The sequence below is a fragment of the Schistocerca piceifrons genome, chromosome 1 (assembly GCF_021461385.2).
Source record: "Schistocerca piceifrons isolate TAMUIC-IGC-003096 chromosome 1, iqSchPice1.1, whole genome shotgun sequence".
NCBI classification, from domain to species: domain Eukaryota; kingdom Metazoa; phylum Arthropoda; class Insecta; order Orthoptera; family Acrididae; genus Schistocerca; species Schistocerca piceifrons.
Window position 1 is genome coordinate 801,626,707 of NC_060138.1, and position 288,358 is coordinate 801,915,064.

The window sequence follows — 288,358 nt, forward strand, 5'->3', positions numbered from 1 at the left end:
ACCACACTTTCATTGTTGTAATTATTTCCATTACTTGCAATGAGTACAACTCAAGTAGCTCAGGCCTAGGAAACTGTATAGAAAAAAAAATTCTGGGCGAAGGCTCTGAGGGGCTGATGGCGCCAACACATCTGCTGCTGGTGGATGACTCGTGTAAAACAGCAATGGGGGAGGCGCTGGTCGGAAAACCCACAGTGCAAAACTGGTTGATCGGAAGTCCCAAGGTAACTGTGGCACCTACAAAGGGTCAGAAACACCACATAGCCATAACAGCTGCCAACAAAGCCGAGATAGTTTAGGGTTCACAGGTAGAACCATCTATGTGGATGTTGTGACCACGGCATTTCTGATCCTACTGTAGGAGCAGCGGGTACCGTGGCACTTCCGACCAACTGGTTTTTCAGAGCGATATTTCCAACCAGAGCCATGCTGATTTATACCAGTTGTTCACCAGCAGTGGATGTGTCGTCACCATCAGTCACATGGTGCCCTCACTGGCAACCTTCATTTCTGTGCAGTTTCCTATACGACTTTAGTTATAATCACTGTGAGTAATGGAAATACACTGAAGAGGCAAAGAAACTGGTACATCTGCCTAATATCGTATAGGGCCCCCACGAGCATGCAGAAGTCCCGAAGCATAACGTGGCATGGACTCGACTAATGTCTGAAGTAGTGCTTGAGGGAACTGACTCCATGAATCCTGCAGATCTGTCTATAAATCTGTTAGAGTACAAGGGGATGGAGATCTCTTCTGAACAGCACGCTGCAAGCCATCTCAGATATGCTCAATAATAATGAACAACAAGTTTGAAGTGAAAGTGCATAAATTGCATTATTTTGGGTTAGTTATGTTTATTTCAGTATAAAATGATACAAAATCATCATCTTCATAAATATTTAGCTCTAGTTTTTTATAAAAAAGCAATCTACATTTTTGTATAACTAACTAACTAAATATCCATTCATGTTCCAAGATTCAGCATAACAAATTTTAAGTGAATAATTACTTGAATTATTTTATGTGTTATGCAGTGATAAATTTTAGTGCCATTCTGGAAGTACAAAAGCAAAATGTTAAGAAAAAAATTAAGATAATATTACATGAATGAAAATACTTTGTAAGTCTATTTTGTACCAGAACTGTGTAAAGCACAAAAGAAAATATGTAAATTAACTGGTCACAAATGTATATAAAGGATTACAAATGTTAAATGTCCATATGTACAGTATATACAACTGCATATTTTGTTCAGAGATAAATTCAGAAGATGACTGTTTTCGTTTGGCTTGACGTTTATACACATCTTTGGGAACAACCCTTATGACAGTCCAGCAGTAATCTATTAAAATTGCAGGGCTCCACTTTCCAGCGTACCTCTTCTCAAATGTGGCAATATCTTGATGAAATCGCTCCCCATGTTCATCACATAATGCACCACAATCTTTGGGGAAGAAGTCAAGATACCTATGTTAGAAATGCATTTTCAATGACAACCAAGTTTTTCATGCGATGACAACATTTATCTACAATCTCCTTGTAATTTATTGCTCGTTTGTTCCATAAGAACTGCAAACAGAATGTATTAAAACATTCCCATGCATGCTTCTCTTCAACTTGCATGATTCCATCAAAATTATAGTATCTAAAAATCTCTCGAACCTGTGGGCCTACAAAGATGCCCTCCTTTACTTTGGCATCACGTAAGCATGGGAATTTTTGCCTTAAGCACTTAAATGCGTCACCATCTTTGTTCATTTCCTTAACAAAGTTTTTCATGAGACCCAACTTGAAGTGCAAGGGCGGGAGCAGATTCTTTTTAGGGTCTACTAGAGGTTTACTCTTAATGTTCTTTATACCTGGTTAAAGAGATTTTCTGGTGTGCCATTCGTGTTTACTGTAATGAAATGCACGAGCTCGTCTATCCCATTCACAGAGAAAGCAGCAATATTTAGTATATCCTAACTGCATACCTAATAGCAAACCACTTACAAGTCACCACAAATTTGCCATTGAGAGTCATTATATTTGATGGCTTATAATAAAATTTTCATGTTTTGGTATGACTATTTCATATGCACAATATGCCCAAATGGAATAGAAGGAAGCTCATTACCAATATGTAAAAGCACTGCTTTTGAGCTCAGCTTTGAGGAATAAGTAAAGAGTCTCCACTTATCAGGGTTGTAATTAATTCTAAGAGCCTTTATTAGACCGTTTATGTCTACAAATGCCACAAGACTATCTTGCATGTTAAAAAAGGGAGTGAATTGCTGCTCTTTTCTGCGGTAGAATGAAACATTGCTTTCCAGAAAATTGAACTTCCTCCGGATAAGCTAAAATTTGGTTCTATTATTGAACTCTATGTTTTCTCAGACAAATACGCAACTCCCACCATGTGTGAGTATTTTTCTACAAAATATTGCTGCTAATTTGGACTGAGGCAGTTGTGTCAGTTCTAACATATCTCTACTCAGCCAGTGCTCAGTGAAAGATAAAGCAGAAATATCATTCAAATCTTTTAACAAGATTTATTCAAAGATTTTTTATTTAAGATTTCGTTCAGTTTGTTGGGAAGAGACTGAACATTCTGGATGAGCAATTTAAAGTTTGAACTAGGGATTTTATTGAGTTCTGCTTGACCACTTACCTCTTTTTTCGATATAGCATTGTTAGCTGTAAAAAATCGTCCTCGTTTTAAGAGGTGGGTGATGTCTTCGTGCTAGGTTGGGTCCTGCCTTTCTTATGCTGTGGTGCTTCTAATTATAACTCCATTGTCAAGAAGCATTTGTTTCATTTATAGCACTTGTATTTCGCTTGCTTTCACACTGTATTTATTTTGTTGAATCACTGACGTCTTCAGGTAGACTTGTTGCTTCAAAGATGAATGCACCCGTTTTACACGACTTCTAATTTTAATTGATGAGGAAAGCCTATTGCATACTTGCTCTTTCCTGTGTCTGTTCAAGCGAAAACTGAGACGTGTGAAATTATCAAGCGACAGTCTTTCCATTTCAAAATTTATGGATATTCTGCTTTTTCACACGATTTCAAACAGTTCACTGTTTGCATTAAATTGTGATTAACCATGCTGACTTTCTTGTTTATATATTTTTTGTCGAATCTTCTGGGAATTGGGTGTAAAATAACATTGGTCTTATTATTGATTTGGAGAACGCTTGGTAAGCCGTTATCAATGTTTTCAAGATTGTTATTTGAGACTTCAGTATCGTTCTACCCAGTCGTCAATATAACAGTATGACTCCCAGTGAAGTCTTCTGCTAAGTTATGAATTCCACTAAAAACTTGGCGAAAAGGAGCATTGAGCTTAATGAAACTTTGAATGTCATACTTTAATTCGAGTTTTTTTTCCAGTATGTTTACCTGCCTTGACTGTCACTCAATATTAAAACTTCCAGCTTCTGTACTGTATTCCTCGACTCGTAATTTTATTTCGTATGTTTATGTGCTTTATCTACCAGAATGCTAATGGTGTCGTTAACCACAGTTTAGTTTTCGCTGATTGGCATGGAAACACTGCCTTTAGTTACATTTACATATTGCACTGCCTTTTTGCTAGAACAATACCAGTATCTGGAAGTACGTTTACTTGGGTTGACCTGTTTTTTCTGGATGGCCTTAGTACAGGGTAGAAGTTTAACATGAATTTGCCTTCAGTTGCGATTTTAAATTATCTGTGTTCGACAGACATTTTACTGTACAGCACTTTTCACTTGTTACGTATTTGCTTAGTTTTTGCCCCAACTCACAGATTTTTGCTAAAAGTGCATCTCTACCCATTGTAGCACTTTAATTATTTCGGATTTCGATGTTGAGTCCGTTATGAGTTTTTGATTGCCATGTGGCACCAGAACACAGTTCTTCGTTTTCGATTGCGTGTCTAGACATTTACAGTTATTTACTCTAACAGCGCACAAATACCACAAATTGCCTTTGTCGCCGCCATTTTTAGGCACCTTGTACATAATAAGCTGGAATTTATGTCAACTTTCATGAACTGCAAATTCGTTACGATTCTCCTCTCCTCCATCTTCAATAAAAGAAGAAATATTACAGCCTTGGCGCCTCTGGCACCCCTCTCAGCCTGGCGTCATGTGGTGGCTTGTGTCACTGACCATATGGACTGAAATGTGTGTGTGTGTTTTTTTAACCAGTGGCACAAAACCACGAAGGCTGTCGATGGTTGCCACAGGAAACTGAACTCCTCAAGAAATCAAAAACATCTGAATGCATGCTTTCTGATCAGTAACCCGAAGGAGGAAGCTGTAGCTCAATGCTATATTTGAAATTAACAAAGATTGTATTGGCCCGTATTTTCAAAAAAGATACATAAATCTTGAGGAAATCTTAAAATGCGTTAAAAAAATAAAATCGCTCAGGGAATTTTAGAAGATGTGAAAATACCTGGCTTTCTTACAACAAAATTGAGTGACAAATTATAGTTTAAAATGTGCGACAAAACGTTCAATCATTTGCTGCAATAATGCTGTAGAAAGGTAAAAGGTAAAAATTAATAAACATAAACAGTAAAAATCGTTTTAATGTGCTCATGTACTATGTGCATAGCCAATCCTTAGCCTGGATAAAAAGTGAAGGGATGTTCTTATTATTAAGATCGTCTGTGGTTGCCAACACCACCACAAGTTTCGAGAGTGTATGATTCCATACAACCCGAAAACCTCAAGAAGCTGAATATAGGAAGAGAGAACGAGACAGAGACCCTCTACTAAAGGGGACAAAAATGGCCTCTGCTTTCACATATCTATAGTAAGGAAGTAATAAATTAACATTATGCCTGATGTAGCATTATCACTGCATGAACAGCCAAAGTGTAGTAAGTGATAAACTTTTTTCCTTTCATAATTTTTTGGGGGGGAGGGGAAGGTGTCACCAGAGAGAAAAAATGTCATGAAGATTTGAAGTGTAACATTTGTTGCTAGTCACTAAGTGCCCTCATTCTCAAATACTGGATGAATACAGGGTGGTCCATTTATAGTGACTGGGCCAAATATCTCACGAAATAAGCATCAAACTAAAAAACTACAAAGAACGAAACTCATCTAGCTTGAAGGGGGAAACCAGATGGTGCTATGGTTGGCCCGCTAGATGGCGCAGCCATAGGTCAAACGGATATCAACTGCGTTTTTTAAAATAGGAACCCCCATTTTTATTACATATTCGAGTAGTACGTAAAGAAATATGAATGTATTAGTTGGACCACTTTTTTCGCTTTGTGGTAGGTGGCGCTGTAATAGTAAAAAACGTATAAGTACGCGGTATCACGTAACATTCCGCCAGTGCGGACGGTATTTGCTTCGTGATACATTACCCGAGTTAAAATGGACCGTTTACCAATTGCGGAAAAGGTCAATATCGTGTTGATGTATGGATATTGTGATCAAAATGCCTAATGGGCGTGTGCTATGTATGCTGCTCGGTATCCTGGATGACATTATCCAAGTGTCCCGACCGTTCGCCGGATAGGTGCGTTATTTAAGGAAACAGGAAGTGTTCAGCCACATGTGAAACGTCAACCACGACCTGCAACAAATGATGATGCCCAAGTAGATGTTTTAGCTGCTGTCGCGGCTAATTCGCACATCAGTAGCAGACAAATTGCGCGAGAATCGGGAATCTCAAAAACGTCGGTGTTGTGAATGCTACATCAACATCGATTGCACCCGTACCATATTTCTATGCACCAGGAATTGCATGGCGACGACTTTGAACGTCGTGTACAGTTCTGCCACTAGACACAAGAGAAATTAAGGAACGATGACAGATGTTTTGCACGCGTTCTATTTAGCGACGAAGCGTCATTCACCAACAGCGGTAACGTAAACCAGCATAATATGCACGATTGGGCAACGGAAAATCTACTATGGCTGCAACAAGTGGAACATCAGCGACCTTGGCGTGTTAATGTATGGTGCGGCATTATGGGAAGAAGGATAATTGGCCCCCATTTTATCGATGGCAATCTAAATGGTGCAATGTATGCTGATTTCCTACGTAATGTTCTACCGATGTTACTACAAGATTTTTCACTTCATGACAGAATGGCGATGTACTTCCATCATGATGGATGTCCGGCACATAGCTCACGTGCGGTTGAAGCGGTATTGAACAGCATATTTCATGACAGGTGGATTTATTCCATTAATGTGGTATTTACAGGTAATCACCCCGTAACAGCATGCGTTCTCAGAAATGATAAGTTCACAAAGGTACATGTATCACATTGGAACAACCGAAATAAAATGTTCAAACGTACCTATGTTCTGTATTTTAATTTAAAAAACCTACCTGTTACCAACTGTTCGTCTAAACATGTGAACCTTATGTTTGTGACTATTACAGCGCCATCTATCACAAAGCGAAAAAAGTGGTTCAACTAAATCATTCATATTTCTTTACGTACTACACGAATATGTAATCAAAATAAGGTTTCCTATTTTTTAAAAAACGCAGTTGATATCCATTTGACTTATGGCAGCGCCATCTAGCAAGCCAACCATAGCGACATCTGGTTTCCCCCTTCAAGCTAGACCAGTTTCGTTCTTTGTAGTTTTTTCATTTGACGCTTATTTCGTGAGATATTTGGCCCGGTCAAGATCATGGGTCACCCTGTATACTTCGAATGACTTTTACATCTTAGTACAGATATTTTCATCTGGCGCCATTTCAGAGAACGGCATGTCAGTTTAAGTTGGTGCTACCATCACTAAATGAAGTTGGGTCCATGGCGCGAGTAGTTGAATTAGCACTATTCAAGCAGAATGGGTAATTATTAGATTTGTGATATGAGTAAAATCTCTCTGACTACCTATTATTATCCTTAGGGCATTCTGCTTAATAAATTACAACCACTGTTGTCAGCATAATACGAAGCACTTTGCCTGTGCTCAGTGATGAGGAATAAACTGTTTACTGACACAGAATATTATGCCCTCAGCTGTGGCACCTACCTCCTCTCCTTCACCACTGCATAACTAATAATGAGATGTAAACAGTGTGGTAGCAACACTTCATTCCAGTCCACAGTTTTCAATTGGTCTCCAAGAGTACTCAGCTTATGACGTCACACGTATTAATATACACTAGGTTATGTGAAGTGTTTTAGTAGTACTGAGTATAGCTGCTAAACGAACATCACTCATACAGAATCTCTGCAGAGTTGAGCACTTTCAAATGAACTTTTTGAAACTTGATGGAGCAACAGAGGGAAGCTAGAGGCAAATCTTCAGCAATATCTAGAGCAGGGGCAGATCTCGTTAAAATATCCACAACAAGATGGTTAAAGACATTGGACTAGCATCTGGAAGGACGGCAGTTCCATTTCCTATTTGGTATTCCAGAGCTTGGTTTTAATCTTAGTATCTCCATTTCACAAGAAATGAAAGTGTGAAGCAGACTCAATGTTCACCCTTTGAAATACAACATGTCTAACGCAGTAAAACAGACAGACACAGCAGCAGTACATATCAGTCAGTTTCTAAGTACACACAGATCCTCTCTGATGGACAGATGAGTGTGACAGAAGTACTGCAAGGATTGTACTACCACAACACGTCTGCCATGACTGGTGCTATTGAAGCATGTCCAGTGCCACTGTCAAATATTCATCTCAGGGACTAATGCTTGGATTTGCATGCTGAAAATACCCAAGCTAAAGTATCACATACCACTGATGACCATCAAAGGAGGTTTCATCTATCACCACTAGAACCAACGTCATCTTCACATTCAGCATCTCCGCCACTGCTGTATCCACCCTGAGTTCAATAGCTGTTACCATTGTCTGGAGGGCAATGCATGGAGCACATGTTCAACACTTTCCTTACTGGTCTGTGGTGAATGTCCACATTACGTTCCACTCTTACCTCACATGTTGTTGTTTGATCAAATCGATAGCATTCTTTTTGACATTGACATGAATTAGTATGAACTATGTTCTGGGTTTGACACTAATTATTCTCCTTTCCTGTAATGACTGGCACATGTGAATCTTTTTGTCTGTTTGTATATGGTTTGGGAGGTGATAGATATGTTAAATCCTTGGAATCTTATGATGATACCCATAGGCACCACAAGCTACTGCACAGTATGTGGTGGAGGGTACCTTGCACCACTATTAGTCGTTTCTTCTCCTGCTACATTCACAAATCGACCGAGTGAAAAACAACTGTTTATATGCCTTCATACAAGTCCCAAAATTTTCTTCTTCTTCTTCTTAGTCTTTAAGCGAAATGTTCATTGGCGACAGTAAAATAGTTCTTCAGTCAGCCACAAATGCTGGTTCTCTGAATTTGCTCAATATTTCTCCCCAAGAGGAATGTCGTCTTCCTTCCAGTGATTCCCATTTTAATTCCCCAAGCCTCTCTGTAATACTTACTTGTTGTCTAAACCTACCGATAACAAAGCTATCAGCCCGCCTCTGAGTTGCTTCAATGCCTTCCTTTAATTTTACCTGGTACAGTTCCCAAACATTCGAACAGTACTGAACAGTGGGTCGCACTACTGCCCTGTATGTGGTCTCCTTTACAGATGAAAAACTCTTTCCTAAAATTCTCCCAATAAACCAAAGTCTACCTTTCGCCTACTACAATTCTTAGGCCCTACATACTCATTTCATTTTATAATACTTTGCAACATTACACCTAGATATTTAATCGATGTGACTGTGTCAAGCAGCTCGCTACTGATGCTGTACTCCAAAATTATGGAATTGTTTTTTCCTACTCACTTTCATTAACTTACATTTTTCTTCATTTATCGCTAGCTGCCATTCACCACGCAACTAGAAATTTCGTCTAAGTCATCTTGTATCCAACTACAGTCACTCAACGACGACACCATCTCATACACCAAAACATCATCAGTAAACAGCTACAGACCACTGCTTATGCTGTCTGACAGATTATTTACATATATAGAAAATAACAGCTGTTCAATCTCACTTCCCTGGGGCACTCCTGACGATAGCCTTGTCTCTGATGAACACCCACTGGCGAAGGCAACATACTTGGTTCTGCATTTACGAAAGCTTTGAGCCACTCACATACCTGGGAAGCCATTCCGTATGCTTTTACCTTCGTTAACAGTTGGCAATGTGGCAATGTGTCAAAAGCTTTGTGGAAATTTAGGAATATAGAATCCGCCTGTTACTCTTCATCCATGATTCGCAGGACCTCATATGAGGAAAGTGCAAGCTGAATTTTGCATGAGCGATGCTTCCTAAAACCGTGTTGATCTGTGGACAGAATATTTTCCTTTTCAAGGAAATTTATTATATTCAAACTGAGAATATGTCCAAGGATTTTGCAGCAAATCGAGGTTAAAGATGTTGGTCTGTCATTACGTGGGTCCGTTCTTTTACCCTTCTTATATACAAGTCACCTGCGCTTTTCTCAATTTGCTTGAGACTTTGCGCTGGGCGAGGAGTTCGCTATGGATGCAAGCCACGTAAGGGCTATTGCTGTAGAGAACTCCTTGTCAAACCAAACTGGGAATCCATCACATCCTAGCGACTTATTTGCTTTCAACCCTTTCAGCTGTTTCTCTACACCAGGGATGCTTATTACTATGTCCTCCATATGGGAGTCTGTGTGGTAGTCAAACGAGAAAGTATGGTTCTCCTGTGCGAACGACTTCCTTCAGAGAAATTTAAAACTTCACCTTTACTTTTGCTGTCTCTTAACTGCCACACGAGACAGGTCAATGAGTGACTGAACAGAAGCCTTAGAACCACATAGTGAATTTACGTAGGACCAGGATTTTCTCGGGTTCTCAGCACGACCTATTCCTGAAGTACGGCGGTGGTAGTTGTTGTAAGCCTGGCGCCTCGATATTTGAACAGACCCATGAATTTCTATTAACTTTTGGCGATCGTCAATTGCGTGTTTTCTTTTAAACTGAGAGCGCAACAGACTTTGCTTGCTCAGCGTTTTTCGAATCTCGTTGTTAAACCATGATGCATCTTTTCCATCCTTAATCCACTTACCTGGTACATACTTTTCCAGAGTATGACGTAAAATCCACTGAAATCTCTACATCCATTTTACTGGAACTAAATGATGTCAGTTCATTGTCTAAGTGAGATGCTAACAACTGTCTGTCGGCTCTTTCTAGCGGAAATACTCTCCTAGCTTTCTTGATTGATTTATTCACTTTAGTAACCAAAGTCACTATGATGACGTTAGGGTCTCTAGTCCCTCTCTGTACTGATGCTGTTGATTTGGTCAGTCCTGTTTGTAGCTCCAAGGTCCAGAATATTTCCATTGTATCTATGTTATTGAACTAGCTACTGAAGATAGTTTTCAGAAAACATGTTCAAAAGAACTTTGCAAGACTGTTTGTCTGCACCACCTGCAATGAATCCATAAACATCCCAGTCTATACTCAGTAGGTTAAAGTTTACTCCAACTACTGTCGCATTTTCTGGATATTACCACACTACTGATCATATACTGCCTGTCAATGACCCAAAAATCATTGCCGGCCGCGGTGGTCTAGCGGTTCAGGCGCTCAGTCCGGAACCGCACGACTGCTACGGTCGCAGGTTCGAATCCTGCCTCGGGCATGGATGTGTGTGATGTCCTTAGGTTAGTTAGGTTTAAGTAATTCTTAGTTCTTGGGGACTGATGACCTCAGATGTTAAGTCCCATAGTGCTCAGAGCCATTTTGAACCCAAAATCATTACTGCGGAATTGGATGACCGGTAAAAACATCCAACAATTAACTTGATTTCACATAGACCTGTTATATATGACCAGATAACTTAACTGTCACACTGAAATTCGATCTCAGTAGAGGCAATACTTTTGTCAACAGCTACGAACACAACCCCTCCTATGGTGTCTAATCTGTCTTTTTTGTATATATTCCATAGTTCGCTAAATATCTCAGAGATTTCTACTTCAGGTTTTAGTCAGCTCTCAGTCCCGAGAATGATTTGAGCACAAGAAGTTTCCTGGAGAACAGTAAATTCTGGGTCACAAGAAATCAAAGAAAATGACCACCAGGGCTCACTCTGCCACTGGAGTTTGAGGGCTAGTTCTGTGTGTGTTTACACTTAGTCTCTGTATTACCTGATTCAGACAGTTCTTCTTTAGACTCTGATTCAAACTGCAGTTTGGAAAAAGAGAAAAAATTTAACTGCTTTTGTCGCAAGTAAAATGTGTGACAGCTTTTCCCCAAGTGCTGCAGTACAAAACTATAGCTTCAGTTTATCCAACTCAAAAGTTTTGGTAAATAATGACCATAGAGAGGACATGCCAAAAGTCTTTTCAATTTGAAGCAGGTTGATTGAACTCATTCTTTAACCTCTCTCTCAGAACACCAATCTACCCCAATGATTGAGGATTGAGCATGAAGCCATCTTTATAAGCCACCTGAAGCACTCAAGAACACCATGATAGAATTTATCATTCGTTGAAGCATGTATTCAGACTCAAGAGTAAGAAATTTGTTTAAGGGTACCTAATGAAAATAGTAAATAATTTTTCAAGCAGGGCAAAACAAAGCTAGAGGTGATGATGGAGGTATTGAATGTAATCGTGGGAGATTCAGTGCCATACTGCCAGGTTCTTCTCATGCTTACTGGGGAGCAGATGTGGTAATTACGCCTGCAGAACAATAGAGAAACAGAAGCTGCAAATAAATTGTATCACACATTTTTGACTGCTTTGCAGATCAATATGCAGTCATTTTGACTTGCCTATGTTAGAGCTGTGGCATTTGGTGTTGCTGTAAATGAACTGGTTGTCCAAATATGTCAGATCACCAATGTTCACAAACCCTTCTCTCTAGATCTCACTTGAAATCTGGCCTTTTCTGTGCAAAAAATATTTTCCTCTTTGCTGCTCTGCAAGTGTGTGATATTAATATGCACTGCAAGTTCTCTTAATTATGAATCCTTCTACAAAATAGATAAACCTGACCAAGCATTTGATATCTCCAGATCAAACTTTGATTGTGTGGACATTAGATTTAAGGTGATCAGCACAATAGCAACACATAAACAAAGTTTAATCTACAGCCCACTTCTGCCTTAACAAATAAAGACTTTAAAAAAACTTTCCTTCATTTCACGTACATTTATGATGGTGTACAGTCCCTCTGTGCCTCAATGAGTAGTTATGCTGATGCTGTAGTATGCCTGGCAAGGGAAAGGATCTTTCTGTTGTCTTCTTCCAACACCTATTGTTATTAGCAGCAATGTGTGCTATGATTCATTCAGGTGGTCATGCTTCCAGTGCCTGCAAAAATCAGTACATCTTTCCTTTTTCATTTTTCCAGACTAAAATGAGTATGTGCTAAACTGATGGAATAAAAAAAAAACATATGCTGAATTTATGGTATAAACAACCTAAGTTCAGTGACAAAATCATAATTTTTGGATACATAAAATTAATGTCAAACATGGAAGTATGGAATGATATTCAGCACTGAAAGTTTTATGACAGCTTTGGTTTTTGTTTGATTAACAACTCCTTACAGTCATGAACATCAAGTTTCATGTCACATCTCTGTGAGCTCAGCTGGGGTGACTCATAATTCCAGGGCCTGTCTAACAAGTATGTGCTACTGCTAATTTGAAGGTAAGCCAGACGTGTGTAATTCACACTATTTGCTCTTGATGAGTTGCATCATTAGTTAAGTGTTGGCAAGATACCAGACACTTAAGCTCATTGTTCCTGTCCCCAGACTGTAGTGACACCACAGTTTGTGCTCCACTGTGAGGCTGCCATCTGGGTCAGTACTGGCTGAAAAGAGAATAAGACCTCCAGACTGCTCTTCTCAGGGAGTTCCATTGTGACATCTGCTTTAGTTGTCTTCCACAGCAGCTGGTGAGTACCAGGCTCCAGAGGCTTCCACAACACTGTATGTGACTGACACATTAACAGAACAGAACTGCTTAGTATTTCCACTGCATGTTACATTTGCAAAACAACTTTCATTTTATATTTAAACTACACATAAGCTTCTTCCACTGATATTTAACACTATTTTTTGCTTTTTAATGCCTCTTTTGACATGATATTGAAGTATTATTAAAAACTATGTTATTAATGTATTAAGTGTTGAAGTAATATGATAAATTTCATGTGCCCTCCAGATTCACAGTCCCATTTTTAATTCCTTCTGTTTTGATGACTGACCATATTTTAATCTGTGCCTATTCATACATCTATTACCCACTGCTACTACTACTACTACTACTACTGCTACTGAACTGAAGCTAATTATTCTTGTGTGCTGCAGCAGAAGTCTCACCAATCATTTTCTTCTTTTGTTGAGAATTTTTCATTCTCGTTTAATACTGACTACTCCTTTAAGGCCTCTATATTTCTAACACTTTATGTGCAGAAGTTTTTAATATATTTCTGTTGCAGCACATTTCAAAAGCATGCAGCTTCTCCTTACTAAGATTTCCCTCGGTCACTTCACAATATGCTATGCAACAGATAAGCCTATTCAGGGCCTTCTTTACCATTTTCCAATAGAGTTCTTTGCCAACAAAATTCCATTACTAGTGTATATCTGTTTCTGTTACATGCATTGCACCAACCATTTTGTGCACTGTATTTTTAAATTATCTGAATATCTGTAATACAAAATTACTTTTCCACTGACTATTCAAAAGGACACTACAAGATAAATTTCTTTTTACTTCATTTCACATTTAGCTATACTAGTCTTTGAATGCATCTAAAATAGAAAGTATAGTAAATTAAGTGTGTTTTCTCATTTTAAATTTATGGAAATGGGTAATGATCTTTTTTGAAAAGTTTTTCTGTAGCAAATTCACTCAATTTCTGGGTTTCACACCAATAGAGGACCACAGTTAAATCTTTTTGCAATGCAGAAAGAAAGTTGATAGGATGTTAGGTTTTGGTGTTGTGCACACTTCCCCATTTATGCATAAGTTTATTTTAGATGTATTCCATGACTGGAGAAGATTTTTACTCTGACAGCAGTAAGTGAACATCTGGGACACATGTTCATGATTTCCTTACCTACAAGTGTCAATATATCAATAGAGAAGCCACTGCACACAAGATCAAGTCTCGTTTTCATAGTCCATTGTCAATTTCACTTCAGAAAGAATTGTATCTGAACCCTGTAAATATTAGAGAGGTCGGAAACTGTAAGTACTTCATTTACTTTTCCACAGAGGTTGGTATAATTACTTCTGATGAGGTTCAAAATTTCCTTCTTGTCAGTAATTCAGCTTTTTTTCCATTTAGTGCTACTGTCTATTTGGTCAATGCATGTCTTCTTCCCTAAACCCATACTTGTAACTTCATTATATTTCTTATTATCGGCTTTCATTTCTTTTCTCAAAAAATAAGAGTTCAAAATAAGTTATAATTTAAATTTTCACTTCCATTTCTTAATAAATCTCTTTTTTTGCTTGGTGGGCTATTAAAGATGGCCAGCTAGTGGCACAATTGTAACTAATACTTCTGCCAAATCTTTCTGTTTGTTTGGAGCTGATGATATACTGGAACATTTTCTTGTTTGTTTCTAAATTCGTGATGTTAACCATACCTTTTCTCATTACATTTTGTTTCTTTCTACTCTCAGATTTAACAAAATCCTTGTAAAAGTATGTACTGTTTACCTTTGTTGATCCCATTCTGTACAGAGACGTTATTAACAGTGTTTTAGTTGTACATAACTAGCTGCCTCTCATTTTAATGGTGAAATTGGAAAGTCTTTATGTACAATTTCAGTTGGGAAATTTTTTAAAAAATTTGGTCAGGATTTGCCTAATAATAATGTAATTCTCATTGGAAAATTGTAATGTTTATACAGTATAAAAGTTATATTATTGTAATTTTAGAACTCATTCTGGCCTAGAGACTTTCTGTTAATATGTTTACTCAGAATATTTTTGTATTCTGTATTTCTAACGTGATTATGCTGACAGCCAACCATTTTAAAAACAATGATTATTTACTTAGCCATCTAAGACTCTATGAACTGGCTTATGTGAAGCTTATGTCAGTAATTATTAGCTGCTTTCTTTCCTTATCCACAACTGAACCAGACAGGAAAAACTTCTATTACATTCCGTCTCAATGAAAGCCTGCATGCTACAGTACTCCAACCTGTTTATTCATTATGTAAATGTTGCCTTGTTTAAATCACTCTTAAAATCTGCCAAAAAAATATTCTGTGTGTCCATTTTCATGGTCCTCTTCTTTCTGCGAGCATCTGTAGTCACACTTTTCTAGTTCCAACTTTTAAAGTAGCTGCAAACAGTACATACTTTGATTAACCTCATGTCATTTCTGCAATGCCTGAGTCAGCTGTTCTTGGCACAGTTACTTAATGCATTTGATTGACAGTACACACTGAAATACTACTCTTATTGTTTCATTCACATTATACATTTCCTAGCATGAGATCCTTCTCTTAGAACATCCATCCTAATTACTCAGTCTTTCTCTGTATTACTTTATTCTGTTTCTGAAAGTGAAATTTGCGCCAAAACAAACAAGACAGGAGCAACATAACTAATCAAATGAAAATCTTAAATAAAATGATAATAATATATGCAATCAGTTGAGCAATTTACCTTGTTAAATGTTTTCATTCATCAGTTCTATCTCATATAACAAAAGTAGCAAACATTGTGTCTCTTGTAGCCACAGAGAAATACAGAACATGTCTGATAAGATGTACCTTGACACAAAACATCTGCTTTATTTAGTCAGCATACAAATGGTGTCACATTATGAAGTAATATCTAAAGTTTTCATCTAAAAAAAAAAAGCTTGCTGACTGAAAAAATATATAGTAGTTCATGATACTTTGGGGAAAAAACTATAAAAATGAAAGGTACCACATACCCTATTCTCCATCTTTATAGATAGTGCCTTATGTGCACTGACAAAAATAGCCTGTTTTTGCCTCATTGTTCAAAGGTATGGAAACTAAAAACTTGCATCTGCACAGGTATCATAGTGAATATTCTACTGAGGGCGTGAGGCATTACCAGATACAACTAACATATTAACACAAAGCAGAAACATGAGTCAGGTCAGAATGTTCTTGGTGTGTGTTGTTGCATGTAACAGGTTTACCATCTACTTAATCTTCATGATCTACATTTACACATACAAGTTTAGTTAAAAATAACTAGATCAGGTGTATAAAAAACTTTATTTTTGCTTCTTCCCCTTCAAAATACTCCCTTCCATGATCCTTACACCACACCATGTGATTTTTCCTCTGCTCAAAGTAGTGTTTGAATTTATGTTCTGAATGCATGTTCATGTTCTCAATTGCTTTGTCTTTCACAGCCTTAACTGTCTCAAATCTTGTTTGTTTCAGTACAAATTTCACTTTCAGAAACAGAATAAAGTCATACAGAGAAATACTAACTAAGTAGGATGGATGTTCCAAGAGAAGGATATCATGCTTAGAGAGAAATGACTTTACATGCAATACAGTATAGGCCAGGACATTGTTCTAAGGCTGAATCCATGACTTGTTTTTCTACAACTCAGGTTGTTTAGTTCTTAATGCCTTTTTTTTTTGGTCAATTTTTACTATATCAGAAACTGCATGAATATGAAACTGGACTAAATATCCAATTTTTTCAATTGGATGTTTTGTTGTTGATGTTGAGGGTCAACCTGACTGTGGCTTGTCTTCATTCTCTTCTTGTACCTCTTTGTATCACTTAAATCACTCAAAAATGTGATTAAATGAAAGACATTCATCACTGTACACTTGTTTCAACAAAGAATGCCCCTCTGTGGCAGACTTGCCAAGTTTCACTGAAAAATTTCATATTAATCCATTGCTCTTGAAAAACAATAAGCAGTTCTTGATGGGCTGTGGGTACACTATCTAATACAGACAAAGGCCACAGTCTGACTGATGAGGTGGGCAGCAAGTGAACAAGTAGTACGACCAAAGAGTGAACATGTTACATTGTATCAAATCTTGTTTGTTTCACTGAAAATTTCACTTTCAGGAAACCAGCGCTGTTTGTCTGTTTAAAAAATCCATCCAGTTGTTTTTTGATCAAACCTCATATATTCCATTTGCCACTGTATGTTTTATTGTGCAGGATGATCACTGATCTTTTTGACAAATATAGTTCAAGCAAAATTTATATACACATGGATAGCCACTGTCTTATTGAAGAGCATTGAGGCAATAATGCAAAACAATGAACTGGTGATCGAAATACTAATTTTCTCTTTGTTAAGAGGTTTACTTAGATAGTCAGGTTTTGTTGACATCCATGCACTTGTGTTAGGGTATTGACATTGCCTGATAGATGACTCCACACCTCTTCTATGAACCATATCATATCTAATAAACCCCCATTATTTTCAACATACTGATAGAACAATTAACCACATGCCATACGTTTCTACATCACATGGGATCAATTTCTGTATCAGAGAACAGTGATAACCATGCATAATTATATTTCTTTTGTTATTTCCAGGTATGTAGGTTATCAGTAATCCCTACAGAAATAATTTAATGTTTGTAAATTCATTCTAAATCTACAAGCAATATGTCAAGGACGAATTTTTCCTCTTTGCAGGAAACTGGCAAATCTAAAAGTGTTTCCACAGATGTGCTGTGCATAATAGAAAATCATTTGGGAGTCTCAGAAATTTAAATAATAGTCTAGATGGGTTAAGGTAGCATCACATTGCTGTAGACATCATTACACAAAGGAGGAACTGCTATAGAAGCAAAAGTGTAATAAAATCCCAGGTCATGGACATAGATGAGTACTACCTTTGGGCGCTTTACTCCAGTAATTGACTTGCAGATAAACAAGATAATGTTTCTGACAGTGTAGAAATACATCACTGAGCAACTAGGGTAATAAAAAGATTTGTTTGAAATTATAAATTGTGTTAAGAACTCAAAATTGGGTTGTCTTGAATGGATCTGACATTTTGAGTGTTTACGTCCCACATTGGTTTTACCCTTACAGTAGAATCCCAAACAAAAATAGGACATAGGATAACTACAATTTATAGTTTATTGCTGTCTCAAAAGTCTTTTATGAAAAAGATGTGGGCCCAATAAATGGTGTAGCAGACCATGATTAGAAAATGCCTATAATAAAGCACTCCATCAAACACACAACACTAGAAGTAAAAATCATTTCCATGTGGACTACACATCCCACAACCACAGTATTAAAAATAAAAACAATTTTTGTGTGTAGACTACATATGATTATCTATGAATCAGAGCAGCATTCTATATTCTAGTGCGAAACTCTTAACATGTTACTGACAGACATCAGGCTGGAACTTGACAGTATCATCATATTTAAGAACAGAGTAAAGGACTACCTTATTAGCCACTTTTACAATTTATCAAAATATTTCAACTCTTCCATGTAACATTAATATGCTATTATAAACAAATTATTATAAATAAATCTTGATATTACCCACATATAAACTGATAGTGGTGTGTGTGTGTGTGTGTGTGTGTGTGTGTGTGTGTGTGTAGTTGTATAAGTGATTTGTTTCAAGAATTAAGTATAAGCAACAGATGAGTAGTAGATGAGGAGGAGAACTGACTTTTCAGTGTAGCTATTTTTCTCTTAATATACATAAATGTGTATAAATAACTCGCAAGTAAAGGTAATATCTCTCTCTCTCTCTCTCTCTCTCTCTCTCTCTCTCTCTCTCTCTCTCTCTCTCTCTCTCTCTCTCTGATATCGATACATTATGCTGGCTCAGTACACAGTGCACTGTAGATTCTGAGGGCACAATGTATGTGTGTGTGCATGGGAGGGGGGGGTAACTTTTCAGTCCTGCTTGTGTGCCTGTCGGCAACTCAATACTTCTACTATCCAGTTACCTTTACCTCTAAAAAATAATTTACATGCTACCAGATTAGAGCATATTTACATGCATAATTATCAGCATGAGGGGAATACCAGTAGTCATAATTTGTGTTTAGTACACTGTATAGCAATAGTCCACAATGACTGCTTCTACCTGTTAATGTACAATTTGATGTAAGTCACATCTGCAAAGATTCTTCTTTGTCAGAAATTTGTTAAAATAATTTAAAATACTATCTGTTCATAACCTGTGTGCACTGAAGATAATCATTATTGCAGTAAACAGTAACAAAACACTTAATAAAGAAATACACGATAACAACACTAGAGGTAGGGAGAGACACCACATCATCTCACATAGAACAACACTTTATTAGAAAAGCCCTCACTATGCAGGCATAAAACTACTGAATTGCTTCCATCCTAATATCTCCAAATTGCCCATTACAAAACTAAAAAGAAAGTAAAATTATGGCTCCTAAACAATCCTGAACATTCAATATATGCGTTTCTTGATTTAATACACTCGTATGATGGAAGACCATCTATCTAAAAATATATGTAATCTCAGATCTTAGACTGTGTCACAAACTGTAAATATTTGAATCTCAGATCTGAATACTGTGTCACAAACTAGATTCCTTAATCTAAGTGTTGCAATAACAAATTGTTTTTATATATATAGTCCATGCATGTAACATTGTTCTCTCAACTAAATTTAGAAAAAGCTGTCGAGATAAAAATGCCAGTACTCTAGTAAGTAAGGCTCTGACTTATCCAGAAGACTGGAACAAAAAAACTTTATTTTGTAATCAGTTGATGGGTTGTATCAAAATAGATAATAAAATAAATAAATAAAGATTTACAGAACACAATGTGTGCATAAGTGAACGTATGAATGAAAAACTTCACCACCCCATCTCTTTATTTTAGGCAATGGTTATGAAGAGAATATTACGAATACCAACAAGACTACTTTGTGTCAAAATTTGTAATTTTATATTCATTTCATTTATATATTTTGTGAGGGAACCGTGAGTGTCTGCAGGCCTCTGGATGCACCCTAATTTGTCTTATCTTTACTTCAAGATTAATATGCAAGACTTAAATGATAGGATCAGAATGACTGAAAAGTCTTCCTTGAATTCCAGTTTTATAAATTTACCTATAAAGGTTTATGACAAAAACATTTCTTGCATTCTAAAGATCTCCATTTAAATTCTCCAGGAATGAATTTTATCACGTGTTTGTATTAGCTATACCAATATGATACAAGTCCAGCAATGCAGCACTGAATTAATTTGGTGTCTGCTGCCATTCCTGCTTGACAAACATTCCAGAATCTACAGCAGTACTGGTACCTGGTCACACTTGCATCTTGTATGCAGTTTTCTCTGTAGATTCTCTACACTTTCCCAGAAATACTACAATACATTGAAAGCTGGCTGGCCTTTTCTGCTACAGATAACATTTTCATCCCATTTCATATTGCTTCTTAATATCAACCTTAAATATTTAAATGATGTGATGTGCTGCAGATGTTCCACTCTCACTTCGTACTCATATACTGCCCGAGTCTCTCTCTTTGTTATGGGCAATATCTTGCATTAATCTGCATTCAAAGAGAGGCATGATTCATTACACCAAGAGGAAATATTTCAAGTTCAAATGGATCTGAGCACTACGGGACTTAAAATCTGAGGTCATCAGTCCCCTAGACTTAGAACTACTTAATCCTAACTAACCTAAGGACATCCATGCCTGAGGCAGGACGATTGTCCAGTGATGATACAGTGTCATCATAAAACAATCCAATTCTGCTTCTGATGCTAGTTGATAAATTGTTTGTGTACAGCGAGAACATTAGTGGACCTAATCTACTTCATTTGGGATAATCTTATCTTCATTTCACTTCTGCTGAACGTTGACGTATTAAATACAGAGTTCTATTTGGCAAAAGTTTATCAATTCAGGCACATATCAGTGAAGATGTTCCTTTTGATCATATCTTGGTTATTCATGAAGAAGTAACACTGTGTCAAATGCATTTTGGAGGTCTAAGAAGACAGAATCTGTTAGTTCATCTGTATATATTGTTTACAAGAGAATAAAGCAAGCAGTGCTTTCCTGTAACTATTCAGATTCTATGAGGTAAACTTATCTTTCTCCAGGAACATCCTAATCTTCTAGCTTAAAATATGCCCTGTGATCTGGAACAGTTATACGTTACCAATATTGGCCTGCTATTACACACATTTTTTTCTCCTACCACTTTTGTAAACAGTAGTGATCTATGAACTCTTTTAGCAAAGTGAGACTATTCACTGAGAGAGATTCTTGATCATATTCAATGTTCAGTATAGTAAGAATTCTGTCCAGATGTTGTGCACATTTGCTTTCAGCAGACTACTCATAATTGCTTTTTTTTATAGCACAGTATGTTTAATTCAGAGTCTGTCATTTGTGAGTGTATGCACAAACAAAATGTTGGTACAGTAGTATCCACTTTTGACAGTCATTCAGCAAGCAGCTGAAGCTTGGTATGGTAATGCCCTCATGCTTCTTCACCCCTTATGGCAGACTTCAGAGAGAACTGAAAACGATCTCACATTACAGGTGACAGACATTGTTGATTTCAGTGTGAGGAAAACCTCCATACTCTAAATTACTCGTGAGATGTCCACTTTTTACACACCAAATGCTCAACAATTCCTTCCCTTCTTATGAAGCATGCAATTTGCCTAAGAGGGGCTATCAAACTGTTAACATTTAATCTGCCTTCAACTAACAGCCTGTTCTTTACCCTTTGTGGCTGCCCAGACCTAGACAGATGAAAGTCCACTGCTTGTGCAGAAGAGAAAAGTCTTATTGGGTCTGTCTTATTATCAGTAGAAGATAAGATTCATTATAAGTATGGAGTAATATGTTCAGCCATCTACCATTTAAAAATTTACCATTCCACAACTCCAAATCTGCCAGCCAGCCACCATCAGATGAGTACTTAGTGATAGATCAAGGTTCTCTGATGAGCATATTAGCAACAGGAATAGCTGGAGTGCTCTGTAACACATTTGTTATAGCAGGACACTACTCAGCCACTCTACCTTATGAAATCAGTTGACAGTATCCAATGCAAGTTCCAGCTGCTCATAGCAAGCAATCAACTCCTTCGCCAAGTTCCCATGACAAATCCATAGTCACATTTACTTGTGATCGCAACTCATACAAATATAAAAGGAAATAAAGAAACTAACCCAAAACACAGTTGCTGCTTACTTCCAAACCAAAGTATATATATACAAACCAATCTAGGAGCTGAGCCCAAATGTTACATTATTGCTATTACAACTATGACTACCAGTTAGTGCTGATGCCGCAGGATCTGGTGTTCTACGGGATGTTATTTACCATTTACTGGTTCAAAATTAGTGACAACAGTGATACTTATAGTGACATTCAAATACACTACAAAGTCAACTGCAGGTGGGTCTAGCTCCTGTAAATACAAAACAAGGTATTCAATTAAACACAGACAGAAACTGGTTGCTACATACTTGGAAACAGAAGCATTGAAAACACTAATTTAAAAACAATATACGAATTTTAAACTGTGGCTGCTGCAAGTTTTGCAGCTGCGTAACACTAAAGCCTACGATCTAGCATAGTACTAGGTGTTATTTAACAGTTTTTTTCATAGAAAATGTGTGAAGCTATGGAATTGTTAATTTTCAGTACAAACCTGTCTCTCAAAGTAAAATTATTAAAAAAGACAGGAATGCATCTTGCAAAAGCCATGTACTGTTACATATAATTAAGAAATGTCTTATGTGCTCATGTGGTCAAATGTGAACAATAAAACAAGATGATCAATTAAGATTATCGTTGCAGTCAAATGATTATAGGGAACTTAAAAGATAAATGTGAGAGAATTTATGAAATAGACTCAATAAATAAGTAATTTACCTACTCTTTATGTCCCAAATATCTGAATATAACACTTTGAACCCTGTTTTCCCCCTAGAAACGTGAGGCTGCAACAGAACAGGAACAGTTAGAAAGCTTGTATAGAGCCTGAGACACTGTATCTTCTGAGATGAAAATATTGTTTTATTTAATTCATATGGAATACTGTGCACAAGAAGGTAAAGTAAACTGCCAACAGTACAGTAAAAAACACAGTTTTTTTTAAAAAAGGCAAAATATTATAAACATTTGTGAAATAATGACACACATTTTCCCCTAAGATCAATGGGACTATGCCAGCTAGAGTTACCTGAACATTAAAAGGATTTGTACATTATTTACAGATTAATGAAACACAACAAAATGTCTGTGGTAATGGACACATTACAAGAAATAACACATTACAAGAAAAACAGCCAATAATTTATAGTATGGAATGGAAAGGAGTGTTCAATAAAGTAACTTTTCAACTTAGATTTGAAAAGCTGTAGTTTCTCATCCAAACTTCACAGCAATGTAACCAGTCTATACTAAATGTAACCTACAAAATAGCGGATTATTTTTTCATATGATTATTAAGGAAAATCCTTTTTCAGTTAATTGTTCAGCTCTTTCTCAATGAGTAAATAATACTAATTCAAATACTAAGAGAGTGTATATGTACAGGGATGACAGAACTTGTCTGAATAATGGCTTCTGGAAGTAAACAATGTATTGTGGTTCATTGTCAGTGAAGATTATTCTTGTGGTAAAGATAGTAGTACTTAGTTTCTGCACAAGGTCTTGTATGTGACTCTTTCAAGAAAGTGACTCATCTATGCTTTGTGTTAAAATTTCAACTCCTCTCATTATCCGATATTCCTGTGGTAACAAAATTTTGCATTGACTTGACTTCTGTCTCAGAAACTATTTGGATTGTGTTTTGATGCATGTAAGTGATAACCATGTCTCTTTATACCACATCCTGGTATCACCTATTGAGGGAGACAAGGGGAAAACTGATACCTTAGGAGAATTTTCATTTTGTTTTGAAATCTGTCACTTCCATGGAAAAATTCATGGCACCCAGTACAGCCCAGGGATGTTATGCATACAGCTGGAAAAACATGGAAACCTTTGGAGCTACATAAACATTTTCTGAAGTCTGTAACCGCTGGGTTATATTGGCACCATTCCTGGGTAACACCATAGGTATGAAACAGAGAGAGAATAAAATTCCTATTCTAATAATGTAATATTTCATTACCTTGACTTGTATCAAAATACCAGCACAGTACATTTTTTTCCAAAATGGTGTTCAGGTGAAAAAAAATAAATCAACTTCTGCTTTATTGATTAAGAGCTCTGTTCAAACTTGTTACTGGTGGTTTTTCTAAATCTGATTTCAGGATTTCCATTTTTAAAACCAAAAACCCAGTCTTCTCCATCCATTTGCATAATTTATTTAAAAACAAAGATGATGTGACTTACCATACGAAAGCGCTGACAGGTCGATAGAAACACAAACAGACACATACATACACACAAAATTCAAGCTTTCGCAACAAACTGTTGCCTCATCAGGAAAGAGGGAAGGAGAGGGAAAGACGAAAGGAAGTGGTTTTTAAGGGAGAGGGTAAGGAGTCATTCCAATCCCGGGAGCGGAAAGACTTACCTTAGGGGGAAATAAGGACAGGTTTACACTAGCACACACACACATATCCATCCACATTTGCATAATTTTATTGAAATTTGGTTTAACACCCCGTTTTTCAGCGTGGTCATAGGAAATTTGCTCCAACTCAACCATGTAAATGTAATGGAATAAATGTGACTATGTTGACTAATTTTTATTCTTGTTTAGGAGTAAACACAGATCTTCTCCCCAAGGACAGTCTCTTGTCTACATTTGGTTTTAATCAGTCATAAAGTATTTTTTAGAGTTTATTCAGTCCATTCTGATTTTCTCTTTCTTGTCCTCACCATCTGAAACTAAACAGACAACCTTAAGTGTGAACGACCATTTTTTCAAATTTTAGAGCATGGGTAAATACAAACGCCCTCTCAAAACTGTCCCATATTTGTCAGTCAGTATTACCCCCTATTGTCCAATTCCATAGTGGAGACCAGACTTTAATGACTTTGCTAATGCTCGAAAATTTACAAAACCCATGCCAAAGGACACACTAGAAAAATAGTGTCTACCTACATTATACTTGTTACTATTAAAAAGTACTGAAATGCTTACCTCAATTTAAAAATAAATGTAAATGATGTCAAAATTCAATAAAAATCAATTTTTAACACCACTGTAAGACTGTTGTTTGCTAGAACTTACCATCTCTGCACTCTAGTTCTGTCATCATCCACTATGCTGTAGTGCCCATCTTCCACTGACTATAGTGCTACTCAGCTGAATAAGCAATGATATCAGTATTGCCCAGTATTCTGTATACCCTTGGTCTCCCCTGTCCTGTTAGATTAACCTTTTTAATTTGATTCCATATCTTCCATAATGACTCTTGTGTCATCAGCAATTAGAAAAAAATTGAATCATCTCATGTTTAGTGGCAGATCTTTGACATATATCATGGAACTTATTGGATCTACAACAAACTTTTGTGGTACTCCCAATTTTACAGCACCTCAGTCATATTGGAAGTCATTATCGTTTCTGTTGAGACCAGAGAACAGGTATTAGGTGGATAAGAAATGAATCATTGGTGTACCTTCCCCCATGTTCTGTGGATTCTGAATGGTAGGACAGATGGCAGAATTGAAGGTGTGATAAGAGGTGTGAGTCATGTCTAGGTAGTTTAACCAGTTAGAGCAATATCAGTCAAGTTCCTCTCTGTTTCATACTTTTAATCTGAAAAGTGGTTCAAAACAGTGGACACTCCTTTGCTGAGTGGAGGATTGATTCTGGCAGCAACCCCTAGGCTGCATCACTCTTTCACGCCTGTTCTTCCAGGACTTCAAGTTCAGTAAGGTATACAGGTGAGATTCTGTGATGTTGGAAACTAAGAAAGGGGTAGAGACAGAACTGAAGCTGTAACAGCAGCTTGTAAGAGCATTGCCCATGAAACCTAAGGTTCTGGATTCAAGTCCAAGTTTAGCACACAGTTTTATTACATGACTCTGGTCTATTTTTACAGGAGTACCTAAGTATCTGTACTACCTTATTAAAGACCTGTCTTTGCCCTCACTTAAAATGCATTGTAACAAACATCCATAGCCTAGATTCAGGTGACTGAATTGTAATTTCAAACCAATTTCTTCCAAGTTTGAATCCAACAACTTACCATGTTCTGCTACACATTTGACCATGCTACAGCTCAGTTCCATCCTGTTTCGTAACTACATTCATGCATACTTCAATATAGTAACCAGATAACATTTTGATAAAATATATGTTTTTACAGACCACCTGTGCTTCTTTTCTAGCTACAGAGTGAAACTTGTGTTTTCTTTTGTGTTACATGATCACGTAGCATTTGTAGCCTTCCTCTGCAAGTGCTGTACTATTTTACTGTTTGCACTAGAAAAAGTAGACAGATAAAATCTCTTCGTTTATGTCTCCTTTATTTATTCATTCATTCATTAATCGTGTTCTTCCTTTCCAACTGAAAATGAGACCTTTCAGGGATGTGTAATGAGCACTGACATATGTAATGGTTGATGCACTGGGGGAGCTCTTCACCTGCTGGGAGCCCTGGAAGCCCCAGTTGTACACTTTCTTTCAGAGAGCAAATGTACTTCAGTTCATTGATTTTGATGAGTTAGTTAATAAGTTTATGAAATATACACAGTAAAAAAATATTTGTATGTTTTCTTGTGCAGGATTTCAAATAAATTTTATTATCTTTTCCTCATGAAAAATACATGCTTTATTTAATTTAATTGTATTGTCCCATAACAGCATACAGTAAGGAAGCTGAGAGTGAAAATAAAGCAAACATCTTTGACTTTCAGTAAACTCAGTGACAGACTTTTCTTAGCACAAAACATGTACAATGATTCCATTTTATCTTGCATACAAGTGGACACCAAGAAATTTTACAGTGTTTAAATTAGCAAAATGTGCAATTGTGTCTAGTTATGGCACTCATAGGCAATTTTTGCTTTTTTTAAATTGTGTAATGTGAACCTTTGTGAACAAGGTAAGATTTAAACTGTTTGCTATTAACCACTTGCAGCTCTGTTCAACTATAACCTAAGCTGTGTCTTTTATGGTTTGACTGGAGTGGTTATATATCAATAAAGAATTGTGTTGAAATAAATTGTGTAGCATTCTCATTTCCAAAATTTATGCAGTTGATATCCTAACTTTTTTTCTCTGTTTACAGGAAGAATGCTGTGGAAAATAATAATCTATCCTATTGTGGTCACTCTGGTATGTTTGACTGCAGCAACCAGTAACTCTCTGCATGATTATGGGGTGAGTAGAATTACACCTAAAATTGGGTATTTCACCTGTCCCATACATCTTGCTCACCATATGGTAGAGTTTTGTCATGACTGGCTCTCCCAAGGCCATCAGTAGTTCTAATGGAATGTTGTCTACTCCCAGCGCCTTGTTTCGACTCAGGTCTTTCAGTGCTCTGTCAAACTCTTCACGCAGTATCTTATCTCCCATTTCATCTTCATCTACATCCTCTTCCATTTCCATAATATTGTCTTCAAGTACATCGCCCTTGTATAAACCCTCTATATACTCCTTCCACCTTTCTGCCTTCCCTTCTTTGCTTAGAACTGGGTTGCCATCTGAGCTCTTGATATTCATACAAGTGGTTCTCTTCTCTCCAAAGGTCTCTTTAATTTTCCTGTAGGCAATATCTATCTTACCCCTAGTGAGACAAGCCTCTACATCCTTACATTTGTCCTCTAGCCATCCCTGCTTAGCCATTTTGCACTTCCTGTTGATCTCATTTTTGAGACGTTTGTATTCCTTTTTGCCTACTTCATTTACTGCATTTTTATATTTTCTCCTTTCATCAATTAAATTCAATATTTCTTCTGTTACCCACGGATTTCTATTAGCCCTCGTCTTTTTACCTACTTGATCCTCTGCTGCCTTCACTACTTCATCCCTCAGAGCTACCCATTCTTCTTCTACTGTATTTCTTTCCTCCATTCCTGTCAATTGTTACCTTATGCTCTCCCTGAAACTCTGTACAACCTCTGGTTCTTTCAGTTTATCCAGGTCCCATCTCCTTAAATTCCCACCTTTTTGCAGTTTCTTCAGTTTCAATCTGCAGTTCATAACCAATAGATTGTGGTCAGAATCCACATCTGCCCCTGGAAATGTCTTACAATTTAAAACCTGGTTCCTAAATCTCTGTCTTACCATTATATAATCCATCTCATACCTTTTAGTATCTCCAGGATTCTTCCAGGTACACAGCCTTCTTTTATGATTTTTGAACCAAGTGTTAGCTATGATTAAGTTATGCTCTGTGCAAAATTCTACCAGGCGGCTTCCTCTTTCATTTCTTAGCCCCAATCCATATTCACCTACTATGTTTCCTTCTCTCCATTTTCCTACTGACGAATTCCAGTCTCCCATGACTATTAAATTTTCATCTCCCTTCACTGCCTGAATAATTTCATTTATCTCGGCATACATTTCATCTATATCTTCATCATCTGCAGAGCTAGTTGGCATATAAACTTGCACTACTGTAGTAGGCATGGGCTTTGTGTCTATCTTGGCCGCAATAATGCGTTCACTATGCTGTTTGTAGTAGCTAACCCGCACTCCTATTTTTTTTATTCATTATTAAACCTACACCTGCATTACCCCTTTTTTATTTTGTATTTATAACCCTGTAATCACCTGACCAAAAGTCTTGTTCCTCCTGCCACCAAACTTCACTAATTCCCACTATATCTAACTTTAACCTATCCATTTCCCTTTTTAAATTTTCTAACCTACCTGCCCGATTAAGGGATCTGACATTCCACGCTCCGATCCGTAGAACGCCAGTTTTCTTTCTCCTGATAACGACGTCCTCTTGAGTAGTCCCCGCCCGGAGATCCGAATGGGGGACTATTTTACCTCCAGAATATTTTACCCAAGAGGACGCCATCATCATTTAATCATACAGTAAAGCTGCATGTCCTCGGGAAAAATTACGGCTGTAGTTTCCCCTTGCTTTCAGCCGTTAGCAGTACCAGCACAGCACGGCCGTTTTGGTTAATGTTACAAGGCCAGATCAGTCAATCATCCAGACTGTTGCCCCTGCAACTACTGAAAAGGCTGCTGCCCCTCTTCAGGAACCACATGTTTGTCTGGCCTCTCAACAGATACCCCTCCGTTGTGGTCGCACCTACGGTACGGCCATCTGTATCGCTGAGGCACGCAAGCCTCCCCACCAATGGCAAGGTCCATGGTTCATGGGCTGAAGTATCTGGATTTGCTTCCTTTAATGTTACCAGCTCAGAGCAGAGATAGAAAAATATTTTTCTCATGAAAATTTTTTTTTTGTTTTACTTTTTTATTGTTTTAAAACTAGGTTTCTATGCTCCTCAGTAGAGGAAAATATAGACTAAATTAAGGTATAACCTGGACAAGCTGAAGAGTGGATCAAGAGTAGTATTTATTAAATGACTAAAATGCACATATCTCATTCCTGTTTTTTTCCTAGTTATTCCATCATGATACTCCGATTAAGCCTCTACTCAGATATTATATTTTTAATAGTTTTCTCGTAAGTCCAATAACAAAACTTAAAAAGTGTGAGCTAGCCATAGGACACTAACCAGTTGATTAAATTTGAGGTAAATAGTTGTTGGTTACTAAAAAAGAAAGAAAAAAAAGGCCACAGGCATGTTTCAACAATTTATCAATGAGCTATCTTGATGTCTTCCTTGTGCCTCAGCAAGCTGTCTGGTTACTTGTCAGTATTATTATTTTCTCACTTAATTGTTTCATACCAAACAAGAGAGAAGGAAGATTAAGGTTCATGAGCATGTTAAACGTGAGGTCAACTTGTTGAGCAGAATATTGGATAGGACAAGGATGGAGATGGACACTGGCCATTTCATTTTCGAAGGAACTGTATTGGCTTTTGTCTTAACTGACTTTGGGAAATCTAAATCAGGATTGCCAGATTGACATTTTTTAACCCTGCTCATCCTAAATGTGAGTTCAGTCTCCTTATCACTGAGACATCTCTTTTAGTCTTCACTCAATGGCCTGTGCTTTCATTACATGATTCTAAGAGCTTTATACATGAGTTACAATTTAATAATTTGTTTATATGCAATGTCATGTCAATTAATCACAAATGAGATTCACTACAAGTGGAGTTACTTAAGACTTGAAATATGAAGAACTGAACAAAGTTGGACAGTACCTACTTCTGCCACTGCAGCCACAGTCTACTATTGTTAATTTAAAGAGTGGCAGTCACAGATTTGAGGCCCATCTGTGACAAGGGCATGGGTTTTAAATGAGGCTTTATACTATGCACTGTAGATATCCAGTGGATTCAAAGTGATGTGGAAATTAAGCACAATGAGCTACATATCACACAAATGTGATGAGGCATGTTACAGGAAGGTTGTATGGCAGTTTTTATGTAACAGCTGTTTGGCTATTTGAACTAAGGTAAATAACTTCAAAATGCCATTGCTACAGTGGGCCACCTGTAAATTTTCATAAAGTGGCATTTCATTGTGCAATGGATTGTAACTTGTGATTTTCTTTCACAGTAATTTTCCTCTATTTCCAGTGCAGTGCTCTGCTCCAACCACAGATGTTACTAATGTTCATGTTGTATATGTGAAAACACAAGTTTGGGATGCAAAGCTCACTTGCATCTCCATCAAACTATGCTTAAACTATGCTAGCAGTTACTGAATATATTGCTATAGTGCTTGTTCAGAATCACCTTTACATAATATTCATTTAAGCACCTAATAATAAGGGTAATATGGGATAGTCTGCGTAATAAATGTCTGAGGATTTGTTTCTGATGGAAATGAGATTAAGTCAACGCTGTTCCAACAGCATTTCTCAGCTGTACCCATAACACTGTGTTTCATTTGGTGGTTAGACTTTCGAGGCTATCATCCTGCCATGATATGCACACATACAGTCAGACACTGATGTGAGGAAAACTTTTTCTGGAATGTTAACTGAGATATGATATCACACATGCGACAGTCAGTGGCTTAGTGTTGATTATTCCTCTCCTTTGACTATGTACTGATATTACGTTGCAGATATTACCCTGTAATATGATAGTCACATGTTTAAGTAATCATACTGAGCAGCTCAACAAAAGTACAGCAGATAAGACAGAGGCTTGGAGCATTGTGTCAAAGGTTAGGTTAGGTTAGGTTAGTGTTGTTTAACGTCCCGTCGACAATGAGGTCATTAGAGACGAAGCGCTAGCTTGGGTTAGGGAAGGATGGGGAAGGAAATCAGCCATGCCCTGTGAAAGGAACCATCCCGGCATTTGCCTGAAACGATTTAGGGAAATCACCATTGTGTCAAAGATTACCAGTGTGCTGGGCATGTTGACAGCAATAATCTCCAAAGTCATGACAGTGTTGCAGCAACATTCCTATGAGTAGACTTCAAAACCCACAGCCAGATGGACAACTTAGCTGCCTGAGAATACCTGCTGCCAGGGCTGGCATATTGCCAAGTGGCACGATGCAAAATGTCAGTCTGTCACAGGAGCAAGGTGACATCTCATGCTGGGATCAGTCACTGCTCTGCCTGTGTCCCTAGAGGACCAATGGTGGGACCCAGTCATAATAAGGCTGGCCAAATCAACTATAAATACTCACTGCTCTGTCCTAGCAATATTTCCAAGTTTTTGTATGTCCATCCTTGTGATATATTGTATGCTACCCTTCAGTTGTTCACTTACATAATTAAATTAAACACCTGAGGTCATCAGTCTGATGTTATTTTACTATGTTGCAACCAGTTTTTATGACTCAGTACCCCATCTTCAGGTCTTAAATGATACTGAGTCATAACCTTGTATACGGCCTTGTGGGAACATCTTCTAAATCTTCTGTATCATAACTATGAGTCACATCCTGCAACAGCAACAGCATTGGACTGCTCACACAGAAGATGCTACACTGCAGGAGATTTAGAAGACGTTCCTGCATGACCATATATCATTTGGAGATTACTATAGCTAATGCAGCTGGTGCCCAAGTTATATTGCAGGGTCCCTCAGTGTTTTGTGGATGTGTAGTGACTTTTACCTTTATCAAAGTTGATGCTGTGCAATGTGGTAGTGGTTGGTTAACTATTACATTAATGTAGTATAATGGTGATAAAGTGGAAACAGTTCCAGGACTTAGGTGGCAATATGTCACTTACATAATCAAATGAAACACCTGTGGCTGTCAGTTTGATTTTACTATACTGCAACCAATTTTTATGACTTAATACACCATCTTCAGGCCTTAAATGATATTGAGTCATGACCTTGTATTGGCCATGCAGGAATATCTTCAAAATCTCCTGTTTGAAATCCAGTCATATACATGACCCCATCAGTGGCCAACATCAATGAAATGGCTTCCACAGAATACTGTAAAAGTGACGTGCCTGCAATGCTGATGCTGCACTCAACTGTGCTGGCACTCCCACCTGGCTACCAAGAGCCACAGCAGCCAAGTATGTCTTTTTGTGCTTTGCTGAGGTAGCCATGGCTGCCTGGGGATCACCGGCATCAGCCATCATATGTGTGTCTCAATGAATGAACATTGTAACTGCTAACAGAGCATTTCTGATTCCATGGCCACTGAGGAACTGGTATTTCACACCCAACATATGCATGCCATTCTAATCAACCATCCTGGCATATAATAGTGTCTGTCTGTCCCCCCCCCCCCCCCCCCCCATTCCATTAAGCAGGTGTCAGTAGCAATCAGTGATAGTAGTAAATGCCATGGGTCAGTGTTCAGTATCACCACTCACTGCAGTGAGTGAGAAGAAAGTATTTTTACTGTTTTTTCCATTCATAATTTCTGAACCAATAGATTGGAGAGATGGTTTGAGAGTTAGATTCAGGAAAGCGGACTCAGGGATTAATTTGAGTGAATTTAGGGGTAGCACTAGAGAAACATATGCTGGTTTTCATTGATTTAGGTGTGGTTCGTGTAATCTGCATGGGCATAGCACCTAATATTGATCAGCATTATATTTGAAATATAGAAAGCCTGGGCATTATACTGGAAATGTAGAGAGCATACACGGTTAGCGCTCAGCTGAAAGGATTAAGCAGTGATTTCGGCAAGATTGGATGTGATGTTAGTATTAAGTTTTTCCCTGTATTTGTCTATTACATTTTAGGCTAATGTTTCAGTTCAATCTTTGCTAAAGCAAGTGGCTCAAATGGAGAGCATCATGGTATTACTTGCATGTTATTCTAACCTACTGGTAACAAATCCACCAGCACATCTCTGAACTGCTTTGATATCTTCCTTTAATCCAATCTGATGCAAATTCCCTAAATATTCGAGCGGTACTCAAGAATGGGTCAGAGTATGAGTATCCCATATGTGGTCTCCTTTACAGATGAACCACACTTCTCTCAAATTCTTCCAATAAACCAAAGTCAACCATTCTCTTTTCCTACTACAGTCCTCAACTGCATTAGCTTACAGTTTTCCACATTTAGAGCTGGCTGCCATTCATCACACCAACTCGAAATTTGGTCTAAGTCGTCTTGTATCCTTCTACAGTTACTCATCATCAACACCTTCCTGTACACCACAGCATCATCAGCGAACAGCCACAGATTGCTCCTCACCCTGTCTGCCCAGTCATTTATGAGTGTAAAAAATAACAGTGGTTCTATCACACTTTCCTGAGGCACACCTGGCGGTACCCTTATCTCTGATGAACTCTCGCCATCGAGGACAACGTACTGGCTTCTGTTTCTGAAGAAGTCATCAAGCTACTCACATATCTGGGACGTTATTCCGTATTTTAGCACCTTCGTTAACAGTCTGTGGTGGGGCACCATGTTAAATGCTTTGCGGAAATCTAGGAATATGGAATCTGCCTGTTGTCCTTCATACATTTTGCACAATATCGCGTGAGAAAAGTCCAAGCTGACTTTCGCATGAATAATGCTTTCGAAAACAGTGCTGATTCGTGGACAGAAGTTTTGCCGCCTCAAGAAGCTAATATATTCGAGCTGAGAATATTTTCAAGAACTTTGCAGCAAAACGATGTTAAACATATTGGTCTGTAATTTTGCGGGTCCGTTCTTTTACCCCTCTTACATGAAGGAGTTACATGTTCTTTTTTCCAGTCGCTTGGGACTTTTTCCTGGGCGAAAGATTCGAGATAAATGCAAGCTAAGTAAGGGCCCAGTGCTCTAGAGCACTCTTTACAAAAACGAATTGAGTTTCCATCCCGACCTGGCGACTTACTTGCTTTCAACATTTTCAGCTGTTGCTCTACGCCAGGGACGCCCATTACGGTGTCCTCCATATAGGAGCCTGCCCGGTCTGTCTTTTCGATATATGTTCCATGAATCGCTAAATATCTCAGTGCTTTCTGCTTCGGGTTTCAGCCAGCTCTTGGTACCGTGAATAATTTGAGTGCAAGAACTTTCCTGGAGGGCAGTAAGTTCGAGAGGTTTATTACGAATACTTCGACAGTTTACTAATAAAATTTCGACAGTCGATGTGTCTTTATTCTGAACGCCATCTGACTTCCCTTGCTGCGTATCGACTGGCGAGTGTTCATCAGAGCACTTCAAGCTACCATCTAGCCTAGAAAACACTTATGTGTACTTCACAAGTACTCTGCTACCCGAGTAGGTGCTTTCTTTGTGTAGTGCACCCATCACCTATCAAGGGGAGTCCTATAATTCTCCACCCAATAACGCTGATTCAGAAATCTGCATCCAAGACCATCAAAGAGTCAATGAAGCCTTTGATCCCAATCAACTCCTGGAAGAATGTTGCAAACTGCGAGCTCTGCTTGCATCTGACATGCGAGATCAGCAATCTCACCACTGCCGCCAGCCAAATGTATGAACTGGGAATGGCCTTAGAAACCAAGTGAAGGTGTCGTTGCCGCTGGTGTGAGCCACAACTTGCAGATGACTACGCCCTTCACACTTGATAGCTGAAGGGATCCTCCTCCATGTCTCAAAAGAAAACCCATCAGGCAGTCAGAATACACACTGCCTTTCTTTCCATCCCTGAATGCTACTTGCTTTTAGCACACCTTACATTCAAACTTACAATCCCTGAATGACACTGTGTCCTGTGCGAACCATGCTGAAGGAATGGCCACCTGTCCACTCAGAGGGCGAATAGGTGAGGCCAGATGATCAGTCTCCACATCGGACCGCAGCCTTGAGCGATGCAAACACGCTATGGTAAGCCACTCATCATGCTGTGAGGGTGGATCCACCATGTCAGGTACACTAGGAAGTGACTTGGCAGCAGAGTCCGTATGTGAAACAAGCAACACCTGAAGTGTACCATGCAATGGTACACTTCTTTGTTACCACTACACCCAGAGGCAGCAGCCTGAAGATGGCTGACGATACCCAAAACCAAATTCAGCTCTTTGAGAACTGTGCCCAGCTCTTCTGGTGTCTGCATACATCGTGCACACACCCTACCCATCCTAGCATGGGTAACTGAGCAAGAAAGCTACAAAACTACGGACAGAAATGAAGACATGCGACTAGCTACTTGCTTCCCTCCTGACATATCACCAATGGAGACTGACAGCTTATGAGCTGTGTAACTAGCTGTTCAGAAAAATGACAACTGTGCTTCAGACTGAATGACTCTATATTTTACAGCTGCAAAAACTGTAGAACACTATTCTTAAATAGAAAAAACTCGCACAGAATGTAAGAAATATACAACTAGGAAAACAAAGAAGTAGATAGAAATGTAACTTACCATACTGTAAGTACGTACCAGGCGACAATTGATGAAGCCTTGTAAATGGAGTTACACCACAGTTCATTGCAGTGAATAGATTAAAACACACTCACACACACATTCAGTTAGTGAAGAACTCTTTTAAATTTAAAGCCTGAGTACATAAACACGAAATAACATTAATCACGGATATATAGCCTTCTCAAAACGGTATCTGTCAGTGAAGTCTCCCGAGTTGAATCTTAAGGCGCTGGCAAAGAAAAAATATTCTAGTATGCTTTACACATTAACTCTCATTTTGTGAAAATCAGAGAAAATTTATTTGTGGGGCTCAATAGCGTTAAATAATGGGAGGTTCCTTTGGTCGGAAATTGTGGCGCAAACTGGTCACGGAAGGGAGGACACATTTAAAACAAAATAAATGGTCATAGTGGTGTTTCGATTGTTGGATATGTGTGTAAAGAACAATGGATTTAAAAAAGAAAACCGTATGTCAGGCCCTTTTAGTACACTCAAGCAGATCAGCTCTAGCAACAAGAGGGAGTACTGACCCCGAAATTGTTCAATATTATAAAAAAATTATTGTGCGGTACTAAGAAAAGTTATTAAAAAGTCCAGCAGCATGTGTATCATGTCTGAGATCAATAACTCTGATAATAAAGTTAAAGCAATTTGGAATATTATTGAAAGGGAAACAGGGCAACAAAGAGCACAGGAAGACTTTAGTGCCATAAAACTGACTGGCAAGTGTACTAACAAACAATCAGAAATTGAAAATATTTTCAATAATCATTTTTTAAATGTTGTGGAGAAAATAGGATCTAGATCTTCACTAGAAGAGGCAAGGCTACTGATAGAAGAGGCTATACCTGTGCAGTTTTAAACAACTGTAATTCCACCAACCTCTCCCTCTTAAATCAGTAAACTCACTGAAAAATAAAGCTCTTACGGAATTTATGGCATTTCCAGCAAGGTACTTAAAGCTTGTTCCCCACAGATAAGTAGGATTCTCAGCCATGTATGTAATAGCTCTTTGGAGCAGGGTGTTTTCCCCGATAGACTGAAATATGCCATTGTAAAACCATTGCATAAAAAGGAGGATACGTTGGATGTCAACTACTGCCCAGTCTCTCTTCTGACAGCTCTATCAAAAATTTTTGAGAAAGTAATGTATTCAAGAGAAGCCTCCCATATTTGTAAAAATAAAGTACTAACAAAATGTCAGTTTGGTTTTCAGAAAGGCTTTTCAACAGAAAATGCTATATACGCTTTCACTGATCAAATATTAAATGCTCCGAATAACCGGACATCATCCATTGGTATTTTTTGTGATCTCTCAAAGGCTTTTGATTGTGTAAATCATGAAATTCTTTTAGATAAGCTAAATTATTATGGTTTGAGGGGGGCAGTGCACAAATGGTTTAATTCATACTTAACTGGAAGAATGCAGAAATTTGAAATAAGTGGTTCATGTAATGTTAAAACATCAGCTGATTCCTCAAACTGGGAGGCTATCAAGTACGGGGTCCCACAGGGTTCAGTCTTAGGTCCTTTACTGTTCTTGATATACATTAATGACTTAGCATTCCACGTTGATGAAGATGCAAAGTTAGTTCTTTTTGCTGATGATACAAGTATAGAAATAATATCCAAAAACCAAGAACTAAGTGATGTAATTGTAAATGATGTTTTTCACAAAATTATTAAGTGGTTCTCAGCAAACGGACTCTCTTTAAATTTTGGTAAAACACAGTATATACAGTTCCGTACAGTAAATGGCACAACTCCAGTAATAAATATAGACTTTGAACAGAAGTCTGTAGCTAAGGTAGAATTTTCAAAATTTTTAGGTGTGTCCATTGATGAGAGGCTAAACTGGAAGTAACACATTGATGATCTGCTGAAATGTCTGAGTTCAGCTACGTATGCTATTAGGGTTATTGCAAATTTTGGTGATAAGAATCTCAGTAAATTAGCTTACTATGCCTACTTTCATTCACTGCTTTCGTATGGCATCATATTCTGGGGTAATTCATCGTTGAGTAGAAAAATATTCATTGCTCAAAAACGTGTAATCAGAATAATTGCTGGAGCCCACCCACAGTCATCCTGCAGACATCTATTTAAGGATCTAGGGATCCTCACAGTACCCTCACGGTATATATATATTCACTTATGAAATTTGTTGTTAATAATCCAATCCAGTTCAAAAGTAATAGCAGTGTGCATAGCTATAACACCAGGAGAAAGGATGATCTTCGCTATGCAGAGTTAAATGTGACTTTGGCACAGAAAGGGGTAAATTATGCTGCCACAAAAGTCTTTGGTCACCTACCAAACAGCATCAAAAGCCTGACAGATAGCCAACTAACATTTAAAAATAAATTAAAATAATTTCTAGATGACAACTCCTTCTGCTCATTGGCTGAATTTTTAGATATAAATTAAGGGGAAAGAAACAAAAAAAAAAAAAAAAACAACAACAACCTAAACATTAGTGTCACGCAATATTTTGTGTAATGTAATATCTTGTACAGACATCTTTTATTAACCTGACACGTTCCACATCATTACGAAGTGTCGTATTCATGATCTATGGAACAAGTATTAATCTAATCTAATCTAATCATCACTGTATAATTAATAAAACAGGACAAATACGAAACCGTTTGCAGCACAGTTGAATGTACAGGATGGACAACCTGAAAACTTTTCTATCCTAAGAAACCTTATTCGAATAATATGTTTCGAGGACATTCTCTCAGCACAAAAAATAAAATAAATAAAAACAACCAAATCTGCGTAGACACCAAAGTTTTGCAACACTAGAACACACGATGATTTGTCTTGCGTCTAAATTTACTACTACATTGAGATTATGAAAATTAATTATACTTCGTGGATGACTGACATGAACTCTTCATTTCGTTCAACAAACATTACAGTGGGAAAACAACTACTCGCAAGTGCACACACACACACACACACACACACACATTGGACCATCCCACATCTTTTCATTGTAAGCACTGTAGCTGCTTGAACACAACCAAATGGTATAAATGAAATTCATTCATCTTTCCTTCTGCAGAAATTTCTTCATTATTGCTTTGTAGAACCTGAATTTGTCCTCTCAAAAGTTGGGAAGTAATTCTTTCTCGGTGGGGATAAGACTTAAGTTAGTGATCTGGTTCTACATTTGAATAAAGTGGCGATAGGTGTGTATCCTCTTCACTGACGAGAATGATCTCTCGACAGATGACACAGTGAAAAGAATTGTTGAGACCAGCATTGCTAATTTGTATATTTCTGTAAATCCAACACATAATTTATAGTACAAATTGACGAGTCTCCTGTTCATAAAGTCAATGATTTAACGTGTACGTTATGAGACAATAAAATTCTGATTCGGATGTTTTGTTCAACCCTTCATTAGAAGCCTACGATACACGACGCTCGTTCCGGAGTTTGCTTACGTTGAAAACACAGTCATAAATATTTTCACTTTATTCAATAAATCATTAGGAAAATTCTCTCTCTCTCTCTCTCTCTCTCTCTCTCTTTTTCTTTTTTTTTTTGTAAGTGAGCCATTTTTGTTGGTTTTATCAAATTAAAATACTCCAGCATTCTAAATACTGCAAATCTAATGGTAACTGATTGCTGATGTCATCAATAATCTTGCTGTGCTTCACAATTAAATTTTTCTCCTTTGTATTTGAATCAGGACTTCATTTTCCACATTACCATGAATGGAAGACCACACTGCTTCGAAAATCTCTTTCACTTCGCAGTTGCTTTTGAAAGCCTATAATTTTTGTGCTCCCATACAAAATGTCAATGTTTTTGGACTGAAGTATATTAAACAAATCATCTGAATGGGCAAGTAAGTTGTATTAAACCTTATTAGAAATATGTTCTGAAAATTCTTCATGATCCTACAAATACATTTTTCAGTCATAACATGGTCGAAGTTTCATAAACGTATTAAAATAACATTATCGAAACTTCCAGAATGAGATTTTCACTCTGCAGCGGAGAGTGCGCTGATATGAAACTTCCTGGCAGATTAAAACTGTGTGCCCGACCGAGACTCGAACTCGGGACCTTTGCCTTTCGCGGGCAAGTGCTCTACCATCTGAGCTACCGAAGCACGACTCACGCCCGGTACTCACAGCTTTACTTCTGCCAGTATCTCGTCTCCTACCTTCCAAACTTTACAGAAGCTCTTCTGCGAACCTTGCAGAACTGGCACTCCTGAAAGAAAGGATATAGCGGAGACATGGCTTAGCCACAGCCTGGGGGATGTTTCCAGAATGAGATTTTCACTCTGCAGCGGAGTGTGCGCTGATATGAAACTTCCTGGCAGATTAAAACTGTGTGCCCGACCGAGACTCGAACTCGGGACCTTTGCCTTTCGCGGGCAAGTGCTCTACCATCTGAGCTACCGAAGCACGACTCACGCCCGGTACTCACAGCTTTACTTCTGCCAGTATCTCGTCTCCTACCTTCCAAACTTTACAGAAGCTCTTCTGCGAACCTTGCAGAACTGGCACTCCTGAAAGAAAGGATATAGCGGAGACATGGCTTAGCCACAGCCTGGGGGATGTTTCCAGAATGAGATTTTCACTCTGCAGCGGAGTGTGCGCTGATATGAAACTTCCTGGCAGATTAAAACTGTGTGCCCGACCGAGACTCGAACTCGGGACCTTTGCCTTTCGCGGGCAAGTGCTCTACCATCTGAGCTACCGAAGCACGACTCACGCCCGGTACTCACAGCTTTACTTCTGCCAGTATCTCGTCTCCTACCTTCCAAACTTTACAGAAGCTCTTCTGCGAACCTTGCAGAACTGGCACTCCTGAAAGAAAGGATATAGCGGAGACATGGCTTAGCCACAGCCTGGGGGATGTTTCCAGAATGAGATTTTCACTCTGCAGCGGAGTGTGCGCTGATATGAAACTTCCTGGCAGATTAAAACTGTGTGCCCGACCAAGACTCGAACTCGGGACCTTTGCCTTTCGCGGGCAAGTGCTCTACCATCTGAGCTACCGAAGCACGACTCACGCCCGGTACTCACAGCTTTACTTCTGCCAGTATCTCGTCTCCTACCTTCCAAAACTTTACAGAAGTTCTTCTGCGAACCTTGCAGAACTGGCACTCCTGAAAGAAAGGATATAGCGGAGACATGGCTTAGCCACAGCCTGGGGGATGTTTCCAGAATGAGATTTTCACTCTGCAGCGGAGTGTGCGCTGATATGAAACTTCCGGCCAGATTAAAACTGTGTGCCCGACCGAGACTCGAACTCGGGACCTTTGCCTTTCGCGGGCAAGTGCTCTACCATCTGAGCTACCGAAGCACGACTCACGCCCGGTACTCACAGCTTTACTTCTGCCAGTAGAGCGATCGAACCAAACAAGGGTGTAGAAGGTGCGGCAAAAACCATCGCAAAAACGATTTGCCACAAGCTAGCCGCATGCGTTTCAGTTAGTATGCAATTATTTGTCTGTGGGAATCTTGTTGTAATGTTATGACATAGTGAAACAAATACGGATGTTCCATTTCACCTTTGAGCATCTTTACATGCAATCAGTGTCGTCAGTTAACACAATAATAATAACAATTGTAATAATACGAACTTAGTCAAATGTCATTAAGTGCAAAAAACAAAAAATAACTAAATAATGCGACATAGATACACTGCATTTTTAGTTCAGTGACAGTAACAACAGAAAGTTTCCTCACAGAGCAATTAAAAAATCAGTTAGCTGCTTAGTTAAGAGAATGACAAGGATCAAACGAGAAAAGTGCACGAAACAGTACGGTAATAAATAGTTACACAACGTGACACATAAACTTTCTTGTTGGTTTAGTGTTCATTCTCATTAGAAATATGGATCTTTTGAAACATGCTCAAGGAACTCTTGAGTACAGTAAATTCGTTCACTTCGCATTCATCTCAAACACTAGTTTCAAATTTATCTACTGGGACTGTGTATTCATTTTCAGGTAATTTGTTGAAGTAGACAAGACTAAGACCTTTGTAACTGTTATGGGTCTTTGCCAACTTAGCATATGGGACATTAACTGTACGTCCACTTCTTGTGTTATGGCTATGAATTGACCTTCTTAGTCCAAAATTACCTAGATTCTCTTTAACAAATGCAAAGCAGTTGTAGATATACTGGTTACGTACTTATACTCCTTACTTATCATTGGCTCCCAAGTCAGTACTTGCGTGCCGAGACAGTATGCAGAATTGAGCCGTTGCTTTGGTTACGTACTGAGTGGTCGCGCGCAACCGCGTTGCGCATAAATAGTAGGAATAATTTCTAAGAAAATATGATTAAAAGTTGAAAATATTGTGTCAGATAGTAGGGTAACAGTGTCTTACTGATTCGGTTTTATTATCAGAACAACTCGAGGGATTACGTATGAAATTTATGGTTGAAAGAGAATTTGTAAGTCAGTAACTTCCGTGGGGAACATATTGCTCTTAGCAGGTTATTAAAGCAGGCTCCCATAATCAGTGATTACCTGTTAGATAAATGTTGCAATATAGCATTGACTGTTTCAGTATAAATGTGAGACGAGCTTAACTTTTGATATAGGAGTGGATAAACCGATGCACTGTTAGGGATTGTGTTAAGCGCTAAAGGGATAAGAACGCGAAATAATTTTTACCATTGTTATTACAAAGTAACTTTTTCATTTCATAACTGAGGTACTTTAACATCTGAAAAACATTAAGAGATACGTGTTTGCATTAGGTGTACGGTCAGTTTTATTTCATAACGAAGTCTGTTTTCCATGTGAAATTCCCATACCCGAGTCTGACAGCCGCAAAATAACTAAATTAGCAATAAAAGAAGCATTTTACGAAATTTTATAGGCGTTTTACAAAATCGTCTATAAATACTCGCACCTCTGAGTTAGCAGTATTCTTTTCTTCAACTGCTATCGACACTAACTCCACGCCAATCGACAGTCCAGTGTGGGGGGGGTGGGGGGGGGGGGGGAGGGGGGGGGCGGTCAACTTCGTCATGTACAGCCGCTTTATCTACTGGCTGGTCGGCGAACCGCTGCTAGATGTGCTGCTACCGGAGCTTCAACTGGAGCCAGCCAGCTGGTTCCACATCCAGGATGACTCCTTCTGGCATCAGGGAATCTGTATGTGGTCTTGGGTGCGGAGCCAGAGAGCCAGTGCGCCAACACTTGACCGATTACCATAGCAGCCACCTGTCCACAGACTTGCCGGCAGACTGCCGACGCCTGACATCGGGACCACGTCCGTAGGGTTACATGCTGACACTACACTCAGTTGAGCTGGCACTCCTACCTGGCTGCCATGTGCCACTATGGTCAAGTACACTGCTTTGTGCTTTGTGAGGCAGCCACACTCTCATGGGGTGCACTGGCATCGGCTAGTATACAAGCATCTCAATGAATAAAGAATGTATTTGCTAATGGAGCATTTCTGATTCCACGACTTCTGATGAATTGGCAGTTTGCACCCAACGTCCTGAATGCCATCCTGAATCCACTATCCTGATGTACAATAGTTTCTGCATCATCGATGCTGCTACACTTATGTCTGAAGTAGCCAGTGACACCAAGTTGCAACTTGGCTAATGAAGTACTTCCTGTCGTGCTCGACAGCGCCAAATCTGCCAGTCATTTCTAGATTTCTGTCATAAATAAGAAGGCTGTTCCAAAAATCTAGGAGAGGGCAAATGCCCCCTCTTGTCCCCCCTTGCTTATGTGGTGCACAGATCTGTTCATAAAAATAAAGAACACTTGTAATTTTGAGTGTTGTAGAATGATTAACACCATACTGACATAGCATAAGGATGCACAAGTAAGCAACTGCTTAGAAGCAATCAGATAATAGGTAGAGCCACCCTCCTCTCTCCCTCACCCCCTCCTCAACAACACACCACATGACACGAGGGCATTACATGATAATACACTTAAAATAGTGGTACAGATATGGTTGAAAGAAAAGGTTCACAGTTCTTATTAAGATATTTTCGTCCCTCAAAAGAGCATAGCATGAGCCTTCATGTCACTTATTACCCTGCCCAAAAGTCTTAAATCAAAGACTGTCTGCAGTATGAGAAGAAGGGAGTCTACGAGGTGGGTAATACATGTCTCATTTTCTCCCACCTGCTCCCAGAAAACTAGGGTGACGTTCCGAACATCATCACGGGTTTTTGGCATGGGATCAGACCACTTTTCTCATATGTTCTATTTCGTCTGTGCCCATACATTTTCTGTGTGGTTTAGTCCTGGGTGCAGAAGGAGGCCAATCGAGAAGAGAACTCTCGTTCTGCTCTGCAAACCATTCCTCTATCGTCGCTGTCACATGTGTAGTGACCAGTCCTGCTGGAAAAACTTCTTCCTCAGAATATAGCTGTTCCACAGATGGGACCATAATATTACTCATAATATGGGTATAGTGGGCAGCACTCTTCCAGCCCCAATTGCCACAGGTATACGGCCACTATGAAGTGGGGTTGAAACAGGCACTTTGCTCCTTTTATACTCGTGTCGGACCATCGTTTGCTAAGGACAATACAGATTCATCGGAAATACAAATACAGATTCATCCAATGACGATTGACATTAATCTCGGCAAACGCTAATTGGCAGAGTGGATGATCATTACAAACTTCTCGTTGATAACTGCACGTTTGCTAAGTAGTCCACCCTTAAGAAGCCAACGCTGAACTATATCTACCGATCTGGGAAATGCAGAATATGTTTCAACTGCACCACGTTTAAAAAGGATTTCGCCATTACGTGTTGTCCCGGACATGGTTTGTTCCACATCAAAGACCAGTTCCCACATGCCTACTCGATTCTCCAGTACCTCGATAATGTTCTATCCATGGTTGAGCATTGCACTCGGGAGTACCATCCCATGTCTCTGACTCCGTCAAATCTCCTTCCTTCGCAAGACCAGTTACGTGGTCATGAAAAGTCAGCTGATGATGAGGCATGGCATATGAATAATGTAAGTTCAGGTGGTTCAAATGGCTCTGAGCACTATGGGACTTAACATCTGAGGTCATCAGTCTCCTAGAACTTAGAACTACTTAAACCTAACTAACTTAAGGACATCACACACATCCATGCCCGAGGCAGGATTCGAACCTGCGACCGTAGCAGTCGCGCGGTTCCAGACTGAAGCGCCTAGAACCGCTCGGCCACTCCGGCCGGCAATAATGTAAGTCGACTGAAGGCGACGTGCTGCAGATATTTGACCTTTCTTATGTACTGTCATTAGCTATTATAGAACGAATGGTGCACATGCAGACCTATGTCCTATGACAGACTGTCAGTCTGTTATCGCGTAACATCAACGAAACTATGTAAATTATTCTCACATATTATGTCAAACAGAGGTAGTAAATTCAAGTTTTTGCCTCCTGGGGGGTCACTCTTCACCAGAAGTAGTAACTCCATCGATCAATAGCAAGAGTTCCATCGCATCTTCTGTGCGAAATCAGGTGCACATCATCAAAATGTGTTTCATGTAATAACATTGGAGGGGTCCATAGACAACAAATTGTTGAATAGAAAAATGTGGCTCTTATTGTGGATAAAAAAAGAAATTCACTTGGATTCGAACATGAGGCATACAAGGCCTGCACATTGTTTATTCAACTAGAGTGAGTATTTACGCTGAGGTGAGGGAAGTCGTGGGAAAGAGATACGCATATATACAGATGGTGGTAGTATCGCATACACGATGTATAAAAGGGCAGTATATCGGCGGAGCTGTCATTTGTGCTCAGGTGATTCACATGAAAAGATTTACGACATGATCATGGCTGTACGAAGGGAATTAACAGACTTTGGATGTCGAATGGTATTTGGAGCTAGATGCAGAGATCGGTCCATTTCGGAAATCATTTGAAAATTCGGTATTCCGTGATCCACAGTCTCAAGAGTAAGGAGTATGCCAAGAATACTACATTTCAGACATTACCTCTCATTATAAACAACGCAATGGCTGGTGGCCTTCATTTAAGAGCCGAGAGCAGTGGCATTTTCCTAGAGTTGTCAACACTAACAGACAAGCAACACTGCGTGAAATAACCGCATAAATCACTCTGTGAGGTACGACAAATGCATCAGTTAGGATAGTACTTCGAAATTTGGTGTTAATGGGCTATAGCAGCAGACGACCGATGTGAGTGCCTTTCAACAGCATGACATCGCCTGCAGCGCCTCTCCTGGGATCGTGACCATATCGACTGGACCCTAGACGGCTGGGAAACCGTAGTCTGGTCAGATGAATCCCGATTTCAGTTGCTAAGAGCTAATGGTAGGGTTCGACTGTCGCACAGACTCCACGAAGCCATGGATGCAAGTTGTCAACAAGACACTGTTCAAGCTGGTGGTGGCTCCATAATAGTGTGAGCTTTGTTTACATGGAATGGACTGCGTCCTCTGAATGTTCGGCTACTTGGAGACAATTTGCAGTCATTCACGTACGTCATGTTCCCAAACAATGACGGAATTTTTATGGATGACATTTCACCATGTCACGAGGCCATAATTGTTCGCAATAGGTTTGAAGAACATTGTGGATAATTCAAGCTATAGATCTGGCCACCCAGCTCGTCTGACAAGAAACCTATCGAAAATTTATGGGACATAATCGAGAGGTCAGTTCGTGCACAATATCCTGCACTGGCAACACTTTCGCAATTATGGAGGGTTATAGAGGCAGCATTGCTCAATATTTCTGGGGTTATTTTCAGTGACTCGTTGAGTCCATGTCACGTCGAGTTTCTGCACCACAGCGAGTAAAAGGAGGTCTGGCACGATGTTAGGAGGCATCCCATGACTTTGGTCACCTCAGAGTGTATTTATTTAGTTAACATGCACTACATCTACAGACAATACTAGCATACTCTGTTTGTAGAAAAAAATTGTGCCTTCTTGGATCGAGTCTGGAATACTGACAAGATCAGTTTCCTGTAATTTTTGAAATTAGAGGCACGCGTGTTCCCAAGGTAAACAGAAAAATATTGAATGCTGAATTTCATTCACGTCCGCTGTGTACCGAACTTTAACTCTGGTTGCAATTTCCGCCAGCCAATTTTTTTGATATCAATTGTAGACGTTATCTTTGCCTGTCCTGGGAAATGCATTCTTCTTAAAATATAGAGAAACACACGAATGGGGTAAGTTTCATCCATGTGTAACAGTTAACAGTATTTTGTCATTAACTGTGTACATTTAACATTTTGACACACATAGAAAGAGTGAATGATGTTGATACTTGTAGGCCTATTTCAATATAACCTTCATTTCAGTGCAGTTGTGGTACTTACAGAGTTAATTGTATTTTTAAGGTTATTTATTTTAGTTTAGAAACATCATATACAAAATTCTACGTTCCAGGACCATGGACGCAGCACACGCGAGCTGAAAATCCCCGAGACAGGCACAGATGGCCCATACCTGCCACGGGATGTTACTCCAATTGGCTACCACGTGTGGTTGCAACCCATTCCACAGGAAGGACACTTTGCCGGTGTGCTGGTAGTCAACATCTCCTGCTTGTCTCCAACAAAGACAGTGACTGTACATGCAGGAGAAAATTTAGAACCATTAAAGGCAGAAATGGAAGTCATCAGACCACAAGAGGGTTACGAGGACTACAGGTGTGCTTACCATTGTTAATACAAATTGTCCCCAACATAAATATACAACAACGTAATGCAAGTAATGGCCATTTCAAAATGTATTAACTGGTTTTCACCAGTCAATGGTCCTCTCCAGACAGTCAGTAGATAAAAAGAAGAAATAAAGAGACATTGTGTAACCCATGAAACCCGACAAGTAACTACATAATGATAAAAAAGAATTAAATAATTTTAGAATTATTACTGGCGACGGCTTATTAAGTACAAATATTGTCTGACCCCATCATCGATTTTGCGTGATGCAGTTGTTACATGGCTAGTGACTCGAACACATCTCAACATTTCTAATTTTGCACTCTTCATCTTTTTTTTTAACCAAGTCAGTTTCAGACTATTTTTCCTCATTGCCAGTTTATGAACAAAGATAGTATTTACAGTTGTATACGATAGGCATCTAAACTTTTGTCTAATGATGAAGTGTCTGAATTAAAAACTTCTGTGTTGTGCTTTTGAGCATACTTCTTCTCTCGAAATTTTTCTGATACTCATCAAAACCATTACCAGGTCAATCCTACAGTACTGCAGAATATCAGTATGGTGTACTCTGCTCTCGATGGCGTACTATGGATGAAGCAGACCAGCATGGATTGCGGTAACAATTCTGTCAAGTGCACTTTGGAGGTCGCCAATCATCCATGGTGGTAATATAACGGCTGCAATCCTTTGTTACCAAGGATAGTCAATTAGACCCAAAAATGCATACATACAACAGCGAAATGTTGTCTCAGTAGATTACAAACGTGACAGTGTCCCTAAGAAAGATATTCAGTTGTAAATGCAGTGCTGCCATAGGTTAGGTAAGTATATTGTCAGGATTGTAATGTATTCTTAGAGGCCCCAAATGAACAGACGATGAGAATCAATCTCCATGTTAAACAGCAAATTATCTGTCAGAAGGACACTACCCAACTGCTCCTCGGTCCACTCAGCATGACCAGGATCGTGGAGCCAAGTGGTGCCTTTGAGTGAGGGGAAAGCATATGTTTCGTCACCACGCACACAGAGCAACCTCTCGATGCTGTTACAGTCTAGCAGATGTTTCACTTAGAGGTTTCTCCATGATCTCTGGTGTGGACATGCACTGTGCTGGTTGGAAGTTTTCGGTCAGTTATGGCGAGCAAATGATCCGATCACTGGGTTGTACCATTTGACTAATCTCATCCATTCAGCTGCTAAATGTTTGCTCCCTATTGTAATTTTCTCCTCAACTGTGAAATGATGCTACTAGTGACATTTCATTCATATTCCCAAGTCGTTCTGGCTGTGGCTGGGCTTTTGTATTCTCCACTATTCATGCTTTAAATTACTACTCAAGTAATTTACCGCTTGTCAAGTTCAAAGTGTGACCTATGAAGCACTGCAGGTCCACTATGCGGTTTTGTGCCAGTGTAACGAGTATTTCAAATTAACCCTGTTGTTTTGACACAGTTTGATTTGCTATGACACAGTGTGCTTCAAAGAGTTTATGACAACTAGTAATACATCTTCAATTCGAACAATTTCCAAACCATATACGAACTACAGGTGGTGATTTACTTAAGATTTTTAGGGAGTTGGCTCTTGATGAGTAAATGCTTGTACCAGCATGTATCTTGGAATAGCAGTTTCAAATGTCCTCTCATGTTCTGCTGGTAAATTAGCACACTGGACTAAAAATTAGTCATCCTTCAGAAGACATCACACTAATGCTATCTCACACCGCCTGTAGCCTTCAGAACGGCATCAGTTCGACGAGGAAGAAATTCCACAAATTTCTGCAGGTTTTCCGTGTACAGTGGAGGCTACTCATTGATGATTATAGCTTGTGGAGCTACTAAAATTAAGGGATGTTGACTGCTACGTTCTCTCGCTGTTCCAAATAGTACCAGATTTTTTTCCATGCGATTACTCGTAAAATAGTGTGATTTAGTTTTTCAGTGCAAGTGTCATACGATGCCAGTAGTAGGGTAGTGGCGGCATTGGTGCAATTTTGATATCAAATTGATATGATAATTAATTCAATTAATCAATAATCCCCCCCGCCTCCGACCATGCCCATTCCTGTCCCCTACTATGCCCACCACTGGATGATGTCACATGTTTTTCTCAGCCTGCACATGGGCCCCAACGCCTCCCCCCTCCCGTCCCCTCCCCCCACGTACCCTATTGGCCAGAATTTCGAATTTTGGCGGAAACTTCGAATTTTGGTGGGGATTTCGAATTTTGGTAGGAATTTCTTTGTCCCAGGACTGTGCTCACATCCCACTTGACCATCACCTGGAAATGGCAGGAATTAAAAATGGTGCTGCTCCCCCTACTTGATGCAGAGTCCAAGTGCACCCTCCTGTCACAATTATACCACCAGAGGTGCTTGGAATTGATAGGAAATTAAAAATGGCGGTGCCCTTTCCGGGACTTGAGCCCTGATTCTATTGGAAGGAAAGCCCAAGTGCACCCCCAACACATGGAAAAAGTCCAGATGCAGGAGAGGAAGGCTAGGTTAGTGCACTTTATTTATTTTGGTTGGGAAAATGAAGTAAAGATGGGTCCTAATTACATAATTAATCATAAAGATCAGACCTAATTACACAACTATAATAACTGATGATACCATACAACTGGTGTTACCCTGCTGGGAAAAAAATTCGCAATACCACTCGAAACTAGTGACAGACACACTCAAACTCTACCCTTCACCTACAAGCTGGTGGGAAAAAGGCAGGGGTGTAGGGTACTATCTTTATTCTTTTTGGCTGGAACTGTGTTCAACTGATGAGATGCTGGCGATGGGCAGAGAGGAGTTTAAAAAGTGTATTAAATGTGAGCATGTAGTATCTATCGTTTGATGTCAGAGTTCGCTAGAGACGCCTGCTCAAAAAGCACCCTGCAACACAGGGAACAGAAGCCAATACACGGTACCACAACTGATGGAAAAAATGCATCACAGTTCTAATTAAATTTCAAAATTGTGTTGAAAAGACCAGCACTTATAATGACGGGGTCATAATGCAACACATATACTGGGGAAAATCGTCGTCCTAAAAGGCTGCGGAGTGGGCAGTAGTTGAACGTGCGTTCTCCTCAATGTACTGCCGAAAATCGAGGCCCTTCATCCCTTACCTCTCTCCCTCCCTCCCTCCCTAAATCCACCTACAGGGAGGCCAGCAGCTCCGCCGAAAGCCTCATGGAATGAGCTGCCTGATGTCCGCAATGGGTTGTAGCCCTTTGCTGTTTCTCTGCAGCCCCACTGCAACCCCTCTGTGGCTGCTGGCCTGACCAGGCTCTCTGCTATCCTTTGCGGTACACGACATGCCCTGATGCAATGGTTTTAGCCAATACAAAAGGGAAACTTAGTTGCACCACCCCGCCCTCCAGAGAATGCTACAGATGGCTACTTCAAAGTCTGCTTCTTGGTAAACAGGAAGCCTTCCACCTAAAGCGACTGCAGCCTCACACCACAGTGTCTTCAGTACAATGTGCTCCGGCGAGTACACTGATGGGCAATCAGAGTTATCGATGCTGACAAAAGCTATACATAGAATAGAGTATGACGCCGGCATCCCTCAGGACAAAACCGTGCTAAATGAGGCCTATCCCGACTGTGGGTTGTTTGTCTAAAGGGACAGCCGCGACTTCTTAGGGAACTCTGGCACCACGCCACTGCGAGCACTGAACTATAACGTTTGTATTTAACATCAGCACGACTCCCATAATAAAGCAACTATTAAAAAAAGAAAAATGCAGCTGCGACGACAATAAATGTCCTCTTTCCACAAAAATAGGCACAGTCTATTTTCTTTTAGTTTCATGAGCAAAATCGGTATAGTTTTTATGTGCAACTGCAGGATACAATTTGCATCGCATTATTTTGCGACATCCAGCGAAGTGCAACCCCGCCGATCACAGACTATCACGTGTTTATTACAAACGTATAGCCTTCTATTTTTGTAAGCAATTTGATCATCACAACCTGTTTCACGCAATATGCCCACATGTCATTTCTAGATTGCACAACGAGCTATAATTCAAGTGGTGTATACTTTATAATTAGACGATATGAAGTATGAAATAACGCCTATTTTTTAAACACGCAATTGAGACGATAATAATAATAATAATAATAATAATAATAATAAAAACAGTCATGAGTCCTCGAGAATAGAGACAGCCTATTCCTATTAGTTTTATGAGCGTTGTAGTTTTGAGAGAACTTTTTGCATTCAAAATTTAACCTGTTATAGCACTACTTGTAATAGAACCTCGTATAAGACCTTACAGCATCTCTTTCTCTCCTTATACAGCCTATCGAAAAACAATTACCGTCTGCATGTTGTCATTGAGCATATTATATATACTGCATCACTGCATTGGAGTTGTAGACCAGTGCTCAAAGACATTTGCGCAGATCTGCACAAAATTTCGCCGTCTGTACTGGAGGAAGATCATATACAGCAAACTATTAATCATACGAGATGGCTCCTGTATTATTCCTTCATAAGCAGTTTAATACATCGTTTCTTCAGGTGTATCACATCCAATCAGTATACAGAGCCATTCACTTTGCTTTTTCTACCAAGTCTTAGAGGTCTGTGTCATCTGCTGCTAAACCGACATTAACACGTTTCGATCCTTCGGCTCTCACAGAAAGCTGAACAACGCCTGGCATAAGCTGTGCAGCTTCTACAACACACAGGCGGTTGAAATAAAACACAGAGGCGATGTTACTCATTGACAAAAAAAATGTAGATGACTTCGCAACATATGGAAACGGGAAGAGTTTCTGGTATTGTAGAGCGTGTCAACAGCTATCTGAAAGTGATGATCTATACAGTTAATCTCACCTTTCACAGCGACAGGGTAGCAGTTGTCTGGTTACACCAAGACCCCCTCGAAGTGATGTTGTAAAATACAAAAGCCTGACACTACATGATATGGACACCGTATTCTAAGCCAAGTGATGTAATTACCATCCCATAGAAAGTAGCTCCCAACCAGAACAGTATAACTGTCATTCAGATCAGACGAATTCGATGGTTAATGCGTGTTCATGAAACGATAGTCGACTACACGGTGAATGATAAATATGTATGTGTGGGTCGGTGGGTATCTAAAATGTACTGAAAAGCGCTAAAGTATTGTTTACTTTGATGGGAATAAGCATGCTCATTTACTATAACGGCCTGACTCAATTCATTACATCAATATGACACTGCACTCATAGTGAAATGTGAGGAGCGAAGTTATCCAGCCTATGGATGGTTTCATCTCCTGAGCTGGATAGGAGCCAAACAAAATCAAACTCAATGACAGATGAGTCTTACAAAATGGAATCCGATGAGTTCTACACTTTCGTTACTTTTGAGACGGTAAATATGCGGTTAAATTCTCTCTTTGATTACAACATCGATCAGTTGGCCAAGAGACTCTTATTACATCCCAAGTTCAGAGTATTACAGGAGGGAGGAGATATTGCTGCTGTCATGGCGAGGAGTAGCGACCACGCTTCTTGTACGTCTTTGTCAGTTACAAGCGCAGATGCCTGCTCCATGCTATCCACATGGTCCTGTGGGCAGCTGTCAGATGTGGGCGATCAAGGGCGGGTCTCTTGGCCAAGGTCTGACACCTGACAAACAGTGTTTTCCTCAAGAGAATCATTGTACTCATTGTCGGCAGACTTGTGCAGCTGCGAGATCGTTGTTTCATATTTGGAGGCACCACATGTAAAAGTAACGCTTCTTCTTCGGTCTACACTTTGCTAGATGCTGAGGACATATCTGTGTGGGTAACATCAAGAATGGGATGCATCTCCTCCCTCCCCCCCCCCCCCCCCCCCCTCGCTCACAATATGCATATGCAGGCTGTAAACGACTCAAACTCTCCGTTTATATACTTATTTTTTGTAAGAGACTCAAACACCTCCGCTTACATACACATTTTAGTAAGTGACTCTAAACACCTACATTTATCTACATTTTTTCAGCACTAAAGGAAACAGTGTATTGACCATACTACATATAGAGGTCTATAAGTAAGTAGGCTACATCGCTGGCGAATTATGCAATTTCTGCTAATGATCAACACTATTCTCAATGATTCCATAAATTATACAGATTCTGAGCGATCGAATTAATTGCTCGTGGAGCACTCGTCAATTAGAGGTAGATCTAACGCTGAGTTAAGTAGGAGGGGTTCCAGCAACCCCTTACCCCATATTCTCGTTCAGCATGTAGGCATCACGATCGTACGCTTCTCACTTCATCGAATTCAACATATGCGTTGTCTATTAGTGTTATCAGTTCTGGTTTGGTGAGAAAGGTCTATTGTACAGCTACACGACATAAGTTAACCATTCAGACCTATTAAGCCAGACCAGACATCCCCACCCACCGCTAGTAGGTTAACTCCAGGGTATCTCATCGAATAGGGATGTGCTATCATCAACAGTCACCACGAGTCAGTCTGTGGTCTGAAGTGACACTGAAGTTACCATGAGTCCCAGAATTTTCTGTAAGTACCTCTTTCTCCCTAATTAGTATCAGTTCCATGTATTTATTTCTGCACATACGTATGTAGCCCGAAAGAGTGTGATTGTGATTCTTTCATTTTGTTCCAGCCCAGTTCGATGAGGAGGTGACACCCATCCATATGTTTGTGTGGATGGTTGTAGATGAAGAAGAAGAGGAAGAAGAAACAATATCTACAGCAGAAACTGTGGAGTTTGTTGGAGGTAAGTTACCTAGTTTCGACATCTTCAGCCAACTGATATATAATTACAAATAAATAACGTGCAGTGGTGTAACTTCCTGTTGCTATCCGCAGGGGAGCTCTTACAGCCAACAGAGGAGGAAGAAGAAGAACTGGAAAGGGGACCTACATGATGATGAGAGCGATTTTTTTCCTTGTTTTTTTTCTGTGCTAGTTTGCTTTTGATGTCCTCCTTGTGCTGTCCATCATTGCTTATTTCTAAGTCTACGTAGTAGAATCCGTTAACTTAATCTGCTTCGTGACCATCGATCCTGATGTTAAGCTTCTCGCTCTCCTCATTTCTGCTACTTCTCATTACTTTAATCATTCTTGGATTTACTCTCAATCCATATTCTGTACTCGTTGGACTGTTCATTACATTCAGCATATCATGTAGTTCTTTCTCACTTTCACTCTGGACAGCACTGTATTCAGCAAATCGTATCATTGATATACCTTTGCCTAAAATTTTAATTCCACCTCTGAACCATTCTTTTAGCCCCATCGCTGCTTCCTCGACGTACAGATTGAACAGTCGGGGCGAAAGACTACATTCATGTCTTACACGCTTTTTAATCTACACTCATGCTCATAAATTAAGGATAGTGCTGATACATGATGAAACAACGCTCTGGTGGGCGGTTTGCGGGTTTAAATCACCTCGGGGTATGACCATGTGGTGCATCTGACCTGCGGTCGTCGCACGGTGGCGCTGGCAGCAGTCGATATACGCAGAGGTGTGTTGGTGCATGTCAGAGTACGGTGCAGCGAGTAAATGTGCAGGCGTTTTCAGATGTGCTAATGGTGACTCTGTGTTGAAAATGGCTCAAAGAACACATATTGATGACGTTATGAGGGGTAGAATACTAAGGCGACTGGAGGCTGGTCAAACACAGCAGGTTATAGCACGGGCCCTCCGTGTGCCACAAAGTGTGATCTCAAGATTATGGCAACGATTCCAACAGACATGAAACGTGTCCAGGCGCTACAGTACGGGACGTCCACAGTGTACAACACCACAAGAAGATCGATATCACCATCAGTGCCTGCACATGGCCACAGAGTACTGCAGGTAACCTTGCTCGGGACCTTACCGCAGCCACTGGAACAGTTGTCTCCAGACACACAGTCTACAGATGACTGAACCCGGAGACCTGCAAGGTGCATTCCACTGACACCTGGTCATAGGAGAGCCCGTAAAGCCTGGTGTCAAGAACACAGTACCTGGTCATTGGAACAGGGGTCCCAGGTTATGTTGACTGACGAGTCCAGGTATAGTCTGAACAGTGAGTCTCGCCGGGTTTTCATATGGCGTGAACCAGAAACCAGATACCAACGCCTTAATGTCCTTGAAAGGGACCTGTATGGATGTCGTGGTTTGATGGCGTGGGGTGGGATTATGACTGGTGTATGTACACCTATGCATGTCTTTGACAGAGGAACTGTAACAGGTCAGGTGTATCGGGACGTCATTTTGCACCAGTATGTCCGACTTTTCAGGGGTGCAGTGGGTCCCACCTTCCTCCTGATGGATGATAACGCACGGCGCCACCGAGCTGGTATCGTGGAGGAGCACCTCGAAACAGAAGATATCAGGCGAATGGAGTGGCCTGCCTGTTCTCCAGACCTAAACCCCATCGAGCACGTCTGGGATGCTCTCGGTCGACTTATCGCTGCACGTCTTCAAACCCCTAGGACACTTCAGGAGCTCCAACAGGCAGTGGTTCAAGAGTGGGAGGCTATACCCCAACAGCTGCTCGACCATCTGATCCAGAGTATGCCAACCCGTTGTGCGGCCTGTGTACGTGTGCATGGTGATACCCCGACGTATTGATGCCGGGTTATACGAGGGCTATCCACAAAGTACATTACGTTGTGGAATTAAAAATAAATAAAGTATTGGAATTTTTTTAATTATATACAGATGAAAGCCACACTTAAATACTACTTTTCTACGCAGTTGCCATTTAAAATAAGGTACTTATCGTAGCGATGGACGAGCTTGGAAATTCCTTCGTCGTAAAATTCGAAAATTGGCGTTCATGAGAAGAATAACAACACCAAAAATGCAACAGGAGCGTAATATGTAGGAAATTGTCCACGCAACCTGTAAGTACAGTTCAAAACATTACTGCTTAATAGGAAATACCAACCACCAGAACTGTTTATAACCTATAGGCACAATGACAAAAATGTAAATAAAATAGCTAACATATGTACATATTCCAGGCCACTGATGATGCCTTGCAGAAAATAAAGGCGAAACGCGTATGGCACTAAAATTGTGTTTTATTCAGTTGCTGTCAGATGGTCCATAAGTAAAAATTATTAATATACCGCAACTTTTCAATGTCATTCACAGATGAGGAGCTATGGAATGAAACGGCTGAAGATATTGAGGATGAACAGGAGATGTATGTGGAGGCGGACGATGGTAAGTGCATTAAAGTGTTCATAAGTGGTTGGGTTTGAATCACAGACGGATCTTGACGGAGCAGTCAGATCGAGACGGTAAATGTGTGTGTGATCGTTCCAGTCGAAGTTAGTAGACATCACTTCATGTAGACATGCACTTCACGATGCATGTTAGCTCCCTATCAAAGCACACACACACACACACACTGATCACCTCCCATGTAATTGGCTGCACACTGTGTAAAATCGCCTGTTTCGAACACCAGAGCGAATGTTAACCTATGATGCACTACATACTTCCAACTATCGCAATCAGCACTCTGCTCTATCTCTGAAGTGATCCCAGTCCCTGTACTCTTAACAACTTAGGAAGCTGCTTAGGGAATGCTCTGTGATACGGGAATGACCACAGTTCATTACATCCGATAGTTCTCGAGAGCCCTGACGCAGATGAATGTAGATTAATGCATTAAACGATCTTCATCGAAGCCTGACCGAGTCAGTAATACTGAAAAACGAGAAAAAACCATTTTCCTTACTATTCGCTGTTCAGTTGACCTTATCAGCATACACAACCCGAAATGGTACCTAGCTGCTGTCAACTCCCTATGGACTCGATCTGTATCAGAATATGATGAGAGGACCAAAGAAATTTCGAGGATGAAACACTGAGATTCACATATTAATAGGGGCTAGAGCATCGCTCGTGGTTGAAATTCAATCAAATGATTAAATGGACCTGATCACATCAACTTAACTTTCCTTTATGACAGTGCAATAAGGTCGCCGTTTATCACGTGAAGTAACCTCAAATGCGAAAATATATGCATTACGGAATCCGCGCTGTAAATTCATCAAACCATAGTCACAACCTTCAAATTATTTGGAGTTACGTAAACTGATCATTTAAATTTACGTTCCATTACATCAACGGAATTATTGTTATTATCAACATCCATACTATTCCTATTACGTCGTCTACACAGAAATTGTGCATCTTTAGGCCATCGTTTTTCAGTCCAACCCATTACTCTTCTTCTTCGAGACATAAGCAAAAACAAATACTTTTTCGTGTAATAGAGAAAGTAAAAGAATTGAAAATTTGGAACTTACTTCGGTCTTTGAGGAAACTGAGGCAAATGAGCACAAAGCTACTCCTATAGGAAAATACGTGGAAAATGACGGTAATAAAGGGCATGTTTCCTGCCCTGGACGCCTTCGTTACTGCGATATTTCGTTTCTACAGCGCTGAAACTTCATCGACCTAACTGTAACTGCCCGGTATGTTTGTGGTAGTGCACATGATTCACGTAAACATGACCATCCCCAGCTTTCGATTTCACTGTTGTTACTTTCGTGTGTCATTTCAGTCACAGCACCTGATCGGTGTTGGTGCCAATATTAGATAAGTGTGAGACAGAGGAATTTCCTATTTTCACGTATTGGCGATTTTAATGTATTATAGAGAAGGTATTATCGGAGTTCTTTTTCTTTGTACACGTCTATGACAATGTATGTTTCGAATTCTTTGAGTTCAGTAGACTCCGTGTATAATTAATATTAAAAAATCTGTAGTGCAATTTTCAGATTCATCTAAATCTACAAAGATACTCAGCAAGCCACCGAAGGTGCGTGGTAGAGGGTACACTGTGCAACTACTTGTCATTTCCCCTCCTGTTCCACTCACAAATAGAGCAATGGAAGAATGACTGTCTGTACGCATCCATTATGAGCCCTAATTTCTCGTATCTTGTCTTTGTGATCCTTACGCGCGCTGTATGTTGGTGTCAAAAGAATCGTTCGGCAGTCAGCTTCAAATGCCGGTTCTCTAAATTCTCTTAATAGTATTTCCCGAAAAGAAACCTCCCCCCCCCCCCCCCCCCCCAGTGACTCCCAGTTGAGATCCAGAATCATCACCGTAACACTTGCATTTTGTGCGAGCCTACAGGTAACAAATCTAGCAGCCCTCATCTGAATTGCTTCGGTGTCCTCCATCAATCCCATGGTGCGGATCCTAAACACTCGAGCAGTACTCAAGAATAGGTCGCACCAGCGTCCTATATGCGATCTCCTTTACAGGTGAACCGCTCTTTCCTAAAATTCACCCAATAAACCGAAGTCGACCATTTACCTTTCCTACCACAGTTTTCACCTGTTCGTTCCTTCTCATATCGTTTGGTTACGCCAGGATATTTAAACGATTTGACTATGTCAAGCAGGACACTAGTAACACTGTATCCGAACATTACTCGTTTGTTCTCCCTACTCATCCGCATTAACTTACATTTTTCCACATTTAGGGCTGTCTCCCAATCATAACATCAACTGGAAACTTTATCTCAGTCGTCTTCTATCTTCCTACAGTCACTCAACATCTACACATCACCGTACACCACGGCATTATAAGCAAACAACTGCAGACTGGTACCCACCCTTTTCGCCAAATCATTTTATATAGAGAGAACAACAGTGGTCCTATCACACTTTCCTGGGGCACTCCTGACGATACCCTTGTGTCTGGTGAACACTCGCTGTCGAGGACAGCATACTGATATTTGAGAAGTCTTCGAGCCATTCACATCTCCATATGCTCGTATCTTCGTTAACAGCATGCAATGGGACACCGTGTTGAATGCTTTCCGGAGATCTAAAAATATGGAATCTACCTGTTGCCCTTCGTCTATAGTTCTCGATTTATCATGTGAGAAAAGGGCAAGCTGAGTTTCGCACGAGTGATGGTTTCGAAAACCGCGCTGATTCGTGAAAATAAGCAGCTTAGCCTCAAGAAAGTTTATTATATTCGAACTGAGAATGCGTTCAAGGATTCTGAAGCAAACCAAAGTTAGGGATATCGGTCTGTAATTTTGCGGGTCCGTTCTTTCACTTTTCTTATATACTGTAGTCATCCGCGCTTTTTTTCCAGTCGTTTGGGTCTTTGTGTTGGGCGAGAGATTCAAATCATTTCTGTATATAGAATGTAAGCTGGGTAAGGGACCAATGCTTAACGGTACTCTTTGTAAAATCGAACTGAGATTCCATCCGGGCGTGGTGATTTGTTTGTTTTCAAATCTTTAAGTTGCTTCTCTATGTCAGGTATACTTATTTATAAGTCGTTCATACGGGAGTCTGCCCGAAGGTTGAATGACGGTATGTTTGTACTGTACTCCTGCGTGAACCCTATCTTGAACGTCTGCAGCTCGTGGTCGAGTGACTAGCGTTGCTGCCTCTGGATCACAGGGTTCGGGGTTCGATTCCTGGCAGGGTTCGGGATTTTCTGTACCTGGGGACTGGATGTATGTGTTGTCCTCATTATTTCATCATCATCATTCGTGACTGTGGTTAGATTGGACTGTGCAAAAAGAAAAAAAAGGACTGTGTAAAAACTGGGACTTTGTACAGGCGCTGATGACCGTGCAGTTGAGCGACCCACAAACCAAACATCATCATCATTATCACGATGTCTTGAAAGTGAAATTTAAAACTTCAGCTTTCATTTTACTGTCTTCAACTGCCACACCGGATTGGTCAACAAGCGACTGAATGGAAGCCTTAGACTCGCTTACCGATTTTACGTACGAACAGAATTTTCTCGGTTCCCTGCCGGATCTTTTGCTAAGGTGTGAGGGTGGCAATTGTATGCTTCATGCATTAATATTTTGTTAGCCTTCTAATGGCTTACGAAGTCTCGATGCTATCTATTAAACGTGCATGTGTAGTTAAACCGATTCGATCATTCTTTTGCCTACAGCTTACAAACAGCTAACATCAATTAAATTACGCTTCATCTTTGTTTCCATTTATGTCGGCTTTACTTGATTCCTAAAGAAATCTATGGGTTATGTTAGTTGACTTGTGGTTAGAAGCAATACTGTACAACTGGAAACAACACTTCAACAAGGGGAAATAAAATTCTGTGTACCCTAGTTTTACATATGGTATTGCTTACTGTTCTTTGCAGTTACGAAAACAAATCACTACATGCGAGGTTCATTATAAAAGCGATATCTGACTCGGAACGACTAGGTATGTATGGCAGGATGTGCTAATACACAGAAAATTCGTGCCGGATTTCAATGAATAACTGAGGCTGTGTCTATATGATGCATATAACTAATTTCTTTTTTTTTCTTTTTTCAGAAGAAATATCGGACAGCCCGACATCACCGTCACCACCACCACCACAGAACCCAACCACCACCAGGATGGTACAGGTTGCCTGAAGAAGATAATAGTGACGATGGCATTGTGTATCTTTATGACAGAATAAAAAATAAAAATAGATTAAGAGATCTATATGAGTCCATTAGACCAAAGTATACCACCGCGGCGCATGTGTGTTTGGTGTTTTAGAAATACGCGTTGTAATGCCTCTATAGCTGTTAATTTCATCGCAGCATGCACAATGAATAAATGATACACTAGCACTGTTGCTGCTGAAGACACAAATACTGAGGTAGAATGTGTTGTACTTAAACTGTCAGCTGCCTTTGATATTTATGTCAGTCTACCGCACAGCTTCTTTCAATCTATTTCAACTGTGCCCAACCTTGTACCTCACTATATATCCTCAATTTATATTATAACTTTGATGCCACTAGCTGATAGCCGTGACAACAGCAATATCCTCCCCTCTGTAATACTCCGTACTTGGGATGTAATAAGAGTCTCTTGGCCAACTGATTGGTGTTGTAATCAGAGAGAGAATTTAACTGCATATTTACCCTCTCAAAAGTAACCGAGAGAATAGCACTCATCGGATTCCGTTTTGTAAGACTCATCTGTCATTCAGTTTGATTTCATTTGGCGCCTATCCAGCTCAGGAGATGAAACCATCCTTAGGCTGAATAGCTTCGCTCTTCCCATTTCACTAGGAGTGCAGTGTCATGTTGATGTAATGAATTGAGCCAGGCCGTTATAGTAAATGAGCATGCTCATTCCCGTCAAAGTTAGTAAACAACGCCTTAGCGCTTTTCAATACATGTTAGATATCCGACCCACACATACTCATTGATCATAACCATGTAGTTGACTATCGTTTGATGAACACTGCTTAACCATCGAATTCGTCTGATCTGAATGCCAGTTACACTGTTCCTGTTGAGAGCTACTTTCTCTGGCATGGTAGTTACATCACTTGGCTGGAAATAGGGTGTCCACATCATGTAGTGTCAGACACTTGTGTTTTTCAACACTAGTTCGAGGGAATCTTGGTGTAACACCAGACAGCTTCTACCCCTTCGCTGTGGAAGGTGAGATTGACTGTATATGTCATCACTTTCGGATAGCTGTTGTAACCGCTCTACAATACAGCAAATTCTTCCAGTTTCCATATGTTGCGAAGTAATCCACTTTTTTTGTCAATGAGAAACATCACCTCTGTGATTTATTTCTACCACCTGTGTGTTGTTGGAGCTGCATAGCTTACGCCGTGCGTTGTTCAGCTTTCTGTGAGAGCCAATGGATCGAAACGTGTTAATGTCGGTTTAGCAGTAGCTGACACGGACTTCTAAGTCATGGTAGAAAAAAATAAAGTATATAGCTGTGCATACTGATTGGAAGTGTTACAACTGAAGGAACAATACAGAAGTCCTCTCGTAAGATTAATGGTTTGCTGGATATGATCTTCCTCCTGTACAGACGACGAAATTTTGTGCAGATTAGCGCAAAGGACTTCGAGCACTGGCCTTCAACTCCAATGGAGCGATGCTCAATGACAACACGCAGACAGTATTGTTTTCCGATATATCAGGAGAGAGAGAGACGCTGTTAAGCCTTATATGAGGTCCTATTACAAGAGTGCCATAACTGGTTAAATGTTGGATGCAGATAGTTCTCTCAAAACTACACCGCTTTTGCTCATAAATCTACTAGGAATCGCCTGTCTCTTCTCTTGTGGGCTCATGACTGTTTTATTATTATTATTATTATTATTGTGATTATCGTCACAATTGTGTGTTTAAAAAATAGGCGTTATTTCATACTTCATAATGTCTAATTGTAAAGTATACACCACTTGAATTGCAGCTCGTTGTGCAAACTAAAAATGATAGTGGTTTTTTTTTCCGACATGTGAGCATATTGCGTGAAACAGGTTGTGATAATCAAATTGCTTACAAAACCAGAAGGCTACAACCTACTACTGTATTACAGAAACTTTACAGACATGTCGGTAGAGGTGAGTTATGCATCAAAAATGTCAAATGTAAGCATGCAGATGGTAATTGGTTTCGGTGTAATGGAAGAGACATATGGTAGAATCTTATAGGAGGTTCTATTACGAGACAGACTCTCACTATTTCTTTCATAAGCGCCTGTCTGATATAGCATCGCACTGGTAAAACGAGACCTGCCAGAGTGTAGGAAACAGCTACATTCTCTTGAATTATAGCTTCTTGTTGTGTTTTTTTCCGACATGTGAGCTAATGGAGTGAAAGATTGTATTCTCTAATGTTATTTCATGTGTCTGAAATGTTTGTAATAGACATGTTATCATCTGCGATCGGCGGCAATTCACTTCAATGGATGTCGCAAAATAGTGAGATGCAAATTGTATCCTGCAGTTGGACATAAAAACTATACCGATTTTGCTCATGAAACTAAAAGAAAATAGACTGTGCCTATTTTTGTGGAAAGAGGACATTTATTGTCGTCGCAGCTGTATTTTTCTTTTTTGATAGTTGCTTTTTTATGGGAGTCGCGTTGATGTTAAATACAAACGTCATAGTTCAGTGCTCGCAATGGCGTGGTGCCAGAGTTCCCTAAGAAGTCGCGGCTGTCCGTTTAGACAAACAACCCACAGTCAAGATAGCCCTCATTTATCACGGTTTTGTCCTGAGGGATGCCGGCGTCATACTCTATTCTATGTGTAACTTTTGTCAGCATCAATAACTCTGCCCAGCAGTGTGCTCGCCATAGCGCATTGGAAGACACTGTGGTGTGACGCTGCGGTCACTTTAGGTGGAAGGCTTCCTGTTTTGGAAGCAGCAGACTTTGAAGAATCCATCTGGAGCGTACTCCAGGGGGGGGGGGGGGGGGGGGTTCGTGCTGCTAAATTTCCCTTTTGTGTTGGTTAAGACCGTCGCCTTAAGACATGCTGCATACCGCGAAGGATGGCAGAGGGCCTGGTGAGGCCAGCGGACGCAGAGGGGTGACTGTGGGGTAGCAGAAAAACAGCAAAGGTCAAAAGCCTAGCTAGTGTGGACAGCGGACTGCTCGTGCCGCGAGGCGTTCGGCAGGGGAGCTTGCCATTTGAAAAAGCCTGTGTGCTCTCCGTAGGTGGCTGGAGGGAAGGGGGTACCTGTTTTTTACACTATCATGGAGAGCACTCCCAAGCGAATACTGTGCACTTTTAAGGGAGATGAACAATGTTTCATTTGGTGAATTTTTTTTTATACAAGATGCAGCGTGAGAATTTCCTTATTTTAAAAAGTCGTAAAACATAAAGTGTTGGCGATATCAGTTTAGTTCTCTTTTCTTTAAACACAGGTATATTTGAAGTTTTATTTCATAAGATTGTGAAAATGACATTCTGCACGTGGCCTTCCATGTGCCCAATGCATTTGGAGAGTTGAAATCGAGAGCTTCGGTCCACTTTGTTCAACATTTCTCTGTCCATGATGGCAATAGCTGTATGAACATAGTTCTGCAACTCACTCAGGGTATGTTGACGATTTGTAGAGTCGAAATCGAAGGCTCCGGTCCACGTTGTCCAGTATGTCTCTGTCTATGATGGCAATAGCAGCATGAATATTGCTCTGCAACTCACTCAGGGTATGTGGACGATTTGTAGAGACGAAATTGAAGGCTCCGGTTCACGTTGTCCAGCATGTCTCTGTCTATGATGGCAATAGCAGCATGAATATTGTTCTGCAACTCACTCTGGGTATTGGACCATTTGTAGAGTCGAAATCGAAGGCTCCGGTCCACGTTGTCCAGCATGTCTCTGTCTGTGATGGCAATAGCAGCATGAATATTGTTCCGCAGCTCACCCAGGGTATGTGGACGATTTGTGTACACAACTGATTTGAGACAGCCCCATAACAAAAAGTCACAGTGGGCTAAATCTGGTGAGCTTGTTGGCCACTGAAGATCGCCCCTCAAAGAAATGAGACGCTCAGGGAAGTGTTCACGAAAGAGATTCGTTGATATTCGCGCAGTATGAGCCCTGCCGCTGTCTTGTTGGAACTAGACATCCCTCATATCCATTTCTTCAACCAGCAAAGAAAATACTCAACAGTCATCCGGAAATAAAGCTCAGAAGTGACTGTAACTGGCCTATCGTTCCTTTCGAAAAATCATGGGGTAATAATGCCAATTTTGGATAATGCACACCAAACAGTCACACGTTTTGTATGTACGGGCAGCTCATGAGGTACTCGGAGATTTGTGCTACTCTAATATCGCGTGTTTTGTTTATTCGTGCGAACAGAAAAATGGAAATGTGCATCGTCGCTGAAGAACACAAAGGCGTCATGAGGCAGATTTTCGACTAAAGATTCACATGCATTTCCTCGTGAAACAAAATCCCGTGGATTAAGTGTGTGCACCACTGCCAGTTTGTGTGGATGAAAATTTCAAATCTTAATAAAGAATTAGTCTCACTGTGAGATCAGAAATTGCAAGAGGAGTTTAAAAATCGCTAGCCTTCCTTTCTCGATGTTTCCTGGCGTCTTTGTGTTCGTGAAGGTCCTGGTTTCTTCTTTTTTCTCACTCTCGGTGTCCATAAACGCGTCCATCCATATAACATTCACTTTCGATCCAGAACATGACCTACAGGTGCGATATTAAACTTCTCCTGAATGCATACTGGGTTGCGATGATCGAACAGCTATTGCAAAAGTAAGTCGACACTGTGAACGCGCGCTCATCTCTCGTCCACTCCGTGACCACTACTAAACTAACCTTTACAACAACGTTTCAAATGATCTCAGTCACACACATCGATGAGTAATGGCCGCTGTATGGCGCGCGTTTCAAATAAGGAAGTTCCCGCGCTGCACTCTTTATTAAAATACACTGCCTGACCCGAAAGACCTGGTCAGATGTCCATGTAACTTAGTACACGCACGCACCATCGGTGGGTATGTAAATGAGTAGAGTTACAATTCTCTGTGACTGCTAGAACAGCCATCAGAGTGCTTTGGTGGTATCCACCTTCAGTGTTGTTATCAGACCTCGTAGGGTATATAAGGGGCGAGGACAGCGTTAGATGTTCAGTGATCACTGTGAAGGACACGGAGATTCTGCGTACTCATGCGATACAGCGTTTTCAGCACGCTTATAAAGTTATTAAGGGGCCATATTACGGGTCTCCAGTTTTCTGGCTGGCTGAATCATGTAACATCCAGAATTGTTAAGTATTCGGATGTGACAGTGGCTCAGTGTTGGACTGCATGGAAACATGAGGGCAAATATACTCGCCAGCAAGGTTCCAGTCGACCACTTCCAGCCATTACAAGGGAGGATCGCTGTATTGTACGCGGAGCACATCATAGTCCCTGCTTACCTGCCAGCCTACACCAGCAGCAGCCAGAGTAGGGAATTAGCGTCCCATTCGTAGTCTGCCGTTAACACCGCAACACAGACTGTTGCATTCAGAGAGGTGCCATGACTGGGAAGCATGAAGCACTGATGAATGGCGTTGCAATGTGTCGAGCGATGAATCACAGTTGTGGGCAGGTGTGTCTCCAGAGAAGATACAACGGCCTTATGGGTCCCTTCCCAACCGAATTAGTGCATGCATCCTTGCCAGAGGCGGTGCAATGTCATACTGACAAGTTGGCTCATGCTACCAAGTTCTTTGTAAATTTGGCTCGACACTTTAATCACTGAAATAACATCACATATCCTCCCAACTCGTGAAGTTTCAATCATTTTCTCTTCCTTTTCTGGGTGCTTCACTTTTCTTGTCAGTCAATGTAATTTTTATTCACTTTAGCGTACAGGGATGTGCGATATACTGTATGCATAGACTTGCAGTTGTTAATAGCTTAAGTTTTCTTAACAGAACCTAGCAGTGGCCCTCAGGTTTGTTATATTTGCGTAATATCACTGGTACGTGAATGTGTCTTCATATCATCGGTCTGCAACAAATATGAAACCGGAACTGTGAAAACCCTGTCATCCTTAGATAATTAGTAATACGATATTACAGTGTCTGCATTGTTCAGGAGTACGATGCAAAGTTCCTGTTGACATGCATGCATTTCCGAAAGAGTAGGCACTGTGACGACTATTGTCTTTATGAAATACATGAAATGTATTCGGATTTGCGAATATTGACAACAGTCAGCGATATAATGGGATGACGCAGTGAAAATCTGTGCCGGACCGGGAGTTGAACCCGGATTTCTCGCTTATCGCAAGCGGTTGCCTTGCCATTAGGCTCTCCGAGCACAGCTCAAGGCCTTACCCAAATTTCTTTATGTCGTAAGCCATGTGCCTGCAACTTGCACTCGCACATTCATTATGTACATTCCCGTACATGGGAGACATTTTAATTGAGATTCGTTTGCCCAGTATTGGCAGATCAATACGATATTGCAGTGCCTGTGTTGTTCAGAAATACGATGCAAAGTTGCTGCGGACATGCATGCATGCCCGAGGAAACAGGTACTGTAACGACTACAGCCCTTGTGAAATACTTGAAATGTATTCACAGTTGCAAATATGCACAACCATCAGCAGTGAAATGCATGCATGTCCAAAGTAACTTTGGCCGTGAGTCATGCCCGGAGAGTCTAATGGTATGACGACCGCTCCCGATAAGCGGGAAATACGGGTTCGAGTGCCAGTCTAGCACTAATTATCATTATTGTCGTTCCATTATACAGCTGAAGGCTGCCCATATTCTCATATGCAAATAAATTTCATGTATTTAATAACACGTCTACCAATTTTCATGAGGTATTATTTCAGAAATATGGCTAATATGTTCTCTCCAGATTAACACGGAATCAATATGAAGCCACAAAAGTTTTATTAAAGTTCTTCATATATTTCTTATTAGTCTGATCAGAAGATGATGGATATGATCTGGATTGCAAAGAAATTTATTGTCAGATAATCAGTCCACTGCAACAGCCGCTAGATTTGTGGTGATAAACTGGTGCGTTTTAATGTGGCGAAAAAGTATGCATTCGTAAATGACTTTTACATAAATCACTGCAAAATACTAAGGGTGTCGACAGGAATTAGTAATGGTAGAAGTATGTAACTCCATATCGACTGTAACAGCTTCTCTTAGATGGATCGAAAAAATAGGTTCTGTATTTTGTTGCATACTGGTGCCACTGGCGACTCTCTACTTTTTATAGGCCCGATAGCCTTCGAATTCCATAACCAGCATTTTTCTAGGCCCGCGATCCTATGGAACATATAACTGACCTCAAATACAAATCCAGGTGGAACCACAACTCTCACGAACGATGCAAAGATTGAGATTATTCATCTTGATTTAGATAAGATATCTGTATGGTGCGAAAAGTGGCAATTGACCCTGAATAAGGAAAAGTGTGAAGTTATTCACATGAGTACTAAAAGGAATCAGTTAAATTTCGATTACGCGATAAGCCACACAAATCTGAAGGCTGTAAATTCAATTAAATACTTAGGGTTTACGATTACAAATAACCTAAATTGGAACGATCACATAGATAATATTGTGGGTACAGCAAACCAAAGACTGCGATTCATTGGCAGAACACTTAAAAGGTGCAAAAGGTCTACTAAAGAGACTGCTTACACCACGCTTGTCCGCCCTATTTTGGAGTACTGCTGTGCAGTGTGGGATCCGCATCAGGTGGGACCGGCGGGTGACATCGAAAAAGTACAAAAACGGCAGCTCGTTTTGTATTATCGCGAAATAGGGGAGATAGTGTCACAGACATGATACGTGAATTGGAGTGGCTATCATTAAAACAAAGGTTGTTTTTCGTTGCGACGGGATCTTCTCATGAAATTTCAATCACCAGTTTTCTCCTCCGATTGCGAAAACATTCTGTTGGCACCCACCTACATAGGGAGAAATAAGCATCACGATAAAATAAACCATGGCTTGCACGGAAAAATTTAAGTGCTCGTTTTTCCCGCATGCCGTTCGAGAGTGGAACGGTAGAGAGGCAGTTTGAAGGTGGTTCATTGAACCCTCTGCCAGGCGCTTTTTTGTGAATAGCAGTGTAATAACGTAGATGTAGATGTGCCAAAATGTTCTCAGGAACTTACACATACTCTTAGCGTGTCCATGCTCCACAAATATGAACCAATTTTATAGGTTCACGGTTATCACACACGTATTGGGTCACAGTAGTAATGGGTGGCTTATTTGTTTTTATGCTATTTGGCTTGTGCTAAAATTTTTATCTCGTGGCTTGTGTCATACAGAGAAGATTCACAGAGTACATTTGTCTGCGTAGTGTAGTTAGTATATTGCTCACCTATGAGTGAAATATAAGGTACCACGTCTTGTGTAATTCGCGAATAACGACAATCAGAGTAACTGTAACACATTACAGAGACATGGGTAAGCAAACAGAAATCACAAAACGGAGTAAAGTAACACGTGTTTTATGATGGCCTCAAGCGTTGAATTGGATGTTAATATAGCCTACGTGCTGCCATATGAACTTCCCTATTCTGCATTTTCGTCTGTTATACTGTACCCACTGGTAATACTTGTGGTACTAATAGTAGTATTACTAGTAGTAGCAGTAGTAGTAGTAGTAGTAGTAGTAGTAGTAGTAGTAGTAGTAGTACTAAATTGTTCATCCAGAAACAATATAAGTTGCAAGGATTTCGTCAGAAAATATGTAACATAAGAAATACAGAAGCGTATAGTACCGTTCACAATGCAAAAGTGCATAGTACCCTCCACAATATGGCATTCAAAATTACTTATACAAATGTTATGCAAAAATATATGAAAAACGTATTTTATGTTGAATACATACAATTGGTGTTTACATATAAATAAAATCTAAGTTCTAACATATTTATTAAAATATTCGCCAGATTAAGTAGTTTTGATGTTCACTGACATAACGTGAATCCACAGGGAAATAAAGAGTGTGTCCGTCCAGAGAGTACGAAGAGTGTCTCCTGAGGACTGGTGTGAGATAACTGTATCAGACCAACTGCAGAAGGGCGTTTTCTATCAGCTGAGAATGGAATTTAAGGGAACTCTCGGAAACGAAACTTCTGAATCAGGAATATTCGTTGGCACCTATAATGATGATCAGTCAGATGACAGGTATGTCTGTAATATCTAACTAATATCACACAAAATCTTCGATTAATATCTTGTAATCAAAAGTCTATGTAACTATCATTTGGTGTCACAACACATTTAAATCAAGAGGAATTTCCAACTCTAATATTCGAGGCAGTGCTGGAGAATTTAACAGAATAGCTACTAAACTCTGAAGGTGCAGATTCATGTTTCAGTTTTGAACTTATAGGTCGTTTTACTGCTTCGTACCATAAAATACTCAGCACCAGGCAAGAAGCGTGTTTATTTGAGAATGAAACAGTAATTGGACTAAGGGCATCTGCAGAGAGGTTCTAGCAAGCAGCAAGGTGCAGAGCACAGAATTTATGCATGCAGTCTTAAATCCCATGGTTTTCCAAATTTTGCTCTACGTCTGCCCTTCTCTGTCGTTTCATTGCCATCTTTACCTACAGGCGAAGTTAACACGCACTAGTCAGATACAGGCGACAACAGTGCACCGTCACAAGGACGTAGTACTGAGAGCCATCCTACATTGTAACCGACCCAAGTGGCAGAGTGTATAGATTCACCTTTTGTCATCGGCCTGTACCTGAATCATAAAATACAACATTTCTTTCATAACTGTGTCAAAATATAAATCTATTTTATCAAAGCGTAGACATACACTGTTCAAGTGTTCTATGTACCATGAAACACTTCAAGCATGCATCGCTGTTATGTCATAAGAGACGTGATCAGAACATATATTAAATGAATTTTTTGGCAGCAACTGCTGATGCTGCTACTATGTCATGTAATTTGTCCGATGAGATAGACGGCGTCATGTTGGAACACTTGACTTGTCAGTCGGCATTCAAAGACGTTAGAGTGAGGTTGTGTTTACCGTATCTGCCGCGCATCATGGATTTCGAACAATGTGTGAACATTAAGTTCTGTTTCAAGTAGTAAAAAAGTGCCAAATAAACTCATGAAATATTGAAATTGTTGTATGGCGATAGTTCTGTAGCTCTGGAGGCTGTTTACATGTGACATGTGCGATTTACAAGCAGAAATGAGTCGTTATAAGGCGAGCAACGTTCAATACGTCCATTAACCTCAAAAATAGAAGAAAACGTACACAAATGAAAACAAATTGTTCTTTTAAACAGGCGAATAACTATTGGAGAACTTACTGAAGAACTTATCATCTCATAAAGGTCCATGCAAAGCACTGTAAGCGATAATTCGCAAATGGCACTAGTGAATGCAAAATTTGTTCCCAGGCTTTTGAATGACGAATGGAAGGGGTATTATGTGTCAGTTGGCACGGAGATGAAGGGTAATCTTCATTCAGATCCGTACTTCATGTCGAAAAGTGTAACTGGACATGAAACTTTGGTCTACGGGTGTGGCCAGACTATGAAAACGCAGAGTTCCTAATGGAAAACGAGTGATCTCCTGACCCTAAAAAGTCATCTCAGTCAAAATCGAATCTCAAATTCATGCTCACTGTTTTTTTTTTTCGATTTTGAGGCCATAATGCGATCAGAGTTCGTTCCAAGAGAAACAGTGGTACATACCGAAGTTTACAAGGGTATACTGTAACATCTGCGTAACGATGTACGAAGAAAGAGACCAGAAAATGGGTCAATGGCTTCCTCTTCATCACGACAATGCGCTGTGTTACACCTCGCTTTTGATTCGCAAGTTTTTGGCTGGAAAAAGTGTTCCTGTCTGTCGACATCCACCTAACTCACCCGTTTTAACACCAGGCGACTTCTGCCTCTTCCCAAAGATTAAAACTGTGCTTAAAGGAAAACGCTTTGACACTGTTTCTGATATTCAGAAGACTATGACAGAGCAGTTGAACGCCCTTCCAAAAGAAGCCTTCCAGAAACACTTCCAATCATGGATTCAACGTTGAAATAAGAGCATTGCTAGCGAAGGACAGTACTTTGAAGACGATTATATCAATTTCCATGTAAGCTTATTACTTTGCTTCTAATAAACTTATTCACCATGTTTTTGATCACACCTCGTATGTCCTAGTGTGAGGTCACAACATAGAAAAGTTACTTGACACGTTAGTCTCCAAAATATCTGTATCTGTTACACTTGATCATTTGATGATTACATTGGATATAAGTATATTACTATTATTTTCAGATGGTTTGTAGCTACCGATATGCGACAAAATAAGGCTCGAGAAGTATTTCCTTGCTTTGATGAATTTCCATACAAAGCTCCTTTCACGATTAGTATTGGTCGTCCAGAAGAGATGAGATCCCTGTCTAACATGCCACTTCGTAAAACTGAGAAACAGTAAGTATTGCTTTATTCTTATAAATGTTAAATTGATTATTAAAGCCAGTCGATCACTAGCTACAAAAATCTATGTTTTGTAGGGCGGATCGTTCTGGCTGGGTCTGGGATCACTTTGAAAGGTCGCCACCAATGTCTCCATTCTCAGTGAACTTCTTTATTTACGATCGAGACGTTATTGTTCCACTCGAGCCAAGAGATGACCTTGGTAAGTAATAACAGTATTACATTCGAGCACTATTGCCGGTATACTATATTATATATCTAATTTCCACAGACATAAAAGTGGAATTTTGTTCAACAATTCAAGTACCTTACAGGCCACGCAGAAAGTATCATGAGTAATGATAACCATGATTAAAGATACGTGACACATAGGAATATACCTGTCGAAGGCTCTTGGAATGTCTATTGACACTTAAAAAGCTTTAAACGAGTGTACAAATCAAAAAAGTCTGTTACTTAAAAAAAGAGACATTTATCTGCTAATACGATGTTAACTCAGAAATATCAGCACATTTTTCTTATTTTTTTACAGCAACAGCACAAAATTTACGATGACTGCTTTCTTCAGCATCCATCGTTGCAAAAGCTTTCCAATAGTCTGACAAAAACAGATTTTCGATTGACTTATGGTCTCTAAAAGTATTTTTAAGCATATCAGACAAACAAAATCAATGAGGTGAAATTAGGAGTGTATGTAGGCTGCGTCAACACCTCGAAATACGTGCTCCGAGGAGTTTGAATGATATGGATGGTGATGTGATACGGACGTGCGTTGCTTGGAATGCTCTCTGATAATAAATCTCTGCGTTTCTTTTGAAGATCAGGCTACAGCTCGTTCCATAGAATATCTTGGTAATGTTTATTAATTCGCTCGTTTTCAGGTATTTCCCCTGAATTGGTCCTTGTGGATCCCAATAAACTGCGAACACCACTTTTCCTGCAGAGGCTTCAGGCTTCAGCTTCTTTTTGTCAGGAGATTTGGGCTGCTTGGAGTCCATGCTTTGGAGTATGCTCTCTAAACCTATGATTCATCATTAGTGATGATTCGTTTTAAAAATGTTTCACAATTATTTCTATGATAGTCCTGTAGCTGCTGACAGATTCTCACATTATTACGGTTGTGCTCTACATTGAGTTGTTTTGGGACTCATCTTTCATAGATTTAACGAAAGTTAACGCTGTAATGTCATATGCAGAACCATGAATAATGTGCATTTGGTTTGCCACTACCTGGACACTCACTCATCAGTTATTCAAAATCATTATACACACTTGCTCAATGTTGTCATTAATAGTGGATGTCGCTGGATGTCCTGCTCTTTCATCAAGCTTCAAGCTTGTTCGGTTGCTTTTGGATTGTACAGTCCACTTGTAAACACTTCACTATGGGAAGCATCGCCCATATATTGCGCTAAGAGTCTTCTACGAATTTCAGACCACAAAAACACAGATTACAGAACACTGTTTTTCATTGGCACAGCCATGTTTACTTTGCAAGACGAACTGATATGACAACACTGAAACCTGCCACAAACAGACACTATGAATCAGGACACAAAATGATTATATACATCAACTGCAGTCAGTATGGATTTATATGAATGAGACAAGCTGAAAATTTATGCCAGAGTGGGATTCGAACCTGGGTCTACTGCTTACTAGGCAGATGTGCTGACCACTACACCATTCGGACACACATGGATTATCCTAGCATGCTTCCCGTCAGACTCAAATTCTCAACTTATACCACACGCTACTGATGTAGTGCCTCTGATCATTAGCCTTATTACTCGTGGCACCTCTCCGATGTCCAAAAGAACAGACACCACATGTATAGTTAAGTTGGTGATGGGCAATGATCCTTTCAGTGCAGATGCACACTAAGCTCAAGCTCTTATGGGCATTGGTGAGATCTGCGAGTAATGAGGCTAATCAGCAGGTGTTCTACACCAGTAGTTTGACATATAATTTGAGAATTTGGGTGTGACAGAAGGCTTGCTAGGGGAGTCCGTGTAGTTGTGGTGGCCACTGTGTCCAGATGGCGTAGTGATCAGCACACCTGCCTAGTAAACAGGATATTTGATCTCCAATTCCGGTCTGTCATTAGTTTTCAACTTGCCCCATTGATATAAATCAGTGCCCTCTGGCAGCTAATGTCTTCAATTCCGCTGTGTTTTAATTAGAATTAAAGTGCAGATACCTATTAACATGCCCTGTGTCTATTCAGACACACAGAAACACACACTGGTGCCCAAAACTTAAGGATGAAAGTCACTTTCTCATCATGTGCCACTGCCAAGTAACATAGCTCGATGAAACTTGGACTGAACATAGAAAGAACTGCAACAGTATAGTAGAGAAAGTAACTGAAAAAATTACGCAATAAGACCAATAGCTATGAAACTTTTATTCAAAGTCAATAATTATACAGAAGTCACCACATTCGTGATAGTCCCCTGGACATTACAGAAGGTGATACGTAGTTCTTAACAGGGTGTGTGACCACCATGGATGGCAGTGCAAACTCTGCGAAGTGCTCCCACGCTGGGAACAGGATTAGTGAGGAGTTCTTGCACTAGAGTGTTCCGTTTCCCGACTAGCGCATTTGACAAATGCTGGATGTTTGTTAGTGGACGTGCTGCAATACTTCTCCCCAACACATTCCACACATGCTCGATGGAATTTAGGTTAGCAGAATGGGCAGGCCAGTACATTTTCTGAATATCGTTTCGTTCCAAGAGCTCATCCATCTGCACAGTTTGATGTGGTCTCACATTGTTATCCATAAATATGAAGTTAGGGCCAAATGCATCCATGAAAACAAGCACATGGGGAAAGAATACAGTGTCAATATTACGTTGACTGCCGAGTATACCATGTTCAAAGATTTGTACGTCAGTATGCCCATGTAAAACTATGCCTCCCCATACCTTAACACCTGGACAACCAAAAGATAAAAAGCACTCTGTCTTCAGGCCACAAGTGGCCCATCGGGACCATCCGACCGCCGTGTCATCCTCAGTTGACGATGCGGATAGGAGGGGCGTGTAGTCAGCACACCACTCTCCCAGTCGTTATGATGGGTTTCTGTGACCGGAGCCGCTACTATTTGGTCGAGTAGCTCCTGAATTGGCATCACGAGGCTGACTGCACCCCGGAAAATGGCAATCAGCGCCTGGCGGCCTGGATGGTCACCCATCCAAGTGCCGGCCACGCCCGACAGCGCTTAACTTCGGTGATCTCACGGGACCGGTATTAACCAAAAGATAACATTCGATAATTTTTTGGGAGCGTGACAATTATCCATCTATTATCATATGAGCGTATGTAATGAATCCAGGAATATTGTCACACATGATCGTGTTGGTGGTCCAGGTGTGGAAAGGCACGATGTTGCATGTGCTTACTCACCTCCAAATGTTTGAACAGTATACGCTCACTGGTTAACGGAATTGTGATCCTCTACTCCTCCCCCACTTGTTTGTTTTCAGGGATGCATTCGAACCTGACTTCATTTTTTATGGATGACTATGTGCAGTCGTATCGAACTGTGTAGGTGGATGAGTTCTCGGAAACAGATGATACACAGCGAATGTAGTGGCCTGGCATGTCGCATTAGCCACGTTGCAAGAGTTAGCAAATGCCGTAAGCCCTGGGCATTAAGGGGTCCTGTGACTGTGTGTAGAAAATCTGTAAAGTTCGATTTTAATGGTATTCCCCCACCATCCAATGGAATGACGGCGGTGTCCAAATCTACTATGAGTTGTAACAATTTTAGCTCATTTCTAAAAGTGAGCGCTGGCTACAAAATACATTATGTGTCATAAGTTGGGAATTTATTAACTTTCTCTGAGCTAGTCGTAATAGCCTGATCAGTTGGAATACGGTTCTTTTTATTGCCAGTAAGTGAGTAATTAACGGATACCGTGTTTATTTTTGTAAGTCGTTCATAGCTTCTGTAGTTTATTAACTTTTCTTACAGTACTTTTGACACGATTTGTCAAGAGTGAAGATAGCTTTTTCTTGGTAGACTATTGTTGTATAAAGGTGGTGTTGGAATAACAATAACAACACTCAACAACCATTCAAATTATCACAGTTATTATAACAATTACATGATCAAGAATAATGAGTTGTATCCAGAAGCAGCACAGCTGTATGAAGATGCTTCATTCGCAACTACCAGTTTCACGTCAGTATAGCTGCATCTTCAGTTTTATTTGTCAAAAATGCAAATCATTGTGTGAAATTTTTGAAATGGTGAAATACAGAACCACAGTGTTGACATTCAAGAAGAAACACTGACGAGTAGGTCTATTCATAAGGGTTACCTGCATTAAAAGTCAAACCACAATGTCATTATAAAATTGAGTACATCCAAAAGATGCTTGCAAAATGTAGAAAGTGTGACTGCTGAATGAGCCACAGCTAGAAAAAAGTGGGGGACGAAACTAATAATGAGTGGGACATTACTGTGAATGGGGATAAATCTATAAAAGGATCTGACGTCTAGGGAAAGTACACGGAAAATATTATCCTAAAAATAATACTCTAGTACGAAACGAAAACGTCGGGAATGAAAGAAATCTGAAAAATAGTAATAAGACATAAGATATATTATTAGATCCGGCAGACATCACCTGTATAAAACCAATGAAGCTTTGTACATTTTTACAAACGTCTTTTGGGTGAATTCAATTTTATTATGACAATCCACCACTGTGATTTGACTTTTAATGTGGATAACTTCCGGAAAGCTGGGACTCCGTAATTGCCCATCTACATTACGGAAATATAACCATTGTGAGCACTAGTCATTGTTTCTTAGTGTCAACACTAAGTTTCTACATTTCTACCATTTCAAAACTTTCACTCAGTGATTTGTAGTTTTGGAAGATAAACCCGAAAATGCGTCTATACTGAGATGAAACCGGTACTTGCGAATAAAACACCTTCATACAGCTATGCGGCTTTTGGAAACACCTCATCATTTTTGACTTTTCAATTTTTGTAATTTTTATGGTAATCTAAATGATTACAGAGTGTTGAGTGTTGTCATTGATATTTATAACGTCTCTAAGTTGTGGTTTCCTTTCCTAGAAAGTTGTTTATAAGTTGGTGAAGTTTCACGGCTCCTGTTTTTCTTTTTTGTCGTATTCCTTTGCCGGTCGCTGTGAACTAATTGGGCACAATACTACTGTTTAAGAATAGTAAAAGGTATTAAGCGAGTCAAATATAATTTTATCTACTGACGACGAATTTTTTTCCGACATGAATACCAGAAACACTGAAGTGTAAAGCAAACTTATTTGTTTTGTTGATATATGCAGTCTACCTGGAAAGAAACACAAGTGGGTTTTACATTGAGACAGAAGAGGTGGGACTGACCTTATGAAAAGACTGGTGCCAGTTTTTCAACTGTGCGTCCATCCACTCCGGTGAACTATAGTCTTTATTTTTATTCGTCTAATTTGGTTTTCGATATAATTATTTTTATTTTTAATTTTTCTGATCCTTGAATGCCTAATTTCAATAAGTGCATTAACTCTACTATTCTGCGCAAATTTAATGAATCACAAACCCCTGGAACTGCAGATTTATAAACTTTTATTGGAAAATTTGTTAGAATCGTGTTTCCCAAACGTAGAAATAGTCTTATGTATTTACTTGCCTTTGATGATCACCAATTACAGCGGAGGACGTTCTTTTTCAACATTAAAGAACATTAAAAATGTTGAGGGAAACCGTGGGACAAGAATGTCTAAACGACCTCACCTTAATGAGCGTAGAATGTGTTTTGTTTGTTGTTGTTGTTGTTGTGGTCCTGAGGCTGGTTTGATGCAGCTCTCCATGCTACTCTGTCCTGTGCAAGCTTCTTCATCTCCCTGTACCTACTGCAACCTACATGCTTCTGAATCTCTTTAGTGTATTCATCTCTTGGTCTCCCTCTGCGTTTTTACCCTCCACCCTGCCCTCCAACACTAAATTGGTAATCTTTTCATGCATCAGACTATGTCCTACCAAGCGATACCTTCTTCTAGTCAAGTTGTGCCACAAAATTCTCTTCTCTCCAGTTCTATTTAATACCTCCTTATTAGTCATGTGATCTACCCATCTAACCTTCAGCATTCTTCTGTAGCGCCACATTTTGAAAGCTTCTATTCTCTTCTTGTCCAAACTATTTATCGTCCATGTTTCACTTCCATACATGGCTACACTCCATACAAATACTTTCAGAAACGACTTCCTGACACTTAAATCTACACTCGATTTTAACAAATTTCTCTTCTTCAGAAAAGCTTTCCTTGCCATTGCGAGTCTGCATATTATATCCTCTCTACTTCGACCATCATCAGCTATTTTGCTACCCAAATAGCAAATCTCATCTACTATTTTAAGTGTCTCATTTCCTAATCTTATTCCTTCAGCATCACCCGACTTAATTCGACTACATTCCATTATCCTCGTTTTGCTTTTGTTGATGTTCATCTTATATCCTTCTTTCAAGACACTGTCCATTCCGTTCAACTGCTCTTCCAGGTCTTTTGCTGTCTCTTACAGAATTACAATGTCATCGGCGAACCTCAAAGTTTTTATTTCTTCTCACGGATTTTAATACCTACACCAAATTTTTCTTTTGTTTACTTTACTGCTTGCTCAATATACAGATTGAATAACATCGGGGATAGGCTACAACCCTGTCTCACTCCCTTCCCAACCACTGCTTCCCTTTCATGCCCCTCGACTTATAACTGCCATCTGGTTTCTGTACAAGTTGTAAATAGCCTTTCGCTCCCTGTGTTTTACTCCTGCCACCATCAGAATTTTAAAGAGAGTATTCCAGTCAACATTGTCAAAAGCTTTCTCTAAGTCTGCAGATGCTAGAAACGTAGGTTTGCCTTTCCTTGATCTATCTTCTAAGATAAGTCGTAGGGTCAGTATTGCCTCACGTGTTCCAACATTTCTACGGAATCCAAACTGATCTTCCCCGAGGTCGGCTTCTACCAGTTTTTCCATTCGTCTGTAAAGAATTCGTGTTAGTATTTTGCAGCCGTGGCTTATTAAACTGATCGGTAATTTTCACATCTGTAACACCTGCTTTGTTTGGGATTGTTATTATTATATTCTTCTTGAAGTCTGGGGATATTTCGCCTGTCTCATACACTGTTTTCAGGCATTGATTTAACTAGTGTTGTCTCTAAATTTTCCCAAATTAAATCGAGAAATTTTGTTTACGAAATGCTGTTTTATTTTATATCCTAAACATTGAAGTTAAAACATACCAAGGGCTCCTTCTTGGCATTTGCTACGGGCCCCTCGCTGGCTTAATCCGGCACTGCTGACTTGCCTGTTCCCCCGACTTAACGTGTATCGAGCACATGTGGGATGCGTTGAAAGTACTGCAGTACGTGCACGTACGTCTACGACCATCCAGCGGTGATGGAGGAATAGAACGCCCAATCATGACAACTCCTTATCAAACCTGCTGCCAGCTTGGGAACATGTAGCACTCTACGAAATTGCCATCCGTGGTAATCACACACCCTATTAAGAATCACGCTGTGCATTTTGTAATTTTCAGGGGACTGTCATGAACGCGGTGCCTTCTGTGTAGTTAATATCTCTGAATTAAAGTATCGTTGCTGTTCATGTCATTGAGTATTTCTTTCAGTAACTTTCTATAATGTAGCGTAGCAGTTTTTTCTATGTATGGTTCAAGTTGAATCAAGTTAAGTTTCTTGGCCGTGAGACATTCTGCGAAAATTGCTTTCGAGCATAAGTTTTGCAATCAGAGTATTTTACAATACGTGATTATATTTCTAAAGAAGAAGAAAAAAACATATGCTCGGTACTTCATAGGTTTATTTACAAGAATACTGTTTCCTATTGAAATAATATGGATATGTGAACGCAAAATAAAAATTTCAAAAATGTTCGTAGTGCTAACAATAACTTTCTTACATTGAGACAGCAGAGAAAAAAGTCTTTAAGCAAAAATTCAATAAAGTTCTTCGGTGAAGTGCATAAACTGATTCCTGACACTAGACAATAGTAAAAAGTATATTTATTAGTTGGGAACATATTTGTTTTGTAATTCAAAAATGTTTATTTCATTGAAGATGTTTCTTCATGGAGCTGATGCAGATCCAGAATAGATATGATTGACTAGCACAGAGAGGGCACAAAAACTGTCCACAGAAAATGCCGAGGTAGAAAGACAGTTCTAGAACCAACCGGGAGAAGTACATGACTTGCCCTGCTGCATGTGGCCACCTTCTGCTTTCCCGCGGCTGTTACGCACGATGCTGCTGTAGTGTTGTCTCTCAATGTCATTTCGTCCATGTGGCACCCTAAAAGAACGACTATTGCCCAACAGATGTCCGTCGCAACGTCGGCTGTGTAGCAAACATGTTAACACAGCTACCGCCGACATATCGCTCACGTTCAACAATTAGTTCATGGTGCTAGTCCCTCCAAAATTACTTTAGGATTGACACTTCAGCAGGAGCACAAGGAGGCGTGGAACAGAGTTGTCGTGCCCCGAATCGAAAAGGGCCTAGTTTTATATTTTATTCAATTCGCGCAAAAAGGCAAACTACTACTCATATCCACTTCATAAGTACGGAAATTGAATCAGTGTGTTCTGGAAGAGTTACTCTACGTTTTGATTTTAGTTTTATCTGTGGCAACAAATTGTTAAGACGATATAAAGACAGTTTGCAAAAGTATATTTTCTCACAATGTTACCGAATTTTCGACTTGCTGGGAACTTTTTTGTCATTGAAGTTAGGAGAACACATATTGCCATATGTTCAGAACTCTTTAGGGGACCACTAATGAGAGATAATTTGAGTTAAATATGAAGCACAATGGTCCGCTCACACGTCAACTACAAATCGGGCTTCCGTACTGTTTCGACATGAGAAACAGATCGCTATAGGTTTCAAGGGCGCCCTTACCAGCGGGCATGCGGGGCCAAGGACCCCCCCCCCCCTCTCCCCCCTCCTCCACAGCTCTCATGGAAAATAAAAAACGTAGTGTAGTCAGGTGTTTTTCTTTCAAGAAGAGGATTTAAAAGTCAATATTACACAGGTTTTTAACATAGATCTGAAATTTTTTATGACCCCTTACAAGTGTCATTCATCTTCCAAAATATAGATCTGTAATGAAACTGTTATTAAATTTACTAGTCGACCTACTTCATTTTAACATAATAAAAAATAAGGTTAATCGCTTTTATACTGCTGGAAAAACTTATCTTAAATAGGCCAACCTCTATTATTTAGAAAGAAAAAAAGCGATACAAATAACAGGACCTCTCTATGATCGCAGTTATATTGTAAACAACATTTATTTTGTGTGATATATATTGAATTCCTGAGATGAACTTCCTTTGGAATAAGTTGCAAGTAAGGCCATTTTATTAAAATTTCAAAACTATTATATAATTGTGTTATGTAGGTACTTATAAATGTAAAATGTGCATTTCAAGCTTGTAGCTGGATCCGCGTATGCTCCATTTCTACGGGGATAATAGAAAAACTACACTGACGTCATTCTCGTCGCTATGACGGATTCTTGCAGTGTCACTACCGCTGTCACTGTTGTCATTTTATGAAATTATAATCTCCTCCACTGCATTTCCAAAAAGAGCTTCATTCTTCCATACTCTCTCCATGAGGTTCTGCATATGTTTGATGGCTTTCTTCCAGTCTGAAGTGGTGACGTTCCTGACAGGTTCTCTTGTCAGTACTTCGACTGCAGAGAGGATAAATTTATTACTATTTATGCAATGTAGCGATTAATTTTGGCCCACATTAATTCTGTTGGGTTGAAATGCCAGTGATAAGGTGGTAGCCTAACAACTGTATGCTCATGTTTTATTCCCAGTTCGTCGATTTCGTATAGGGGGAACTGTGGCTTAGCAAAGATATTTTTTTCATAAGCTCCATCTTCTTAAGGTCATCACTTACATCTACGTTATGATGCTGAAGCCATTCAATCATTTCCTCCTTTCAGTTTGCCATGGTAGGTGGCTTGTCAGCAACAACTGAACAGTAAGCAGTATTATCTAGAACGATTGTAGACGGTTTTCCAAGATTTGGTATTAGTGAATTTTTGAACCACTTTGTAAATGTAATCTTAGTCATTTCTTCATGATGATCTTCTGTTTTCTTCGATTTAAATAGCAGGAGAGGTGTCTGCATGAAGAAAAATAAATCTGCTCTCTTGTCGGAAGGCATTGTCATTGTTCCTTTAGCTGAGTCATCTGTCCAGCCCTGCTTGACAGCGTGACCAGAACTGATCCATCTTATGTCAAGCCACACCACTTCATCGATATTTATGCTGTGGATTTCCTGCGGTATTGCCATGCAGTTACATCCTCCCTCACCATCAACAGCTTACGGCCACGGAAAGATCCACAGTGAAATCCAGGGGTGTTTAAAACAGGGGACAAAGATGTGCAACTGTCTTGAAAAAGTCCTGACTCTTTAAGTGTGACCGGTAACTTCCTGAGCGTTTGATCTTCCTTCCTACGACAATAATCGTAAACATGATGACAAACTGCATCCTCAGCAAACGAATCAATATTGAAAATACACGTATCCATACGACATTTTTTTCCCAGGGATATAAAGTTTCGATGGTTCTTCAGCCTCCATTTCTTCGTTGATTTCTTTCCCAATCTGCAAAACGGCGATTTTGCCTGTCTGCTACAGCAGTTTTGTCGATCACCTTGGCAATGGAGCGCAGGGGTCCCCCCATTAATTTTTTCATTTTCAATGTAGGCACATAACACGCAAACCAGGATCTTAAGGCGATAGCAAAAAAATATTGTAGTATGCTTTTCACATTAACCATATTTGTGACAGTCAAAGGAAATTTATTGGTGAGGCTAAATAGCATTCAATATTGGGAGGCTTCTGGCCCCTTGTCATTAAGCGCAAAGCCTGTTCCTGAGTGGTGGTCCAGAGTAGGTCGAAAATTGTGGCGCAAACTAGTCAAGGACGGGAGAACGGATTTATAACTAAATTAAATGAACGCAGTGATGTTTCGATTGTTGAATACGTTGAATACATGTATAAAGAACAATGAGTTTAAACAAGAAAACCGTGTGTCACATCCTTTTAAGTGCATTAACGCAGATTATCAATGTATAATTAATAAAACAGAACGCAGGCCGGAGTGGCCGAGCGGTTCTAGGAGCTTCAATCTGGAACCGCGCCACCGCTACGGTCGCAGGTTCGAATCCTGCCTGGGCATGGATGTATGTGAAGTCCGTAGGTTAGTTAGGTTTAAGCAGTTCTAAGTTCTAGGGGGCTGCTGACCTCAGAAATTAAGTCCCATAGTGCTCAGTGGCATTTGAACCATTTTTGAATAAAACAGAACAAAGACGAAACGGTTTGCAGGGAAACTGAATCTTCGGGATGGATACCTTGAAAACTTATCCGCCCTACTAAATCTTAATCGAATAATATGTATGGAGGACGTAATCTCAATACAAAAAATAAAATACAATAAAATAAATAAAAACAACCAAACCTGAATAGACAACAAAGATTTACAACACTGGAACACAAGATTATTTCTCTTAAATCTAAACATACCACCATATTGAGATTACTAAAATTAATTGTACTGGGTGGTGAAGTCTTCGTTTCATTCAGCAAACTTTACAGTTGGAAAAAGACTACACACACACACACAAACACACACACACACACACACACACACACACACACACACACACACACACACACACACATTAGACTGCCTCCCATCTCTTCATTGGAAGTACCGTTGCTGCATGAAGGCAACGAAATGGTGTAAATGAAATTCATTCTTCTTTCTTTCTACAGAAATTTCTTCATTACTGCTTCGTAGAATCTGGATTTGTCCTCTCATAAGTTGGGATGTAACTCTTTCTTGGTGGGGATAAGACTAAGTTAGTCATCTTGTTCCACATCTGAGTAGAGCGGCAGTAGATGTATGTTCTCTTCAGTGATGAGAATGACTTTGAAACCAACAATGCTAATTTGTATATTTCTATAAATCCACTTCTTAAATTCACCTCCAACAGATAATTCACAGTCTGAATCAGTGTTTTGTGTGGTGTCACCGCCAGACACCACACTTGCTAGGTGGTAGCTTTAAATCGGCCGCGGTCCATTAGTACATGTCGGACCCGCGTGTCGCCACTGTCAGTGATCGCAGACGGAGCGCCACCACACGTGCTTGGGTAGCTCAGTCGGTAGAGCACTCGCCCCAGTTGTACGGACGACGTAGCTTGCGATGCACACTGACGAAGCCTCGCTCATTTGCAGAGCAGATAGAATAGCCTTCAGCTAAGTCAATGGCTACGACCTAGCAAGGCGCCATTAGTAACATTGCATGTATCTACAGAGTCTCACTTGTATCGTCAAGAGCGATGTACAACAATGATGGATTAAAGTTAAGTTTTCCAGCACCTACGTACTTTTCTTTATAGCATTCATTACGTATCCTGTTTCAGACCTATCTCTAGCCTGCGTGGGTTAACGCGTGCATATCGGCTTCCTCACTCAGGTAGTGTTGGCTAACTGCTAACACTACATTTTGTCCAATCCTACATTAGAAGCATACCATACATGACGTTCGTTCAGGAGTTTGCTAACGTTGAAAACATTACCATAATTTTATTCAATAAATCGTTAGGAAAATTCTCTCTTTTTTTTGAAGAGAGACTATTTTGTTGGATTTACCAAATTAAAACACTCCATCTTTCTAAATGTGCAAATCTAATTGGTAATTGATTGCTGATTTCTCCCTTTTATTTCAACGAAGTCTTCTTTTTCCACAGTACCAAGTATGGAAGACCACACTGCTTCGAAATTCTCTTTTCTTTTGCAGTTGCTTTTGAAAGTCTGTGATTTTTGTACTGGCATACAAGATGTCAGTAGTGGGACAACCTTCGTACGACACCACTCTGCATTTTTGCCAAATTCATTCAAGATGACGGCGATGACGTCATCCAAGATGGCGGCATGTAAACTTATCAACATCGCATGAGATCATCCAAGATGACGGATTTTGGCGGGAAAATAGGTCAATTGTGCTACGTCCACTAACCTAAACTTTCAGAAAAATGGTGGCAATTTGAACTCCAACAGGATAATGCATGCAAAATCGAACTTGTCTTTATTATTATTCATTATCATTTATTATCATTCATTATCATTTATTATTATTATTTATTATTATTAGCCTACTTCCACTATAAAATTCGCACCAAATTCAAATTCCAACACGATAATCACTGCAAAACTGTACTTGTCTTTATTATTATTCATTATCATTCATCATTTATTATTATTGGTCTACCGCCACTAGAAAATTGCGCCAAGTTCAAATTCCAACACGATAATGTCTCAAAAACTGTGCTTCTATTTTTTATTATTTATTATCATTTATTATTATTTATTCAAGATGTCTGATTTTTGCGGCGAGAAGGTCATTTGCGTTACATCCATAACAAAAATCTATCACAAGTTCAAATCCCAACACCATAATCGATCACACGTACAAAATAGTCCACATCCTACGAACTTTCGTGCTCACTTATCTTTTTTCACTGCTAACCTATCAAAATCGCGTCAAATAATAAAGTTCACTTATAGTAACCTAAGTCAAGTCCTTTGATTTTGCAGGGGGAAAGGGACTGAAGTCTTACTTCAAGCAGTACGGTCATCACTTACTCACATCTGTGTTAAAGGAATACAGAGAGTGTACGGGATGATCGATTGAGATAGAGCTGTAACTAGGTACGATTTAAATGTTGACTGATTTATTCTAAAGAAGGACAAGTTGCTGAAGGTCAATTTTTTTTCCAGTGTTCTATCTGGATGCTTTAGTCACGTGATATAGCCTGCGTTCTAGTCGTATGCAGCTACGAGTTCCGTACACGGTTTAAAGCACTGTCTACTTGCGATTGTTAATGGTGAACCCGTCGTTCATTAGAGGACTTTCCTCTCATGTGTGATGAAAGTTGACACATCCCTCTAAACGCACTTTGTTTTACACGGTCCCCACCCTGTCGCATCCCTGGTGTAAAATCGAGACTTCAGCGTCATAAGTAAGTTAGCTGTGGGTGCTTGTGAGACGCTGTAATCATTATGTACACATTTACCCGACAGATGGGCTGTTTACAGAGTTGGTGACGGAATGACTTGTAATTTTCACATGTTGGACGCTGCTGTTATGCGCCTCTGTTTCCTTGTAGGATGTATCGCCCGCTACTAACTATCATTTTTATATAGACCTGATGGAGTAATAGTATAATTTCTGACTCGTGATCGGATGTGATCAGTGGGCACTATACGTGTCCGCAGGGCTATGTTGCGCTCGTATCATACAAAGGAAAAGTTTTACGACTGGGGATAGATAGCTCAGCATAGGGGAACTGGGAAGAAGGATGTATGTCTGACAGGACGGAAAAGTAGGCGATCTAAGATTATCGCCTGTTTTTAAGTGCTGAATGTTCTAGTCTTAGGAGTGCGTGTGTTTATGTTCTCTCTCTCTCTCTCTCTCTTACCAGAACCTTCGATGCACCGATCCTAGTTCTAGAACAATACTTTACATATGATAGATTGGATGATTTATGTAAAATGTGTCTAACTACATTGTGTATAAATATCAATCAGTTCTTGTTCTTCTTAACTGTATGCTATTAAATTAAGGCACTTTGAGATCTGTTACTATAGATCGATATAGTGTGCTAAGCTCCAAGACTCGGTTTCATGTCAAGAAATGTGGTGCACTAGGAGGGGTTAGGACTAGGAAAGCTCTACTCAGTCAAGAGAGGTGGAGTGTAGCTGCATTCGTCTGCTCATTTGAGGATTAATTGGGTAGCGATGTTGGGGGTAGGTTGGTCAATGCCGAGGTGAGGATGGTCTTTTAACGTAGGAGGGCGAGATTGCTCTGTTACCGACATACCCAGAGAGATTGATCGAGAACTATGCGTGAGGTCTTAGAAATATGTATATCGTTGTCTGGTATACTTTGATCGTTTTTATGTAATTGAGAATTAAGTGTGAATGGACGTACTGAGCAGTCATCTATCAATGCTCGCAATGATATTTGCAAAGTAGAGGAGGTATGGTTTAGCTATGATACTGAAATTAGGAAAACATGCTGTCACATGATTGGTCAGTGTTGAACTAACTGTAAAATTTTTCGCGATATCAGCTGTGATTGATAATATTACAGTAGATCGGTGGTGTCTTATCCATCCTATCTGCGCATCCTCATAATGATTGAGTGACAATGCTTGTTTGAGTTGGGGAACAAATTTTGGTTGATGGACTGCAACTTCTGGGGTTGCTAACACCGAAAACGGTGATCCCGTACTTTTGTGCAAAATGAACAATCACTAGAAATGGAATGCAGAGTTATCAACTATTCGGTCACTGCGAAATATGAGTTTAAATGTAAAGGCCATCAATCACTTTCTTAAGGTAGTTTGGAAAGTTACCACAACGCCACCAGGCTCTTCTAGTTTCCTTGTGTTGTAGCTGTCCTTTATTTAAAATCATTCAATGTTATGCTATCGACTGTAAGAATATGATTTATGAGTTGCAAGGTATAGTTTCCTGTGAGAGGCCGTGCATCAGTCCGTGGTAATGTCTGTTTAGAATCAGGCACGGACTTCGAAGTCGTGGCAGAAAGACGAAATCTTTGGCAGTGTGCAAAAACGAGTTAGAAAACACTGTTTGAACAAGGGTCAGAGGTAGCTTCTCATTCGCTTAGAGTATGGGTGATCAAATTTTAAAGTGGTCTCTGCAGCGTCTGTATATTTAATATGATCTTATCCATATAGGCAGCTGCAGTTTGAGGTGTCAGACTTGGTAAGCTGTTAGGAATTCTTGGATGGACGCACTCTGAGTTATTCGGGGAGAGTATTGTGAATTCCATTTGTCCGAGCTGGAGGTGGACCACATTGGTGCCTTTGTGACTTGTAAATATGGTGAACGTTTATAGCTGGTAATTTTTTTCCCTGTTTGATGGTAGAGAATAAAGATGATAGGGTGTTGAGGATCTGTTGTACTTGTATCTAGCTTGGGACATACAACATCGGTCGCATTTCCGGCAAATGGTCAAAACAAGGTCCTGTTGTAGTAACTGAGGTTGTTCTGTTTCTAGACAGGCTGCAGAAGGTAATGGATATGTCTTTCTCGAACTTAAATTGCCGAGATGAGATGGGCAAAGATCTGGAAATGGGATCAGCCGAACGATGTGTAGTGTGTGACTAAAGCCAAGTTGGAATTTTACAGTAGCATGCAGGTTCAGGAAAGATGACTCGTTTTGCACTGGGTGCAGCCACCTTGAATAACAGTAATTGCGTAATCAACTGACATGATGACAGAGCGCTCTGCTGGTTGTGATAAGAGCTAAACACAGTTGAACTTGGAGCCATTTTTGTTAGGTAAACGAATTGTATGATCTTCCACCAAAATTCAAACTCGCCACCAAAATCAGGTCGACGGTGCTTTCCTAGGATTGGAGAGCATTGTGGTATATAGACGCTGTAGGAATAGTATATCTTTTTCGCATGTAGAGATACTCTGGATGAGTGCACTGTTTTGTGTCAAATGTGTATATAACGTATTGTAAAGTTAATGTGGTTTACAGTGTGTAGCGTTTGTATATATTGCATTGTAAAGTTATTATTGTTTATGTTATGTGATGAGTAGAGATGATGACTGTGTGTGTTGTATCGTGAGGGAGCCTAGATTGAGGGGACTGTGGGTGCAATTTAGCGATCTCTGTAAAATAACACCAGAAAGCGCCAGAAAGAAAAGAAAAAGCTGGATAGTACTTCGATACGGGATTGATAACTAATTCAGCGGTTAAATTAGATAAGAGAAAATAAGAATTCTTGATTGACTGTGTGGTGGGATATATGAGGGGTCATCTGCATATGTTGAGAGCATGAGGGCTGAAATGTTAGGGGGGCGATGGGATGAGGCGTTATGTTGATAAAGAGGTTATGCTATGTAGTGAATTTCCATGCACGCAGAAGGTGAGACATGTAGAAAGAGAGCCTTACCTATTTGTGGTAGAGTACACAATTTCCAAGGGGTTGACTTCGCTGTTTTTTTAGTGAGCAAGAGAGTAGTAACTGTTTTCGAGGCTGCATTAATCGTGTGTGTCCACAAGCTATGGGCTATTCTGACAATAGACCTGAAAGCCTTACCTATTTGTGGTAGAGTACACAATTTCCAAGGGGTTGACTTAGCTGTTTTTTTAGTGAGCAAGAGAGTAGTAACTGTTTTCGAGGCTGCATTAATCGTGTGTGTCCACAAGCTATGGGCTATTCTGACAACAGACGTGAAGGCAGGTCCAGACCTGAGATGCCGGCGGTATACATGAGAAGAACAATGCAGCTTTCACATGTGTCAGAGGAGAGTGCCCTTTCTGGTCGGCTGTCACGAGCGCGGAAGCTGAACTTGGCTGGGGGCTCTGGACCCCCCCTCCCGCCGACTGCACGTGTGCACGGCCTGCCTTGGAGCGTAATCTTCAGCGCATAGGTCATATGAATTTCTCGGATGTTAGGTGCAAATGTGACTGTCACAAGGTCATGTTTGGGGGAGGCCGAGCAGAGACTTTTTGTCAGTTGGGCAGCTGGGGGCAAGGTATTGGGTGAGGGCGTTTGGGCGCGTCTGTTGCACTATTTTGCGAGCAGGCCTGTGCACTGTGCTGTGCGTTATTTGGAGAGTTTAAGAGTAAAGAGCTCATCTGCAGATATTGTGTACTGCATTATTTAAGAGCAGTTTGCTATTTTGTGGTGAAATTAGAAGTTGTTTGCGTGTTTGTCGGCTGTGTCACATGACCACAGGCAGATCAGTGCGGTGTTTTGTGGCTGTGTGACAAATATACTCCATGGCTAAATAAAAGGGCTCGAAATAAATAGAGTGCAGTCCTTCCTTACTTCCCCGAGCAGCACAGCACAGTCTGAGTGGTTTTTGCTCAATTTTAAAGCAGAGGATCTCGGTTTACATCAAGAAAAGGATGAAAGAGTAGTGTGGTGGTGGGACTGAGACCTAGTGGAGAACATGCAGTAAGCCAACATCATGGATAACTGTGCTTGGGTAATGATCTGATGTCGGGGGGGGGGGGGGGGTCCTGTGTCGATGCTTCTGTGTACTAAGTCAGTTGGACTGTGGGCTGAGTGGCGAACACAGAGGGTGGTGGTGCTGTCTATCTCTAGCTGTTTAAATAAAGACAGGTGTATTGATTTTGAAAAGTTGATGATTAGTGAGCAGGGTAATTTAGATGGATTATTATTTAGAGAAATTAAGAGTTGTTCGGTTCTATGGGCGTGAATGTTTTGAATTATTTAGGTGTGCTTCACATGTCTGTAGGCTGTGCAGTGACTTTTTTGAAGGTTTACAATTAGCAAGTGTGTGTGTAGGAGTAGTTTGCAGGTCTGTATGCCGTGGGGGCATGTCAAAGCGTGTTTTCTGTGATACATATACTCCATCCCTAAATAAATAAAGTACACTCCTTCCATCAGCCTAGTGCGGGCTGAGTTGTTTTACCACCCGCCCCCTAGGATGTGATGGTGGTGGTACACCTTGTTTGCAGCAATTTTCTTAGGTTGGAAGCGAAAGTGCAAGTGACCTTTCTTTACTGACAGAATTCAAAATCGGCGAGGGTTCCTAAGAAGAGGTGACGGTCTGGTTCTTGAAAAGTAGTTGAAAGTAGGTAGTTGAACACCTTTGCATACATATATGAAAATGTAAATTGAATTATTTAATATGATTAAAACTTAAATGGAGTTAAGTACTTAGGTAATTGACAGGTTAGATGCGTGAAGTGGGTGTTAGCATACTTACAGAAGACTATGTCCATCGTGTGTATGGAGGGGGTGGACAAGGGTGTGTGACATAAGCGGTTGTACGTCCACGAGGTGGCGGCGCGGCGCGTGTCGGTTTATAATGTGCACACACGCGAGAGAGAGCGAGAGCAGACCATCTTCAGTCAATTAACTTAGCATGGGATCTCGTGACAACCAAACATGCAGTTGTACAGTCATGGCGGGTTCCACTCTCGAGCTAACTTTGGTGCCAAAAGAGTAGCATGGCGTTGTCGGACTCACAAAGACATGTGGTGGATGGCAAACAGTTGGCATCACCAGGTTTGAACATGTCCAGGAAAACAACTAAACAACTTTCGCGCAAAAAATGTGGCTGAGCGTTCTTTGCCCACGGCATGCTGGGCCGAACAGCTGACCGTTGTGTGAATCCGCTCCCAGGCAAACAATTTTGGCGGGAAACGTGTGGAGGCGACGAATACATGTGGTGAACGGACAACGGACTGTTGTGACGTCAACCTCAGCAAATTCCAGCATGTCCAGCAAAAATATGCTTACAACGTGGGAGCGATCGCTGGTCCAGCGGCTGCTTGGGCCGGCCCCAGTGTGCTGCCGGTATAGCATGCATGCAGCCACCTCACGTGACTGCTGACGGCAATGGTCCAACGCTGGCCGGCAGGGCCAGGGGGTGGTGACGATTTTAACTAATTCAGTTGGAGTGCAGACGTCATGGCGACTGCACTGGGTGTTGCTGTGATATCAAAGATCTGTACTGATTGTGTTGGAGAACAAGTGATGACCGTACTGCTTGAAGTAAGACTTCAGTCCCTTTCCCCCTGCAAAATCAAAGGACTTGACTTAGGTTACTATAAGTGAATTTTATTATTTGACGCGATATTGATAGGTTAGCAGTGAAAAAAGATAAGTGAGCGTGAAAGTTCATAGGATGTGGAGTATTTTGTACGTGTGATCGATTATGGTGTTGGGATTTGAACTTGTGATAGATTTTTGTTATGGATGTAACACAAATGGCTTTCTCACCACGAAAGCCAGACATCTTGAATAAATAATAATAAATGATAATAAATAATAAAATATGGAAACACAGTTTTGAAGACATTATCGTGTTGGAATTTGAACTTGGCGAAATTTTCTTGTGGAAGTAGACCAATAATAAAAAATGATGAATGATAATGAATAATAATAAAGACAAGTATGGTTATGCAGTGATTACCGTGTTGGAATTTGAATTTGGCCTGAATTTTCTATGGAGGTAGGCTAATAATAATAATAAATTATAATGAATGATAATAAATGATAATGAATCATAATAAAGACAAGTAGGATTTTGCATGCATTATCCTGTTGGAATGCAAATTTGCCGCCATTTTTCTGGAAGGTTAGGTTAGTGGACGTAGCACAATTGACCTATTTTCCCGCCAAAATCCGACATCTTGGATGATCTCATGCGATGTTGCCAAGTCTACATGCCGCCATCTTGGATGACGTCATCGCCGCCATCTTGAATAAATTTGGCAAAAATGCAGAGTGGCGTCGTACAAAGGTTGGGCCACTACTGATGTCAGTGTTTTGGTATTGAAGTAATCTAAACAAACCATCTGAATGGGCAAGTAAATCATTTAAACCTTACACGAAATATGGTCTGGAAATCCTTCACAAAGCTACAAAATCCATTTTCGGTCATTGCAATAATATGGTCGAAGTTTCATAAATACACTCCTGGAAATTGAAATAAGAACACCGTGAATTCATTGTCCCAGGAAGGGGAAACTTTATTGACACATTCCTGGGATCAGATACATCACATGATCACACTGACAGAACCACAGGCACATAGACACAGGCAACAGAGCATGCACAATGTCGGCACTAGTACAGTGTATATCCACCTTTCGCAGCAATGCAGGCTGCTATTCTCCCATGGAGACGATCGTAGAGATGCTGGATGTAGTCCTGTGGAACGGCTTGCCATGCCATTTCCACCTGGCGCCTCAGTTGGACCAGCGTTCGTGCTGGACGTGCAGACCGCGTGAGACGACGCTTCATCCAGTCCCAAACATGCTCAATGGAGGACAGATCCGGAGATCTTGCTGGCCAGGGTAGTTGACTTACACCTTCTAGAGCACGTTGGGTGGCACGGGATACATGCGGACGTGCATTGTCCTGTTGGAACAGCAAGTTCCCTTGCCGGTCTAGGAATGGTAGAACGATGGGTTCGATGACGGTTTGGATGTACCGTGCACTACTCAGTGTCCCCTCGACGATCACCAGTGGTGTACGGCCAGTGTAGGAGATCGCTCCCCACACCATGATGCCGGGTGTTGGCCCTGTGTGCCTCGGTCGTATGCAGTCCTGATTGTGGCGCTCACCTGCACGGCGCCAAACACGCATACGACCATCATTGGCACCAAGGCAGAAGCGACTCTCATCGCTGAAGACGACACGTCTCCATTCGCCCCTCCATTCACGCCTGTCGCGACACCACTGGAGGCGGGCTGCACGATGTTGGGGCGTGAGCGGAAGACGGCCTAACGGTGTGCGGGACCGTAGCCCAGCCTCATGGAGACGGTTGCGAATGGTCCTCGCCGATACCCCAGGAGCAACAGTGTCCCTAATTTGCTGGGAAGTGGCGGTGCGGTCCCCTACGGCACTGCGTACGATCCTACGGTCTTGGCGTGCATCCGTGCGTCGCTGCGGTCCGGTCCCAGGTCGACGGGCACGTGCACCTTCCGCCGACCACTGGCGACAACATCGATGTACTGTGGAGACCTCACGCCCCACGTGTTGAGCAATTCGGCGGTACGTCCACCCGGCCTCCCGCATGCCCACTATACGCCCTCGCTCAAAGTCCGTCAGCTGCACATACGGTTCACGTCCACGCTGTCGCGGCATGCTACCAGTGTTAAAGACTGCGATGGAGCTCCGTATGCCACGGCAAACTGGCTGACACTGACGGCGGCGGTGCACAAATGCTGCGCAGCTAGCGCCATTCGACGGCCAACACCGCGGTTCCTGGTGTGTCCGCTGTGCCGTGCGTGTGATCATTGCTTGTACAGCCCTCTCGCAGTGTCCGGAGCAAGTATGGTGGGTCTGACACACCGGTGTCAATGTGTTCTTTTTTCCATTTCCAGGATTGTATATTCTAAAGACGTTATCAAAGCTGCTTCGTACTCAAGGACTATATGGATAAGTGTAGAGGTAAAATTCCATTGGGTATTAGACAATGATTTTAGTTTTCAGGACATGAATGCTGAAAGCCCATGTAAACTTTTAGAATAACGACAAAAAAATTAGGGTGCGATTTAAGACCGAAAAAAATACTTTGAAGTCCTTATTACGTTATAATGATTGTTGATACACCAAGTTCATTACATGAGCGTAGCAGTGTGTAAACAGAGTCTTATAGGATATTCTTCCAGAACTTTACTTTGGAGTCCATTGAGGTGGCCACTCATGATGGCAGCGACTTCATGGGTTTGGGCAATTAATTTAGGCTCACAGTTATATTGATCCATTATTTCATTGACATAATTAAAAAGAGCTGTTGCATTTCTTTCAGTATTCACATTGTGGAACTCAGGAAATCGTCCCACTGCTTTTTTTCTGTGATATTGAAAAGTAAGAGGATACAGTTGACAACTGTGATTTATTGCTTGTATGTGATGTTTTACCAAGCAGAATAGGCACAAAATCCATATTCTTAATTTCATTACAGATTTCATCTCTCAAAACGTCAGCTACTGCATTTATTAAATCAGTTTGAATGCTTGCCGATGTGCCACATAAAACTGTAGACGTTATTAAATGTTCTTTTTATGGAGGATCAAACTCAACATTTGCAAGAAGAAATTCTATGTAATTTGCTTTGTTCGAACCTTCCAAATTCTCCTTGTGGCCTCAAAAGAATAGTTCCTATTTCGCTAAATAGCAGACAGCATTAATTAATCTGTTCAATATTTCCCTGTTCTTTCTTACTTTCTCATTGTGCAGTTCTGTTTTTACCTTTTTGGTGCTGTTAAACATAATGTAGATGCAGTAACAGTGGCGGATTAAGGGGGGTGGGTGCTAAGAGGCTCAAGCCCCTCCCTGCCCCCTCCCCCCCCCCCCATCTCCCAAAATATCTGGGTCCACCCATGACAAATCTCAAATTAAATTTGATACTACCCTACTGTCTTAGTACTATACAGCCTACAGAACAATTTTCATCACTTGTTGCGTAATCCATTTAAAGGGGGTGTAGTATGTTTTCAAACTTTACATGTGTCTAAGAAGATGCTTATGTGACTTTTTTTAAATCGCACGCCACCCGTTCGGAACACACACACACACACACACACACACACACACACTCGCACGCCACCGTCACCCGCCCACCCGACACGAATGTGTGGTTTGCCAGTGCACGCGCCGCGCTACTGTACACTAGGGTATTGTCATATGGTCTGTCGAATCACAGACAATAGAATGTGCTGTTCAAGTGGGTTTTGATTGTAATCAAGGCATGCTTTTGTTTATATTTGTCAGATTTTTAAAAAAAAAAATGACATCGAAACGTAGACAAGGAGATCCTCATTGTTTTTTTACTGAAAAGGAAGAAAGAAGAGGTAGAATCGAGAGAAAATGAACCAGTATTACCTGGAAACAATGTCGGTGACTTATCATTGTCGACTCAACGTTCAGAAGTTACATCTTTCTCATTATTTTGTATGTACTTAATGAAATTCGTACAAACACGATTAATCGAGTTTGTGACTTTTTATTAAGTTGAGTTCGTAGATCTTTCGGTCGGTGTGGTGTGGGTGGCTCTGGACTGGACTCTGGATCAGTATTGCGAAGTTATTGATTTTTATCACTAAATTTGGTGGTTTTGAGTACCTGTTTAGTGCGCAGATTTGGCATCTACATTCTGGTGTGAATTATGGTGGACTTTAAAAAAATTGGGTTGGTTTATATTAAAATTATTTTTTAAAAATCGCTTGATCCGCTCTACATACAGCAAACAGCACTATTTAATTTGCTAAAGTCTAATAGCTGTTAAATTTGTATCACCTAACATTTATAACACAGCTCTACAAAATAAAATTTTTTTTTCGTTGCCAGGGAAGTTTGAACGAAAATGGGATATTGTTACGATACTCATTCCGAGTATATTTGTACTTTTTCCAAATTGGCTCTGGTTTTTGAGATATAGGTTATCTGTGGAAATGAGAGTTTCATGTGGATAATATCGACTGCAGGGTCCATATATGGTGTAATGTATTTGCTACCTGTTTTTTAATTAGTGATATTGTACTATCTTTATTAAACAATTGTGCTCAGGGAGTGCATCTGTGTGGTTGAGGATTACATCATGCAAACATCACACTGTCAGCATGTGTTCAGTCCAGTTGTGCGGTGCGTGTGTTGAAGATATTGAGGGTTGTGCAGATTTGAATTCGGCGGTACTCGACATTCATTTGTTGGCCGAGGTAATCCCCGCAACAGCCGATAGGTAGCGTTCAGTGTAAACAAGAAAAATGGCGATGGTCGAAAGTCACACACATGTGCAGTGCAGCTTCAAGGAGATAGAACCTTTTCATCGTGACGTAGCAAATTAGAGGTGAGTATTCATTTCACACAAAACAATTAATGATGTTTGTTGGATGTGATTGACATGCAAATACAAGAAAGTTCTGCATAATATGTAGTATTTGTGCAATTTTGTTTTAGGAAAACATGAGTTCTTCACGCCGTCTTTGCGTGAACCATCCAGATGAGTTCTGCTACATTTGTGGTGAATACGTTCTTCAAAAGAACAGGAAGAATATCACTCCTTTTGTGAAGGAAGCGTATCTGGCGTATTTCGGAATTAAACTTGGAGATCAAGACAAGGAGTGGGCACCCCATAAAGTTTGTAAATGCTGTGTGGAGTGCTTACGGCAGTGGACAAAACGAAAAAGGAAAAGCTTAAACTTCGGAGTGCCTATGGTATGGCGAGAGCAGAAGAACCATACAGATGATTGCTATTTTTGCATTGTTAATGTGAAAGGTTTTAATAGGTTCAAAAAACGGAAGTGGGAATATCCCGATTTGGAGTCAGCAAGAAGACCGGTGGTGCACAGCAACGATGTTCCTGTACCAACCTTCACAACATTACCCACGCTAACATCATCAGATGACGATGTGCATGGCGAGGAATGTACAAGTAGTGGTTCGGAATACGAAGTACGTGAGACACAACCCCAGCAGTTCGACCAGAAGGAGCTCAGTGACTTGATACGAGAACTCAATCTTTCAAAGCAAGCATCAGAACTCTTAGCATCCAGGCTTAAGGAAAAGAACTGTCTTCATCCAAGTGTTAAAATAACAGCTTACCGGACGAGAGAAGAAAACCTTCTTCCATACTTCAACCAAGAAGAGGTTATAGTGTATTGCAGCAATATACCTGGACTTTTACTTGAATTGGGGCTGCCGGAATATAGACCAGGGGACTGGCGTCTCTTCATAGACAGTTCCACTAGAAGTTTAAAATGTGTTCTCCTACACAATGGCAATCGTTACGCATCTATTCCAATTGCCCACTCAAGAAAACTTTGTGAAGCATATGCTAACATCAAGATGGTTCTGCAGAAAATTCAGTATATGCAGCACCAGTGGTTGATCTGTGTTGATTTGAAAATGGTGAACTTCTTGCTTGGACAACAAAGTGGATACACAAAGCACCCATGTTTTATCTGCATGTGGGATAGTAGGGCAAAGCACGAACATTGGAAGCAGAAAACATGGCCTCCAAGGGAACATATGGCTGTTGGTGAAGCAAACATCATTAATGAACCTCTGGTTAGTAGGGACAAGATTGTTCTTCCACCATTACATATTAAGTTAGGACTAATGAAGCAATTCACCAAAGCTTTAGACAGAAAAGGTAATTGCTTCACATACATCTGCAATACGTTCCCTGGACTCAGTAATGAAAAACTTAAGGCAGGAATATTTGATGGTCCTCAAATTCGCAGGCTCATAAACGATACCAATTTTACAAGTGTCATGACTGTCACTGAAGCATCGGCCTGGAACAGTTTTGTCGCTGTTGTAAAATGTTTTTTGGGCAATCATAAAGCTCCCAATTACGAGGAACTGGTCAAAAACATGCTCACTAACTTTCAAAACTTAGGAGCTAACATGAGCATAAAATTGCACTTCCTTCACAGCCACTTGGATCGATTTCCTCGTAATCTAGGTGATTTCAGTGAGGAACAAGGAGAGCGGTTCCATCCAGATATGAAAGGAATAGAGGAAAGATATAAAGGAAGATGGGACAGGCATATGATGGCAGATAATTGCTGGAATCTGCAACGTGACTGTTCTGAAGAGACCTATAAAAGGAAAGCGTGCAGGAAGCGGTTCGTCATGGACGGAAAATGATATACTTATAGAGAAACTTTTCAATTATGTTTTATACGTGGACAAATGCCTATCGGGTTTTCATAGAAGCTATTTATAAAGATTATTTTCTTTTTTCATTGTATTTTGTAGCGCTCGAGTTCAGTATTAGCAATTTTTTCTAATTTTTTGAATAAATCATGCATTATCTCAAAAACTAGAGCCAAACTGCATAAATGGTTGCTATATTCGTCCTCAGCACCACTAACCCATCCTAAAGCCACTCAAATATCCTTGGCAAGAAAATGAGTGTTGACCAGTGTAATAGATGGTATTTTGTCTTCGTTTCCGTGTTGTTTTGTGGCCGTACTGTTATGCACCCGTTTTGTTATGCGCTCTAGTTCAAAAATGGTTCAGATGGCTCTGAGCACTATGGGACTTAACAGCTGAGGTCATCAGTCCCCTAGAACTATGAACTTCTTAAACCTTACTAACCTAAGGACATCACACACATCCATACCCGAGGCAGGAGTCCAACCTGCGACCGTAGCGGCCGCGGTTCCAGACTGAAGCGCCTAGAACCGCTCGGCCACCACGGCCGGCCTGCGCTCTAGTATTAATAAATGGGCAATTACATGCACAGTGCATATCTGTAGCGCCGATGATAATGTGGTGTTTCTTAAATCAGCTGCTGTTTTGGTGCAGGCACAGTATACCCAGAAATTTCGTGCAGAATCGCTACGCGATAGTAAATTTGCAGGCTGGCTCAAAAGAATTCAATGCGATGACACAAGAGCATATTGCAAATTTTGCCGTATTTTGTTAGCGTGTTCTGCGCAATAATAAGCCACAGTGACGTAAAAAAAACACAGGACAGCGGCAGCACCATTATCAAGAAACGAAAATAAGTTTCAAAACCGTGAAAGAGTATTCAGAAGTGAATCAATCTGTCGATTCCCTTGCATTATTTGTTTCCACCCATTGTGTGATCATGTCATGTCATCACTTAACTGATTTGTGCAAGAGTAAATTCACAGACAGTAATATTACCAGAAAACTTAAAATACGCAGAACAAAATGTAGTGCAGATATAAAACATATAATAAGGCGGTATTTTGTGGAAAATTCACGGAGATATATCTGGAAGTTGGGTCAAGCCTGCCTACAGCCTGTCGAAGTCATTGGAGAATTTGCAAAGCATTATTCGAGGAGACTCGCTATGCGTTAAATGAGCAAAATAAAATTATGTGTGCTTTTTAGAATATTAATGTTTACCTTCAGAAAGCTTACGCTCAACTGGGTCAAGCCCCTCCCAAAACCAAATCCTAGATCCGCCACTGTGCAGTAATCTGAAACACATGGGACTAAATCTACTGCGCTGTGCTACATTGCTCCTCTAGGCTCAGTGAAACCTGGCATCAGAATCGCGAGCACACCTTCGCTTGTGGACATTTCGAGGAGCATCTGTACATCCGTAACTGGCGTGATGTAATTGCGTTACAGGCCAAATACACAAGTATTTGATAAGCAGTGTGTACAGTTTACAGCATGCACTGCTAGCCCTTAGCACTGAACTGCTAGTTTACGTCAGCTCCACCAAGTGCAAGCACACTGCAGCTGCCTTATCCACGTTCGCTTTGTTAGGCAGTAGCGCCCTGCACAGATATGCCAATTCACTCACTATATAGTAAAATTATATCGGACATCTGTTTATGTTTTAGGTATATTCACATATAAACCTGTTTTGTGGGAGACTAGATCCGTTGTCTGACAAAGTGACGTAATCAAATAAGCGTGACTACAAGCGAACATTTAAAAAAGAAGTGTATAATAAGTTGTTGTGTGAGTGCAATCCAATTAGAATGCCTGAGTTTCAGCCTGGAAGTTAATTCGTTAACTACCGGTAACAGATGTAATAGGGATCTTGTACATTGGTCCGAAAAAAAGCACTAAAACTCCAAAAATTCGAAACGAAGAGTAGTGAAAGCTTACACATTATTTCGTTCTTGCCATAAACTGTACTTAATTATGTACAAAATAACGAAATTCCACGAAAACAATTATTCCTTTTCTCAGATAAATTATGCATGTTTTTATTATTATAACTGTTATTATATTATTATTATTATTGACAGCGGCACAAGTTCTATAAATATCTCGATAAGCATAACTGTTATACAGCAGCTGCTGTTAATTTCGCACTCTCATATTTATCTGAATTTAAAAATTTTGAGAACACAAATAATGTATACCTACAAGCTGCCACAGGGTGAACTTCAGGTTCACCATGTTTCTTCACTGCAGTATTGAGATGATTTAAGTCACAATACACTTGCTTATTCCAAATAGGTTTATTTGTAACGAATAACAGGCAGGTCCAACAATAAAATTTGCTCATCACATCTTAGCCAAAGGCCATCAGATAATTCATACAACTTCCTACAAAAATACCTCATAAATCCCTTTCCAGTGTGATGATGTTTTGCCTTTACACATCGATAGTGTTGACTTAGGACATGATGTGCCATTATCAATAATTTCTTTCTTCTCTGTGTAAGATAGTAATGAAAAAGGGCCGTGTAATAGTTTTTGCACAATACTTTCACTATCCATTTCAAAACTACTGCAGCCTTCGCGTATGCAAGAAACACAAGCCGTAAGCAACGCATCAGCAGACAGACAGCCAGCAATGCGCCAACTGGTTGACAAAAGAAACTATGTCCTAGCTACGGTCTGTCCGACACGTGGATGGAGCTCACGCATGCGCAGTGACACTCGCTCAGTGATGGATTCAGCAGCGAAGCTGTGCCAACGCTTTGGCTCAGGCTAGCACGTTGCAGACTACCAGGGACTAGGCTGGCAGTAGGTAATTGAGATGAAGCATTATCAAGCAAAATCACAGTCGTAATGTGCTGTATATGATTAACAATAATGTCATAATTTCCTAATTTTATTCAGTTGTTGACATATGACCTACACATCCCCAGGAAGGCCACCTGACGCAAACCTTTTCTCTTAACTGCCCTTGTAAGGCAATCCCCTGGCCAAGAGAACTTTTCCACTTTTCAGTGAATTCCTGCTGAAAATTTTCAGTATCACACAAGGAATAATGGAATAAACAGATAAGAGCAACAACAAATAATCGAAACAACAAATATTGGAAACAATGAATTATAGTAACAGTGTATAATGGAAACAACAAATAAACAAAACAATGAGTAATGGTAACAATGTATTATGTTGGATGCTTGGTTCTGGGGTGAAGTAAATGTTCTAAATTATCCACAAGATGTTCCATTGGATTCAGGCCAAGGTGCTGTGCAGGCCGACCCTTTCAGGGATGTTGTTGTCTAAAGAGCATTGCCTCACAGATGCTGGTTCATGACAGGGTGCATTGTCTTGCTGATACCAACAACCATCATCTCTGAAATTTTCCCCTACTGTACACACTACACAGTACTGTAAGATTTGTTCATGTCATTCTGCATTTAGCATTGTTTAAGTGAAATAATGGGATAACACTCAACCCTGAAAAAACCCTGTTCCACAGCATGACCTTTTCCGTCCTACACTGTTGGCACAACACGTGATGGCAGACACCATTCTCCAGGTGATCACAAAACCCACATTCTTCCATAAGATTGCCACATGGTATAGTGCGATTCATCACTCCAAATCACTCATTTCCAGTCATCCACTGTCCAGTGCTATCACTCTGTGCACAATTGTGTCATTTAAGAGCTGCCTGATTAGGTACATTCATTGTGCTAGCTGGACTGCTGATATTCACATTGGAGCTCACGAGTGATTCCTTCCACTGATTTCATGTGATTTTTTACAACCACCCTACACAATGCTCCCTGTTCATCAGTACACAAGGTTTGCCTGGTCTTGAATTAACTTTGGCTATTCCTTTGTGTTTCCACTTCCACCGGTAGCTGACTTGGGAAATTTTAGAAGGTTTGAAATGATGGATTTGTTACCAATGTGAAATCCAATAACTAGTCCATGTTCAAAGTCACTGAGATCTTCTGACTGACCCATTCTGCTGTTGCTGCTTGTCAAATGACAACATAATACCCCCTGCCCCCTTTTATAGTGGTGGCTCTATGTATTGTGTCATTTAGTGTCAATTCTGCATCACATAGAGGTGTTTGAATACTTTTAATCAGATACTGTATATCCAAGCATCTATTACACTTCAAGCCAGTTTTACGTTGATTTTAAGACTGTCATCATGGTGTCACAGTTTTATTGGTCAGCGCTTTATGTATCTTCATGAAGCATCTCTTTGAGTTATCATTTGACATCACTATTATTCACAAAAATTGCTTTTACTTGTTGCACAGATGGCCCAGAATTTGAAATATGGCAGATTCACAATATGGTATTTACAATTGTTGTGAGTGTGCAGCATGCTCCTTTGGCTCTGAAAAACAACAACAGTGCATGAAACTTCCTGGCAGATTAAAACTGTGTGCCGGACCGAGACTCAAACTCGGGACCTTTGCCTTTTGTGGGCAAGTGCTCTACCACCTGAGCTACACAAGCACGACTCACAACCCGTCATCACAGCTTTACTTCTGCCAGTACCTCGTCTCCTGCTGTCCAAACTTTACAGAAGCTCTCCTGCGAACCTTGCAGAACTAGCACTCCTGAAATAAGGATATTGTGGAGACATGGCTTAGCCACAGCCTGGGGGATGTTTCCAGAATGAGTTTTTCACTTTGCAGCAGAGTCCTTTCTTTCAGGAGTGCTAGTTCTGCAAGGTTTGCAGGAGAGCTTCTGTAAAGTTTGGAAAGTAGGAGACGAGGTACTGGCAGAAGTAAAGCTGTGAGGATGGGGCATGAGTCATGCTTGGGTAGCTCAGATGGTAGAGCGAAAGCAAAGGTCCCAAGTTCGAGTTGAGTCTGGCATGCAGTTTTAATCTGCCAGGAAGTTTCATATCAGTGCACACTCCACTGCAGAGTGAAAATCTCATTCCAACAACATTGCATGTTTGAAATTGAAATTATATGTTTCAAAAGTGCCCAGGCATTTGAAAGGAATAAGTAAAGTAGTTGCTGAAAAGAATGTTATGCATAAACGACATAAAACTACCTGTTTGCTTCAGACTACCTTTTGCAATGAAATTACTCTCTTGTTCTGACAAATGTTTGTCAAGTACTGTTTCTGAGAAAATTACAGGCATTATCTGACCTGGGTTTTGAAAATACAATGGATCTAAAATTTCACAACTTACAGGTTACTGTGAACACTTTCAAACAATCATTTGAGCCACAAGCGATCATTCAACCAATTTTCATTTCATTTACAGCAACCAAGGACAGAATAATGGTTTTTAAATACTTTTGAGAAAATTTCAGGAAATACATAAGATCTGGAGTGCTGACTATCCATCCTTACCACTCTAATAAGCAGACTGACTCATTGAGCCACCAGTTTCCAATGGAAAATGATACAGAAATAATTTAGCACAACTGTGTGATGCAAGTCTTTGTGTATTTGCATAACTCCTGAGTCACAAAAACACACTGCTAAACATGGCAGTTATCACACCCACATGGAGGTACCCACAATCAGCAGTAGGTACACAGCAGTAGAAATTTCATCAATGAACCACAAAATGATCAAGGCATATTACAGCAATGTTAATAGTGAAAAGCTCTTATAAAGCTTACCATAAAGTCCTCTTTTGCTAGAATACGAACAACAGTGAATGGAGCAAGTTATCATACAGGTTAGAAATGGGTAACAACTTTCACAGCATTGAATCTGATCTATTACCTAATACTACAGGTGGAACGGACATCATCCTAACAGATCAGAATTATGTTCAAATTATGACAGGTGTGGTGCTCTGGTATGCGAAGGAATGGAGTAATTACAGGTTACATGAGAGGTCATTAGGATTGGTGAGGGGCAGCCTCTTAACTAACTGATGTTTTCAAAGATTCAGTTCTGTGAAAACATGGTACTTGTATGTGCTCGGATAAGAGCAAATTTGGATTCTGTCTGGCCGTGTACTTTGCTACTTTAACATGTTATCTCTAATAGAAATAGGGAGCTTTCCTGCATTCTGTAAGTTTGATACAAATGATCTTGACTGGATGCTTGTGTTCTAATGAATGCCATTTCTTATACCTGTGGATGGTCTGTTGTTTGGTTGGAATGCATAGTTTTATTAAAGTAACAGATATGCAAAATCATAATTTTCAAAAATATTTAAAACTTTAAATCATTGCTTCCTTAAAATAATGTTTCATTATTGTTAAATTTTTGTTGCCATTTTCCAACAGGCTCTGTGACATTGCGCTCATATGTACCAGTGCATTTGGTAGAAGACATGAAAGAAGCAGAGAACCAAATTCTTCAAACTTTGGAGAAAATTGAGACATATCTTCGTACAAGATATCCTTTACCTGAGCTACAAATTGTGTTATCACCTGGATTAAAACGGCATCATGATGGCTTTGGTCTTTTACTATTCAGGTTAGTACATTAATATAGTGTAAGTGAAGATATAATCAGTGTGAGGACATTAATTTTAGAAAACTTCACAATACATTAGATGACAGCCAGCTTGTTAGCCTCTGTCTCAGGTTCTTCGACCGATGTTTCTTTGATGATTTTTCCAATGTTTTGCCAGCACAAATGGCTGGCATTGTCAAAGCTTAACCCTCCATTTCCGGTATGTGCATGGAATGTCAAACCACCACCTGAGTCACAAAAGAGACATGATAAATATGCTCAGAATGAGAGCAAGATGAATATGCAAGCCACAGCACCTCAGATGTGAGATGCAACACCTAGGAAGTGTTCTGAGAGCAATGGATACTCCACCAGTTATGTAAAAGTGTGACCGAGCCAAACACTTGGTGTAGTGGCACATAGGAAGAAGAAATGCTGGGTATGGTGCTTCTGCTGTACATTCCAGGTGATGGACAGAATTGCCCATGTATTGTGCAAACATGGCACAAAGACTTTTTATAAACCAACAAAGAAAATCAAAGGATGTCTCAGATTGGCAAAGGAGAGAACACACCCACTTGCAATCTTGGGAATATACCGCATACCATGAACATGCGAAAAGTCTGTGTTGGAATGACTGGACAATCAAACAGGACCTAGGTCACTGAGCACAAGCAGCACTGTAGGTTAGGGCAGGTGGAGAAACTAGCTGTGGCAGAGTACACACTGTGTGAGTCTTACCACAGAATAAAATTCACCAACACAGAGGAGGCACAGAAGGTGAAGACAGGCCAACATAAATAGCTCAGGTAGCTCCCATACTGATCATGAAACGAATGACATGGCAACACTGACATAACATAAACACACAAAATATTCATAACATAAAACATGCATAAATACTCAAATGAACATTAATCAAAGATTGCAATTTATGTCCTATTATGAATCAATCCAAGTAAAGGCAGAAGTAGTTAGCATAGTCCATGGATAGATATTGTTCTAGAATCCACATTGAACCTGTTCCCAACATTGTTAAGCAGTTACATAAATGTAAACATCATTGTAAACGTAATAATATCAATGTAGTATAAATTTAATATAAAGTAAGCAAGCAAAATCAAACAGGATAGACATAACAGAAACAAAGCATGCATATTATACAAAATAAATGGGTTCAGTACTCAAAAAAGTCTAGTTTTATTCTACAAAAATGTTTTTACAAGATAAATAATTGGTTAGTGATGGCGTGTTCTTTCTCCTAGAGCTATGTAGGAACAATATATAAGTTAATTAGGTTACATTGAGGCAGTATACTGTTCCACAGCTATACAGAATTTGTTCACTAAATATCCTAGTAAAAGTTGTTGTACGCAACCTAACAAACTTCAACTCACACCGCACTCTAACAAAAAATGCCAACACAGATTAGATTTGCATTGACTGAACAAATTGAGTTTTCCTGAAGAGGAAGGTTCATTTGGTTAATACATTAAATGTGGATGCTGGACTTGAAGTTCAATACTAAGTCCCCTTCCCCAGGTGGTGTAGGTGAATTAATATCTATATCTGCTCTTTCTTGCCTTCTTTTGTTCTCTTCTTAAAGTATACCATAAATTTATGATTTCCTTTTTCCATATTCTCATATTTTTCTTTAAGAAATAAGTGTAATTGCTGTAAGTAAAGAAAAGATAACACCAGAGTGCAAGCAAAATAGCTCCATGCAGCTCACCTCCATGTGATGATGCGTGGGCAACAGTGTCCGTAGCCACAGCTGCATATCACAATTTTGCTGAGTGGTTGTGGCCATGGGTACTAGCTAAGAGGTCTGTGTGGGGCAATATGGTGTGCATAAAGTAATAAGATGGTGGGCCCTATTAGTCACAATGCAGGTTGGAAAAGAGAAAGAAAAATTGCAGATTGGAGAGAAAAGCTATCACGCCCACTTTGTGACGTTTGACTGCTTTATTTCTTCATTGACAGCCCTCAGTGTTGACGTACTGAATTGTTATACTGGCTGAAAAATAGGGGCTGGAAGGTCAAAACTGACTTCTGTAAACTTTGCTAATATGTTTTTGAATAGAACAAAAAAAAAAAAAAAAAAAAAAAAAAAAAAACTTTAAGAATCCTAGTAGTTCTTCTTCCAAATATTTATAATTAGTACAGAATTTATATTTGTTTATAAGTCAACAATAGAATATCAGTCATGAAACAATTATTGCTTTCACCCTATAATGATTTTTAGCAAAAGATATTAACTAGGAATGGTCAAAATTAATTAGGAAGTTAATTACATACACAAAACTTAGCACGAAGTTAGCCCCAGTGCTATGTTTCTTAAGACTGAGAGCCAACCTTTCTCTTTTATGGAAATGCAGATTATACTCATGCATTTTACTGGTAATTAGGCAAAAATGAAAATAAAATGAATTTAAGGAGGTAGATGGCAGTCAAGAGAGGAAGTAAAAGATCCCAGCTTACTTCATCACAACTTTTTCAAAAAAGCTCAGAAATACACAAACAGGACAATGGCTTCAACAAAAAAGAAGGAAACCTCCAGGTGAACATACCATAGATTTCCATGCTGCAGCGAACGACCATTGCCAGTACCAAGGGGAGAACTGTGCCAGAAATGAGCATGGAAAAACTCTTGGATGTTGACATGCCAGGTACATATAATCTGCAGCTGTGAACTCGAATGCAGTCCATCACTAGCAGTAGAGGGTGAAGCTTTGAAAATGTCAGCCACTCTTGTTGGCAGAACATCAGAAAAATCAAGAAACAAATATCAGCTGAAGATCCCAACACAGAAAGCCTCAACAATTTTGTAATACATTAAATTTTTTATAGTCAACTCTTTGCCATATTTTCAAAGTAAAACAAGATTATGCAATTAAATTTGTGCTAAACAAGTAACACAAATCTTGTAAGTGTATTAGAATATATTACTGCCATATGAAATTATTCATCCAAACTAATATTAAAAGCTCATGATACATCCATATTGAAGCAACATTAGAAAAGTCATCAGCACTTATTAGTGAGGATCTTCAGAAGTCAATAGATGGCATTTCCATTTCTAAAATTGAAAATGATAGTAATAAACATTTATTATTACAAATATTTTGGATTATCATGTAATCAACCAGAAATTAATAGTGTATGAGGGCCATATCCTTCATTAGGATGTGTCTATGCTGTATTTTAAGCTGTTTGCAAAATTTGCATTTTCAGATAGCTTTTTATCTTGTATATTACTAAGAAAGATACTATCTAATAGGACAAGATGTAAATAATGTATTAGAAATGCACCCACTTGACTTCTTAAATATGGAGGGGGTATTGATATTTAACACCCATATAAAATGATTGGAAATGGGAACACTGGTTTGAAATAAAAAACAAAAATTATATAAATTACCTATTACAATTTAAACATCCATCCATCATTAACTGTAACAAAAACTACTGTTTAAGGGTACTATTACTAAAATTCCATATCTCTCAAGCTTAATTATATATGGCTGAACACAAAGAGACACCAGTCAGTCTTCAAGGGGATCACACCATTACCCTGATACATTTGTATTTGATACCATATGAATTTCATATTTCTGTTAAAACTAATATACATGTCAAGAAATTGTTCATCTTTTGATTGGATTCTTTGCTATAATTTGGCATATTGGACTCAATTCCAAGGCTGTTAAATAGCCATTGAGGCAGATAAATAATTCTGTCAGAGATAATTTACTACACCCTCTCCTTTTGTGTTTCCATTCCTGCTAAATACCAAAATATATGTCAGTATCCATTTTGTGTTGCACTGTGTCCAATAATCAAAATCTGTGAAAAGGTGAATATGAAGTTAATAAGAAGGTGCTATAGTTGGCTTATAGGATGTGTTTGGAAATTTAGTTTGTAGCCCCATAAAAGTCACAGACAAACACTTGAAGAGAAACTCAATTCAGCCTGTTTCGCTCTTTGAGTTGTCATGAACTTTTGTACCTCAGAAGGTGCCAGGATGGCATATTTAACCACTTTCAGTCTCTTGCAGCATATGGAATAATATTGTAAGGTGCCACCACTTGCTGCCTCAAATAAATTCTTTTGTTTCAGAGTAAGGTTATTTGAATAATTCTGTAATAATGGACACTATACCACAGGCTTACTTTCATTCATTGTCAGGTTTATTTTTATTATGAATAAGTCCGAGCAACAACCAATTCTTTGTGTAGTCATTCAGGTAACTATCAGTTCATAGCTTATCACTGACTGAACCAAGAAAGGAACCCTACTTATTGACATCAAAAATAATACAGCAACTCAGTGATAGTTCTAAAACAAGTTCATACCTAACATTTTCCAACAGGTCACTTTCACATAAAGCCAATTGTATGTTCATGAAATTTATTCATAACAGTGTCCATTTAATTACTTATTCGTCAGAGTTTATGATCATAATTACTTCTCAATTAAAAATTCATAAGAAAGTCACAAATGTGAACTGTACATGAGGTAGTTATCAACTTTTTGGAGGTATTAATCAAATGTCTGTGATTTACAAGCTTTAACCACATAGATGCCAGCATGGCAGTTTTCAGGTGCATGCTTTCATCTAGATGTTTACTATGTACTGACTTGACATTGACTCACACAAAGGAATTAACAGGAGTTACTACATGATGTTAGTTTGATAATTGCTAAGACTGTTCTGAGGATTTTTGGGTGGGTTGAGTATATAAAGATGGGCACATTGTTATTTTGTGATTTTGGTATTTACACATTAGTTTTTAAAATTGCGAAGTGAATATTTATTAGTGTTGGTGCCACAATACTTTGGTTTCTCTAAATGGCACCTGGTTAAGAAAGTAATGAGGTTCAAGCTACGACTTTCTTAATGGACTGTATGCCTCTGCAGTGGATTTCCTCCTTCGAGCAAAATTTCCATATTTGAAATTTTGCTGATGCATTCAGATTCTTAGTTAGTGTCCTAATTAGATAACCAAAGGCGCTGCCTGATACAGAAATATTAGGGCAACAAGTGTCAAGACGAGAAATTAAACAAACTGAAGGTCTAAAATGGTGAAAGTACTTTTAGGAGTGGCTGAACTTTATTTACAAATATTACTTAAGTTGATTAGTTTTTGGAAAAGTGATACTAGTTACTGGAAAGTATGAAGGTTACAGATTATTTTGCTCTAATTTTACCATTGCATGCTATTGTAACAATTTCAGTTAACAGTTATTAGATTAAATATCAAGATTTGTCATGCAAAACAAAATACCTCACTAACATCAGCATACTGTGAACTATACCACAAATAATATGTTTCTGTAAAATGTTGTACAAGTAGTATTTTGGCCATTTTGGATTTATGCAACTTACACATAGTGTGTTAAGTCGAACACAATTGTAGAATAAGAAAAAAGAGTTAGTTACTTCAGAGACATAGTATCATATCAGTTGGAGTAACTCCACTTTACTATGTTACAACTGCAAACCCATACACAGGAAGCTTAAAATACTAACAACAACTTCATTATATACATAAAAATGTATTTAATATATCAGGCCACTTAAAGCTTTTCAAAAAAAATTTTCGCTGTTAGAATACCAAAAATAGCACAACACTCCATAGACAGCAAACTAAACGAACTAACACACAGTAACACCTAACCCATATCAATGTTAAGCTTTACAATAGACTGCCAGTTTGCCACAGAAAGTTGGAAGATGAAAATAAATTTAAAGCAGTGACTATGTTGACCAACATCTTTTTTCTGATGATATTTGTATTAGGCCAAACCAAAAATACTGTCTTTCTCAGCTTAACATTTTCATAATATTTACATATACAATGGAATGTTTTTATCTCATTTAAAAACTTTTCTGAATCATTGTTGTGAATAACAGGATTTAATTGTTATGGCAGATAGAAGTAAAGACCTGTGAAGAACGGATTATGATTTATAGTAAAGGAAGCATATAGATTTCAGATGCCATGTTTTGTGTCACACTGTATTGTTCTCTTTCTCTCTCTCTCTCTCTCTCTCTCTGTGTGTGTGTGTGTGTGTGTGTGTGTGTGTGTGTGTTTGTGTGTGTGTGTGTATGGCTTTGCCCTGGTATTGCTTTATTTCCTCTTCCACATGCCTCCTCACAACATATCCTCCTCCCACCTGCTTCCTCATACACTCTCTGTCTTGCACCTGACACCCTCTCTCTGTTCTATCTGTGTTCTCCCACTCTCTTCCTTTTTCACCTGCTGACTATCCATCCCCATCCCCCACACCTCCTCCTTCTCCTCTTTCTCTCTCTTTATCTTCTCCTCCCCCCCCCCCCCTCTTCCTCTCCATATACTTCTCTCTCCTCTCTGTCCATCTCCTCTCCCCCTGCCTCAGTCCATCTCCTCCCACCCCCCTCTCTCTGTCCAATTCCTACTCCTCACCTCTCCCTATTCATCTCCTCCTGCACCCCTCTCCGTATCCATCTCCTCCATCTCCCCTTTCCTTAACCATATCCTTCTGCTACCATCTCCCAATCATTTTCCTCCTGCTTCCATCTCCCAATCTGTCTCCTCTTGCCCCTTTTCTCAGCCTTCCCCCAGCCACACCCACCTGCAACTGTAGCCTCTGCAAAAGTGGTCGATGAAGCAAGCCAATACTATTCTCACAATACTCGTGTCATATAGGGCACCCTACACATCAGGGATCTGAAAATTGTCTTTGGACTCTCAAATGTAGGCTGCCCTGGAAAACAAGTTGATAAGGCGAGCCAATACTATTCCAATAAAACATGGTGTTGTGAACAGTAGCCTACACATTGGAGGCTGAAAAATGTCCTGACATGTAGACTGCCCTGCAAAGCAGGTCGACAAGGCAGTCTGATACTGCTTCCATACAACACACCTGTCATGCAGACTAGCCTACATGTTAGGGTTTGAGAAACCGTTTTCTGCTCACATCTCTGCTCCTATGGTAGCTGGGAGGTTCTAATCTCCACAGTGGTGATACTCGTTTTTTAAGCAGCTTGTGTACCAAATTTGGTTCAAATTAGTCAAGTAATCGAGGTGGAGATCCACACATACATACACACACACACATACATACATATTATTTCATGTACAGGGTAGTTCAACTGCCCTACTGATGTTATTTTATGCAACCTGCATTGTTATATGTGGCTTTCAAAAACCACATGCAAGATTTTCATATTCTTTTCATATTGTCTTACTCACTATGTGCAAACTACTAGTCCCACAGAAAAAATGAACAGGATCTTTTTGTATGAAATTTAAGTTAGTTAAATTTTGTACTATCATGTGTTTTCACTAGAGACCATAGTTGTGAGCTATTCAAGGGAAACACACAAAAGTGACCTTCAGATGCATTCCCATTCTAGCACTTAGTTGCCACCAGTCAGGACTTTTTGCATATTGTTCATGGCACTTTCTCCTACCACAGCACAAAAATTTGTGACTGCACAAATTATTTCTCACCTTTGACCTTTTTTGGTCTTCATTGGATGGCCATATTTTGCCACCAGCTTAGTCAACCACAATTGTAAAACTGATGTTTGTGTAAATTTTACCTAAAGGTTTTATGAATTCTGAGAGCATAAAATAAACAATTACATCATTGCCTGCATCACACCTTCTGACTACGAAACTACTGTATTTATAAGGGTCAAGTTTGGATTTAATTGTCAGCATAATTATTTTTAGCATAATGTTTACAAGTGTCAGTTTTCATTCACTTCTGTCATGGGAACATTTAACTAACATAACGTTAACAAAATGGCCAACTATTCTGGTGATGAAGTAGACAAATCAATAGAGACCAAAAAAAAAATCAAATATTGGAAATAGTTCGTGAAGCTGGAAATTTTTTTATAATGGTGGAAGCAAGTGTTGTGAACAGCATACTAGAAACCCTGATGTGAGGGATGAGTATGGGGGTGGATGTTTACTTGAAGGTCAGTTTTTTAGGTTTTTCTTTAATAACGTGAAATCCTTGGCCTTCAGTAGAAACATATCTCAGTACAAAATTTAACTACATGAAATTAAAAAAAATCTTGTAATTTTTTCTGTAGGACTAATAGTTTGCATGTAGCAAGTGAGAGAATGAAAACCTTGCACACCGTATTTGAAGGCTAGATATTACATTGCAGGTTGCATAATGTGACATCAGTAGGGGCACCTGAACCATGTGTATATAATCTGTCTGTGTGTGTGTGTGGTTTTTTTTCCTTTTTCTTCTAATACTGAATTTGGACAATATCTACATACTAAGTATTTTCTACAGATGGCTAAATAAATAAATGAAAATAAAACAGATGTCAACACATTTGATGGCAAATTTTTTTTGACAATGTGGCTCTTCTGGTTTCAGACTGTTCTGCATGTTCACGTGTTTCTCCATTATTAGATACCAACAAATGGAGAAGGCATATGAGGGCAAAATGTTTTGGCATGACTAATCTGGCTGTAGAGAATATGCTATGCATGTTCACAAGATGCAGGAATTTGGAAAAAAGCAATTACTACTAGCAACAACACGGTGTTAAGAAACAGGATTGAAAAACAATATATACGTTCTGTCATGACCTTGTATCAGATGGCCAATGTCTGAAGACCTGTGAGGAAGGAGGGGGGTGGGGGGTTACCTGGTTATGGTCACAACTGAAATATACTCAAATGATTTTAATGATGCCAACATCCATGCCAAGCCAATAGGTGTGGTGCAGGCCAGCCTCTTCATTCTGCAATTCCACAATGACTTTGGTGAAAATTTTTCAGTACATGCAGATGGAGTAGCAGTGACAGGATTACTTGATACTCAATGCCTTTGGTAATCAGCAGCATGATGTTGAGATATGTTGATGAAGCAGAAAACAAGAGCATAAAGCTGGATTGGGATGTTTGAGTAGCTGGTCACACAACCAACATTTGACATAGCATTAAATGAAGAATCTAGAGAAATTATCCATCCCCATATGCATCATGCCCTTAGGGACATTGAAGATTAGGTCAGAACTAATGTACAGAGGTATTTAAGCAGTTAATCTCTCCACACTCCATATGCAGTTGGAATTGGAAAGAACTTTAACACATGGTACCATGCTAATTGTCCTCTGTAATTCACTTCACTGTGGTTGGCTGAATATGTACATAGATAAAGATGTAGAGAGCAAAATATACCAGCCATAAAAGGGTTTTGGGCTGTAAAGGTGGGATACCTGCAATTCTGTGACACAGAATGCTAGTACAGCTTGTGGTAACTCCTCTGAGACCTCCTATGTGTCAAACCCAGTTCTAGGCTCATTGACAGTCAAACCTAGGCCATGGAATTTATATGTGTTTGGTGATAGGTCAGTATATGATCTGCTAACAATGTTAATTTGAATACATCTACATCTATTCTCTGCAGACCATTGTTAAGTGAAAAGGATATGTCCCTTGTACCATTTCTTAGGGTTTTTTCCCATTCTACCACACATCGAACATATGAAGAACTACTATCTAAATGCCTCTGTTAATGCTGTAATTAATCTAATCTTGTCTCCATGTTCCTTACAGAAGCTGTATGAAGAGGTTTTTACTATATTCGTAGATTCATTATTTACACCTTGTTCCTGAAACTTTGTAAGTAGGCTTTTTTTGGGATACTTTATGTCTGTCTTCAAGACTGTGCCAGTTCAGTTCTTTCAGCATCTCTAATGACACACTCCCATTGATCAAACAAACCTGTCACTATATGTGCAGCCCTTCTCTGTATACATTCAAAATCTTATTGCAGTCTCTGGGACATTCTTCTAGGGGTATTAGCTCCCATTAAATCACTATCAACAGTTTGCAAACCACAATGAGTGGAATACAGATAAATATGAAACCAGTGCAGTGCACAGCTGATGGAAACGACTAAATGTTCACTCTGAAAATAATTTTTCTGAACACACAAGAGTTTTTTTTTTTTTTTTTTTTTGAGTCAGTGGTGATGCTATGTTTACCCTTTTATCATCTTCCTCTAAGTTTTGCCCCTTCATTGCATGAAAGTCTTCTTCCTTGGGTAATATGTAGCTTTGCATGCAATTGACTTGAGGGTCAACTTTCACTAGAGTAAAGTATGAATGTGCACTGATGACCATATAAATTTGGCTACTTCCTTGCATGGCTTTATCTTGGGAAATATTATATCAGCTGTGAAATACATAGAAATAATAAGTAGGACTTGTACATTCTTGATGGATAGCCCCCATAACAACATTGCTACTAAGACAATCCTTGCAGAGAGGAAAAGGGTGGAATAATTGTTCAGGCAAATATTGGACCATTGCTGGTGTACTAATGATATCAAATAGTGAGCACTTATACCTATATAATCCAAAAAGTGTATTCATTACCAATAAATGCCATAAGTGGCAATGGAAGATTTGCATCAGGCAGTTTAATATTATAAAAAAAGGTAAGCTCACAACAACAGACAATGACCCACTATTAATTGAGAATTAACTGTGGAAGTCTGCACAGAGTGGAGCTCTCTGTTAGTCTTATGAATGACTACCAAACCCATAGGAGCAGGCACCCACAGATTGCATGACTTTAAATTCTTGCAACTTGTCTAGTTCATCCTCACTTAGTTTTGAAGCATGTGTGGAATTAGGTGAATGCAAGAAGAAGAAGGAGGAGGTGGTGGAAAAAGTTCAAGTGGAAACTGCCACTCAGATTCTTTGCATATATTTAGATCACAAAAAATGATAGCTTTGGCTATTAGGATGACATTTTCTTACACCAAAAAACCAATCACTGTAAAGGCAGTTAGGCCAAAAACATTTCCTGCAGTGGAAGAAATATTAAGCAATACACTGTTTTCTATACGTTGCACTCATAGAGAAACTCCCTGTAATAGGTAGCTGTTGACAACCATAATTGATTAGTTTATATTGTGAGGTTGTTAGGCTTGGTGACCCTAACCCAAAGAATTTATCCAAATCTTTGAAAAACATAGGGGAACTAGTATCCTGTCAGATATTTATAGACTGAGAGCTTGCTAGAAGATCAATCATTAACTTCTAAGGTAAAGCTCATATGGTGTTCTAAGTAGTTTCAATTGGAATAAACTTTTATTTATTTACGTTTTTTGCCTGTTGTTATCAAGCTGATGACATTTGAAAATATCATTCATAGGTTGTGTAATAAAATAATATAAACAGCACATATAGTAGTAGTACACATACTCATCTTAATATTCTAAAGACATTACATGTTGCAAAAGAGGACATGTAATTTAGAATTCACTCAGTGAATACAAACAGTTATTTATGAGGGCACCTTTTAACAGTTTTGCTTCACATGTTTTTATAGTATTTGACAGCTTGTTGAACCCTATCTGCCCATTAATATGTCAGTTATTTTTAATTTTGTCCTCTGCCTGAAGTAGTTACCCTCACTTCTAGTGTCATAATTATATGTATCACTGCACTTATTTACTCTGTTTTTACTATTCGCAAAAAATATAATAATTTTGTACAAATATAAGGAATATATTGGACTTTCTGAACCTTAGTCCATGCATTAACCTAATTGCTGTCTTCTGTAATACTAATATTCTGTTCAGCTGCAGGTCACTGCACAGCCCCCACAGTGCAATACTATCAACTAAGAAATGCATAAATTGTTCCATAGTATGTAATTTTTAATATTTGGCTTAGAACTATGTCTGCCAATTACAGTGTTGATGAGTCTAATGTACTTTAAATCTCTGATTTAACTGTGTATGTTATGGGACAAGAAAAATTCTGATTCTGATTCTTATCAGATACTAGCTGATCCCTCGAACAAAAAAATTTTGCCCAGTTCTTGGAAAAAGGCGTGGGTCACACCTGCCTACAAGAAGGGTATTAGAAGTGATCCACAAAACTAGCATTCAATATCCTTTATATTGATTTGTTGTAGAATCTTAAAACATGTTCTGAGCTGTAACATAATGAGGTATCTTGAACACGAGAACATCCATCATGTGAAACCCAGTGTGCACTTTTCTCACATGACATACTGAATGTTTTGGGTCAAAGCAACCAGGTAGATGCAGTGTTTCTTGATTACCAAAAATCATTTGACTCAATACTACACCTATGCTTATTGTCATAAGTACTATCATATAGGAATCAAGTGAAATTTGTGACTGGATTGAGGACTTTTTGATAGGGAGGAGAGTCATTGTCTGATGTAGGGCAGAGAGTCATTGTCAGATGTAGAAGTAACTTTGAGTGTGCTGCATTGAAATGTGTTGAGACCCTTGCTGTTCGTGTTGTATATTAATGATCTTGCAGACAAGATTAATAGTAAAATCAGGATTTTTGCAGATGATGCAATTATCTATAATGAAATACTATCTGAGAGAAGCTGCATAAATATTCACTCAGATCTTGATAAACTTTCAACATGGTCCAGAGATTGGGAACTTGCTTCAAATGTTCAGAAATGTAAAATTTTGCACTTGACAAAATGAAAAAAAAAAAACATAGTATCCTATGTTTATCATATCAATGAGTCACTGTTGGACAACTAATACAATTACCTGGTTGTAGCACTTTGTAGGGATATGAAATGGAATGATCACGCAGGTTCTGTTGTGGGCAAAGCAGGTTGTAGGCTTCAGTTTATTTGTAGAATAATGGGGAAGTGCAATCAGTGCTAGAATACTGCTGAAGTGTTTGGGACCCATACCATATAGGACTAGCAGGGGACATTGAACATATACAGAGAAGGACAGCATGAATGGTTAAAGGTTTGTTTGTTTTATTCCACTCCGGAACCTTTCTTTTGTTTCCTTCATTGCTCCTTCAATGTACTACTTCATTGTATACACTCTTTTTAATCCGAGCACTTTGTACTTAGTCATCCACTCTTATTATTCGCTCTTGGCTCTTGTATATATTGCATATTACCCATCTCTCCCTACAGTTTTCTGCTATTTCTCTCAGAATTTTGAACATCTTGCATCATTTTACATTGTTAAACGCTTTTTCCAGGTCAACAAATCCTATGAACATGTCTTGATTTTTCTTCATTCTTGCTTCTGTTATCAATCACAACATCAGAATTGCCTCTCTGATGTCTGTACCTTTCCTTAAGCTGAACAGAGTGTCTTCTAACACATCCTCAATTTGCTTTTCCATTCTTCTGTATATTATTCTTGCCAGCAACTTAGATGCATAAGTTGTTAAGCTGATTGTGCAATAATTCTCACACTTGGCAGCTCTCACAGTCATCAGAATTTTGTGGATGATATTTTTTCCAAAAGTCAGAAGGTATGTTGCCAGACTCATACATTCTACACACCAGTGTGAATAGTCATTTTATTGCCACTCCCACAAAGATTTTAGAAATTCTGATGTAATGTCATCTATCTCTTCTGTCTTATTTGATCTTAGGTCCTGCAGAGCTCTCATAAATTCCAATTCTAATACTGGGTTCCCTATCTCATCTAAATCGACTTAGTTTCTTCTTCTGTCACATCACATGAATCTTCCTCCTCAAAGAGGCCTTCAGTGTACTCTTTCCACTTATCCACTCTCTCCTCTGCATTCAACAGTGGAATTTTCATTGCACTCTTAATGTAACCATCCTTGCTTTGAATTTCCTGTACGTGGAATCAATTTTTCCGATAATAATTTCTTTTCCAGTTTCTTCACATGCTTCATGCAGCCGTTTCATCTTAGCTTCTCTGCACTTTCTATTTATTTCATTCCTCAGTGACTTGTATTTCTGTATTCCAGAATTTCCCTGAACATGTTTGTACTTCCTTCTTTCATCTATCAGCTGAAGTCTTTCTTGTGTTACCCATTGTTTTGCAGTTTCCTTATGTATACCAGTGTTCTCCTTTCCAACTTTTGGGGTTGCCCTTTTTAGAGATATCCATTCCTCTTCAACTGTACTGCCTACTGTATTATTCCTTATTGCTGTATCTATAGCCTTAAAGAACTTCAAGCATATCTCATCATTACTTAGTACTTTTGTATCCCACATCTTTGTGTATTGATTCTTCCTGATTAATCTCTTAAACTTCAGCCTACTCTTCATCACTACTACATTGTATCTGAGACTATATCTACTCCTGGGTATGCCTTAAAATCCAGTATCTTATTTCAGAATCTCTGTCTGAACGTGATGAACCTAATTGAAATCTTCCTGTATCACCTGGCCTTTTCCAAGTATACCTTCCCTTTTGTGATTCTTGAACAGAGTATTCACTATTACTAGCTGAAACTTATTACAGAACTCAATTAGTCTTTCTCCTCTCTCATTCCTTGTCCCAAGCCCATTTCTTGTACTCCTTCCCCTATCCTCATATACTTTCTTTGTCTCTTCATCTTCAGCTTGTGATGTCAGCATATATACCTGAACTATTGTTGGTGTTGGTTTGCTGTCAGTTCTGATAAGAACAAGCCTATCACTGAACTTTTCACAGTAACGCATTCTTTGCCCTACTTTCCTGTTCATAATAAGTCCTACTCCCATTATACCATTTTCTGCTGCTGTTGATGTTACTCTATACTCATCTGCTCAGAAATCCTTGTCTTCTTTCCATTTCTCTTCACTGAACCACAACTATATCTAGACTAAGCCATTGCATTTCCATTTTCAGATCCTCTAGCTTCCCTCCCATATTCATGGTTCTGACATTCCACACCACAACTCATAGAACATTATCTTTTCATTGGTTATTCAATCTTTTTCTCATAGCCACCTCTCCTTTGGCAGGCCTCTTTCGGAGATCTAAATGGGGGATATTCTGGAATCTTTTGCCAATGGGGAGATCATCAGGCTGCTTGTCCTGTGAGTACACATTATGTGTCTTTAATGCAGTGGTTTGCCTTCTGCATCCTCATGCCATTGGTCATTGCTTGTTCTTTTGCCTTTAGGAGTGCTTCCAACCCTGAAGACAAGACAGTACCCTTACCTCTGTCACTCCTTTGCCTTCTTTGACAAGGCTGTTGACAGAATGAGGGTGACTTCTTATGCCAGAAGTCTTTGGCTACCAATGCTGACTATTAATCAGAATTTAGGCAGTGGTGGGTTTTGATCATGAGCCAGAGGAAAGTTTGACTACTAAGCAGAAACACTACCCCTAGACCATGGTTGTTTTGTTGAGATTTAGTAATAATATGCTTGTCATCTTCATTCCTTCTCTATGAGGATTAAGTTTTACAGAGAAATTCTGTAACTGCAGTTCTCATGCAGCAATCTTCCTAAAACCATACTTTGTTTCTGTTAAGAATGTTTTTTAAATAAACAGAGAGCTGGGAAAGGACAACCATTTAGAAAACCTAACTAAAGGTAAGGATCAACAATTTCGGGTGTAGTTTGAAGCCTCTTTTGTACTTTCCTTCTCATACACTGGTTTAGCAATGCTTGTTTTAGACTATTTGGAAACATGTTTACTCTAATTATGAGGTATGTTAGTGGTTTTAACTATTTCCTTTATGCATTTCTTAACTACAGCACTTGACATACAATCCCATCCAATTAAGTGTTCGTTCTTTAATGTGAGGAGTATCTTGCTTATTTCATTTTCCTTAACTTCATCAAATTCAAAAGCCACTGTTTCAGTGACATGGTTTGGTATGTGGGATTTCCTGTTGATATTATGAAATGTTTATTAAAAAGGATACATGTGGTTTCTTGGTCTTTTATAATACTATCATCCTGTATAATGCATAGGAGTTTTCCATCACTTTTAAAGTTTTTTGATACTTATTCAGTAGTTTCCAGGAGACCTTGCTTATGTTAGTGGACTGTGATGTTTCTGTACCATGGACCTGTTTTCTAAGATTTGAAAGTTCTACTTTTAAGTCTCTTTTAGCTGTCTCATATTTTTTGAACCCGCTTCAATCAAAGGAAATAGATCACAAGACTCTTCTAATACTTGTATGAGTAAATTACAATCTAGAACGTCCACTTTATAATCGATTAACCTGATTATTTAGTTATGCCAATTTTATGCTGCATGAATTCTCTAATCGAGTAAAAAATATTTTTAAATAAATATTCTGTAAGGAAGGCTTTAAATTTACAGAGTTCCTTTATGTTTTTGATTTCTTTTGGCAATTTATTGCATACCTTGACACCTTGGTAAAACATAGTGATTTGGGTTTTAGTTTTATTCATTCTGTCTAGGTACATGCAAGTACTGTTTCTGGTTTGGTGATCATGTATGCAGCTGTTTGCTAAGTATTGCTCAATATTTTTGTGAATAAAAACTGTAGTTTGCGAGACATATTCACTTGGGATTGTCAGAATACCCCATTTTTTAAATAGCTCACTGCAGTGTGCTCTTTTGTGACTCTTGCTCATTATTCTGATAGCTTGTTTTTGCAATCTGAACACATATTTCACATTTTGGGCATTTGCACCCCAGAATGTTATTCCGTAACTTATTATAGATTATAGAATGTATGTGTGCAAAGTACGTCATTCTCTGGCATGAACTATTGCACACAGTGACTAATATTTGTAAGGCATAGCATGTTGTGCTAATTTTTTTCCCAAGCATCCTAATATGTTCATCCCAGTTTAATTGTTGATCAACATACATACCCAAAAATTTTGTACTGGCTACACACTCTATGGTTTCATTTTGAACTTTAAGTTTTGTCATATTTGGTTTTTTCTGAAGTTTATGTTATTAGTCTTTTTCACATTAAGGGTTACTTTGTTGTTATTTGATCAGTTGTGAACTGCCATAAGTGCGTTTTCAGCTTTTACATTTAACATTTCTGGTGTCCTGTCTGTAATTATTATATTGCTGTCATCAGCAAATAACACTGTTTCACCTTGTGTTACCCACTGTGGGAAGTCATTAATATAAATAAGAAATAGTACTGGGCCTAACACACTCCCTTGAGGTACTCCAATGTTCAAATATTCTTCATCTGAAAGATGTTTCACTAAATAATTTCTGCTACTTGAAATTTGAGCTTTCTCCACCTTTTTTACTCCAATAGACACTGAAAGCTTTGGGAAACTATACTGATTCATCACTACTCCAATGCCACCACATACGTCTGAAGATTGGAAGAGCTTGGTGCAAAGCACACTTCTAACACTCGGTGGTGTCCCAGATTTGCACAGTGTGATTTATCTCAGATGATCTAGGGAAAGAGATGAATGGAGCATCAAGAATCCTTATGTCCGTATGGAGATTCCTAAACTATTGTGGCACTATTTGGGAGAGATGGTGGATGCATTTTCTTTTTGAAGCTACAGATAATCTGTAAGGTGCAGCAGAATAATGAACCAATATGCATGATCAGTCCAGAGGTTTTTACATCACCAGCCAATGGTAGTTAATTGCTGATGTATCAGGGTCACTAGATAAACATCTCCCCTCCCCCCTCTCCCCCCCCCCCCCCCCCCCCTCATCCAAACCTACCATATCTAACAAACAAATATCTCAACCATCCACTCTGTCAGTTAGCAGAATCCATCACCTCACATGCCTTACATGCTGCACCACTTATATATATCAATGGACACTATGTCTTATCAGTTCAAGCAATCATTTCCATGCATTGAGCTTCCAATTGCAGTGTTCTTGCACAACATGTGTTAATCTCCACATCCTATGGCCAGAAGTACACATGTGGGGTGGAGGCTTCTGCAACATATACTAGGTATGGCTGCTCATCAGCTGACATCCAACACTGAATTGGTGAGTGATTTGCTGTACTGTTGCAATCCATGATTATTGACAGGCACCACTGTCATGAAAATGTTGATTTGGCAGGTTACTCTGATTGCAGTAATTTTTCCCCAAATGAAGGTAGTCATGGTACACCATTAATTGTGCAGGACTGAGCTTTTCATTTGCTGCACTATCTCAGATATGGATTCTACTGGGCATTAAACACTTACAATCTACCAAATGTTCTGATAGTATGTGTCCTGCACATCCTTTTCTGCACTGTCATGCAAAAGCCCTGTAGTAGATCTGCAACATTCCAGTCACATGACAAGCACATATATTCCAGTCACCATGCCAGGAACATTTTCTCTAATACACTTCATCAAGAGTGTTTCATGACCTATTCTCGAGTAAGGTTACTCATAGTAATGATGAATTCAAATTGAACAAAACTTTGAATAAAAAATATTAGATAAAATATTAATATTTAATAAGTGAAATTATTATCACAAACTCATTAATTCTACTCCATCTCCAATGACTTCGTTGATGACTGCCCATTAAATTAAAACCAACCTTCCTTTCTATTTTCATTATGTATTCTTTAACTCAAATAATCTTTAAATGATAGAAACTGCAAAGACAATTAATAACAACAAATTTCCTTCATCTTACTTAATGATAGCTGTAGAAAGAATTTCATGAATTAACTAAAATTATTTCACAGTGAACAGAACTACAATGATGGTTATTGGCCACTTCATTGTTTGTTCAATATGGCTGATCAGTGGCTGGTTCATCTAACTACACCACATTTCTGGTATGAGACATCCTTTGGGAACAGTCTTACCCAGTATGTGTCAACTGTTGGATTCCTTGAGACACTTAAAGATACAGAGGTATGTAAAAGTGCAATATCATAAAAACACTGCATATGTTCATGGGTATTCCAAAAATACAGTTCCTCATTCTCAACTCTCAGAATGTTAATTCCATTTAAATTTATGTTCATAGTCTACTGTTTTAATAGATTTCCTAAATTGTTTGTCCCTCTAAAAATATCAATTGTGATAATGTGGCATGGAATATTTCACAGAACTTTCATTAGCTTTGTATCAAGATTACAGAGGAATTCCTCAGCCAAAACGAAACTCTTGAGTGACCATTAACGTCTGAAAACAGAAAATGATTCCCTAAAGGTACCATCCTTCAGAACAAAGACTCAGATGTTTTTCTATATACCAATAAACAGAATAGTTCCAGTGACAAAAATTTAAAAAAATAAATATTGATAGTTGGCCCAAAAAACAATTTTAGAAATGATAGCTGTCAGAAGTTTACAAAAGGTTTTTGGAGCTTTGTATTTTCCTTGTTTGAATGGACAAACAGATTGCCACAGTGTTATTGGTAATTGCAGTGACAGATTCCAGAAGGATATTTGGATAACTAGCTACACACCAGTATCCAACATTAGAATTCCATTACTTTCTAAGATGAGAGATGTTGAAAATGCTCAGTCCACATATAATTTTAGATCAGTGTAATTTCTTATGAGTAAAAGTCCTGAAAAAAAAGTGACTCAATTATGTAACTTGCTCCCATTAACTAAACAATGCTGAAATTTGGTGTTCAAAGAACTCACAGAACTATGCCTTTTGTGACCCAAATGGTTAAGTGGAAAGACCTCAAATGAAAGTGTGTTATCTGTTATCCAAAACTTCCCACAAATTTCAAAATGAGGGTCAACAGTTCTTAAGGGCAAAAAGATCTTCCAATTTTCTTATAACACTGTAATAGTTTCTCAACAGAAGGCCTGAATTGTTTATTCTATCTACATTCTTTGCCTTCACTTACTTGATCTCTGTTGAATGGTCTTTTGGTTAACATCATTCCTTGTATAAACATCAAACATGGATGTTACCATTTACATTATTCACTTTTGTAATAGTTTCTTAAACTGTTGTTCGCAAATATTTGCCAGAGGTTATTTAATTTGAAAGTACAGTCTGGTTCTGTAATCACACACATACAAATATACACACAAAACATTGATGAATAATTGTATTAGAGACAGTTTTCAAGTAAGGTTTTAAAGTGTTTCTTTTCTTTTTTTCTTTTCAATTCATCAAATGACACATATTTTGGTGGTATATGACTATGATGTCACAGGACAAAATGTCAAGTTCTTTTTTAAGCTTAAATGATCATTAATTCAGATATTTTGGGTGTTACATCTCCCAAAATGCAAAATGCCATATTTCATGAGACTCAGTTTCAAGAGTATAATGAGAACTCAAATTCTAATACTGCCACATATATCAGGTATGTTTTTATTATGGACATCACACTGAAAATGGTTGTAAATAAGATCATTTATTTGGAACCACCTCAGGTTTTGTAGCTTAAAGTCGCATATTTATCTGGGAATGTAAATTCTACACCTACACCTACATCTACATACATACTATGCAAGCTACCTACAGTGCATGACAGAGGGTACCTTGCATCACCACTAACCACTTCCTTGCCTGTTCCTCTCTCAGATAGAGTAACAGAAAAATTATGGCTGTCTCTATGCATCTGTATGAGTCCTAATTTCATGTATCTTATCTTCATTGTCCTTATGCGAAGTGTATATTCAGGCAGTAGAAACATTCTGCAGTCAGCATCAAATGAAAGTTTTCTAAATTTTCTCAGTAGTATTCCTCAAAAAGAATATCACATTCCCTTCATGGATTTCCATTTGAATTTTCAAACCATCTCCTTAATACTTGTGTGTTGTTTGAATCTACTGGTGACAAATCTAGTTGCCCACCTCTCAATTGCTTCAATTCTTTCTTTAATCTGAACTGGTGCAGATCCCAAACATTCAAGCAGTACTCAAGAATAGCTACCTATATGCAGTCTCCTTTACAGATGAACAACATTTTTCTAAAATTCTCCAAATAAACCATAACCAACCATTCATCTCCCATGCATTAATCCTCACATGCTCATTCCATTTCATTTTGCTTTGTATTGTTGTATCCAAATATTGAAATGACATGACTGGGTCAATCAAGACACTCCTAATGCTGTATCTGAATGTTATGTATTTGTTTTTCCTACTCATCCTCATTAACTTACATTTTTCTACTTTTTCACCCAGTTGCCATTCATTACATAAACTATAAATTGTGTCTAAATCATCTTGTTAATTAAACAATGGAAACTCCAGGCAGGAATATCAACAATGTAAGAAGAGACCGATTGCTATTTACCATGAAGAAGACACGTTAAGTTGCAGACAGAGTGTCTTTTAATCGTGCATATCTGCATCTTGACGTATCTTCTTTACAGTGAGTAGCAATCTGTCTTTTCCTACATTATTCATCTTGTAACTTACGTCATATGAAACCCAAATTTAAGGATGGATAGAAGACCTAACATTCACTGTCCAAATAACAGTAATCTGTCAAGTGAGCATACAGTGAAATTGCAAATAGGCCAGATGAGATCTTCCTGAATTTAGGTTTTGGTTCAGTTTTTGAGGCATAACACCATTCAGCTTATTTACAGTTTGACTGTACACTCATTTGAAGGATTACTATTACTGGTCCTTCTATTTACTGCATATTTGGTCCTCATATGATGCAATTTTTTATTTCCAGCTGAAGATATGGATTTAAGGTATGACACCAGTTGTGGTTTCAAATTAAGGATCTTATATACAACTGTTTGTGTTTTCATTCCACAAGATGTTCATTCACAGCTGTGGTTTCCCTGAACACAAAGTTGTATGCATATCATATATATTAATGACATTCAGGTGACAAGTGTTATCCTGTGCTAGTTCAGGTTGTAACAGTAAGTACGTGGACTGTAGTACATCAGATCACTTACTAATGCCTTGGTACACAGCAGCAATATCTATGTGAGCAGATGGGTCATAGAGAACTCTCTCAACAGGATACAGATGCCACTATCACACACAAATATTTCTGATAATCTCATTCACATCCTTAGAGGCTGTCACAGATACAGGGACAATGATAAAAGACCACTTGAACTTATTAGTAATTTAAGTATTGGTACACACTAATATTAGAGATTGAGAGTGTCAACAAGCACTGAATATGTTCTGACAACAGATTATAATTCCCATTGGTGAAGGCAGCTGTTCATTCCTTCCTGCATGAGTCGATGGGAGACTAGAATGATGTGGGTATGAAAAAGCTTCTGGAGTGTCTCAAAAAATGTATTAGTGTGATGGGGATTACACTGAAAAATGGCTAAAAGGCCAACCTTTCAGAATTTGTAATTGGTTTTGCAATAAAATTTTGTGTACTATGTGAAAAAAAAAAACATTGGAGAGCTCAATTTACAGACAACCGTCGTAAAAAGGTTTATGACCTGCCTTCTGAGAACATCAGATCCTCTTACTTATGAGAATATCTGCGATGCTGTGAGGGCATGAAAATATATTTCATATAAGTATCTTTTTAATGTAATGAAAGGCACTTTTCTAAGAGCACTGGCTATATGCCTACTAGCTCCTTGTTATTTAGCTGTAATATTGAAATTGATTGTAGTCCCTATTTCTAACATACTGACATCTTCTTTTTTCACAGATTGGTGATGTGTTTAACTGGGGAACAATTTACACAATGACAGCAACATCTATCAGTGTGACAAATTACAACACTCCTTATGACAATATAGTTGGTAAGAAGTGTCACTATTACCATTATTACATGAATCAGAGATCAATATTCTATTTTAGTTTACATCTGATGTTATTTTAATGCATGGAAAACTTCAGTTTCCCATCAGGACAGAACAGCCCGCATCTCGTGGTCGTGCGGTAGCGTTCTCGCTTCCCACGCCCAGGTTCCCAGGTTCGATTCCCGTCGGGGTCAGGGATTTTCTCTGCCTCGTGATGGCTGGGTGTTGTGTGCTGTCCTTAGGTTAGTTAGGTTTAAGTAGTTCTAAGTTCTAGGGGCTGATGACCATAGATGTTAAATCCCATAGTGCTCAGAGCCATTTGAACCATTTTTGGTATAACAGCATGTGTACATCAGGGAAGTGTGTTGGGTCCTTGCTGTTCATGCTGTATATTATAGACCTTGCAAACAATATTAATAGTAAGATCAGGCTTTTTGCAGATGATGCAGTCATCAGTAATGAAGTACTATCAGAAAGTAGCTGCATAAATATTCAGTCAGATCTGGATAAGATTTCAAAGTGGTGCAGCAATTTGCAACTTGCTTTAAATGTTCAGAATTGAAAAATTTTGCACTTGACAAAATGAAAAAACATTGTATCCTATGACTATAATATCAATGTTGGAATTGACCAACTCATACAAACAGCTGGGTGTAACACTTAGTAGGGATATGAAATGGAATGCTCACATAGGTTCTGTTGTAGGTAAAGCAGGTGGTAGACTTTGGTTTATTGGTAGAATACTGGAGAAGTGCAATCAATCTACAAAGGAGATTGCTTAAAATTCACTCATGCAACCAGTTCTAGCTAACAGGGGATGTTGAATGTATGCAGTCAAGAGCAGCATGAATGGTCACAGGTCTGTTTAATCCATAGGAGACCATCTCAGTGATACTGAAGGAACTGAACTGAAAAACTCTTGAAGAGAGATGTAAACTATCCCAAGAGAGTCTATTAACAAAGTTTCAAGAACTGACTTTAAATGATTACTCTAGTAATATAGTACAGCCACCTACATGTCACTCACATGGGGATTGTCAAGGTAAGATTAGAATAATTACTGCATGCACGGAGGCATCCAATCATTCTTCCCGCACTCTGTACATGAATTGAACAAGAAGAAATCCAAATAACTGGTACAATGGGACATATCATCTACCACGTACCTCACAGTGGTTTGCAGAATATAGATGTAGATATAGATTTATATGCATACTGTTATATGTATAACCCCCTATGTATCACTTCCATAGGGATCGTGTGGACAAAATTACATTAATTACAACATGCGCAGAGGCATTTAAATGGCCACTGTTCCTGTACTCCAGTAAGTATGGAATGAGGAAAAGCACTAATAACTGGTACAATGGGCAGCATCCTCTGCCATGGATTTCGCAGGTGTTTGCAGAGTGTAGACATAGAAATTCATATTTTATGGCTTTCTGACAAATACTGTATAAATAGCTGTGTACTTTCAATAGTAATTCTCTGTCTTGGAAACTATGGCTACCACCAAGAAATTTTTTACCTAATAGTAATAATGATAATTTTTTCCAAACATTTATTGGAGCATTTTGATCCAGTAATACATTATTAGTACATACATGGGCTTTAGACACACAAACAGATACAGTGTACATGTGTGTGTGTGTGTGTGTGTGTGTGTGTGTTTAGTTAATAATTGTTTTAGTGAGTAAAAGTAATTGTCCCTTAGAAATGACTTATGCTTTCCCCTTAATGTTTATCTCCTCTCAACATCACACCTGACAATACTGTCATGATTTGGAATCACACCAAGATACCTTCCTCAATCCTCCACAATCTCAACACCTTCTCTTTTATCTGGTTCACCTGATGCTCCTCAAGCCAATGTGCCACCTTTCTGGACATTGACCACTTCCTCTCTGATTGCTCCATCCACAGCTCCATACATATGGAACCCATTATCCACCAGCAGTTCCTACACTTTAATGGCTTGATGTCTAAATCCATTGGGAACCGTGTGCATCATGACCATTTTATTGTCAACATATTTTTTTGGAAAATGGAGCCACTACCCCCTACCCTTCCTCAAAACTAGTCCACAAACAGATTTCCTTTGCCATATCCTCACACACCCTCTAATCTCCCCATCACCAATAAGAATCAGCTACACATGAGTACCTTCTCATCACACATTATCATGACTGAACCTTATCTTTCACCAACACTTTGATTATCTATCATTATGCTTGGAAATGAGGGATGTCCTACCCAACATCCTAGCCACCCATTCCAAAGTGGAATTCCATAGCCCATCCAATCTACACAACATTGGTCAGTCATTAAGCCGCTCCTACTACCACATCTCTGCCACAGAGATCATAACCATTTGGAAGACCCAGGTATAAGGCTTGCCAATCCACACACCCAGCACTGCCTATTACAGTCCTGTCATATGTTTACCCCAGAGCAACCTGTGAAAGCAGTCATGGCATATACCAACACTGCTGCAATCACTGTGCAGCTTTTTATGTCAGTTTGACAACCAACTAGCTGTCCACCAGAATGAATGGTCACGACCAAACTGTGGTTGAGTACAAAGTTGACCACCCAGTGACATGACAAATAGCTGAGCATCAAATGCTCAAGTTCACTGACTGTTTCTCAACCTGAGCCATCTGGGTCTTCCCCTTCATCACCAGCTTTTCTGAACTACACAGATGGGAGTTATCCTTGCAACACATTCTTTGGTTCATTAACCCACCTGATCTCAGTCTCCATTAACCCACTGTCTCCACATCCCCTACCCAACAGTGTCCGCTTCCACTGTCCTGCAACCCTCTTCCAATCCATGTTCCTGTGCCACATTAATGACAAATCATACCTGCCAACTCTGTTACCCGTGTATAACTTGATTAAACCCTGCACCTACCCGTGTCCCTCCACATTCCTAGCCAGTAAACAGGTTGCCTCCCCTCCAGGCCTCTAGCTGCCCACCCCCAACCCCTTTTACTGCCTCCTACCTTTCTCTCCCATATCCAGCCTTGTACACTTGCTGAAATGTAATCCAGGCATTGTGTGTCCAGCACAATCTAGGGGCACAGATGTGTTGGATTTATTCCAAAAGACAGTTGACAACTCAATACTCTGGCTATTTGGTAAGTGGTCTCCTTTACTCCTAAAGTATTTAATTCTGCCAAAACTTTCCTTACTTGTTAATATAAGATTACCACAGATGACGTGCCAGATGTTATTCTGTTCAAATTTCTTTGAGATTGTTTTGGGAATTTGTGAAAATTGTTGAAAATGTGTGAAAAAATAATAGAGGAAAAAATGTATTTTTGAGTGATTGTTGCATCTATTGATGATTGTGGCCATGAATATTCAATTTGAGGAATTCAGAAGTATGCCAATGGTAAATTTTACATGCAACATGAATTCTATTCACATTACAACACTGAAATGCTGGAAATGTGTAATGTACCTGTAAAGTGATCAACTTTAAACCATGTAGTTTTGTTCCAAAATTGTACCTGGAATGTGCCCAACTTCAAAACACAAAGTTTTGTTCCAAAATTTGCCTTACTGAATTAAATTAAATTGAATTAAATTAAATTAGATAGTGTGAAAAGTGATTGTGTTGCAGTTAACTTGAAAGTGGGCATGAGATTGCCCCAAGCCATATTTGTTGCACCAATTTTTTTTTCTGGATTTGAATCAGGTAACATGTGAAATCTGTTACTGTTCCAGAAACTACTGAGCACTATAGCTCCAGCAGTGGCCTAATGGTTCCAGTTTGCCTTTGTCCCTTGTATAACACAATCCAGGGGTTTCCTTTCTGTATCTGAATGCCTTACAATGTGTGCACATAACAATCATCGATTAAGTAGCAATGGATTGGTCTGCACTGCAATCAGTTGTCAGTTTGTAACAGAATACAGCTTGATGAGTATTTGTCCAGTGCCAGATTTTTTTCTTCTTTCATCGTTGTCCAAATGCATTGTGATGCAATTGGTTTCTACTGACCAATGATGTCACTTTTTCATTTTCCCCTTCTTCCCGCATCCATGCTGAATGCATCAGCAATAATCAATTCCATTCAATTTCATTTCACTCTTCGTGTTGCTCTACATCTCAACCGTATCAAAAATTTGGTTGGTTCATAGTATTGCAAGTTGTGTGACCTAAATTGTTCCATCTTATTGTTGGAATTGCAGTGTGATTAAATTGTGTCAGTTCAGTTCAGTTGTGGCCAATCACTACATGATGTGTGATGCGAATAATCACAATTCAATTGAAAATAGATGCTTTGTTGTTACTGTGTAATTGTTTGTCACTTCAAAGCTCACAGTATTTCATAAGTAAATCTGTAAATTTGTTTGAGATAAAATGACAAAACTTAATTCATTTCATTTAAAACTGCAGTGAAATTACAACAGAATCACAGTTCAACTAAAAATAAAGAACTGAATCAATTTTTCATCACTATGTAACGAATTGGCTTGATTCGCAACTTGATAATCAATGTCAACTGACATGTCCGCACATAGGAGCAAAATAAATTGGAATTTAAACAGAAATAAAATAACTACATTTGTTGGATAGTTTGCAAAACAACACAAAAGTAAAAACAAATGAAATTTTATTTTAATTAAGTCTGGAATGTATTTTTCTAGATATTTCTTCACATCTTCCATTTTTTTTTTTTTTTTCAGTTGACAACATTCAGTTGATTATTTCCATCCTGGGAGCATAACAATCAAAACAAAAAAGGATTAACTAATTAGGCTATGTCATTCCTGTCATCAGTTATGATCAAGAGAGGATATAAAAATTATGATTTTTGCAGTTTGTCCACTTTTTCTGACTTTCCTTTGTAACTGTCCCAAATATTTTTTCCCAAAAACTTTTCCATGGTCATAATGAAAAAAAAATGGAATTACACATATCCATCATTCAATCCATGAGTTATGGTCTTGTATTCATACAAAAATTCCCATAGAAAAAAGCACTTTCCCATTTTCCAAAATTTTTAAATTTTCCTGACTACTTTTCCATATTTACTTTCCCTAAAAATCTTATTCACACTATAACGAACATTTTTTTTTAAATTATCCAAATTGGTCCAACCTTTCTCAATTGATGCACTTACCAACAAACAGCATTCAATTTTTATATATTTAATTTTATTGTTATTGTTCATTTCATTTTTATAATATAGATTAGATTAGATGCGCTTTGTGTTCCATAGATTCATAATGCAGAGATCTCACAAAATAGGTATGCATATGGTGACATCAAACAGTGGAAGATGTGGGATGGGATAACAACAACATAAAAAGTGTAGATTGCTACTCACTGCATAGAGGAGGCATTGAGAGGCAGATAGACCAATGAGAAACTATTGGACTATTGGACTAAGCCATTTTCCCAGACATAGGCAACAGAACTCACACTGATTGACACAAACATGGCTCACACATGCACATAACCACTGTCATCTCTGGCTGCTGAGACCCAACTGTGATGGTGAGCTAACCTCAGGTACAGTTCCAATTGGGTCTCAGCACCCAAATATGACAGTTGCAGTTGGGCCTCAGCACCCGGAGATGGCAGGAGCTCTGTGTATCTCAATTGTGCTAGTGTGAATGTGTGTGAGTTTTGTTGTGTCATCTGATGAAGGAGTTAGTCTGATAGATGAATAATATATAGTAGTCTTTTCCACATAACCTACATGTCATTTTGAAGTGAAATTACCTTCATGGATGTGGAGTAAGTCAAAAAATCTGAAAAATATTTTCATTTGAAAGATAATAACTAACTGTACAATACACTGAGGTGCGTATGATTATTAGTCCACCTCTGTAGCTCTGTGGCCAGTGTGTCTGACTGCTATGCAGGGGAATAAGGTTCAATTACTGGTACCGCCAGGGTGCAATTTGTCTCAGGATGCCAATTGAGGAGCTGTTTGATTGAGAAGTAATGGCTCCAAGGTCGAAAAATCCAATAACAACTGGGAGAGTGGTGTGCTGGCCCCAGATTCATCAGTACCATATCCAAATATCTGGTAGCTTCCGGCTGTGAATGGGAGTGCAGCTGATCAAAGTGGCACACCATCAGCCCATCAGCCATGTGGCTGCAAGACCACCTACAATATATCAGACCATAACACAGAAACCAAGAAGGCGGCAGTCTTAGGCCAAGTATTTCAGTGGCACCGTAATACAAATTATTTACGAGCTTCATGAATGTAAAATAGATTCTAAATTGCATAAGAAATGTCATATTGTTATGTATTTTTCTATATTCAAACTTATATAAAAAGTGGTACTAAAGTCACAAATTACATAATAAGTACTATGACGAAGTAAAATTTGGAGATGCAACCCAAAATCAAATCTAAACAACTACTACACAACACAGACAAATGGCATATTTGGACACTAATAATAATTTGCAAAACAGAAGCTACATAGCAATAATAAGTGAAGGGTGCAACTAAAGCTCAAAATTGTATTAAACAATGTGCAGTTAATTCTAGTCACTGTCAATATGTAATATGCTAGAACTGCTTTGATTTTGAGTACCTGTTGGATTTATTTGCTGCTCAGCTTGACCACTTTGCATTTTGTGATTTTTGATGCAATGTCTTCATGAGTTCCTCTTTTTTGTTTTACTAATGTTTGAGCAATTTCCTTTGAAACACAGTTTTCATTTAAGAGTTTTGATAATTATTAATAAAATATTTGAAAGCACTTTAATACTTTTCTTGATTATTGTCTTTAAAGGAATGCCACATTTGCACACATCACTGAGGTTACTAATGGCATTTTCACACAATTCAGTTCCTAAGGCAAGTACTGCATCTCTTTGATTTTCAAATTTGAGAAATTCTGATTCATATGTGCTGCTAATCAGAACTTGAAAAAGTTTATATATATTACAACACAAGGAAATCATTATAGAAGAAGCATACTTTAAACCCCCAAGATTCAGTTGGTTGAAATAGGAAAGGAGTTCTTTGGTTTCACACTGCAACAAAATTTCATCCTCTATCTGTAACATTTCTTCACAACCTGAACATTTTCAAGCACTGTTTTGCTGGTGTAGCTAGTAATACAAACCAAGACTTTCAAATCTTCATCCATCATGGGAATGTTTGCTAGTTCCTCCAGAGCAGGTTCTAATTTATATAAATTTTCATATATTCGGTGTTTTATGCTGTAATTTACTTTTGCTGTAAAATCATTTAAAGCAAATTCGCCATGTTTAGTAGATCTGAGCTTAAGCAGACTTATTACTTTGAGTTTCCTCTCAGATTCCAAGATTTGCTCGACTGAAACATTATATGTGCAGCCACTTAGCCTTCTATAAGCTCCAAATCTTGCTTCTAAAGCATCAGTGTGTAATTTTGCTGTAAAAATTTTGGGCCAGTTGTAAGTGTTAAAAATATATCTACATAACTGGACTGTTGTTGGAAGTGTGGGAGAGAAAGCAGTATATGTTTCATTATTTAGTTTTCCATGAGTAAGCAATTCATGCCAGATGTCAACATATGTTTTCAAACTTTCAAGGAACAGAAGTTTGGAGTCAGTAGGTCCAGTGATAGGGCTAGCATTTTCATCTGATGTGTATTTGCCTTTCATGGGACGCTGCACATTAGTAACTGTCCACGATTTAATGATTAATTTTAAAAACTGAGTAGTGCCATCAGAAATCTCAATCCCCTGACTTTTAAAAATTTCTAGTGCTGCCACATTTTTAGAATCAAAAACACTGAGAGCAAGGGTAACATTCTGTCTCTCAATAGAAGTCGGGTATATTGCCTTTCTTACAAGCTTTGGGGCAAGTTTCAACAGTTTATTTTTCTCAGAATGAGACAGGTTCTTCAAATCTGAAAATTTTGCTTCACTAACATTATATTCACATGCAGCATTCCCTTCATCACTGTGTAGAAAGACATTAATGAAAGCAAATGTATCCTCAATATTTGGCATTATAAATGATTCATTTTTTCCATTCAACCAGTTATTTCTGATACACTTAAGCAAGTGAACACTGTCAAACAGAAGAAAGAGAAATCTGGCTGTAAAGTGCCACCGCACATAAGCTGATACATTTTCCTATTAGTGCTATGGTTATCTGTTACTAGGCATATTACATCATATCCAGGCTCATGCACTAACTTTAATACATCAACTGTCATTTTCGGTAGTGTATCAGAACTAACATTTTTTACAGGAAACAGAGCTATTACTTCTTTATATTCAGAATGTAGAGATGGTGCCATGAAAACCTCCATTGCGCCTTCTGTTGTAGTATCTGAAGCATTCTCAGCAACACCCAGTATCTTTCCTGGCTTATAAGAGAATTTTGAGTTAACATAAACTTCATCTAGCATCACTGAAATTACCTTGTCATTTTCCTGAAAAAATTTATTTTCTTTCCTCAAAACAGCTATCTGTATCGACCAATACAAGGTTTATTTGGATCCATTTTGCAAAGAAACTGCCTTAAATATACAGGATGAGGTAATGTTAACACATTTGTTTTTCTCAAGTGATGGTAGGCACCAGGAAATGAAAAGCAAATGGTTGCTGCCAATATCAAAAGCTCAGGAGAATGTCTACTTTGGTTTGTTATTGCAAGTTGTAATTGCTCCAAAATAAATTCTATTTTAGGGGCTATTTCATCATGAAAATCACTACCATCTTTCAGTGCTTGTTTGAGAGCATTGACTAAAATTATAATCTTGTCAATGGTATCAATGAACTATCTGTGAAACCATTTAGGTGGCTCACCCGATTGTCAAATTTCATCCATTTGTCACATTTGAGTTCTCTTCTTCCCCAGACTGTAATATCCATTTCAAGGTTTCTGTAGGCAGACACACATTTTTGTGAAACACTTTTACTTCCAATGAACTTGATATCTGGAAGCACACTGAAACTAATGGCACATCACTGACTGAATCGCCCTTTAATTTAATGAAAAACACGTAGTCAACCTGTACTAACAGTGTAAATGGGTAAACATTCCTTTTCTGCATTTTGCGTTTAAAATGCTGAAAGTCAGGTATATTGTCATTTCTGCACAAATTACTGAAACTACATTCATCACGTTCCAGTAGCTGTTGAACACAATCTTCAGAATTCTTCCTTCCCTTAGTAACTGGTACTGTGTGATAAGAAGGCTGATTAGGAAAGATAGTTGGAATTGCATCATTTGTTAGTTTTGGTATTTTTCATGTCACACGTATGGGTTCACTATTTTCCAACCGAAAAATGTCTTCCCTAACCACAAGCTTAGGTTCAAAATGCTTAATGCATACCACAGTTTTATTGTTCACTTTAAAATTATCTCTATGAATTAGTTTAATCCATTTGTTCCTCAATGCTGTTTCTTTGGGAAACTTAAATGTTGAGGTACTGTATGTTTTGCCGTAATTGGATTTACATCCTGATACACAACAGCTACGACCCATTGCAAGAACAGTTTACACTGTAAATTATGCCGAACTTACTAGAGAATCTAGAAAATAAATACTAACGTAGCACTTGTGACAACATTCACAGCATATAGCATAAACAATACATGTTAATAAATGCTTTCACTTCTCTTGAACATCACATATACAATGTTACACACAGATGTTATGGAAACACAAGCATACTGGTTTGTTTCCCCCATGATTGCTACCATATTGTTAACTATCGATATCTGCCTTAAGGTCTGATTTATTGTAGGCGGTCTTGATGGATGTCACAAAAATGGCACCCCCAGCAGCAGACAAGAGTGGCCATACCCACTTGGGCCAGTACCCAAACCCTCACTCTCACACCAATGATTCCTGCACAAAGTGGCTGGTTGAACTTAACTGCAGCATGTGTGGCACAGACCTCAGAAGTTGGAAGAGCATGTGGGGCTGTCTGCCATGAAGCAACTCAGCTGGGCTCCATTCCCCCATAGGTGTGAAGCAATAGGTGCTCAGAAAACAGAGAAGGGCTTTGTCCAACAAAGAATCTGCAACAAACTTTTTCATTTGGGACTCGAACATATGCATGAGTCATTCTGCCTCACTGCTATGACATGCATTTGTTTGCAATGGTAGTTGGACAATAAACTGCACTTGTGATCAAAAGTAAGAGGTGCTGGTTCTTGTAAATGGGCAAGCTGACACATTAATTGATACATTTTAGGTGGAATCCATGAGAAGAAGGAGACTTTTCATGAATTCCAGTTTGTCACACTGAAAACCAAAAAATTCTGTCTGTGTTTTTTTTCATAAGTTTTATGTGCCTTCTGGCACACTTCCTTGCCTGGAGCTAAACAGATAATTGCATCATACACCATAGAGTCTGCATAAGAGTCATTATGGGCATCAATAATGAACTGACACTAATGCGAAGACTGTGAAGTTCAGTTTCCCAGGCTCTGTATGACTAGTTTGGTTTCTTGCAGTATCGGTAGAATTCAACTCGCTCCGCTATGACGTGCATTCATTTGTGATATTAGTTGGAAAATAAACTGCACATGTGATCAAAAGTTAGAGGTGCTTGTTCTTGTGAATGCACAAGCAGACACAGTATTTGATACATTTTAGGTGGAACCCATGAGAGGAAGACTTTTCAAGAATTTGAGTTTGTCACACCGAAAACCAAAAACTGCTGTCTGTGTCTTTTTTCATAAGCTTCCCAATCCTCAGCTGAATCATCACATGAAGGAAAATTGGGTGGATGGACTCGTGGAATGGTACCCTGGAATGGAAGCTGACAGAGTGGTCACTGCCAAAGTAAGCTATTCAGTAGGGCTGATAGAACAGCATTCATAATGACTAGCTTTATGTAACTACACTTAAAGATTGCATACTCAGAAATACACTCCTGGAAATGGAAAAAAGAACACATTGACACCGGTGTGTCAGACCCACCATACTTGCTCCGGACACTGCGAGAGGGCTGTACAAGCAATGATCACACGCACAGCACAGCGGACACACCAGGAACCGCGGTGTTGGCCATCGAATGGCACTAGCTGCGCAGCATTTGTGCACCGCCGCCGTCAGTGTCAGCCAGTTTGCCGTGGCATACGGAGCTCCATCGCAGTCTTTAACACTGGTAGCATGCTGCGACAGCGTGGACGTGAACCGTATGTGCAGTTGACGGACTTTGAGCGAGGGCGTATAGTGGGCATGCGGGAGGCCGGGTGGACATACCGCCGAATTGCTCAACACGTGGGGCGTGAGGTCTCCACAGTACATCGATGTTGTCGCCAGTGGTCGGCGGAAGGTGCACGTGCCCGTCGACCTGGGACCGGACCGCAGCGACGCACGGATGCACGCCAAGACCGTAGGATCCTACGCAGTGCCGTAGGGGACCGCACCGCCACTTCCCAGCAAATTAGGGACACTGTTGCTCCTGGGGTATCAGCGAGGACCATTCACAACCGTCTCCATGAGGCTGGGCTACGGTCCCGCACACCGTTAGGCCGTCTTCCGCTCATGCCCCAACATTGTGCAGCCCGCCTCCAGTGGTGTTGCGACAGGTGTGAATGGAGGGACGAATGGAGACGTGTCGTCTTCAGCGATGAGAGTCGCTTCTGCCTTGGTGCCAATGATGGTCGTATGCGTGTTTGGCGCCGTGCAGGTGAGCGCCACAGTCAGGACTGCATACGACCGAGGCACACAGGGCCAACACCCGGCATCATGGTGTGGGGAGCGATCTCCTACACTGGCCGTACACCACTGGTGATCGTCGAGGGGACACTGAGTAGTGCACGGTACATCCAAACCGTCATCGAACCCATCGTTCTACCATTCCTAGACCGGCAAGGGAACTTGCTGTTCCAACAGGACAATGCACGTCCGCATGTATCCCGTGCCACCCAACGTGCTCTAGAAGGTGTAAGTCAACTACCCTGGCCAGCAAGATCTCCGGATCTGTCCCCCATTGAGCATGTTTGGGACTGGATGAAGCGTCGTCTCACGCGGTCTGCACGTCCAGCACGAACGCTGGTCCAACTGAGGCGCCAGGTGGAAATGGCATGGCAAGCCGTTCCACAGGACTACATCCAGCATCTCTACGATCGTCTCCATGGGAGAATAGCAGCCTGCATTGCTGCAAAAGGTGGATATACACTGTACTAGTGCCGACATTGTGCATGCTCTGTTGCCTGTGTCTATGTGCCTATGGTTCTGTCAGTGTGATCATGTGATGTATCTGACCCCAGGAATGTGTCAATAAAGTTTCCCCTTCCTGGGACAATGAATTCACGGTGTTCTTATTTCAATTTCCAGGAGTGTACTTCCAAACTCAGTGCCAGTCATGTAGCAACCAAATAATAGATGAAACTGATCCAAATAACACAAATATGACATTGTTCATAAACCTCTGAACAATAATGGAAAGAAGGCTCCCTTGAATCCACACATAACAAGATATAGAATAACTGATGTTAGCAGTCCAGTTGGAAGAACATGAGTGAGTTAGTCAGCACTGCTCTGCACATACATATGTGTGAGTTGCTGGTAGGTGGCATGGCGGAGACCACTCCATGTGTGTGCCTCTCTCAGGTGGCATCCAGCGGCCTTCTTGCACAGGTACACTTGGCTGTCAGTTCTAGCACACACATGTGGCAACACGACACTCGGCACACTCGCACTCACAACCACTAGTGGCAGGGTACAGCATTTTATGGTTGCTGGGGAGTTATTGAAAATGTATGTTCCTGACTAATGGACACCTTTATGGAACAAATATTTCTTATTTCTAGCAGTGAATGAATGAATGAAGTGTGCTGGTTGTTTGAAGGAGAGATGTATTATTTACGAAAAATTTCATTAAGATATAAATGTTTTGGTATGTAGTAGTTTGCATCCCAAGTTCCTTGAACAAGCGTGTGCAAGACGTTCTTGTGCTCACACCACTGAGAATTCATTTTATACATATTTGGATTCAGAAAGTATTACCTTGATGAGTTACTCCAAAAAACTGTCCCTTGTGGCGTAATGCAATGAAATTGAGCAGAGTACGTTAGCTTATTTATTTTTTTATCACCTGTTTCAGACAACATCTGTGTGGTAAATTAAGAATTTTTGTATACCCATCAGCAGTTTTGTGGTATGTTCTATCCATTTGCATTTATTCTCTAGATCTAATCTCAACAATTTGACACTGTCAGCTTCTTCTTCTTACTTCTTACAATTTAATTTTATAATTTACTTAAAAGAATACTGTAATTTGCACAGCCAAATGTCTTTGACAGATCACAGACAGTATGAAACTTCCTGGCAGATTAAAACTGTGTGCCATTCTGAGACTTTTGTCTTTCGTGGGCAAGTGCTCTACCATCTGAGATACCCAAGCATGACTCCATGAGCCGTCCTCACATCTTCACTTCCGCCACTTCTGCCGGAAGGTAGAGCACTTGCCTGCAAAAGGCAGAGGTCCCGAGTTTGAGTTTCATATCAGCACACACTCCACTGCAGACTGAATATCTCATTCTGGAAACATCCCTCAGGCTGCGGCTAAGCCATGGCTCCGCAATATCCTTTCCTGCAGGAGTGCTAGTTCTGCAAGGTTCACAGGAGAGCTTCTGTTAAGTTTGGAAGGTAGGAGACGAGGTACTGGTGGAAGTGAAGCTTTGAGGACAGGTTGCGAATTGTGCTTGGGTAGCTCAGATAGTAGAGCACTTGCCTGGGAAAGGCAAAGGTCCTGAGTTCAAGTCTCTGTTTGGAACACAATTCTAATCTGCCAGAAAGTTTCATATCAGAACACACTCCACTGATGAGTGAAAATCTCATTCAGGAAATATACCGGTAGTTTGCTATTCACTGTCTACAGATTTTCAGTGTTTATGTAAATAGCCTCCTCAATATCAGAACCCTTTAGAAATCCAAACTGTGACTTTGACAACATATTACTTGTAGTCAGATGGTTAAGAAGTTGACTGTACATTACTTTTTCTCAATTTTTTGAGAGTGCTGGCAAAAGTGAAACTGGATGAAAATTTAATGGTATTTTCTATCTTCTGTAGATAAAATAAAGGAAACACACCGATTCACTTATAGTGGACTGATGCATGGAGAACAGAGACATGCAACAGGGAATAGCATTTGCACTATCTTTCAGGCTTTTGCAAGGACATAGCCACGATTTTGTGAAGGAGGCGGGGGGTGGGGGGTCTGATTTGTTAAAGAGGCTCATGTTTTTCATTTATTCCACAAATAAGTTTATTTATTTTTTAATTTTATGTACACAATTTGCTTTTGGGAGGCCTTTATACAAATAGTATTTAGTCTATAAAATTCAGCAAAGAAACTATTCTTAAAAAAAAAGAGTATCATATAGGAAAATGCACTTCTTTAAAGGATCTTAACATTGAGTCAAATAAATTATAAAGCCAAAACTATCTGAACCTCTTTTGACAATAGGTATCTTTCTCCTACTACAATCTTGTATTTAATTTTATGACTTATCTGAATTAAATTAGTATTTCAACAGTCAATCTGAAACTATAGAAACTAATTTTATTTATAAAATAAAAACAGAAAACACTAGTATTTTAGCTACAGTTTTGGGGTCTTAACATTGATTTCAGCTTGACTTCTAATGCATATGACCTCATAAATGAGTTTGTTTTTATCCATGATAATATGGTTATACAATCTTTGATGCTAGTCAACTTCTCTACAATGTACAATATATGTTGTTGTTTATACGATGTTTATTTACAAACACGTGAGGGTTGTGACAGTTGGACTCATTGTTCCAAGGGTATCATGAATAAGACATTTCACAGTAGAACATCATTCTTGTAGTAAAACTTGGAGACATATATTGCAGTTCTACAGGCATGCCATTTTTATGCACAGATACATAGTGTAAAATGATGGTCACTAGCTGCCATCCAATGTAAATACTGCTGAACTATACATATTGTTGAAATCATGCAAAAGCCAATATTAAAACTGAATACTGTCTGTCTAAGAAATAAATAACTATTCCCCAAATCCAGATAAGAATTGTTACAGAGGTAAGGGGGAAAAACTGTGTATTTTATATCACTATGTCTACAACTTAAAAATATTAACATTTGAAGATAATCATAGACAACCTGGAAAAGCTTCCGTTATTACATTGTTATAAGAATGTAGATAGATCCTGGCTGAAAGATGTTGAGGGTTGGGCAGGGGTGCAGGGTGCAGTCGGCTCAGATGATTTCGAGCAAGCCACTAAAAAAATCTTTTAGAAACAAGCAAACTATAGAATGTGCCGCCATCAAATACCCCTTCCACTCTTCACATAACCCTCCTGATTGTTCTGTACCGGAACTGGTTTTCATAATTAAGTACCGTACTGCCTGGGTGAGCAGATAGGGCAGTATTTTGCCATTTGGGCTACAAATGACAGAATTTCCAGCAAGTTTTTTCAAGCGATGCAACCATCATCATTTGTGTGATATTTTGTTGATCAACATGATCCTTTGGTGACACAGGTAAATACAAGTGTATTTCCATGCAGTGATTTTGATTTAATGTTGTTGTAATGATGTTTATCACTCTGCTGCTTAGTGAAATACTGAAATATTGCAATTGCAAATTACTACCAGTCTCAAAATAATGACTTCAGTGCCAACATTAAACTGCTAGAGATAGGTAATTAGGCTATTATAGGAGTGTGTACATATTTTTAACTTAGCCTAATGCTGGGTAGACGAATCAGTTTTAATAACAGAAGTCAGTATGTGATTTTAGGACTATAATTTACAAATGAAAATAATTCACTGAAACAATAGTTTCCCAAAAGCATTCTTTTCAAGTTACTGTGTGATATTTTATGTCTAGGTAAATAACCAGTTATTGTTATAACAGCATTATTTAGCTTTATAAGAGCTAAAGGCAGTTTTGATTAAGAGTAGCAGAGGTCTGTATCTTTATTGATATTGTGGTTATGACATCATTGCCCCATGTGAATTGTAAAGGTCAGTTTGTTATAAATAACACAAAAGAAAGTATGTTCACTTATACTGTTATTCAAGAACATAGCACCTATAGAATCTGGGAGATTACTGCATATTATTATTACTGCAGACTTTTGTCCAATGAAAACTACCTTTCTAAAAGATGATATCAATATAATGGAAGGAAACATTCCACGTGGGAAAAATTATATATAAAAACAAAGATGAGGTGACTTACCGAACAAAAGCGCTGGCAGGTCGATAGACACACAAACAAACACAAACATACACACAAAATTCAAGCTTTCGCAACAAACTGTTGCCTCATCAGGAAAGAGGGAAGGAGAGGGGAAGACGAAAGGAAGTGGGTTTTAAAGGAGAGGGTAAGGAGTCATTCCAATCCCGGGAGCGGAAAGACTTACCTTAGGGGGAAAAAAGGACAGGTCTACACTCGCACACACGCACATATCCATCCACACATACAGACACAAGCAGCTTGTGTCTGTATGTGTGGATGGATATGTGCGTGTGTGCGAGTGTAGACCTGTCCTTTTTTCCCCCTAAGGTAAGTCTTTCCGCTCCCGGGATTGGAATGACTCCTTACCCTCTCCTTTAAAACCCACTTCCTTTCGTCTTCCCCTCTCCTTCCCTCTTTCCTGATGAGGCAACAGTTTGTTGCGAAAGCTTGAATTTTGTGTGTATGTTTGTGTTTGTTTGTGTGTCTATCGACCTTCCTAAAAGATGAGTTATACAGGTATATATGTATGAACATCAAAATCTAATTTCCTAATATTAACTCTTTATTTGTCTATTAAAACTTCTAGCTTCGCTAAGAAAATTATTCCAACTTCCATGTCTGGCTTCAAAGTATACCATGAAAGAATGTAAATGTTTCTCTCATTTTTAATATCATCAATATTGACAGTATTTTTAAATACCCCTATGACAAAACAAATATTGTCACAAATTCTACTGAAATCATCTCTGTCTTTGGCAATTCAGAGTATTTAACACTTCATAAATGTCTTGTCATACTAAAATAAGTTGGCTATTACAGTCATTTAGCTCTTTTGTAAGTGTACTAATATGTTTATTACCAGTGGCAAAGACTTTAGAAAGAATCAATCTTCCACAGATCACAGTTCTTCAGACAGTAGTCACTTATACACAATTCTCAACCTGAACAACTCAAAACATTCCATACAGCAAGTGTACAAACATACAAATTAGGTGCAAACTGGATCCACAGTCTATATGTGTCATTTCAATTTTCTCATAAGTGCTGATTAGCTCACACTAATTTTCATTTGGTATGCTGTTATAAAGACTTTGATTACTATTTTCTCTTAATTAACAAGATTTCAGTGGTAACTAACAATGCTGTTGAATCATTAGGTTGAATAATATGACACAAATAATGAAATTATATAAAGTATTGCTTGAATAAGAATTTAGCAATTCTGAGTGCAAGCTACATATATGTTATAGGTACAAATACCCTTGGGCAAAAGAGAAAAATCTTAGTTGTTTGTGTGGAGTAGAGTGATATCATGTGGAGTGATTTCTTCTCACTGTGTTTCAACTTCATTTTTTGGTTACTTGGTCAGACATATTTAAACTTGCAGCTATTAGCGATCTTTGTAACAGTGTTTATGCTCATAATTATCCTTAAATTTTAATACATTTGCTCTATGGATTCAGCTGAGATAGAGGCAGATTCATAACAAATTAGTCATCTCTTGCCTTTGCTCCTGTGGTTCAAATCACTTGATGTATGGTTGCAGATGCTGCACTTTTAACATTTCCTACTTGGTTCCCAGACTATGACCCTGGTGCTTGTGTTACTTTAAGATTTATGTTTTTCGTCACACGAGTTTTTGAAATTTCTATTGCTGTAGCTTTTGTCACTTATTTTCAGGAATCACTTCAAAACTATTTTTTACCACCTCATCTCTTTTTTGTACTGGAGTACCAAGTGTTCCTCACTATCACATCAACTAGATATATTTTTACTTGTAATTATTCTTGAAGAGACTCTACCTGTATCTCTTTTATTCAGGACAGAGTTTGGAATACTGTTGTACTCATCTCTAAATTGAACTGTTAATTAAAATCTTTCTTCAGTGCAATCCATGAAGTTACGACTCCTCTTATCCTGAGTAAAGAGCTCAGTGAGGCACACGTTATTTTTCTTGGAAAAACAAACATTTGCTCCAAAACATTAAAATTGCCATCTCTTCAAATCTGAGGTCTAATTTGTCATCAGCTAATTGTTGCTACCACTAAAGTAATTAATAGTGTCCTTGCTGTAATGAAATGACAGTGAAACTTTGCACTGAACATCTGAATGTGGTAACTTTTGTGGATCATTTCTACACTCCTGGAAATTGAAATAAGAACACCATGAATTCATTGTCCCAGGAAGGGGAAACTTTATTGACACATTCCTGGGGTCAGATATATCACATGATCACACTGACAGAACCACAGGCACATAGACACAGGCAACAGAGCATGCACAATGTCGGCACTAGTACAGTGTATATCCACCTTTCGCAGCAATGCAGGCTGCTATTCTCCCATGGAGACGATCGTAGAGATGCTGGATGTAGTCCTGTGGAACGGCTTGCCATGCCATTTCCACCTGGCACCTCAGTTGGACCAGCGTTCGTGCTGGACGTGCAGACCGCGTGAGACGACGCTTCATCCAGTCCCAAACATGCTCAATGGGGGACAGATCCGGAGATCTTGCTGGCCAGGGTAGTTGACTTACACCTTCTAGAGCACGTTGGGTGGCACGGGATACATGTGGACGTGCATTGTCCTGTTGGAACAGCAAGTTCCCTTGCTGGTCTAGGAATGGTAGAACGATGGGTTCGATGACGGTTTGGATGTACCGTGCACTACTCAGTGTCCCCTCGACGATCACCAGTGGTGTACGGCCAGTGTAGGAGATCGCTCCCCACACCATGATGCCGGGTGTTGGCCCTGTGTGCCTCGGTTGTATGCAGTCCTGATTGTGGCGCTCACCTGCACGGCGCCAAACACGCATACGACCATCATTGGCACCAAGGCAGAAGCGACTCTCATCGCTGAAGACGACACGTCTCCATTCGTCCCTCCATTCATGCCTGTCGCGACACCACTGGAGGCGGGCTGCACGATGTTGGGGCATGAGCGGAAGACGGCCTAATGGTGTGCGGGACCGTAGCCCAGCCTCATGGAGATGGTTGCGAATGGTCCTCGCCGATACCCCAGGAGCAACAGTGTCCCTAATTTGCTGGGAAGTGGCGGTGCGGTCCCCTACGGCACTGCGTAGGATCCTACGGTCTTGGCGTGCATCCGTGCGTCACTGCGGTCCGGTCCCAGGTCGACGGGCACGTGCACCTTCCGCCGACCACTGGCGACAACATCGATGTACTGTGGAGACCTCACGCCCCACGTGTTGAGCAATTCGGCGGTACGTCCACCCGGCCTCCCGCATGCCCACTATACGCTCTCGCTCAAAGTCCGTCAACTGCACATACGGTTCACGTCCACGCTGTCGCGGCATGCTACCAGTGTTAAAGACTGCGATGGAGCTCCGTATGCCACGGCAAACTGGCTGACACTGACGGCGGCGGTGCACAAATGCTGCGCAGCTAGTGCCATTCGATGGCCAACACCGCGGTTCCTGGTGTGTCCGCTGTGCTGTGCGTGTGATCATTGCTTGTACAGCCCTCTCGCAGTGTCTGGAGCAAGTATGGTGGGTCTGACACACCGGTGTCAATGTGATCTTTTTTCCATTTCCAGGAGTGTATGTTGTTTTTAAATCTGAATATTTTTCTCTTTTCTCTCCAGTTGATTCAGTGATAAACACCCAGAACACAAAAAGAATTTTAGTGTCATTTTGCCCTTAATATCCCAGGTGCAGTCTCGCAGACCACCAGTATTTATTGTTACTCTGTTGGTAGTGGACACAGATAGGGTAGGTGATTACAATCTTTCTGAAAACTGCCATGATTTCCTTTGTCATTAGCTAGTAGCCATTTGAATGTGATGTGGAGTGGTACTATTACTGCTCCTTTTATGCTAGCAGTATCTGAGACCACACCTGGGGCTTTGCAGTATGGAGTCAGTAGCCAAGTCTTCATTTACTGTTCTTGTTACAGACCCTGACTTCAAGGGTACTGTTTCAAAATGGTTTGAGGACAGTTTAAGAAGTGATGTTGGATCACAGAGTGACCACAAAATTGAAAGTAAACATAACTGAGAAACAAAGCAGTGTAAAAACGAAGATGAATTTCTTTTGCTACCTGCAAATTTCTTGAATGAAACAGGTGATCAGAATGATGAGGATGAGAGTGTAGAGATTGAATTTTCAGTTAAACATTCAACTAAAAATATATTTTGTCAAAACAAATATCACTGGTAATCGAAGCCTCTTCTCAAATAATCTCATGTTCAACAGCACATCATCATTCATTTGCTGACTGTATGACCACCTGCTCAAGTAGTTGATAATCCAAGTCCTCTTACTGTTTGGAATTTGATTATGACTGATAATAATTTGAGTATCATATTGAAATGGACTTAAGTAAAAATAAACAAAGAAAAGCTGGAAAATAATCCAAATGTTTGGTATGGAGCTCATTTATCTGAGCCAAATGCGTTTTTCGGTTACTATTGTATTGATATATCTTTAAATCCATCTGAGAAGATTACAAATCATTTTATGCCACAGATGGTACTGGCTGTGACATATTTAGATGTGTTATATCCAAAAACCAATTTGTTGTCTTCCTAACATGCTTCAGATTCAATGATCCTGCAACCCGTTTTGAACACAAGCACAATGTTCCTATGGCTCCAAGGTCAGAATTTTTTGCAAAATTTATTAACAACTGTCAAATGTTGTACAATACTGTAGAACGCACATGTATTGATCAATGCTGGTATCATTTCATGGCAAATGCAGATTCAAGATCTACATTCTGAAAAAATCATTCAAGTATGGCTTGAAATTCCTGTGCCTTACTGAAAAGTCATTTGCCTTAGTGATGCTTGCACTGGTTATCTGTTTAATACATATATTTACAAGGGAAGGGATTGAAATGGACAAAATCTAAGTTCAGTAGAAAACAAGTTCCATAAACCAACTGAGGTTGTGATTAGATTACCTAAACCAATTGAACAGACTAACCACAATATTATTGCAGACAACTGGTTTAGCTCAATACAGTTAGCAACGTGGTTCAAATAAACAGCAATAACATACATGTAAACACCAAAAAAAGCTACAAAGACACTACTCAAATAACCAGCTTTAATTTTTTGAAGAAGGTTGCATACACATTGCTGCAACCACAAATGGAAGAACAACTCAACATCTCTCGCATACATTGTGGACTTCGTGCATCCATTCATCATGATTTGGATGTAGCAGAACCAAGAGCAGAAATCGTCATAGACTGACTGGGGGAAAAAATAAATAAATAAAAATGCTAAACATGCTCCACCTGTGACCCAAAAAGGAAGAGGATGACTTCTTATGTTTGCCATTGTTGCAAGAAGCCACTCTGTCTTGAATGCTCTACAAAAATTTGCAGAGTGTGCAAACAAAACTTCTGAAACAGAAACTAAAAACCGAAAAAGTGCTACTGTAATTTTTATTTTTTAAATGTTGTATGGGAATTTATTATGTTTTTATTATTACACATATACTAAACAATCAAAGTATAACAAAAAGAAAAATTTGGAATGAAAATAAACTTTAAACTTTATTTTAATACATTTTTTGTGTGGTATTAATGTAACATTATACAGAACGAGATGAACTGTTTCACTGACATTGCTGAATGCAATTTTTATGGCAGTTGAAACATAGTGGTCTATGAAACCAAACTTGGGACATTGTGTGTGAAAAAAATGACCAGGGAAGCTAAGGGATAATGCCTTGTTCATAGAATGTGAATATCAATACGCACCAAAATTTTTGCAATTCAATATATTAGTGAGCCTGACATTGATTTAATATATACTTTTTCAATTTTTTTAGGCATGTGGTTGGTTCGACTGCTAAATTATACACTCAGTGAAAATACTCTGAGATCAGGACTCAACAGCTTTTTATATGACAGGTAAGAGTTAAAGGATAGTAACAACAGAGTTTTACGTGAAATCCGATTTTTGAAGTCATGCCATCATACTCTGCAGCTAAAATTTCCCTTTCTTTTGTCTCTATAACATTACATACATGTACATTGAAATGGTAATAGCTGAAACATAATTTTTACTGTTGAGTAAATATAGAATTTGTAATAACAGTCAGATAAAAACAACAACATTTTGTCTCACATCAGTTAACCAAATTATTAATGGGTCACTGTCCTCTGCAGTTTATCTTTTCAGGTGGGAGAAATACTTCCTATATTGATTTGTTCTTGTATTGATCATCCATTAGCTAGACTGTTGTTTTCTTAATACCCATTGGGCTTTAACAGTCAGAAAACTTGCTTCATAATAATAATAACAATAAAGTAATAAAACAAATTTTCATGTGGACTACATGTGACCACATACAAAGTATAAAAGTAATTTATAATTTGTTTACATAAACCTGTCTAGACAACATTGTGGTGTCCATTATTCTGATGCCAGTATAGGCCTACTCTAAACAAACCATCCACGGACATTTGATACAAAATTGGAATCACTAGAAATTCAAAAGCCACTGCTCCTATAAACTTTCTGATTATTGGTGTTCTGGGTTTTGCAAATCGGCACTTATACATAGTAACAGTTAGTCTTCAATTTTTTTAATGGATAACTGTAAAGTGTATCTTTCTTATATAAGAACAAATATGTACTTTGAGAAAAATAAGAGTGAATTTTTATGATAATATAATATGTATTTCTTATAACATAGGACATGTGTTGTAACTGCAGAGGTGGTTATAGACTTAAGAACTGTACTGTACTGTGAAATAAGCATAACATTTTACTTATTTCTTGTAAACTTAAAAAAATCAATAAAACTTCAAGCTGCAAAGTGTGACATGTTACCCTGTAAAGTTAAAGGCTGATGAACGATATTAATTTGCCTTGGAAATGATAGCTGTGACTATTACATTCAGAAACATATTACAACAGAATACAAGCTCTTTCATGTACAAACTGACAGTGTCACTAAATATATTATGGAAAAAAGGGGATGAGCTGCAACTGAACAGATACCACAATTAAAGGAACTTTTGAAAAACATTCAATACAGAAAAAGTTTGAAAAAGAAAATAAATAAATAACACTAGAGGACTGCTTAATGATGAAGAAGATGAAATGTGTACTCCTTTTAGTTCCTTAGACATGACAGCACTCAAAATCAGGAAGCAGGGCAGAGAAAAGACTTGTTATGTGATAATTCTGTTTTATTCAAGTTTTATGGCAATAATGTCATTTATTTTGTTGGCAAACTTATCAGGAATAAATATGATGAGAGAATTATGAAGAAAAATTTCTCCAAAGGGAAATCAAAATCCAGATTCATTGTACAGTCCCATCTCCATACAGATCATACCAAAAAAGTGTAAAAGTATTATCAACAAAATCTATCAGTCAGAGGTAGTCATATGACAGATTTTAACATTTTATCAAATTATGAACCTGTTTTAAAGAGTTCAAAATTTACTTTTACTTTTCCATATGTACTTATAGTCCATGTTAAGAAATGTTGCCAACAATACTTTTGTGAAAGCAGCTGTTACTTTTCATGCTTAATACATTGTGCATCAGTACCAGTTGAATCCTGCATCCACTGTGGGACATACTGTAACCATTCACACTGATACATAATACACTATAGAAATACATCAATTTCAAAGCTGCCTTAGGGCAGTGAGATTTACATTGAAATAATTTGTTGTTGGATAGGTCCACAGCGCTCAACAAGGCATCATAATTTTTAGTAAAATTTCCCAGTTACCCATGAACTGCAGTAATTACAGTTTTATATTTGTTCTAATGTTTTTGACTCTGACAATTCCTCCTCTGTTCATGCACTGAAGCCGCAAAAAAACTGGTATATGCATGCACATTCAAATATGAGACATGTAAACAGGCAGAAGAGGACACTAGGGTTGGCAATGCCTTATAAAGTGTCTGGCACAATTGTTAGATTGGTTACTGCTGCCACAATGGCAAGTTATCAAGATTTAAGTGACTATGAATGTGGTATTATAGTCAGTGCATAAGCGATGGGACACAGCATGATAAAATGGGGATTTTCCCATGCAACCATTTCATGAGTGCACCATGAATATCAGAAATCGAGTAAAATATCAAACCTCTGACATTGCTGTGGATGGAAGAAGATCCTGTAATAATGGGACCAATGACAACTGAAGAGAATCGTTCAATTTGATGGAAGTGCAAACCTTCTGCAAATTGCTGCAGTTTTCAATACCGAGCCGTCAACAAGTGCCAGTGTGCATACTATTCAATGAAACATCATCATTTTGGTCTTTGGGAGCCAAAGGCCCACTCATGTACCCTTGATGACTGCACAACTCAAACCCTATGCTTTGCCTGGGCCCATCAATTGGACTATTGATGACTGGAAACATGTTGTCTGGTCAAACAGCCTCATATCAAATTGTATCTGGTGGATGGATTTGTATGGGTATGGAGACAAAGAAAGCTTATTATCAGTCTCTTTTACTTTCTTATGTGACAAAATGGAAGGATTTTTCAGTTTAATTTGCTTAAATACTGTCTCTCTAAATTCCTTATTTATCCTCAGAAGATATCTCAACAATGAGGGCTTTGTAACTTTCTGTTAACAGATCTGATAACTCCTCTTTATCATTCCTGTAATGGTTTAGGCTATGATAACTATCTCTCAATATTTTAATAACATTCATGGACGCAGGAAATTGCAGAAATATTAAGGATCTCCAACCACCTCATACCTGGTTACCCCTTCTACAGCAGATTTAATAAGGTGCTGGTCATGGCATCACAGGACTTCCACAAAACCAACATTTGTGTCTTCAGTACCTGCTTCTCATTTCTGTAGGTTGCACCTAGTCCTGTATTTTGTGATTTTAGCCAGGCTATTTTCAGCTCTCACAACTATCAGCACCTAATGAAGTTTCCTAAAACCCTTAAATATTTATCTTCATTTTTCCATTACTTAGCTGAGGAATAATTTTGCAAAACTTTTATCACACTACCTTGTATCTACTATATTCTGTAACTATTGGCCTACTCGTCTTTCATCACTGTATCAAAGTAGTTTACCTATTTTGCTTTCTAGTGTCTTATCTTTAGGAATCCTTGTCCTGGTCTCCTAATTTAAATTAGATGAAGAGTCATATTTGTCACTCAACTTAAGTTCAAATGTACTTACAAATTATTCCCTTTCTGTTATATACTTCTCACCTTTTTTGAGCATCTCTTTTCTTTTCATCTTTAAGTGATTTAATTCAAATTTTACATGTTCTGCCTCTGCCTGAGGGCCATAAATCTTCTCCTTTCATTTCACAATTTTGCAGTTATATTATCTTTTCTATATTGTTAAAAATAATACTAAAAGACTAGCATAGAAAATTGATGTAAATTTTGGCATCATGATGAAGTCTGGTTGTGATTTGCAAAATCTTATCTTTGTCTCAAATGACTAGGCAGGTAAAAAGTTGAGCAAGGGAAATAACAAACTGTTTTTCACAGTTATTACATTTAATTATTCTTTGCAGATCATATAAAACATTCGTATTGGACAACATCATCTCTGCACTTACAGAACAAGCACGCAGAGACTGGGCTCTCCCTGCTGGTGTGACTGTACCACAGATTGTTAAGTCGTGGCTTAAAACTAAGCTTTTCCCAGTTGTTACTGTATTTAGGAACTATAAAACAAGAACAGCACATGTAGAGCAGGTAGGCATTATTCTCTTTTCTCTTCTTTTTAGGAAAAAAAAGGAAAAAAGTTGTGTGGTTTATTTTCTTATACTTTGTTTTCATGTAGTCACAACTTAGAAGTTTAAATAATAGATCCTTGAGTAGTTGCTATTAGTTTACAAGATGTTCATGTCTAAGGACCACCAGACCAAATGCAACAATAGTTTGCTAGTAATGTTTAAGAGTGCGGTTAACTCTCTATTGATTACAGTAAGAAAATCTATCCTTATTGTATTAATTTCAAGTGTGAAAAAGTTCCTTTCATTTATTTAGTATACTTATATACATAATTATAACCATATTACTTACTGTTGAACTGCCACATTTTGGTTTTCCTTCATTTCTTTTATTATGGTGGTATCTTTAAAATATGTTTGACCTCAGTGTAGTTGTAGGATTGTGCTTCGTGTAACATCTATAAATTAAGATATAAACAAACCAGCGAAACAGTAGTTAGATTTTGGTACAGTCTGACACAATGAAGCAGATTAGGTGTATGCAGTAGGCCATCCATGGAAAAAAAGAGTGTGAAGTTTCCTTTCAGTTATGGTAGTTTTATGTTGCATGTGGACTGTTTATCCTGCAGCTAATGACCTAAGAATGGATCAATAAGCTTAATAAAATGTATCTGGTTAGTTGATATTTCCACCAAAAAAATTGATTTTGCTAATCACTAGAAATCAGTTTGCAGGGTTTAAAAGTTGATTCATAAGATGTGGGAAAGTATTTTAACAGAATGCATCCATATGACATATAGCATTCAATGGCCATCTCCATAAAACTGGAATAAAAACTCAACTGAAATCTAAAATTTAGGGAATATGGCACATTACACATAACAATAAGCAAAGATAACTAGAGGAAGTGAAGGAAAATGCTATTACCAAAAAAATGCAAATGAATGTTGAATTTCTTAAGGAAGTCTTCATACACCTAGTGGAATCTTTATTCAAGTATCTTTAAAATCTTTGAGGCACCCTGAAGAGCCACTTATAATCTGCATTATCAGTACAAAGTGATGCAGATGCAGCCCTAATGGATTTTTATCTTAACAACATCTGAAGATAGGTAAATAATCAAAAACTGATAATGTGTGTTAAAGGACTTCTTTTTCACAGTTTTAATAAAGTGTTATTATTACAAACAATTACCATTGTTTCAAAAGACATTATATTGGAAATTATTTACCTTCAAATGATTGTTCTACCCTGCATTATGCTGTCCCTTGCTCCCCACCCCACTGATTATGCCCTTGTTGGTACACCCATGCACAAACAAACTAATAAATTTGTCAGTTCGTAGGCTTTCCCAGCATAACAATTCTTTGTAGTCTCCTCAGGTTTGCTGCTGAATTGTAAAATCAACATGACTTGAGATTTCTGTGATCCATTTGTCTGACACCTGTAGAACACTGCTGCTGAAGGTTGATGACAAGGCTGCAAATCATTGTCCCCTATAGAGCTCCATAACATACATGGCATATGTGCCACCTACCACAGTTTTTCTGCTCCAGAGACAGGGCTGGTGCCACCATCCCTACTATCACACTGGCACCAATGACATATCTTACTCAACTATTATCTTCATACAGTTGCGTGGGCCACATCAAAGAGTGTTTTGGTTTGATGCAAAATAGCACAGAGTTCCACATCCTGCTAAGAGGAAAAACCTTTTTTTATTAATCAGGTTGTCTTTCAACCTAATTTCAGTTGCCTCTATATAAACACCATTACAAAACCTGGAAGTGAAAGCAACTATCAGAGTCTCATCTGATTTCATCCTGTGTCTCTCATTTAAATGATGTTCTACTGCTACCAATTTTACAGGCTGCTGTAGCCTCAACCAATGGCAATGTTCCATGCACCTGTCCTGAACTGTATAAATCGAACAGCAAATATAAGCCTGCCCCTATTGACACAGTGTTTCCTATATACCAGGCTTCCTAAGTCTCAAATTATCTTTGACGGAATCAAGTAGTATGCTAATTCTGAAAGGTGAATGTAACACACTCTTAATGTTAAAACTCCTTAAGCAGTACACCCCCAATACAAGGATTTAAGGTCACAGATCTGCACTCCTCTTCATGCAGCTACAGGGATGTCCCAAACTCCATAACCCAATAAATCATCTTCTCAGACTTTCCATTTTCCTTAAACACAGCCATCAAATCTGCAAGTTCATGGGTTAAAATGTCCATATCAGAAATAACATAAGCTCTGTGTTCCAGAGTTCTAAGGATGCCATTGCATTGGTACGATGAATGGCAACTCTCAGCTTGCAGATTCTGATCCGTATGTGTCAGCTTTCAGAGAATACTCTGGCCCAGAGTACCTTAATGTTTTTTGTAAACTATGATGTTCAAAAATGAAAGCCTCTGATCACCTTTGACCTCCATGCTAAATTTATTGCTGGGCTGAAGACAGTTGAAGTGGTCTGAAATGTGGTTGAGAGCATCACATCCATGAGGCCAGACCATAAAAGTATCGTCAGTGTATTTGCAGAAACATATTGTTTCAAAGCTAAAGCCCTCAGTGCGCTAGCTTTGAAGTCATGCCTGAATAAACAGGCAACTATGGGCGATAGGTGGCTACCCGTAGCCACTCCATCATTGTGTTAAAAAATGTCGCCATTAAATGAAAAATCTGTGGATGTCAGTGCAGGATGAGAAAACTTTATCAATTCCTCATCCACTTTTTCACTTATCAAACTCAAGGACTATTCCAGAGGAACTCTGTGAATGGAGATACCATGTTAAAACTTACAAGTAAATCAGTAGGTTCCAGCCTCAAAGACTTCAGCCATCAAATAAAATCCACCCAAAAGTACCTCACTAGGTAGTAAGTGGCTGCACCCAGTTACCAAGTACTGGTTATGAGGGTATCCCTTCTTTATGTTACTTGCATTTAACCCTTCTTTGGGGCCACTACACAATCTTCTGTAAGCTGGTTCATTGAGTAGTAAACCTATTTCAGGGATGTAATCATCCTGTGTCAAAATATGTTAACTATGCCATTTCCCTTGTCAGTGCGTAAAACTATCTCTTCATTATCATTATGAAGGAAAAAAGTAGCTGCTCTCTCTGCAGAAGAGGTGTTATCACATGGTAGCCAAGCTTGATGCAACATGTAGGACACTTCTTGCCTAATTTCTTCTGTTTGGTGCTGATGGAGGCTGTATGATGCTTGTTCTACAGAGAAGATAAATTCTGTACCAGGAAGTCTCCTTGGTGTGGGAACAAAATTTAAATTTCCTACAACACTGCCATTGTGGGACCATCCAACTCTTTACTTGAAGGATTAATCACAATATGTCAGTATGCAGTCCTTTGTTTTGTCGTAAGACAAGAAAAAGCCATTCAGTTTTGAAGGACTGTCTGGTAATGGCACTGCTATGTCCCCAAACTTTCAAGTAAGGATTGTCTTACAGTACCACAATCTTTAATTTAACTATAGTCAATTTACAATTAATTCTTAAGTTTAATTGCATAGTCTGTCCTTCACAGTCCATGTATATGTAAAAACTATTGTAATGGAGGATACATGTTTTTCAGCATTTGCACTTACATCCTATGTCATAAATATCATCTCCAGGATAAATAAATAAATGCACCTTCCATTGTGACACCTTCGTGTCCTGTAATTTCCAATGTTCTCATAATTTTGAAGTGTAATATACTGAATGACATTGCAGTCAAATACAGATATTTTACTTTTTAATTTTAACCATATACCTTAATAATCTAGTTTTTGTACTTATAGTGAATAATATGGTGCTGATTTTGCTGAGTAGTGGTAATTACATTATCAAGACAAGTAGATTGCTTATTTTTACAGAAAGCTTTTATTCTAAACAAGTCAGACAGATTATCTGAAAGAGAACAGGATCTCCAATGGTATATACCACTAGTGCTTGTACAAAGTGATCAACCACAGGAGAGATTCTGGAATGTGGTGGGATGGATGAAGGAAGAGCGAACAATTAACTTAGACAACATGCCACCCTCTGACGTTTCTATTCTTATCAATCCTGATATCATAGGTCAGTATAATAAATGTACCAGTTAACATGATTATTCTAATTAAATTTCTGATGTCTTTGCAAAGATAAACAACAATAATTCTTTAGGGAGAGATATCCGATTCTCTGAGTGGGCGCATGATTTAATGTGCAGAAATCCACAGTAATGTAGTAAGTGTGAAAGTAACTCTGTTGGTTACATTTTCAGGATAAACTGTGGAATAACTTTTAATTATATTTAGTGTGATCTTGAACCCAGAGTAAGGACACATGCTACTTTAGAATGTGTGTATTACAAGATATTAAACAAGGGAAAATCAAAGATGAAATAATGACAATGTTACGAAAAAGATAGATTACTACTCACCATATAGCAGACAGGCACAACAAAAAGACTACTAAACATGTAAGCTTTTGGCCAGAAGGCCACCTTGCAAATCAGACAGCATACACACATGCATTCATGCAAATGCAGCCCACACACACATGACCACTGTCTCTGGTTGCCAGAGCTGGTCTGGCCACAGCAACCAGAGACAGTGGTTGTGTGTGTGTGAGCTGCATTTATTTGCATGAATATTTGTGCGTATGTTGCCTATTTCAGAGGAAGCCTTCTGGCTGAAAGCTTATGTGTTTAATAGTCTTTTTGTTGTGCCTGCCTGCAACCCAACATCTAGACTACATGATGGTAGTAATCTATCCTTTCATAATGTTGTCATTAGTATAAGATATTTATTGATTTGAATAATATTATGTGTATTAGGATAAAATGTATACTCTCTGAAAAAGCTATTTATTCTTTGACTTTTGTGCTTCGCCATATTTGCGAAAAGCTTTTTATTTGTTGATATGTTCTACATAAACAATTCAGTGTAATGCTTATACAATCCTCAACATGTTTATTCCATATTGTTCTCTAAGAGAATAAAGCAGAGAATGGAACTCTGTTTTTTACATCAGCAAATATAAATCACATTAAAAATTACTAATCTGCTGTGCAACATACACATTACATAATTTGTAGCTACTCCAGTAGTGTTATTTATATAGTGTGCTTCTGCTCATGCCCCTCTGCACACCCCACTCTGCAGCAACCCTGTGCATGCACTGCATTGTGAGGTTGGGCAGTTGGGCAGGGAAGATGAACCTTGTGACCTATGCTCAGTACAGTAGCTTACTTATTCACTAACAATCATCATAACAAAACTATTGATATGTGAGCACAGTCATGGGCAACAGCTAGTAATTTGTATTTGTGATATGCTGTGACTATTTGTTGCAGTTCCACAGTGGGACCTGTGGTCTATGGGTCATGTCTTTGACTAGTAATTAAAATGTCCGTACTGGGTTTGAACCTAGTCACTGCATAAATTTTGAAGAAAATCAAATGATGACCAAAGACTTCCAGCATAAAAAGATAAAAAGTCACCCACATTCTGCCAACAGCCTTGTCAAAGATGGTGGAGGAGTGGATGGGCATTCAGGGTACTCTGTCATACTTGGCATGGAAACTTTCACTAAAAGATAGGAAAATCAGCAACAATCAAGAGTTTGGGAATGCAGAAGGCAATGGGAACCACTGCATTAAAGACACATAAAGTGTATCAACAGGACATGGGGCCCGCAATTGAAAAAGTGTCATGCTGATCTCTCCATTAGCAAAAGACTCTGGTTTAGTCTCCCATTCAGATCTTAAGGAAGGGAGTGCCAAGGGGAAAGTGATCATGAGAAAAAGATGGCATAGTCAAATGAAGGTAAACATTCTGCTAGCTAGAGTATGGCATGTCATAAGTTTGAATGTGGTAGGAAAGCTAGAAAATTGGAACAGTGAACTGCAAATGCAGAGTCAAGATGTAGTCAGGATCAGTAAAGTGAAATGGAAAGATGGTAAAGATTTCTAATCATACAAATATAGGGTACTATCAACTGCAGTAGAAAATAGTATAATGGCATTAGGACTCATAATGAATAGGTAGGTAGAGCATAGATTAAGTTACTGTGAACATTTCAGAGATAGGGTGTTCTCATCAGATGCAACAGCAAAACAATGCCTACAACAATATTTCTACACCTATACCTACATCTAGACTCTGTAAATCACAGTGAGGTGTATGGCAGAGGGTACATCCCATTGTACCAGTTACAAGGGTTTCTTCCTGTTCCATTCACGTATGGAGCGCTAGAAGAATGGTTGTTTGAATGCCTCTGTGCATGCAGTAATTATTCTAATCTTATCCTCATGATCCCTGTGTGAACAATACGTAGGGGGCTGTAGTATGTTCCTTGAGTAAACATTTAAAACCAGTACTTGAAAGTTGATTAATTGACTTTCTCAGGATAGTTTACATGTATCTTCAAGAGTATTCCAGTTCAGTTCCTTCAGTATCCCTGTGACACTCTCGCACAGATTAAACAAACCTGTGACCATTTGTGCTGCTATTCTCTGTATATGTTCAATATCCCCTATTAGTCCTATGTGGTATAGGTCCCACACACTTGAGCAATATTCTAGAACTGGTTGCTTGAGTGATTTGTAAGCAATCTCCTTTGTAGACTGATTGCTCTTCCCCACTATTCCACCAATAAACTGAAGTCTGCCACCTGCTTTATCCCTGACTGAACCTCTGTGATCATTCCATTTCATATCGCTACAAAGTGTTACACTCAGGTATAAAGTGTTACACTCAGGTATTTGTATGAAATGGCTGATTCCAACAGTGACTCATTGATATAGGATGCTAATACACCCTTACATTACCCATTTGGTAATCACATCCTTTTGATAAACACTTAAATTTTCCTCAAAAGCCTCACTGCTCTCAATTTCACGTTTCAACCAGCTTTCTATACCTAGTATTATGTGAGCTTCACTGCTTTTCGTGAGTACTTCAAACTCTGGCACCTTGTTGCGAATGCTTCGGCAGTTTACCATTAGGATTTTAATACTCTCACCTGTGAGAGGCATTTCTTCTGATCTTACACTGATACTTCTGGGTTTCCTACAGTGATCATTATCTGCACTGGATGAAGAGTTTCCCTAATCTAAAAGACCTTTACATGCACTCCACACACAGTCAGCTACCTCAGATGTGTAGTGCACACCTGATCTATTTCACGGGACCCTATAGTTCCCAACCCTGTGGCACAAGTCAAGAAAGTCACAGACTAGCTTGTCACAGAACTTTCAAAGTCTCTGGTTCAGTCCCTCCACTCAGCTCAGAGCCAAAGGGCCATGATCATTTCTGGGAACAATGCTGCAAATTGTGAGCTTCTGGAAACTCCACATGCAAGGATGGTTTTCTCTGCCAGTCACTGGAGTGACCCAAGAATGACGTCAGAGCCCAGATGTTCAAACGTGCACCACGATCTGCAGTTCGTTTCCTCAATGGCTAGCAGAACAGTCTCTTTAACAGGCATTCAGAATGAATGCACTTGGTGTCCTCTCCTGTCCCTTGCTGCCATTTCCATAAGGGGTATCATCATTTGCAATATGTCTGAACTGTTGACAATTAATGGTTCCCTACCATTTTGTGTTTGCCTCCTCTTGACAATGGACAGAACAGGTTTCCCCAAAACAATTGAATTGAATCCCACTGGCTCAGTTTCAGTTTCAGTGAAAGACAGCTCCTCAAAGTTGTTGATTAGGGGGATCAGTACAACATTCTGAGTCCTCCCTGGCCCCCATCCACCCTGTACATGTTTTCTAGATCTTCCACTGACATGCCACTCACAGTCAAGTGTAAAGGTAATGACAGATCCTGTACTTTCTGCAGAGGAGACAGGATCCACAGGAGAAGATAGTACTTGAGATGCCAGTACCTCTGGTATGGGTATCACAGGTACACAACTCCTGGGAACTCTTCCAACATACTGATTTGCAGCAGATGCCAATCATTTGACAGAAGTCAGGGAATTTCCAGCTGCTTATGAATGTCAACCAATTCATCCTGTATTTGAGAGCAGCATTCACAGTGGGGCTGAATTTTGGCTGGTGCAGTGTATTACAAGGCAGCAAACAAATTACTTTAATTTAAAGCCACTGATTATATTTTAATCTGTTGAGCTAAAAATTGCTAATTCCCTATAAGAATTGAAGCAGATACACAAAATGAGATTTCTATTAAGGCAACACAAAATCTGTGGTAAAAGTTACTGGTTTCCTAAAACATTGAGATGTTAGTTATAGTTGTTAGCAAAATCAAAAACAGAGTTAATTGATAAAAGCAGATATTACACTGAAGTGCAGAAGGAAACTGATATAGGCATGCATATTCAAATATGTAAATACGTAAAGAGGCAGAATACAGCTCTGCTGGTGGCATTGCTTATATAAGACAAGTGTCTGGTGCAGTTGTTATATGGGTTACTGCTGCTACAATGGCAGGTTATAAACATTTAAGTGAGTTTGGATGTGGTGTTATAGTCAGCACATGAGCAATGGCACACAGCACCTCTGAGGTAGTGACGAAGTGGGGATTTTCCTGTATGACCATTTCATGAGTATACTGTGAATACCAGGAATCCGGTAAAACATCAAATCTCTGACATTGCTGCAGCCAGAAAAAGATCCTGCAAGAATGGGACCAATAACAACTGAACAGAATCTTTCAAAGTGACAGAAGTGCAACCCTTCCACAAACTGCAGCAGTTATCAGTGATGGGCCACCAACAAGTGTCAGCATGTGAACTATTCAACAAAATACCATCAATATGGGCTTTCAGAATTGAAGGCCCACTCATGTACCCTTGATGACTGCATGACATGAAGCTTTATACCTCTCCTGGGCCTGTCAATACTGACTTTGGAGTGTTGATGACTGGAAACATGTTGCCTGGTCGGACAAATCTCATTTCAAATTGTATCAAGCGGATGGACATATATGGGGACAACTTCGTGAATCCATGGACCCTACATGCCAGCAGGAGACTGTTCAAGCTGTTGGAGGCCCTGTAATGGTGTGGGGCAAGTGCAGTTGGAGTGATATGGGACTCATGATATGTCTAGATACGACACTGATGTGTGAGATGTACATAAGCACCCTGTCTGATCACTTATGACCATTGTGCATTCTGGCAGTCGTGGGCTATTCCAGCATGGCAACGCAATATGCCACACATTCAGAATTGGTACAGAGTGGCTCCAGAAATACTCTTCTGGGTTTAAACACTTCCACTGGGCACTAGACTCCCCAGACAAGAACATTATTGACCATATCTGGGATGACTTGCTGCGTTCTGTTCAGAAGAGATCTCCACCCCCTTGTACTCTTACAGATTTATGGACAGCCCTGCAGGATGCATGGTGTCAATTCCCTCCAGCACTACTTGAGACATTAGTCAAATCCATGCTGTGTCATGTTGCGGCATTTCTACTTGCTTGCAGTGGCTCTACATGATATTAGGCAGGTGTACCAGTTTCTTTGGCTCTTCAGTGTGTATCTGCTACAGTAAGTAAACCACAAATGCCAATTCACCACAAGGATTATGCAAAGGACAATGATAGCTTCTGAAAATTCTCAAAAATGCACACTAATTTGCTTTGATATACAATGAAACTCAGGGGTGATGTATTCTTTGGCTTAATTGTGAACCACAAATGCTGATTTGCTACAAAATAAATTGTGTATCCAAGCACTCATACCAGTTACTTGCAAAAATATAGTTTTGAAAGCATCTGAAAATTTTGAAACTAATCTGTTTCTCACATAATTGTACAATGATATTAGAGAATGATTGTTTTGAATGAGGACAGGCCTACTGCTCTTAAAAATTACCAGTACTAATTTGTCTCAGTACTCATGAAAGTTCGAAATTTCACAATATATCACAACGCAAACAGGTTTTCATACAATCAGTAAAACACTATCCAGAAGCTAAATGTGCCACTATCAAAAACAGAAGATGAAGACATAGAGAAAATATATGAGGATATTGAACAGGTAATATGGTATGTAAAGCGAGATGAAAATCTAATAATTATGGTGCATTGGAATACATTCATAAGGGAAGCAGCAGAAGAAAATTTTTTTGGAAAATATAGTCTTAGTATTAGGAATGTGAGAGGAAAAAGACCAAATTATTTCTGCAATAAATTTCAGCTAGTAATAGTGAATACTCTGTTCAAGAATTTCTAAGATAGTTGGGGGAAGTGACAACCAAATATCTATTCAAGTTAGTGCATAGAATGTATGAGACTGGCAGCATACCATCAGACTTTCAGAAAATTATCATCCACACAATTCCAAAGATAACAAGAGCAGGCAAGGGCAAGGACTATTGTTTCAACAGATTAACAGTTAAAACTTGCATCCAAGCACTTACAAGAATAATAAACAGAAGAATGGAAAAACCTGAGGAGCTATTATACAATGATCAGCTGGGTAACATCATGAGCAGACAGAGATTCTGACAGATAATAGAGTGTACATCCAGGAGCAGACATACGTTCAGACTACAATTTGGTAATGATGCAGAGTAGACTGAAGTTTTAGAATTATCTGGAGGAATGAATGTGGAAGGAAATAGGGTGCTGAAGTACTGAGTTATGATAAACACACATTTGAAGTTCACTAAAGACAATTGTAAGGAATATCACAGTAGGCAGTTGAATTGAAGAGGGGAGGACAGCTCTAAAAAGAGCAGTCATGCATTTTAGACAGACAAACATAGGTACAAGGAATGTAACTGTGAAGAAACCTTAGGTAACAGGAGAATTATTTCAACTGGTGGATGAAAGGAGGAAGTACAAAAATCTTCAGGGAAACATAGGACTATAGCAACATAAATCACGTAGGAAATACATAAATATTAAGTGCAGGCAAGCCAAGGAAAACTGGCTGCAGGAACAATGTGAAGAAACTGAAAAACAAATGATAATTGGAACAATCGACTTTAGTATGCAGGAAAGTCAAAACAACCTTCCATAAAATTAAAAGCAATGTTGGTACCATTAAGAGTAGAGTGAGAATTCCACTGTTACATGCAGAGGAGAGAGCAGATCAGTAGAAGGAGAACACTGACTGTGGGAGGGGGAGGGGGGGGGGGGACAATTGTCTGATGATGTGAAAGAAGTCGGAATTGTTATGAAAGATTTAGATTCAGAGTTTAAAAGAGCCCAGGAAGAGTTGTGATCAAATAAGGAAGAAGGGATAGAAAATATTCTATCAGAATTTATAAGATAGTTAGGGGAAGTGACAATCAAATATCTATTCAAGTTAGTGTATAGAATGTATGAGACTGGCAGCATACCATCAGACTTTCAGAAAATTTTCACCCACACTGTTCCAAATATAACAAGAGCAGGTAAGGGCAAGGACAATTGTTTCAACTGATTAACAGCTAAAAGTTGCATCCAAGTCACTTACAAGAATAATAAACAGAAGAATGGAAAAAAAACTGAGGAGCCATTATATAATGATCAGTTTGGCTTTAGGAAACATAAAGGTACCAGTTGTGCTTGCAATGGAAGTGAGACTGAAGAAAAATCAAGACCTGTTCATAGGATTTGTTGACCTGAAAAAAGTGTTCAACAATGCAAAATGGTGCATGATGTTCACAACTGAGGAAGTTGAGAAAAATGGAGTAAGCTACAGGGAAAGACGTAATATGCAATGCTTGGAAGAATCAAGAGATAACAATAAGACTGGAAGACCACGAATGAAGTACTCATGTTAAAACTGCTATAAGACAGGGGTACAGTCTTTCACACCTTCTGTTTACTCTATGCATTGAAGAAGCAATGACAGAAACAGAAGAAAACTTCAGGAGTGGGATCCAAGGTGAGATGACATTGCTATCCTAAATTAAGGTGAATAAAAATTACAAGATCTGTTGAACAAAATGAAGAGTCTAATGAGTACAGAATTTGGGTTGAGAGTTAACTGAGTCAGAAGACTAATGATTCAAAGAAGAACAGAGTTATACAGAAATAATTGACGATTAGGGGCTTCTGAATTTAATTTATCAACACATTTCAAGAAACATTTCACAATTGTAAACAAATTAATCAAGTATTCACTATTTTCTATCTACATTTAAACCATTCCAAGAAATTTAATCTTATTTAACTTTCTCCAGTAGCAGTTGTCAATTATGGTCATGAATATAAAGCAAAAAGCAATATGCCAATACAAAAATACTTACCTGTTTAATTATTTAAAAAATAAGGTTTTATTGCTTTGAAATACATGAATAGTGTAAGATTACAGTCAACAAAGCATTAAATGGACAAATTATCATTACAATTAGTATTTTAATAACAGGTGGAACACAGGAAACTTATAACAGTAAACCAAAGTTTAGATATTTGAATGGTGCAATAGTCATAATGCAATCAGTACACTCAGTATTTTAAAGAGCCATCAAAATATATAATTTTTCAGTTAACTGTGTATGGTGATATTATAAGCGTAAGTAAAAATCACATTTGAGCATCTCTGTATCACTGTTCTTATGTTTTCTTTGCCATTTATTGATCACTGGTGATGGAGGGTCTTTTACTTATTCTGTTTTATGTGTATGCTCCCATGTGTTATTGTAAAGTGTTTCACATACTATTTCTTTTGTCAGTGAATAAATTCTTTGAAACTAATATTTCTTGTTTGCAAACATGACTCTGCAACCAGTTTTTTAGTTTCAAATTAGGATAAATTATGAATTGTATAGTTTATATTTTTCTTCCTCTTCAGTTTTGCAGTAGTACTTTCCTTTTCTTGTTCAGTCCTTCTTCATATAATGTTCATCTATTTTATGCAAGGTTTGCTCCAATCATTCATTTATTATCATGTTCTGTTGGTCCTATGGCAGGGTAGCGTCACCTGAAAATGTGGTAGTGTACAGTACTCTAATCATATGTCATAACTTCTTCTGCGAACCATCATCACTCATCATTAATGCATGATCATACCATACTAGTATTTGTGAATGTTGGTCAATAATCTATTGTCAGTGGCAACCTCTTCCTCTGTGACTTCTTCCATCTCCACAGGTTGTATTATTGTGGTGGGGTGGAGAGCGCACCTAATCTGCCATCCGGAATCCCTGTTTTTTGGAATACACTACTGAGGTGTTCCAGCTCATGGGACAGTCTCTCTGTGTTTGAACCACTGCCTTTATACCATACACTGGTGCACTGTTGGGGAAAATGGGACACATATTGAAGAAGCACATAGTAAAAACTTTCTTTACCCACCCAGTAAAACATGAGCATTATTGGGAAGCATCAGAGATGATCTCAGTTTGTGGAAAGTTGGTGAATACTAGCTTCTGTGTCATTGTGGAAGACATATATTGGACAGATAGTGCACACTGTTGAAAATCACTGCCGAGAACACCAGAGGTACACTCAACTAATGTATTGCAACAAGTCAGTGGTTACAGAGCACTGTTTGTCTGAGAATCATGTTATGGAGTATGAACGTACCAGGATCTCGACTCAACTTCCACATACTTGGAGAGGACATAGAAACTTGCAGCAGGGACAATTTCATTATCTGAGATCATGGCTATAATCTTAGCAAGGCTTGGGAATCAGCACTGAGTTTAATTAAGAAGACACTCAGCAAACAATATGATCTGGTGACCAGAGTGGTCAAAGCACTCAGCTCACTGCTACTAGACACTGATGTTAACATCTGCATGACTGCTGATGCATGACCACGGCCACAGATAGCAGAGGGAATGGTTCACAGGGTTGGGTGAGGATATAAGTTGTTCATGCACTCTCAGGAGCTCAGTTCATAAGTGCACCTGCTGGTGGTGGCATGTTTGATCACCAAAATAACTATGAACCAGCAGTACATGTGTGGATTGTTCTATTAACAAATGTACCAGGAGAAACTGCAGAATCACATCATATACCTGTACGGGGAGGAAATGAATCACAGCATGAAGAAATTCAACAAACTGCACCACTGAAGATGCCGTTTGCTGAGTGCTCTTGAATTTCTGAAGAGTGTTGTGCCCAACTTGTTGTGCCAAACTTTGCTAAGGTCATGCAACACATCGATTCTGCAGCAGCTAGGAATGTTAAGAAGTGGGCCAGCCTTTCCTTGATACATGAGAGGGTGCAGTTCACCTGCTAAAGCCTTGAGTATAACTCCCAAGATCTAGTCACATTAATTCCTAATCACTTTAATTCCTTGATCTGGGACTGTATGGATGGTGTTACCTAAGTGGCAGTTGATTCCATGTCTAGCAAGGTCATAGAACATCAAATATCAAAATTCTCTCACCTCTGAGACAAAGTAGATTCCATGCAAAATGGTCATCAATCTGACTGACATGGAGCTGAGTGACAATGTGGTTTCAGTCCTAGATAAGGTACATAACTTTGCCCCAACCCTAAGTTCACACCAGTCATGGACATCTTCAGTGCAGTTGAACATGTTGTGGTGCAACTACCACCTGAAGCAGCTGAAGAAGTACATTGTGAACCTGCTGTGCTCTGATTAGAATTAAACCTACAAAGACAGATGTTACCATCAGAGAGAGGGTAGCTGTTTGGGATCTGAGAGTGTGTCCTGAAATTGTTGTCTTACCTGCTGATAAAGGCAATGCTACTGTTGTTCTTTCCCACAAGAACTACATTGAGAAGATGCAGGGCCTACTAGATGATGACTCCTATAGGAAGATCAATGTTGACCTCACTAAGAAGGCGAAGAAAAGGTGATGGCTCTTGTCAGGGATGTGGATTTACCAGAGGGGGTCACCAAGAAACTGTTACAAGGACCTGTATAGCCAAAATTTTATGGACTCCCCGAAATCCAGAAAGATGGGGTGCCATTGCACCACATTGCCAGCAACATCATTACACCTACCTATTTGCTGGCAAAATACCTAATGGGAATGCAAAGCTCTTATATGGGTAAGTGCCCTAGTCACATGAGTAATTCTGTGGATTTTATAAAATGCATCAGTAGCTTCAGGATAAAAGACTCAGATATCCTGGCAAGTTCTGACATCATTTCGGTATCCAACAGTGTGCCCCCCCCCCCCCCACCCACCCCCCTACAAAAATCACTAGAACTTATTGTTCAGAAATTTGATGAGAAGGCCACCAACTTTTCAGGCTTGTCCTGACCTCCATGTATTATCTGTACAATGGAAAATACAAATCATGCCTGTGATTATGAATTTTTATATGGAGTATTTTGACAAGGAAGCTCTGGCATCATCCAAATGGAAATCCACATGTTTTTTTCATTATGTGGATGACGTCTCCTTCATCTGGCCCCATGGAAGGGACAAACTCCATGACTTCCTTACACATTTGAGCTCCTACAGCCTAACATCAAATTTGCTATGGAGACCAAAGCAGAAGGAAGATTGTCATTCATGGATATCATGCTCAAGAGGAGAGCTGATGGTAGCCTAGGCACTGGTGTGTATCAGAAGAAAACACACACTGACCTTTATTTGCATGTGGACAACTGCCACCACCTTTCACAGAGGAATGGGGTACTAAAAACAGTAGAATACAGGGCACACGTCATCTCAGACACAGAAAGTCTGCCTCAGTAGCTGGAAAGCCTCAGAACTGTATTCCAAGAAAAAGGGTATCCAGAATGCCAGGTTAGGCATGGTCTCCACCCCACCACAACAGTAAAACCTGTGGAAATGGAAGAAGTCATGGAGGAAGAGGCAGCCACTGCCTGTATGTATACACTGGCACACTATCATAAAAAACTGGATGCGTACTCAAGAAGCACCAAGTAAAAACAATCTTTTACCCACCAAATAAAACACAGACATTATTAAGAAGTGTCAAAGATGATCATGGTGTATGAAAGACCAGTGTATACCAGATTATGCGTCAGTGTGGAAAGATGTATACTGGACAGACAGTGTGTACTATCAAAGATCATTGCCAGCAACATCAGAGGAAGACTCACCTAATGTATCCCAAGTCAACAGTCACAGAGCACTGTTTGTCTGAGAATCATGTGATGGTGTATGAACGTACCAGTATTTTGGCACACACTTCCAAATACTGGGACAGCATCACTAGAGAGGCCATGGAAATTTACACAAGGAGCAATCTCATCAACTGAGATTGCTGCTATAATCTTAGCAAGGTTTAGGAACCAGCACTGAGTTTAATTAACAAGACTCTCAGCAAACAAAATGATATGGCAACCAAGCAAACAGAGCACATACCAACACTAGTGTCTCTATGACCGCTGACTCAAGAAAGTGGGCACAGACCACTGAGGAAATGGCTCACTGTGAGAGGGGATATAAGTTGGTCATGCACACTACAGAGCTCATTTCAACAGTGCACCTATCAGTGGTGACACGTCTCATCGCCAAAATATTGTGCCCTTTGGACACTATGAACCAGCAGTACACCTATGGCCTGGTCAAAGAATTATTTTGTTATTCATTCTTAGTCATTTTATGTTAGTTATTTGGGATTTTGTAGACCATCTTCCAGTTTACCTCCTAGAAAAAACTCTACAAATCACCACTGCATTCATAATAGCTAACCTCACACTATAGAGAGGCACACAACAATAAACTCTTACTATTCCAAATATTCTGCAATACATAGCTGTTAATCACAGTTTCTATCACTTGCAACTGTTGTCACTTTTTCGTATCTCTATTCAGCCCCATAATAAATAATTTAGAAAGATAGACGTTTGAAATGAATCACCATTTTATTTTATTTTGTTTTATCAATTTACAGGTCTGTTTGTTGTAAATTATGATCCAACCAATTGGGGACTCATCACGCAAAATCTACATGCCAATAAGTCTTCGCAGAGGCTATCTGAAATAACACATGCCAAGTTAATAACTGATGCATTCCTTCTCGCAAATGCAGGAGAATTGACGTTTAGTGTGCCATTAAATATGAGCCTCACATTAACAGATGAGACAGATTTTCCTCCATGGTATGCCTTTAAAGAGTTCTTTTGGGATATATATTACAAATTGGAGCACACAAGGACAATAAACCTCTTTGTGGTAAGCAGATATGAGCGGCAATTATTTTCTTACTATTGCTGTTTTACTTATATTACCTTTTTGCCTGCTTAGCAACGATAAATAAGAACTTTACCAATAGCAGAACCACTTTCAAGAATGAAAGTCTTCATATAAGTACCTTTTCTGTGTGTATGTGTCTATGAATGCCAGTATATAAAAGTGAGGTGATGTTTCTGTTTACATGTGCTTTAGTCAGTCAAGGTTAAAGTAGTGAAAAATTGCTCTGAAATCTTGAATAAAAATATATAATATGTCTACTTCACATATTATACTAACTGCTGCTTATTTCTTGAAGATCACTATTAACACTGAAAAAATGAATGCAAAGTACAATGCAGAATCATCAAGTTTGAGTGCCTGGCAGTGCTCTATTTGGAGGGCATCATAATTGAAACATTTTTGTAACTGTGACATGTGCTTTCATATGATTTATTTCGGTTCATGTGAATATTTTTTTTATTTTTTTATTTATTATTATTATTGTTTACTCATCAGTGTTACTATTCAGGGTTAAATTTATAAACATACTGGTGCCCTTTGTACCCCTCTGGTCAGCATCACCACACATTCCACAATCAGGTTAAACACACCACCATATGGATTGATGGAATACATGTAAATAAATAAATTAAACAATTAAAACTTCTTCCAGATTCATTTGTTGAGTATTCAAAACAGCAAGACATTGCACAAGACAATAGAAACCACTGAATGAAAGACACATAATGTGTGTCTGCAGGAAATGTGGTTTGTAACTGAAAAAGTGTCATGATTATGTCTGCATTGGCACTGGCTTTCCAGGAGGGGGCTACTAGGTGGAGGTAATCATAAAAAAATGGTTAGAAAATCAACATAAGGATAACACTCTGTCTAGTGGATGTGGGATGTCAGAAGTCTGAGTGTAGCAGGAAAACCAGAAAATCTGGAATGGGAAATGCAAAAACAGTATACAGATTTGGTAGGAGTTAGTGATGTGAAATGGAAAGGTAATAAGGATCTAGTCAGACAAATATAGAGTAATATTAAGAGCAGCAGGGAATGCTATAACAGAAGTATGCTTTGTTATGAATAGGAATGTAGGACAAAGAGTGAGTTTCTGTGAGCAGTTTAGTGATTGAGTTATTCTCACCAGAAACAACATCAATCCAATGCCAGAAAATGAAGTGATGGGTGCATGTTGTATGAGGGCAATGAGTGGATGGTTCAGTACATAAAGGGAGATGAAAAACTAACAGTCACTAAGAACTGGAACACCATAGCGGGAAACATAATATAAGACATAATCATGGGAGAAAATTACCCTCCTAATAGGAATAACAGAAGAGAGATTCCTCACTTCTGCAATAAATTTCAGATAGTTATAGCAAAACCACTGTTCAAGCATCACCAGAAGAGCAAATATAACATGAGGAGTAGATACATCTGAAAAAGATCTGGAGATACAATAAGCTTCAGCTGGATAAAATAACAGAGAGAAAAGATTTTGAAAGCAGATATTAGCGTTTAAGGCATACTTAGGAGCAGATACAGACTCACATTTCAGTTTTGAGATGATTGGCTGATGTTTAAGTGAGGTGTTTGGAATTCCCTGAGGCTGTAGGTACAGTGGTGATGAGTAAGTATTTCAGTTGAAGAGAAGTTGATGTCCATGAATTATAGTCAGTTACAGAAGCTATGGGGCCAATATAAATACTAGAAGTTAACTATGGAAGTAACACCACTGTTCTAGCCACAGATGGGACTCTCAGTCTGTGTCATCTTCAGCAAATGATGTCACTGAAATGTGGTACAGAGGGGTGTAGCGTGTGCACATTGCTTTCCCAATTGTTGTTGGATTAACAGATCTGGTGCTGCTACTGCTCAGTCAAATATCTCTTCAACTGGCCATTGCCAGTCTGCATTTTATATCTTCTCTACTTCAACCATCATCAGTTATTTTGCTCCCCAAATATCAAAATTCCTTTACTACTTTAAGTGTCTCATTTCCTCATCTAATTCCCTCAGCATCACCCGAGTTAACTCGACTACATTCCATTATCCTCGTTTTGCTTGTGTTGATGTTCATCTTATATCACCCTTTCAAGACACTGTCCATTCCATTCAACTGCACTTCCAAGCCCTTTGCTGTCTCTGACAGCATTACAATGCCATCGGTGAACCTCTAAGTTTTTATTTCTTCTCCGTGGATTTTAATACCTACTCCAAATTTTTCTTTTGTTTCCTTTACTGCTTGCTCAATATACAGATTGAATAACATCAGGGAGAGTCTACAACCCTGTCTCACTCCCTTCCTATCCACTGCTTCCCTTTCATGCCCCTCGACTCTTATAACTGCCATCTGCTTTCTGTGCAAATAGTAAATAGCCTTTCGCTCCCTGTAATTTACCCCTACCACCTTCAGAATTTGAAAGAGAGTATTCCAGTCAATATTGTCAAAAGCTTTCTCTAAGTCTACAAATGCTAGAAACGTAGGTTAGCCTTTCCTTAATCTATCTTCTAAGATAAGTCGTAGGGTCAGTATGGCCTCATGTGTTCAAATATTTCTGCAGAATCCAAACTGATCTTCCCCGAGGTTGGCTTCTACCAGTTTTACCATTCGTCTGTAAAGAATTCGTGTTAGTGTTTTGCAGCTGTGACTTATTAAACTGATAGTTTGCAGTATCATATCTCCCATTTCATCTTCATCTACATCCTCTTCCATTTCCATAATATTGTCCTCAAGTACATCGCCCTTGTATGGACCCTGTATATACTCCTTCCACTTTTCTGCTTTTTCTTATTTGCTTAGAACTGGGTTTCCATCTGAGCTCTTGACATTCATACAGGTGGTTCTCTTTTTCTCCAAAGGTCTCTTTAATTTTCCTTACCCCTAGTAAGATAAGCCTCTACATCCTTACATTTGTCCTCTAGCCATCCCTGCTTAGCCATTTTGCACTTCCTCTCAATCTCATTTTTGAGACGTTTGTATTCCTTTTTGCCTGCTTCATTTATTGCATTTTTGTATTTTCTCCTTTTATCAATTAAATTCAATATTTCTTCTGTTACCCAAGGATTTCTACTAGCCCTCATCTTTTTACCTACTTGATCCTCTGCTGCCTTCACTACTTCATCCCCCAAAGCTACCCATCCGTCTTCTACTGTATTTCTTTCCCCCATTCCTGTCAATTGTTCCTTTATGCTCTCCTTGAAACTCTGTACAACCTCTAGTTTAGTCAGTTTATCCAGCTCCCATCTTCTTAAATTCCCACCTTTTTGCAGTTTCTTCAGTTTTAATCTACAGTTCATAACCAATAGATTGTGGTCAGAGTCCATATCTGCCCCTGGAAATGTCTTACAATTTAAAACCTGGTTCCTAAATCTCTGTCTTATCATTATATAATCTATCTGATACCTTCTAGTATCTACAGGATTCTTCCATGTATACAACCTTCTTTTATGATTCTTGAACCAAGTGTTAGCTATGATTAAGTTATGCTCTGTGCAAAATTCTACCAAACGGCTTCCTCTTTCATTTCTTACCCCCAATCCATATTCACGGGCTATGTTTCCTTCTCTCCCTTTTCCTACTCTTGAATCCCAGTCACCCATGACTATTAAATTTTTGTCTCCCTTCATTACATGAATAATTTCTTTTATCTCATCATACATTTCATCAATTTCTTCATCATCTGCAGAGCTAGTTGGCATATAAACTTGTACTACTGTAGTAGGCATGGGCTTCGTGTCTATCTTGGCCATAATAATGCGTACACTATGCTGTTTGTAGTAGCTTACCCACATTCCTACTTTTTTATTCATTGTTAAACCTACTCCTGCAGTAGCCCTATTTGATTTTGTATTTATAATACTGTATTCACCTGACCAAAAGTCTTGTTCCTCCTGCCACTGAACTTCACTAATTCCCACTATATCTAACTTTAACCTATCCATTTCCCTTTTTAAATTTTCTAACCTACCTGCCCGATTAAGGGATCTGACATTCCACGCTCCGATCCGTAGAATGCCAGTTTTCTTTCTCCTGATAACGACGTACTCTTGAGTAGTCCCCGCCTGGAGATCTGAATGGGGGACTATTTTACCTCCGGAATTTTTTACCCAAGAGGATGCCATCATCATTTAACCATACAGTAAAGCTGCATGCCCTTGGGAAAAATTACGGCTGTAGTTTCCCCTTGCTTTCAGCCATTTGCAGTACCAGCACAACAAGGCCATTTTGGTTAGTGTTACAAGGTCAGATCAGTCAATCATCCAGACTGTAGCCGCTGCCACTACTTAAAAGGCTGCTGCCCCTCTTCAGGAACCACACGTTTGTCTGGCCTCTCAACAGATACCCCTCCATTAGGATGCACCTACAGTACGGCTATCTGTATCGCTTGGTGGGGGGGAGGGGGGGGGGGGGGAGGGGGGCGCTGGGTGGTATGGGAAGATCTCAGTTAGATTACATCATTATCAGACAGAGATTCAGAAATAAGATACTGGTTAGTAAGGCATACCCAGGAGCAGATATAGACACAGATCACAATGTAGTACTGAGAAGAGTAGCATGAAGTTTAAGAGATTAGCCAAGAAGAATCAATACTCAAAGAAGTGGTATACTGAAGTACTATGGAATGACGAGGTATCCTTGGAGTTCTCTAAGGCTATAGATACAGCAATAAGGAATAACTCCGTAGGCAGTATAGTTTAAGAGGAACAGACATTACTAAAAAGGGCAATCACAGAAGTTGGAAAGAAAGTCATATGTACAAAGAAGGTAACTGCAAAGAAACCATGGGTAACAGAAGAAATACTTTTGTTGATCAATGAATGAAGGAAATACAAAAACGTTCAGGGAAATTCATGGATACAGAAGTACAAGCCACTGAGGAATAAAATAAATAGGAACTGCAAGGAAGCTAAGACGAAATGGTTGCATGAAAAATGTGGAGAAATTGGAAAAGAAATTATTGTTGGAAGAACTGATTCAGCATACAGGAAAGTCAAAAAAATCCTCAGTGAAATTAAAAGCAAGAATGGTAACATTAAGAGTGCCACAGGAACTCGACTGTTGAATGCAGAGGAGACAGCAGATAAGTGGAAAGAGTACATGGAGGCCTCTATGAGGGGGAAGATTTGTCTAATGTGGTAGAAGAAGAAATGAGCAGTCAATTTAGAATAGATAGGGGATCCAGTATTAGAAATGGAAATTAGAAGAGCTTTGGAGAACTTGAGATCAAATATGGCAGAAGGCATAGATGACATTCCATCAAATTTTCTAAAACCACTGGGGGAAGTGGCAACAAAACAACTATTCACATTGGTGTGTATAATGCATGAGTCTGGCAATACACCATCAGACTTTTGGAAAAATATCGTCCACACAATTCTGAGGACTGCGAGATCTTACAAGTGCAAGAATTATCACGCAGTCAGCTTAACAGCTCATGTATCTCAGTTGCTGACAAGAAAAATATACAGAAGGATGGAAAAGAAAATTGAGGATGTGTTATATGATGATCAGTTTTGCTTTAGGAAATGTAAAGCCAGCAAGAAGCGATTCTGACATTGCAGTTGATAGTGGAAGTAAGACTAAAGAAAAATGAAGACACATTCATAGGATTTGTTGACCTGGAAAAAGAGTTCAGCAGTGTAAAATGGTGTACGATGTTTGAAATTCTGAGAAAAATAAGGATAAGCTATAGGGAGAGATATGTACAAGAGCCAAGAGAGAATAACAAGAGTGGATGAACAAGGTGGATGAACAAGAACAAAGGGCGCGGATTAAAAAAGAGTGTAAGACAGGGATGTAGACTTTCACCTCTACTGTTCAATCTCTACAGTGAAGAAGCAATGATGGAAATAAAAGAAATGTTCAGGAGTGGAATTAAAATTCAAGGTGAAAGGATATCAATGATATGATTCACTTATGACATTGCTATCTTAAGTGAAAGTGAAGAAGAATTACATGAACTGCTGAATGGAATGAACAGTCTACTGAGTACAGAACTGGACTGAGAGTTAATCAAAGAAAGACAATAGTAATGAGAACTAGCAGAAATGAGAACAGCCAGAAACTTAAAAATCAGGATTGTTGGTCGTGAAGCAAATGAAGGAATTCTGCTACCTAGGCAGTAAAATATCCAGTGATGGACAGAGCAGACTAGCAACAGCAAAAAGGGCATTCCTGGCCAAGAGAAGTCTATTAGTATCAAACATAGGCCTTAATTTGAGGAAGAAATTTATAAGAATGTACATTTGGTGGGGACATGACCTCAGCTGTTAAGTCCCATAGTGCTTAAAGCCATTGAACCATTTACATTTGGAACATAACATCATATGGTAGTGAAACATAGATTGTGTGAAAACCTGAACAGAAAAGAATCAAAGCATTTGAGATGTGGTGCTACAGATGAAGGTTGAAAATTAGTTGCACTGATAAGGTAAGGAATGAGGAGGTTATCTGGAGAATTTGAGAGGAAAGAAATATTTAGAAAACACTGACAAGGAGAATGAACAGGTTGATACAATGTACACTCCTGGAAATTGAAATAAGAACACCGTGAATTCATTGTCCCAGGAAGGGGAAACTTTATTGACACATTCCTAGGGTCAGATACATCACATGATCACACTGACAGAACCACAGGCACATAGACACAGGCAACAGAGCATGCACAATGTCGGCACTAGTACAGTGTATATCCACCTTTCGCAGCAATGCAGGCTGCTATTCTCCCATGGAGACAATCGTAGAGATGCTGGATGTAGTCCTGTGGAACGGCTTGCCATGCCATTTCCACCTGGCGCCTCAGTTGGACCAGCGTTCGTGCTGGACGTGCAGACCGCGTGAGACGACGCTTCATCCAGTCCCAAACATGCTCAATGGGGGACAGATCCGGAGATCTTGCTGGCCAGGGTAGTTGACTTATACCTTCTAGAGCACGTTGGGTGGCACGGGATACATGCGGACGTGCATTGTCCTGTTGGAACAGCAAGTTCCCTTGCCGGTCTAGGAATGGTAGAACGATGGGTTCGATGACGGTTTGGATGTACCGTGCACTATTCAGTGTCCCCTCGACGATCACCAGTGGTGTACGGCCAGTGTAGGAGATAGCTTCCCACACCATGATGCCGGGTGTTGGCCCTGTGTGCCTCGGTCGTATGCAGTCCTGATTGTGGCGCTCACCTGCACGGCACCAAACACGCATACGACCATCATTGGCACCAAGGCAGAAGCGACTCTCATCGCTGAAGACGACACGTCTCCATTCGTCCCTCCATTCACGCCTGTCGCGACACCACTGGAGGCGGGCTGCACGATGTTGGGGCGTGAGCGGAAGACGGCCTAACGGTGTGCGGGACCGTAGCCCAGCTTCATGGAGACGGTTGCGAATGGTCCTCGCCGATACCCCAGGAGCAACAGTGTCCCTAATTTGCTGGGAAGTGGCGGTGCGGTCCCCTACGGCACTGCGTAGGATCCTACGGTCTTGGCGTGCATCCGTGCGTCGCTGCGGTCCGGTCCCAGGTCGACGGGCACGTGCACCTTCCGCCGACCACTGGTGACAACATCGATGTACTGTGGAGACCTCACACCCCACGTGTTGAGCAATTCGGCGGTACGTCCACCCGGCCTCCCGCATGCCCACTATACGCCCTCGCTCAAAGTCCGTCAACTGCACATACGGTTCACGTCCACGCTGTCGCGGCATGCTACCAGTGTTAAAGACTGCGATAGAGCTCCGTATGCCACGGCAAACTGGCTGACACTGACGGCGGCGGTGCACAAATGCTGCGCAGCTAGCGCCATTCGACGGCCAACACCGCGGTTCCTGGTGTGTCCGCTGTGCCTTGCGTGTGATCATTGCTTGTACAGCCCTCTCGCAGTGTCCGGAGCAAGTATGGTGGGTCTGACACACCGGTGTCAATGTGTTCTTAGATGTTGTCACAGGAGGAGAATTCATGGTAGGCCGCATCAAACCAGTCAGAAGACTGATGACTCAAAAAAAAAAAGTAATCTTAATAGACAGCATATTTTTGACATTTGATCATTGTGGTGAGATAAGCCATTGAATATGCTTTTACATGTAAATCACTAGAAGTAGGTAAGTCTAAAAACTGACAAGCTTTTGTCATATGTTGTTCAGTGGGAACTTTACTGTGAAAAATAATTCAAAGTTGAAAAGACTGCATCAGAATTGAGACATACCAATGCTTAGTTTGTATCTGCTCTGAGCTGCCATGACTGGCCTCATTTAAATTCTTCTACTAGAAGAGTTGTAATGGCTGCTTATTTTGGGTGCAGGGTTACATATTAATTTCAGCTGATGATGTCAGTAGATGAAATTATGCAAGGCATGACCTTTACTTCAACAGGAAAGGAAAGGGTAAACAGGCTGGGCTAATAGAAAACTTGGGAGGAGGAGGGTGGCACTGTCATGAATGAAACATACCACAGTTACAAGTGTCACAGCAGCACCTTTTTAGTATAGGAAGGTCAAAAAGAAATAAAGTTTTATGAAAGGTTAGGACTGAAACAAACCTTCAATTTGAGAAGGAAACTGAACAAAATAATAATGGCCTTCTGCATCAGCTCAAACAGTTGTTGGTTCAAAATGTTCAACAATCAAGAAGATAGTCAGTAAAACAAAAATTTAATGTTTTTGTAAACTCTTCGAAGAAGTGAACAGTGCTCACAGTATGAAAGAAAAATACAACATATTTCTTACCGGTAATAAAGTCCTTACCTTATTTAAAAGGTGTTCTTTCCCAAAGTAATCCAAATTAGGGCAAAGTCTACAAAGAATCCATGAATTATTCAACAAATAAATGTATGTTGTAAGGTAAAAAGGAAACTGTTTCTGTCAGTCAGAAACAGATCTGATGTTGATGCTATAGATCCCTGAAAACCATACTGCAAAATACTGAAGGTTATTGCACAATAATGGAAACAGTAATACAGATACCAAAGTAAATGCATTAAGAGAAAAATGGTCACACCAGATAACAAAATAAAGAGAAGACGGGATAAGGCAAAGGAGGAGACTGATAGAACCACAAATGAATAGCAGGAGATAGCATTAAGAGTAAAAGATACATTGGTAACAGACGTGTGCAGTTTTGCAAAACATTTTAATGAGCCTTTTACAGAAAGATGAAGTTGTCAGGTTCAGCAGATGGTATCATGGAATGTCTCAGACCAGCCATTACAAATAACTTCAGTAAAACAATATGACCTTTACTACACTAGAAGTAATGTCAACCATAAAATCTTTAAAATCAAAAAATTCTAGAAATTATGATAAAACATCAACAAGGTTAACTAAAGAATTTTCTTCTAAGTTTAGTAAAACATTATGTTATTTGTGAAAAATCATTTATCAGTGCAATATTTCTTGAATGGTTGAAAGATGCTGCTGTTAAACCTTTGTATAAGAAAGGAGATAAATGAATAGCACTAATTTTCCTTTCAATTTCACTTTTGCCAGAATTCTCAATAATTTTGGCAAAGATAATATCAATTTCACTTTTCAATCATCTAACTACAAATAATACACTACCTGACAAAAAAGTAAAGCACCAAGAAGACATACTCAGATGTGAATGTAACTTCATATACTGACATTATTGGTGGGTATGAATGATGGAGTTGCAATTCTCTATGACAGCTAGAACAACAATGAGAGTACATTATTTTTGTTCATGTTTAGTGTTGTTACGAGATATGGTAGGATATAGAAAGGACACAAACAGTATCAGATAATGAGTGATTGTTGTGGAGGACACAGAGATGCCTCACAATCAAGTGGGAAAGTATTATCAACAGAGCTTGAAAGAGGCATCATTGTGGGATTCCATTTGACTGGCTGATCAAATTGTGCAATATCTACATTTGTGGAACATATGAATGTGATAGTGGGTGATGGAGTGTATAGGAACATGAGGGCAGGCATAGGTACCATGAAAGTCCCAGTTGACCACATGTGACCATCACGAGGGAGGATCACCGTATTGTGCACTAAGCATATTGCAGGCCCTTCACATCTGTGAATGCGATCTGAGAACAAGTAATTGACTCCATGCAGCATTCCACGGCATCCTTACCCATTGGCTGGAGACTAGCAGCAGCTGGTCTAGGAAATTATCATCCCATATGTAGGATGCTGTTAGCACTGCAATACAAATGTCCATGTCTGGATTATTGCAGTGACTGAGAAGCACGGACTCCTGGAGTCATGGCGTGGGGGGCCACCTGGTTTGAGCAAATGGTGTTTGTGGGAATTCTGACAACATAACAATATGCCACAGACCTCCTGTGTCCTCATGTCTTACCTCTCATGCAACAGTAGAGTGGTACCATCTTTCAACATTATTCATACATGACACATGACTCTGTGAATTGGCAGCATGGTGCTGATGTAGTCCTGTGACCAGCAAGATACCCAAATCTATCCCCACTAGAAAATGTGTGGGCCAGTTCGGATATCAGCTAAGCCCCAGCGTCACTATCCTAGATATCAAGGACGAGTTAACAATTGTGGGCCAGACAGCTTGCCTCAGGAGAGAATACAAGGCTTTACAGCTCCCTTCCCAACTGAATCATAGATGCGCCCAGGCTAGAGGGGTTGCAATGTTGATAAGTGAGCTCATACTGCTACGTTCTTTGTATCTCTCAGACAGGGAACAAAGGATGTCAATAGAAAAGGTTCCTGTATTAAGCTATCATAAATTATCCAGTTGGGAACTAATTAGAATGGTGTGTCCCACAATGTTCCGTCTTAGGACCCTTATTTTTTTTCATGTATATCAATAATTGTTCATCAATAACATGACCATATTCCAAGTTTGCTTTTGTTTGCAAATGGTACAAACATTCTAATAAATATCCAATGAAATATCGCTTTAGAAAGATTGGTTGATGAAATTTTCATGGACATTAATAAATGTTTCCTAGCCAATTCTTTGTCACTAAACTTTGAAAAAATATGCTAATTGCGGTTCAGAACACCAAATATGTTTCCCAGCTGTGGATACCTAAAATATGATGACAAGCTGAGAGATGAAGGTAATAGTGTTAAATTTTTGAGATTTTAAGTTGAAGATAAATTCAGCTAGGAGAAGGATACAACATAATTACTGAAGTGCCTACACAAATCTTAATTTACAGTGCAGATGTTGTCAGATGTAAGTGACATAAAAAATAACTTTGTTAGTTTCAGTTTATAATGTTATACAGAATCATTTTTTGGGGCAACTTATCAAGACAAGATAATGGAATACTGAATCCAAAAATAAGCAATATGAATTCTTTGTGGTGTGAGCTCAAGAACATACTGCAGAGGCCTGTTCAAGACAAAGAAATTCACACATTGAGAAAGTCAATAACATGTTGCTCCATCTCTGGCTCATATGCAAGCAGCTATTCAGCTGTGCATTGATTGATAGAGTTGTTGGATGACCTCCTGAGATACAATGTGCCAAATTCTGTCCAATTAGTGCATTAGATTGTCAAAACCTGAGCTAGTTAGAGGGCCCTGCCCATAATGGTACAAATTTTCTCAGTTGCGGAGAGATCTGATGATCATTCTGGCCAAGGTAGGGGTAGGAATGGATGAAGACAAGCAGTAGAAACTCTCACCATGTGTGAGCGGACATTATTTTGCTGAAATGTAGGTGCAGGACAGCTTACCATGAAGGGCAACAAAACAAGGCAAAGAATATCATTGACATATTGCTGCAGTGTAAGGATATTGTGGATGACAATTAAAAGGGTCATGGTATGAAATGAAATGGCACCCCATCACTCCTGGTTGTCAGGTCATATGGCAGGTGACAGTGGTGGGATGCCAACATGCCTGTCACCTGCCATATGGCCTGACAGCAAAAAGTGATGATCTAGAGTGCCATTTCTTTTTGTACCAGCACCTCTTTGTTTGCCACTTACAGCTCCCTTACAGCACAGCAGTAGGCAAATGATATTCTATGTGCAGTTTGTTGCCCTTAATGGCAAGCTATCCTGAGCTTGCATTTCAGCATGATAATGCCTATCTGCACTTGGCAGGAGTTTCTACTGCTTGTCTTCATGCTTGTCAAACCCTATCTTGGCCAGGAATATCCCGTAATCTCTTCCCAAATGAGAATGTCTGGAGAATTATAGGCAGAACCCACCAGTAACCTCAAAATGTAACATGCTAGTTAGATAGAATTTGGCGTGATATTCCTCAGGAGGACATCCAACAACTGTCTCAAGTCAAATTACGGCTTTGCATAAGGGCAAGAGGTGGATCAATGCATTATTGACTTTGTCCTATTTCTGAAGCTCTTTCTCTTGGATGAATCACCCAATTTTTGTTAAATTGTAATAATTTGTTTGTTGGTACATGTAAATCATATCTTTCAATTTATGCTGCATTCAGATAATTCATTCATGGCAGATAATTTTTTTTCTTAGAGTGTATTTATTCCATATTGAAACTTGACATAATAAATATATCTCTTTATCAAACCAACAGTTAATTCCATGCCATGGAATCAATATTAGAAATAAGAATAATTTTGAGAAAGATTTAAAGTCACTTACTTTTTGCCCTGACATATGTCCATTATTTAGGAGCACATATTTCTAATACTTTTCCAGCAGTTATAAAAAATTTAACTACTAATAAATATGAGTTTGAGCCTAATGGATTTATTGGTGGCTCCTTATACTCCACTGATGAAATTCTCAGTAGAGCTGGCTGATGTGTATATATTATTAATAACATCAAATAATGTGAATTTTATGTAAAATCTGACTGCACTGCTGTACCACTCCAGTGTATTAATTTAAGTGAAGCAAATAAGTGCTGTACATTGATTTTCTCTTCAATGATGGAGTCAGCAAGACAGCCATCAGTGCAGTAGAACAACGGAGAACTGTATTTGTGTCTTGTTTCTTGAATTGTGCTATAACCGTGAACTGATCTTGAGCTTGAGAACTACATTGCTAATAGCCTTGTAAAAGAACCATTCTTCCTTAAAAATATGATATGATTTACACTGATAATATGAACTTCATTAACAGACAACTTTATAGTCATTAACTATATCATTGAAAATTTATTATTTGTCCGTTGATACCATCTTGATCTGGCCTTGTAACACTAACCAAAACAGCCTTGCTGTGCTGGTACTGTGAACAGCTGAAAGCAAGGGGAAACTACAGCCGTAATTTTTCCCAAGGGCATGCAGCTTTACTGTATGGTTAAATGATGATGGCATCCTCTTGGGTAAAATATTCTGGAGGTAAAATAGTCCCCCATTTGGATCTCCGGGCGGGGACTACTCAAGAGCATGTCGTTATCAGGAGAAAGAAAACTGGCGTTCTACGGATCGGAGTGTTGAATGTCAGATCCCTTAATCGGGCAGGTAGGTTAGAAAATTTAAAAAGGGAAATGGATAGGTTAAAGTTAGATATAGTGGGAATTAGTGAAGTTCAGCGGCAGGAGGAACAAGACTTTTGGTCAGGTGAATACAGGGTTATAAATACAAAATCAAATAGGGGTACTGCAGGAGTAGGTTCAATAATGAATAAAGAAATAGGAGTGCGGGTAAGCTACTACAAACAGCATAGTGTACGCATTATTGTGACCAAGATAGACATGAAGCCCATGCCTACTACAGTAGTACAAGTTTATATGCCAACTAGCTCTGCAGATGATGAAGAAATTGATGAAATGTATGATGAGATAAAAGAAATTATTCAGGTAGTGAGGGGAGACAAAAATTTAATAGTCATGGGTGACTGGAATTCGTCAGTAGGAAAAGGGAGAGAAGGAAACATAGTCGGTGAATACGGATTGGGGGTAAGAAATGAAAGAGGAAGCCGTTTGGTAGAATTTTGCACAGAGCATAACTTAATCATAGCTAACACTTGGTTCAAGAATCATAAAAGAAGGTTGTATACATGGAAGAATCCTGGAGATACTAGAAGGTATCAGATAGATTATATAATGGTAAGACAGAGACTTAGGAACCAGGTTTTAAATTGTAAGACATTTCCAGGGGCAGATATGGACTCTGACCACAATCTATTGGTTATGAACTGTAGATTAAAACTGAAGAAAACTGCAAAAAGGTTGGAATTTAAGGAAATGGGAGCTGGATAAACTGACTAAACCAGAGGTTGTACAGAGTTTCAAGGAGAGCATAAAGGAACAACTGACATGAATGGGGGAAATAAATACAGTAGAAGAAGAATGGGTAGCTTTGAGGGATGAAGTAGTGAAGGCAGCAGAGGATCAAGTAGGTAAAAAGATGAGGGCTAGTAGAAATCCATGGGTAACAAAAGAAATATTGAATTTAATTGATGAAAGGAGAAAATATAAAAATGCAGTAAATGAAGCAGGCAAAAAGGAATACAAACGTCTCAAAAATGAGATCAACAGGAAGTGCAAAATGGCTAAGCAGGGATGGCTAGAGGACAAATTTAAGGATGTAGAGGCTTATCTCACTAGGGGTAAATAGATACTGCCTACAAGAGAATTAAAGAGACCTTTGGAGTAAAGAGAACAACTTGCTTGAATATCAAGAGCTCAGATGGAAACCCAGTTCTAAGCAAAGAAGGGAAAGCAGAAAGGCGGAAGGAGTATATAGAGGGTCTATACAAGGGTGATGTACTAGAGGACAATATTATGGAAATGGAAGAGAATGTAGCTGAGGATAAAATGGGAGATACGATACTGCGTGAAGAGTTTGACAGAGCACTGAAAGACCTGAATTGAAACAAAGCCCCGGGAGTAGACAACATTCCATTAGGACTACTGACAGCCTTGGGAGAGCCAGTCCTGACAAAACTCTACCATCTGGAGATTAAGATGTATGAGACAGGCGAAATGCTGTCAGACTTCAAGAAGAATATAATAATTCCAATCCCAAAGAAAGCAGGTGTTGACAGATATGAAAATTACTGAACTATCAGTTTAATAAGTCACAGCTGCAAAATACTAACGTGTATTCTTTACAGACGAATGGAAAAACTGGTAGAAGCTGACCTCGGGGAAGATCAGTTTGGATTCTGCAGAAATATTGGAACGACTTATCTTAGAAGAAAGATTAAGAAAAGACAAACGTACGTTTCTAGCATTTGTAGACCTGGAGAAAGCTTCAAATTCTAAAGGTGGCAGGGGTATTAATACAGGGAGCGAAAGGCTATTTACAATTTGTACAGAAAGCAGATGGCAGTTATAAGAGTCGAGGAGCATGAAAGGGAAGCAGTGGTTGGGAAGGGAGTGAGACAGGGTTGTAGCCTCTCCCCGATGTTATTCAATCTGTATATTAAGCAAGCAGTAAAGGAAACAAAAGAAAAATTTGGAGTAGGTATTAAAATCCATGGAGTAGAAATAAAAACTTTGAGGTTCACCGATGACATTGTAATTCTGTCAGAGACAGCAAAGGACTTGGAAGTGCAGTTGAATGGAATGGACAGTGTCTTGAAAGGAGGATATAAGATGAACATCAACACAAACAAAGTGAGTATAATGGAATGTAGTCAAATTAAGTCGGGTGATGCTGAGGGAATTAGATTAGGAAATGAGACACTTAAAGTAGTAAAGGAATTTTGATATTTGGGGAGCAAAATAACTGATGATGGTTGAAGTAGAGATGATATAAAATGTAGACTGGCAATGGCAAGGAAAGCGTTTCTGAAGAAGAGAAATTTGTTAACATCGAGTATAGATTTAAGTGTCAGGAAGTCGTTTCTGAAAGTATTTGTATGGAGTGTAGCCATGTATGGAAGTGAAACATGGACGATAAATAGTTTGGACAAGAAGAGAATAGAAGCTTTCAAAATGTGGTGATACAGAAGAATGCTGAAGATTAGATGGGTGTATCACATAATTAATGAGGAGGTATTGAATAGAATAGGAGAGAAGACAAGTTTGTGGTACAAGTTGACAAGAAGAAGGGACCGGTTGGTAGGACATGTTCTGAGGCATCAAGGGATCACAAATTTAGCATTGGAGGGCAGCATGGAGGGTAAAAATCATAGAGGGAGAACAAGAGATGAATACACTAAGCAGTTTCAGAAGGATGTAGGTTGCAGTAAGTACTGGGAGATGAAGAAGCTTGCACAGGATAGGGTAGCATGGAGAGCTGCATCAAACCAGTCTCAGGACTGAAGATCACAACAACAACAACAACAACAACACCATCTTCAAAGAACAGCATCAGTGCATTATGCAACTGAACTTCTCAGTCATGTGAAATTACATGGAGTCCCGTCCAATGAACTTGATCTGCAAGTGATGGTTCCAACAATGTTACTGCAGAACACTGGGCATCCACATTGTGTTGATGAAGCAGCTGCTAAAATCTTTAAAGCAGTTTATAACCAAAACCACCACCTGAACTCTGTGTGCTAAAGAAAAGTCATTTTCATATCCATGCTCCCCATCAAACCAATGGATATGCTCTTCAGATTGTCTTATCTAGGGATGAAAAACAAGTTACAGTGTATGACTGTTCAAGCAGCTAACCACAACTTGGAGAGTCAATGTTTTTCATACAGACAATTTTACCTTCCTTGCGCATGGAAATCAAGTGGAAAAATACACATTTATATTGTTAACAGTTTAAGGCTATAAATAGAGTACAAGTATATTTTGTCAACAGTTTTAATTACTAACAGTCAAGAGTAATGTCAAATACCACACATGTTACTCATCAATCTATGCAAATGACACTTACTACTAAAAATAAAAAAGTAAAAAGTAGCTCTTCTAGCAACATTAACAAGGACATACAGAAAGAAAGCAGATATAAACACAAAAAATATTTAGAACTTCAGATTATAAAAAACCAAGACAAAAATGTAAGAATACAATGTGAGATAAAAAAGTCATCAGTTTTCCAAGAGAAAATGACATGGGATGCAAAGTGATTTTTGATATTTTTCCTACCAGCATGTACAGTGGATTTGATTGAAAATAGTTAATTATTTCATTTCTATTGCTTCTAGAATACATAAATAATTTCTTACAATCCATGAGCTGTGAGGACGGGGCGTGAATTGTGCTTGGGTATCTCAGTTGGCAGAGCAGTTGCCCGCAAAAGGTAAAGGTCCTGAGTTCGAGTCTCGGTTTGGCACACAGTTTTAATCTGCTAGGAAAGTTTCATATCAGCACACACTCTGCTGCAGAGTGAAAATCTCATTATGGAAACATCCGCCAGGCTGTGGCTAAGCCATGTCTCTGCAATATCCTTTCTTTCAGGAGTGCAAGTCCTGCAAGGTTTGCATGAGAGCTTCTGTAAAGTTTGCAAGGTAGGAGACGAGGTACTGGAGGAAGTAAAGCTGTGAGGACAGGTCGTGAGTTGTGCTTGGGTAGCTCAGTTGGAGAGCACTTGCCCGTGAAAGGCAAAGATCCTGAGTTCGAGTCTCGGTCCGGCACACAGTTTTAATCTGCCAGGAAAGTTTCATATCAGCGCACACTCTGCCGCAGAGTGAAATCTCATTCTGGAAAAATTTTCATATAGATAGAAATACTTTTGATCCACAGATCCTTAGTGAAGAGGTCATCAAGAAAGCAGAACATTCTATAAAAAGAAAAATATATAATACTAATTTACAAAAGAAGTGGGGTATTAATATTCCCTCCACAGATCCTTAATGTGAAATGAGATTCAAGGAAGTGGGCTAAGCAAAAAATTTGAAACATAATTTCGTCTAAAAGTTAATAATTAACCATCATAAATATGTAAATATATATACAGTGAAGCCCATAACTTATTTTACAACATTACTTACACAGACTGCTTTATTGCACTGAAGATATGGAGATGTCAGTTTTATAACACTCACATTACATACTTGATATAATTAATAACATGTAGATCTACATCTCATAGTTCTACTTAGAAATTATCAGAAGTGTAAAAAGACTTAGCCACAAATAAATCCTTTACAACCATTTTAAATTGTACTTTATTAGTAATAAAACTTTAAAGGTGGGTAGCAAGTACTGAAAATGTACTTTCCTGTATAGTGAACATATTTCTGGATCATGTTAAGGATTATTTGCCTTCCTGTTATTGACTATATACTTGATTTCATATCTGACACAATGTTCATGTCATGTGCAAACAAATCATTGCAAAATGAGATTTTCACTCTGCAGCGGAGTGTGCGCTGATATGAAACTTCCTGGCAGATTAAAACTGTGTGCCCGACCGAGACTTGAACTCAGGACCTTTGCCTTTCGCGGGCAAGTGCTCTACCATCTGAGCTACTGAAGCACGACTCACGCCTGGTCCTCACAGCTTTACTTCTGCCAGTATCTCGTCTCCTACCTTCCAAACTTTACAGAAGCTCTCCTGCAAACTGTAGACTGTAATATATTCTCTAGTGAATATAGTAGATTCTCACTGTTGTACAAATAGATTTCTCCATATCTGAACCTTTTCTGGAATCCATTTCTCAAAATAAATGGCTTCCTATAAATTTTCAAAAACTTTTAATTTACATTACAAATATTAGCTGACTATGAAACCATCACTCAAGATAACAAGCCTATGTTACTTTCACTAATAGGCCTATAGATACACATTTTATCTATTGGTATTATAGCAGTATTTGTGTTTTGTAGGAGTATGGGCGGACCTTACTTTCGCCTTTATATGAACAATTTGGAGGATACAGTGGAAAATATCAGTCTGAAGACAGGAGTACTCAAGATATTGTAGAAAGTATTATGTGTAATTTGGGAGCTGAAGATTGTATTGAAGCACTTGCATCCAAGAATTCTTTTGGAAATGGAACGTAAGTGCAGAACAAGTCTTTATGAACATTGTCACTTTACATAAATGACAAAAACCTTACACTGTGAATAAACGTACATGTGTTTGTCTGAATAACTGCTGCTTCAAATATCATATTACATGAGATCAAATGACTGTGTCCAAGGACAACCTATACTGGACTGACACTTTCATGCTCTGAAAATGCTTTCTCTGAGGCTTGTTCAGGATTTATGTAATTAAGAAATAGTTTTGAACTCTTATGACTGCACACCATAACACTTGTGCCTATATTTTTACTAATTCATTGTGATGCTACAGTCCTATAATACACATTGGTTAATGTGCCAGCCATCACTCAGTCACAAAATTAAAATACTGTCTGCATCTGAATGCTTCTGTAAGTCTGGTTACTAGAAACAGTCAGTTTTATGAAACAAAATATTTGTGTAATTTTGGTGATGTCCAACATATTCATGAGGAATTCTATTGAGAGAAGTGAAACAATTTTATATACAAACATAACAATCCTTTTTAGAGAACAAAAATCTCCTCTATGAAAATTAAAATGGATTCCACATTGTGAGACTTGTGAAACTTAGCTCACTCTGTTTATCACTGAGATCTAGAGAGCTGTAGGTACCAGCACCCAGATTGGTGGGGTTTTCCTTGCCTTTCAGAGGTCAGTTCTGTACTGTTATTTGGTAAACAAAATAAGAGCATACCAAGACAGACTAGACTACTTCATGAGATATGATCAACAAGTAATGGGAATTTTTGTTTTTCTTAAAGGATCTTTGTTGATTCATCAACATCAAATTTGTTCAGTTCAAAGTAATCCTCCTGTGATATATTTCATTTGTGCCAACTCTTTTTCCAATTTTGGAAGCACTTCTGGAACTTGCTTCTTACAAGGGAACCTCCCCATCGTACCCCCCTCAGATTTAGTTATAAGTTGGCACAGTGGACAGGCCTTGAAAAACTGAACACAGATCAATCGAGAAAACAGGAAGAAGTTGTGTGGAACTATGAAAAAAATAAGCAAAATATGCACTGAGTAGTCCATGTGGAAGATAGGCAACATCAAGGATGATATGAGTGGAAGAGCGTCGTGGTCCCGTGATTTGCATCAGCAGCTGCAGCGCGAGAGGTCCTTGGTTCAAGTCTTCCCTTGAGTGAGAATTTTAATTTTTTATTTTCAGACAATTATCAAAGTTCAGGTACTCACACATAATCAACTTTGCTCTCCAAAATTCCAGGGCATGTTCAGATTTGCTTGGACATAAGCAGGATTTGACGGTCTACACATGGAAAAATTTGAAAACGTAAAAACATGTTTTGACAGAGCACAGGGAAAACTGTGTGACTGTGAAACTGTTGCATTAATTTGTTGCAGTTTATGTGACAAACTCTTATGTTTTCATCACTTTTTTGGGAGTGATTATCGCATCCACAAGAAAACCTAATTCGGGCAAGGTAGAAGAATCTTTTTACCCATTCGCCAAGTGTACAAGGTAGGTGGGTCGACAACATATTCCTGTCATGTGACGCACAAGCCGTCACTAATGTCGTATAGAATATATCAGACGTGTTTTCCTGTGGAGGAATCGGTTGACCTATGACCTTACGATCAAATGTTTTCGGTTCCCATTGCAGTGGCACATCCTTTCGTCTAATAATCACACAGTTTTGTGGTGCGGTCACAAAACACAGACATTAAACTTATTATAGTGAACAGAGATGTCAATGAACGAATGGACAGATCATAACTTTGCGAAAATAAAGCAAGTAAACTTTACACTCGAGGAAAGACTTGAACCAAGGACCTCTCCTTCCGCAGCCGCTTACGCTAACCATGGGACCATGGCGCTCCTGAGCTGATACTATCCTTGATGTTGCCTATCTTGCTCATGGACTACTCAGTTTGTATATTTTGATTATTTTTTTCATAGTTCCACACAACTTCTTCCTGTTTTCTCGATTGATCTGTGTTCAGTTTTTCAAGGCCTATCCACTGTGCCAACTTATAACTAAATCTGAGGGGGGTGCGATGGGGAGGTTCCCTTGTTAGTATGATGTTCAGTTCCTTCAGCAATTCTGTTTTATCTCATCAATGGTGGCAAAATGACATCCTTTCACAGTTCTCTTCAGCTGTGGGAATAGAAAGAGTCACAGGGGCCCATATACACCAAATTTGGTAGCTGAGGCAACATGAGTGTTTTGCTTTTTAGCAGAAGATCATGAACAAGAATTGAGGTGTGAGTGGGAGCACTATCATGATCCAATTTCCATGAGTGATTTTTGACACAGTTCTGGCTGTTCCTCTTCAGACTGCTTCACACAAATGTCGCATAGCTTCTGGGTAGTATTCCTTATTGATCGTATGACCATAAGGTAGCAACTCATGATGGACTATTCCATTGTAATCAAAGGGTCGAAGTTCTGGAGCATTGTCAACTTGATTCAGCAGTTCCTGAGCAATGTCTATATGACAGTGTTTTTGGTTGAAATTCAACAGTTTTGGAACAAAGTTTTTGCTACTTGTTTCATGCCCAAAACATAAAAAATTGCTTGGAATGAGGCAAAGGATATGCCAACTTCATCAGCAATCTCTCTGATGGTGATTCCATGGTTTTCCAGAACTTTTTTTCCTTTACTTCTCCCACATTGTCAGCAGTAATTGATGTGCTAGTACATCTAGGGTGGTCATTTTCTTGAACATCTTCTCGACCCTCTTTGGAATGTCTGTATCTCTCATAAACTCTTGTCTTACTCTTAGGAGATTCGCCAAAACCCACAATCAACATTTTGAATGTGGTGTTGCACTTTATTCCATCTTTCAAGCAGAATTCAATGCAAATTCTTTGATCCACCTTTTTCAAAAGTACAAATTTTTTGAGGACTGGAAAATACATATAACCTTTTTTTGGCTATCAAAAGTAAACCAGATATTCAAAACAACTGAAAATATGGACATACATCAGAAAAATGTGCACCAACAAGATGAAAAAAAACTGAAATTTCAATGTATAAAGCCTGCAAAATAAAAAAAAAATTCCCGTTACTTTTTGATCACACCTGATATACCTAGTCTGACTTGGTAAGCTTTTGTTTTGTTTACCAGATGACAGATGGACTGATCTCTGAAATACAAGGAAAACCCTATCAATATAAACATATATACAAGATCTAATAGATAATTTTGTGGAGATTGGCATGGCTTCGAAGGGATTGAAATGAAATGAAATAAATGAATGTGGTCTGCCTGTCACCTGTCACCATCTTCCCTACCATCAGATTAAAAGGATGTCACCTGATAGTTTGTTGCTCTGTGGACCACAATACTGTCAGGTTCTTCTTCACATACTACAGGGATCTAGACTGCCAATTGAAATTTATTGATTAATGAAGAAAACAGGAGGAGACTACAGAGCAGTAACAATGAGAGGACTAAAACAAAGGCAGGTATATTCTCAAAAATACTTAAAAATTGGAGGGAGTCTTGATAAAAACAGATGGGAACTAGCCAGTCCACAATTTCGAACTATACAGGTGAAATGTGGGCTTGCTATGGGCCAAGCGACAAGTACATGAAAAGACATAAAATATGAACATAAATAAGAATAATTACACCCAACACTAGACAGAGTTTTGATGCAGCATAAGAAAGGTAAACTCCAGGATATGAATCACAAATGAAGCTAAAGAGCCATGAGAAGAAACTTGTTACAAGCACACAGACAGGGCCAGCATGACAAAGCTTACCAATGTAACACTGATAAAACCATGCAGCTGATCTCTGTTGGTGCAAAGTGAATATTTGCATCTTAAACATTGTCAGTTTTGCTTTGAGTGCTCTGCTACAAATGATTTGACAAAAAGAGAGCATCACTGTCCATGTTTGCTTCCCAGGTACTGGAAATAAACACATGAATCACAAAATAGCAGTTACTACCATACAGTACGGAAGTTACTACCATACCAGAAAGTAAAGCCTATTAAGTGCTACAACAAACTGAGTCTGAGAGGGTGTCCCTCAGCATTTTGTAACCATGAGTAGTTGCACATTATGTGCTTCCTGTGCAAGCAAAAGATACCCTGCTGTCAACTTAAGTGGGAGTGGGCACACCAATGATCACTTAAGTCTTGCTGCTGAGGGTCACACCACTGCCCTTACACACAGGTTGGAATTCCTGGGGATGCTCTGTCTGTGGGACTGGTTCCTCCACACAATCAATACCTCAGCTTGAATTTGAAGTATTGGCCACTGCAATTTTACTAAATCTATGTCATGTTTCTTATCTTTATAATTATGTGATTGGTGACCATGAAAATTGCTCCACCTTGCCATTCCATAGTTTCTTACTTAGGCAAGCTATTGGTGGCTTGAGATGATTTGGAAAAAATTACTTTTAATGGGTAAACAAATAGACTAAATTCAGTGTCTTTTTAGTTAAAGAGTGTACATCCCCATGCCTCCTATTATTGAACTCAATGCATAAGCAGCCAGAATCTGTGGTTGGAAATGTTTTAACTTTGTTTATCTCTATTTTTATCATGGCAGTGGGCTGGACAGCTACAGAGATTTTGCTACATGCGCCTCCAGAAGTTTGTGTTACAGTTGGAAGCTCCATGAGTTTGTTTGCAAATGATGCTGTTGTGCATAGGAATACGGCAACACCAAAAAACTGTAGAGAAATGCTGCAACATATGCAAAGTACTGATGATGATTGCTTCATGGAGAGGCAGCTTACTCTGAATTTATATGAAAATAACCTACTTTGCATACATAGCTAAAGAGATCCATTACTATTTGATTACCCCATTGTTGATGAATCACTGAAAACAGTTAACAGCCACAAAATATTTAGTAATAACCACCTGGAATAAACTACACTGGAATGACAACATAAAACAGATATAGGATCTAGGATGAATCTTAAGGAAATGTAATTCATACATAAAAGAAGTGGCTTACAAAACACTCATTTGATTGATTATTGAGTACTGTTCATCAACCTGGGATCCTTACCAGGTAGGATTAATAGAAGAGATTGGAAAGATACACTGAAGACCAGTGCATTTGTTCACAGATTTGCTTAGGAAATACAAGTGGATTACAGAAATATCTGAAAAATTCCAGTGGCAGATGTAACAAGAGAGGCATTGTGCATCATGCAGAGGTGTCTGGTTAAAAATTCAAGAGTGGACATTAACATTTGCAATTGCTCTACGTATATGATTAAGATTTATATTATTTGGATGAATTAATCATACAAAGCACATATTTGCACACCTTGTTCCACAAGGAACACCACCTGCATTAATATCATTTATAGTATTAATTGAAACAATTAGAAATGTCATTCGACCAGGTACACTAGCAGTACGACTAGCAGCAAATATAATTGCAGGGCACTTACTATTAACGTTGCTAGGAAATACAGGACCATCTATAGCAATAAACTTAATTTCACTATTAATTATTGGACAAATACTTCTATTAATTCTAGAATCAGCAGTAGCAATAATTCAGGCCTATGTTTTCTCAATTTTAAGAACTTTATATTCTAGAGAAGTATACTAAACTTATGTTAACAACTCACTCAAACCACCCATTCCACTTAGTAGATTACAGACCTTGACCATTAACAGGAGCAATTGGAGCAATAGTTCTAGTATCAGGATTAGCAAAATGATTTCACCTATTTAACATTAACTTATTTATAATTGGATTTGGAATTACAATTCTAACTATAATCCAATGATGACGAGATGTAGTACGAGAAAGAACATACCAAGGACTACATACAGGATTTGTATCAATTGGATTACGATGAGGAATAATTTTATTTATTGCATCAGAAGTACTATTCTTTGTTTCATTTTTTTGAGCATTTTTTAGAAGAAGACTAGCACCTACTATTGAATTAGGAATATTATGACCCCCAATAGGAATTCAACCTTTCAATCCTATACAAATTCCATTACTTAATACAGCTATTCTTTTAGCATCAGGAGTAACAGTAACATGAGCACATCATAGTCTAATAGAATCTAATCATACTCAAGCATTACAAGGATTATTCTTCACAGTACTACTAGGACTATACTTCACTATACTTCAAGCATATGAATATTGAGAAGCACCCTTCACCATTGCAGATGCAGTTTATGGATCAACATTCTTTGTTGCAACAGGATTTCATGGTCTACATGTAATTATCGGAACAATTTTCTTATCAACATGTCTACTTCGACATTCAATAAATCAATTCTCACCAAGACACCACTTTGGATTTGAAGCAGCAGCATGATACTGACACTTTGTAGACGTAGTATGATTATTCTTATATATTTCTATTTATTGATGAGGTAGATAATTGTTTTTCTAGTATAAATAGTACATTTGACTTCCAATCAAAAAGCTTGATATAAATCACGAAAAACAATCCTAATCTTATCTACAAGAATTTTTATTAGATTTATTATTCCAATAATTGTTATAATCCTTGCAACAACATTATCAAAAAAATTAATTAATGACCGAGAAAAAAGATCACCATTCGAGTGTGGATTTGACCCAAAAAGATCAGCACGAATACCATTCTCACTTCGATTCTTCTTAATTGCAGTAATTTTCTTAATTTTTGATGTAGAAATCGCATTAATCCTTCCAATTGTAATTATTTTTAAAACTTCAGACATTATAATCTGAACAGTATCAACAATATTTTTTATTATAGTATTATTAGGTGGACTATACCATGAATGAAATCAAGGAGCCTTACAATGAGCAGAATAAAGGGTTGTAGTTAACTATAACATTTGGGTTGCATTCAAAAAGTATTGATATAATCAATCAACCTTAAATAGAATAAGAAGCGAAATATTGCAGTCAGTTTCGACCTGGAAGATTGGTAAATAAAATACCCTTATTCTTATTAATTGAAGCCAAAAAGAGGCGTATTACTGTTAATAATATAATTGAACTATAAAGTTCCAATTAAGGAAATGTAAAGCCAATATGAAAGCTGCTAACTTTTTATATTAGCGGTTAAACTCCGTTAACATTTCTAAAATTTATATAGTTTAAATAAAACATTACATTTTCACTGTAAAAATAATATATGTATATTTATAAATACCTAAAAGTAAATATACTTCCTTAACATCTTCAGTGTCACGCTCTAATTATAAGCTATTTAAGTAAACGAAAAATAATACCACCAAAATAAATATTCAAAAAATAAAAGTTAAAAGATAAATCTTAAAATTAGAATCATATCAACCTTGTATATAACTAATTAAATAAATAAATAGTCTATATAAACCTTGACCACCAAATAATTCACCTCAACCATAATCAAATGACTTTGATGAATAATAACCCAATTTTAAAGGAAAATATCTAATAAACTTAGTTGAAATGAAAGGTATAAACCACATAGAACCAGCAAATCTAACAAAAGAAAGCATACTTAAAGAAAATAAATTTTGAGAAAAATCAAAATTAGAAATAAGATAACCCAAATAAGCACCTAAAACAACTACAGTAATAGTTAAAAACTTCAAATAATAAGGCAGGGCAATCACATGAGGAACAGGAAAAATTAACCAAGACAAAAGGCTACCACCAAAAACAGCAACAAACAATAAACCAATTATACCAAAAGAAATATAATAACCCTTATCGTCAAAAGAAAATCTAGAATAAAAATTATTGTCACCAGATATTGAATAATAAAAAAGACGAAAAGAATAAGAAGCAGTTAAACCAGTAGAAAAGAAATAAAGAAAAAAAATCAAACAATTAATTCATCTTAAACAAACCATCTCAAGAATTAAATCCTTTGAATAAAAACCTGCTAAAAATGGTATACCACACAAAGATAAACTAGAAACATTAAAACAAACTGAAGTTAAAGGCATAAAATTAACAATTGAACCTATAAAACGAATATCCTGAGAATCCTTTAAATTATGAATTATTGAACCTGCACACATAAACAATAAAGCCTTAAATAAAGCATGAGCTAATAAATGAAAAAATGCAAGTTTTGGATAACCCATAGCCAAAATTCTTATTATTAAACCAAGTTGTCTTAAAGTAGAAAGAGCAATAATTTTCTTCAAATCAAATTCAAAATTTGCACCCAAACCGGCCATAAACATAGTTATACAACCAATTAAAAGTAAGAATCAACCACAATTATAAGTATCTAATATTGGTCTAAAACGAATTAATAAATAAACCCCAGCAGTAACAAGAGTAGAAGAATGAACCAAAGCAGAAACAGGAGTAGGAGCAGCCATAGCTGCAGGAAGTCAAGAAGAAAAGGGAATTTGAGCTCTTTTAGTTATAGCTGCTAAAACAATTAATATAGTAATAAGCTTTATTTCAAAAGAATTAGAAATAAAATCATAATAATAAATATAATTTCAACCGCCAAAATTCAATATTCAAGCAATAGAAATTAAAATAGCAACATCACCAATACGATTAGAAAGTGCAGTTAACATACCCGCACTATAAGATTTTACATTTTGATAATAAATAACTAAACAATAAGAAACTAAACCTAAACCATCTCATCCTAATAAAATTCTAATCAAATTAGGACTAATAATTAAAAAACCTATAGAAAGAATAAATATTAAAACAATAATAATAAAACGATTTATATTCTTTTCTCCCGATATATAATCCTCTCTATAATAAATAACCAAAGAAGAAATATATATAACAAAAGATATAAAAATAAGAGACATTCAATCCAAAATTAAAGTCATAACAACCATAGAACCATTTAAATTAAAAAGCTCTCATTCAACAAAAACTCTATAATCAATTATTAAATAATAAATACCCAAAATAAAAATTATAGTTCTAGAAAAAAATAGAGAAAAAAAAACTCAAAGAACAAATAGAAAACAAATTCACGGCCTAAGATGAAAAAATTCATATCATTGATTCCACAAAACAACATTTTTAATTAAAATACTTAAGCAACCTAAACAAAAAAATACTCACCCTTTAAACAAAGAATATTTAAAGGCAATCAATGTAAAAGTAAAAGATGATATTCACGAAAATAACCAAGAGAACAAGTATAAACACCAGAATAATAATTACCATGCTGAGAATAAGAATACATATATAAAGTATAAACAGCTCTAAAAAAAGACAAAAAAATTAAAGCAAGAAATCTAAAAGAAGATCAAGACATAATTCTATTTAATAATCTAAGTTCACCTACCAAATTTAAAGAAGGAGGAGCGGCTATATTAGAAGATCTCAAAAGAAATCATCATAAAGCCATTCTTGGCATTAAATTAATTATACCCTTGTTAATTAATAATCTTCGTCTACCTAAACGCTCATAAATAATATTAGATAGACAAAATAAACCAGAAGAACACAAACCATGACCAACCATTAAAGAAAGAGAACCTATACAACCTCATCAATTCATAGTTATCAATCCTCCAATAACCATTCTTATATGAGCAACAGAAGAATAAGCAATTAAAGATTTTAAATCAACCTGACGAAAACAAATAAATCTAACAATAACCCCACCGAATAAACCTAAAGACAATCAAAAATAATTAAACTTTAAACCCAAATAAGAAATAACCTTTATAACACGAAAAATACCATAACCACCTAACTTTAATAAAACACCAGCAAGAATTATTCTACCTGAAATAGGGGCCTCAACATGGGCCTTAGGAAGCCATAAATGAACCAAAAATATTGGCATCTTAACTAAAAAAGCAAGAATTATAAAAACATAAAACATAAAATAATAAGAACCAAAATCAACCAATAAAGGAAAATATAAAGTATTAGAAAAATCATAAACCCCAAATAAAACTAATAATAAAGGCAATCTAGCAACCAAAGTATAAAAAATTAAATAAACACCAGCCTGCAACCGTTCAGGTTGATAACCCCAACCCAAAATCAAAAGTAAAGTAGGAACCAATCTAGCCTCAAAAAAAATATAAAAAGAAAGAAGACTCAATCTAGCAAATGAACAATAAAGCATAATCATTAAAATTAAAACTATAAAAACAAAAAAATTAGAATGATAAGAACTTAAATAAACTGAACCTCTAGCAGTAATTATTAAAGAACAAATTCAAAAACTAAGTAGAATCAAACTAAAAGAAAAATAATCAATACCAAAATAATATCTAATCATATTTAAATCTGCATATGAATAAACACAAATCATAAAAACAAAACTAGACAGAAACATTAAAGAATGAACCAACCATCAACAATTATTAACTAAACAAAGAGGGATCAAAAAATAGTTATAAATAAATACTTTAACATAAAGATAAACCAAAAGAATTAAAAAAATCATTACCATGAGAACGAATTATTGAAACTAAAATAGAAAGACCTAAAGCACCTTCACAAACAGAAAAAACCAAAAAAATAACAGGAAAAAAATAATCATAATCAAACTCAATAAGAAAAACAATAACCAACATAAATAAAGAAAGAACAATATATTCTAATCTCAAAAGAACCATTAATAAATGCTTACGTTTAGAAGAAAAAACATAAACACCAGCAAAATAAATCAATAAAGAAGTAAAGACAGAGAATATAAACATTAGTTTTAATAGTTTAAAAAAAACGCCGGTCTTGTAAACCGGAGATAAGTCTGGCCCCCGCTTTTAAAACTTCAGAGGTGGAAAGCTTCCCATCATCGGTCCCCAAAACCGATATTTTAAATAAACTAACCCCTGAAATGATCAAAATAATAATTATATCACTATCAAACGTAATAAATATTAATTTTATTAAATTAAGACACCCAATATCAATAATGCTTTTCATTATCCTACAAACTTTTTTAGTTGGGCTAATAACAGGGACAATAATGGAAAGATATTGGTTATCATATATTTTATTTTTAACATTTCTTGGTGGTATATTAGTTCTATTTATTTATATTACGAGAATTGCATCAAACGAAATATTTCAACCTAAATCAATTACAATAATTATTACCTTAACAATATGAATATTTATCATATCAACATTAATTATTTTAGATATAACAATATTTATAGACTTTTTCAAAAATACTGAAACTATAAATATTGATAATTCAATCAATTATCAAGAAATAACAATATCTTTAGAAAAACTATATAATAGACCAACATTCATTATTACAATAATAATAATAATTTATTTATTTTTAGCACTATTAGCAGTTGTTAAAATCACCAACATTAACCAGGGGCCTATTCGTAAAATAAGATAATTTACTAATGAATAAACCCTTACGATTGAGACATCCTTTAATTAAAATCATTAATAACTCTTTAGTTGATTTACCCGCACCAACAAATATTTCATTTTGATGGAATTTTGGGTCCCTACTAGGGCTATGTTTGGTAATTCAAATTGTAACTGGACTATTTTTAGCTATACATTATACATCAAATATTGAAATAGCATTTAGTAGTGTAGTTCACATCTGCCGAGATGTAAATAATGGCTGAATTATTCGAACCTTACATGCAAATGGAGCTTCTATATTTTTTATTTGTATTTATTTGCATGTAGGACGAGGAATTTACTACGGATCTTACATATACATACACACCTGAATAATTGGTACAGTAATCCTATTTTTAGTTATAGCAACTGCATTTATAGGATACGTTTTACCTTGAGGTCAAATATCATTCTGAGGTGCAACAGTAATTACTAATTTATTATCAGCAATCCCATACTTAGGAACAGATTTAGTTCAATGAGTGTGAGGAGGATTTGCTGTTGATAATGCAACATTAAATCGATTCTTTACATTCCATTTTGTATTACCATTTATTATTGCTGCAATAGCAGCAATTCATTTATTTTTCCTTCACCAAACAGGGTCTAATAACCCTTTAGGACTAAATGGAGATATTGAAAAAATTCCATTTCACCCATACTTTACTTTCAAGGACTCTATTACATTTGTATTAATAACATCATGAAATGACTGAGATGATAAAATCAGAGAAATTAAATATCGTCTGGTGGCTTGTTGACTATCATTCTTCACAGCACCAATTTTGAATGGTACTGTGAAGGGGGAAATTGTGGTGGAACCAGAAGCACCCTTCTCAAACACCATAAGGTGCTTGTGAAGTAGAATTTAGATCTAAGTGTGGCTAAAAACTAAACATATTATAACAAAACAAAACACTGTATCTTCAATAGAAGTAGGGATTTAAAGAAAAATCATTCAGCACATTCCATCAAAGCACAAGAAGTTATTTAAGTGAAAGGAAGAAATGTCTAAAATCCACAGAGTAAAATGGAGGGATGGATGGAATTCACAGCAGCATTGCTATAGTTGTCAAAACATTAGTTGAAAATTATAGAAATGAAGCTGGCACACCTACACTGTACTGGTAAAAGGGCAAACAAAAGGAGTATAGATGGAAAAACCACAGTTAATGTTACAATAAAAAATTCGAGGCTGGAGAAAGTAAACAAAAATGAAGATAGGAAACCACTTACATGCAGCTGATTGTTGTGTGCTATGTACACTGATGATCCAAACACTGTGAGTGTTGCCCACAACAAGACTGAATGTTGTCTGGTTGCACTGCAGGCATATGACATGGCAAGGGAAGTATATAAGCAGAGCAGAGACATATTGGAATTATTCTAGCAATAGCAGAGACTGCAAAGAGGAAATCCATTGATATAAGTTACTTTGACAAATGGCACATTGCTATGGCCCAGCACCTGGAACCAAGTAGCTTGGAAATGGTAAAACCCATTCAGCTGTCTGAGTATTACTGTCTTGGGCAACTGTAGCAGGTGGTTCAAGGATGATGAAAACATGAGTAGGTGAAAATGTGCTGGATGTCCATGGCTCATTACAGATTGTAGAGTTCAGAGGCTTATGTGCTCAGTGAAGCAGCACAGGATAAAGTCTGCTAGATCTGATGACATAGTATAGTACTGGTGCAGGCACAATTTGTTTGGGGAACATGTGGCTCCTCAGGAGATGGCCATTATGTGTTCCCTATGTTGGCTCAATGATGTCATCATTTACTACTGCAGTGGGCATGGGTTCATTAAAACTGGACCAAGGATCAATTGAGATATGTCACCTGTTTGGGCAAATTAAATTTCCTGTTACACCAGATCAATGTTCATGTCCAGATATGCTGTCATCTATGCAAACAGCTGCTAGAGCATGAACCATACCATGAACATAAGCCAGTGGGGCAGTATTATGTTACTGGGGACACTCATCTGGATTCCGTGGGACCTATGGTAGTAACCGAAAGCATCATGACAGCTATGGACTGTGTGAACATTATTGCCAACCACTTGCATCCCTTCCTATTTAATGTCTTTCTCAAAGGTGATGGCATCTCTCAGCAAGATAACTGTTCATGTCACGAGACTAGAACCATACTACAGTTGTTAGAAAAGCATGATAGTGAATTCTTGTTGATGTTGTGATCACCAAATTTGCCAGATCTCAATCCTATGGAACACTTCTGGGACACTCTAGGGCATCAACTCCATGCCCACAAACTACTGGCCTGTAATTTTTGATAATTGTGTGACCTTCATGTAGACTTCCAGTGCCACATATACATTCAAAAGTATATCAAGAACTTGTTGCATCCACACCATGTGATGCTGCTACTGTGTTGCATTCCATGGGTGGACTAACATGATAGTAGGTGGTAATAATATTTTGGATCATTAGTGTATGGACGTGTATGTTTTTTTGTTAAAAGTAGAGTTAGTAATACATTGATGGCCCCAAAAATCTGGAAGTACATACTAGATTTATCAGCATGTGATTGAAGCCTGATCTATAACAATTACAGATCTGTTTGGCAATTTTTCTAAAACACTCCTAAACCACTCTTTGTAGTGTCCAGCATCCATCTCTGAGAATTCAAACCTTCTTTCCTGTTCAGCAGCACATAAGCCAGCATTTTGCATAAACCCCCTTCGTTCCCCTTTTTTTTCTTCAGAGCCAGACTGGGTTTAAATTTCTTCTTTTGAGGCATACCACTTATGAACACTTCCTCTGTGATAATTGAGTACATTTTCCTATGCATAGGCATCTTTTTGTGTCTGCCATTTTTTGTGTCTGGAATGATTTTCACCACACCAGCTTGCATCAGTGTAAGGAATAGCCCATCCAGTGTTTCACAGTTGTCTTATTTCCCACAAGAATCAGTCCCTTTTTCCAGCTAGTCAGTTATTTTCCATCAGCACAGGTTTTTTATTGACTTTTTATTTCTGAGAACCAATTTCCAAACAGCATGCCAAAGGGTTGTTTTACTCATATCAGGAAAGTCTTACACTACAATCTTATATTTTTCCAATACAGCTGCTACTGTTAGGAACTGTTTTTCCACATAAAAGTCATGGTTTTTCCACCTTATAACTCCCTGTGTAAACACATGCCCAATGAAAACTTATGTTATCTGCGAGAACTCTTTTTTTTGGTGATGCAGGACATGTAGTTTCTCTATATTCTCTTGAAATTTACTTTACTGTCAATAATATTAGAAGAGTCACAAGTTCTCTTTGCTGGCTGTGATATAGAACTGTTTACACTCTGTTCTTTTTTGGGCTCAAAGTAAACATGAGCACTGATGACCACGTACTTTTCACAACTCTGTAAGTGATGCACAGTTTCACACAAGTAAAAGGCACCTGATCATTTCCTGAGCACCATCTTACGTGAGTATACAACAACAAATGGCACCTGGTCATCTCCAATATAACAGAAAGCTCTGATATAAACTTTGCAACAATGAGCAGTGAAATGGAAATACTGTACAGAGGTCCAGCACATGGTGCATGAAGATGCAAAATCAAATAAGGTAAGCATGTGCTTCTAGCACTTTATGTAGATTTATGTGTATAAAAACGTAACAGATGTGAAAGACAGCAACAGGGCTTCCATTTACACTTTTTGTGACACTGGCAATCCACATCCACCATTATTACAACAAAGTGACATACTGGAAAACAACAAAAATCCATCTGCAAGTAGAGAATGGTTGTATCTTTAAACTGTGCAAAAGAAAATTTAACATAATTACAGCATGGCTCATATACCATAGATAACAGCTTCAGTGACTCATCAAAGTTGACACTCGCCAAAAAATGTTCAAACAACCACACTTTCTCTCAAATATTACTGCATATGTAGGCCCGGTCCAATAACAGCTTTCCATAAAACTGACTTATTATCCCTTCATCCCCCCCCCCCCTCCACCCTCCCCACCTTTCACCTTTCACCTGTATTAGTTTTCACTGTTAATTGTGATACACACTGTAAACAAATCTTGCACTTGTCCCCCTCCACCCCCACAACTTGGTGCCCCAAGCGGCCACTACTGATTGTAATACTCCCTGTATAGAAATCTTACAGTTGTGGTGCCTCTCTTAGCTTGGTGCACAAAGCAGCAGCTAGTGTCACTTGGACCTTAATCCATTACTGCCCAGAATTATTAGGTTTGTATTTGCCACTTAAAAATAGTTGCAGGTAGCAGGTAGTTATTTTATTATAGATGTATAGGAATAACATATTTAAATTTAATATTTACTTATATAGTCCTGAAAATTACACAATGAAATCAGTTTTGACTCATAAGAAAAATTCTCGTGTGAATGACATCTTCCCTTGCTCACCTTAGCTTAGTGAAATATTCTGAAACTTATCAGTGCCCTCAAAACAATCTGGATAAACTTGTTCTTGACTGTTCACAAACATAAACACAGTTTGATTCTGACATACCTAGCATCTATGATGCTTAGATTTACATTTGTAAGTGAGACGATGTTTTCTGTCTTGCTTGATATCATCTAATGAAAGAAATCATGATGATTGATCAGGTTTTGCTCTTATGCTGCTGTATGGCATGGTTTTCCCTGAATTTCATCATCTGATAAATAGGAATCTTGATCAATATCTCCACCCATTGCTTCACAGGGAGGCCTGATACCAACTGATCATATTAATCTCTTTCTATCTCCCTTAAATATTATTGTGTTTCCCACTAACCAAAAATTAACAACACAAGTGCTCAACTGTAACTTAAGATTACAGACAAATTTCCCAAACTAAAATCATGCTAAAAAAACATTATAAATCCCAAAGAAATACTGTGTATAATTTAGACTGTTTATTACAATACAGTAAATAATATTTACTTCTGGTGCTCCTTTTTTTACATTTTTTTTGTAGAAGCCATTCATAACCCTTAGTTAGTAACATCTGTCTCATAACCAGATATAAAATTTCTTAACACATTGTTGGCACACATGCATTGTTAGTTTTATCTGGCATTTCTATGGTGCTTCAGTCATGAGTTGAACATATTATTGTGTGGATGCCATTGGTTCTTTCCCAAGCTAGTATTGTTTTACTTGCACAAACACATCAGCCAGTCGTCTCTCAGGTGGATATTAGTATAAAGGGAAGAATTTTCCTCCATCTGATGGGTGGATGTTATTTTAAACAAGTACATTTTTTGTATTATACTCTTTACTTTCCAACTATCATTTTATTTTAGTGGCTGATAGTGGGGGATGCCTGATGTGTCACATAGAAGCAAGAGAATGCTGCAGCTGGCTTCAGAGCAGTCCACAAAAGTGATGATGATTACCATTCAGACAATTCTTATGTTCCTGAAGAAGATCACCTATCAGATTCAGACCATGACAGCAATAGATGTGAATGATATTCTCAGTTTGACCAAGAATGAACAAGATAGTGTTGGCTCTGTTCAGAACAGGGGAAATAATGACACCGAAACTGACATAGCTTGTCATAGCAAGATGAACTGTTTCACATGGAGTTCCACAACACCCATTTGCAGCCCTAAGACACCACACAAAAATATAGTAAGAATTAGACTGTTGTCATGGTTAGGCCCTGCCGACCAGTTAGGTAATAATCCAAACCCAGGAGAAACACTGAGATTTTGGATGAGACTGTAGTATATACCAGCTCTAAACTGCAAGTTATAAGGAATAAATTTAAAAATTTTGCTCCTCCAGTTACAAAGATACAGACAAAACTTAAATTGAATTATTGATTAGTTTGATAGTTCTGTGTTTCTTTTTGAATCCTGGACATGAAAAATTGGCATCACTTTCTGCAAATGACTCTACCGGATATCTCATTTTTTCCGGATATCTCATTTTTTTGTGCAACCAGGCCTCTAAAATGGTGTGAAGTTTATCTGGTGCTCTCAGATTTGATGATGCATCTACTCATGAACAAAGGAAAATAGATGATCCTATAGCAGCTGTGTCCAACATTTTCAGCATCTTTATTTCTAACTGTCAGAAGATACATTCCATTGGAGCTCACACTTGTGTTGATGAGAGTCTAATCCTATTCACAGGCAGATACAAATTCAGAATATATATGCCCAAGAAATCTAAGAAATATTGGATAAAGGTCACTTGTCTCCCAGATGCACACTCATCATATTTATATAATCTGTATATTTATACGGGGAAAGATAATGATCGAGCAATACTATCAGAAGAAAAGGAAAAGTTCCAAAAGCAGACTCAGTCTATGATTTGTCTTTCTAAATGTGTATATGGAACAAATAGTAATAACATAGCAGAGAATTGGTTTCCCTCCATCTAATTATGTCAGGAGCTGTTGAAAAAAAAGTTTATATATGTTGGAACTCTAAAATCTAACAAAAGAGCAATTCCAAAAGAGTTTCTTTCCAACCCAAAGAAAGAAGCGGGTTCTAGTCTTTAGGATCTTCAATGCATCACTGCACATATAACAACAAAAAAAGCAGTGAACCAGAAATGATTAATTTCAATGATGCCATGAAATTTGGTGTAGATGTTCTAGACATGATGCACAGCAACTACTCACCCAACCAGTGAACAAGGAAGTGGCCAGTGGCAATATTTCACATTCTGTTATCAATGAGCTGCACAAATTCCTGCATTATGTATTTACATAAGGGTACAATGTCAAGATTTGAGTTCATGAAGGGCATAGAAATGAGCTTCATCAGAAGACATATACAGAGAACGCTACAGATTCCAAACTTACCAGATGAACTTAGGAAAACTGTTTCAGATATTTTGGGTGAAGAGCAGCGAGATGGTGGTCCAACAAAAACCAAAAGTGATGACAAGCTAGAAAAGAGAAAACATTTTCATTACTACCCCTGCACACTGAACAGAATGATGGCTTGCAAGTGTGTGATATGTGATAAACCTAATCGCCTACAACGTTTCATGAAAATATGTGAAATATGTGCAGAAAGCTTGTAATTTTTTCTTTACTTCCACAAGTGCATGAAATGTGATAAACCCAACTGCTTACAGTGTACCATGAAAATATGTTAAATATGTGCAGAAAGTTTGTTATTTTTTTGTTACTTCAATATATATCAATATATCACATCAACTTTACAAAATATTTCATTGGAAACCCTAGGATTTAATTTTTTTAATTTTTCAAAAGAATAACTAAGTTTATAAATTATTTCATGAAGAAAAGGTATGTAATTTTTGCATGTTATAATGCAAATTATGATTTGAACACAATAATAATATTAGTATTAATATTTCATCACACTTTTAAACTGTTATTAATTTTCAATATCGATTTAAGTGAACATAAATTGCAAAGTTTGGTAATCTTAGTCTCCCAGATGGATGTTACCACCAGCACAAATTTATTACATGTAACCAGATAAGGGTTGCCACATACACACCATCAGATTTAACATTCATATGGAACAACAAAGAACTGAAAATGGATACTTTAAAATTTCAACAGCAGAATAAAGTATCTATAACAGCCACCAATAGTTAAATTGTACACGACATTACCATGTTGCTAAAATTAATTTTCAAATTCCTTGGAAGCTTTAATTGCCATTGAGCATTAATGGGTTCAGCTTGCTCTATGCACCTGTCACACCCTTTTTGACTAAAATGTAATATCCATACACTAAATGGAAAAATATTTCCATTCCAGCAATGTACAAAATATTGACATTCACCTTGCAATGTAACCAGAATATGGGCTCAAAGTCAACAGTCAATCATTATGAAATGGATAATAAACTGTTGAATCAACTGAGAGGATTTGCTAATAGTTTGGTGACAACTGCACAAATTAGACTCAATCTTGAACCCATGAAGTCAACTAGGATTGTCGACAACCATTTGATACAAGCTTCATTAAAAGCAAATGTGCCAGTTATGAGGCATCATTTCACATTATAATTATGACCTGACATGACTGGTGTTCATTGGGGGAACACTGAACACCATCATACAACACATTTTGTTTCCATTCCTATGCTTTAATTGATACATGCTCTTCTCAGCAGGGCACCATCCATGTACACTTTTCTTACATTACCCAATGATTCTAAGCCATTCATCAACTCCCAAAGCCACAAAACCAGCACCAGTGTGTCAAACCCCTCCCCATTGAATATGCATGGTACATTATAGTGTCTGCTTCAGTCAATAACACTGACAACATCCTAAACTATTTGTGAGAACAGCTGGAGACACTATGAAAATTTATCTCCTATGATAATAACCAACACTTTTATGACTATATCTATACCTCACTACAGAACTAAAATAGTTGGAAAATCTTATAGAAGATAGTAAAATTTTTATCTTAAATTTTATCTGTAGGTGAATGTCACTGTGATTTTTACCACACACAGCATACAACTTGTACATAATATGAATGCTACTTCTGTCATTGGAATCATAGATTCAGGGTGTTCATTTTGCTACACCACAGGATAATTTGATGTGTACAGGACACATTTTCTTTTTGCAGGCACTGTCTTGTTCTGAAATGGGGTGACCGTGAGATCTGGGATGACACTCTGCTGTGGGCTCTAGGCCACAATGATAATAGACACCCAGACAAGAATCTGCTGACCAGGATAGCTGCCTGCACACGTGATAAGGATAGAATGAACAAGTACGTTTGTGAGCTTTTTGTACAATGAGGGCACTAAAGTCATGGGAAAGCATTGGATGTGATGTTAAAAGCAAGCTTCTGTAATGAGATCAAAGATCATCATAGAATGTCAGGATTCTTTGTGAGGCTAAGGGTCTCTGATCACTCAGGTATTACTGGTAATGAACAACAAGACAAGCTAGCCATGATAGGGGCAACAACCTTATTTGCTGGGCCACAACCTGTCCAGTACCTAAGGTGATGGTAAAATTGGAGCTGTATGTTTATGTTTATTTATTAGCCACTCAGCATGTTTACCATGCAATTAGCTTCCTCAAAACACATTTTACACATTCATAAAAGTATAGTTGTTACTAATTTTTACATTATGCATGATTATACATCTTTCTAGTAGTTAGTAATTTTTACATTTTACATACATCATCATTTTACACATACACACAAATAAATAAACTTCTTACTAATCAGAAGATTTCAGTAATAATCATATAGTTTACATTCAAGAATTAATTACAGTTTTTCACATTTTGAGTGATTGTGGCAGTTTATTATATAACTTTAGACTTAGGTGTTCATAACTGTTGTGTGTCAATGACAGCCTAGAATATGGTATATCAAGCATGCAGTTGTTTCTAGTGCTGTGAAAATGTAAATTCATTCTCTGTGTAAATTATTGTATATTTTCTTTTATGTATATTAAGCAGTTATACATATAGAGACTTGGAAGTGTCATTATGTTTAATAGGCTGAAGTGCTCCTTACATGTTTCTCTTGGACCCAATCCTTGTATACATCTAATTGCTTTTTTTGCCATTTTAATACACAGTATGTGCCTGTTGAATTACCCCATAACAGAATCGCATATTGTAGCTGTGACTGAAAGAATGCATAAGAGCAAAGCATCAATGAACTTTTACTGACAGATTATCTTAGTTTATACAGCAGGAATATCATATGTTAAAGTCTGCCTGTCAACTTTTATTCCAAATACTTTGACACTGCGATTCTCTTCTTTCTGTATCTTCAGATTAACATAAATTTCCTCCGTTTTTGTGTTGTTTATACATAACTGGTTGGCAATACACCACACCCTACATTTTTCAAAAAGTTCATTATTTTTGTTTACCACCTCTGCATACTCTCACCTGTGGGGATCATGGTCATATCATCAGCATGTAAGACATTTTTGCAGGCTGTACAGTTTGAGAAGTCATTAACATAGACAATAAAGAGGAAGAGTCCAAGAATGGAGTCCTGTGGAACCTCTCTTAATTTTCATTACTTCTGACCTTTCATTGTTCATATACACTAACTATTGTCTGTTATTTAGATATGATTTAATCAAATTAAGTGGCTTGTCTGCAATACCATAATATTCTAATTTTTTAACAATTATCTCATGTGATACTGAATCAGATGCTTTGCTTAAGTCTATGAGGCTGCATATGTGGCCTGTTGCCTTTCAAAAGCATTGTGGATTTCAGTTATCAGGCTTTCAATAGCTCTTATCATTGATTGATTAGTTCTGAATCCAAACTGGCTGTCATTAAGTAATTAATTGCTCTCAACATACATGTAAATCTCTGTGTGTAAACAGCTCTCTATGATTTTGGCCAGTATAGGGACAATTGGTATTGGTCTATAGTTATCTGGTATTTCTCTGACACCCTTTTTGTATATGGGGAGTGTAACTGTGATTTTAAGGCAATCTGGGAAAATGACAACATCAAGGATTTTATTTGCAAGGTAGAGTAGAGGACTTTATTACAAATTCTGTTCTAGAGTTATTCAGCTTGTTTACAGAATTATTTATATCTGTAGCAGTTATTCTACACCTGTTAAATATTTTATCTGTTTTTTTTCTGTGATTACTTAAACTGACACTTTTTGGTACATGGGCACTTACTGAATTCATGATGCGTTCATTGAAAGTGTTACAATTAATTGGGTAATTGATTTCTTCCTTTCTCATGTTTATCTCACTTTTGACAATGTTTCAGGCAGCTTTACATTTGTTTTTAGAATTTAAAATATCCTCTTCATTTGCTTTCATTTTTGCTGCTTTAATATCAGATTTGTATATTTTTCATAATTTTATATATCTATTCTTGTTTTCTTAACTGCCTTCAATTTTGTCCTTCAGCATGAGTAAAGGGATTCTGATTTTATTGAGATGTGCAGTGTACCACTTTTTTGTATGTTGTGGTTTATGCATATTGCTAGGGTTACATCTGTTAGTAATAAGAGAGCAGTTACTGTCTAATGTACTTCTTATATTGGTTATGAATGCAGGAAAGCTTTCGTTTATATCTTTATTGATGGTTAGTATTCTAGCCCATTCTACTCTACTCAGTTCATTTCTCATTATTTCAATGTTCTCTTCCTTGAGAACTCTATATGTAATTATATGGTATCATCAAATGTCAGATTTCCAGTTTTGTTCCATATGCCATCATGATCAGATAGACATAATTTGATGGTGTCCCACTCTACTTGATTCCTACACACATTGTTAATTATATTGTCAAGGCATGCCTCCATTCTGGTCAGTTTTTCATTGAAGCATTAGTAATTCATTGATCTTAGGATTTTTAGGATGTGTACCACAGTTTTTCTCTTTACTCTAACATCTATATTAATGTCTCTTGTGATAAATGTTTTATATTGCTTACATCTGACAGTCAATAAAATTAATTCAGACAGTTTTTCTGTGAATATCTCCTCATCAGAGGCTGGTGGTCAGTTAACTGTTGCAATATTGAGTTTCTGAGTGTGTATAACCAAGGCAGATGCTTCAAAAAGTTCTTCAACAGGCAGGCTTGTGGGTCTATGATTGAATATTTTAGATTCAAATTTTTGTTGTAAATGGACACTCCACCATGGTCATTGTTTGGTCTACAGTAGTTTGTTGCCAGTGATTAGCCAAATGGTAAAAATAAGCTTATTTCTGCACTTTTAGTCCAATGTTCATTCACACAGAGAATGACACTGTTAATTTCCTCTAGCCAGTACTGTAGTTCACTGACTTTGTTTCTTAGGGATTGCACATTTATATGTACCAAAAGTGTTCATTTTTACTACTAAATAGTACATTGCTTACACTCGACTTAGTTTGATTATTAACTTTAAGTGTGTTTTTTGTATTATGTTCTGAAGCTCTTTGTTTTGTTGACAAAGTCTGACACATTTCAGGCTTGGTCAGCCTTATATGTTTCCCTGATCTGGTTCTGAGTTTTGAGACATATTTTCTAAATTGTTGATACAAGATGTATTATTTACCATACTAATTATTTTTTGGGCCAGCAGTGTCTTTCCTAACCCACTTAGGCCTTGAACATGTCTAGTATGACAAGTTCTCAAGCAGTTACAATCGTCAAATGGTTACAACTGAGACATTCCTTAATATCTAACAGCATTAAATTTTTAAACTATTTGCAAATTGTTTCAAAATACTTGGTAGTTTTGGTTATTTTTCTGTTTACACATGATGAGTCAATTAAATTGTAGCAATGAGGTATTTTAAATAACATAATGTTTGTGTTTGTTAACTTTCTCAGTGTTGTCTTCAGAGCTGCAGCTGTTTCATTGTGGTATACATCATTGGAACCACCTATAATAACTAAGCCACTCTTTGACAGATTACTGGTCTTCAGTGTTGGTGAGGATCTGGTTGAATATTGCTCCAGGCTTCACTATGTCTTCAATTTTAATGTTTTTTTGAGTTGTCAAGATCTTTGCTTTTGTAGTCATTCCTCTTCCAAAACCAACAGAGTAGATTCTAATGTATGCTGTTTTTTTGTCTTGGTATTTCTTCATTCTGTGTTCCACCTTGTTCTTTATCTGTTGCATTTGATACATCGATTGTTTTACTCAATTTCAAAACAGGCACCATCAATTATGGGTTGCTGCAAATTTTTTGCTGTGGTTTTTATTAGATGATTTAAATACAGCTGCACTTTTGTGCCACAATCCATGCTGTTCTGTTTCTTATGTTTGGCTTCAGATGTGATTGTGTAATTTTCATTATATTCAGGTCCATTATAATTGGGTATGTTACATATTTTAGGCCTAATAGTATCTGACCTGTATTCATTACAATTCCAGTTTTTTATGGTTATCTCCTGTCCTTTTAGTGAAGGATTTACTTTCTCTCATCAAAAATGGAACATGTTTACACATTCCATGCACTCAACACCACTTGTCACAGTTTTGTGGCATCTTCAACAATGTTTATTGGTCCTGTTGTCTGTATTTTTACTACTCAAATTTTCTATTACCACATCACTATACATTGGAGATTCGCAGTGTTGTTTTTGCTGTGTAGGTTCATCATTTTTAGCTTTAATCCACGAATTTCATCTAATAGAAACACTATAATATTGTCTTTGCTGTTTACATTTTCGTGCATTTTATCTAGCTATATCAGTATGCAGCACATAGAACTTTTGGCTAAGATGCAAAAACAACAGAAACATGGGAATTTAATGGTGCCAAAACCAGTTCTGCAACACTGGGTTTGAATAGGTGCCAGATTAAACCCATGCTGAGTTTAATGGCTGGCTTTGGGAACTTCATATAACATCTATACATGATGGCAATAGAGAAAGAAGCTCTTGAGTGTAGACTCTGTGGTAAACAGGGATGAAACTGCACTACATTTAATCTTCCAATGCAAAGCCCTGCCTGGAGGCCAAAAGACACAAAATAATTGGGTCACTAATTCCTGAAGAGATTGTGCCTAACAAAGACATAAAGGCTCTCCTACTGTCCCTCAAGGGTGCTGAATAGCCTTATTAGAGGGGCAGAGAGAGATACTGCACAATAAACTTAAATTGGTATAGGCAACATGGTGCTACGTCCACTGTTGCTTTGTCCCCTTCTTTAAATTGAGTCAAATCAAAAACAATGTCTACACTTGTACTATATATCCCATCTAGCTACAACATTTGGATATCTTACATGGCATGTATTCTAAAGGAACAGCCCTTCCTGTAGCATCTGAATCCTCAGTTTATCACTGCTGGCATCTGAAATTTTTGCAGATATTTTACTGTTGTTAATTTAGTAATGACACACATAAATTGTGGTCTTTTTACTATTCAACATCCGTAGAGGAATAATAAAGACTGTTGAATATTAATATACAATTCTTCAGCCATGTTATAAAGAGAGAATTAATCAACAGGCCTTCATTAGTAAATACAAAAGCAAATGTACTTTTATTATATACTACATGAAATCAACCAATGCACTGATAATGAATTATGAATCTTTTTTCAGTGTTTTATTGGTCTAAAGTGGAAACACAAGTGTGGATGTGCATGATATGTAGAAAGAAGTATTTTTATTAAGGCTAATCAATTTATAACACAACTTTGATTCATGTGTGTGCTATATGTTTGTTTACCTTCAAACAACAGAAAATCCAGGATGGAATAATGGTAACATTATGAATAGGATAGATTGCTACTCACGATGTAGTGGATATGCTGAGTCACAGGTAGGCACATCAAAAAAACTGTTGAACAAGTAAGCTTTTGGCCAGAAAGATCTTCATCACAATTAGGTAAAAACAAACTCACACACACACAAACTCACACACACACAAACTCACACACACACACACACACACACACAGCAACACACACACACACACACACACACACACACACACACACACACACACACAGCAACACACACACACACACACACACACACACACACACACACACATATACACAGTTCAGACATACATGACCACAGTCTCTGGCTGCCAAGGTCAGACTCATTGAAGCCCATCACAAACTTTATACTCACCAGGAGGTGTACTTTCTTTTTACAGATTCTTAGAGGCAGTTCTGCTGAAGTATGCCCTGAGTGATGACGATGTGCTGACTGCTATTGACAGAATAAAGGACCACTACCTACTTTTTAACTATGTTTCTGACAAATGGTTTGAAATTAAAAAAAAGTAAGTAAGCCATAAACTATGGTTAAGGATCATTACAAATTATAAACAAGTAATTGTGCTTAATATTACACTCACAGACATGAAAACATGTTACCATGTTCACTTTGGTTACACCCTAACCAAAATTCTAAAATTATTTTAAAAAAGCAGTCTTGATCATATATGAGTTATTTATTACGAACAGTTTCAATCTCTTATAGAATCATCATTGGACTATTTTACTCCTTGGTGACAGCAGGAGACAGTGCTTAGGAGCCAGTTACCTCAGTGTTCCTCATACCTCTCCAAAGTGGCCTGCTCCACACCATCATGCCCTGCTGTCACCAAGGAGTAAAACTGTCTACTGATGATCCTGTAAGAGATTGAAGCTAGTCACTGAATGAAGTAAGTAATTTATGTGTGTTCAAGACTGCTTTCATTGAAACAGTTTTATCATAGTTTGTAAGTCACCATGCCACATTGTCTGTTGATTTTTATTTTTTATTATTTGCTATAATCTGGCTGGTTGGAAAATTAGACATCATACATTTACAAACAGCCAATTTTGGATGGCAAACACACTCCCACATGAGCCAGTAACTGAAGTCCTGACCATTAGCCCTATCTGTTCTCCCACACTGTTTTTAATTCATTCACTTCCAAAATGTTCTAATTACAAAGAGGTTGCTGCATGTGAACATTTATGTATGATAGAGATAATTTATTTCAATTTAAATTCAAATATCATGACCCTATGTGTTCTGATGCTCTCACAATACAATTGCAGTCACTCTTGAGCTTATATGAGTTTACCATTGCTGATTACTTGTTGTATGTTCACTTTTTAATTCTGTAACAACTTCCCTGATATCAAATTAATCTTGATCTTCAAAATGATTGTTTTAACCACAATTGATTTTCTCACACCTATACACATCCTACTTGGATGATGGCTCTGGTTTGACTGACACAATCTTTTGCACCAAATTATCTCCAGTTGCCAATCCATTCCTTCTAGAACTATGGAGTAACCCTGTCAGTGATGCCACTGCACTGTAGCAAAGAAGTGTGGGGGTGGATTCGATGCATCAAGTACAGGATCAATGTCTGTACCCTTACAAGTTTTATCGACCACTACTTTTCCTTGGACACTGTTCAAAAAATTTCTTAAGCTCTTACAAAATTGTCTTAGAAATAAAGTTTATGTTTTATAGTTGACATTTCTTTAACATAAAAAAAACTAATTCCTATGCACTTTCAAGAACTTACCACGAAAAATTAAATGAAATGTATCAACTGAAAAACTGAACAAGTTCTTTCACATATGGTGAACAAATAGTCATTCCAATTATTCTTTAATAATCATTAAGAGGTATCATATTACAGTTGTAGGTGATAAATAATGTTATTGCAAGATAATTGACATAAAAACCAGCCCACTCTAGTTGGGTTGTTGGTAGATATTGTGTTGTAACCTAAACACTTATCTCTTAGTTTTATTTTCCATTTGTATTTTAGGAGAAAAAATCTTCTTTGAAAAAAGCCACTGCCACTGCTCCTTCTTCACTAATCAGCTGCTGTTTTTATACAACATTTTAAAGAAAGCATCTGTGAAACTTTACGCAGGCTACTATGAGCTGCATACATACTAGCAAAATCAGGATCTATCATATACAAATATTAGAGATACACTGAATTCACAATTTTTGAGGTCAAATGTTCTGATAAATTGTAGATCAGATGATTAATAAGCTATTCTTTTACTCTGATGTTCAATATTTGGAGATTTTCAATTTCCTTTGTATTGACCTCTGGCAACATGCCACAGACTTTTGCACCAGACTATAAAACTACATTGTGAACACTAGAAGGTACTACATAGTCATTAAGAACATTATTTTTACTTCAAGTATTGTGGGTGTGAATTGAAGAGTGCATCCAAAATTCATTGTTGTTATTAACCAGAAGTACCATTATGGCATAAGGCTAAATGTGTTGGGATGAAAGTGCAAGAACCGATAGGTTCCTGAAGAGGAATCTGTAAGATATTTGGTTGTTAGTTTTACATATTATTCTGGTTGCATGTACTGTAGAATAAATATTTTTTTTTTATATTAACAGCATTGCCCCAGAAGATCATGCCATAAAATATTACTAAGAGGAAGTTTACATTGCTTCTCATTTGATTGTTCCAGGTATCAGGAAAAGCGTCTGGTGTTTGAAGAGATTGTGTTCAAAACAACTTCTAAGTTTGTGACTTCTGATGGATATGATCTAGTAAGTGTTAACATGAAGCAACCACACATTATAACAATGGAAGGATGTGATTTCTCTTTATTAAGCTAGTTATTATAATGAAAATGTTATGTACAAGAAGTACACATTACCAACTCTAGGATGGAATGTAACAATACCAGAGAAGGAAAGTTGCTACTCACCACATAGCGGAGATGCTTAGTCACGATAGGCACAACAAAAAGAGTCACACAATTATAGCTTTCGGCCATTGAGGCCTTAGTCAGCAGTACACACACACACACACACACACACACACACACACACACACACACACACACACAAACACGCGCGCGCTCACGCTCACGCAAATGCAACTTGCACACAACCCTGCAGTCTCAGAGAACTGAAACCATACTGTGAGCAGCAGCACCAGTGCATGATGGGAGTGACGACTGGGTAGGGGTAATGAGGACGCTAGAGCACGGAGGGGGAGGGATAGTATTGTGTGAGTGGTGGACAGTGAAGTGTTTCAGTTTAGACGGAGGGCAGGAGAGAAGGTGCAGAGGGGCGAGGGGCTGAGTAGCGGAAAGGAGAGAAGTAAAAAGAAAAAATTAAAAGACTGGGTATGGCGGTGAAATAATGGCTGTGTAGTGCTGCAATGGGAATAGGGAGGGGGCTGGATAAGTGAGGACAGTGACTAACGAAAGTTGAGGCCAGGAGGTTTACGAGAACGTAGGATGTATTGCAGGAAAAGTTCCCACCTGCGCAATTCCGAAAAGCTGGTGTTGGTGGGAAGGATCCATATGGCACAGGCTGTGAAGCAGTCATTGAGATGAGGGATATCATGTCTGGCAGCGTGTCAAGCAACAGGGTGGTCCACTTGTCTTTTGGCCACAGTTTGTCGGTGGCCGTTCATGTGGACAGACAGCTTGTTGGTTGTCATGCCTATATAGAATGCAGCACAGTGGTTGCAGCTTAGCTTGTAAATCACATGCCTGGTTTCACATGTAGCCCTGCCTTTGATGGGATAGGTGATGTTAGTGACTGGACTCGAGTAGGTGGTGGTAGGAGGATGTATGGGACAGGTCTTGCATCAGGTCTATTACACGGGTATGAGCCATGAGGTAAGGGATTGGAAGCAGGAGTTCTGTAAGGAAGGACGAGTATATTGTGTAGGTTCAGTGGATGGCGGAATACTATGGTAAGAGGGGTGAGAAAGATAGTGGGCAGGACATTTCTCATTTCAAGGCACAATGAGAGGTAATCGAAACCCTGGCGGAGAATGTAATTCAGTTGCTCCAGTCCCATATGGTACTGAGTTACGAGGGGAATGCTCCTCTGTGGCCGGACTGTGGGACTTTGGGAGGTGGTGGGAGCCTGGAAAGATAAGGCACAGGAGATTTGTTTTTGTACAAGGATGGGAGGATAATTATGGTCAGTTATGAACCTTTCCTCCAGAACCTTAGTCCCACAGAAATATCAGTCTTTTCCAAGGGCCTCACTTTTTGCCCCACTCCTAAATTCAACCAAGCAGGTCTAGTTACAGATCTTCTCTCCTTCTCCCGGTCCCTACAGTGGAAACACTTTTTCGCCACCAACCCGACCAATCAGACTCAACCAAAGACCAATATTGAACCTTGCCTAACTCAGTTCACTCCTCCATCCAACCCCACTGCCTCCAGAAAAACCCCTGTTAACTTTCCAGAATTTCTTAACCTCAAACCTTGCCTCACCATCATTCCCCTAATCCCTCACCATGCAAACTAACCTTACATCCACAGAAAGAACTGCAGTCCACCATCTAAAAACTGATGCGGACCTTATAATCCTACCTGCAGGCAAAGGCTTCACCACTGTTGTTTTGAAGTGCAAGGATTACGTGGCAGAAGGACTCTGTCAGCTGTCAGATACTTCCACCCACAAACTTTGCCACAGTGATCCCGTTCCAGTAATCCAGCAGGATCTCCAGTCACTACTCAAATCCTTAGGACCATCCCAGAACCTCTCCCCAGAGTCCATCTCTCTACTTAACCCTACCACTCCCCACACTCCCACCTTCTACATGCTTCCTAAAGTCCATAAACCCAACCACGAAGGATGCCCCATTGTGGCTGGTTACTGTGCCCCTACTGAGAGAATATCTGCTCTCGTAGACCAACACCTTCAACCTATTACCCGGAACCTATCCTCCTATACAAAAGATACCAACCATCTCCTCACCAACTCTCCACAGTTCCTGTCCCTTTACCACATGGTGCCCTGCTCGTCACTATTGATGCCACCTCCCCGTACACTAACATTCCTAATGCCCATGGCCTTAAGGCTATCGAACACTACCTTTCCAGATGCCCTATGGATTCCAAAGCAACAACCTCCTTCCTAGTCTCCATGACCAACTATATCCTCACCCACAATTACTTCTCCTTTGAAGGCATTACCTACAAACAAATCTGCAGTATGGTTATGGGCACCCACATGGCTCCAACCTATGCTAACCTATTTATGGACCATCTAGAGGAATCCTTCCTAAAAACCCAGTATCCTAAACCCTCACCTGGTTCAGATTCATTGATGATATCTTTGTTATCTGGATTGAAGGTGAGGAAACCTTATTCACATTCCTCCAGAACCTCAGCAACTTCTCCCCCATTTGCTTCACCTGGTCCTACTCAACCCAACAAGTCACCTCCCTAGATATTGACCTCCACCTCAGAGATGGCTACATCAGTACCTCTGTCCATATCAGACCTACTAACCACCAGCAATAACTCCACTTCAACAGCTGCCACCCATTCCTTAGCAAGAAGTCCCTTCTGTACAGCCTAGCCACCCATGGTCATAGCATCTGCAGTGACGAGCAGTCCCTCTCAAAATATACCGAGGGTCTCACTGAAGCCTTCACTGACCGTAATTATCCTCCCATCCTTGTACAAAAACAAATCTCCTGTGCCTTATCTTTCCAGTTTCCCACCACCTCCCAAAGTCCCACAGTCCGGCCACAGAGGAGCAATCCCCTCAGAACTCAGTACCATACGGGACTGGAGCAACTGAATTACATTCTCCGCCAGGGTTTCGATTACCTCTCATCGTGCCTTGAAATGTGAAATGTCCTGCCCACTATCTTTCCCACCCCTCCTACCGTAGTATTCCGCCATCCACTGAACCTACACAATATACTCGTCCTTCCTTACAGAACTCCTGCTTCCAATCCCTTACCTCATGGCTCATACCCGTGTAATAGACCTGATGCAAGACCTGTCCCATACATCCTCCTACCACCACCTACTCGAGTCCAGTCACTAACATCACCTATCCCATCAAAGGCAGGGCTATATGTGAAACCAGGCATGTGATTTACAAGCTAAGCTGCAATCACTGTGCTGCATTCTATGTAGGCATGACAACCAACAAGCTGTCTGTCTGCATGAACGGCCACCGACAAACTGTGGCCAAAAAACAAGTGGACCACCTTGTTGCTTGACACGCTGCCAGACACGATATCCCTCATCTCAATGACTGCTTCACAGCCTGTGCCATATGGATCCTTCCCACCAACACCAGCTTTTCGGAATTGCGTAGGTGGGAACTTTTCCTGCAATACATCCGATGTTCCCATAAACCTCCTGGCCTCAACCTTCGTTAGTCACTGTCCTCACCCATCCAGCCCCTCCCTGTTCCCATTGCAGCACTACACAGCCATTATTTCACCGCCACACCCAGTCTTTTAATTTTTTCTTTTTACTTCTCTCCTTTCCGCTACTTACTTCCTCCCACCTCTGCACCTGCTCTCCTGCCCTCCATCTAAACTGAAACATTTCACTGTCTGCCACTCCCACCATACTATCCCTCCCCCTCTCTGCTCCAGCCTCCTCGTTACCCTCACCCAGTCGCCACTCCCATCATGCACTGGTGCTGCTGCTCGCAGTGTGGTTTCAGATCTCTGAGCCTGCAGACTTGTGTGCAAGTTGCATTTGCATGAGTGTGTGTGTGTGCATGCATGCGTGTGTGTGCGTGCGTGTGTGTATGTGTGTCTACTGCTGACTAAGGCCTTAATGGCTGAAAGTTATAATTGTGTGAATCTTTTTGTTGTGCCTATTGCGACTCAGCATCTCCACTATATGGTATTGTTACATCTCCGCTATATGGTATTGTTACATTACCAACTCTATAAGATTACCACTTATCACAAGGTAATCGCAGTATCCTTAACAAAAATTAGTTTGTTCTCTCAATGGATGTTTTGACTGAGCTGGCTGTAGTTTCATTTGTTCAGCAATTGCTAGGCTACAAAATGCGTTCAAACTGAATAACATTAAGCAGATAGGTACAACTACAAGACTGTCAGACAAAGCTTTTGGCCAAACAGGCCTTCATCAGAACAGACAAAACACACACACACACACACACACACACACACACATACACACACACACAAACACATGACCACAGTCTCTGACTGCCAAGGCAGACTCACTTATTGTTGTGCCTATCTGTGACCCAGCATCTCCACTATATAGTGAGTACCAATTTTCCTTTTCATAATATTGTCATTACTCCATCCTGGATTTTCCAGAAACACCACCCTTTTCATAGATGACACTACCATTGGCAATAATAAGACACCTAACTGGCCTGTAAAACACCACTATCACTACCTTTCGAGAGATTTTACATTAGTTTACATCAAACGGTCTAAATCTTGATGTCAGCTCTGAAATTTGCTTAGTTTTACCAACAGAAATGCAGGATAAAGAGAGACTGCGGTGGGCTTTTCAAAATTTATGGGACTACACATTAGCATTAATTCACACTCATCTGTCCACATCATTGAGCTACAGTGCACAGAAAACAGAATTTAGCAGCCCTCAATGACTTTATCTGGGGTGACATTTATCCATTTTTTGGGAATTCATTTATATTTCAGTTCTGTATCAATATGTTCTTTCTTAAATTTATTTAAAGTTGAGTAACATTCAGTTATACTCTCATGCCTAAACCAGAATTATTTCTAAATCTGCAGGCAGGGTTATGAATGATATTCAACGATTAGTACTGAAAGCATGATTATTACTGCAGCCAACATACAACCAGAACAGAACAGAGTTCCTGAATGGAAAGTGCAACTGTTTTCACAATCATTACAAACATAATATTAGGAAAAGGACAGTTGCTACTCAATATACAGGAGAGTAGCAACTACCTTTTTTGTAATATTGTCATTACTTTATCCTGGATTTTATGTTGTTTGATTTCATTACAAAAATAATATATTTCATGAATCTACCAGAAATGACAGAATCTAATAACAATTTCTGATAGTCAAATTGGAACTGGCAACCCACAGTAATCCAACCACTGATGCTAGCTGCTAACCCACATGCATGCACACAATTTATGGCATTGCTCCTTCTCCTGGAAAAACAGTGACCCACTGTTTCAGAAGTTCTTACTGGAGGTGGCTACAACACATTGGATCCAGATATGTCAATGGGCCTCTGTATGGCAGATCCTCACATTCTGGTTGTGTTGTTACATCTTCTTCATTACCATAAGCTTCTATTTTATTTTATTTATTCATATATCCATCTGTAGACAATAAATATTGCATGACTGTTCTCCAACAGTACATGTAAATTTACGGGAAACAATTTGTGCAAAAGGGACATACAAATTTATACATTAATTCGTACAAAGTCTAAAACATACAAAATTGTACAAAAAATGTACAAAGAATAACACTTGGCCATACAAGACACAGTAATACAACTTTTTATAAATGTATACTAACAGTATTGTAACTGCATAACCTGTTTGCTTTAAGGTTTTACTTTTGTCTTTCCTAAACAGGAAGCCCTTACATTCACTACAATAATTCAGTAAAGATTTTACCACATCAGATATACAGAATTAACAGAAACTTTAGGGGATGAAAGACAGTGTTTGCAAATTTGCCTTAATATAAACATTATCAGAATTATTTATTGGCCTAAATAGTCATTTACCAAGTAAAAACATTGTTCAAGTAGAAATTCTTTAAATTCTACTTTAAATCTGTTTTCATCTTCTAACTTTCTGATGTTGGCTGGTAGTATGTTGTAGAGTTTTGTACCAATATGGCTCACATACCTTTGTGTGTGTGTTCTTTTTGTTTGCTGAGTATGGAATGCTGTGCTATTTCAAGTATTTTAGTTATGCAAGTCGGCATTTGTCTGAAAATCTGCAAGGTAGGCCCTAACATATAAAACACATTTGTGTATATATAAGGAAGGTATTGTTTGAACTTTAAGCTTGTTGAATAAGAGTTTGCATGGTGTCCTTGGGTGGCTGCGTGTTATTATTCAGATAGCCCTCTTCTGTAACAGAATGATTTGTTTTACACTGCAAGTGATGGAACCCCAAAATATTATTCTGTATGTTGCAAGAGGCTGAAAACAGCCTAAATATGCCATCCTGGCACCCTCTGCAGTACCGACATTTGCAATAATTCTAAGAGCAAATCAGGCTGTGTTAAGTTTCTGCACTAGTTTCATTACATGGTCATTAAAATTAAGATTTTCATCTAATGAATCCCCAGCAATTTTGTTGATGCCACTCTGTCTATGGCCTTGTCACCCAACAACAGATAAAGATTTACATTTTGACATATTTTCTCAAACTGCATATTTCTTTTATTTGCATTTAGTGTCAACTGGTTTGCATTCAACCAAGTGTGGACATTCTTTATTACTTGATCAGTAGTTGTTTGCAGCATTTGCTTTGGTGCATCTATTATCACACTAGTGTCATCTGTGAATAGTATGGCCTTTGCTGCTCCACCTGAGGTGTGAAAGTCATTTATGTAGACAAGGAACAATATGGGACCTAGAATACTGCCTTGCGGCACTCCTATTTCCACCTTCTTTGCATCTGATACTAAATTTATTTTGTGTTTGGAGTAACCTGACATCAGTCCTTCAATCTGTGTTCTGTTTTGTAGGTTTGATTCAAACCACTTTTTCCCTGTCCCATGAATACCGAATGCTTCCAGTTTTTCTAAAAGAATGCCATGATTAAATGCTTTGGAGAGATCTAAATATATTCCTACTATGCTGTTGTCTTTAACTATATTTTTGATTACTTGTTCAGTGTAGCACATTAGTGCTGTTTCTGTGTTTTTACCCACCTGGAAGCCATGCTAATTTCTATTTAGTAACTAATGGCCATTTAGATATTTGTTGATTCTGTGCTTCTTTCTATTATTTTGGAAAATGCTGGAAGGAGGGATATTGGCTGATAGTTTTCTACCTTATGCTTGTCACCATTTTTGAATAATGGCTTCACTTTTGACATTTTCATCCTTTCCGGAAACACTCCTTCACAAAATGATAAGTCGGCTATGTATGCCATGGGCCTTGAGAGTTGTGCAGCTGTCATTGTTATGATATAAACAGGCACCTCATCTACTCCTGCTGACATTTTAGGTTTCAAGCTTTTTATTGCTTTGAACACTTCATTTTCATGTGTTGGATCTATCTTCATGCTACAAGCAGCTTTTGGAAATTCAGGTTTTTCTTGGTTTGTAAATTTCAAGCTTAATGAAATTGTTGCATTTATGAAATAATTGTTGATGTAACTTGGCAAATGTTGTTTTTTAATATTGACATTATCAGCGTTTTTGAGAAGAAATCCTGGTATTCGCATCTCTTTTCTGTTTGTCTTCACAATACCCCATATGGCTTTTGATTTGTCATCAGAATGTCTTATTAAGTTCTCATCACTCATAAATTTTGCCTTGGCAATTACTTTTGGATATACCCTCTTGTGATTCTTAACATATTCTATGAACTGTGGATCTGTAGCTGTCTTCCATTTTTAATTTAGTCTCTTTAGAGTTCAACAATAAGTTTTGATGCCAGCTGTGATCCAAGAACTTGGCTTTGTATTGTGATGTGATGTGATTCTTGACAGCTTCTTTGGAAAGCACATTTCGAAATATCCCATGAAAATTGAAGAGAAAGTGTTATATGCATCATTTGTATTTGTTAGGTATAGCGCTTCTGCCCAGGACTCACTAGTTAGGATATTTCTATATTCTTTACAGTTTTCAGCGGAAAATTTTCTTTTGAATGTGAAATACTCTTTTTTTCCTTGCAGTAGCATTGAAGGAATTTTGAAGACCAGAGCATTATGGTCTGATAATCCCAAATCAGAATTTCTTGTTTCTACTTCTGTGAATCGTACATTTGAAAATATATTATCTATAAGACTGTATGTATTATATGTTATTCTTGTGAGTTCGTGTACGTGTGAAAAAGACTGAAACTACATAACAGGTTTGGGTTCATGTATGTATGGAAACAGAATGAAACTACATAATAGATTTATGATAATCAAGTGGGGGTTTAGTTTGCTTGAACCTCCCATCACTGATCTGCACTTGTGGAGTATAGTAGAGCTTCATAAGGAAGACATGGAAGAGGCATTTGTGATTTTGTGTTCTTTATGAAGGGCAATAATCCCTAACTTCAAATGTGACATCCAGCAAGCACCAAAGAATATTATATTGCCCAACAGTAGCCTTTATTAACTTTTCAGATACTCCCACTTTCTGGACAGCTATAAAAATCCATACCAAGCCTACCGATCTGCATCTCACTGGATGATGCTTAGCATTATAGCTATCTAGGGATATCTACGGGGCATGCAGGGTCCACAAACAAGCTAGCTGCCTCTTTTTTCCCCAGGTTATAGGATGTTTCATGTAGTTACCCTGAGTATCATTGGGTTTAAACAGGAACAGTGGATCTGTTGCCATACCAGCCTCATGACCATCAAGCAGAAAGAATAATGTAATACCTGTAGTATCTTGCTGAACTGTTTTCTATGCAGATATCATGATGGGTAGTATTGTGTCCAATCTCTCTGTTTGACATCAACATATATCAAGAGCGTATCTGGTAATGTCATATTAAAGCATCCCCTGAAGCTATTTGTCTGTTGATGGTAGGCTGTTGTCATTCTGTGGGTGATGTTGCAGTGTGAAATCACACACAGGGTTCTCTGTGTTTCAAAATGATGCCTTCTACAAAAACTTTGACATTTTTGAAGCTTTGGCAGTCCGCACAGCTCTGGAGATCACGTAGCAAATCAGGTAGTTAGTGCAGACTGTTACCCACCAGTCCCCATCAGTCAATTTTGGGAACTACATTAAGAGGTATATTCCATTTTGATGGAATGGCACTGCTGCAGGCGGAATGGGTACCAGATACCCTGGAGATTATTGTGGCATGTGCTTCCATCATTGGCATTCTTTACAGTGGCTCACATAGTTTTTAATGTATTGGTAGAGACATGGCCAGTGATACCTGCATCTGATTGTCTGGAATTTTCACAAATCCCAGTTGTCCAGATTTTGGAGTATGATGGAAATACTTCAGGATATAGGTGAGCTGTGATGACAAAGAAACATTTCCACCATACTGGATTGTAGTTCCTCTAATACAATGCTCCTTTTATTAATCATAACTCTTCTTTGGTCCTTCTTCGAGGCTTCTATGGTTTTTATCAATGCTGGCTCTTCCATCTCTTCAGTGGCAATGCCATTTAATGCCACTAGATTAGATTAATAGCACTTTTCTTTCCACCCAGAGTCTTGCAGAAATTATTTTACATCTTTTGGCGTAATGACAGTGCCAAGCATGTACATATATAACTGTCTAATATATGCCAGAGAAAATCTGAAAAAATTGAACATGAGATGTGATGTGCATGCACACAGTACAAGAAACAGTCACCTGCTGGACTTGCCTTCCACAAGACTTGCTGTAGTCCATAATAACTATAAGTACTTAAGCATAAAATTTTTCAGTAAGTTACCATGCTCAGCTCATACAGTACCACTAAATAAATATAAGAATACATTGCAAACCTGGCTAAAAAACAACGAATTCTATACAACTGAAGAATTCTTAGAAACTAATCATCAAAATATATGTTTTACCTAAGTTATGAAGAAAATGTTTTGATATTATACAAGTTAGTTATTTACTGTGATTCTTTTCTTATGTGTGTATTTAATTACTGTATAAAACATTGTTTTACATAATGCTGAAGAAAAGGTCTTTAGTTCCTTTTCTCCCCTTTTTGTAACTATTTGAATATCGTACTGAAACTAAAACCCTCTGTAAACTTTGACGAAGCCAATTGTATGAAAAATACTGAAAGGCTAATAAAAATATTCTATTCTATTCTGTTCAATAGATCTATAGTGAGGAGACCCCCCAGGATGTAGAACTCTTCAGGAAAACGAGAATACACAATAAATATTTACAAAGAAAAACAAATATGCTAATTTACCTACCAGAGATACCAAGTGGAATGGTCCTCATGGATGTGGAATGAGTCAAAATAATTAAATATATTTTCATTTAAAAAATACTAAATGAGATGAGACAAAAAAATGTAAATGTTCAATACACTGAGATGTGTATGATAACTTCTACTGTAGCCATGCACCATCAAATGGGAACAACATTTGACAACACTTATTTAAAACCATTGCATTTCAGCACTGAATCCATACAGAAGTCAGAGTGTACTCATATTCACATTACTTGATATTATTAGTAACATATTCACATCAGTTGTTTCTACTAAGAAATTCATCAAAGCAGTAGATTTCATCCATGTTGCTGCTGTGTTCCACCAAAGAAATCCTTGCAAGGCAGTTCATATCCCTGTCTCTGCATCTGCTTTTGTATACCACTGTGGTGTTGTAATCTTGAAGCCTGAGTGCCCATCTTGCTAGCTGATGTAAGCGATCCTTCCATCTTGTCAGCCAGCATGGAGAATGATGGTCCATCACAACAGTGAGTAACATGCCAAATAAATATAACAGGAACTTGTTGATGGCCCAAACAACTGCAAGGTAATCTTTCTTGGTTGTAGGGTAGCTAGTCTCAGATTAGGACAGTCCTCTGGAAGCATAAGCTATTTCCTTTTCAGCACCTTCCTAAATTTGCTCTAGAACTGCAACTATTACACAACTGCTAGTGTATGAAGATCTGTCTTGGAATTCTTGTCATACAATGATAGGACTGAAGAAGATGTTAGCACCTTCTTTTGGATAAGGAAATATCCTTCTTTCACTTCATTCCAGGAATTTTTGGCATCTCTCTGCAGTAGTTCTTGCAAGGGACGTGCCTTGGTACAAAAGTCCTCTGTGAATGACCAGTAGTATGAGCACATTCTTCACATTCTGAAGAAACTTCTGACATCATGAATGCATTGGGGAGTAGGTAAATCTGTGACTGCTCATATTTTCTTTGGACTATAACAGATTCCATCACCATTCACTAGATGCCCCTAAGATTTTTATTTCTTGTATGATGAAGAGGTAGTTGTCTGGATTTAGAAAGAGGCCTACCAGTACACAGGCAGCTCAGATATTCTTAAAGTATCTTTGAAAAAACAAGAGTATCATCAAAATGGCTAAGACATGTCAATCAAGGTTGTCATAGCTTTAAACTCATAGAGCCCATCAGAAGTTATGAAGGCAGTATTTTCCCAGTCAGCCTCATCAAACTCAATATGTTCATAGTTCATCTGCATGTCAGTAGTTGAGAAACGCTTTGCCCCTTTCAAGCAATCTAGGGTATTGTCAGTATGCAGCAATGAATAGCCATCTTTCAGCCATTGATAGTCAATAGAGAAATGCCATATGCTGAGCCCTCTTCATGCAGATCACAGGATAGGGCCAAGGATTCTCTGTAGGTTCAATGACATCATCTTGCAGCATCTTCTCCACTTTCTCCAAGATTATCCACAAATCAGCCGGTGACGCTCTGTATGAGTTCTGACTGATTGGTGAATGATGCCCAGTGTTGATATATAGTGTTTTACCAAGGGCTGCTTGGTTTCTCTTTTCTCCACTCTAGATTTAAAAGCATCTAAAAGTTGATGCACAACGGCTATTACTCGATGATATTGTTTCTTGGTTAGGCCAAGTCTTATTGGCAGTTCGGTAGTAGGTCTTCCCCTGTGTTGTCTCTAATGGTAATGGAGCAAGGTTCTTTGTCAGCACCACTAAGTAACTCTTCCTGGACTGGTTCAACTGTCCCTAAAAACATGTCTAATATATTTAGGAATGTGTTGCAGCTGCTCATGACAGTTAGCAGTCCACAGTTCTTGTTGAATGTCAGCAATAATTGCAATCACCACTGACATGTAGATTTCTTTCGTGAGCCTGAGTTGCTCTTTGCAACTGACAAAAGCTTTACAGTTGAACTGAGCATCCCAGTTGATGACTAGAGCTCATCTTGTTGATGATGGCATGATAACAATATCTTTAATGGTATACTACTACTCAGAACAATCTGTATTATGTATGCTTGTTGGAATAATTTTGACAATCTGGAGTTGTAATTTACCAGTCTACGACTGTTTGTGATGCCTGTAAGAATTTTAATCCAAGAATAATGTTATGACTACATTCTGGCAAAATGACAAATTTGGAGGGGTGTTTTCCATCATTGATATTGTGGTTCTGTCAGAATGACATATTTCCCATTTACACCCTCCTGAATAATCACTTTTGTATCACAGAACATAGTCTTCTGTAGCTGACAACAATAAACATCTTAACATTACACAAAAAGGAAGCTCCTGAGTCAATTAGCACCTAAACAAGATGGTCATGAATTATGATGCCAATGAGATTTCCTGGCATCTTGGTGACTATCACAGTTGGAGCATTTGCTTAACCTCCAGAGATGGTTGCCTCACTTTGTTTTCCTGAAGTATGAAGCTAGGCAAGTGGCTGATGCATCAAAAGCGCTATGCGGAATGGCTACAGCATGTCGTGAAGTGACCTTGTTTGGAGTACAGTGATGGGCCATGTCCTCAGGTCGACTATATTCCTCTGCAGCTAACTGGTGTGAACAGATCTGTTTTGATACTTCACATCTGGGAGCAGAGTAGCTGTCGAACACTTGTCTTCTTTCTTTGCAGTTGCTCACAATGTGTCCTCGTCATCCACAGTGGAAATACACTACCTTGTTTTCTTCTGACCTTCAAATTTCTCTTCCTCTATGAATTATTACATTTGGTGTAGAAGTTAGTTACATGGGTTTTGTCACGTGCTAAGTTGTCATTTGATGACTGTAGCGTAGGTCTGAGCTGGCCAAGTCCATTCTCCCTGGTATGTTTGGCTGGTGGTGGAGAATGGTGGTAAAAACTGAAACATCTATTCTTCAGCATCCTCTGATACCTCCTGATATATGGCGTTGACATTTCTAGCTGCCATACAAGGATCTATATTTTTCCTTATCATCTGCCGTATGAAGGAAGGGAGCACATGATGGTCTTCTGCAACTGCTACTATCCTCTTGGTGGTCCGGATCCTTCCGTGCCACCTCCCTGTCAATTCAACTGTGGTGAAGATCCCTGGAATGCTTCTTCCTGGCTCCACCACTGCTCCACATTCACTGCATACAAGAAAGGAAAACACACATTTCCTTTTTCCTCTACATTTATCCTTACTCAATTTACTCATGAGCATCTTTTGTTCAACTCTTTTTTTCTATTGTATTTCCTTGGTTCCCTGGCACCAGTTGGCGATTTTTGCTGTTATTGTGACTACTTGTACAAGAAGATCTTGATACATATATTCTGCAACTTCTTTCAATAAGTGTGTGATATTGTTAGCTCCTGTAGTAGAATTCATGATGTGGCCTAGGGCCAATATTTGGTATGTACAACTGAGTCCTTTCCCATGATGTTGAGCCCTAGTCTTCAATTGCTCTTCAGCTAAACAGACTTGCTGCTGGTTGCTGCTAAATGTTTTCTTGAGTTCACCCTAGAATTTTTCCAACTATTGAGTTCCTTCTCATTGCTCTCGAACCACAACTGGGCCATGCCATGTGAGTAAAAGTACACATTTGCCAAACACATCACATCATCCCACTCATTTGGAGTGTATTTTTCCTTCTTTTCCTGCTGTTGTTTATTTTGTAAGACTTGTGCATTAGCAGGAAGTTGTGTCCCTGGCTGATATAACAGGGAAACATTTTTCTGACCCCAACACACCACCAGTTGAAAGTTGTATTGCCTTTATCCTCTTGGTGATCTGGATCCTTCTGTGCCAACTCCCTGTCGATCCAACTGTTGTGAAGATCCCTCAAATGCTTTTGCAAATTCTCTCTATTGTGCTACTAAATAAATAGCCACACTTCTCACAAATAGGGGAATATTTTGCCTAACATTTTCATTACTATTTTTCGCAACACAACTAACAATTGCTATGGTAACACCACTCAGAAACTGAGAGAAAACCAGAAAATCAACTACCATTCTTCAGTTGTTCATTATTCCCTTGTTGGTGTGTCATTTACTCCATGGCTCTCAGATTCAGGCACTTGTTGCATCATGGCACAAATAACTCTCAGACAACCAGTGGTTTTAGTAATTTTTACTGGTCCACTTCTCCCCTTCTCCACCACTGTTCCACATTCACTGCTTACAGAAAAGGAAAACACACGGTTTCCCTTTCCCTCTACATTTATCCTTATTCAATTTACTCCTGAGCATCTCGTGTTGACTGCTTTCCAATGGTGTGTTGGGATGTTTACAAATATTCCGAAACACTACACATTGTAATTGGTGACTCAGTCAAACCCTTACCAGACCAGCATCTCCGAAAAACAATGATGGATGCCTGATGTGCAGCGACTTTATTGCTGTTTTGGAATCCATCTGTCTCCTGAATATACAGATCTTAGGAGTGATATAATGCTTGGAATTCCAGGTCCTGACTGTGTAGGTGAAGGCTTTTACATTGTGTAATTGGAGTCATGGCGATGGTGATGTTTTGAAGTACTTGGCTTCTCCACCAAACTACATTGTAGAGGTTTTGAAGTATCTGGCTTCTCCACCAAACAGTATTACATCTAAACACAATCAGGACTAAATATAAAAGCAAGTTTATCAGTGAAGTTGAACACACAGTACTGAAAGCAAGTTTATTACTGACACCAAAGTACTATAAGAACAGAACTGACCTCCTGGACAGAGAGTGCAGCTATTTATACAAACATTGAACTGTCCAGCATGCTGTTGTTATACAAACATAAAATATTTCAGAATTTACAAACATCAGATATTTCACGAACTTCCCAGAAATGATCAATGCTAAATAACGAATAGTTGCTAGTGGCTGTATTTAAACTGGTAACTTGCAGCACTGCAACCAGTACCATTAACCACTGCACCACATTGCATGCACTATGTCTCATGGCAATATGTTTTGGAGGAACTTTAACAAGCAAATTATATTTCATTCATTTTGAGGTATACTCCTGGAAATTGGTAGAACAATTTTATGCAGATGGAGTGATACTTGAGCGAGTTATATGTATAGTATTTATTGGTGACTATTCTGTTCTGGAATAGTGTTAACCAAGCCCCAGGTATGGCTTTTAGTACATTCAAAAGAAGAATACTGAGAGAGTCATTATTCAATAAGTTATGAAATACATGTTTTTCTGAAAGCAAGTCGGTTTTATTCAGTATTCCAATACCTTACTGGGAGGCCTGTTTGCCTGCATAGTACCACTCTACTGTTTGACATATGACCCAATGTCTTCTTGTATCTATAAATCTACCTCATCCAACACTGCTCCCTATGGAGTGCATCCTTCATTGGGCCAAACAGATGGAAATTGGAAGGCATGAGATCTGCACTGTAGGGTGGATGAGAAAGAACAGTCCAATGAAGTTTTGTGAGCTCCTCTCCGGTCTGCAGACCTGTGTGAGCTTCTTTTGTCACAGGGAAGAAGTTCATTTGCAATTTGGTAGTGACAAACATGTTGAAGTTGTTTCTTCAATTTCTGGAGGATCTACATGGAAATTAAATTTATGTCCTATGTTGTTACTGTGTAAATCATAGATCATATCAAACTGATTTTTATTACCAGAACTAAAACTGTTTAAGTAGTACATGTACACTCCTGGAAATGGAAAAAAGTACACATTCACACCGGTGTGTCAGACCCACCATACTTGCTCCGGACACTGCGAGAGGGCTGTGCAAGCAATGATCACACGCACGGCACAGCGGACACACCACGAACCGCGGTGTTGGCTGTCGAATGGCGCTAGCTGCGCAGCATTTGTGCACCGCCGCCGACAGTGTCAGCCAGTTTGCCGTGGCATACGGAGCTCCATCGCAGTCTTTAACACTGGTAGCATGCCGCGACAGCGTGGACGTGAACCGTATGTGCAGTTGACGGACTTTGAGCGAGGGCGTATAGTGGGCATGCGGGAGGCCGGGTGGACGTACCGCCGAATTGCTCAACACGTGGGGCGTGAGGTCTCCACAGTACATCGATGTTGTCGCCAGTGGTCGGCGGAAGGTGCACGTGCCCGTCGACCTGGGACCGGACCGCAGCGACGCACGGATGCACGCCAAGACCGTAGGATCCTACGCAGTGCCGTAGGGGACCGCACCGCCACTTCCCAGCAAATTAGGGACACTGTTGCTCCTGGGGTATCGGCGAGGACCATTCGCAACCGTCTCCATGAAGCTGGGCTACGGTCCCGCACACCGTTGGGCCGTCTTCCGCTCACGCCCCAACATCGTGCAGCCCGCCTCCAGTGGTGTCGCGACAGGCGTGAATGGAGGGACGAATGGAGACGTGTCGTCTTCAGCGATGAGAGTCGCTTCTGCCTTGGTGCCAATGATGGTCGTATGCGTGTTTGGTGCCGTGCAGGTGAGCGCCACAATCAGGACTGCATACGACCGAGGCACACAGGGCCAACACCCGGCTTCATGGTGTGGGGAGCGATCTCCTACACTGGCCGTACACCACTGGTGATCGTCGAGGGGACACTGAATAGTGCACGGTACATCCAAACCGTCATCGAACCCATCGTTCTACCATTCCTAGACCGGCAAGGGAACTTGCTGTTCCAACAGGACAATGCACGTCCGCATGTATCCCGTGCCACCCAACGTGCTCTAGAAGGTGTAAGTCAACTACCCTGGCCAGCAAGATCTCCGGATCTGTCCCCCATTGAGCATGTTTGGGACTGGATGAAGCGTCTTCTCACGCGGTCTGCACGTCCAGCACGAACGCTGGTCCAACTGAGGCGCCAGGTGGAAATGGCATGGCAAGCCATTCCACAGGACTACATCCAGCATCTCTACGATCGTCTCCATGGGAGAATAGCAGCCTGCATTGCTGCGAAAGGTGGATATACACTGTACTAGTGTCGACATTGTGCATGCTCTGTTGCCTGTGTCTATGTGCCTGTGGGTCTGTCAGTGTGATCATGTGATGTATCTGACCCCAGGAATGTGTCAATAAAGTTTCCCCTTCCTGGGACAATGAATTCACGGTGTTCTTATTTCAATTTCCAGGAGTGTATTTGTAAGTGAGTGTAAAAATGTCAGGATCTTTAAGATGGTTTCTGTGAAACATGCATACACTTTGCACAATATCCTTACTACTCACATCTGCTGAAAGTAAAATTTGTTTTTCTTTAGGTACAGTTAACAAAACAAAACTGTTCATATAGAAAACAGTCCAATTCTGTATTGGGCATTCTCGGCATGCACAGCTACATCACAGACTGTGGCAACACCTTCACCCCATTAATGGATTATAGTAGCAACATATTATCTTATCAGAGGAATGTACTACGTACAGCATTGGAGATTCACTCCTAATAAACATTATACATGAAGTATACGATGTCAACAGTGACTGCGAAATGTGTAGTGATTTGGCCAGGAGCCGTAGATGCGTTTCATAGGACTTACTGGTGTTGTGCAAGTAGTTCATCGTCAAAGTGTCTGATATTCATTCATTCTGTCAGAGTGCTTCGTCATCATCTACGCAATCGGAGTTTGGTTCTGCCATCTCAAAATTTTAAACGAAATTCATCCAAGTTATTTCAAGGGAATCTGTTTTATAAAAGAGAGAAAATATTATTATTTCGTGGTGTAAGAGTCTAGATCAATTAGATTTCTAGCAAAATTTTGCCTTTTATGAAGCTCATATTTCACATGTAGCAGAGACTAACTAATTGAATAAACAGGCAATTCTCTGGCAATAATGACACTGGTAATAATATACATTTCTTTTTCAAATTACACACTCAAATGTAAGTGCCAAACTCAACAGCAGTCATTTTGGCTTTTCATTTGGGAACTCCAAAATTCATTATAATCCTCAAATTCGAAAACATCCAGGTCCAAATCAAGTTTCCATAGAGAAAGTTTCGCCTGCATGCATAAAAGTTCTCACAAAAACAATAGACAGAATGGGCATGTAGATGTCGCAGGAAAGAAATCATCAAGCTGAAATTGAGTAAAAGAGAATATATGTTAAACGAAGTGCTCCTAAATATTGATCTCTTAGTGAAATTACAAATACTGGTATGTTGGGAAAAATAAATTCATCTATTCAGATTAATGATTCTGAATAAGACATTTAAATTCTGTCAAGGAATATTTGTTAAAATCTGGCTGGAAGTGTATAATGATCCAAAAGAGATAAGCAGGTACAAAACTTCAAGACCATCCAGTTGACAGGACAAGCGTAGAATTTGGTTCTCCAGTGGAAGTTACGATACATTTTTCCCTAATTTTCAAGGAAAATAGAAGGCAATAGTTTCCGTGATTTGTGGGTGCAGAACTGCAGATGTCACACGAAGGAATGCATTATGCTTTGTCTTACGGCAACTAGAATTCAGTTGGAGAAAATTACTATTTATGTTCTGATTTGACACTGTTTTTAATTTACTCAACAGATATTATCATTACTGAAAATGTTTCTGAATACAGAGGAAAGGCTTCTGTTATTAGAGAGTTCACTAATGTGAGACAGCTACATTCTGACTAAAGTAAGTGCACTGATGCAAACTGTACACAAACGAAGGTACCCAAGTTTAGCAATCGCCCCAGAACACAATTCCATACTAACACAATCTGAAAATATGCAAAATTGTATCTGAGAACAAAACGTAGTGAACTGAGCTTCTTGATTATTTTATCTATGCATTTATTCGGTATCATGTTGTCACCCAATTGAACCCGAAGGAGATTCACAAAGGGTGTTTCAGTTAGAGTATGAGCATTAATGACTTCTTCTGGTGCTAGCAATTCTTTTCTACTTGTTTTGAATCACATAATATGAGTCACTGTGAGATTAAGACTTAAAATTTTAGCTGTAAACCACTTGTAGGCCTGTTAAGCTATCTTATGAGCTGTGTTCGGTAATATTGCATTTAGACATTTGATTAGTACGCTTGTGTTGTCAGCAAGCATTACAACGTTGAACCACCCCTTAAAGCCATTGGAATATATAGGTTAAGAAAATAGGAGTCTTCAGTACTGGTCTTTGTGGTAACTAGGCTAATTTCTTATGTTCTTCCATGCTGAGGTTAGGTCCATGCTTTGAGACACGCTGCTGTCGGTTGAGAAGGCGACACTCCATCCTTATAAAAAGAATGCCGTCAACGCAATAACACTTGTGTAATATTTGTATGCCATTAATATGGAATTATTTACCAGACACATTAAAATGTGCCTTTGTTTTCCCCTTTTATAAGAAAGATGTTTCAGTGGATATCTGGCCAATCCTACTCTTTACATTGTTGAGGAAGTATTTACATGAGGGCTGTTGTGTATCTATGCAACAATAAGACACTTAGTCAACCATGTTCTGAGATTTCAAAGTTGCTGTTCTGGAGCAGTTATTTATACATTCACAGAGCACATAATAAAATTTTAAAATAAAAAAAAGTCACCAACTAGTATCTTTTATGACTTATCAAAGGCAGAACGCTACTCTAGGAAATTTGAATAATATAATGAAGGTGCCACATCTTCAGCACAAGAACAATCAAACTGACTCCTGTATTTCACACGGTTTGATCATAGGTGTTCCTGGTTTACTTTGGTATTCCACCATATTATTTAAATCTGCAAACAGAACTAGTCCTTGCTGCAGATGAGGTAAAGCAAACTGTCAAGCCAACATCACCTGTGATTAAGAACTTATGCCTCTTACATCCTTCGCATATACATGTCACTGCATTGATGAATACAAAGGTTTTGTTGGGTCTCTTTGCCACAAATAAAAGATGCCCACTAAGTTGGCTATTGGGAGTTGCCCTGATATCATGTGAACTTCATTGTACCTGCATAGTTTCAACTGATTTTCACAGAAACTTGTCTTTGTTACATTATGTTTTGTTACATTATGTTTTATTTCAGTGATTTTAATATTTTTCTGTTTCTGTTCTAACAGGAGAATGTAAGTAAAATGACTAAAAATGACCTAGCAAAGATGTGTCAACACAAATTTGCACGCAGACTGAACTTGATGATAATGAGCTTGTAACCCGTATTTGCTTTGTGGCCCTAGTATCAACATTCCATCTTAGTCAAATACTATGGATGCTACTTGTTTTTAACAATGTTATGCAGTGACAGGGTATAATATTAGTTAATTTATGAACTGACATATTACAATAGCAGGCAAACTGTAGTCTTTTTTGTCAAGCCATTATATCGAATGCCAACCATAAGAAGGTGTGATAAGTTATTGAAAGAGCGAGGATTGCTGACAATTTTAGACTGCGTTCATCATTTGAAGGTCGCTTTTTCAGGTGGCTGGATTTTACTCAGCGCGCCAGCGTGACACCCCACGTCTGCTTTCATTAGTGAGCGACGCTATGAGGAACATTGTCGATAACAGCAAGTGGTACGATCGCAGCTTGCCGCAGATCGAGACTTGGATCCGTCGATATCTCAGTGACGACTGACTGTGAATATTTGGAAATTTTATTAAACTGATAACCAAATACGCTTTTAAGGACGCATGTGTTACGAAGTATATCATAAAATCAATACAGAAATGATGATCACGTCGTTTATATGTAAAGACTTACGTGTAGTGTTTTCGATAACTGCAAGTGGTACTATAGCAGTTTGACGTAGATCAAGACTTGGATCCGCCGATATCTCAGTGGCAATTGACTGTCAATATTTGTAAATTTTATTAAATTTATTAGTAAATACGTTGCTAAGGAAGTATATGCTAAGAAGTGTACCATAAAATCAATACAGAAATAATTATAATGTCGTTTATATGTAAAGACTCAAGTGTATTGTTTTGCAAATCCTTCATCTGTACATAAATAAATTATGAACTGATTTTCAGTGAATTTATCTGATTTGAAGCTTTTATTATTCAGTATGTTTACAAAGAGCAGTAAAAACTGTCTTTTGTAACTGTTTGTGCGTTTTCACATAACAAAAAAATTCACAATAATGTACCAATGGCAAAATGCATGGAAACAGACACTTAAGAAAAAAGAATCAGTTTATTTCGAAATTCGTCTCAAGGTATATATATCAGGGCCGGCCAGAAATTCTGCACGCGTGCGGTGCTCCTGCACATGTGCAACTACCGGGTCGCAGCGTGCACGTCGCAACCGTCAGCATTTCATGTAGTGCATGTTTCTACGCACAGATGTCCCTTTATCCACTTGCTGGGATACTTTGTACCGGCACATTCTAGTGCTCTTTCCACAGCTTGCAAGCCAACCATGGGAAGGTATTTAGCGTATTAAACATTTAAAATACTGTCACAGTCTACTCATTGAGACGCCTACTTTTATGTTAACAGTTTAACCCAGTAAGACAAATAACACAGTTAACAACCGTGGGGGTTTATTTAGGTAGCTTGACTGACGGCACGTAAATACGCGTAATGTCTTTGATCTAGTATTTAAGAAAGAGAGCACTTAGCGACTTCCAGCGAACCTTATTCATGACTTCAAATAACATTAAACTAATGCACGGTTTCCTTTAACCAATTCTCGGTGTCCTCAAATACACCCACACAATTTCTGTCTCAATGACCTCTGAACAGAATGATAACCGCAAACCTCTCGATGATCACCTGTTATTTCGATACCATTATTGCTATATCTTTCATCAGTTCCGTCTGAAATGTACCACATAAACAGGGAAGTGGAGCCGCTGCCGCCGCCGCTCATTTAGGACACATGTCTAATAACAGATGTCGCTGTCGCTCACTGTCGCACACGTGCGCACGTGTGCCGCACGTCTGCACACTGCAGCGTTTGGCCAGCCCTGCAATATATCAAAAAGGCTAACTATTGCCGTTCGATTACGTAATTAATTTGTAGGTAAAATCCGACGTCATTGGTCACAGTTATGTGATTATTACACTATGTGCGACATTCAGCTGTTTATCATGATCTCGGGTGGCAAAGTATGATCGACAGCAAAGACTTCCTGTTGTTTAATGTTGCGAACCTTACATTATTTTAGCACACTCCCCAACCTCTTCTTATGGAACTTCTTTCTCGAAGAGCTGCAGTTACTGCTGGGAGTTAAGAGTACAAATTCGACACAAACTCTCAAAATAAATACAATGCTTCTCATTAACAGTTGCCGGCCGCGGTGGTCTCGCGGTTAAGGCGCTCAGTCCGGAACCGCGCGACTGCTACGGTCGCAGGTTCGAATCCTGCCTCGGGCATGGATGTGTGTGATGTCCTTAGGTTAGTTAGGTTTAAGTAGTTCTAAGTTCTAGGGGACTGATGACTACAGATGTTAAGTCCCATAGTGCTCAGAGCCAATAGCCATTAACAGTTTCTCGTAGCCTATATTGTACTCTTTTTTACAATAACGTGCGTTACGAAGTTGTTGCATTATGTAGAACACCAGAAAAATATAGATAAGGACAAAGTCCAGAAACGTTCTGTCTTCATCAACAGACGTCAGTTGAACGTATCTATTAAACAAGTTTTCTCTTACCCGCGTGAAGTCAGAGGCACAGTCACGACCGCTCTTCGTCTATGGCGCACAGTATATCTCCATGGCAGGAACAGACGATATGGAATAAGCCGCCGACCACCAGATGCCGCGAACGTGGTATGACGTATATCGTCATTGTGAGTTGGCAGATATGCTGTCCCTACCCATCCCATTATATACGGACATAAATAAAACATACATCCAAACAGTAGATTATCTAAGACATTACGAAAACAGTTTTTGTGTAGTGGCGATCATCATTCGTAGGTTTGAAAAATGCTTGTTCAACACATCACTTCATCAAAGTAATATGTTAGTCTGCAAATGCTTGTATTGTTAAATGAGACAATCTATATACTGGTGAAAAAATACACTCTCGTGTAACACTACGAGTTTATGTTCATAACACAAATAATATTAATTAAAAAAAGGGAAGATTAGAGTTTAACGTCCCGTCTACAACAAGGTCATAAGAGACTGAGCAATTACTCGGAACGTTGCAAGGACGGGGAAGGAAATCGGCCATGTCATTTCGAAGGAGTCATCCCTGCAATTTACTCGGGCGATTTTGGGAAATGACGGAAAACCTAAATGTGGGTGGCCTTTCAAATGTAAGCTGCTGTTAAACAGTTGCCAAGAATACATATGAGGAGTTAAAGAATTTCTACTGGATAAGTAGCTAGAGCTGTGAATGCTTGATGACAGTCTCTCCATTCAGACATCCATCAACAACAGAAGATAAAGCACCTATACGATAAATCAAATTAAAATTATTTCATTTGCTCTCAGTAATAATTAAGTCATCTTAGATGCTACAGACTGCACTTACCAGTGTCAACTCTTGCGTTGCGTGTTGATGGCAGTTCGTTGATTTCGGTAGTGGCCATTTGGGTGTTAGTACACGGTAGCCATTGAGAATCGCTGAATATAATTACTTGTTTCGGCAGAGGATACGAGTTTATCAGTGGCGGATTTAAACATTTTGCGCCCCTAGGCACACCATATTATGTGCGCGCCCCCCCCCCCCCCAAATACATGTTTTAAATAATAACTATTACCCGATCACTTCACAATTGCCGTTTTGGGTGGGAGCGCTGTGAGCTGTTTCCGTATTCTGCTATTTGTTGTTCTGAAGGACATGCCAGCGGTCTCGTCGCGCTCCCTATACTTCGTGCACGACAGCGGATAAAACAAACTTAAAACTGCATTGTGTTACCACATTCTTCTGTCGAAAGACAACAGAAACGAACACAAAGAAAATAACTTTTTTTATGGCCTAAAAATTCAGCAGAGCGGTAGGAGACAACGGATTTTTGTTATTCATTCACTTTTAGTATGTTCTTTTACACGAAACCGTTGAAAATGAAAATAAAAAAGTTTTGTTACGATCTAAAAAGTGAAGCGAACGTCTCATACATTAGAAATTAATACGCACTTTTACAGAGATGCGTTCAAAATTAAACTGTCGTTTTATGATCTAATAACCTGAATGTGTAGCAGATAAAAAAAACACGTTTGGTATTAATACCTGAAGCTATAGGAAAGCATAAGAAATGACAATGAAATAGAGATTTCGGTGCACGAACTAATAAATAAATACAGGCGAATAGGGAACTGGATTTGCTATTACGTAATTTTACAGTCTAGTGTGGGAAAATCAAATTTATTTTATAATCTAATAGTTAACGTGTAAAGCATTAGGGTCTGTGTAGCTAGATGCTGCATAATAAGTGTACACAATACCTTTAATCCAAGTAAGGGCTGAACAGTTTTGTACTGCAACTACTGCTCTCACCATAGCTCTTCGTAACGGTATTAGCAAAGCCAGAATGAGATTTTCACTCTGGAGCGGAGTGTGCGCTGATATGAAACTTCCTGACAGATTAAAACTGTGTGCCCGACCGAGACTCAAACTCGGGACCTTTGCCTTTCGCGGGCAAGTGCTCTACCATCTGAGCTACCGAAGCACGACTCACGCCCGGTACTCACAGCTTTACTTCTGCCAGTTTGGTATTAGGAAAGGTTTTACTTATTTATCGACAGAACTGAAATACGTTATTTATTAATACTTTTTCATCTGAGCGTACTTTCTGATAACGTATATTTCCGCGATAGCTATACATTTCAGCAGACGCCAAGAATTTGCATCAGTTGTAACATACAACAGTATCAGTATAACTTGACTGTACAGCGCCTGGGTCATTCGGGTATTGTTTAGTATTGTCGGGCGCCTGTGGTCACGCCTGCACGTAAACGAGGTTTAGTTCCGCGCTCTGCCATCGGCAGTTGTAAAATAAACAGGTATACGTAAATCTTCAGGTTTTGGCGGCGCAAAGACTGTTCCATTAAGTTTCGGGCGTGCAGCCGCAAGAAATCTCCTTCTTCTTCTAATATTTCGGCTGTATAACGTTCAGCCATCTTCAGAGTGAGCCGCAACACTGTCTTGCTGAACGTTATACAGCCGAAATATTAGAAGAAGAAAGAGATTTCTTGCAGCTGCACACCCGAAACTTAATGGAACAGGTAGTACGTAGTTTGTAAATCCAATGAATGTGCTCTAAGTCACAATAAAAATCGCATTATAATCTAAAATTTTTAAAACTAATATGAATAAATAAACAAACTCACTAGTCAGCAAAGTTTGTGCCTGGCTTTGACGGCAGAAAACTTGTTGACCATATCTTCATAGTTCAGACGGTTATCAGTTACGAGGTCGGCTTCTATGTGAAGAATGGACAAGGCGTAGAACGTATACTATGTGATCAAAAGTATCCGGACACCTGGCTGAAAACGACTTAAAAGTGCGTTGCGCCCTCCATCGGTAATGCTGGAATTCAATATGGTGTTGGCCCGCCCTTACCATTGATGACAGCTTCCACTCTCGCAGCCATACGTTCAGTCCGGTGCTCGAAGGTTTCTTGGGGAACGGCAGCCCATTCTACACTGAGTGCTGCATTGAGGAGAGGTTCAATGTCTGTCGGTGAGGCCTGGCACGAAGTCGGCGTTCCAAAACATCCCAAAGGTGTTCCGTAGGATTCAGGTCATGACTGTGCAGGCCAGTCCATTACAGGGATGTTATTGTAGCGCATTATGAAGGGTGATCGATTGTGTTGAAAGGTGCAATCGCCATCCCCGAATTGCTCTTCAACAGTGGGAAGCAAGAAGGTCCTTAAAACATCAATGTAGGCCTGTGCTATGATAGAGTCTCGCAAAACAAAGAGGAGTGCAAGCCCCCCCCCCCCCCCCCCCCACCACCAGCATGAAAAATACCACCACACCATAACATCACCGCCTCCGAATTTTACTGTTGGCACTAAACACGCTGGCAGATGAAGTTCACGGGCATTCGCCATACCCACACCCTGCCATCGGATCGCCACATTGTGTACCGTGATTCGCCAATCCATACAACGGTTTTTCACTGTTCAATCGTCCAATGTTTACGCTCTTTACACCAAGCTAGGCGTCCTTTGGCATTTACCGGTATGATGTGTGTATTATGAGCAGCCGCTCGACCATGAAATCCAAGTTTTCGCACCTCCCGCCTAACTGTCATAGTACAGGCGGTGCCTAACTGTCATAGTACAGGCGGTGGATCCAGATGCAGTTTGGAATTCCTGTGTGATGGTCGGGATAGACGTCTGCCTATTACACATAACGACCCTCTACAACCGCCGGCGGTCTCTGTCAGTCAACAGACGAGGTCGGCCTGTACGCTATTGAGCAGTACGTGTCCCTTCACATTTCCACTTCACTATCACATCGGAAACAGTCGAACTGGGGATGTTTATGAGTGCTGAAATCTCGCGTACAGAAGTATGACACAAATGACACCTAATCACTTGACCACGATCGAAGTCCATGAGATCCGCGGAGCGCCCCATTCTGCTCTCTCACAATGTCTAATGACTACTGAGATCACCTACTTGGCAGTAGGTGGCGGCGCAATGCACTTAATATGAAAATCGTATGTTTTTGAGGCTGTCCGGATACTTTTGATCACATAGTGTAGGTACGATTTAATCTTTTAAGAGCCGAAAACGAACGTTCTGCTGAACAATTTGTATGTGTCGTACATAGAAATTTTCTAAGAGCAATGTCAACATTCGGAAACACGGACTGTAACCTCTCTTTTCGTAAAAATTTACTCATTTCGACTAGTATATCACTAATCTCTGAAGATTTCAAAAGTTCCAAGAAATGTCCACATTCAATAGGGAAGGAAGGCTCTAAATCTGTGTCATATGACGCTTGGAGTTTTGCTGCACGTTCAGTAATGTCGACAGGTGAGCTGTTCTTAAGGTTACTGAAAACTACAGTGTTCTATAGCTTTCCTTCCTCCTCACTGATTCGGAGTACAAGTTGTCAAGTACTGGGAGAAATGTTTCGACTCTAAATTTTTCGCTTCCAGTCAGAAAAACTTCTTCACAGAGCCCGCTTCTTCGTCATCATGAAGTTTGCGTTTTCGTGATCTTTTATAGGTGCATTCATGGTCTATATCGGTCACAATCTGCTTGGATTTATTTTCATAATAGTCGAACATTCCACGAATAGATGCAACAAATCATACAAGTGATTCATATAATTCATGCCTTATTTTAGTATCAATATTCACACTTTGCAATTTCAGATTTACACTATTAAATCTCTGGAGTATGTCCTTCCAAAACTGTCATCATGAATACTGTATCTAGCCTGCTGAGTTGATTTAATAAAGCTGAAGCCTCATTTCGCACAAGTGGTTCTTCAAATGTATTATTGGCAATATGTGTGAGGGCATTGATAACGCCCTCCTAGTTTTCATATAGACTTACACACGCTTCCTCGCTTGCGGACCAACGTGTTTTTGATAAATTTTTTACCGTTTTGCTTGCTTCCCGGTGTCATGAAAGAAAGAAGTTTAACCCAGCAGAGAAAAAATTATAAAGGTTTTGCACTACATTGAAAAATGAACATACTTCCCGACAACCGATTGCAGTACTAGTACCGGCTAAATCCAAAGAATGTGTTGCACAAGGCACATAATGCGCTTTCGGATTTCGTTATTTAATGCGTGCCTGCAAACCAGTGTAGGTTCCTGACATATTGCTTGCATTGTCGTATGACTGACCTCTACAGTTAGTAATATCAATGTAATTTGTAGACAGGACCTTTAGTACGGCTTCAGCTAAGTTTTCGGACAGTGTCCCGGGTTTGGTAAAAACAGAAGGAAACGTTCAACAGGTTCACCATTCTCGTTCACGTATTGATATGAAAGATAATTGATCAATATGTGAAATGCCCACGGTAGAATCCACTATTATAGGGAACTATTTGGCCTGTTTTATTTCACTTATGATAATGCTTTTTATTCGTTCAGAAAGAAGCTGTATTATTTCATCACAGATTGTTGAAGAAAGACAACTTGTATGTACCTGCCCTGGATTTCCATAACGTTCAATGTACTCTGCGAGAAAAGGATCGGACTCGGCTATAAGTTCATGAGACATCATAAATTGACCATTATGTAATGAATGGAATATTTCATCGTGTGTCCGTAGGGGAAGTTCACGACCTGTTAGCTTCTTGACTACTGCAAACACCCTTTTCAACATGCTGCGCCGGTACATTTTTTCTGTCTCATCATATGACTCGAAATGGTTATCTGCTGTTCCAAGTGAATTTTTTTTTGTTAAGAGTGATAACACAGAGTTTTGTGTTCAAGGGAATTCTCACGATGAGGTAAAATGTTAGAAATTTTTTCCAATCTGCAGTAGGCCTACCATTAGCAGCCTTGCCTCCCAACAGAATACATGGTGCACAATACTAGAAAATCACACAGAGTTGATTCACCAGTTAAGAGTTTACGCTAAAATACATTTTTGTTCAAATATCTGGTTTTATCGCCTATTGATCTTCCTGAATTAGAAAAATCACCGTTACGATTTTGATTAATGCCACGTTGTAAGAAACTGTGGATTGTTGATTCATTGACACACCATTCTGCAGGATCGTCACTAACGAGGTTATTTCTTTTTGTAATGTTTGACTCGACACTTAGTTTTTCGTGAAACTCGAAATCAGGAACAATTTGCTTTTCTTCATTTTGAACTTTTGTTTCGTCTGTATTTACTTCTTTTACAATAGCTGCATTGCCAGAAATATCACCCATACTACTTGAACTCAAAAGTCGAACCAGCAGCATTTTTTCCGAACTCAAAAGTCGAACCAGCAGCATTTTTTCCGAAAAATTTATCTACTCTGCCAAGCGTTTTTAGAACATTGGCTTCTCGTTCTCGCCTTTCCTTCGATAACTTCTGAAATGCCGCCCCACTTAATTTAGCACGTTTGCTTTTTTCACTGTTATTCATGTTAAGGCACTTACAAAATTATCAACCAACAGTCAAAACAAAAGAAAATGAATGTAAAAGGAAAGAAAGAAAGACTGTACCCAGTTCCAATCACACTACCCCGCACATGAGCACAAAGCTTTTTACTTTAAACACGGTACACGAGCACAAAGATTTTTCCTTTAAACGTGGAGCGATGAACTGACCAACTCGGATTACTCGACAAACTGTTCTATGAAAGAACGACAATGCAGAATAATTTAATTTCATTGTCGCCTGTTTCTCTGTTGTCAGTGAACAGTAGAAGCACACCTGCCGGCTGGAATTCGTCTCGTAAGGAAATGTGACGGTCCCTTATTTAGCTTGCTGGCCGGAGTGGCCGTGCGGTTCTAGGCGCTACAGCCTGGAACCGAGCGACCGATACGGTCGCAGGTTCGAATCCTGCCTCGGGCATGGATGTGTGTGATGTCCTTAGGTTAGTTAGGTTTAATTAGTTCTAAGTTCTAGGCGACTGATGACCTTAGAAATTAAGTCGCATAGTGCTCTGAACCATTTGAACTTTATTTGGCTTCTGTTTCCCGCGTCGCCGGAATTTAAGCTGGGATGCAAATATGTTATGAATATTCTTGACATTGCCTTTCTAATTTAAAAAAGCAAATAATTTTTGCAATTTCTTGCAGTGAGGTGTGCTGGATCGACTCTTATCCCACTTATTCTTGTAACATTTTAGCGGTTTCTGTGTGCAGAGAAGACAGACTACAAAGTTTAAGTTGTCTTGTTGACAGTTGATGTGGTGTGTTGTCATTTGTGTGAACACTGCTGTTATGTCTACACGCAAACGCACCTTTTGTTCCAACATGAAATAAAAATAACATTTCCTCGAAGAAAAAAAACTTAGTTATGAAGTTCAATATAAAATTTGCAATGCCATGTACTATTCGATTTTACAGAGTGGGAACTTTGATATCGTGCACGCTGCAGCACAATAAATGAGACAAACAAAAGTTGGTTTTTTCTTCTTTTTTCGCCAAAAAAGTAACTAAGTAAATAAATAAAATAAAATAAATAAAACTTTAAAACTTATGTGAACTGTATTTCACACGTTATTAGATCTACATCTACATCTACATTTATACTCCGCAAGCCACCCAATGGTGTGTGGCGGAGCTCACTTTACGTGCCAGTCGCGTGTGGTTCGCGGGAAGAACGATTGCCGGAAAGCCTCCGTGCGCGCTCGAATCTCTCTAATTTTACATTCGTGGTCTCCTCGGGAGGTATAAGTAGGGGAAAGCAATATATTCGGTACCTCATCCAGAAATGCACCCTCGCGAAACCTGGACAGCAAGTTACACCGCGATGCAGAGCGCCTCTCTTGCAGAGTCTGCCACTTGGGTTTGCTATTGATGTTCTGCTTGTGTTCTTTTCGTATAAACATGTGTTTAAAACCGTAAAACACTCCCAGTATTAACATGTTTTGTTAAATGGGTGCCATTAAATCAAAGCTCAGAAACTGAAGACGACAGAGCTTTCATTTTAATTACAGTAATGGAGGGTTGACTTGATACTTCCCCATAACTTCTAAAAGAAATTTAAGTAGATTCAGGTTTTACATACTGAGTGAGTCCCACACATGTTACAGTATTTAAGAAACTGCTGATTATTTTATCACAGCTTTTCGGGGGTCCCGGCATTTTCACGGGGAAAATATTGTAGCGTTAAGTAGAAGCCGACAACATTCTCGGAATAACAACGTTTCAGTCATTGCATTGTAGATTGCCGTTCTGACAGCTTACTTCAAAATACTTTGAACAATCATGAAGATACCAGACAGAAACCCAATGTTAAATTTCCATTCAGTCACCAAGTAAACTATGTATATTTCCAAGCTTGTATTGTCGAATTTCGTTCTTAAAGGTTATTTAAAGTAGCAAGTTGTTTAACAGTATTAAAAACTTTTGTCGTTTATAAGAGCAGTTATTTTAAAACGTAAAAGGTTAAAATGAGTACAGAGCAAAAAGTGCCGCCCCCCTTAAGATGCCACCCCTAGGCCCGTGCCTAGTGGGCTTATATGTAAATCCGCCACTGAAATTCATTACGTCTTTCCGATATGAATGAAAAATAAAATACAGATGCTGACTGACAGACCTGTAATTCCTCCTGAGACCTAGTCTAGGTAGCCAAGTGAACTAGAGTTGTGGCGATTCGTGAATGAGTCGTTCATTTGAACGACTCTAAATAAAGAATCGTAAGAATCGAATCGTGGTACGGACGAATTGTCGTTCAAAAGAATCGTAAGAACGATTGCGTGTTTCCGAGTCGTGACGATTCCAAGTTCCAACGATTCATCGATTCGTAGTACGTTATGCTTCGATGGCAACTTCCGAATCATGCCGAGTCGTGCCGAATGATTACGACCGCCAGATGGCGAACGAGCATTCTGAGTGGCTGCTTTAGCCGTACACACTTTATCCGAAAAATAACTATACACCTTATGAAAACAATGACCATAACCTTTTCGGCAGCTGTTTTCAACTTCGCCCTTTTGGTGCAAAATTACTGGGTTCTCCATTTGTGTCCATAATCGTTTCTTCTCTAGAGTATGACTGTAACAAACCGATGCACAAAATCAGTTGGGTTCTTTTAAATAACGAGCATTGCTAAGAAATAGCTGTTCTCATTTGTTTTCGGACAGTATTCAACAAGTGTGGCGCCAGTTTTACGTAAATAGTGCAAATGATTAAATTTTGTTGTAAAATGTTCTGTACTGTATTCATTCTTAGGAGGGGTTGTGCCATTCATCTTTAATTGTCGTTCTTTTAAGTGTGGAACAGCAAATTCCGTAGATGCATTTCTCAGACGCCCATCAAGGGAATCACGGAATTCTAAATTCAACTATGCACTTCTTGCCCGTTCAAAATGAAATAGCCGGGTCCTGCAACCCTTCTGTAATTTTCAATGAATTAGCTTTAGCAATAAATCGTTTACAGGAGAAAAGGTTGAAGACATGGATGCTGAAAGAGGATGAACGGAGGACCCAGTACCAGACACTGATCAGGAAGAAGCTGCCAAAGGAAGATCAGAGAACAGTGGAAGAAGAATGGGGCGATTTTAAGAGGGTCTAGTTGAGGCAGCTGAGACTGTGTGCGGAAGAACTAGCACAAAGAGGAGAAGTAGGGAAACCCCATGGTGGAACAACATATGTAAAGAGGCAGTACTTCGAAAGAACAAAGCCTTCAGAGAATGGTTCCAGACCCGAACAGAGGAAGCTAGGGTAAAATATAAGGAAAGCAAGAAAGCGGCACAGACCATAGTAAGGGCGGAGAAGAAGAAGTGGATGGAAAAATGGACAAGAATGTTAGAAGAGGACAGTGAAGGGAACAAAAAAGTACTTTACACCATGGTAAGAAATAAGAGGAACGACAGAAGCGAGTGCCTGAGGATCATGGATAATAATGGAAGAGTTGTGGAGGAAATGCATGAGCTCAAAAAGATTTGGAAGGAGTACTTTGAAGATCTGTTGAATGCCGCCAAGCGGGTAACTAACAGCGATGGAGAGCCTAAGGCAGCAGACGATTATAATAGTGGGGAAATTGATGATCTAACTTGGAATGAAGTGGAAGAAGCCATAAAGAGGATGAAAGGGGGCAAGGCACCAGGTTGGGACGAAGTAACAGTGGATATGATACGAGCAGCAGGAGAAGTAGGAACCCAGTGGCTATACAGAGTGCTGAGGGTGGTGTGGAAGGAGAACAGAATTCCTGAGGATTGGAAGAAAGGAATTATAGTCCCGATCTTCAAGAAAGGGGATAAAAGGAGATGTGAGAACTACAGAGGAATCACCCTGCTATGCCACTGTGGAAAAATCTATGAAAAGATGCTGGAGAAGAGAATAAGAAGCAGTATTGAAAGTAGACTGCAAGAGGAGGAGTACGGTTTCAGACCGGGAAGATCAACAACGGACCTCATATTTGCGGTAAGGCAACTGCAGGAAAGGCACTATGAGTACGGGAAGGACTTAATCATGGCCTTTTTGGATATTGAGAAGGCGTATGACAGTATCTGTAGGGACAAGCTCTGGGATGTGCTGAACGCAAAAGGGATAGATGAAGAGATAACACGAAAAGTCAGAAAAATGTATGAGGGAAGTGAGAGTTGTGTGAAAGTGCGGAGGGAACGTACTGCATGGTTCAAGCTGGAAAATGGGCTGCGACAGGGAAGTGCACTTTCGCCTTTATTGTTTATTATTGTTATGGATGAAATCCTACAGCAAGTATCAGATGCAATTGGAGATCATAAAATGAAAGCAGTGCTTTTTGCCGATGACCTGATGTTATGGGGAAATTGCGTGAAGGAGGTGCAAGAGCAGTTAGATGCATGGGAGGCAACGGCAGCACAATATGGAATGCATTTCTCTGCAAAGAAAAGTGAAATAATCGTCACAACAAGGAAGAAGAATAGGCCAAATGTGGATATAACTTGTGGAGGGGAAAAACTACAAGTGGTAGAGAACTTCAAGTACCAGGGAAGCGTGATTGAAAGTAAGGGGGGAAACGCAATGGAAATAAATGAAAGGTGCAGAAAAGCAGGGCAGTTCTACAAATGCATTAGGGGGCTTATTTGGAGCAAGGAGGTGCCACAGAAATCCAAGGGAATTATATACCGAACCTACTTTGTCCCCATATTGACATACGGAAGTGAGACATGGGTAATGCACAAAAGCGACAAAAGTAGAATACAGGCTAGTGAAATGAAGTTCCAGAGGAGCAGGTTGGGTGTAACAAGACGAGACAGATTGCGAAATTTGTATGTGAGGGAAAGACTAAAGGAGGAACCAGTACAGGACAGGATAGAAAAATCAAGACTGCGGTGGTATGGACACATGAAGAGAATGGATGAGGGAAGAATTCCAAAGAGGATGTTTGATCTGCAACTGGAGGGGAAGAGGCCCAGAGGAAGACCAAGAGATAGAAGGGTGAAGGGAGTGAAGGAATGTGTGATGAGAAGAGGAGAGAACTGGACGAAGGTGGAAGAAGGGGAATGGTGGAAAGACAGAACACGATGGAGAGGCTTGTGTTCCCGACAGACCCAGCCAGTGGCTGGAAACTGTCCAAGATGATGATGATGAATAAATCGTTTAAATGTAAGAATTTTGTGACAGCGCGTAATTTCAGCTTATCAACTACAACGAAGTACACGAAATACAACTACCGCTACTTTGAAAGGATGTATAAACTAATCAGTTTTGCAGTTCAGAATTACACTCATGTTATTTCTCATGTATACAAACATAACCATTGTTCACGTCTGCGTCACTTTTGTGCCAAGATAAGAAATTTTCGCCATGCTCTCGTACTGGATTCATATTTGGTATCGCTAAGATCTAAATTTTCGTCCGGCACCTCTGGTTTGGACACTCCGTGGTTTCCCTCAGCATATGACTTTAACACCGAGTTTATTTTCAAGAATGCCGTAGGATATTTCTCTCCTGTCCTTGTCAGCTGGCAAGTCGTCCGTCGGTAACGATCACGGCTCGTTAAGTGCTAAACTCTAGTCATCTTTGCTTTTTCCTTGTTGTGAGTTGTCAAAATTTCCTGTTTCCCGACCATTATGACAAAGAAAAACAAACATTAAGTGTTAAGAGTTTTAATATTCAGTAGCCTTTTTCCGGGGACACACGAGTGACGCGTTACAGGAATCCATCGCCAGGTCGTGCGATCTGGTCGGAGGGCAGTACTGAGTTCACAATGCCTGAGGCGAACGTCACACGCTGTATAGAAGACGTAAGGAGCTGTCTATCGACTTTCGCGTTAGTTCAGTGGGGTCAAAACAGTAACATTTGCCTCGGAGAGAACTAGAAGCTACATATTCTCTTTACGCAGGGTACGTTTACCTCGAAGGAAACTTTGTTTATGAATGTGTTAAGTTCTGCAACCATCTAGACAGCGCTTTGGTTAAGGGAGAGATTAAAGTGTTTGGAAGTATAAGTCCGAAACTTACTGGAAATGTCGTACTACTTATTTTTTCTGATATGCCTTCGTCAACCGCAAAAGTGAGATGTCCTGCTGATTTACAAGCAAAAAACGAGTTTAAGGCAGCCAGCATTGAATACAGTAACACATACAGGGTGAATCATCTAAAACTTGCACCGCAAATATTGCGGAAATGGAAAGTGCTACTGACGTACTGCTTTCACAGAATGGATGGGTGGTCAGGGGCTCGTATTGTTAGCCAAGAAACAGATTATAATCATGCATAGAAAGCGTATTTTTGTGCAAACATAATCTTTTTTAAATGGAACAATGCATATTAATGTTAACAAACTAAAAGTGCGGTAAATAAGAATGTCAGTGGTGTTTGTTGCAGATTTATAGTGCGAGTCATTTACGAGATTCCGTATTTTATGAAGTTTCCACACCAACACTTGCTTGTGCCATTTAACCTACGTAGTTATTTGGTATCATGTCGTTAGGTTTGCTTATAGTGCGCTTGTGTGTTCCTTAAGTGGAGTCAGTGTGTGACTGTTCAAGCAGAGAGTCGTGAGTGGAAGACTGGATTTATCAGTGCAGAAAAAGCCAACATGCTCATGACATATGGAGAATATCGGAAGAATTCAGTTCGTTCTTGTATGGTGTATGCGGCAAAATATCCCAACAGACGTCAACCGTCTCGGCAATTATTTATCAACTTTTTCAATCAGTTACGTGTAAGTATTAGTGTAAACTTAGACAATGTAACAGAAGGAAACTAGTGACAACAGAAGAGAGGGAAATTAATGTTATTGCTGCTGTAGCAGTTGATCCGCATGTTAGCTCCCTCGCAATCGCACGAGGAAGTATCATATGTGCCAGGCAAGAGTCCTACACATTCTCCATCGACGTAGGTTTCATCCCTATCACATCTCTCTCCATCAGGCGCAGCATGCAAACGATAATGAGAATCGTGTTAACTTCTGTACATGGGCATTAAGATAGGATACTACAGATGTATGTATATTATTTAGTGATGAAGCCACGGTTACCGATCATGGTCAGGTAAACCGCCTAAAGATGGACTATTGGTCTGTTGACAATCCTGGTTGGCTTGGAATGTCAGGGCGTATGGAGGGCAAACATTGGTGTGGGACAGGGAACCATGAGCTCATATACCCGTTTTTCATAGACACAACACTGAATGTGCACAAGTATTGCAGCCTCATAACAGACCATCTTCCATTGATGCTAGAAGACGTTCCTCCGCAGACTAGGAGGACTCTGTGGTACCAGAATGATGGCTGTCCAGCCCATAGTGAATAAAGCATGTCTCCACGAACTGTTTCCACATCGATGGACTGTACACAGATGACCTGTACCTTGACTGACCCATTCCTGGGAATGGACGCCTGTAGACATTTTTCTGTGGGGAAAGCTGAAAGGTGCTGTCTACGAGGGCATACCAACTACAGACAATGATATACAACGATGTATCACTGCAGCCTGCTGAGACATCTCCACTTAACGATAGTACGTGTGCAGCAGTCAGGCTGGCCATTTGAAAAAAAAAAAAAAAAAAAAAAAAAAAACCTGTGATGGTCAGTTGCCACATAAGTGGTCAGAATTCATATAACTAGTGTATGTAGTTGTGTTGCTATTTATTGTGTGCTACCAAAGGTATTGTATAAGTGTTGCTGTGGGAACATTTCTAAATAAGATGTCTCGTAAACGACTCGCACTACAATCCTGCAACAAACGCCTGTGACTTTCTAATTCACTCTGCATTTAGTCTGATAATGTCAATAGGCATTGTTCCATTTAAAAAAAGTGTATACTTGCACTCAAATGCAGTTCTAAGTGTTATTACAATCTATTGATTGGCTAACAATATGAGCCCCTGACTATCAATTCATTCTGTGAAGCCGGCCGGAGTGGCCGAGCGGTTCTAGGCGCTTCAGTCTGGAACCGCGCGACCGCTACGGCCGTAGGTTCGAATCCTGCCTCGGGCATGGATGTGTGTGATGTCCTTAGGTTAGTTAGGTTTAAGAAGTTCTAGGGGACTGATGACCTCAGATGTTAAGCCTCATAGTGCTCAGAGCCATTTGAACCATTCTGTAAAAACTGCACATCAACAGCACTTTCCATTTCCGCAGTTTTACGTGATTCATCTTGTCTATCCAACAGGGCTCAGTAAGATGACCCAACACTCAACAAGATAACTTTATTTTTAGAAACCCTGAAAATGTATTTCAGGACTTGGTCTGAAAATAGAAAGGTTGGTTAACTATTCTAGCAGATGAATTAAAACAGTAGCTCATTATATCTTCAGATGGCATATTCATTGCAGTTTTGGAAACTATTGCCACCTTCTCTATCTTTGAAAGTTAGAATCTGCCATCTTCATAACCGTTTATTTACATGTGTATTACGAAAAGAACTTAACTATCTTTTGCGCTTGAAAGTAACTGGCCGAGCGGTTCTAGGCGCTCCAGTCCGGAACCGCGCTGCTGCTACGGTCGCAGGTTCGAATCCTGCCTCAGGCATGGTTGTGTGTGATGTCCTTAGCTTTAAGTAGTTCTAAGTCTAGGGGACTGATGACCTCAGATGTTGAGCCCCATAGTGCTCAGAGCCATTTTGAAAGTAACTGAAAAAATGATATAAAGCAACAGCTGGCACATTCCTGTAAACACTGTTAACTTGTATTGTTATTTGTGTATTCGTTGCAATATTTTTAGTGTTAATTATTCTTGGTGTCCACGGTAATACAAGCATTATGCAATAAATCCACATTTCAAAGGTCTCAGTCTTCCTTTCTGTTGTCATAGCGACCATCCTTAAGAACAATACGAAGTACAGATCAGACATAGCGTCTAAATCTAAGGTTTAAGTTGAGACCTCTGCTTGTGATAATTTTGATGAATTTTATGAAAGTGTTACAGGCTATATATATATATATATATATATATATATATATATAAGTAGGTTGTATGTAATTATGTATGTTTGGGTCGGATTTAAACCAAATTTGGCAGACAGTAAATTTCACCTGTGCTGGCGTACGCTGGCGCCACCAGATCATGCAGCATAGAGGTTACGAGAGTATGAGAGTATCGATAGAGGCCAACGACAGACTCACCGGAAACATGCCACCAACGCCCTCTCGGCTGACAGCCTTTAGGATCGCCGCCGTAGGACGGAGTGCCAGTTAGTTCATTCGAGTTAGTTCGAGCCTGTTATGCCAGTTAGTTTAGTTAGTTCCAGTCTGCACGCCTTGTGAGTTCCAGATTGTCACCGAGATGGAGCCGCAGACTTAACCTCCAGCACAGAGACAGGCAACACATAGCAACCTTATAGTGAACATAGTGGACTTGTAGTTCAACAGCATTGAGGCTAAGTGGGCTATACAGAAGAGAGCTTGTACCACAGCACATGGAAGCTTAAGCAAAGTAGCTCTTTCTATATGAATAAAGAACCCAGTTATTAATTGCGTGGAGTTTATAGAACGCCACAATCCAACATTCTCTCCTTGCATCCCATGGTACAGCTCTACAGAGACAACGGGATGACATAATCTGGTAACAAGGTAACAGTGGTGACGAGACCCTTCAGTGACGAATAGTTTGCTTCTTTCTGTTGTGTTTCAGATAGCAGTGTTAAAGTGTGATACTTTGTTGTTGTGTTCTTACATTTATTCTGGGAGGGGAGCCACAGAACTAACCAAATTTCTCTTTTCAGAGGCCTTACTTGCTTTTTTCTTGCTATAACGTATTTATGTAAACCATGGCTAGCCCGCCCCCTCCACCCCCTGCCCCCGCGCCTCAGCCGCAGACGGTCAGTAAAATGTTGTGTGGCTAGGGCCTCCCGTTGGGTAGGCAGGTTTCCTGGTGCAAGTCTTTTTAGTTGACGCCACTTCGGCGACTTGCGTGTCGATGAGGATGAGATGATGATGAGGACAACAGAACACCCACTCCCTGAGCGGAGGAAATCTCCAACCCAGCTGGGAATCGAACCTGGGCCCCGCGCATGGCATTCCGTCGGTCTGACTATTCAGCTATCGAGGCGGACGGACGATAAGTCTAATGGATCTAATACAAGCTTTTCAGTTTCAGGACCAAAAAATTGCCGCCTAGCTGACGACGGTACAACTTGTGGCTGCACGAGTTACAGCGGCCGCCCAACAGAGCGACCGACAAACCCAAGTGCCGCCGACAACATTCCACCATTCCGGCAATTCAACGACACAGAACAGGACTGGCACGAATACCTGACACAGTTCCAAGCTCATTGTGCTGTTCTTAGAGTTCAGGGTACTGTGAAGCTACAATAATTTATTTCGATTACGGTGTCTCCTGTGTTCAGGTTAATACAAAAACTATTCCCAGCTGTGACTCCCAACGAACTCAGTCATGACGAAGTAATTACTGCATTAACCAAGTACCATGACCAGCAAGTCCAAGTAGCTGCAGCCAGATATCAGTTCTTTCGTTTGCAGAAATAGCCGGAACAGATGTACCGTCAGTGGTATACAGAATTAACGGGAATGACTAGGAGGTGTAAATTTAAGTATAGTTGTGGCAACTTTTACAATGACTTAATCATTAGGGATGCTATAACATTCAGTGTCCCCGATAGTAGAATATGGGAACAGGTCTAAAGTACTCTGATCCTTCACTTCCCCAAGTATTGCAAATCTTAGAGCAATATGATTTGGGTGCCATAGCGGCCGATAAGTTTGACCAGGCCCCGAATTGTTGGGTTTAGTCGCCCCTTGCTCGAGACCGCCTGAAGCAGCCTCAACAGCGAGCGTGAATACAGCCGCGCGGACTGCCACGTAATCCTATAAACAGACCTGTGAACTTACTGAAGTCTTGCCCTAGATGTTTTGCTCGCCATAAAAGAATGCTCATCATGCAACGCAACGTCTTACACGTGTGGAAAAAAGGCCATGTCCAAGCAGTTTGTTTGCAACGGCACAAAAATGCCAATTTTGCCCGCTCCCAGAAAAAAACAGGCTCGTACACATGCAGTGAACGTTGTGTTTTCCAAACTTACAACAGGTTCTGACAAAAGTAAGATTAAGGTTGTGCCTCCTTCTTGCCATAGTGCTGTGCAACGACGTTCTAATACACTATTTGTCTCATTACGAATTGCTCGGCGTCGTGTGGACTTTCAGTTAGACATAGGTACACCAGTTACTTTGCTTAATGGTGCCACGTACGAACAGTAAGGCTCACCATGCCTTTATAAATCGAGCAAGCACCTCAGTGCCTACAACAGACAGGAAACTCCAGGGCTTGGACAATGCAGTTTGCCTGCCACATATAAATCTCCCGCCAGGACAGAGAATTTTACAGTGTTGAAATTGAGGCAGTGAGAACGTTTTCAATTTAGATGCCTTTGATTTGTTTGGCCTTAGCATCCAAGACAGTGTACTTTCCATATCGGCTTATGTTCCAAAAAGACAGTGTCACTAGCTTGCTTAAAGAATTTCCTGAACAATTTTCAGAAGGAATGTGAAAAGCTAATAACTTTGTAGCGCACATTACATTGAAAGACAATGCACAGTCTAAGTTTTTCGTCCCGTCCCGTTCCAATTTCTGTAAGAGACAAAGTAGCTAGTGAACTGAAAGAATTGCAAGATAATGATGTAACTGAAACATCCTGGCAGATTAAAACTGTGGGCCGGACCGAGAGGCCGAGCGGTTCTAGGCGCTTCAGTCTGGAACCGCATGACCGCTACGGTCGCAGGTTCGAATCCTGCCTCGGGCATGGTTGTGTGTGATGTCCTTAGGTTGGTTAGGTTTAAGTAGTTCTAAGTTCTAGGGGACTGATGACCATAGATGTTAAGTCCCATAGTGCTCAGAGCCATTTTTTTTTTAACCGGACCGAGGACCGAGACTCTAACTCGGGAACTTTGCCTTTCGCGGATAGAGCATTTCCTTTCTTCCAGGAGTGCTAGTTCTGCAAGGTTTGCAGGAGAGCGTCTGTAAAGTTTGGAAGGAGGAGACGGGTTACTGGCGGAAGTGAAACTGTGAGAACGGGTCATGAGTCATGCTTGGGTAGCTCAGATGGTAGATCACTTTCCCGCAAAATGCAAAGGTCCCGAGGTCGAGTCTTCACCCGGCACACAGTTTTAATCTGCCAGGAAGCTTCACACTCAGGACTGTTCAAGTATTTGTGTTTGCCCTTCGGCAGTGCTTCTGGATCGCTCATATTTCAACATTACTTGGAACAGCTGACTTCAAAAGTGCCATTTTGTTCGTATTACCTTGACGATATTGGTTGGTTCAAATGGCTCTGAGCACTATGGGACTTAACATCTTAGGTCATCAGTCCCCTAGAACTTAGAACTACTTAAACCTAACTAACCTAAGGACATCACACACACCCTTGCCCGAGGCAGGATTCGAACCTGCGACCGTAGCAGTCCCGCGGTTCCGGACTGCAGCGTCTAGAACCGCACGGCCACCGCGGCCGGCTGACGATATTGTGTCAGGTCGTATACCAGAGGAACACATTGACAATTTGCGCAGTTTTTTTCGGGTGTTGTCAGAAACAGCAGTCAAGAGTCGTCTCGAAAAGTGACTTTTTCCAAACAGAGCAACACTACTTAGGTCATGTGATAAACAGTCAGGGTGTGCACCCCCTCCAATCTCATTTGCTTGCAATCCGTAACCTGCCTGTTCCTCGCATTCTGTCTGAACTGGTGTCACTAATAGGCAAGACGATGTACTACATTCGCTTCACACCGAATGCTGCTCAGATCGCAGCTCCACTGCATCACTTGCGTCCCAAAAATGTACCTTTTTTGTGGTCTGAAGATTGTCAAAATGCGTTTCAGAAACTCAAAAATGCCTTACTTAGCGACAGATGTTCAGTGCATTTTGACCCTGCCAAGCCAGTAGTTTTGCAAGTCGACGCTTCTTCCTGTGTAATCGGCGCTGTGCTTCCGCACACAACTGGTGCACAAGACAGATCTATTGCTTTTTCCTCTAAGTTGTTAACACAAACTCGGTGCAGTTATTCTCAAACTGAAAAACAGATTCTCACTATTGTATGTGGTGTGACTAAATTACTTCACTATTTGAATGGTCGCAAGTTCTATTTAGTGATAGATCACAAGCCTTTGCTGTCCTTGTTTCACCCGTCAAAGCCAGATCCTACACACGCCGCTCAAAAATTGCAACACTGGGCCTTGTTGCTTTTGCAGTACCATTATGAAAGTATGTACTGACCTACGGCAAAGCATGGCAATGCAGACGCCCTATCTCTCATTCCGATTGGCCCAGACTCTGATTTTGATGCATCTGGCGCATCTTGTTGTCAGGTCTATGAGCAGGATTTTGAATTGCTGGAATCTTTTCCCTTGCACTCTAGACTGCATAGGCCATGGCAGCAGATCCAGACCTCAAGATTTTGTTGCATTACACTCGTACGTCATGGCCTCGTTCATTGAACAGTGTCCAGAGCTTAGCAATGCGGCGATATTTTGCACATCGGCATAGCCTTCCAGTTCAAGAAGGTGTGATTCTAGTTCAAATTGACAGTGGACAATCCCGTGTGCTCAAAGTACTGCAAAAGGATGTGTTGCAATTGCTCCATCACGAACATTAGGGTATTGTTGGCACTAAACAGTTAGCGTGCCGGCACCGTACTTGGCAGGGCATGGACGCCACACTGAACAGATGACGTCACAGTGTCGCGCATGCGCAGAGAACCAATCCGTTCCACCACAGACATTTGCAGCTTGGCCTAAGACTCAATCGCCATGGCAACGAGTGCATATTGACTTTACAGGACCAGTTTGGAACACTCGTTGGCCCACAGTGGTAGACTCTTTTAGCAAGTTTCCATTTCCGGTGCCTATGAACTCTACCATGTCACGTAGTACTCTTCAATCGTTGTCCTCAATATTATGCATCGAAGGTTTTGCCAGAAGTACTTGTGTCAGACAACGGACCACAGTTCACTACACTTGACTTTGAACAGTTTTGTGAATCCAATGGCATTCGTCATCTAACAAGTGCTCCGTGTCATCCAAGGTCCAATGGAGGAGCGGAACGCTTCGTACGCACTTTCAAGCAACAGCTGGCCAAGATTCGCGTCACCTACACACGGGAACAGGCGCTGCAACTCTTTCTCGCCTCATATCGCTCCTATTCACGAGACGGACCATCACCAGCGGAACTTCTGCACGGCCGCCGCCATCGGATACTGCTACACTTGCTACTCCCTCCGCAGCATACGGCGCCGCCAATGGTCCACAAGTATCGCTGTGCGCAGCGCGATCTTGTTCTTTTCGGCGTTTATGGCAACCGTGGGCGCTGGGAAAGAGGTATAATCCAAGAGCGCATTGGCTCATGTATGTACTTAACTGCAGCTCCCAATGGTCTGCAGAGCCGCCACCATAACCAAATTCGCGCATATCACTTGCCTCGCGATTCTGCTGCTTTTCTTCCCCCAGAGTCACGGCTTCACGGGACCGCGTGACCTTCGCAGCCACCTGCTGACGTCGCCAGGAGGAACGGATGGATGATGTGCCCTCGCCCCTGCTGTCCCCATGGACCTGGACACGCCGTCGCCGTTGCTATTATCGCCCCAGCATACGCCATCTGGCCTGGACGTGTTCCTTGGGAGCAATTTTCCGGACGATGTTTCTGTTCCCTCACAAGCCAGTTGGCGGGGTACAGTGGGGATTACCCTGACCTCCACAGTCATGGCTCCCGATCCATCTCTAAGTCCAGCGTCCTGCCTCCCTACCCGTTGACGTTCGCAGCCTCACTACACGACAATGGCGTGGCATTTCGAGAGAGGAGGAACGTGCTGGCATACGCTGGTGCTAGCACAGCACATGGCATAGAGGTTAGAGAGAACTGATAGAGGCCAATGAAGCACTCATTGCAAATGTGCCGCCAACGCCCTCTCTGCCGCCAGTATTTAGGATCACCGCCACAGACTGGAGTACCAGTTAGTTCATTCAGTTAGTTCGAGCCTGTTAAGCCAGTTAATTCAGTTAGTTCAAGTCTGTACTCCATGTGAGTTCCAGCGTGTCACTGGGACGGAGCCGCAGACAGCACAGAAACAGGCTGCACGCAGCAACCTTATAGTGAACATCGTGGACTTGTACCTCAACAGCATTGAGGCTACGTGGACTGTACAGAAGAGAGCTTGTACCACAGCACATGGAAGTTACTTTATGTATAAAAAACCCAGTTATTAACTGCGTGCAGTTTGTGTTATAGAATCAGGAAACTGGCCACCAATCAACATCCCCTCCTTGCATCCCATTGTACAGCTCTACAGTCAATGGGATGACATAATCTGGTAACGAGGATTCAGCATCAGCGCTGTGGGATTTATAAATTCCCAATTCCAATAGGAATGGAAGTATGGGAAAAAAACGCGTTGTTTCAGCCGCTGCCGTGCAGGCAGCATCACCCTATTTTGCAGGGGCCATATGTGCGGATGCGGTTGAGCATTGCTGTGGGGAGTCTGAGATGGACACAATGGGGATGGACAGAGAGAGGAGGGCAAGAGGGGATGAACAGAGAGAGGTGGTATGAGGGAACTGACAGAGCAGTGGAGGGGAGGAGGGTGGAGAGAGGGAGAGATGTACGGAGAGAAGGACTAGGAGGAGAGGAGAAGAAGGAAACAAGGGAGGAGGAGATAAAGATAGAGGGAGGAGGAGATAGACAGAGAGGATTGATGAGGGGAGACGCAGGAGGTGGGTGGAACGTGTAGTGGGCAGATGGAAAAGAAAGGGGGGTGGGGGCTGAAATGAATAGAGTGAGGAGAATATGGAGAGAGGAAGGGGGAAGAAGTTATGGTCGGAGAGAGAGGGCAGAGGAGATGGACAAAGAGAGGGGGAGGAAGTGATGAAGAGACTGAGTGAGTGGGGAGGAGGGAATAGATAGATAAAGGTGGGAGGACGAGGTAGACAGAGACAGAGGTGGACATACAGAAGGGGAAAAGGAGATATGTGCAATACAGGAGTCAAAACCATATGTGGCAAAAGTTCGTTTTTACAGCTTTCACGCAAATAAAAATAATACGGTTTTCCACGGCTGGGAACCATCAACTGCATTAAAATATATTAACGTAATCACCTCAGACAAAAATATGTTATTAATTTCAGTTTTCTGGTTTTTACTTCCATGTCAATGGCAATAAAGCATTAAACTTCTTGCAGAACAACGAACTTATTTTCGTCGGTTTCCTAAAGAAATTTGGCTTCTATTCATGTTTTCCGCAGAGGCAGTCAGTTTATTTGAAATGTCAAGTGCACATTTTCACTTTCTGGCACGTATGGCATATGCCATAGTAAAGAATCAAGCAAAACATAATTGGCGTCATGAAAGCTACAGTGAAAAGCTTAATACCAGGTACTTCAGTGTTAATCTGGACACACGAATGCAGTTTAAGCCGAACTACGTATTTCACTATGGTTGACGAAATTGCGATGCTCTTGGAGTAATCTCTGACTTCCTGTTTCTTTTATGACCTACTGTAAGCTCTCGTAATGATACATACGTAAATGTTCACTTGAAGATGACTAAGCAGGTAAATTTGGTCAGTAGTACTGAACAAAATGTTTTGTGTCAAATATATTGACAGCTGTAGCAGAACCTTACAAATCTGCCTACCATGATACACAATGTTTTCGGTCACAAGACATGTTTCAACAGTAGTTGTCTGGTACCTGCTCTCTGCTTTTTATTTGACTGCTGGTTTAATCAGAATGGTTCTTAACTATGTTCCATGAAAGTTGGTACAGCAGTTCAAATGTCACCAGCTAAATTTCAAGTAAAAATGTTTTACGCTAGCTTCCTTGATAATACGCTGTATAATACGATTCGTAAGAGCTACATCAAGTTACGTTGTGCCAGATGGTAGAGCTTAACACGTTGCCTGCCAGCTACGAGTTATCTCGTACGCCACTGGCGCCAACTGCGAGTTAATTCGTGGGAAACGAATTTCTACATAAAGCCAGATACAAAAACATTCGTAGCAAATACGTATGATTTACAGGTTTTGGGCGTCAGGAACAGGCACAGTAAGTCATCTGGACGTGGTGAAACAGAATTTTCATTTTTCCACTTGGAATAAAATAAGAAAAAAGTTCACACAAAATTTCATACAAATATTGTAGTTTCAGATGAAAAATGTGTGCTGTGTGTCGCTAATGACAATGGAAACAAAGGTTTTTTTAACTGTTAATAACTCTTAAAGCAGAGGTTCCCGAACATTGTGTCCTGACCCAGTTAATTTTTTGCCTTCCTTGCCTGAACGTAGTCCGCAGCTCGTGGTCCTGCGGTAGCGTTCTCGCTTCCCGCGCCCGGGTTCCCGGGTTCGATTCCCGGCGGGGTCAGGGATTTTCTCTGCCTCGTGATGACTGGGTGTTGTGTGATGTCCTTAGGTTAGTTAGGTTTAAGTAGTTCTAAGTTCTAGGGGACTGATGACCACAGATGTTAAGTCCCATAGTGCTCAGAGCCATTTTTCCTGAACCAATGAAATTTTTTTTTACTCTGCAGTAGAACATTTGAAAGAACTAAAGCGTCCATCGCTAGTTGTTCTCCTGCCTTTCCACATTGATGCCAACACTTGGCGACAATACAGTCTTTGGCATAGAGGAGATACATTACTGAAGTGCGCGGGCTCTGTGACAGTAAACGTTGCCAGCCATCCTGCATTGCCCCTTCGCCCTCACAGCCCGCGCAGGAGAACTTTAAAAGAAAAGTGATTTGGCATTACGGAGACTGTTATTTTCATATACAGTCTGGAAAGCGGCAAAGAATATGAAACTAAACTCAATTTGTTATTGTAACGATACTTTGCCACGCAGCTATAGTGCAAAGATTTTTGCATCTAAGCACGTTGGCAACAGTGTGAAAATGAGTGCAGGTGACACGGTTAACATTTCTAATGATGCCACGAAGATCCCGACAGCACTTATAGGAGTCAAAAAGCTCAGACTCTCGTGTGGTCGATAATGAAGCAAATTAAAACACTTTCTGGAGTCTATACAGTTGTTGTTGTTGTGGTCTTCAGTCCGGAGACTGGTTTGACGCAGCTCTCAATGCTACTCTACCCTGCGCAAGCTTCTTCATCTCCAAGTAACTACTGCAACCTACATCCTTCTGAATCTGCTTAGTATATTCATCTCTTGGTTCAAATGGTTCAAATGGCTCTGAGCACTATGGGACTCAACTGCTGTGGTCATAAGTCCCCTAGAACTTAGAACTACTTAAACCTAACTAACATAAGGACATCACACACATCCATGCCCGAGGCAGGATTCGAACCTGCGACCGTAGCGGCCATGCGGTTCCAGACTGCAGCGCCTTTAACCGCTCGGCCACTTCGGCCGGCCATCTCTTGGTCTCCAACTACTATTTTTACCGTCCACGATACCCTCCAATATTAAATTGGTAATCCCTTGATGCCTCAGAACGTGTCCTACCAACAGGTCCCTTCTTTTAGTCAGGTTGTGCCACAATTTCCTCTTCTCCCCAATTCAATTCAGTACCTCCTCATTAGTTACGTGATCCACCCATCTAATCTCAATCATTCTTCTGTAGCACCACATTTCGAGAGCTTCTATTCTCTTCTTGTCTAAACTATTTATAGTCCGCGTTTCACTTCCATACATGGCTACACTCCATGCAAATACGTTCAGAAAATACTTCTTGACACTTAAATCTATACTCGATGTTAACAAATTTCTCTTCTTCAGAAATGCTTTCCTTGCCATAGCCAATCTACATTTTATATCCTCTATTTCAACCATCATTAATTATTTTGCTCCCCAAGTAGCAAAACTTATTTACTACTTTAAGCGCCTCATTTGCTTATCTAACTCCCTCAGCATCACCCAATTTAATTTGACTACATTCCATTATCCTCGTTTTGCTTTTGTTGATGTTCATCTTATATAGTCCTTCCAAGACACACCCATTCCGTTCAGCTGCTCTTCCAGGTCCTTTGCTGTCTCTGACAGAATTACAATGTCATCCGCAGACCTCAAAGTTTTTATTTCTTCTCCATGGATTTTAATTCCTGCTCCAAATTTTTCTTTGGTTTCCTTTACTGCTTGTTCAATATACAGATTGAATAACATCGGGGATAGGCAACAACCCTGTCTCCCTCCCTTCTCAACCATTGCTTTCCTTTCGTGCCCGTCGACTCTTATAACTGCCATCTGGTTTCTGTATAAATTGTAAACAGCCTTTCGCTCCCTGTATTTTACTCCTGCCACCTTCAGAATTTTAAAGAGATTATTCCAGTCAACATTGTCAAAAGCTTTCTCCAAGTTTATAAAAGCTAGAAAAGTAGGTTTACCTATCCTTAATTTATCTTCTAATTAAGTCGTAGGGTCAGTATTGTCTCGCGTGTTACAACAATTCTAAGGAATCCAAACTGATCTTCCCCGATTTCGGCTGTACCAGATTTTCCATTCGTCTGCAAGGAATTCGTGTTAGTATTCTGCAGTCATGACTTATTAAACTGATAGTTGTACACAGTTCTGCACAGTATACAATATATTTCAAGTGTCAACTTTTAACAATGAAAAGATAATTATAGTTTTACTGTTACATTACCTTAGCTGTCCTCTATCAGTGATACGTATGTAGCTGTTTATTTTTAACTATGAACTCCAAATTCGGTTCAAAAGACGTTATCTTTATCCTTAGGACTGGTTCAACTTCCAATCGGTTTATATAGGCTTATTTATTTCTTCGGGAACACCAACGTTGAAAACCCTGATTCACACTTGCACTATGTGATCAAAAGTATCCGGCCACCCCCAAAAACATACGATTTTCATATCAGGTGCATTGTGCTGCCACCTACTGCCTTGTACTCCACATCACCGACCTCAGTAGACATTAGACATCGTGAGAGCAGAATGAGGCGCTGCGCGGAACTCACGGACTTCGAACGTGGTCAGGTGATTGGGTGCCACTTGTGTCATACATGTGTATGAGAGATTTACACACTCCTAAAAATCCCTAGGTCCTCTGTTTCCGATGTGATAGTGATATGGAAACGTGAAGGGACACGTACAGCACGAGAGCGTACTGACCGGCCTCGTCTGTTGACTGACACAGACTGCCGACAATTGAAGAGGGTTGTAATCTATCCAGACCATCACACAGGAATTCCAAACTGCATCAGGATCCACCGCCTGTACTATGACAGTTAGGCGGGAGGTGAGAAAACTTGGATTTCACGGTCGAGCGGCTGCTCACAAGCCACACATCACGCAGGTAAATGCCAAACGACGCCTCGCTTAGTAGAAAGAGCATAAACATTGGACGATTGAACAGTGGAAAAACGTTGCGTGGAGTGACGAATCACGGTACACAATGTGGCGATCCGATGGCAGGGTGTGGGTACGGCGAATGCCCGGTGAACGTAATCTGCCAGCATGTGTAGTGCCAACAGTAATATTCGGAAGAAGTGGGTCGTGTTTTTCATGGAGGGGGCTTGCACCCCTCGTTGTTTTGCGTGGCAGTATCACAGCACAGGCTCACATTGATGTTTTAAGCACCTTCTTGCTTCCAACTGTTGAAGAGCAATTCAGGGATGGCGATTGCATAGTTCAAGACGATCGAGCGGATGTTCATAATGCACGGTCTTTGGCGTAGTGGTTACACGACAGTAACATCCCTGTAATGGACTGGACTGCACAGAGCCCTGGTATGACTCCTGTAGAACACCTTTGGGATGTTCTGGAACGCCGACTTCGTGCCAGGCCTCACCGACCGACATCGATACCTCTCCTCAGTGCAGCATTCCGTGAAGAATGGGCTGCCATTCCCCAAGAAATCTTCCAGCACCTGACTGAACGCATGACTGCGAGAGTGGAAGCTGTCATCAAGCCTAAGAGTGGGCCAACACCATATTGAATTCCAGCATACCGATGGAGGGCGCCACGTACTTGTAAGTTACTTTCAGCCGGGTGTGGTGGTGGTTAGTGTTTAACGTCCCATCGACAACGAGGTCATTAGAGACGGAGCGCAAGCTCGGGTTAGGGAAGGATTGGGAAGGAAATCGGCCGTGCCCTTTCAAAGGAACCATCCCGGCATTTGCCTGAAACGATTTAGGGAAATCACGGAAAACCTAAATCGGGATGGCTGGAGACGGGATTGAACCGTCGTCCTCCCGAATGCGAGTCCAGTGTGCTAACCACTGCGCCACCTCGCTCGGTCAGCCGGAGGTCCGGATACTTTTGATCACATAGTATATGTATTGAAACTAAAGGCATTAGAAATTTCATCGTTTGTTCTGCTAAAGCGGGATCACTTAACGACAATATATCTAAAAATCTGTCACAGTACAGCGCAGTTTACGAGTCAGCATTTGAATCTGACAAATTAGAGGATTCTAAATTGACTGGAAATACATTCCTTATACATATTCGGTTGCTGTTGATTGAAGGAAAATATATTTCATACTAGCGTCCACTGTCGAGTCCCAGCAAATGTTCCTTGGTAAGAGTTGTTATTTCACGCGGGAATGAATCTATATTGTACTCTCTTTGAAATTCTCCTAGCTTTGTGCCTCGGTGTTAGGCCGAACGCAGGACGATCGTCAGTAAAGTAGTTTCTTCACGACCCGCAATTTCGTCATTTACTAGAATGAGTACAACTTCTATGTAATGTACAACTGACATATGATTCCCCTTAGAAACTAGGTTCCTTTAATTAACTTACTATTACTAAAATGTGATTATTTAATAACGTACGGAATTGTAAGCTGTCAATTACGACAAGAAGATTTTCATGCGACCCGGTATTTTATTTTTGTATCCCGATTGTGACCCTTCAGTTGGGGAATTCTGTCTTAAAGCATTATTCCATGCAAAGACTGTCTTTATTCACAAATTGGACAAAAAACCACGAGATAATTGGTAAAAGGCAATTAACGGTAGGGTCATTTAATAAGTACACAGACGTACACAGCTCATCTGGAAAATGTATTTTCTCCTTCTGTTCCATTTCTTTAAGGTGTAAGACGATATTGTTGCGCATCTGAACTGAACTTCTCTCTCTTCACGCCAACTAAGGGATAATTCGAAGGCTCTATTTTCTCGTCAATAATTGTTTTTAAAAAATTTCGGAGACAGATAGACTACAACTGAGATGGCGAATCAAACTGTATGAACCGTTCAGCATGGATTCTAAGAGCAGAACACTCATTTTGGCCGTGGCTGTCAACGCGTTAAAAAGTTCTAAATTAAAGTCTTAGAGAATGTATGTTTATCCTATACAACTGACCAGCGACGATAATTTCCGTGTTTTGAAGTTGCTCGTTTCAGCACTTACGAAGAAGAAAAAAGCAGGAAGCCATAAACATGTATATTCACCAGAATAATTGTTTTACATAAAAAATATGTAAATAAAAAGGCGGTCTGAATGACTCCTTCGTAGCAATTATGGTCATGTAGACATCCATAGGAAGTAGACGGGTTAAATCAAATTACAGCGAACAAATCCTCATACACTGTCATTTATTTACTTTTAACACAGGTTTCCACTCATAATAAAGAGACGGAGAACAGACCACGATGTCCGTTGCATGAAATGTGGAGGAGGGTTTTCTGTTTCTCGTGGAGCGAAGTACGACATAGAGTATCACTTGAAAACGGCCAAAGAAGTTATCAGATACCAGTGCCGCCTCTTCCAGAACAGACTTCTTTGGGCAAGTTGTTCCAAGTGACCACGAACTTAAACTAGCTGCAGCGCAAGGCACATGGGCCTTCGAGTCTAAGTACACTTGGGGCCGTACAAAATGCGAAGCCATTGTTGTTAACATGCTTGCTCCACCCTGTCGTGATGAATTGCACCGAGAAATATGGATAGTGAACTACGTTACTAATCTTTCTGATGCATATAATCATGGAAACACAAAGCTCTTCCCTGTATTTGTTCGATATTTCTTGCCTCTTGAAGGATAAGTGTGAAAATTCCCCAGTTTAAAGAGCAGACTGGTGAAACTGCAGATATTCTTGGAAACTATCTATATGATACCATTATAGAATATAATTTGAATGATACGGTTGTAGAATTCTGTGGGGACAATGCCAACATGAACTTTGGTGGACTGTCTCGAAGAGGAACAAACAATATCTTCCACAAATTAAAGGGTTGGCTTGGTCATGACATAATTGGTATAGGATATGCAGTTCATATAGTGGATAATGCTATAAAGACAGCTACAGATTGTTTACCAGTCGACCTCTAGTATGTCATTCACAAAATTTATTACTACTTCAACATATATTCTGTGCATGTAGAAAGCCTAAGTGAATGTTGTACATTTTTAGACACAGAGTACAAGTACCGTACGTGGATGCAGCAGTAGCAGATGGTTGGCCTTGATGGAAGCCACTGGGAGAGTTTTACGGCTCTATAGACCACCAACATCATATATTTTGAGTGAAGAAAAATGCCCAGTAATACTAAGGAGATTTTTTGAAAACCCATGCTGTGAAGTCCTCCTTATGTTTCTACAAAATCAAGCGTCAACTTCTCATGCAGCAGTTTTGAAGATAGAAGGCCAGCATGTTAGATATGCAGAGGTTGGAGAAGCACTTCATGATTTAAAAGTGAATATGACAGAAAAACTAAAAACCAGATTCGTGCCACACGTGATAAAAAGTGCTTTAACGAAATTTGAATCTGAGCGAGAAATAAACGTATTAAGTTCACTGAAACCATCTGCGAATTTTGTGACGGCAGTACACAATACATTGAGCAGTGGGCGGATCATTTTAATGCCTCTTCGGACTTCAAGTGGGTTATTTTCAACGATGTACCTACATGGGATGAGGTCCAAAAATGGCATGAATACCTCATAAACGTATTGCCAAACTGTAACATCAAAGACAATGAATTATTTCAAGAGTGTCTCAACATGCATCGTGTTTGGAAGACGCTGATATCCGGCAGAAAACCCGATTTCCACGAGATGCAGCAGTTTGTCACACCTCAGAAAATAAAACAAATGGAACGTAGAAAAGACTGACACTGATCTGCGCTGGGTACAGATGTTTCAGCTGGTCACATCGAAATAAATTCCGTATGAGAATATTTCAAGGATTGTGGAATTTGCGTCGTGTCTTGCAGGAGAAATGCAGCAGTCGAGCGTGTCTTTTTCTTTGATAAATAAGATATGCACATCTGAGAAAACTCAAATGAAAGTAGATACTTTGAAATCAATTCTGACGGTTAAAATTATTCTGAAATACAGTTGTTCAGATTTATATGATTTTCTAAACTTAAAAGAAAGCAAACATTTGTTAAATAAAATTCATTCATCACATAAATATTGGGCATGAGAAATAGAATTTTTAAAAGTTGTATATAATTATCTAAGCAACTGTTTATTAACTTTTAATATTTTGGTGCGTCATTATAAGACAGTAATGTGAATGTGCCTTATATTTGTTATATTGTCATTTGATGACTGTTACTTATTTCATTATAAACTTTAATAAAGTATAACAATTATAGAACATTGTTGTCTTCCGAGTAGTGAGTAGTTACTGTATAAAATGGGTCCCCAAGGACGCCCATGTCATAGTTTGCCGATGTTATTCAATCTGTATATTGAGCAAGCAGTAAAGGAAACCAAAGAAAAAATCGGAGTAGGAATTAAAATTCATGGAGAAGAAATAAAAACTTTGACGTTCGTCGATGACATTATAATTCTGTCAGAGACAGCAAAGGACCTGGAAGAGCAGCTGAACGAAATGGGCAGTGTCTTGAAAGGAGGATATAAGATGAGCACCAACAGAAGCAAAACGAGGGTAATGGAATGTAGACGAATTAAACCGGGTGATGGTGAGGGAATTAGATTAGAAAATGAGAGACTTAAAGTAGTAAATGAGTTTTGCTACTTGGGAAGCAAAATAACTGATGATGGTCGAAGTAGACAGGATACAAAATGAAGACTGGCAATGGCAAGGAAAGAGTTTCTGAAGAAGATAAATTTGTTAACATCGAGTATAGATTTAAGTGTCAGGAAGTCGTTTCTGAAAGTATTTGTATGGAGTGTAGCCATGTATGGAAGTGAAACGTGGACGATAAATAGTTTAGATAAGAAGAGAATAGAAATTTTCGAAATGTGGTGCTACAGAAGAATGCTGAAGATTAGATTGGTAGATCACATAACTAATGACGAGGTATTGAATAGAATTGGAGAGAAGAGAAATTTGTGGCACAACTTGACTAGAAGAAGGGATCGGTTGGTAGGACATGTTCTGAGGCATCAAGGGATCACCAATTTAGTATTGGAGGGCAGCGTGGAGGGCAGGATTGAAGAGTTACTAGCAAACAGAACACAGCATTTTGTTCTCAATGGAGAGACGTCTACAGACGTTAAAGTAGCCTCTGGCGTGCCACAGGGGAATGTCATGGGTCCATCGCTTTTCACAATATATATAAATGACCTAGTACATAGTGTCGGAAGTTCCATGCGGCTTTTCGCGGATGATGCTGTAGTATACAGAGAAGTTGCAGCATTAGAAAATTGCAGCGAAATGCAGGAATATATGCAGCGGATAGGCACTTGGTGCAGGGAGTGGCAATTGACCCCTAACATAGACAAATGTGATGTATTGCGAATACGTAAAAAGAAGGATCCTTTATTGTATGATTATATGATAGTGGAACAAACACTGGGAGCAGTTACTTCTGTAAAATATCTGGGAGTATGCGTGCGGAACCATTTGAAGTGGAATGATCATATAAAATTGATTGTTGGTAAGGCGGGTGCCAGGTTGAGATTCATTGGGAGAATCCTTAGAAAATGTATTCCATCAACAAAGTAGGTGGCTTACAAAACACTCGTTCGACCTATACTTGAGTATTGCTCATCAGTGTGGGATCCGTACCAGGTCGGGTTGACAGAGGAGATAGAGAAGATCCAAAGAAGAGCGGCGCGTTTCGTCACAGGGTTATTTGGTAAGCGTGATAGTGTTACGGGGATGTTTAGCAAACTCAAGTAGCAGACTCTGCAAGAGAGGTGCTCTGCATCGCGGTGTAGCTTGCTGTCCAGGTTTCAGGAGGGTGCGTTTCTAGATGAGGTATCGAATATATTGCTTCCCCCTACTTATACCTCCCGAGGAGATCACGAATGTAAAATTAGAGAGATTCGAGCGCACACGGAGGCTTTCCGGCAGTCGTTCTTCGCGAGAACCATATGCGACTGGAACAGAAAAGGGAGGTAATGACAGTGGTACGTAAAGTGCCCTCCTTCACACACCATTGGGTGGCTTGCGGTGTATAAATGTAGATGTAGATGTAAAAATCATAGAGGGAGACCAAGAGATGAATACGCTAAACAGATTCAGAAGGATGTAGGTTGCAGTAGGTACTTGGAGATGCAGATGCTTGCACAGGATAGAGTAGCATTGAGAGCTGAATCAAACCAGTCTCTGGACTGAAGACCACAACAATATATACTTTTTAATAAATGTCTTTAACTAAATTCATGTGACTACAGCATATTTTTTCCTTTTCCTGAAATCTGGTGGGGAGGAGGGGGGGGGGGGGGGAGGGGGGCACGGTCGCCCTTTGCCCTCCTGTATGGGCATCCATGTTGGTCCCAGCTTCGGCTTCCAAAAATATAGCACCTTAACTTAAAGCGCAGTACTCACTGCGAGTCAACACACTACGCAGCTTTGCTGCGTTACTACAGGGTGTTTATAAATGAATATCGGGGTTTTAACGCTTTATCTATTTATTACATTAAATTTACAGTTGCAAATGGTGTGTCAAATGAAAGAGCAACTCAAAAAGTTTTACGAAGAACCTTATAAATGTTCAATGTGAGGGAAGTACGCGATTGGTTGAACTTCACTGTACCCAAGCGCTGGATAGGCCGCAAGGGGCCCAATGACAGGGCTTGCTTTCTATGGCCTCCAAGGTCCCCCGACATAACGCCATGCAATTTATTTTTCCTTTGGGGCTTCATCAAGGATCGTGTGTACGTGCCTCCGCTACCAGCAGATGTCCCTGAATTAGGAAACCGGATTGAAGCAGCTGTTGCTACAGTCACTGAAGACACACTTATCAACGTTTGGGAAGAACTCGGCTATAGACTTGATGTGTGCAGTGTGACAAATGGTGCTCACATTGAACATTTATAAGGTTCTTGGTAAAACTGTCTGAGTTGATCCTTCATTTGACATATCATTTCTAACTGTAAATTTAATATAATAAATATAATAAAGCATTAAAACCTCGATATTCCTTCATAAACACCCTGTACCAAAATAAACAGACTCAAATGTCACCGACTTTCTCCTTGAACACACGTCTCTATTGTTGGACAGCATTTAACTGAAGACGGGCAGGATTTGTCCCAATGCAGCGGTGTGTGGACGTATTCTCAAAGCGAAAATGCGGCGACAGTCCGCTATACACAAGGTTGACTTCAGTGCGGGTTATATTTCTTATACCTTCCGATTATAGAGTTATAAAGGCAAGCGACATTGCGCCACACACATTCTTGATTTCCAAGCAGTGTATAAATTTATTTAATACGCCTTTTATTAACATGTGCAAACTCACATTTATGATTTCCCTTAGTATTAATTCAGAAAATGTATTTAAAAATCAAGTTCCTGCAGAAGTCCTCTTTACCCTATACTTTTTTCTGTGTAGGTTCTATTTAGCCTCTTTTAGGCCTTTAAATACAATTTAGCCCCATTTAGGTTCTATAAAGTTGAAACTGTCAAATCCGAGCCCTAATGATGAAACCACTACGTTCAATAGATCCCTCGTTCAGCAGGTTAAAGTAGTGAGGCGAGTACATTTAAACACCATGGAACTTCAACCCATATTACCTTACCTCAGCCTTTATGCAATTACACTATACAACAGAAAAAACTTTTTTCAGGTACAGAGATAAAAAATATTGTGGACCTAACTAATCTGGACTTGCTGAATCTAAAAATGCGGTTAGATTTTCGCCATCACCCTCCAATTTTTTGTTACGGAGGTTTTTAAATGCCTATATCTAAAACCAGAGACTAGGATGGTCTACACTAAATTTAGACAATATAGAACATACTTAATGCCATAAAACTATCTTACTCTAGTGTCCTGAGCCTAATGTACGTTTTTACAAGAAAAATTGCAACATTGATTTCCTCGATGATGATGCTGATGGTGGAGGGTTGAGTCTTTTTGATGTGAGATATATATCCTTCACGCTTCAAAAGCCAACAGTAGTCACTTAATATTGAAGGGTTCCATCTACCTTTATAGCAACGTTACATTTGTAAAATGACCTGATGGAAATTTTCTCTGTGTTCGTTACTAATCGCTCCCAAAGTGGTAGGGGAGAAATCTAAATGAGAATGAAGGAAGTGCATTTTTAGCGACATTCTGGATCCAATATTTTTATAGTTCTCCAAAAGAGTTCCCACTATTATGTCACTGTTTTCTGCTCTTGTATTTCCTAGGGAACCTTCAACGACATACATAAAAGAAAGCCAGACTGCAAGTTCTAACTGAATTAATTTTTCTTCTAAGTCCTTGTCATGCATTAACTTCCTAGTTTGTGGCCCAATAAAAATCCGCTTTCAATTTGACGTCACTTAATTCAGGGAACACTTCACGTAGATACATGAAACCATTAGCATTTGTGTCCATTGCCTCGACAAAATTCTTCATAAGGCCGAGCTTAATATGCAGTGGGGGAAGGAAAACATTTTGAGAAGCCACCAAAGGTACTTTTCTGTCGAATGAACTGAAAAAGAAAAAGAAAAGAAAAATTCAAAGACTTGAGATAATACAAAAGGAAGAGTAAGCAAATGTATGTGACTGGAGGGTTTTAATACACAATGTAAAATACACTAATGTTACATATTACATTTAAAAAGTAGTTCACATTAAAGTTAATAACAAGAAACGTCACTGCACTAACTTTTATCACATTCCTTTCAAACACTAAAAATTATACAGTAAATTCAACTATCTTATATAACTTGCAGGTCATAACTTTTGATCCTGACATGATGGGCACTTTCTGATTTCACATTTTGTGGCACATTGCAATATAGAATTAAGTTTTATGTATACTTTGTCTGTACCAAAACCACTGTTGACTAGTGTTATTGAAAACATAGTTAATAGTGGCATACATTAGACTAAAAACTATATATTTGTATATCATAATATTGTACAGTTTGTCATGGAAGGGATGGAAAAGCGGGAAAGTGAACGCAAGGGGAGGTGAAGAGTAAGAGGAGTAGGGGTAGGAGAGATAGACAAAACTTGGCGAGAATAGTCAAAGATAAAAAATATCTGGAAAAGGGGGAGGACAGATTATTAACTAGAACGTTAACGTAAAAGTGTATGTATGAACTGATTTGGTGAAGCATTCTATATCGATTTTGTCTATAGTTCTGGGAATTGCTTACCCTAAGCTCTGTTTGCTAACGGAGTAACCTATCCGCTCTTCTTTTCATGTGACTGCAGACCTCCATTCCTTCAGCGTCTGTAGATGTCTATTTCGTTTAGATCATCGAGTTTGGTGGCCTAGAATTGCTTTCTAGCAATTCCTTTTTGAAAACGTTGCAAGCCATTACTTGTATGTTGTGGAGAAAAAAAATAGCGAATGAAATCTGGCCCACCAGATGACGAATAAATAGGATCGCTGCTATTAGTGACACAGAAATTTTTGTGGGTTTGTTCATATATTCATTAGAGATTAGATACATTAGTGTATCGATTCCGTTCCGACAACATGTGGCGGGGATAAATTTTTCCACTTTGTGTCGGAAGGAGTGAAGGCAACTCGCGTCTTAAAAATCCGTTGCGGGGCAGGTTGTGCTATGTGTTACGGACTTCTCTGAATCTACGAAAGTTTTGATATTGTATTACACGTAATATTAATTCGACTTTTCCCTTGAAGATTATATTGGACTACCCTAAGAACACAGATCAGTAAAGGGTTTCTGGCTGCCATCGCTGCTGCAAACAAGTAGCTGTTCTGAATAGCCTTCTGCACTTGTTTGCTATGTCGTGCGTAATCTCGGGAAGACTTGCGCAGCATGTTGATAAAGGCCTGAAAGTGCCTTCGCCATCGCTTAAAGCCACTTTCCAGTTGACACACGAGTTTTCTCCGTAGCTCCACCGGGGTTAAATCTGTCCCAATATACGAGATGAAAAGACTGTTATTATTAAAGAAATAACAAGAGTGAGTTCACGCAGAGAGGTAAAATCACATGCAAATTACTACAGACAACATCGTCCGTAGTAAAAGAAGCTTTAAAAATGATATTTTTTAATTAAGTACGTATGAGATTAACTATTTGTACATTCGCTTTAGGTAAAGTACAGCTCGTTTGATCACCACAGTGCATGGTCGTATCGGAAGTAGGCCTTGCCTTTCTCCGAACCTCTGAACTGATTTACTTAGCCAGTTGCATAGGGGCCTACAGCTTAACCTGGACGTCAAACCTCGGTTTAACTCCTCATTTCTCACCATCAATAACAGTATTGAAAAAAATTGTATTTCATTTAAATCAAGTATCCAATATTCAAATCATGGTGACACAACATAGTAGAGAGTACTGTTTTTATTAAAAAGTGGATAGATTATAAGTCTCTTGCGTTAGTACTCGTTCGGAGCTATGAAATCTAGACTAACAAATGCTTTGGTACTGGAGGAGAGAGAAATATTGTTGCATGCAAGGAAGTAAATCCTCAGTGTAGCGGTTATTTGCTCCTTAGTTGCCGAAATGCATAGAGTTAGGCGGCTAACTCTCTTTGCGTATCCATGTTGGTTAGAGTGGTCGCTATTCAAAGAATTTTATTTTACTGTAACCGTCGGTCATAATTACGTTTGACAGCTAATTCTGTTCACCCATTTTTAAAAGGTTCGCCTTGGGCCCAGGCAGGATTAAGCTAATGGAAGTTAAACTATCTCGTCCTTGAAGGAAATTCTTTTCGTCGTATTCTCCATAGTAAATCACACCCATCACACCACAAAGGAATTATCCGAATGGGATGGAAATCCGTAGGCGTGATGTATATGTACAGAAAACATATGACTACAATTTCAGAAAAACTGGACGATTTATTCAAGAGAAAAAGCTTCACAAATTGAGAAAGCCAATAGTGCATTGGTCCACCTGTGGCCTTTATGCAAGCAGTTATTCGGCTTGGTATTGATTTATGGGGTTGTTGGATGTCCTCATGAGGGATATCGTCCCAAATTCTGTCCAACTGGCCCGTTAGATCGTCAAAGTTCGTAAATGGTTGGAGTGCCCTGCCAATGTGCTCCAAACGCTCTCAGCTGAGGAGTTATATGTATATTGAATAGTGTTGAAAAAATTAGCAGCTTCCAAGAACGCTACTGCAATACCATCAACAACAAAATTGAGAACGTGGTTACTACCCGAACAATGAATGCTCGCGAATTAATTTTTTAATTCTAGATTGCACTCTTGCTCCATCGCCCGTCACACTGGACCCGCTGACGTATTGATGCCCTCTGATATCCTGTAAATGTAAAGCCAAGTTATTATTTTCTCCAATTATAATATCTGACATTTGTTGTCCTGTGGATCTTTCGATTGGTAAGGTCGAAAAAGCTTTCATTAATTTTAATTTCAACATCGGCTTCAAATTTAATGACAGAAACATATCTGATTACAAGAGTCAGCTGTTCTATATTATTGTCAGGAGCACAGTCTAAAATTATGGAAAAATATTTTTCCTTTCATCAATAGTATGAGAGTCTACAGTTGGATGCAACTGAGCTATTATCTCGTTTTGTATATTTTTTCCGAGATCCCAGAGAGTAATCCTTAGTCTGTTCCCTCTTTAGCACTCAACAGACGTGCTCTTCCATAATGGTATCAAGCTCAGACAGATTTCTAGGAAATTACAGTTGTTGTACTCTAACAACTTGTCTCTTGAACCCTGAAAAGCCAGACTTTTTTTACCCCGCATTTTAGTAATTCCTCCGATTCTTAGAAGTACATCGTTCCAACAATTTGTGCCTGAACACGATTTTTGGAAATTTCACTTTTCAAGTTTCACCGACGTATTTCCAACTTTTAAAACACTCCATTGACATCGAGCTAACTACAGAGCCGAAAATTTTCCAACACAAAGAGTGAACACAGTTTTGTGAAACAGAGTACACTAGTCAACACTCTCCATTGCTTAAAATTCGGGTACAATACCTTGAACTAAAATGTCGACCAGTACCATTGAAAGAAAATTTGTAATTAGGCAATGATTTAGGTTGACCTTATCTTACTCAGAAAACTTATTTCGGCGTTTCGTAAAATTCTGACCACAATTCTGGATCTGTACACAAAGTTTGTAGAACGTTTTCTGTGGGTGTCACGTTGGTGTATATTTTTTTTCCAGTGATTTCATTTGGTGATAACAGTCATTGTGTTGTTTGCTCCAGTTGATTTAGAATCTTCGTACATTTGTCATTATCATACTTTCACGATACTGTATTTTCTTTTAGAAACGTACTTTGGTGTTGGGTTCTCAGAGCCATCATTTGTTTTTGTACAACTCTGCGTATAATTTCTTAACGCGCCAGCTTCTTTTTGCCTTTCGGCTTCCTCTTCTTCCTTTGCAATGATGACAGTTTTCTTTTATCGCTAGAGATTCTGGAAAAAACACAAATTAAACAAAGTAACCTATAAAAAATATAAAAATAAAGATTAAGTCTTGTTGTAAATAAGGTAAAACCGTAATTAACGCAACTTCAAAATTATATTTTGTCTCTTGACGTCAAAATACTAATGACCTACACAAAATATGTTTCGTATTTTGTGAAAGTCAAGAAATTCTACTGTTATTATATATGTGTTTGACAATAACAAATACGCAAATCATAGGTAGACGTTAAAAAATTTATATCTCTGACGCTGAGATTTCATTCTTTTCAGTTATTCAAATATGTTATTATATACGCGTTTTACTGAAGCAATGAAGTTAATAGGTGTCTTATATTTTTGATTAAAAAATATTTTCATAAAAGAAAAATATAAATCCTTATATCTATAGAACACACTCGAATTTGGTAGAATATTTTACTGAATCAATAAGTGGCCTTTATGGATAAATTAAATATTTATTTTATTTAAAAACGCTTTCACAGTTTGGTTTTGGCAATCGATTTACGATAAACTAATATCTATCAAACTAAACAACAGCTTAATAATAGATGTATTGACCTTAAAAAAAAAACAGGTCAAGTGCACGTAGTACTCGCACTCAGAGGGTTCCGTACCGAAAATGGCGAACGACTGCCGTTCGATCTACCGTGAGCCGCCTAACAATGCTTCACACAACCGTGACAAAGGCGCCTCGGAGCGGGCGGAGAACCTTCACCACCGCAGGGGGCAGTGAAGATCAAACGTACGCTCTACGAGTAGATCGCCCAGCAACAGGCCGCGAAGCGAGAGACCTCATCATAACGTTGAACGTGAAGATAACCGACACTTCGGAAACCACTTGCACGACAACAATTTGCATATCAAGTTTCTATGGAGTAATATTTTTCTATTATTATTTACCCCATCCGCTAGATACTCTGAACATCTCAGAGCCTCTTTCGCATATTACCTTATACAAGAAAACCACCATGCAAACCACACTGAGACTGGTCCAGATTCTCAGAGAAAGCAATAGTCTTGATCAAAACCTCACAATAGAGCAGCAATGATAAAAGGAAAGGAAGTGTTAAACGAAAATACTACACTGTGCAACAAAACATTGTTTGGAACACAGAAACGAGCTTCACAAAGCCACCTCCTGACACAAAACGTGGTAATCAAACGTTCTCAAATGAGGTATATAAAAATATCTTTTTCCTCAGTCCCTTCTCCCCCTCTTTCCCGCTCTCTTTCTCTTTCTTTCTTTCTCTCTCTCTCTCTCTCTCTCTCTCTCTCTCTCTCTCTCTCTCTCTCTCTCTCTCTCTCATTTCACACATACGTACGACTCATCACATACATCTCTCTTCCCACCCCCTCTCCCGCCCGCCTCCCCTCCCCACCAAACCGACACACCACGAAACATTCAAAATCAGTTCCACATTAATCAATGGCAAACGATGAGCAAGTGAGCAGCGACAACAACATATCAGCTCTCAATGAGCATGAAGATATAAGTGTCTGCTCAGATCACGTTCTGTCACGTTTTATGGAAAATACGAGTGAAGTTTAAAGTTGTAAAAGAAATTTTGTAAATAACAGTGTACTAAACAGTAGTAGAAAGAGATATCCACCAAAGATACGCAGCAGGACAGAAAATTTAAGTACAGTAATATACATAACGACTAAACATGAATAGTACTTCCTGAAATGAACAAGGGATTTTCTGGTTTTCTTCATGACTACTTTGTAGATGACATGCTATCGAAATCAACAAAAAGACCACAAGAGCCCACATATAATAACGCAGGTTCACTAGCAATGTAACTTTCAGGAGAGCAATCGAAACAAACCAGGCAAAATCCACATTTTGTAATTTTTAGGCCTACAATAGGTTAATGATTATAAATTTGACCCACAGAGGATGACACATAGATGTCGCAACACGAGTGGGTGAATAAGAAAAAATAAATAGTGTTTGCACAAGGCATATTTTCAAAACAACCCATATTTTAAACAAATCAGTATTTTTCTCGTACTCTCAGCTGAGAACGGCGCCCCTAAATATTGAAGTATTGGACAAACGTGCGCGTAGTCCTCTGCTAGAGAGGGCTCTGGTCACGGCTTACAATGTAAACTTTTAAACGGACTGCTGATGACCGCTGGCTGATTGAAAGCATTAACTGAACTTTGAAATGCTTCTTTGACTGTTATGAAAGAAGATAATTAGTTGATTACACAGTCTCTACTGACACCATGCAATTTTTTCCAGAATACGATAAGAGATACAGTTTCCGAATATCGCGTGTTCCGTATTTAGAACTACACTTGTGTATTTTACCAAACACTTCGGAGATATTGCTTCGTAGAACAGTTTATGCGTAATCCCAAAGTATAAATGTGATTAGTGCAATATATTTTTAGAGTCTTAAGATTACATTGTCTCCAAAGGAAATTATTGAACCCTGATTGTGTGCACCTTAAAACACGGCTTTACGATATAACGATACTAACAAGTTAGTGTTACCCTTTTACACGATGTATGACCGCGATTGTGTAACTAATGGATTTTAAGCAATTGGACTATTGGTTTCGTGTGAAAAATACAACATTATTTTATGCAGGAGAGTACATGTTCGAAAGAAGTACCTCTACAAGAATTCGTTTAGCAGTTGTAATTATTTGTAGGCAGGTAAAAAAAAAAAAAAAAAAAAAAAAACGGTCGACAGTCGAAATCGCCTACATAATTTTGAAATAAGTGTTAATAATTTTAAACTTCAGAGATTCATTAGATAAAATCGGCAGTTGTAGCATTTATCTTACGTGCAGATAGGTTCGCAAAGTCAGTCATTATGAACAGCTTCTACTTTGCCCTCTAGAATAAGATAACAGACTAGCAAACCTCTCTCTCACAAAAGCGCTTGCTAAGTGAACACTCTAGCTTTGAAAGAACATTCCCTTACAAGAATACTCCCTTACAATATCTATTTGAGCAATAAGTTAACCAACTTGTACTGTGGAGCAAACGCAGTCATTAAGAATAGAAAAATATGCAGAATCTGCCCAACTAGAAAGGAAAGAAAGACTTCGCATGTTTACGACATCTGCAAGAAACCAATATACGTGCAGTGCTGTTCCCCGGTCTGCAAGCAGTGTTGTAAAAACTTGTAATTTTGAGGACTCTGATTTTACATGTAGTTTTGTTTAAGGTTATAACTTCATATTTTCTATTCCATTGATTCTGCGAGACGAAATAAAAAATATTTCAAAGCATCAATTTCACTATTAGCTAATGGAAAATATATAAACCGTTTAGTTTACGAAGTGTGCCGTTGTTTTGCTAAATTTATCTGAATGCCAATTTGCTAATGGTAACGTTTATATTTTGATATTTACTTCGTATTAAAGAATATTTCATACCCAAAACAGAGAATTTAAAAGGGATCAAATTGTTACCATTACACCCACCCAAAAATAAGAGGTTAAACTGACCACACGACAGTGTTAGTGCACCATGTGTTTAAGAATGACTTTAAAACAGGATATGGTAGAGTATGATAGGATGCTAGTTTCTTTCTTCAACGAGACAATTTTTGGTTCAGATTCTATCGTGAAGGTAGCCAATTGACAGAAAGTGAGGCAACACTGTAAGATCCCATCCCCCCCCACGCCCCCCCCCCCCCCCCCCCGCCACCCCGACGCCAGGACGTCGCCAGGTTCTCTGAGCGACGGACAAAAAAGTATTCAATGGGGTAGCTTAACAGTCTTCTTTCAGAAACTGGAAATATTCGGTCTGGCAGGATTAGATTTCTCCATTAACGAGGGACTGTGGTCCCGTCTAGGTAGATGTTTTTTGCCGAAGCATGGCCATGACTGGGATGAGAATGATAGTCTAAAATCTACTTTTTTCAGGCAAGAGAGATTTGTATTCGCTGACTGGCTCCTCTCAGGATGTGCAAATTGGAGGCTTGCTCTCCCACTTTGGGAACTCCAGTGCTGTGCCTGGATCAGCTTCCAGGCCAACAAAACAGTCAAGAGGGCCGAGTCAATGAGTAGAGGATAGTTACATTTGTTTGTGCAATGTGGGGCGGTTTCGTTTTTATTAATTCGGCTCCCGTTACGAGACTTGGTGGAAAGTGGTTGTAATTCTTTGCTCGCTTCTTCTTTTTCTCCTTCCCTGGTGGAGAACTTCAGGTCTTTCCCTCGAGGGTGAGACTTATGGTATGTTCGCTGCGATTGACCAAGAGTCAGAGGCAGCTCAAAACTGAGATGAAATGCTGTTCCACTGTCAGTACAGACATATAGTGTCATGAAGGTGAACTTATTCATCCTGAGCTGGCCGTCTGACAATTCCAGCATGCACTGTCGTGCCTGAGAATCAAATTAGTTTGGCCAGACTAAGGAACAGGTGCACCTCACATTGAAATCTGCTGGGATTTCAGGGCTCTGACAGGGAAGTTCCCACGTTATGATATCGGAACGCCAGTTTGCAAATTTTTGTGGAAGCGTTAAAACATTACAGCTGCCGCTGCACACCACTTCTCCACCCCCCCCCCCCCCCCACCCTCCGCCACCACTATGCCGTTTTCTGCTGCCACCTGAATCAAGGTGAAATGTTAAAATACTGCTGTACTGCGTACGGTTGTTAAATGATATTCCAGCTCCCAGTTCTCATGTGAACCATAGTTTGTAGTACACTCAGTCGTACTTGATTCCATTGAATAGATTGGGGTCTCACAGTGGATTCATATAAACAAAGTCAGATTGTATGTAAAAGTGATTAATTCATGGGAAAATTTGTACAGTTTCCACCCCAATGTACGCTTTGCCAATCAGACATCATTCCTTTTTCTGATCTGTGTTTGTTATTTTTCTGTAAGATTTATCAGCTATTTATAGTTACAAAAGGATTAATAAAACTTGTTATTATTTTGTAAAATTAATACGTCACTGTTCTCATTCATACTCCCTCAACTATTCACTGTGTTTATTTTATTGTGGTGGTACATGGGTACACCAGCAATTTAATGTTCAATCTTATTAAAATAATTAATTTGATTATTAATTTGAGCTACCAAAATAACTACAGGCATAAGCAACAAAAGTGCCATGACTAAATTCATTAATTCATGTATAAAAATTATCGATGTAGCTCACAATCAGAAGGTTACTGAGAAGACAATACTTTTCTTTATTTAAAAATAATAACATTTAGCATCACTCAGACATATATTTATGATTAAAGCAAGCGATGGCTTATTGATTCGAGTTTCTTACGTTAGTGTAATTCTTCCTTCTATATTCCAACACCATAAAGCATTGTTGAAACATTGCACGTTGGATTAAGCTGTCTATGAGTCAAACAGACGCATATTTGCAATAAAATTACAGATAATTTGACCTCCAAGGTGTTGAAAAGGCTAGCAAGTGACTGAATCGTTAGCCTTGTTCTTTTGTCACGTTCGCTACACATCCTTACGCCTTTTACATTGGCGCGCTAACCCCCTCCTACGGAGGGGATCAGTATTTGGGCGAATACTTTTCAATACATAATCCACACATAAAAAATCAGTCACTACTGGAAGTAGTAAAAAAATACGTGTATGTATGACCGGTTAGTAACAATATAGCAGTAGTTATATTAACAATACGAAGTGTTGGTGTTTGCAAGCTACCACAAAGATGTGAACAATTAGCGTGAACTACAGTGCCTCCTGAAGACTAGCTCCTGGTCTCTCTGTTTCACTTACCTGTTCTACTGTCACTGCAGGATCATCCATGAGGTTGCCTCCTTTTAATATAACACTGTTAAAAGAATTGCAGGGAATGAGAAAGTGATGGCGATGTTTTACCCAGAAAATTACTGGGACACTATTTGCCGGAACTGACTTCTTGGTTTTTTTTTTTTTTTTTTTTTTTTTTTACTATTAATGGCTAAAATGGCTCTGAGCACTTTGGGGCTTAACATCTGAGGTCATCAGTCCCCTAGAACTTAGAACTACTTAAACCTAACTAACCTAAGGACATCACACACATCCATGTCCGAGGCAGGATTCGAACCTGCGACCGTAGTGGTCGCGCGGTTCCAGACTGAAGCGCCTAGAACCGCTCGGCCACACCGGCCGGCTTACTATTAATGTATTGACAATCCATCATAAACAGTACATTATGCCTGCCACCAGAGCTTGGAATCCAACGCAGTCAATAATGAGATTACAGTGGTATTCCCCTTCTGATATGCTACAAAATGACATCATTGACCTGCGGAAGCCATGAGTCTGCTTGGCGACATCAAATTCTATCACTTTTGATAAAATGTCCCCAATCACGCGCTGCTGCTGCTGCTGCCGCCACGCGGAACTGAGATAGATGTAGCGCTAAACTGCTGCGCTACTTGACATTTTCTCAATCACAAAATGACAAACACTGACCGTTACTGGGGGCCCTCACGATCGTTTTAGCTGACGAGAATGACTAGGTGCTAGTATTGCATGAGCTAGAGCTTACCTAAATTCGTGGTATGAGGTGGCACAGAAACGAAGAACGCTCGCACAGCGGTCCACAAACCTTGTCCGCACCTGTCAGGTGACACGGTACCGCTGTGTAGTGCAGAGTAATAAAGGAGCAGCGAGCAGTCGGGTAGACGCACAACACGAATGCCGCGGTGGATACACCGGTTCCCGCCGGTTCCCCGAAATCGAGCCCTGTTGGGCGTGGCCACTACTTGGATGGGTGACTGTCAGGGTACAAAGGGCGTTCTCTAATCTCTTTATTTTTTGCAGGAGGAGAGTGAAATTTTTTGTGAACATACTCGGAATATTTAGCTGTGGAAATGAGCGTTTGGCGTCACTGGCCGGGAGGCCCCTTACGGGGCAGGTCCGGCTGCCTTGGCGCAGGTCTTATTACATTCGACGCCACATTGGGCGACCCGCGCGCCGGATGGGGATGAAATGATGATGAAGACAGCACAACACCCAGTCCCTGAGCGGAGAAAATCCCCGACCCAGCCGGAAATCAAACCCGGGCCCGTAGGACGGCAATCCGTCACGCTGACCACTCAGCTACCGGGGCTATTTAGCTGTAAGTTGGTATATAAAAGTATTTTGTTTTATTTACAGGTGAGCCATAATGGACCATGAAGTAGATGTCAGGTTGCGACAACAGTCGGTGATGGAGTTCCTGTTCAAGTCCGGCGATGACTCTGTCACATCGATTCACACGAGGTTGCTCCCTGTTTATGGGGAGGGCACAGTAGATCGCAGCAGTATCCAGCGGTGGTTTAACAGGTTTAAAGAAGGCAATTTCTCTCCACTGGACAATCCACGCTGCGGTAGGCCATCGACGGCCGTGAGTGATGTGAATAAGGAGACCATTGATCGAATCATCCAAAATGACAGATGTGTGACGACACGACACCTTGCTGAAATGACTCGTTTGTCACTGGGTAGTGTGGTATCACTGGAACAGTCACTAGGGTACAGAAAAATCTGTGCACGTTGTGTGTCTAGATTATTCAGAAATGAAAACGATGAAGATGAATGTGTGCGAGGGTCTCATGAAGACTTTTACTCAAGAATGGAAACAGTGTTTTGACTGCGTCTTCACCCAGGATGAAACATGGTTGTTTTTGTCCGAAATGAGAGCAAAACCCAATCCACGGAATGGCGTCATCCGGGTTCCCCTCGGATGAGACAACCAAGACTTCCACGAACAGCAGGCCGAAAGGTGATGGCCTCCTTCTTCTGGGATCAGTGTGGTGTCATTTTCATTGACTTTTTGGAACCTGGCTGCACAATTAACCGGAACCGTTACTGTTTGTCACTGGACAAGCTACGACTTGCCATCAAGACCCACAGATCACAACTTCAGGGTCAGCTCGTTAGACTACACCATGATAATGCCAAACCACATACAGTCCTTATGACGCAGGAGAAAATCAGGAAAATAGGTTGGAAAATTGTTCCTCATCCTTCCTACAGTCCGAACTTCGGTTCGTCTGATTTTTACCTCTTTGGTCGTCTGAAGGCCCACCTGCGCGGAAAAACATTTGATAGTGAGAAAGACCTTATTTCTTGTGTCAAGCGATGGTGCAGAAGTCAATCCCCAGAATTTTACCAAAGCGCATTTACATCATGGACAGGGCGTTGGGCCAGATGCGTCACAACTGATGGAGGGTACATTGAGTAGGCTCAATGTATAGCTAAATGTTCCAAGTATGCTCACAAAAAATTTCATTCTCCTCCTGCAAAAAATTAAAAAATTAGAGACGACTGTGCAAAACTTTTTGAACGCCCTTTGTAGAACGCGCGCTGTCGGCGGTTTCCCTTCACGGCAGAGGAGACAGGAAGGGTGATAGCGTCAAAGTCCGTGATCACCATCCTCAGCACCAGTTTCCGGGATTAAATTCCAAACTCCTCCACAGTGTCTCACGAAGCATGCGACACTGTTGATGGCGATCAAATTTCAGGTATTAACTCTCATCACGGACAATGCAGTCTTCGACGGCGCTCACTTAACGACCGAGAGCATTGGCGTTTGCATAGAGTTGTCAGTGATAACAGACAAGCAACTCTGCGTGAAATAACTGCAGAAATCAATGCGGGACATACTGCAAACGTACCCGCTAGGACAGCGCGGCGAAATCTGGCGTTAATGGGCTGCGGCAGCTGACGACCGACGCGTCTTTGCTAACAACACGACATCGCCTGCAGTGCCTCTTCTGGGCTTGTGACCATATCGAACGCAAGCTAGACGACTGAAAAACCGTGGTGTGGTCAGATGGATTCCGATTTCAGTTGGTAAGAGCTGATGGTAGTGCTCGAGTGTGACGTAGGCCCCACGAAGCCGTGGACCCTAGTTATCAGCAAGGCACTGTGCAAGCTGGTTGTGGCGACATAATTGTGTGGGTTGGGTTTACACGGGATGGTACGTCCTCTGGTCCAACTGAACTGATCAATCAGTGGAAATCGCTATGTAAGACTGGTTGGAGATCATTTGCAACCATTCATGGACTTCGTGTTCCCAGACACGATGGATTTTTTGTCGCTGAGCCAAAATTGTCCGCGACTGGTTCCAGCAACATTCTGAACAATTCGAGCGAATTATGTGACCTCCCAAATCGCTCTCCATAAATCCATCGAACATCTATGGGACATAATCGAGAAGTCAGTTCGTGCACAAAATCATGCACCGGCAACACTATCGCAATTATGAACGGGTATAGAGGCAGCACGGTTCAATATTTCTGCAAGGCACAGCCAACGACTTGATGAGTCCATGCCACGTCGAACTGCTGCACTACACCTGGCAAAAGGAAGTCCGACACGATATTAGGAGCTATCCCATAACTGTTGTCACCTCAGTGAACACGACACAGCACTCATCTGAGTCACCTAAACTTGACTGTTACACTTAAGCATAACACCCAGCGTTTACATTTCGCAAAGGGAAGGTGCCAGTGGGTGCGAAAGATAGAAAACACCTTTGCAAGTCAGGCGGCTGAATATGATTTCGGGGTCTCCCAGCCATTCAGCCACATG

General features: G+C 39.3%; 1 protein-coding gene across 1 annotated transcript; it reads left to right on the plus strand.

The window, feature by feature from the left end:
* Positions 1-12,740: 12,740 nt before the first annotated feature.
* On the plus strand, positions 12,741-238,189 carry LOC124789660 (aminopeptidase Ey-like). The gene is made up of 18 exons (XM_047257098.1): positions 12,741-12,873; positions 27,164-27,255; positions 47,129-47,391; positions 69,623-69,817; positions 71,942-72,097; positions 72,181-72,305; positions 104,639-104,831; positions 123,226-123,397; positions 127,109-127,202; positions 149,182-149,263; positions 152,876-153,059; positions 156,914-157,118; positions 169,786-170,066; positions 188,687-188,859; positions 208,712-208,858; positions 214,701-214,829; positions 217,004-217,085; positions 237,699-238,189. The coding sequence occupies exons 2-18, from the start codon at positions 27,169-27,171 to the stop codon at positions 237,852-237,854; spliced, it is 2,724 nt and encodes a 907-aa protein (XP_047113054.1). The 5' UTR covers positions 12,741-12,873; positions 27,164-27,168; the 3' UTR covers positions 237,855-238,189.
* Positions 238,190-288,358: the final 50,169 nt, after the last annotated feature.

Bases quoted from the DNA above. Each gene is read 5' to 3' on its own strand.
- LOC124789660 (XM_047257098.1), top strand. From the start codon at position 27,169: ATGCTGTGGAAAATAATAATCTATCCTATTGTGGTCACTCTGGTATGT. The intron at 47,392-69,622 runs GTGTGCTTACCA...GTGAATCCACAG, and splicing joins GAGGGTTACGAGGACTACAG to GGAAATAAAGAGTGTGTCCG. The intron at 69,818-71,941 runs GTATGTCTGTAA...TATTATTTTCAG, and splicing joins GATGATCAGTCAGATGACAG to ATGGTTTGTAGCTACCGATA.